This window comes from Hyla sarda, chromosome 1 (genome assembly GCF_029499605.1).
Source record: "Hyla sarda isolate aHylSar1 chromosome 1, aHylSar1.hap1, whole genome shotgun sequence".
NCBI classification, from domain to species: Eukaryota; Metazoa; Chordata; class Amphibia; order Anura; family Hylidae; genus Hyla; species Hyla sarda.
Window position 1 is genome coordinate 316,500,144 of NC_079189.1, and position 288,358 is coordinate 316,788,501.

The 288,358-nt window shown below is 42.5% G+C and overlaps 1 protein-coding gene and 1 long non-coding RNA gene across 3 annotated transcripts; both read left to right on the plus strand.

The window, feature by feature from the left end:
* The first annotated feature begins 20,058 nt into the window (after positions 1-20,058).
* Positions 20,059-48,009, plus strand: LOC130272552 (uncharacterized). The gene is made up of 3 exons (XR_008843609.1): positions 20,059-20,149; positions 28,647-28,828; positions 47,029-48,009. It is a non-coding gene; the product is annotated as an uncharacterized LOC130272552 (long non-coding RNA).
* A 10,563-nt stretch (positions 48,010-58,572) lies between these two features.
* On the plus strand, positions 58,573-235,726 carry LOC130272539 (paralemmin-2-like). Of its 2 annotated transcripts, none has more exons than XM_056518388.1 (7): positions 58,573-60,703; positions 137,549-137,629; positions 148,813-148,943; positions 213,913-214,027; positions 215,033-215,054; positions 222,828-222,932; positions 234,282-235,726. In XM_056518388.1, exons 1-7 carry the CDS (start codon positions 60,659-60,661, stop codon positions 235,025-235,027), a joined length of 1,245 nt encoding a protein of 414 aa, XP_056374363.1. In that variant the 5' UTR covers positions 58,573-60,658; the 3' UTR covers positions 235,028-235,726. The 2 variants fall into 2 exon arrangements, with proteins under 2 accessions (XP_056374363.1, XP_056374371.1); XM_056518396.1 differs by having other exon boundaries at positions 222,831-222,932.
* The last annotated feature ends 52,632 nt before the right edge of the window (positions 235,727-288,358 follow it).

Below are 288,358 nucleotides of genomic sequence, written 5' to 3' on the forward strand. Positions count from 1 at the left end.
TCATTGTACCCCAAAACCATTCCAGCAAAATATGTGGTACATTGTGCCGCAAATTATTTTCATTGTACCCCAAAACCATTCCAGCAAAATATGTGGTACAGTGTGCCGCAAATTATTTTCATTGTACCCCAAAACCATTCCAGCAAAATATGTGGTACAGTGTGCCGCAAATTATTTTCATTGTACCCCAAAACCATTCCAGCAAAATATGTGGTACAGTGTGCCGCAAATTATTTTCATTGTACCCCAAAACCATTCCAGCAAAATATGTGGTACAGTGTGCCGCAAATTATTTTCATTGTACCCCAAAACCATTCCAGCAAAATATGTGGTACAGTGTGCCGCAAATTATTTTCATTGTACCCCAAAACCATTCCAGCAAAATATGTGGTACAGTGTGCCGCAAATTATTTTCATTGTGCCCCAAAACCATTCCAGCAAAATATGTTGTACCGCAAAACCATTTATTTGGTAGTGTGCCACAAATTATTTTCTATATATCCTTCTGTTCGGAGACCTGAAGTGCACCAGCAGAGCACTAAATGTCCACCTATGGGGTGTTTTCTTAATCAGGAGAAATTGGGCTTCAAATTTTGGGGTCCATTTCCACCTATTACCTCTTGTATAAAAGTAAAATTGGGGGTAACACCATCATTTTAGTGTTAAAAATCAAATTTTCCATTTTCATTTCCAACTTCAACACAAAGTCGTCAAACACCTGTGAGGAGTTAATTCTCACTATACCCCTTGTTACGTTCCTTTAGGGGTCTAGTTTCCAAAATATTATGCCATGTGTTTTTTTTTGCTGTTCTGGCACCCTGGGGACATGCTAAATGCAACATGCCCCCAAAACAATTTCAATAAGCCAAATTTTGCTCCTTCTCTTCTGAGACCTGTAGTGCGCCAGCAGAGCATTTTTCACCCCCATATGGGGTGTTTTCTGAATCGGGAGAAATTGGGCTTCAAATTTTGGGGGGGTATTTTCTGCTTTAAACCTTTGTAAAAATGTAAAATTTTTGGGAAGCCAAGCATTTTAGGTAAAATTATTATTATTTTTTTACATATGCAAAAGTCGTGAAACCCCTGTGGGGTATTAAGATTCACTTTACCCCTTGTTACGTTCCCCAAGGGGTCTAGTTTCCAAAATGTGATGCCATGTGTTTTTTTTTTTTTTGCTGTCCTGGCACAATAGGGGCTTCCTAAATGCAGCATGCCCCCAGAGCAAAATGTGCTTCCAAAAAGCCAAATGTGACTACTCCTCTTTTGAGACCTGTAGTGCACCAGCAGAGCACTTTTCTCCCCCATATGGGGTGTTTTCTGAATCGAGAGAAATTGGGCTTCAAATTTTGGGGGGGTATTTTCTGCTTTAACCCTTTGTAAAAATGTAAAATTTTTGGGAAACCAAGCATTCTAGGTAAAAAATGTTATTTATTTTTTACATATGCAAAAGTCGTGAAACCCCTGTGGGGTATTAAGGTTCACTTTACCCCTTGTTACATTCCCCAAGGGGTCTAGTTTCCAAAATGGTATGCCATGTGTTTTTTTTTGCTGTCCTGGCACCATAGGGGCTTCCTAAATGCGGCATGCCCCCAGAGCAAAATTTGCTTCCAAAAAGCCAAATGTGACCACTCCTCTTTTGAGACCTGTAGTGCGCCAGCAGAGCACTTTTCTCCCCCATATGGGGTGTTTTCGGAATCGAGAGAAATTGGGCTTCAAATTTTGGGGGGTATTTTCTGCTTTAACCCTTTGTAAAAATGTAAAATTTTTGGGAAACCAAGCATTCTAGGTAAAAAATGTTATTTATTTTTTACATATGCAAAAGTCGTGAAACCCCTGTGGGGTATTAAGGTTCACTTTACCCCTTGTTACGTTCCCCAAGGGGTCTAGTTTCCAAAATGGTATGCCATGTGTTTTTTTTTTTGCTGTCCTGGCACCATAGGGGCTTCCTAAATGCAGCATGCCCCCAGAGCAAAATTTGCTTCCAAAAAGCCAAATGTGACTACTCCTCTCCTGAGACCTGTAGTGCGCCAGCAGAGCACTTTTCACCCCCATATGGGGTGTTTTCTGAATCGGGAGAAATTGGGCTTCAAATTTTGGAGGGTATTTTCTGCTTTAACCCTTTGTAAAAATGTAAAATTTTTGGGAAACCAAGCATTTTAGGTAAAAATTTTTATTTATTTTTTACATATGCAAAAGTCGTGAAACCCCTGTGGGGTATTAAGGTTCACTTTACCCCTTGTTACGTTCCCCAAGGGGTCTAGTTTCCAAAATGGTATGCCATGTGTTTTTTTTGCTGTTTTGACACCCTAGGGGCTTCCTAAAGGTGACATGCCCCCCAAAAACCATTTCAGAAAAATGTTCTCTCCAAAATCCCCTTGTCGCTCCTTCCCTTCTGAGCCCTCTACTGCACCCGCCAAACACTTTACATAGACATATGAGGTATGTGCTTACTCGAGAGAAATTGGGCTACAAATACAAGTAAAAATTTTCTCCTTTTACCACTTGCAATAATTCAAAAATTGGGTATACAAGAACATGCGAGTGTAAAAAATTAAGATTTTTAATTTTCTCCTTCACTTTGCTGCTATTCCTGTGAAACGCCTAAAGGGTTAAAACACTGACTGAATGTCATTTTGAATACTTTGGGGGGTGTAGTTTTTATAATGGGGTCATTTATGGGGTATTACTAATATGAAGACCCTTCAAATCCACTTCAAAACTGAACTGGTCCCTGGAAAATATCGAGTTTGAAAATTTTGTGAAAAATTGGAAAATTGCTGCTGAACTTTGAAGCCCTCTGGTGTCTTCCAAAAGTAAAAACTCATAAATTTTATGATGCAAACATAAAGTAGACATATTGTATATGTGAACAAAAAAAAAAAAATTATTTTGAATATCCATTTTCCTTACAAGCAGAGAGCTTCAAAGTTAGAAAAATGCAAAATTTTCATTTTTTTCATCAAATTTGGGGATTTTTCACCAAGAAAGGATGCAAGTTACCAAAATTTTTTAGCACTGTGTTAAAGTAGAATATGTCACGAAAAAACAATCTCGGAATCAGAATGATAAGTAAAAGCATCCCAGAGTTATTAATGTTTAAAGTGACAGTGGTCAGATTTGTAAAAAAGGCCTGCGTCCTTAAGGTGAAAATGAGCTGTGTCCTTAAGGGGTTAAAGACTGTTGGGGTCATCTAAGCATTAATTGCCTATTGACCTGTTTCGCAAGTAAGTCTCTTGTTTTCTACTGTTTAAGCCCTATTACATACAGGAAATAAAAATAAAAATAAATAACTTACACTCTGCTGTAAGAAACCAATAGAGTTTGTATAAGTGTGTGAATCTGTATGTATGATTTTGCACCTTTGTAGATGTCTGAAAGGGAAGTTAAATAGTGTGGTAAAAGTTGTACAAGTCCACAGTGTAAGTGAAAGTACACAACCTTGAAGATGGATAAGTAAACTGGTTGGTTGTCTGAATGTGAGCCTTGTCTTAGACCAGTGTCTAGGTGCATAAAAATACATGCACATTTGGTTAAAGAGATCTGGACGGGCATCTGGATAAATAAAGGAACACTGGATTCTAGATGGGTATTGTCTGCATAGATTTACGTAGGTAACTCCATAAGTGATGCCCCAAATTAGTAAGGCTGCATTCTCTGTTTCTAGCATAACATCAGGCTGTGCATCAGTATTGTGTTAGAACGGATGCCAGCATGTAGCCCAATGTATTTCCAGCAGGCATAGTGACTTTAACCCCTTAAGGACCAGGCCATTTTACACCTTAGGATCAGAGCATTTTTTGCACATCTGACCACTGTCACTTTAAACATTAATAACTCTGGAAGGCTTTTAGTTATCATTCTGATTCCGAGATTGTTTTTTCGTGACATATTCTACTTTAACATAGTCGTAAAATTTTGTGGTAACTTGCATCCTTTCTTGGTGAAAAATCCCAAAATTTGATGAAAAATTAGAAAATTTAGCATTTTTCTAACTTTGAAGCTCTCTGCTTGTAAGGAAAATGGATATTCCCAAAACTATTTTTTTAATTCACATTTCCAATATGTCTACTTTATGTTTGCATCATAAAATTGATGTGTTTTTACTTTTGGAAGACATCAGAGGGCTTCAAAGTTCAGCAGCTATTTTCCAATTTTTCACAAAATTTTCAAACTCACTATTTTTCAGGGACCAGTTCAGGTTTGAAGTGGATTTGAAGGGTCTTCATATTAGAAATACCCCACAAATGACCCCATTATAAAAACTGCACCCCCCCCCAAAGTATTCAAAATGACATTTAGTAAGTGTTTTAACCCTTTAGGTGTTTCACAGGAATAGCAGCAAAGTGAAGGAGAAAAATCACAATCTTCATTTTTTACACTCGCATGTTCTTGTAAACCCAATTTTGGAATTTTTTCAAGATGTAAAAGGAGAAAATGTATACTTATATTTGTAGCCCAATTTCTCTCGAGTAAGGACATACCTCATATATCTATGTAAATTGTTCGGCGGGCCCAGTAGAGGGCTCAGAAGCGAAGGAGCGACAAGAGGATTTTGGAGAGTACATTTTTCTGAAATGGTTTTTGGGGGGCATGTTGCATTTAGGAAGCCCCTATGGTGCCAGAACAGCAAAAAAAAACACATGGCATACCATTTTGGAAACTAGACCCCTTGAGGAACGTAACAAGGAATTAAGTGAGCCTTAATACCCCACAGGTGTTTCACGACTTTTGCATATGTAAAAAAATCATTTGTTTTCACTAAAATGTGTGTTTCCCCCCAAATTTCACATTTTTGCAAGGGTTAATAGCAGAAAATACCCCACAAAATTTGTAACCCCATCTCTTCTGAGTATGGAGGTACCCCATAAGTTGGTCTGAAGTGCACTACGGGTGAACTACAATGCTCAGAAGAGAAGAAGTGAAATTTGGCTTTTTGAGAGCAAATTTTGCTCGGGGGGCATGTCGCATTTAGGAAGCCCCTATGGTTCCAGAACAGCAACAAGAAAAACACATGGCATACCATTTTGGAAACTAGACCCCTTGAGGAACGTAACAAGGAACAAAGTGAGCCTTAATACCCCACAGGGGTTTCACGACTTTTGCATATGTAAAAAAAAATATTTTTTTTCACTAAAATGTGTGTTTCCCCCCAAATTTCACATTTTTGCAAAGGTTAATTGCAGAAAATACCCCCCAAAATTTGTAACCCCATCTCTTCTGAGTATGGAGGTACCCCATAAGTTGACCTGAAGTGCACTACGGGCGAACTACAATGCTCAGAAAAGGAGGAGCACCATTAAGCTTTTGGAAAGAGAATTAGTTTGGAATGGTAGTTAGGGGCCATGTGCATTTACAAAGCCCCCCGTGGTGCCAGAACAGTGGACCCCCCCCCCCACATGTGACCCTATTTTGGAAACTACACTCCTCACAGAATTTAATAAGTGGTGCAGTGAGCATTTACACCCCACTGGCGTTTGACAGATCTTTGGAACAGTGGGCTGTGCAAATGGAAAATAACATTTTTCATTTTCACGGATCACTGTTCCAAAAATCTGTCAGACACCTGTGGGGCGTAAATGCTCACTGTACCCCTTATTACATTACATTACATGAGGGGTGTAGTTTCCAAAATGGGGTCACATGTGGGCGGGGGTCCATTGTTCTGGTACCATGGGGGCTTTGTAAACACAAGTGGCCTTCAATTCTGGACAAATTTTCTCTTCAAAATCCCAATGGCGCTCCTTCTCTTCTGAGCATTGTAGTGCACCAATAGAGCACTTTACATCCACATATGGGGCATTTTCTTACTCAGAAGAAATGGGGTTACAAATTTTGGGGGGCTTTTTTCCTATTTTACCTTGTGAAAATGAAAAATTTAGGGTGACACCAGCATTTTAGTGAAATTTTTTTTTTTTCATTTTCCCATCCAACTTTAATGAAAATTCGTCAAACACCTGTGGGGTGTTAAGGCTCACTATACCCCTTGTTACGTTCCGTGAGGGGTGTCATTTCCAAAATGGGGTCACATGTGGGTATTTATTTTTTTTGGGTTTATATCAGAACCGCTGTAAAATCAGCCACCCCTGTGCAATCACCAATTTAGGCCTCAAATGTACATGGTGCGCTCTCACTCCTGAGCGTTGTTGTGCGTCCGCAGAACATTTTACGCCCACATATGGGGTATTTCTGTACTCAGGAGAAATTGCGTTACAAATTTTGGGGGTCTTTTTTTCCTTTTACCTCTCGTGAAAATAAAAAGTAAAGGACAACACCAGCATGTTAGTGTAAAAAAATTTTTTTTTACACTAACAGGCTGGTGTAGACCCCAACTTTTCTTTTTCATAAGGAGTAAAAGGAAAAAAAGCCCCTAAAATTAGTAGTGCAATTTCTCATGAGTACGGAGATACCCTATATGTGGCACTAAACTGTTTCCTTGAAATACGACAGGGCTCTGAAGTGAGAGAGCGCCATGCGCATTTGAGGACTAAATTAGGGATTGCACAGGGGTGGACATAGGGGTATTCTACGCCAGTGATTCCCAAACAGGGTGCCTCCAGCTGTTGTTAAACTCCTAGCATGCCTGGACAGTCAGTGGCTGTCCGGAAATGCTGTGAGTTGTTGTTTTGCAACAGCTGGAGGCTCTGTTTTGGAAACACTGCTGTACAATACGTTTTTTATTTTTATTGGGGGGACAGTGTAAGGGGGTGTATATGTAGTGTTTTACCCTTTATTATGTGTTAGTGTAGTGTAGTGTTTTTAGGGTACATTCACACTGGCAGAGGTTTACAGTGAATTTACCGCTAGGAGTTTGCGCTGCGGCGAAAAATTTGCCACAGCTCATTCTTGAAGTAGTAAACTTGCTGTAAACCCGCCAGTGTGAATGTGCCCTGTACTGGGCAAACCTCCAGCTGTTTCAAAACTACAACTCCCAGCATGTACTGACAGACCGTGCATGCTGGTAGTTGTACTTTTGCAACAGCTGGAGGCACACTGGTTGGAAAACCTTCAGTTAGGTTCTGTTACCTAACTCAGTATTTTCCAACCAGTGTGCCTCCAGCTGTTGCAAAACTACAACTCCCAGCATGTACTGATCGCCGAAAGGCATGCTGGGAGATGTAGTTATGCAACAGCTGGAGGTACACAACTACAACTCCCAGCATGCAGAGACAGCTGTTTGCTGTTTAGACATGCTGGGAGTTGCAGTTTTGCAACATCTGGAGAGCTATAGTTTAGAGACCACTGCACAGTGGTCTCCAAACTGTGGACCTCCAGATGTTGCAAAACTACAACTCCCAGCATGCCCAGACAGCAAACTGCTATGTGGGCATGCTATCAGTTGTAGTTTTGCAAGATCTGGAGGTGAACAGTATAGAGATCACTGTGCAGTGGTCTCAAACTGTAGACCTCCAGCTTTTGCAAAACTGCAACTCCCAGCATGCCTAAACAGCTCTCTGGGCATGCTGGGAGTTGTAGTTTTGCAACATCTGGAGGGTTACAGTTTAGAGACCACTATAGTGGTCTCAGACTGTAGCCCTCCAGATGTTGCTAAGTAACTCACCGGCTTCCGTCGGATCCAGGGAGCTGCGTCGCCCTCCTCTTCTTCCGCCGGTCGTCGCCCGCTGCTGCCGCCGATCATCGCCCGCTGCCGTCGCCCCCGATCTGCTATTGGTGGTCACGTCTAGACAACTAATAGCAGGGATAGGAGGGGTGGCACCCCTGCCACCTCACTCCTATTGCTTCAAGGGGATCGTGGGTGTCTAGGACATCCGCAATCCCTTTTATTTTCCGGGTCACCGGGTCACTATAGACCCGTATGACCCGGAATAGCCGCAAATCGCAAGTGTGAATTCACTTGCGATTTGCGGCGATCGCCGACATGGGGGGGGGGGGGGGGTCTGATGACCCCCCTGGGCATTTGCGCGGGGTGCCTGCTGATAGATATACGCCTCTACGCCCTTGGTCCTTAAGGGGTTGAGGGGGTACTCCGGTGGAAAACTTTTTTTTTTTTTAATGAACTGATGTCAGAAATTGAAACAGATTTGTAAATTATTTCTATTTAAAAATCTTAATCCTTTCAGTACTTTTTAGCAGCTGTTTGCTACAGAGGAAAATCTTTATTTTTTGAATTTCTTTTTTGTGTTGTCCACAGTGCTCTCTGCTGACACCTGATGCCCGTATCTGGAACTGATCCCCATAGCAAACCTATGCTACTCTGGACAGTTTCTGACACGGACAGGGTTGTCAGCAGGGAGCACTGTGGACAACACAAAAAAGAACTTAAAAAAGTAAAGAATTTCCTCTGTAGCATACAGCTACTAAAAAGTACTAAAAGGATTAAGCTTTTTTAATAGAAGTAATTTACAAATCTGTTTAACTTTTTGTCACCAGTTCATAAAAAAAAAGTTTTCCACCGGAGTACCCCTTTAAAGTAGTATTATCATTTATATAAACACTTGACATGTTGTCCAAACATGCCGAAAGTTAAGGTTGCACTGGGTCTCGGTCCTGAGACCTGCCAACCACCAGATCTGACAAATATGCTTCTTAGGCTGGGTTCACACCACGTTTTGTTAAATACGGTTCCCGTATACAGCTGGGAGGAGGGGGGCGGGGCTAAATCGCGGCACCCGCACTCAGCCGTATTCGGGAACCGTATTTAATGTATGTCTATGAGCCAACCGGAGTGAACCGCAGCCTCCGGTCGGCTTCGTTTTCGGGCGTATGCGGTTTCCCGACCGTAGGCAAAAACGCGGTCGACCACGTTTTTGCCTGAGGTCGGGAAACCGCCTACGGCCGAAAACAAAGCCGACCGAAGGCTGCGGTTCACTCCGGTCGGCTCATAGACATGCATTAAATACAGTTCCCGAATACGGCTGAGTGCGGGCGCCGCGATTAAGCCCCGCCCCCCCTCCTCCCAGCCGTATACAGGAACCGTATTTAACAAAATGTGGTGTGAACCCAGCCTTAAAGAGGTTACAACTCATAATCGCAGCAAATCTACAGTTCATATAAATGTCATTAAAGTTTTCATGGTCTAAACAATGGCTAATTGTGACTAAAGTTTGGTCAATTTTCCCAAATCTCACTATCTGAAATGTACCTTTTGGAGAAAACAACTCTGGACACATATTTTTGTTACAGATTTCGCAAAAATCCACTGGGCTTACAGAGAAACTTCCTCCAACAGATGTCACTAGAGAGACAGTTCTTTTCATTTTGAAGAAAAGCTACTTTGCACACTAAAGGGTATGTTCACACTGCGAAATTTCTGTGTGGAACTCCTCTGGAAATTCCATCATAATTTACTGCCTGATAATTTGAATGGGATTCTGCAGTCCCATTCAACAGCAGAATTTACGCTGCAGGCATTCTGCCAGAGAAATTCTGTTTTTCTCAAACATATACTTTCCGCAAAAATATAACACCAGTCTGAGAACACTGAAAGTACGCTGTAATTTCATTCAGCAACCTTTGCTGAATGGAATTTCTGTAGAATTGGGGAAAATTCCACCGTGTGAACATACCTAAACGCTTCTAAAAGACTGTCCACACAGTCACCAAACCTCAGCCTTTTAACACCTCCCCTAGGCTCTTCCCACTCAGCATGATGGGGCCAGGTGCAATAAAATCAGAAAGAAGACTTGTGGTGGCACTGCCTCGGAAGGTGAAGAATTGGAATCGGACGCAGTAGCGGTGTAATAAGTAGGGATGTCCCGATGCCATTTTTTTAAGAACAAGTACGAGTACCGATACTTTAATTCTGGTACTCGCCGATACCAAGTACGAGAACTTTTATTTTAAAGGGAATCTGACACCAAGGTGACCCGGTTTCTGGCGCTGCTTACTGTGCTGATATGTGGGTTCCTTATTGTGTACAATGGAGTCGGCTGCTGTAGTATGAGCGAAGATTTCTCTCTTCTCCATTGGACAGAACAGGAATTTGCATTGGTGGCAAAACCAATGTCTCCGGAGCGATTGGGCTGACATTCACACGGTGAGCAGCGGTAGAAACCGGGTCACCTGCACTATCTACATATAAATTGAAGTTAGTACAGGTGACTCTGCTGTAAGATTGTCTTTAATAGTAGGTAGTATCCCCTTGTAAGTACTATAGATAGTTGCAGACATTAGTAGCAGCCCCCCTGTAGACCGCAGCCCCCCCTTGTAGACAGGGCCCCCCCTTGTACACAGCACCCCCTCTTGTCCCCCCTGTAGACAGCGCCCCCCGTGTCCCCCTTGTAGACAACAGCCCCCCCTTGTAGAAAGCACCCCCTCTTGCCCCCCTTGTAGACAACAGGCTCCCCCCCCTTGTAAACAGTGCCCCCCGTGTCCCACTTGTAGACAGCAGGCCCCCCCTCCTTGTAGACAGTGGGCCCCCTCCTTGTAGACAGGGAGCAGTGTCCCCCTTGTAGGGAGCAGGCCAGCCCCCCCCTTTTAGACAGCAGCCCCCCCCTTATAGACAGCAGCCCCCCTAATAGACAGCAGCCCCCCTTATAGACAGCAACCCCCCTTATAGACAGCAGCCCCCCCTTCTAGACAGCACCCCCCCTTATATAGACAGCAGCACCCCCTTATATAGACAGCAGACCCCCTCTTATATAGACAGCAGCCCCCTCTTGTATAGACAGCAGCCCCCCCACTTATAGACAGCACCCCCCCTTATATAGACAGCAGCCCCCCTTATATAGACAACAGCCCCCCCCTTATATAGACAGCAGCCCCCCCCCTTATATAGACAGCAGCCCTTCCCCTCTATAGACAGCAGCCCCCCTTATAGACAGCAGCCCCCCCTTATAGACAGCCCCCCCTTATAGACAGCAGCCCCCCCTTATAGACAACATCCCCCCTTATATAGACAGCAGCCCCCCCCTTATAGACAGCAGCCCCCCTTATAGACAGCAGCTCCCCCCCTTTATAGACAGCAGCCCCCCCTTATAGACAGCAGCTCCCCCCCCTATGGACAGCAGCCCCCCCTTATAGACAGCAGCTCCCCCCCTTACAGACAGCAGCTCCCCCCCCTTTATAGACAGCAGCCCCCCCTTATAGACAGCAGCCCCCTTATAGACAGCAGCTCCCCCCCTTATAGACAGCAGCTCTCCCCCTTTATAGACAGCAGCCCCCCCTTATAGACTGCAGCCCCCCCCTTATAGACAGCAGCTCCCCCCTTGTAGACAGCACCCCCTCTTGTCCCCCCTGTAGACAACAAGCCCCCCCCCCGTGTAAACAGGGCCCCCAGTGTCCCACTTGTAGACAGTGGGCCCCCCACCTTGTAGACAGTGGGCCCCCTCCTTGTAGACAGGGAGCAGTGTCTCCCCTTGTAGGGAGCAGGCCAGCCCTTTATAGACAGCTGGCCACCGCCCCCCCCCCCCTTATAGACAGCAGCCCCCCTTATAGACAGCAGCCCCCCCTTATAGACAGCAGCCCCCCTTATAGACAGCAGCCCCCCCTTATAGACAGCACCCTCCCCTTATATAGACAGCAGCACCCCCCTTATATAGACAGCAGCCCCCCCACTTATAGACAGCAGCCCCCCCCCCCACTTATAGACAGCAGCCCCCCCCCTTATATAGACAGCAGCCCTTCCCCTTTATAGACAGCAGCCCCCCTTATAGACAGCCCCCTTATAGACAGCAGCCCCCCCTTATAGACAGCAGCCCCCCCCCTTATAGACAGCAGCCCCCCCTTATAGACAGCATCCCCCCTTATATAGACACCAGTCCCCCCTTATAGACAGCAGCCCCCCCTTATAGACAGCCCCCCTTATATAGACAGCAGCCCCCCTTTTAGATAGCAGCCCCCCCTTATAGACAGCAGCCCCCCCCTTATAGACAGCAGCCCCCTTATAGACAGCAGCTCCCCCTTATATAGAGAGCAGCCCCCCTTATAGACAGCAGCTCCCCCCTTTATAGACAGCAGCCCCCCTTATATAGACAGCAGCCCCCCTTATATAGACAGCAGCTCTACCCCCTTAAAGACAGCAGCCCCCACTTATAGACAGCAGCTCCCCCCTTTATAGATAGCAGCCCCCCCCTTATAGACAGCAGCCCCCCTTATAGACAGCAGCTCCCCCCCTTATAGACAGCAGCTCTCCCCCTTTATAGACAGCAGTCCCCCCCTAATAGACAGCAGCCCCCCCTTATAGACAGCAGCTCCCCCCTTGTAGACAGCACCCCTTCTTGCCCCCCTTGTAGACAACAAGCCCCCCCCCCCCCGTGTAAACAGCGCCCCCAGTGTCCCACTTGTAGACAGCGGGCCCCCATCCTTGTAGACAGTGGGCCCCCTCCTTGTAGACAGGGAGCAGTGTCCCCCCTTGTAGGGGGCAGGCCAGCCCTTTATAGACAGCAGGCCACCGCCCCCCCCTTTTAGACAGCAGCCCCCCCTTATAGACAGCAGCCCCCCCTTATAGACAGCATCCCCCTTATATAGACAGCAGCCCCCCCACTTATAGACAGCAGCCCCCCCTTATATAGACAGCAGCCCTTCCCCTTTATGGACAGCAGCCCCCCTTATAGACAGCCCCCCCTTATAGACAGCAGCCCCCCCCCTTATAGACAGCAGCCCCCCCTTATAGACAGCAGCCCCCCCTTATAGACAGCATCCCCCCTTATATAGACAGCAGTCCCCCCTTATAGACAGCAGCCCCCCTTATAGACAGCCCCCCTTACATAGACAGCAGCCCCCCCTTTTAGACAGCAGCCCCCCCCTTATAGACAGCAGCCCCCCTTATAGACAGCAGCCCCCCTTATAGACAGCAGCTCCCCCCTTATATAGACAGCAGCCCCCTTATAGACAGCAGCTCCCCCACTTTATAGACAGCAGCCCCCCTTATATAGACCACAGCCCCCCTTATAGACAGCAGCTCCCCCCTTTATAGACAGCAGCCCCCCCTTATAGACAGCAGCTCCCCCTTTATAGACAGCAGCCGCCCCTTATAGACGGCTGCTCAGCCCTTTATAGACAGCAGCTCCCCCCTTTATAGACAGCAGCCCCCCCTTATAGACAGCAGCCCCCCTTTATAGACAGCAGCTCCCCCCCTTTATAGACAGCAGCCCCCCCTTATAGACAGCAGCCCCCCCTTATAGACAGCAGCCCCCCTTATATAGACAGCAGCCCCCCCCTTATATAGACAACAGCCCCCCTTAAATAGACAGCAGCCCCCCCCCCACTTATATAGACAGCAGCCCCCCCTTATATAGACAGCAGCCCCCCCCTTATAGACAGCAGCCCCCCTTATAGACAGCAGCCCCCCCCCCTTATAGACAGCAGCTCCCCCCTTTATAGACAGTAGCCCCCCCTTATAGACAGCAGTCCCCCCCTTATAGACAGCAGCTCCCCCCCTTATAGACAGCAGCTCCCCCCTTTATAGACAGCAGCCCCCCTTATAGACAGCAGCTCTCCCCCTTATAGACAGCAGCCCCCCCTTATAGACAGCAGCTCCCCGTCTTAAAGACAGAAGCTCCCCCCTTATAGACAGCAGCCCTCCTTATAGACAGCAGCTCCTCTCCCCCTTTATAGACAGCAGCCCCCCCTTATAGACAGCAGCCCCCCTTATAGACAGCATCCCCCCTTATATAGACAGTAGCCCCCCCTTATAGACAGCAGCCCCCCCTTATAGACAGCCCCCCTTATATAGACAGCTACCCCCCTTATAGACAGCAGCTCCCCCCCTTATAGACAGCAGCCCCCCCTTATAGACAGCAGCTCCCCCCTTACAGACAGCAGCTCCCCCCCCCCCTTTATAGACAGCAGCCCCCCCCTTATAGACAGCAGCCCCCCTTAGAGACAGCAGCTCCCCCCCTTATAGACAGTAGCTCTCCCCCTTTATAGACAGCAGCCCCCCCTTATAGACCGCAGCTCCCCCCCTTTATAGACCCTTTATAGAAAGCAGACCCCCCTTATAGACAGCAGCTCCCCCCCTTTATAGACAGCAGCTCCCCCCCCTTTATAGACAGCAGCTCCCCCCCCCTTTATAGACAGCAGCTCCCCCCCTTTATAGACAGCAGCCCCCCCCCCCCCCTTATATAGACATCACTCACCTGCGGCTGTCCTCGGGTGTTGTTGCTCCGCTGTCCCGTTCTCCCGATCGCATCATTGCGTCCTACAGAGGAGCATGTGACATACACATCACTCTGCTTCCTCCCTAGCGTTACGCTGGGCGCAGGAGAGGAGGAGTGATGTGTATGTCACATGCTCCTCCATAGGACGCAATGATTGCGATCGGGAGAACGGGACAGCGGAGAACGGGACAGCGCCGCACAGCACCAGGTATCGGGCATGGTATCGGGGACATTAAACGAGTCCCCGATACCATGCAAATGAGGAGTATCGGCCCCGATACCGATACTAGTATCTGTATCGGGACATCCCTAGTAATAAGCATGTATTTTATTCATACATGTATAGCAAAACGCGTTTCAAGGGAATATACCCTTGAAACGCATTTTTCTATACATGTATGAATAAAATACATGCTTATTACACCGCTGCTGCATCCGATTCCAATTCTTCACCTTCCGAGGCAGCGCCACCACAAGTCTTCTTTCTGAATTTATTACACCTGGACCTTTACTGACTCCTAAGAAGAGCATGGTTGACTCTGCAGGCTGCAGCCAAGGACCACCGTTTGCTACTCCTACGATAAGGGGTTACACGCATAAAACCAAGGTTTGCCTAAGGTGAGCAATGTACTACTCAGGGCACTTGGGACACATCTAGCCCACAGAATTATAGGAGGCGCAGTCCTCCATTTTTTATCTTTTATTTCCCCACTCAGCATGATGGCACACCACATCAGAAGACATCTGCTACCGATAGCATAAGGCTCTTATAGGGCCCATGCCAGTAGTTGCACCCCTTGCATGGATGCCAGCCAGAAAACACTCACATCCTTGTTGCCAGCCACAGCAATTCAACAAGACAGTTCTCCAGGTATTGTAAAGCATCATGCAGTAGTCCTGGAATAAAAAGGTTAATATATATATATATATATATATATATATATATATATATATATATTTATTTGTTAATATATATATTATATATATATATATATATATATATATATATATATATATATATGGAATTTTAGAAGTAGCCTGGCCATGTTTCCTAAACCTGTCTGGAGATATTTATAGGATGCATTCCAGTCAAATTTAGCCTGACCCTCCTTTCAGCATATGCTCATTGAGGTGGCTGATCTTTCAGAGTCAGTCTACTAAGTAGAGAGGAAACCTGTCACATAATAACAACAAACAATCATAACAAACCCTAATCCGAGTGTTTGATTTATGTGTTATACAATTACTAAACTCCTGTGGCCGCTCATATAACAATCAATATTAGAGCAGATAGCTGTTCTCAGCCCTAACTATAACATCTTAAAAGCTTAAACAGTATCTGCCTGCCGATAGCCTTGGCATCAGGAATGATGGTGACTGCAGTTATTGAAGACTATGGTATTTTCTGTGTTTATCACCTTGAGTGTATGGGTATGTTTGGGGGCAACTTTTTTGCACCTTTGCCAGCCAAAATGTGTTTCTTCAACAATTTCTTTTTCAATAATGCACAATAGTACTTTCATTTTATGCACCACTGTTGAATTGAGAACCATCCCTTCAGTGTACCCCTTATCCATTTACCAGATGGAGGTGGACACATCTAGTGGACCACACCTTCTTTATTGGCAGAACATTTTCCAGGTCTTAGTAGAAGCAGAATAAACACTTACCAGTGTTTATGTTGGCAACATGGCTTTGATTTTTTCAGTTTCCATGATAGATATGGCAAATCCATTATGATCCTTTATGCTCTGTAAAGCCCCTATTGCCTTTCAATAAACTTGTTAGATTTATATTTTTTTACATGATAGAATAGTTCAACATATTATGCACAGAAAAGCAATGGAGTCCTTGTAGAAGAACAAGTGTGAACAAAGTTTTACTTTGATTTATGTAAGCAGCTCCATTCTGATAGGGCAGTAATGGACTTTTTAAAATTCTATAGCCTCTGAGGTAGAGTAGCCATTTCGTTTAAGGATAGTCCAAAATCCAAAATACACATAAAGAATTGGACACTTTCTGGGTTTATATGCAAACTCAGAAGAATCTGTTATTGGAATAGGTGTGATCTATAAATCACCAGGCAAACTGGGGGTTATGATAACATGTTGGCGGTTTAATTACCTAAATGGCAGTAAAGGGAGATATTCTAGTTACAATTTGCCTGCAGTTGACTGGAATAGCAAGAAACATAGAAGGGCAAAAATGTAGCTGAGACCCTTTACAGGGGCATCTCTAAAACTTCTTGTCAAGTCACTAACCAGAAGAACATTCTAGAGTTAGTATTTACACATCGTAATTTAGGGCCTCATCTACTATGTTTCCCCATTTTTTCCCCTTTTTCATAATACATTTTTATTTAGTTTTCCACTCATATGCATGAATGTGTTTACAGTGGTCCCTCAACATACGAGGGTAATTCGTTTCAAACGACCCATCGTTTGTCGAATCCATCGTATGTTGAGGGATCCGTGCAATGTAAAGTATAGGAAGCTGTACTCACCTGTCCCCCGCCGCTCCGGACCAGGTCCTCACCCCTCCCGATGCTGTCCCAGGGGCTTCCGATGCTGTCCCGTTGCTCCGGTGTCTTCTTCGCGATCCTCCGGCTTCTTCCGCATCTTCTGCAGGGTCCGGGCCTCGCTTTCTGGTGACGTTATTACGCTGCTGCGCCGGGGCGGTGTGCGTGGTGACATAATAACGACACCGGAAAGCGAGGCCCAGACCCTGGAGAAGATGCGGAAGACCCCGGAGGATCGCGAAGTGGACCCGGAGCAGCAGGAGTAGGTAAGCGAACCTGCCAGGGATGCTTAAACTGCTATCCGACAGCAGCTTAAGCATTTTGCGCTGTCGGATAGCAGTTAATGCGATGGCCCCAACATATAAAAGCATCGTACGTCGATGCTGACATCGACATGCGATGGCCTCTGAGAGGCCATCGTATGTCGATTTTATCATATGTCGGGGCCATCGCATGTCGGGGGGTTACTGTATATATGTCGAGAAACTTTAGTTTTCAGTTATATAACCTTTCTGTTAAAACTGAAGAATGCCAGCCTAAAAATACACCAGAAATAGTGTAAAGAACTTCAGACATTACTCCGATTGTGAAAAAAACTAACAACTATGCCTACTTAAAAAAAAATAGCAGAAAATAGTAAACAGGGTAAAAAAAAAAAGGAAAATTACAGAGAAAAACATTAATAAATATGGTGAAATGCATTTCTCCATACTTTTTTTTTAACTTACTTTAAAGGGAAACACACTAGTACATGAGGCCCTAAGTGTCTGAAGTTAAAGGGGTACTCCAGCCCTAAGACATCTTATCCCCTATCCAAAGGATAGGTGTGCATTTTAAAGGGGTTATCCACCATAAGGTGATATTAGTACATACCTGGCAGACAGTAATGGAAATGCTTAGGAAGGATCTGCGCTTGTCTTGGGGATAAATGGCTATGTCATGAGATTACCATAACACTGTGGCTAGCTGTTTGTGAACTTGTATTTCCTGTTTGACTTATGTTTTTTTGACTACAAATCCCACAATGCCACTTTCCTCCCTCTCACACATCAGCCACCCCACCCATTGAAACAAAAGACCTGTGGTTTTCAATCAGTGTGCCTACGGCTGTTGCATTAGTTGCAGATTGCTCTCTCTCCCACCAAGCGATCGCTCCACCCATTGAAGCAGACAGGTTCCCTGTCATCAGCTGACTAGTGAGTCAGGTCTCGGCCGCATTGCAAGCTGGGAAAAATCCGAGACAACAGTCATTTTGTATGCTGTTAAAAATAAATTGTGGGGTGAAAATCACAGAAGAATTGTGAGAAAACCATCACACACAGGTACAGACACTATATTATGAACTACACTAACTTTACAGCCCCTGTAGTATAGTCAAATGAAAACAAATCCTGGAATACCCCTTTAAGGTAAAATGGAAGGTGACATTGCAAAGTACAATTGGTGACACAAAAAACAATCCACATATGGATCTTTAGATGGAAAAATAAAAGTTATGGATTTTAAAAGGAGAGGAGGAAAAAATGAAAATGCAAACTGGTTAACTGGTTAAAACGATGTTGACACTAGGTTTGCAGGTGGTCAAACCATGCATATTAATCAAGTAGGGAGAGTGAGGGGGAAAGGAGATCTGAGGCATGCCAGACCGCGCCAATGATGCGGCTGGCAAACACCTCTTTGACTCTTCTTAGAAGATATAAAGTGCAATTTTCTCTGTTTTCACAACATAGAAAGCTATAGGTATTTATTCACTTCATTGTATAGGCAGCTACATAACACTGTCAGCAGCTAAGATCATGTCAGGTCACTCATAGGTTGCCTTAAAAATAAGACCAGATGGCATCCACCCCTTGTGCATAGGGCATGATCTCCTGCCTGCGATGCCACATCCACTTCATTAAACCTGCACGCCACATACAGTCACTCCACAGAACACAGCCCATATGAAAATAAAGTTCCACCCATCTGACAGATCCACTGAATCAGTAAGGGGGGACTACAAAGCCCTATGATTGAGAAACGGGGGACAAATCATCATGCTGTAAACACGTATGTGAAAAGCCCCCCTCCCTTATTACTGTCCTAAATTTAAACAACATAAAGCAGGACCAGACAGTAAGCAAATGTGCCAAATTGTTCACAGCAGCGCATGCTGTATGATTTGTCACTTCTAGGTTGGCACTTTGTTTGTGGATATACTCACCCCTGCACTCCCCACCAATCAGTGCCACTATCATTCCAGGGTCCTCGCCAGAAATACTCTGGTGATGTCCCCGTACAGCATGAAAGGGGTTGTTACATATATTTTTATAAAATATGCCCAGGCTTACTGCTGTACCTTGCAGCCTCCCTTATAGCTGCACTTAGTCTCTTTTGTGCTCTACTTCCTAGTGCTGTGGTCAATATGTCACACTGATGCCCAGTCAATCACTGGCTGAAGGGGTGTCCCAACTTGGGCTGGGTTCACACCACGTTTTAGCTAAAACCGGGTGCTCCCGTATCCCTGCCGTATGCGGCCTCTATGTCATGTATTTCAATGAGCCGACCGGAATGAAACTCCGGTCGGCCCATTAATGCCCGTATGCGGTTTTCCCACCAGACCTAAAACCGTGGTAGACCACGGTTTTAGGTCTGGTGGGAAATTCGCATACGGTCAAAAATGAGCCGACTGGAGTCAGTGTTTCACTCCGGCTGGCTCATTGAAATACATTACATACTGGCCGCATACCAGAGCGCCCGGTTTTAGCTCCCCCCAGCCATATGCGGTCCTGTATTACCTAAAACGTGGTGTGAACCCAGCCTTAGCCAGTGATTGGTTGAGTGACAATGTAACATATTGAAACATTTTCTTCCAGATTATCCCTTTAAGCACATCCTCATTTCTGTAAACTTTCAATCTGTGAGGTGTAAAAACTGGCTAGTTGGTGTAAAAGGTGTCTACAAAATGCTGAGCATGTACACCGCTTTTTGTGTCAGAATTATGGCACATTTTGCTAAGTAAAGCTTACCCAAAGTAATAACTCAAGTGAACCTTATTATGAAGAAAAAGTCTGAAAAGGAAAAAGTGACTATATTCGAAAGGGGACTCCTGGTCTCTTTCCTTCACACATTCATGAAAAACAACTGGCCGTGCAATTTTCTGGCATTCTAGCAGGGCACTGGCGCTCAACATTGAGCTTCATTGTGCTGCTGCCCATTTTAGAATCACAGACATTCTCAGTCACATGATACAAGCAGTTGGAAACCCATGAAAAATGTGTGCACCAAACAGATGTTAAATGTGTTTAACCTTATACAAAGCTTATTTCCCTTTCCTTTCTATGCACACATTTAAGCATACTGGGGGAGATTTATCAAAACCTGTGCAGAGGAAGAGTGGTGCAGTTGCCCATAGCAACCAATCAGATTGCTTCTTTCATTTTCCACAGGCCTCTAAAGAGGCCTGTGGAAAATGAAAGAAGCAATCTGATTGATTGCTATGGGCAACTACACCACTCTTCCTCTGCACAGGTTTTGATAAATTTCCCCAACTGTCCTTCAGAAGACAGATACAGCAGTACTGGTACATTGTGTGGTAAGCAATTTTGGGTGTCACCTAGCTTTTCCAACAACACACCCTCTTAGCGATTTCTCAGTATGCTTTTTTACAATTAGACAGAAGATATTCCTATATCCAATTTGTATATAAACGTGAATACCTGGGGTTATAACTTATAACTGTGAGCACTGTTTCCCACTGGTTAATGTTGTCTGTGATCTTTGCCAGGGTCATACCACGCATTCCCATGAATCTCTAGCACTTTCCGCTGCTGTTCGGCTGCTCAGTCTTTGCCTTAAAAGGTATTTGACTTTATTCAGCAAAGAATGACAACCATTTCAAGTGGCCAGGCTCTTGGGAACAGATGATTGCAATCTTTTACTTGGTCTCTGGATAATAGAACCTGCTATCACGTTTGTATCATCACCCTCAGCAAGAATAGCTAAAGTATGCCAGTAGCCTCACAGTTAAATAAATGCCCCATGGCTTGTAAATGGACGAATACTTTCAAGACAGCAAGGATCCTTTTATTTGTTTTGGTAGGGCCCTGGTGACAAACCTACTCACACATTTCTTCTATCTTTTCTATGTGGAGTTATTTGGGGCGAGGGCTTATTATTGATCTGCATTCCAGACAAGGTTATCCTGGTCACTCCAACTGCAAACCCTCTGAATTATTCCTCCTGGTATTCACGTCACCATGTCACAATACAATAGTACTTTTTAAAGTCTAAATTCTATTTGTTTAAATAGGCACTGTCATTTTAATAAACTTTGCAGAGATCAAAAGTAAAAGGTACTATAAGATACTTTGTAATATACATTAACCCTTTCAGGACTCAGGGTTTTTCCATTTTTGCACTTTAGTTTTTTCCTCCTCACCTTCTAAAAATCATAATGCTTTCCTTTTTCCACATACAGACTGATATGAGGGCTTTATTTTATGCGCTACCAATTTTACTTTGTAATTACATCAGTCATTTCATGACAAAATCTATGGCGACGTCAGCGCCGCTGGCCGCAGCGCCACCAGGCTCATCAATATTCCTCCCCCTCTTCATTACAGAACGGGGAGAAGAGGGAGAGGCAGAGGGAGGGGAGGAATATTGACGTCAGAGTACCAGTAAGCACCTAATTAGCATATACTGAAGATCGAAGATTACGGCCGAACGGCGAGGCGGATCCGGCCATGGTAGGCATCAAACTGATCAGTGTCCCCCGCCAGCCAGTACCAAATTTGTCCTCTTCTGACCCCTATGACTCTTTTATTTTTCCACATATGTGGTCTTTCATTTTTATCAGTACTATTTTTGTTTCGACTTTTTGATCATTTTTTATACATTTTTTTGGGTATAAAAACTGACCAAAAATACCCAATTTGGGAATTTGGATTTTTTTTAACATATACGCCATTGACCCTGCATTTAATTAACATTATATTTTTATAGTTCGGACATTAACACACGTGGCAATATCGCATATGTATATTTTTATTATGTTCACATATTTTTTATATGGAATTGCGGAAAAGGGGGGTGATTAAAATTATTTTTTATGGAAGGGGTTAATTCACATATATAAAAAAGAAAATCTACTTTTTTCTACACAATTTTTAGTCCCCATAGGGGACAATTACATGCAATCTTGTGATTGCATACACTGTTCAATGCTATGCCATAGCATAGATCAGTGTTATCTGTGCTCGATTGGTCCAGCCTGCTAAGCAAGGCTGGAGCATCGTAGAAGAGATCGGACAGCAAGGAGGCAGGTAAGGGCCCTCCCGCCGTCCTCTAAGATGATCAGGACACTGCGGTTTCACCACGGTGATCCCGATCAGACCGGCAGAGCTGCCAGGAATGCTTTTTCTTTTAATTTTAGACTCTGCGATCAAGGGTTAATGCCGCGATTGGTGATGTCCGGCATTAGACACGGTCCCGGACGTTGATAGCCACAGGGATCACCACGCTATGACGCGGGTCAGCTTGGGACCCTGCATCATAGCAGGGGAGTGCTAAACTCTTCTACTCTGTAAATCAGCCCACACAGTCCACGTTAAAAGTGCCTCTATTGATTGCAAATGTTACATTTTGTGTCAAATCCACGCAAATTCCGCATATATTTCTTTCCAAATTTGCATCTTGCGGAGAAAAAAAAGCCCCATTGACTTTATTGGGCTTCTGCAGCTGAATCCTGCAAAATATAAGACATGATTTATATTTTTGTAGAACGGGGAATGCAGAATTTTAGCTGTGGAATGTCTGAAGCGAAAATTCTGCTGTGTGAATGGGACTGCGAAATCCCATTGAAGTAAATAGGCTTGAAACACCTGCCGAATTTTTAGGCGGATTTTAATGCGGAAATCCGTGCAGAAATTCTTCCGTGTGAACATTAGCCTAGGAGATATATACCTAAGGCTTAATAAACTGTTTAGGCTGCTCATGCTGTGATTGCTGCAGTGTAGGCTGTGTATAGAGACATAGAAATGCAGGATCTCCTTCTCTGTGTGTACAGTGCATGACAGACAACAAAGACATTAGGCTTCCCCCAACTAGCTCTGGAAGAACTGAAAATTATAGATGAAGCCTTCAGAGAGAAATCTGCTATAAAATTGTGGTGAGGGTGTTGGAAAGGGCAGATGTTGTTAACCTTTAGGGCAAATGTTATTAACCCTTAGTATTCGTGACGCCAGGGCGTGGTTATCCTCTACACCACCCAAGGTATGGCCGCTGGGTCCTGGGCCTGGCGCGGGGCAAATAATCACTCCGATGCAAGGTTATGGAACAACGGCAGCTTTACTGAGGCAGACAGATGTTAAAGTCTTTACAGCTCAGTTTAGGCCCACGGAGATGACCAGTGAACTCCAGGAGGCTTGTTGACTCGCTGGGACTTATAGTGGACTTGGACTCAATTATGCAATCCACGCTGACTTTAGACTTGACAGATTTGACTATGCTAACTAGACTTCTCCCTTGTATTCGTGCTTGCCAGGCTTTGACTTTCACCTGTAGGGGGTTCCACGGATAGTGGCTGCATGACTAGGCCCTCAGGAACACCAGGCACTCTCAGGTCCTCACTCAACTGCAACTCAGCAGACTGATCTGCTCTAGGCTAGCATCTCCCTGATATATTTTGGAGCAATTTGGAGGGGTCCCATAGGTCACCAACAAGTCACCTGGTCACTTACACCTTCCTTGGTTACATAGGGCTTAACAACAGGATTTAAAGATACATGAACACATAATGCAATACATTAACTCTGTATGGTCAATGAGAGTCCTGGGAAGTGTGGGCCAGGGGACTGGGACTGAGTCCACCTGATAGGACCAATAGTGTACAGAAGGGCCACTTCTGTACTGGGCCACCACAAACTCCCCCTCTTAAATGAAGCCATCCTCAGCGTATAGTCCTTGAGGGCGGACGAAGAACAAAGCAACTGGCCAATATGAGGATAAACAGTTCCTGTGGAATTTTGTTAAAGTCCTGCACAGGGCTGGTAACTGGGGAAGAGTTCATTTGGCATTGTACGTGAATGTCCAGACATACTCATATGCAAACGGGGTATTTAACAGGATCCAAACAGATGAAATTGGCACAGTTTGTATGAGGTAAGTTAACCTTGTAAATGCTTTGGTATTGATAGGGCTGCCTGAGGCTTTCAACCCTGATGCCTGTGCTAATGGGGCCATCGGCTTGACCTCTACTTCTTTTTCCCATAACAATGGACTAGCAGTTATATTGACCTTATCTGTTTTTACAATACATGACAACAGTATGTACAATAGCTTTGCCACTTTTGTGGTATTTACGCTCCCCAGGTGCTCTCTCTGGCCACAAGAGAACCCTGAGCACATTCGACAGGAAAACAATAAGCATTAGGCACTTTAGATTTTTATGGACTGACATGGACTGAGGATGAATATACTGGCCATAAGCTAACAGTCCTATCTTAATACTGTATACAACTATTTCCTATACATTAAAGGTAATATATACATTACTCACTATTATACATTTGTACTGACTCTCTATCTGTACGGGAAATTAGGTAGTGAATAAACATTTTTCAAGACTATACAATAATAGTACGTTTTTGACTATTGACTATTATATACATAGGTGTCTTGTGTACACCAAATTAGTGCATTTTATGGCAATGGGGTATATAGATATGCTTTTCCTGTTGTGTTCAGGATACCTCCTGTACAACTGCCATAGCTAGTAGAAGAACATTAGATACTATAGACAAGTGCGTAAATATTTTAAGTACACTTTATTACAATGTGGTCCCAGTGAATCAACTTGACATCTATATTCAGTAGTGCATAAATTTATGCAAAAAGAACAACAAAGTAATATATTAAACTCTGGTAGAAATTTTAGTACCACTCTACAGTTCCAGGTACTAAGAGTTTTTAGTAAAGGATCACGGCCGAAGTCAGGCACATAAGCTTACGAATTTTGGTTACAGTATAGTTCTTGGCAAGTCCGCCAGGCGCATCACTTAAACGTTGCATTGGAACCTGAAAAACAGTAGTGGTACACCACAAAACAAATTTAGTCTCACGACTTGTTAGTAGAAAAACAATAAATGAAGATGTGATTTATCCTGGAAAATTTCCATCCCAGCCTCGCCTATCATGGTGCTTTCTGTGCTGAGACATGAAGCGGGGACCACGGGACTGTGCCCCCTCCAAGGGACTGACTCTGGTGTTCCACGACACCTGGGCTAAACTGGAATCAGTGATGGTGGGGCTCACCATTACCACCATCTTTACCGAAGCAGCTTGCGCCACTGGGGGACAAAGTGTTGGTGCCTATTGGGCCGGCCAAACTTCCTCCTCAGCAGGAGTAAGCGGAGCCACTTTAGTTGGTGCCCAGTGAGCAGGCCAAACCTCCTCAATGCCAGGAGTAGGCCTAGGCACATCTGTAGACTTCTTCTTTGTTCCCGGATGGTGCTTGGGTGCCATGAAAGGCGCCACGGGCGGGAACTCTTCCTCCATCACTTGACCTTTGACTTGTGGAGGCAGTAGACCAAAGGCATCTGACACCCAATCCTCCGAGGAGAAGCAGACAAAGGGGAGATATGTGGGGTTCTTAGGTCGAGTCACAGCTGCCACCCATTCTCCTCGTGCACTGCAGACTGGGGTGTACTCCACGATCTCTCCGCTCTTCAAGGAGTGCAAATGTGTGGGGAGATAGTCTCTCTTGACTGCTCGTCGGTTGACAAGGACGGTACCCCCATGGTAGCAGTCCATTAAGGTGTCAAACCCCCGTACTCTGTCAAACTTGACCACTTTGGCTCTTCGCCTCTCCAGGGGTGGATCTTCTGCTCTGGGGTGGACCAAAATGTGAATATACAGGCACGCCAATTGCTTGGTGTCTGACTGCTGAGCCTGTCGCGCCTCATAGGGCAATTCTTTGGGGCTGTATTCACGCCCCCTCTGCGCCCTCATCTCCTCCACAATGGCATCTATTTGGGCCTCCTGCCTGGCCCTCATGGACACTGCTGCTTGAATAGGGGGATGCTCTTTTCTGGGCAAAGGTAGTGGGTACTGGTGCATGTACCTGATAAGTTCCGGCTCATCGCCGAGTACCCACTCTGGAAGTGGGGGTGATCTGGGGTGTGCAGTGGTCTTCTGGGCCTGGGGGTGGAGTCTGGGCTGGACTGAGTAGAGGGGGTAGAGAAAGCGGCTTCTGACTCACATCAGACTCTTCTTTAGTTAGCTCTACCCAGGACCCCCTGTACCGATGATGTGGAGACAGTCTCACCAGTGACGCTCCTCTGGATGACGTGGCCGTTCCGCCCTTAGGAGTCGCTGGCCACTGCTCGACTTACAAGCATGCCTCCTATCGATAGCTTCTAAGTTCCATAGGGGCTTTTTGCAAACTCCAGGTGGGCTTTCGTGTGTCTTTTACTGAGGAGAGTCTTCTTTCTGTAAACTCTGCCATAAAGCCAAGATTTGTGGAGAGCTGCAGTAATGGATGACCTTTTGGACGTTTCTTTCATCTGCACACAGGATTGTTGGAGCTCAGCCAGAGAGAGCATTTCGTTCTTGGTTACCTCTCGTACCAAGGTCCTACTTCCCAGATTACAAACTTCTTTCATGTAAGAATTATGGAGACCACTGTGCTCTTGGGAACTATCAGTGCAGGATCAATAGTTTTGCCCCCTTTAGATCTGTGCTTCCATACCAATCGGTCTCTGAGCTCTACAGGCAGTTCTTTCAACCTCACAGCTTAGTTTTTGCTCTGATTTGTCAGCTGTTAGACCTTATATAGACAGGGGTATGTCTTTCCAAATCATGTCCCGACAACTGAATTTAACACAAGTGACTCCTATCAAGGTGTAGAAACATCTCAGAGGGGATCAAGAGAATTGGAGGCCCAAGAGCTAAATTTCCAGTGTCATAGCAAAGGGTTTGAATGTCCATGTGAAATTTGAATGTTTTTTTTTTTTTTTAATAAACTTGCAAAAAATTCGAAAACTTATGTTTTAAATTCTTATTATGGGGCACTGAGTGCAGATTGGGAAAACTTGTTTTATTTTTTTACTTTGGCATAAGGCCTCAACAGAACAAAAAAAAAAGGGAAAGGGTCTGAAGACTTTCTGAATGAACTGTATGTGTTCTGAATTGAGAGCTGAAGGGATAGTCGATGCTAGATTCCTCTGGTGGTGGTTTATCTCTCATTGAAAGGATCGGGGAATTGAAATCCATCATGCACCATCCTTGTTTCCCCCAACTTCATCTGTCAAGGAAAAGTAGGGGAGACTACAAACATTACATAGCTGGCCACTCCTGCCAAAATCAGCAGGTTAAGTCAACTTTGTTCTACAAGCAGTTCTTTCCTCTCTATCATTATTTTAGACCACTAGCTAAAGCCTCCATACATAACTAATAAGAATAAAACTGGGCACCAAGACAAACTGCATTTTATCTGTATGATCATCTAAACTACTTAATTCAATAAAAGACTGTTACTACCATATGTGTGAACAGATGGGACAATGCTGATCAATGCATCTTCTACTTGTGTCCTTTCTCTATGGTTTATAAAATCTATTTTATTACTCTGCAGAAAGGGCAGCTTGAAAAAAGAATTCTGCCTCAAACAAACCATTTCCATAGGAGCCACTTAATAATATAATGTTTGGTTCTATGTGTTATGTAGTCTGCAGTGTTATGTTATATATCCAGACACATGCAGAATACTCTCTCCCGTTGACCAGTATATCATGCTCACTCACTATTGCTAGACTTTATTCCAGCACAGCTGCTTCTGTCTGTTTTCTAACTTGGTCATGGGGTCCACAGTCTGACTATCACAAGCTACTGAAAAGATAACCATATTAATATAATATCCAGTGTGCATACTATGCATACAGAGGGTGATATATCAAAACCTGTACAGAGGTAAAGCCCATAGCAACCAATCAGATTGCTTCTTTAATTTTTAAAAAGGCCTCTAAAAATTAAAAGACACCATCTGATTGGTTGCTATGGGCAACTGGTCAACTTTACCTCTGTACAGGTTTTGATATAGCTCCATCTGTATGCATAGTATGCACACTGGATATTACATTAACATGGTTATCTTTTCAGTAGCTTGTGATAGTCAGACTGTGGACCCCATGACCAAGTTAAACAGATAGAAGCCTATCTCCCCCATAGTGTCTAGCGGAATGTAAGATCTGGGTCTGGTGAACTACAGGATGACATCATCACCTACCAGATCTCTTCCTACTAGCTCCCAGACCCCTCCCCTCCCAGCTCCATCTGCTATCTCAAGCAGATATACTGTATAGTAGTTATACAGAGGATCTAAGAGGATATACTGTATAGTAGTTATACAGAGGATATAAGAGGATATACTGTATAGTAGTTATACACCTCCTCTGAGTCTGTGATTGCATTTCCTGCTTTTTTTTCAGTTTTTGCTCAGATTTTCCCAAAATTATGGCATAAAAGAAAACATTGTACTGCAAATGTAAAAATGGGTACATTTTTACCACAATTTTGAAAAATGCTGCAGAAACAACTATAATGCTGTGAAAATTAGTGTTGAGCGGCATAGGCCATATTCGAATTCGCGAATATTCGCGAATATATGAACGAATATTCGTCATATATTTGCGAATATTCGCATATTCGTTATATTCTCGTTTTATTTTCGCACATGCGAAAATTCGCGTGTGCGAAAGTAACATATGTGAAAATTCGCATAGTATTAGAGCAGTAGTATTAGAGCCTTCTTTACACCACACAAGCTGGAAGCAGAGAGGGGTGATCACTGTGATGTGTACTGTGAAGAAAAAAACAAAAAAAAACGAATATTCGTAATTACGAATATATAGCGCTATATTCTCGAAATTCGCGAATTCGCGAATATGCGATATTCGCGAATAATATTCGAATTGCGAATATTCGCGAGCAACACTAGTGAAAATGTGTGAAAATGCTGTACAAAAAATCAGCAGGTGAACACAGCCTAAATTCTTCAAATTGTCAAAAAAACATATTAATTGTCATTTTAGGTCAAATGCACTTTGAATAAGAAAATGCATGAAAACTGCATGTAGTGTGAATTGACCCCAACCCACTTGTGAGTCCAATGAGTTTACCAAGGTGATTTCCAGCACTAGCAACCTTATGCGATGACCAGCAACAATAATCAATTGCCCCAGCCAAAGCCAGAGGATTTAAGCAGCATTATCAGGTAATTTCTGAGATTCTGTGTACATCCAACATGGAGCCTTTGTTATGCCTTACGTAAACCGTTCCAAATAACCTTAGTTTGTTGAAACCATCATATGTTGAGGGATCCGTGCAATGTAAAGTATAGGACAGTGGTCTACAACCTGCGGACCTCCAGATATTGCAAAACTACAACACCCAGCATTGTAGTTGTAGTTTTGCAACATCTGGAGGTCCGCAGGTTGAAGAACACTGGTATTGGAGGTTATACTCACATGTCCCCGCCGCTCCAGACCGTCCCCGCTGCCCTGGATGTCGCCTTCCATCGCTGTCGCCGCGTCCCTGAGGTGTCCCCGACGCTCCGGCAAGGCCTCTGCTTCCCCGGCATCCTCACTCTCCGTCGCCGCCATCACATCGCTACGCACGCCGCTCCTATTGGATGACGGGACGGCGTGCGCAGCGAAGTGATGACTATGATGGAGAGCGCCGACGATGCAGGGAATCCCGAAGAGGACGCTCCGGAGCCCCGAGGACAGGTAAGTGATCGTCAGCGGACCACACAGGGCACCGTAAACGGCTATCCGGTGAAGCAGTCAGCTTCAAATGATCGTATGTCGGGGCCATCATAGGTCGGGGGGGTCACTGTATATGGTTCTTTTTGTCTACTATTTTACTTCTTCTCCATAGTAAGGAGGAGCACATGCAAATGGGAAGTATTTAAACAATTTTGTAACTATGTTAAGATTCCGGGGTTGAAGTGTTTTCCGGGGTACAGTAGTTCTCCACTTTGTTCACCTGTACAGTAGTCAAGCACATCCACGCATCTGACAACCTATACGACATACCAAGACATGGGGATTACTGTGGAAAGATAGAATACGTAGAAGCAAACTGAAGGCCAGATAGTTTTTCTAACAAGGACAATACAGAAATGCCAGTCTTCATTTACAGAGTGCCTTGTCTTGATAATAATGTTTGATGCGTAGCTGAGGTCCTTTCTGAATGCCTATTAACTTAGAAATTTAATAAGCTTGCATTTGCAATCCATATTTTTAAGTTTCTTGCACGTTCTGGGTGTGATGTCAGATTGCCCTAGCACGTTGTCATTGCAGATCAATGTGTTATAGAAACAACTTCATCCTTTTACCTTAACAAGGAGCCAAATTCATTCTGTTGTTTTAACTAGAATGGCAACAATTGTGTCCTACTAAGGCATAGCTTTCTTAAATTCAGAAGTAAACACTTTTACTTAAAAAGTACTCCATTTCAGGCACATTCACTATCACTAGTCCTACAGCACCATCTGTTTAATTTCAGCATAGCTGCATCCATGCATTTCTCTACTGTAACTAGGTCATATGATCACCAGCCCGTTTCACAGAAATTTACAGTGTTTATGGGTCAGCTGACTTCCTGCAAATTAGAGGATGTTAGGAACCTACTAGTTCCTAATCATTGAGCTGTATAAATGGCTCATAAAAGGAGTTCCAGTCTACTAGACCAGCATTCGTATCGCGCATAAGCACCGTTAAATCCAACTCCAAATTCTGAACATTTTGGTGGGAAATTATCAATCATTAATTTTTGAATTCACACTTAAAATAAGTCGCAAAAGTATGCGACTTTAAGTGGTTTTACTCTGACAGCATAAAAAAAAAACGCTTGAATCATGCCATATTTTGCTGCATATTTTGCTGCTGCGTATTTTCCTACCCATTGAAGTCAAATGGTGACAAAATTAGCCGGACCAGCGCTGAACTCCATTCACTTTAATGAGCCGACCGGAGTCAAACGGTGACTCTGGTCGGCTCATTTTCGACCAGGATCCAGTTTTGTGACCGGACCTAAAACCGTAGTATACTACGGTTATAGGTCCGGTCAGGAAACTGCATACGGGTCAAAAATGAGCCGACCAGAGTCACCGTTTGACTCCGGTTGGCTCATTAAAGTGAATGGAGTTCAGCATTGGTCTGGCTGGGGTACGGGAGAGCCTGGTTTGCCCCTCCCCCAGCCGGATCCGGCAACCGTAATGTAAAAATTAGATGTGAATGCAGCCTTGGTCCGGCTTCTCTCTTCTCTGGTTTTGGTGAGCCAGCTGCCTCTAAAGCTACAGGAACTTCTCTGCTTGTCAGAGGAGGAAACTGCAATTGCTCTTACTTGGAATCTCCACTGGCATTTACTGAGATGGACACAGCAAAGCTTTTGAAAAGGTGCAGCATATTAATGGAATATCTGGTGAATACAAAAAAAAAACTAAAAACCTTTTGGACTTCTACATTATTTTAGAAGTGCAAAGGATGGTCTGCGGCAGACACTGGAGATTACTATGGAGATTATAATATTTGTAGCTGCATATTGCACTGCCTCTTCCTGCAAAATCCCCTGCATTATATTTAAAGGGGTACTCCGGTGGAATTTTTTTTTTTAAATAAACAAGTGCCAGAAAGTTAAACAGATTTGTAAATTACTTCAATTAAAAAATCTTAATCCTTCCAGTACTTATCAGCTGCTGTATGCTCCACAGGAAGTTGTGTAGTTCTTTCCAGACTGACCACAGTGCTCTCTGCTGACACCTCTGAACTGTCCAGAGCAGGAGAGGTTTGCTATGGGGAATTGGTTCCCGACATGGAAAGAGGTGTCAGCAGAGAGCACTGTGGTCAGACTGGAAAGAAATTCAAAAATAAATGAACTTCCTCTGTATTATACAGCAGCTGATAAATACTGGAAGGATTATGATTTTTAAGTAGAAGTAATTTACAAATCTGTTTAACTTTCTGGCATCAGCTGATTAAAAACATTTTTCTTTCCACCGGTTTAACCCTTTAACCTCTTCAGGACACAGGGCGTATGGATACGCCCTGCATTCCGAGTCCTTAAGGACCGAGGGCGTATCCATACGCCCGTGGGAAATCCGGTCCCCACCGCTAGCCGGTTGGGGACCGGAGCCGGATGCCTGCTGAAATCATTCAGCAGGCACCCCGGCACATCGCCCAGGGGGTCCTGAGACCCCCCCATGTCGGCGATCGGAGAAAATCGCATGTCAATTCAGACATGCGATTTTCTCCAATTCCGGGCTGATCGGGTCTCTGGTGACTCGATCACCCGGAAAATAGGGCTGATCGGAGCTGTCAGCAACAGCCCCGATCAGCCTTAGGGATAGGAGTGAGGTCGCAAAGCTGCGATCTCCTCCTATCCCCTGCCATTAGTCAGAACGGAGTTCTGACCAATGGCAGCGCAGGACAGGGGGTTGCAATGGCAACACCCCGTTCTGCCCGCCCCTGGAAGTCGAGGGGATCTGGGAAGAAGATGGAGGCCGAGCCTGCAGGAGAAGATGCCTGGGGACCTGGGATCTTCGCTGGAGACTGCTGGATACTTGCCCAGGTAGGGAATCGACGGTGGGGGAGGGAATTGAAAGTGAAAGTAAAATGATCTTTACTGTGGCAACCACTAGGAAGGCCAAACTGCAACTCTCAGCATGCCCAAACAGCAAAAGGCTGTCTGGGCATGCTGGGAGTTGTAGTTTTGCAACATCTGGAGGGTCACAGTTTGGAGACCACTGTTACAGTGGTGCCCAAATGGTAGTCCTCCAGATGTTGCCAAACTACAACTCTCAGCATGCCTCGACTGCCCAGGCATGCTGGGAGTTGTAGTTCTGTAACATCTGTCCCTTCAGATTTAGCAATTTTCATGACATTTTTGAAAATTGCTGCTCTACTTTGAAGCCCTCTAATTTTTTCAAAAAGCAAAAATATGTCCATTTTATGATGCCATATTGTATTTGTGAAGAAAAATAAAATTTATTTGGAATATCCGTTTTACTTACAAGCAGAGAGCTTCAAAGTTAGAAAAATTATAAATTTTCACCAAAAAAGGATGCAATTAACGCCGAAAATTTACCACCAAAATAAAGTAGAATATGTCACGAAAAAACATTCTCAGAATCAGAATATTCGGTAAAAGCGTTTTCGCGTTATTAATTCGTAAAGTGACGGTGGTCAGAATTGCGAAAAAGGGCTCAGTCCTTAAGGTGAAAAAGGGCTGCGTCCTTAAGGGGTTAAAGAGATGGTCTAAGAATCCCACTAAATTAAAATGTCTTCATAATAATGCATTATGCATAAGAATGAATGCAATATGTGAAGCAATTGAAATATCATTGTGAAGTGAACCATAAAATCTGTAAGTAAAGTGTTAGCTTGAAGTCATATTGCAAGTTCTTGTCTGTATTTTTCTTGTAGCAAAACATCCAACTCAAGTCAGTGGGAGACAGATTGAGTCATTCATACTGAGTAATGTAAGACAACAGGACTGCTTCTGAAGAGAATATATATTTATATATATTAATGCTACCTGTCATACTTGTTCATTCACTGTTGTCATTCATCACAAATAATTTACAAGTGGGTTATCCAAAGTAGACAACCTGTTTCTCGGGCTCTGTATATTCATATGACACACTGATCTGCAATAGCAATTGGTGTCAAAATGCACATGCTCCAATGATTGACAAAAGTTGCCCTTACACCCAGATTCCTGACCTCTATGAGGGACATTTATCAATGTTCGCTTATGTATTCTTTTTTTTAGTAGTTTTTTCCTTACTTTTTTTTTGCTTATGTGTGACTTATTTATCAACTGGTTTCAGCCTGTTGATAATTTTCTTTCACGTAAGCAATTTTTACTTTTTTACTTTGGTAGTAGCTTTTTCTGCTCCATGTTTGAGCTGGAGTAAATTTAGTCAATTTTTAACGCTGTTGCGACTTTTTTTTGCGCAGTTGCGACTGTCGCAGTTAATAAATACCTGACTACCCGTAGTCCATTTTAAAATTATTACTATATAGTTAATTTTTGGAAAACTTGCTTTTCTCGCTTTCCAGTCAAAATGTCTCACAAAAAATCGCGTAGTCGCAGTTGCGACAATTTTGCGACAATTATAGTAAAGAAAACCTGACTAAACCCGTTGATAAATGTCCATATATGTGTTGGGTCTTAGACATGTCTTTAAAGGTAAAGGATTCACTACTCAACTGATGACTGCTGTTTACTGCACTGCTACTCCAAAATAACATTCAGCTGTTGTACAATGAATCCATAGCAAAGATACAGCAGCAATTACAACCACCTATAGAATAAAGAAAACTTTTTATATTGGCTAAAAAAATTTGGGAATGTTCAGTTTTTTCTAACTCTCACAAAAATTATAGAAAATAAGTCAATCCCGTTTTAGGCACCCAAAAATGGTAACAGTATAGTGTACAACCCACAGTTGGTGACTTTTGGAAAGCAGCAAGCTCACAAAACATTTTTTCATAAAATGTTTTTATTGTGCAAAATCTATTTTTGATATTGCCCTATTACTAGTAGTATAAATGGCAGGAAAAAATAATAATACAACTTAATAATATGTACACATAAATGGTGCCAACTAATCCTGAAAATAAAAATTAAGGTAGCCTTCATACAGCTCTATAAAATGTGAGGATACATAAACGTAATTCTTGGTTGTTAGGCTTAAACAGATATTTAGGAGGTTAACACTACTTTAAAGATTGTGGCTCAATATATAATAAAATGTGACTTAAAGAATAGTAAGTGTGGCACCGATTTATTAGCAGAAAATTATTAAATAATGAAATATATAAATGAATTAATAATAAATACTATAATACTGAGTATCTACAAGCTGTACAGTAGTAAATAAAATGTAGATAACATTTTGTATTGGAAACCCTTAGCATGTCATTTACATACTTTTACAACCGACTTTGGTAAGCAGCCTCTATAAATAGATGCAGGGGTTTGGCTTGATCCTATTTGAGACATTTGTAGCTAGTTCCCATGTGAACCCAAATATGGAGAATGCAAGATTCCTAGATCCTCATTCTTGTGCCATTGAGATTAAAGCTGCCTCTTGATGACATCTGATAAAGCATTAGAAACAAAACAGCTTACTTTTAGATAACAGGACAAGAGAAGGAACAGCAAAAACGTCTTGTGCATCACTGTTCAAGTTTAAATTGTACACCAACAAACCACATGTCAAAAAGGCATTCCTAAAAACTAATAGCGGCTTTTAGAGGGGGCCTTGTAGGTTAAAAAAACACTAGCTCCAGAGATGTCCAGAGAAACAAGTGAACAGCAATTTTACGTTTCTCTTTATCTACTACAGGAGTGTCTCATACACACTATCCCATGTAAATGTTTATGGTAATTGAAAATGGTAATTGAACAAATATATTACTTTGCTAATACTTATTAGTTTTTAGACAATTTTTATAAAAAGGAAAATTAACCCTATTATGTTGTAGCCTATCATTTGCATATAGGTAACAAGCAATGTGAATACCTCTCTGCAAACATCCAAAATATCTAATGAAGTGCGTCACTTTCATTTTTGTTACAAATCCTTTAATGGGTACTCATAGACATCTTATCTTATCTCCTACCCAAAGTATAGGGAATAAGGTTTCTGATTGCGGGGTACCGGCTGTTGGGACCCACGTGATCTCCAAGCAGGCATCCCGGCGTTCTGAACATTTATGTTCAGGACACTGACTATGGGAAGCCGTGGTCATGATGTCTCGCCACCGGAGGGTCCCAGCAGACGGACCTGATGCAATCAGACATCTTATTCCCTATCCTTTGGATAGGGGATAAGATGTCTAGGAGAGGATTAACCCTTTAAACCCTTAAGGACTGAGCCCTTTTCCCCCTTAAGGACTGAGCCCTTTTTTGCAATTCTGACCACTGTCACTTTATGCATTAATACCTCTGGGATGCTTTTACCCATTATTGTGACATATTCTACTTTAACACAGTGGTAAATTTTCGTCGTTACTTGCATCCTTTCTTGGTTAAAAATCTCAAAATTTCATGAAAATTTGGAAAATGTTGCATTTTTCTAACTTTGAAACTCTCTGCTTGCAAGGAAAATGGATATTCCAAATAAATTTTATATTGATTCACAAATACAATATGTCTTCTTTATGTTGGCATCAGAAAATTGACATATTTTTTTACTTTTTGAAGACATTAGAGGGCTTCAAAGTATAGCAGCAATTTTCAAAATTTTCACAGAAATGTCAAAATCTGAATTTTTCAGGGACCAGTTAAGTTTGAAGTGGATTTGAGGGGCCTTTCTGTGAGAAATACCCCAAAAATGACCCTATTATATAAATTACACCCCTCAAAGTATTCAAAATGACATTCAGAAAGTCTGTTCACCATTTAGGTGTTTCACAAGAATAGCAGCAAAAATGGAGGAGAAAAATCTAACTCTGCCTTTTTTACACTAACATGTCCTTGTAGCCCCATTTTGTTTCATTTTTAAAAGTGGTATAAGGAGAAAAAGACCCCCCAAAATTTGTAGCCTAATTTCTCTCAAGTATGGAAATATCTCATATGTTGACATAAAGTGCTCTGTGGGCTCACAACATGGCTCAAGAGGGAAAGAGCAATGTGGCAGTCCCACAGTACATGCATTAGGGTACCACGGTGGCCACAATTCATCCAACATAAGGCGGAATAGTCCAGGTTCATAAGGTGGAGTCTCGAGGGGGTGAAATACCACCGATAGGTAGTTTTAAGAACCGCCTCCCTGTGGTTGGTAGAGCGCAACAAAGTGCGGGACTGTCTCAAGGCTTGCTGCCATTGTAATTTGGTAAACGTGTCTCCAAGGTCTGCTTCCCATTTATGGAAATATACTTTATTGACGGATCAAGAGCATGTACAAAGCATATATGGCAAAGTTACATTGGAAACTGTCAGAAAAGTACCGTATTTATCGGGGTATACCACGCACCGGCCTATAACACGCACCCTCATTTTACCAAGGATATTTGGGTAAAAAAAAGTTTTTTACCCAAATATCCTTAGTAAAATGAGGGTGCGTGTGTGTGCATGCGTACACCCCGATACACTGTTTCTGACCCCGCAGAAGCCCCCAGGAAAGGCAGGGAGAGAGAGCCCTGCTGCTGCCGCTTCTCTCCCGCTGGCTGTTTACGCCGCTGCCCGTTCTCTCCCCCTGACTATCGGTGCCAGCGCCCCATTGCCGGCGCCGATAGCCAGGGGGAGAGAAGCGGCACCGGCAATAGGGCAGCGGCGCCAATAGCCAGGGGGAGAGAAGGGGCAGCAGCACCCATTGCCGGCGCCGCTGCCCCGTTGCCTCCCTCATCCCCGGTTGTATAATTGCCGGGGTCGGGTCCGCGCTGCTTCAGGCCTCCTGTGTGCGTCCCCTGCGTTGTTGCTATGCACTGCACGGCGCGGCGCAATGACGAGTGACGTCATTGCGTCTCGCAGCGCATAGCAATGACGCAGGGGAAGCACACCGGAGGCCTGAAGCAGCGCAGACCCGACCCGGCAACAGGTAATTACACAAACGGGGATGGGGGAGGCAGCGGCGCCGGCAATGGGTGCCGCTGCCCCTTCTCTCCCCCTGTCTGTTAAACAATATCTCAAATCTCCTGAGGTAAGCTGCACCACTCCCCGCACAGAAGACAGTTTCTCGCCCATATAGTATACTGGCCACCTAAGGTCAAATTATTGACTATGTATACATAGATTTCTAGGAGTGGGACCTCAAATGAGACAAAGAATGTAAAGAATCCTGCAATACTATGACGGTAGTTCCAAATTACCAAGTGTGCCTTTAAGAGTTTCAGTTAAATACCATGTGGTATGTTTAAAGTACGCCACTATCCTATGTCGTTCGTCTACATCCGGTAGGTATTGCAAATAACATTTCCATTTATTAAAAAAAAGACTTTGCATGCACTTCTGAGCATCTTATGGACAATAACATCTCTCTGTGTAGTACAGAATGATATTCCTTTAGGATTTCCGAGATCGTCGGCACTGTTGGTTGAAGCCCTGTAGCTGACATATCAGACAGTATGTGAGGAATGGAGGTGGGGGTGGTGTACCTCTCCATTTAAATGCATATGTAGCCTTGTGCAGAATGCGCCACTGAATTTCCTTCAACTGTGCATTGGGGGTAGAACCAGTAGCTGCCAATAGACCCTCCAATAAACAGGGGGCTATATCAGTGTCACCAATGTTGGAGGGCCACTTGGTAAGAGCTTTGTCCCTTTAAAGCTATATCCCTGGTGGTTGCGTAGATCAGCGAAAGGGAACGGTAGACTTGTGTGCACCCCAATAACTTATCAAAATCATTAGGCTTCTCTACCGTCGCATAACCCCGCACCATACTATGAAAAAAGGAACACTTTGGTTATACAACCACTGGTGAGAGTCGGGAAGGTTATATTTGCTCTGGAATGCCCCCCAGCCCATGGTCACCCCAGTGGGGTCAGACAAGAAATCCTTAAACTTGGTAATACCAAGTGACTTCCAATGTTTACCCACTGGACTATTGGCACAGTGACCAAGCGCAGGAGTGTCCCACAGCTGAAAGTCTTTAGAAAGACACCAAGGCATCCCACATAGTTTACGAAGCACTTTCCATGTTGCTAAAGTATCACTAAACAATACATTCCTTCTTAGTGAGCTAGGGATATCTTTATAAGGTAGGTGGAACAGAGTGGACAGTGACCCCAATGGACAGAGTCCTTTTTCTAAGGGCGTGTTGGAAAAATAAGTGGTATCAAAAATCCAGTCTCGGACATGTCTAAAAATAGCTGACAAATTATATAGACGAGCACTAGGCATTTGCAATCCCCCCTTCTCCCTGGCTAGACATAGTGTGTCATAAGCTACTCTTGGGCGTTTACCCGCCCAAATAAACCTCGTAAAACTGTCATGAAGCCTTCTAACATCAGTATGGCATTTCAACAGGGGGATTGTCTGCAGCGGATAGAGTATTTTCGGGAAGCTCATCATTTTGATTAATTGAACCCTACCATAGAATGAGAGAGGCAAGTTCTGCCACCTTTTCAGCTCACCCTCGATCTTTGCGAACAAATGGGGATAGTTTAGAGTATACAGGGAGAGTGGGGTGCGGCCTAGTTTTATACCCAAGTAAGAGTTGTATTTCTGAGCTACTTGGACCAAGGGTACCCGGGCAGGGTCATGAGATCCTGTACCCAAAAACAGCAGTTGATTCTTATCTAAATTCACCTTATAGCTTGATAGAGAGCCAAAAGTGGACAAAGCCCTAAAAACAGCTGGCAACTGAGTCTCTGGTTCGTTTAGGTATAGCAGTATATCATCAGCAAAGCAGCTAATTTGGACCTCTTCCGACCCCACCGTAATACCTTCATAGATACTGTGCTGAAGAAAATACTGTGCCAGCGGCTCTAAAGCCAAGTTAAAAAGCAGGGGTGAGAGAGGGCAACCCTGTCTCGTGCCCTTCTGTAGAGGAAACGGGGTGGAAAGATAGCCCGGTAGATGTATTTTAGATATAGGATTTTTATATAAAGCCGACAAAAACGTCCTAAAACTACCCGTCAATCCCGTCTTGTTTAGTACCAACTCCAGCCAGGACCGGTGAACATTATCAAAAGCCTTTTCGCCATCTAAAGACAATAGTGCTGGAACCTGGCTGGAGTATGGATGAGACGCCACTGCCCCCTGAACTGCCAGAACCGTCCGTATATTGAATACTGCTGCTCTATTTTTAACAAAGCCAACCTGATGTGCCCCTATCAGAGATGGCAAATAAATAGCCAGCCTGTCTGCCAGAATTTTGGACAAGAGTTTAATATCTACATTTATTAAAGATATAGGACGGTAGGCTCCAGGTTGGGAAGGGTCCTTCCCTGTTTTATGTAGGACTTTTATATGGGCCAAGTTTCTAGATGGGGGTAACACCCCCACCGACAACGTATGATCATACACTGCTGACAATACTGTACTGAGCTTCTCTCGCAAAATCTTAAAAAACTCCCCTGTAAAGCCATCAGGGCCAGGTGCCTTGCAACCTTTCAGGTGAGAAATCGCTTGAGAAATCTCCTCCAGCGTAATAGGAGCATTAATCGAGTCCCTATCCTCTGCAGACAGTGTTGGAAGTGTAATGTTGCTCAAAAATTGATTCCCTGCAGCAATATCAAAATTTTGGCAGCATATAGGTCTTGGTAAAACTGGCGAAAGACTTCCACCACTCTCCTAGGTTGTTTATGTAGTGTACCAGATTTATCTCTAAGGGGTCTGATGGGTTCCAGGGGTCGATGACCACAGGCCATATTGGCCAATAGTTTCCCAGACTTGTTTCCAAACCTGAAAAACTCCGCCCTAAACTGGTCCCTGTAATAGGAATCAATCGCAGCCTGAGAGAGTTCAAAATCACGCTGCGCTTGGACCCATATGTTTTTCTTGACTGGAGTCGGATCATCTAGGAAGGAAGTGTAGGTTTGTCGTAGTCGCGTAGTCATGCGATCATATTTGTCCCTAGCCAATTTCTTATGGTAATCAACATGTGCTATAATTTTCCCCCTCAACACTGCCTTACCCGCCTCCCAAAATAAGTGAGGGTCATTTAACATGGCATATTCCTCCCACCAGTGGCCCAGTAGTTGAAGAAAAGATTCATCCTTAACCAATGCAGAAGGGAATCTCCAAACTTTATCTCCACCCTGGGGCACAGCCAGAGTCAAATACAATCCCACCGGTGCATGGTCTGAGATTACTATGTCATAAATGTGTTCAGATTGGATGTGCGACAGCAGAGGATGGGAAACATATAGGTAATCCAGGCGTGACCAGGACTGGTGGGGGTGTGAAAAATGTGTGTACTCCCGTCCTGTCGGATTAAGATGTCTCCATGCATCCACAAGTCCCGTAGTGTGAAAGAGTGATTGTAAATATAACTCTGTGGGTGGTGCACTGTCCATATCTCGTCTCCTGTCCTCTGACGTATGGACTACTGTATTAAAGTCTCCGCCCACCACTATAAATTGTTCTGTATCAGTCAAAATGCGCGAAGTCAGCGCCTCAACAAAAAACAGCTTTCCCAGACTGGGGACCATACACATTATATATGCTGTAAGAGGTATCTCCCTCCACCAAAAGGACATGTTGTAGTAACCCCTCTACATGCTCCCAATGTGCTTTAACATTCTGCACCAATCTTTTATGTATCAGGATCAATACCCCCCCTTATCTACTAACAGCTGGGGACCCAATAACTCGTCCCACACACATTTTCTGCATTCTCACAAAATCCTCTTTAACCAAATGCGTTTCCTGGAGAAGCGCCACCTCAGCTCTCAGTTTATGTAAATGGCGTAAAACAGACGAGTGCTTCTCAGGAGAATGCAGACCCTTGGGATTCCAAGAGATAATTTTCATACCTCGTATACAATAATGCGTAGAGACCTAGGTGTACTGTCAATATGAAGCATGGTAAGAGCAAAAGGCACAGTAGGTGAATATAATGCGGTGCAGCCCCCCCCCCCCCCCCCCCCCGGGAGAAAAACCAACAACAAAAAACACAAAAAAATGCATAAACCAAAATAATGCTTCCCATTTTGCCATATACGGCAGTTTAGCGAACTCCAAACGATCTCCCAACAGGTCATAAAATTGCGTCACCCAGAGGGACCCTTCATTTGTGGGAGAGTTGTTTGAGAAATTGAGTCCATACGTTATCCGAGACATTAACGGAGGAGAGATGTGAGGGTTGAGGGGGGAGGCCAGTCTGTGCTATTACAAGTAAGCGAGATTTTAGGGAGAGTGGAAGGGATGAGGATTCCTCCACACTGATCCACCTCTTGTCTCCACTGTTGGACCACCAATGGTGGAGTTGATCCAGAATACATGATCGGTAGTAGTCCTCAATATGAGGCATGCCAAGGCCTCTTACGTCAGGTTGAGTAGTCATAATTTTCCTGGCCACTGGAGAGATCCATGATTAGTGTCCTATACCTTGATAAAGCTGGATCTCTCCAGCGAAACGTCGGGGGGATGCTAGGGAGTAACTAATTTTAACAAGCAATATTAGGAATTGGTAGATAAAATAGAGGAAGCTATATGTGATGTGGACCGTTAAAATTGGAGTCTTAGGACCCAGAATAATGGAATAAAGAGTCCCTAACATAGAAGCCTGAGTGAAAATTAAATTAGTGGAACCATTATTGGACCAATCCAATCCTATATATTGTGCTTTTAAAACACACTTCCTATTAGTATTATTTTTGCACTATAATTTGGTTTATTTTAATATAATAAATAAAAGTGAAGTTTTAAAAGGGTGACCCTAGTTGGGGGTCTTAGTCCCGGATGGGTCTCCGACCCTGAAGGGAATTGGAATTTCTGAAAAGGTAAAGGAGCTTCGGTAAGAGGAGAATTTTGAAAGCCGCCAGACAACCCAGCCAAGTCGGTAGGCATTTGGAAAAGTCCGTCAGAGAGGCAGAGATGGAGTTAAGTAGAGGAGAAAAGTTAGCATGGATGGCATACTATTTTGAAAACTACACCCCTCAAGTAACGTAACAAGGGGTATAGTGATGGAGCTCTGCCACTATTTGTTTTTTGCTTTTCCCTTACCCTATCCACACTATTTTAGGAAGGGCCCATTGGAGGTAGTCAAGATTAGGTATTCACCTGTACCCTTTTCCCCATCCCTCCACATTAGTGGTCTATATACGGTAACCATGTACGCTATGGTTTGTTTTATTGTTATTATTTCTCTATAAGTAAAAGTTAAGTTTTATCTACCTTATTGGTGTATTTTCTATGTGGACATATTCAATAAGAAACCAAGGGTGTTCATTATCTAAGATTTAGAGGGATCTCTATTATCTCCCCTGATGGTGCTACCCCAAATATTTATTTTTCACAAGGGGTATCAGGTGAAAATGGACCCCAAAATTTGAAGCCCAATTTCTCCAGATTAAGAAAACGCCCCATATGTGGATGTTAAGTGCTCTGCTGGCGCACTACAGGTCTCAGAACAGAAGGAGCGCCATTGGTCTTGTTGGAGAGAGAATTTAGCTGAAATTGAAGTCGGGGGTCATGTGCATTTTCAAACCTCCTATGGAGCCAGAACAGCAGAAACCCCCCCACATGTGACACCATTTTGGAAACTAGACCCCTCCAGGAACGTAACAAGGGTTACAGGGAGTACTTATACCTCAAAGGTTTTTTGAACAGTGGGCCGTAAAAGTGAAAAATTAGATTTTTAACACTATAATGATGGTGTTACTCATTTTCACATGGTGTAATAGGAGAAAATGGACCCCATAATTTGAAGCCCAATTTCTCCCGATTAAGAAAATGCCCCATATGTGGATGTTAAGTGCTCTGCTGGCACACTACAGGTCTCAGAACAGAAGGAGCGCGATTGGACTTTTGGAGAGAATGAAAATTGCAATTTTAATACTGATATGCCAATTACCAAAATGATGACCCAGAGTATAGCCAAAAGTAAAAGTGATTCCCTCCCCAAACCCTATGCTCTGAATAATCATTCTGGGAATGTAATGTCTGTGGCCGTCCCTAACCTGGGGAGAGAGCGTGGCACATTTGAGGCAACTGCAAACCCCCAATGTTGTTGAGTCTGTGTCCCGTGACCCATTTTTTGGGAGAAAAAAAATATATCAGGGGTATTGGGAAAGAGGTGTTTTTTTTTGGGGGGGGGGAGGTATTTTGGTTTTAAAATTTGGAAGACAATGTACTCTGGACTGGTACATTGGAGTATAATACTGGGGAATTAAAATTAGGGAAAAGGATTAAAAATGTAGTGCTCCATGGAAGTGCGATACTCCCTGAAGCAGTTTTTAATGCAGAGGCCCGGATGATCAGGGCAAGTGTCACACTGAGTGGTGGTGTCCTTCTGAATCCTCCCTCCTGTGACACACTCTGCATGTATATTACACCACCGATCATCATCCTTATCTGGGTCATCGGGTCACACGTGACCCAGATGACCCAGGAACGCCGCAGATCGACGATTAGTATTTACCAGCAAGCTGGGATGCCTGCTGAATGATTTTAGCAGACATCCGGCTCCGATCCCCGCCCAGTGTGCGTCGGGAACCGGAATCGCCGAAAATCGCCGGTCCGAATAGACCGTCGATTTCCAGTGATCGCCAACATGAGGGGGGGTGGGTGTCTCAGGACCCCCCCTCGGCAATATGCCGGGATGCCTGCTGAATAATTTCAGCAGGCATCCCGTTCCGGTCCCTGGGATCGAAATTCTCACGGGCGTACCCATACGCCCTCAGTGCTTAAGGACTTTAAAACGGGGGCGCATGGATACCCCTCAGTCCTTAAGGGGGTAAAGGGGTATTCCAGGATTTTTTGTTTTCCTTTAGCCTTTGAGCCCATGATGACGTTTTAATACTGAGTAATATGCTTCTATTACTTCTGGATGCTGCTTTGTCCTATTTTCATGCCCCTAACCCGCACCCGGAAGTGCTGTAGTGCAAGTGTTTTTATTTTGCTGTTGTCTCTGACTAGTGACAATATGTCATAAGTCACATGGTCTCCAGGGGCCGTAGCTATGCTGCAACAGGTAGATGGATAGCACATTACTTCATTAAATCCCTTCTACGCTGCTATCTGCCCACTTACTGCAGCATAGCCATGCCCTGGAGGTCATTTGACTTATGACATATTACTGAGAGTTGTAGTTTTGCAAGAGCTGGAGGTCCACAGTTTGGAGTTCACTGCCCTAGTGGATCCGAATAGAGACCCAGATCACATGTGTGCTTGTGTCAGTAGATGTACTGCAACATGACAGGAGTTTAGTCTAGTAAGCTTCTATCACAACTGTGTTTCAGTTGTTGTTGATTAATTAGATGTCAGCTTCTGTGACATTACAAGTGTGTCAGTAAGGTGAACCACAGTGACATCATAAATGGTGTTCAGACCGGTAACTTGCTGTAACATCACAGCTAGTTTAGTCAGGTAAGCTACTGTGACATCACAAATGTGTTTGTGTAAGGTAAGGGGCTGTGACACATGAGTTTTGGTAAGATGGTGTGACATCATAGGTGGGTTTCTGTCATGTAACTTGCTGTGACATTACAAAGGTTTTTCTGGCTTGATGCTGGCAATCCAGTAGAAATAATTATTGATCCAGATACAGTAAAACTTCATATAAAGGGGTACTCTGTCCCTAGACATCTTATCCCTTATCCACAGAATAGGGGATAAGATGACTGATCACAGGGGTCCCGCTGCTGTGGACCCCCGCAATCTCTCCTGCTACCACATCCCCTCCCATTTAGGGGGTGGAGCGTGACGTCACAAGGGGGTGGGGCTGTGGCATCACGATACCCCGTCCCCTGTATGGCGCGTCATCAGCCATAGAGCAAATACAGTTCCAGGCTGCTGATGTACGTGGGTGCAGCAGGAGAGATCGAAGGGGTCCCCAGCGGCGGGACCCCCGTGATCAGACATCGTATCCCCTATCCTTTGGATAGGGGATAAGATGTCTAGGGGCAGAGTACCCCTTTAATTTAATCCATTAATAGAAAACAACACACCAATATTAGTATCCCAATCTCATGGGATATTGGTGTGTTGTTTCATTTTAAAGTATTAAAAACTGAAGCTTTACAAAAATGATGGATCAAGAATTCTTTCTTCGCCATTTATTTTAGGTAAGTCCATAAGTGTGTTGAGTCAGGGGAGCTGTGACTTCACAACTAGTTTTAGTCAGGTAAATAACTGTGATATCAGTCAACTTTCTTTGACCATTTAGTTCATGCGGGTTGAATTGTTACAGAAATGTATGTGACTGCAAACTTCCGAAACTTTGAAACAAATGCTCTCTATGTGAACTAACTTTAAGGCTAAGCTTCTACTTGTTTATTTGTGCTGCGTTTTTGGGTAGAAAAAAACGCCTGAAAAAAACGCCAGTGCAATTTCCTGCGTCTGGCGTTTTTTCTGGCGTTTTTTCATTTATGTGGAAATTGCACCTTGGCAGTTTTTTTGGTACCCAAAATTTGTTGGGTACAGGAAAAAAAGAAAAAAAAGGATGCAGCAGTGGTGGAAAAAAAAATATTAAACGAAATGTATATATTTTATAACAACATTTTTATAATTTTTTAATAAAGTGTGTGCTTCACTTTTTTTTCTCAATTTTAAATTTTTTTTAGGTAGTACTACTACTCCCAGCATGGAACACACTGCATGATGGGAGCAGTAGTACCTTACTATAGACATATCGCCCCGGTTGTTGGTCCTGACACCCGATGCGAGCGTCCATAATATAGCAGAGATGCGAGTGGCTCTATACAGCACTCCCATCTCTGCTCTGTACTCCGGCCAGTGATGTGAATAGAAATTCACATCACTCATTCATATTTTCCGCCCAAAGCTGTGATTGGCCGGATGGTTGCAGCCAATCACAGCTCTGAGGGAAATATGAATGAGTGAGAGGCCGAGTATAGTGCAGAGATGCGAGCGCTGTATACAGCCGCTCTGCATCTCTGCAATAGATAGGACGATCACATCGGGTGTGAGGAGTGATACCCGCTGTGATCTGTTCTTACCTGCAAGTACTACTACTCCCAACATGGAGCACACTCTGCTCCATGCTGGGAGCTGTAGTACTCGCATTAATAGACAGATCGCAGCGAGTGTAACTTCTGACACCCGCTGCAATCTGTCTATTAATGCAGGTACTACAGCTCCCAGCATGAAGCAGAGTGTGCTCCATGTTGGGAGTAGTAGTACCTGCAGTTAAGGAAAGTTCACAGCGGATGTCACTACTGACACCCGCTGTGATCCTCCTGTATAATGTATAGATGCGGCCGCTCTTCTAAGGTCCCCTGCACTGCCGTATATTTACACCTATTCCTATTTCCCACAGAGAGCTGTGATTTACTGGAACCATCTGGCCAATCACAACTCTCTGTGGGAAATATGAATATGTGTTTATATACGGCAGTGCAGGAGACCATAGAAGAGGAGCCGGACGCATCTATACATTATACAGGAGGATCGCAACGGCGATCTGTCAATTAGTACATGTACTACTACCCCCATCATGGAACAGTGTGTTCCATGCTGGGAGTAGTAGTACTACGTAAAAAAAATTTAAAAATAAAGAAAAAAAGTGAAAACACACTCACTACATTTATATTATTGTTGGCTACATTTTTAGGTCCCCGCCCGCCCGCCCGCCCACCCACATAAATTGATCCCTGTTTAAAAAGTAATAAAAATTGTTATAAAAAGATACATTTCGTTAGATACAAATTTTTCCTTCACTACTGTATCTTTTTTTTTTTACCCTACGAAATTTTATTAAAAAAAGGTATCTCGCTAAAGTCCAAAAAAGAATGAAAACCACCTGAAAAAATGTTTATTTCACTCCCATAGACTTCTAAAAAATCGCCAGTGGCTCAACATACTGCGATTACCGAGGATCTGAAAAACACCAACAAAGAGTGAAAAAACGCCAAAAGGATTGAAAAAAAATGTCAAAGTGAAAAACGCCAAGTGGAATAAGAATTTAGCGATTTCTCATTGATTTACAGCTAGAAACTGAGCCTAAATGTGACAACCTTTAGAATCCTTAATCTGTCAGACCAAGATAACGCAGAAACAGCTGAATGAGGCATGGAGGGTAGAATATGGATATACTATATTTTGCAGCTCCTAATATATATATACTGTCAAGTGACCACTTTTTGAATGCTCCTAATGCTACTTCATAAAACGTTTAGATATCTTAACTTTATGCTTTCATTGTCAGTGTATAAATACCCTATATGAAAAATGTTTTATCCATATCATCTTATTTTTGTTTCACTACTTTCAGCAATATAACTAATGCATGGTTAGTGAACCATAGTGAGGCTTTTGTACATAATTAAACTTTCTGATTTTGAAATCATCCAGATGACATACATTAGTTTTGACATATGGGATATGCACTGAGCACAACATCAAATATGTAGCAATGTAAGCATCATTTTCATAACAATCACATCTTTGTCATGGTTCAAACAACTGCGAGCCATATTACATTGTAAGGGAGCTGTCTTCTATCTATGGAAATGTAGCTGCAAAATAGACATTGGGGATCCTGACTATGTTTATCACTCAGTCTCTAAAATATAGTGTATATAACTACTTTTTGTTAGTTGGAGGATTAAAGGATGTTTCCAGTTTGTGTGACTTCTTTGTACAGACCACAGAATAGCAGACACTTACTAAGAAGTATGAAGAAAAGTTAACCTTGCACACCACAGCAGTGTCGAGATATTTGACTCAACTGTGTACTGGCTTCAGAGTCAGTTATTGATGACTGTGTACTAGCTGCTTGTAGCACTTTTGATATTTTTTTGCTCATAAAACCTTAACACAGCATCAGTACTTTAGTAATGTTATATGTTTTATCCCAGCTCAGTCACATCCATCCATTTTATCACTAAAGCTCATGTAATCTAAAGTCTGACAAGTAAATTATATGTTCTAATGTGTAACGGGAAATGGTCTTTCCTGTACAGCTGACTTCCCGTACACTACTGGATTGTATCATCACCTATCATCTCTCCTGGAACCCTTGAGACTCCTTCTCTCCCCACCCAGTTCTAAATGAAGAGATTATTGCTGCCATGTCTATGGGACCAGAAGAGCAGTGATATATTAGGTGAGTTCATACAATGATCAACTGCGGAGTGAAAACAACTCCTTTGACCCCCACTGCCTATCTATCCTGTGTGCAGATTCTCTAGTGCCCTATGAAAAGCAAACAACCCATACATGCCACATCAATAAAAATATACTGCATATAAACAAGGCATATACATGAGCCTCAAATGTATTATTTAAGAATAGCCTATGCATTATTCTTATATAAACAAAGAAAAAATTCTGAACCTGAACTCTGTAGCCAGAGTTAAAGTGTACCTGTCATTTATAAAAATTACTTTTGACATATCACAGAGACATGTCAATAGGTTTGATTGGTCATGGTCTCAGTATTAAGACCCCCGTGATCATTAGAACAAGCGGGAAGTAGTGCGCTGTAGTGCGCTTCACTCCTTGTATCTCAGCAATCCCCATCACGCCCCAATACGGAAATCTCTGTTGCGCATTTCTCCCCCCTAATTCTAATGATCGTGGGGGTTACAGAAATAAGACATCTGGGGCACTAGCCCACTGTGTTCCATCCAGCTTAATAAGAAGTACAACACAAGTGAACATACTGTACCGTGACATCACTGTGTGTATTATCTCTCTACTGTAGGATCACTGTGTATTATCCCTGTACTGTGACATCACTGTGTATTATCCCTGTACTGTGACATCACTGTGTGTATTATTTCTGTAATGTGACATCACTCTGTACATTATCCCTGTACTGTGACATCACTGTGTTTATTATCCCTGTACTGTGACATCACAAGTTTGTTTTTTTAGTTTTAAGCATTAGCACTCTCTGTCTCAGCAGGTATATAGTAAAGGGTGGCAGTAATTCAAGACTCTTTCTACTCCATCCTATGTTAAAATAAATGAATGAAGCCTGCACCCTTCAAATAAATGAAGCTAACAGATAGGAGAAAACACTCATTTTAAATTCTAAATAAAAAATGTGACTTTACAAACTGAATTATATATTATGGGTATCTAGGTTACTGTGGAGCATAAAACTTTTTTTATGTATGTAAAGAGATGAGTCACAGCAGAAGTAGTCTTCATGGTGCTTTCAGAAGAAGACAGGAAAAGCTAACTATAATTAGAGACTTGATTAGAACTTTATTTCTTCGTCTGGTTTCCACAGTTATGTAGTGTTCTATAGCCCACATCTGGAAAACTGGTAAAAAAATGCAAAAAATAGCTATGTTTCTTTAGATTTAACCTCTTCAGGATGTAGGCGTACACGTACGCCCTGCATCTTGAGTCCTTAAGGACCTGGGGCGTACAGGTATGCCCGTGGGAATTTCAGTCCCTGCTGCTAGCCGTCAGGGACCGGACTGGGATGCCTGCTGAAATCATTGCACATCGTTGAGGGGGGTCCTGAGATCCCCCATGTTGGCGATTTTCCCCGATTCCGGGTCATACAGGTCTCCGGTGACCTGGAAAATAAGGGGGATCGGGACTGTCCAAGACACCCCCGATCCCACTAAAGGGATACGATTGAGCCACCCCTCCTATCCCTGTTATTAGTCATTCAGAAGCGACCGACCAATAGCAGATCGGGGGCAGGTGGGTTAAAGTTCAGTTCCCCCGCTCTGGGGTCTACACCAGCCTGTTCGTGTAAAAAAATTTAAATGTTTACACTAACATGCTGGTGTTGCCCCATACTTTTCATTTTCACAAGAGGTAAAAATAAAAAAGACCCCCAAAATTTGTAACACAATTTCTCCTGAGTACAGTAATACCCATTATGTGGACATAAAATGCTCTGCAGACGCACAACAAGGCTCAGGAGTGAAAGCGTACTATGTACATTTGAGGCCTAAATTGGTGATTTGCACAGGGGTGGCTGATTTTACAGCGGTTCTGACATAAACCCATAAAAAAAATACCCACGTGTGATCCCATTTTGGAAACGACACCCCTCATGGAACATAACAAAGGGTATAGTGAGCCTTAACACCCCACAGGTGTTTGACGAATTTTCGTTAAAGTTGGATGGGAAAATGAAAAAAAAAATTTTTCACTAAAATGCTGGTGTTACCCTAAATTTTTTATTTTCACAAGAGGTAATAGAAAAAAGGCCCCCAAAATGTGTAGCCCTACTTTTTTGAGTATAAGAACATACCCCATATGTGGATGTCAAGTGTTCTGCGGGCAAACTACAATGCTCAGGAGCGCCATTGGGCTTTTGGAGAGAAAATTTGTCGGGAATTTAAGGCCACATGTATTTACAAAGCCCCCATGGTGCCAGAACAGTGGACCCCCCACATTTCACCGCATTTTGGAAACTACACCCCTCACGTAATGTAATAAGGGGTGCAGTGAGCATTTAAACCCCACTGGCATTTGACAGATCTTTGGAACAGTGGTCCGGGAAAATGAAAAATGTAATCACTGCACCCCTTATGTAATCACTGCACCCCTTATTCTATGAGGGGTGTAGTTTCCAAAATGGTGTCGCATATGGGGGGTCCACTGTTATGGCACATGGCCCCCGACTTCCATTCTAAATAAATTCTCCCTCCAAAAGCTCGATGGCGCTCCTTCTCTTCTGAGCATTGTAGTTGCTCACACCTGTGGGGTTTTAAGGCTCACTGTACCCCTTGTTACATTCCTTGAGGTGTGTAGTTTCCAAAATATTATGCCATAATTTTGCTGTTCTAGCACCATAGGGGCTTCCTAAATGTGACATGCCCCCCCCCCCCCAGAGCACAGCAGCTCTGAAAGACAATTGCATCAGGGACCTGTAAGAGAGGCAATGCAGAAGAGTTGGAGGTAAGTAAAGACTTATTTTTTATATCCCACACAATGGCCATAGTTAAAAGAAAACAAAACTCCCACTGGATAACCCCTATTACCAATGTTTTTGGCCCATAAAATTTACAAAAATGAAAACTACAATGAGATTCCAACCTAAAGGGTAAATCCAGTTCAAATGGAATAACTCATTATAAAGCCTTTAAGACTCACAAATGAATAATATTTTTCCACAACAAATTACTAGATGTACTAGGTGAGATATGTCTTTTTACCTAAAACAAAAAACGTAATTGTCCGTTTTTATTCACTGAACCACCCCATATTTCTGTTTTACAGCTTTCTCAGAAATAGCTATAACTTAACCCCTTAAGGACCCGGGCTTTTTCTGTTTTTTCATTTTCAATTTTTCCTCCTTAACTTAAAAAAATCATATCTCTTTAAAATTTTCACCTAAAATTCTATATGATGGCTTATTTTTTGCGTCACTAATTCTACTTTGTAATGACATTAGTCATTTTACCCAAAAATCTACGGTGAAATGGGAAAAAAAATCAATGTGCAACAAAATTGATGAAAAAACACAATTTTGTAAGTTTTGGGGGCTTCCGTTTTTACGCAGTACATTTTTTGGCAAAAATGACACCTTATATTTATTCTGTAGGTCCATACGGTTAAAATGATACCCTACTTGTATAGGTTTGATTTTATATCACTTCAGAAAAAAATCATTAATACATGCAGGAAAATTTATACGTTTAAATTGGTCATCTTCTGACCCCTATAACTTTTTTATTTTTCTGTGTTGAGGGCTCATTTTTTGCGCCGTGATCTGAAGTTTTTAGCGGTACCATTTTTGTTCTGATCAGACTTTTTGATCACTTTTTATTCCCTTTTTTGTGGTATAAAAAGTGATCAAAAATGTGCTATTTTGGACTTTGGAATTTTTTTGCGCATACGCCATTGAACGTGCAGTTTAAAAAGCGGTATATTTTTATAATTCGGACATTTCTGCACGCGACAATACCACATATGTTTGATTTTATTTACACTGTTTTTTTTTTTATTCTTGGAAATGCCGGGTGATTCAAACTTTTATTAGGGGAAGGGATAATTCAAAGGGTTAATGATTTTTTTGACACTTTTCTTATGCAATATTATAGCACCTAGGGGGCTATAACATTGCATTAACTGATCTTTAACACTGATTGATGCATCTCCATAGGAATGGATCAATCAGTGTTTAGGGCGATTGATTTCTCAAGCCTGGATCTCAGGCATTCATTCGGCGATCGGACAGCGCAGGAGAAGGTAAGAAGACCTCCTCCTGTGCTACAGCTGTTCGGGATGCCGCGATTATGCCGCGGCGATCCCGAACAGCTCCCTGAGCTAGCCGGGCACTTTCACTTTCGTTTTTAGCCGCGCGGCTCAGCTTTGAGCTAATGAGCATGGCACCGATCGCGGTGCTGCGTGCTATTAAGCATGCAGCACCGCGATCAGTGCCGTGCGCTATTAGCGGCGGGTCCCAGCTTCACTATGACGCCGGGCCCGCCGCGATATGATGCGGGGTCGCCATGTGACCCCGCGTTATATCGCAGGACTGGGACTCATGATGTACGCGTACGTCATGGGTCCTTAAGGGGTTAAAGGGGTATTCCAGTATTTTTATTTATCTGACTATGCTACAGGGGCTGTAAAGTTAGTGTAATTCATAATATAGTGTCTGTATCTGTGTTTCATGGTGGTCTCGCAATTCTTCTTTGATTTTTGCCCCAATATTTATTTTTAACAGCATACAAAATTACTTTTGTCTCAGGTTTTCCTAGGTTGCAGTGCGGCCCGAGACAGTACATCACTTGTCAGGTGCTCACAGGGAGCTTTTCTTTGCCTCAATGGGTTGAGCAACCATTGGGTGGGAGGGAGACCATTCTGCAAGAATTGTAGTTTTACAGCTGGAACCACCCTGGTCAGAAAACACTGGTTTATTGCATGGAAAGGATCACAGGTGTGTTTCAATGGGTGAGGTAGCTGATGTGTGAGAAAAGTGAACTCACACTTACAAACAAGGAATCATGGGACTTATAGTTTGAGGGACCAATCTCCAACAGGAAATGGCCAGTTCACAAAAAGATAGCCTCAGTATTATGGTATTCTCACAACATAGCCATTTAGCCCCAAGACAAACACAGATCCTTCCTAAGCATGTCCATTACTGTCTGGCAGGTATGTACAACTTACTGTATGTACTTGTGTCACCTGGTTCACTGTAGTGCTGTACAGATCACTTTTCAACAGCCTTTTCGTCCTCATCATCACATACATAACAGGAAGTCTCAGCTTAGGCTTAGTGGTAAAAATTTGCACAATTGCAAGATTGTTAGGATTATTGGAAAATTTGAAAAAAACATCACAAAAATATGTTTATCATAAAAAAATGTGATTTCAGCAATAGGTAATTTTTTTATGACATAGTCATTTTAAACTAGAAGTAATGAATTAGGAAGAGACCACCAGCTGAAGGACTTTTCATCCAAAGACTAGTTCATACATAGAATTATGAATTATTACATAAACAGCACAGTGGTCCTTGTGAAGTAACTATACTCCAGCGTGAGTGAGCTCCACAACAGACAAACCAAAAAAGTAACTCCTTGTCAATATAAGTCTGGTGAAGTGACTTAAAGGATATCCAGACCAAAAATTATATATATATATATATATATATATTGGGAAAAGGAAGGAATATGCAAAGCAGCTTATCATACCACCTTCACGGGTAGAATTCCATAGACATCAGCTAAAGCTGATGTGATGACTGGTTCTGCCAGAACCCGTAGGGTTAATGCTTTCTAGCCTTGTTGTTTATTTTGTTGCTGGGGCTATGCTTCTGGGTGTGGTTCAGCTTGCGGGAGCCAATTAGAATCCTCCTGCTAGCAGCACAGGGATATATATAAAGAAGTCTTTCCCATTCATGCTTTGCCTATTAAAGTTCTTGTGACTGAAACTAGCAATCTCTGTATATTATTGTCTATCTGGTTCTGTTACTTTTTGCCTTGGCTTTTGACTACTCTTTGGCTCTCTATTATTGTACTCCTTTCCCTCTTGGCTTTCACTTGGCTCGTTGACTTCATATTCTGTGTGTGTTTAGGTTTTTTCTGTTAGTTTTATGTGCCTCCAACTGTTCCCGACCTTTGTCAGTTTTTGTGGTTTATTGTTTTGACATGTGACTTATTTAGGAAGGGACCGGCACCGTGGTTGTGGACCCACTGCCTAGGGCGGGTATACAAGTAGGCAGGGTCAGAGGGAGTGGGCAAGTTCAGGGCTGCACTCTATCCTTGCCCGACGTGACAACTGATTTCAAGGAAATGCTATCTGTGAAGGTGGTTTGATGAGCTGTAGGCACAGGTGCTCATGTGACCAGCGCCCATGAATACTCAAACCTAGACAGCCGAAGACAGAAGAGGATCTTCAGAGGGGCCGGACTGCAGATACACATATGAGTCAGGGACCCTGTATCGATCTCCCATTCACCCGCACTATAACCCCCCGATGTATTGGGTTTAGTGTGGGTGAATGGGTGACCGTTTTCCTTTAACCACTTTTGGTACTTATCACTCTATATCAAGAACATTCAACAAGAGCTGTTTTTGAGGCACTCTGTGCCAGTCAACTACCCTTCACAATTTGCCATTGTCATAGTTGCTCAGATCATATTGCTTGTCTATTTTTTCTGCTTCTACTTGCTGTCTAATATATCCCACCTTTGACAGGTAGCATTCAATATACACAATGACCCAGATTTATCACACTGTGTGAGAGAAAAAGTGGAGAGATTTTCCCACAGCAACCAATCCCAGCTTAGGTTTCACTTTACCAGAGCTCATTAGCTGAGCTGTGATTGGTTGCTGTGGGAAAATCCCTCCACTTTTTTTCTCACACAGTTCGATAAATCTGGGCCAATATAATCAATGTTATTTACTTGGTTTTAGTGTTATGGTGTATCTGTGTAGATGGGTAGGGTGTTGTAAATAAAGTGCATCTAGTAAACAAATGGACAGTAAATGCTCATTCACACTACGGAATGTCTGCCCATAGATATTCTGGGAGGAGATTTCATCTGTAGCGGACGTCAGCAGTATAAGTGCTAGATCCACTTAGAAAAGTACCATCTCCATAAACAGCAATGGAGTTATAAGCGAAGTCTGCTGAAAGAATAAACATGTTCTTTCTTTTGGTAGAGTTCCGTAGTGTGAATGGTGCAGCAAATTCCATTAAAAACAATGAGAGGCTGCAGCACCGTATTTTCCGAATCGAAAGTCTGGAGAAAAATTCTGCTCAGAATGCTTGGGCCCTTGATGTGAAACATCTGATTTCAAACACAGCAATTTATATTGAAATTAGAAAAAGACATCCAGTACAAGAGCTTATGAAAAAGCACAATGAATAATAGTAAAAACAGAATACAGATTGTTATAAAAAATAGAGACCTTAGGAGACCTAATCAACAGGGGCATGAATAGGCAATATACAATATTAACTCAATAAATATTAATTCAGAAACTCAATAAAAAAAACATACAGTATACATCCGCCTCAATGATAAACAGTTACAGAGTGATTCAATAGCTTATGTCTGAGAAATAGGAGGAAAATCATATGATTTTTATAATTAAAAAGCCAACCTGATAAAATGACCTTAAAGGGAACCAATCATCAGATTTTACTCTATATAATGCTTGGCAAAGCGTTATATAGGGTAAAATTGTTGTCCTCACCATCCCCGGGGGACGCTCCTGCCCCAGGGATGGTGAAGATATGAAGTTATAAACTAGTCACCTGGGCGGGGAGCTCTTCTCACCTACTCCCGTTCTTCGGCCGGGAGCGACGCCCCCTCCGCTTGATGGGCCGCGTCATTGTTCTGCTCACTGAACAGACAGAGCAGAGCGATGACGCTGCCCATCAATCAAGCGGAGGGGGCGTCGCTCCCGGCCGAAGAAAGGGAGTAGGTGAGAAGAGCTCCCCACCCAGGTGACTACTTACGGTGGCGGCGGTGACTAGTTTATAACTTCATATCTTCACCATCCCTGGGGGCAGGAGCATCCCCCAGGAATGGTGAAAATAAAGATTTTACCCTATATAACGCTTTGCCAAGCATTATATAGGGTAAAATCTGATGATTGGTTCCCTTTAAAAAAGTATTTTCTCTTGCTTTCAAGTACTCTCTGGATATTTCCTGGTGTGATATACCATGATCTCTTCGTGTTCTTTCTTTCTGGCCGCCGTGTTAGTTGCCCTACAATGACAGCCAGCAGGTATGACATGCCTCCTGTTAGCGTGCTTATACTTGCTATCATGGTATCCGATAGCAGATAGACCTCAGACTACTAGATTCTCTTCATTGTACAAAGATAGAAGTAGTGGTCTAAACATTCTCCATAGACTCTGCTAGCACCTAATAATAGACAATACATCAGTGAAAGGAGGTGAATGAAACAGGCAGGCAGACTTGTGCAATGTCAGTTACCCCTGATACGGTGCTTTAAAGTTATTGCATTCCATACAATCCTATATAAAGAATAAATTATACTTTACAAGTGGTATTTTTTTTAGGCTTCATTCAAACTAGTGAAGAGGCTCTGTTACAAACGGACGTTAAGGGATCTTTTTTTTTCTTCTACTTTGCCATTAATGCCCGTTATTGTAATGGAGCCTAACGGGAGTCATAACGGGCAAAGAGGATCCCATGCACTTGAATGGGATTTCTCTAACGTGTGTGATATCTCCCATTATTGCGGCCGAAGATGGCGGGAGAAAAAGGCGTGTCATGCACAAATTGTTCACCCGCTATCTTCCTAAGGGTGCATGCATGCCACGTTTTTTCAATACAGTTCCCATATCAGGTTTTTGATGAAAAACGGATTCCTCAAAACCTGACTAAACTGTTTCAAAACGTGTGTACAAATTTCAACCCATATACGGTTAAAAACCGTATACGGTTTGAAAAATTATATCCGGCTGCATCCGTTTTTTTAAGAAAAAAAAGTATAAGTTTTTAACTTTTCATTCCATTTTAAATAAAGTTTCACTGGTTTGATTCAAATTCCCAGAAAAAAAACTGTGCAAAGTCAAAAAACGTATGGTGAAAACCGGATGGAACCGTACGCACGTACGGTTCTGTACAGTTCCCATTGACTCCCATGTTTAAAAAAAAGTATATGGTTTATACGGTTTTTCACATACGGTTTTGACATACGGTTTACAAAGTTAAGTCAATGCATATGGTTTTCTATACAGTTCTGTACAGTTTTTAACTTGAAACCGTATACGGGAAGTGTATAGCAGAAACGTGGTGTGCGTGCACCCTAACGGACGTCACCTACCGGGTGAAAACAGTAGTGTGAAAGGAGCCTTCCAGGTATGCTGTAACAGCTAAATGCTTCTTCTGACATTTTAGGCAGAAACGTAATGTCTTGCATTGTAACAGATGGTATTTTTCAAAAGCTGGTTTAGCCCTGACACTCTTTAAAACACTGGCAAAAAAAGCACATAAATGGCTGAAAATTCCTGGCATTATGTACTGTAAAATAAACTACAATGTAGAATATTACACAGTGACACGCTTCTTTGGAAATGAAAATTTAGCTTAATTTCGGTTACCATTCATGCACATAGCTGTGTCTCAGCCACATTCTGGAGTTGTATATTTAGCTTAGTTGTATATTTAGACCAAGAATTGGATCCTGCTGGTGATCAGAAAGGCCTTTATGCTCCTTAAAATATACAGCTCATGTACTGAGCCATAACATACTCAAGGTGCTTGATAGTAAACTGAAAAGAAAGGTAGACAGCGCTCCGTAGTGTATTACCAAGGGGTGCAATGGGGGAGGGAGGGGGAGACAATTGCACGCTTACCCCCGGAGGTTACACTCCACCAAGTGCAACAATGGATAATGGCAGGAAAAACAAAGTGACTGCAGCCTTTCCATGTCCTGTGCAGAAATATTCAATGGATCCTCCGGCGAACGACGAGATAACAAGGCGCTGACACAATAGTAAAAGGGAACTGACGTTTAATCACCCATGATGCAACGCGTTTCACAGTACAACTGCTTCATCAGGTATCCTGCCTGATGAAGCAGTTGTACTGTGAAACGCGTTGCATCATGGGTGATTAAACGTCAGTTCCCTTTTACTACCGTGTCAGCGCCTTGTTATTCCGTTGTTTGCCGGAGGATCCATTGAATATAACATACTCAAGAGAATAAACCTTTACTGTCCTGATAAGCATTAAAAGATAAGAACAGAACAAAAGATAAGATTAAACCCATTTTAGGATGTATTTATAAACAATTTTTGTAGGCTTTATTAACTACGCTATGACCAGAACTAGTTCAGTCTACTGTAAATAATTCATATGTCTACATAAAGAGCATTATTTTATTCTTATTTCATTTTGTTGTTGTTGTTTTTTTTGTTATTGTTTTTGTTGTTTTTGAAAAGACAAGATGGCTATGCAAATTAACTCCTTCAGACACTGAATTAGACTTGAGTATGTACTGTAAAAAAGCCGAACCAAATCCAGTACTCCGCTAACACTTTCTGTATGCCAACAAGCAGCTTTTTCGGCTTTCAAAATGACATCATTAGAAGAAATCTACTATTTATTCAGGTGACATGACATCATATTTTTTATTACTCATCGGAATGTTTAAGAAGCAAGAAAAGCTACTGGTAAAACTTTTTCCTTGTGACTTCTGAATGTTGATGTTGTCACGATGAGTTGGTTTCCATAAGAAAGACATTTCACTGAACAATTCTGGAATTCTGTACTGCATCAGCTGGAAGAAGTGGCATTGTACTTCATTACATTCAATAGAAAATAATGGAACATGGTCTTTGCATGTAGCAATGGTATGAACCCAATGACTGCTAATACACATCATTATCTATGTGTGGTGGGCCACTGGTATCACACTCACTAGCCACATAAGTAGAAAATACTAAATGAAGACAGGGCCAAATCAGACCTCAAACATTTTTGGATAACACCCCTAAATACAGACCTCATATAGGACCCCTTAATAATTTCAGCCCTTAGACCTGACCCTAATGAATTTGGACCACAGACCCCTTAAGAAACTAAGACCTCAGACCATACCCCCTGCACTCAGGGGCTATCGAGTGCACCCTCAAGTTAGCACATGTCCCTATATCAGGGGAAATAGACAATTTTGATCTGATCTGTGCAAAAAAATGGTGTAAGACATCAGCTGAGCCATGGCAATCCTTCACCTATTCTGGCAGATAAGTATGGTCATTTGGATTAATTTTCTAAGGTACAACCTGGCGCGTTCTGGCAGCTGTGCCCTATACGTCAATAGATGGGCAGCATATTGGAGAGAATGGCACTGGCTACATTGTGATAACATACTGGTGTACTCTGCATTGTGGTGTGTTTGTATAATCTACATTAGTGGTCTCCACATGTTGCAAAACTACAACTACCATCATGCCTGGACAGCCGTTGGCTGCCCAGGCATGCTGGAAGTTGTAGTTTTGCAACATCTGGAGACCGTTGGCTGTCCAGGCATGCTGGAAGTTGTAGTTTTGCAACATCTGGAGACCGCTGGCTGTCCGGGCATGCTGGGACTTGTAGTTGTGCAACATCTGGAGACCGTTGCCTGTCCGGGCATGCTGGGAGTTGTAGTTTTGCAACATCTGGAGACTGTTGGCTGTTCAGGCATGCTGGAAGTTGTAGTTTTGCAACATCTGGAGACCGCTGCCTGTCCGGGCATGCTAGGATTGGTAGTTTTGCAACATCTGGAGACTGTTGCCTGTCTGGGCGTGCTAGGAGTTGTAGTTTTGCAACATCTGGAGACCGTTGCCTGTCCGGGCATGCTGGGAGTTGTAGTTTTGCAACATCTGGAGACCGTTGCCTGTCCGGGCATGCAGGGAGTTGTAGTTTTGCAACATCTGGAGACCGTTGCCTGTCCGGGCATGCTGGGAGTTGTAGTTTTGCAACATCTGGAGACGTTGCCTGTCCGGGCATGCTGGGAGTTGTAGTTTTGCAACTTCTGGAGGTTCACAGTTTAAAGACCACTGATCTACATCATTGATCTCCAACCAGATCTCCAACTCTCCAGCTGCTGCAAAACTACAACTCCCAACGTGTCTTATCAAACCTACTGTCACCTACAATAGTTCCCAGTTTCCAGACACTCCCCCTGCCTTTTCTTCCAGGAGTAACAATAGGAGTACTACAAGGTGAAGCTTATGCACCCATGCTGCAGCATCTCTTCTATAGTAACACCACATGAAGGAGGCTGCCAGTGTGCTTAGTCACTGCTCCTCACCATCTTCTCCAGGCTGAACCATCTGTATGAGTAGCTTCTCCTGATGCCAGGGTCCTATGGTTACTTGACACCACATAGGAGGAGCAAAGACGTGGATGTGGTGCAGTGAGTGCTCGGAGCTTGCGGGAGCATATGCCTGGCTTGTGTGACAGAAGAGGGATGGGAGGCAGCCAGGCTCACTACTAAGGAGACACACTCGCGTTCACACACAGGCGGTACCTCACCAGAGACCCTTCTCCTGGCACCTGAGGATGGCGGAAGCAGAGCTGCATAGGGAGCGCCTTCAAGCCATAGCGGTAAGTCAGAGCTGGGTGGCTGGAGCCCAGGCATTCGGGGGCTGGATGGAGGCAGCACGGTGCCCTAGGGGCTTCTCCTCCTATAGCTGCTGCTGGAATATACAGGATTTTACAGCAAATGCTGCAGGACTGAGCACCACAGCTGAGAGGCTGCAGTGCAGCTGGCAGCTGCTGCAGAACATCTTCAGCTTGTCAAATTTACCTTTACCAGGAGTTCACTTTTTTTTTGGAGGCAAAATCCATCCCGTTATATATGTAATGGCATGTTACACCAGGATGGCACATGTGTAGTTGCTTCTTTTGTGCCATGATTCATGCCAAGAGGAATGCTTTGGCCAAGTTGTGTGTGTGTCCTCATTGCACTTCTGGATGGCCAAGAGGTGCAGAGGGCATATATCATGCACAGGATTCGTGCCCCAATGAAACTACATGGATTGTGGTGCCCTAAGTGAACACATAAAAAATGCCATCTCCGTGGGCAAAACCGGGGTGTGTTAATGTCTCTAGAAAACATATTAGGAAATCTTTAATAAACTTTAATTGTCACATTCACAGAAAGATTATTTGTAACAGTCTGAATGATGTAGCAAAAATCATAAAAGAATGGACTTTGGGGGGAGCTACTTGGGGGAGCCCCTTGAAATCAGTTGGCCATGTGCAGAATCCATGGATTGGCCCTGGTGATCTAGAGCCACTGATAGAAGGGGTGACCCCCTCTGTTACTTAGATGATACCATAATATAGGGTACTTGGTTGGGGTTCCTTCATATTATATTGTGTGGGGCTCAGATGAGATTCCACTTCTATCATGAGTTCATAGTCATGGCGTTCAGTTCAGGCCTATATTGACCATTGGGCACTCATGGGCCTGTGCCTAGGGCGGCAGTGTCAATACTTTTGATGTAGCTTCTCTTTCCAGTGTCATATGGTTGGATCCACATGGGTCAGAACTGTTGTAAGTTTTACCTTTAGTACCTTTTGTCGCTACATCATGATTATACTGTTGTGGATTTGTGATGGGTTTTTACCACTTTCTGTGATTAGGGGTGAATCTGTAACAAAGTCCGCATGGAACGCAGGTGGTTTTTACTGCGTACAGTGACCCCCCGACCTACAATGGCCCCGACATACGATCATTTCAACATACGATGACCCATGTTGAAGGCAGCATCAACATACGATGCTTTTGTATGTCGGGGCCATCGCATAAATGGCTATCCGGCAGTGCTGACTGCTTCAGCTGCCACCGGATAGCCGTTTACGGTGCCCCGTGTGGTCCGGTGACGATCACTTACCTGTCCTCGGGGCTCCGACGCGTCCTCTTCGGGATCCCCTGCATCGTCGGCGCTCTCCATCGTCATCATCACGTTGCTGCGCACGCCGTCCCGTCATCCAATAGGAGCGGCATGCGTAGTGACGTGATGGCGGCGACGGAGAGCAAGGATGCCGGGGAAGCAGAGGCCTTGCCGGAGCGTTGGGGACACCCCGGGGACGTCCCCGAAGGTGACATCCAGGGCAGCGGTGACGAGCGGTGATGGTCGGGGCGGCGGGGACATGGGGGGTACAACTTCCTAAACCAGTGGTCTTCAATCTGCAGACCTCCAGATGTTGCAAAACTACAACTCCCAGCATGCCCAGACAGCCGTTGGCTGTCCGGGCATGCTGGGTGTTGTAGTTTTGCAACATCTGGAGGTCAGCAGGTTGTAGACCACTGTCCTATACTTTACATTGCACGGATCCCTCAACATACGATGGTTTCAACAAACGATGGTCCATTTGGAACGGATTACCATCGTATGTTGAGGGACCACTGTATTTGTGAAAGATCTACATGAAAAGGTTCCTGCACTTGTGGAATCACCCTAATGTGGTGTATTCAGTCCAGGTCCCTAGGACGGCATCTTTTTGTGTACCAGTTTTTGCACATTTCGGTGACAGAATCACAATCTGTTACAATGTACATGCCTTTGATAGGTTTACATGTGTCCCTGTGCAGATTAGGACGTTTTCTGCCTATCGCTTTACTCTGTGTCTTGAAATCAAGTAAAAGCATCAATAATGCAGTGAAAAAAGTGCAAACAAAAAGCCACACAATTCCAGTCTTGTAGAAACGTGATACGTCAGAAAATGCTGACAGAATGGGCCATTGTTGTTTCTGTCAGAGCTGTGCCATGACAATCATCCGAGACATGTGCTCAGACCCCAGCCATCGCCACCCTAAAAAACTTTTCCTCTGCCTGAACAACTGTTTTCTAAGAAAATGTTACCGATACAGCTTTAACATAGTGATGAAGTGGGTTTATAGGGAGAGAAGCTGGGATTTTCCATAGTAATAGTTCAATAAGGAATCTGTCTGCATCCTTAAAGGGGTACTCCACTGGAAAACTTTTTTATTTTTAAATCAACTGGTGCCAGAAAGTTAAACAGATTTGTAAACTACTTCTATTAAAAAATCGTAATCCTTCCAGTAATTATCAGCTGCTGTATGATCCAAGGGAAGTTCTTTTCTTTTTGAATTTCCTTTCTGCCTGACCACAGTGCTCTCTGCTGACACCTCTGTCAATTTTAGGAACTGTCCAGAGGAAAATAGTTTTTTTATGGGGATTTGCTTCTACTCTGGACAGTTCCTAAATGGACAGAGGTGTCAACAGAGAGCACTGTGGTCAGGCAGAAAGGAAATTCAAAAAGAAAAGAACTTCCTGTGGATCATAACAGCAACTGATAAGTACTGGAAGGATTAAGATTTTTTAATAGAAGTAGTTTACAAATCTGTTTAACTTTCTGGCACCAGTTGATAAGAAAAAAAAAGTTTTCCAGTGGAGTACCCCGGTACTCCACTGCCCCAACCTTCAGAACATTTAGTTCCGAACGTTGGTGCGGGCTGCGGGGGGTCATGACATCTTGTTCACGTCCCCTCAATGCAAGTCTATGGGAGGGGGCTAGGCGGCCGCCACACCCCCTCCCATAGACTTGCATTGAGGGGGTTTGACCATGACGTCATGACCCCCGCAGCCCGCACCAACGTTTGGAACTAAATGTTTTGAACGCTGGGGTAGAAGAGTACCCCTTTGAGAAATAACTGTTTGGCTCTGCCATGTGCACCCTCTGTGATGAGAAGATGAGGGATGGGCATGGCTGTGGAACAGGGAGGGTGGCATATTCAGGAGAGATATTCAGGGAGTACTAATACCTGACACTTCTACAAAAAGTTGTTTTAGTTGAAACTGACTTGGGATCCATAAACATTACTGTCAAAGCTTCTGTTCTCAATGGAGCCACAGCAGAAAGGTTATGTTTGATGGGAAGAACAGCACAGCATGCAGTTCTCTACTACCCAGCTAAACAAAGGACACTGCAGGGGAACCTGACAGACGCTATAACACGTCAGAAGGGTCTGTCACTTGCTGCCAGTGTTTGTTGTTTGACTATTTCATGATGTCTAAACAATGTTAGCATGAACAGGGCCTTATCCTAACATTTATTTATATTTACTTTTATATTTACTTCATAGATTCATTGGATCTTCAATGTTTTTGATGGCAAAAATACAGAAATACACCTTTAGGCTACAACCACATGTGCCACACATGCTTCTGATTTTCCACACTAGAAAACCATGTTTTGGTGCAGATTTGCTGCAGCCTACAGGAGCAGGGACTCAGGGACGCAGGGAATGTGGTAGTCAGTACAGTGAGTACTGTATGCAATGCTGCTCACTACGATATCAGACCAGGGAGTCTCGGGATAAGAAGGAGTCCCTGTTCCTGTACATCAGTGAACATGGTGAGAAATGCAGTCAGTACTGTATGCATACTGTACTGGAGCTGGGAGTCCAGGATAAGAAGGAGTCCCTGTTCCTGTACATCAGTGAACATGGTGAGAAATGCAGTCAGTACTGTATGCATACTGTACTGGAGCAGGGAGTCCAGGATAAGAAGGAGTCCCTGTTCCTGTACATCAGTGAACATGGTGAGAAATGCAGTCAATACTGTATGCATACTGTACTGGAGCAGGGAGTCCAGGATAAGAAGGAGTCCCTGTTCCTGTACATCAGTGAACATGGTAAGGAATTCAGTCAGTACTGTATGCATACTGTACTGGAGCAGGGAGTCCAGGATAAGTAGGAGTCCCTGCTCCTGTACATCAGTGAACATGGTGAGAAATGCAGTCAGTACTGTATGCATACTGTACTGGAGCATGGAGTCCAGGATAAGAAGTAGTCCCTGCTCCTGTACATCAGTGAACATGGTAAGGAATGCAGTCAGTACTGTATGCATACTGTACTGGAGCAAGGAGTCCAGGATAAGAAGGAGTCCCTGCTCCTGTATATCAGTGAACATGGTAAGGAATGCAGTCAGTACTGTATGCATACTGTACTGGAGCAAGGAGTCCAGGATAAGAAGGAGTCCCTGCTCCTATATATCAGTGAACATGGTAAGGAATGCAGTCAGTACTGTATGCATACTGTACTGGAGCAGGGAGTCCAGGATAAGAAGGAGTCCCTGCTCCTGTACATCAGTGAACATGGTGAGAAATGCAGTCAGTACTGTATGCATACTGTACTGGAGCAAGGAGTCCAGGATAAGAAGGAGTCCCTGCTCCTGTATATCAGTGAACATGGTAAGGAATGCAGCCAGTACTGTATGCATACTGTACTGGAGCAGGGAGTCCAGGATAAGAAGGAGTCCCTGTTCCTGTACATCAGTGAACATGGTAAGGAATGCAGTCAGTACTGTATGCATACTGTACTGGAGCAGGGAGTCCAGGATAAGAAGGAGTCCCTGTTCCTGTACATCAGTGAACATGGTGAGGAATGCAGCCAGTACTGTATGCATACTGTACTGGAGCAGGGAGTCCAGGATAAGAAGGAGTCCCTGTTCCTGTACATCAGTGAACATGGTGAGGAATGCAGTCAGTACTGTATGCATACTGTACTGGAGCAGGGAGTCCAGGATAAGAAGGAGTCCCTGCTCCTGTACATCCAGTAATAAAAGTTAGAAAAGTAAATGGATCCACATTTGCATATTGTGCTGCAGATCTACAGCATATCTGCAGCAATTCCACATACCTGTGCACTTATTGCGGATATTGGAGGAGATTCATCAAAACCTATGTAGGGAAAGAGTGGTGCAGTTGCCCATAGCAACCAATCAGATTGCTTCTTCCATTTTTCAGAGGTCTTTTAAAAAAATGAAATAAGCATTCCGATTACTATGGGAAACTGCACCACTCCTTTATACAGTTTTTTTTTTTTATAAATCTTCCCCTGACTGACATTCCCATTGAAATCAAGAGGGAAAATTCTGCATTAAACCCATAGCGTACCTAACACAACAGTTGACATGCTACAGACACCACAGGTCAATATCTGCTGTTGTTTTTTTTAGCAGATTTGCAAAATCTCATCCACTTTGCTGGTACTGTAAATTCTACCATGTGCGGTAGATAGGTGTCAAGGCTGTTATCTAGATCATGTATTAACTGTAGATTATAATATTTCCTTCTGTTGTAGGCGTACATGGGGATCAGGCTCTGATATATATATATATAGATGTGTGTGTGTGTGTGTATGGGGAGTTGGTGGTTAAACTGAAAAAAAGAAAGTAGCAATTTTCTTTTTGTAGTTTTGATTTATGAACTACCTTTTATTAATCCAGTATGGGGTAGGTTCCACCCCAGCAGCATATTAGGTGTACATGCAGATTTTGTTTCACCCACGCCTTATAATTCTATAGAGCTCCAATGACACAGTGGGGGACAATGCAGAGGAGAAAGCAGTGGTGTTGCCATGGGAACAAATGAGATGCTAGCTTACTTTTTTCTACCCTTTACTAAGACTTTTGGACTTTGGTTGGTTGCCATGGACAACACTACTGTTGTCATTTGCACTTCACGCCCCCAATATCTTCAATGTCATGATACCAATAATTCCAGAAAAATATTACTATTTACAGTGTAAATGTTCGGGAAAAGCTCCTGTCCATAAATCCCATTATTTTACTTGGTAAACATCAGTCAGAATAAAGAATAACATTTTAGACAGATTGGTTTAAACTTCAAGTTGGCTTTAAAGTGTCCCTGTTATTTCAAAAAAAAACTTTTGACAATCACTCTGGATCACTATAGTGCAAAAAGCATGCAATAGCACACTTTATCCCCCTAGCTTGCAGCGATCTCCGTGCTGCTTCCCAGAACTGCCCGATAGCCTTATAATGGCCTTCTTGTGAAGCAGGACGGAGAGCATTATCAGCCATGGAGTGAAGCACGCCACTCCTTGCCTATTTTACTGGTCGCAGAATTTCTCAGCACTGTGGACCCCGACCAATCATGACTTTTTTTTACATGTCTCTGTGACATGTCAATTTTTATTTCGAACTGACAGAGCCAGGTAATGAAACATATTCTTTTTAGTAGGCAGCCATCTGGCATTAGCAGTTTTCATAAGCATATAGAGCTATGTGTCTATGCCCTATGGGCAAAGACACAATAGATTGCCCAAGACCCTCTTCACTAGAATGGGAATATTTTCTAGGCATGCTCTGTGACCTGTCCAAAGGTCATTCCTCAGTGACAGATTAGGTGATACATTCTTCTTGGTGGAATACCGCTTTACAGAGGGTATCCCAACATTAAAAGTTAACGGCTATCTACAAGGTGATGGTGGATCTGGGAGGTGAAGATGAGTGAGGAGCCATGCCAGACTATGGAACCTGAGCAGCTTGGTCCCGCCTCTTTGACACTTGGCTAAACTATAAAAAGGCGATATTTTTCTAAAGACTTGTGACATCCATCAGCTCCAGGAAAAGTACAGTTTGCTTTTGTACCTAGCAAATATAGCTGACAAATTCCCTTAAAAAATGCTGTATTTGTAATAACTTAATAGGAAAGTACATTTTATTTTAAGGTCATAATCTCTAAAAGAATATCTAGTTATGTGAGGTAAATAGTACACCAAATTTTTGAACTAAGAAAGGTTTCTATATTTCTTCACTATATTGGAGACTGAGCTACTCTGAAGAAAGTGGTGTGCTTGGGAAATATCAGAGTTAACATTAAAACTACCCATCTAATATTATGTAGACATATAATATTATGCCCCACCACCCAAAAAAGTGCTGTACTTGGGTATCACCAAGAGACAATGAACCTGGGAAAGTCAGGTGCCCATTTTTGCGATTTTGGGGGGTCCCAGAGGCCAGATACTATGCATAGGAGAAAAGTTTATAAGTATAGGGGATGGAACACCCCTTTAAGGATTGGGTCACACAAAACGTATACGCAGTGTGTTTCACTCTGCACAGCAGGAAATACACTGCATATTCTCCTATGAGCAGACACACAGGGCTACCCAGCAGCAGACCTGTGTGTGCAGTAAAGTTTGAAGGGGGGGGGGGGGCAGTATGCTGGCATGACTGACGTGTGGGCCCTTCTCCAAACCTCACTTAGCACACAGGGCTGACACGGGTAGCCCTGTGTGTCTGATGTGTCAGCGTAAAATATGCTGCATATACGCTCCGCATGCCCCTACCCTTAAGGGGTTTCACCTTAAGGGTAAATGTTTGCTAAATAACCATCTTCAGCCTGTTTTCTGCCACTGGTGTAGATGGGAAGCTAAGATGGTTAGATAAACAACACGCACCTTCTATTATTGTCAGTAGGAGTTACCAAATTGCGTAAACAGCTAAATTGACTATTTTTGGCTTCATGACCATCTCTGACAGTTGCAAACCCCTTTAAAGGGGTAGTCCAGTGGTGAAAAACGTATCCCCTATCCTAAGGATAGGGGATAAGTTTGAGATCGCGGGGGGCCCAACCGCTGGGGCCCCCTGCGATCTCTCTGTACGGGGGCCAGGCTCTCCGGCCAGATAGTGGGTGTCAACCACAGCACGAAGCGGCGGCCGACACGCCCCCTCAATACATCGCTATGGCAGAGCTGGAGATTGCCGAAGGCAGCGCTCCGGCTCTGCCACAGAGTTGTATTGAGGGGGCGTGTCGGCCGCCGCTTCGTGCGGTGGTCGACACGCCCCCTTCCCGCGGGCTGACGGGGCCCCATACAGGAGATCACGGGGGGCCCAGTGGTCAGACCCCCCGTGATCTGCAACTTATCCCCTATCCTTAGGATAGGGGATAAGTTGTTCACCACTGGACTACTCCTTTAACCTCTTCCCCACCCATGACATACATGTACGTCATGACCGGGAAGGTTTCCCAGACCTATGACGTACATCATGCAGATACTGTCCACTACTCGTGGCATCCCGCTATGCCCGGTAAGATGGTGGCTATCACTAATAGCCAGCCATCTTGCCTCGGGACCAAGGGTGGTTTCATCCCCCCCTCACCATGATCGCTACTATCAGCTAGTCAAATCTGACTAGCCGATGGCACCATTTTGCAATGAAAATCCTGAGCAGAGCGGTGTGTGTGTCCCGATCATGGGGATCAGGACACAAACACTGCTCTGCTAAGTGTCCCCAGTGTCTTGTCCCCCTTCCCCGATGTCCCGTCCCCCTCTATGTCCCATACCCATCCCGAGCTCCCGCAGCTGTGCCCTCCTGCATATTTCACTTCCGGGTGAAGCGAGTGCAGTAATTTTTTTTTTTTTTATTATTGTTAATGAGCTGTTTAGTTGCACAACAGCTCCTCATTGTGTCCTTAACCTGCTACTGCATATTCTGTGCTTACAGAAGTAAAAAAAAATTATAAATATATATATATATATATATATATATATATATATATTGTGATAAAGTGGCAAGGAAAGTGTGTATTTCCTTGGCTCACTTTGAAAAACCTTCACCTGGGGCCTAATTAATGAGTCAGCAAAGAGGGGAGGTCTTTATAAGGAAGAGACTCAGTATGATCTAGGCTCACCCTAGGAAACAATAAGCTGGCTGTAAGGGGGAGACACGGGCCCTGTTGAGGAAACACACAGCCGGAGCTGTGAGTGGTCCAAGTACTGGTGTGAATTGTGAGTAACAGGTTGCACGTGGCACATGTTTTACTGGCTGAGGGTAGCTCACCAGTTAGTAGTCAGGGCATGCTGATATGTGTAGTCAGTGACCAGACGGTTTAGGATTTTATTTTGTTCCTGTGTTATGTTTTTTTTTTTCTGCAACCTGTATAAATAAAGCTGGCGAGGTGCCAGACTTGCATCATTTTGTCTGCCGATTTATTGAGAGGAAACGTGTCCCATGGCAGTGTCCAAGATGATCCAACAGTTATCCCCAAGGTTGAATCCTTACATTATATATACATACACATATATATTCAGAATTCAAGTGGTCCCTAAAAAAAATGTGATTTTGAACTTTGGTAGAAAATTAGAAAAAATGCTCATAATATTATAAGCCGTAAAAAAAGTGAAAGAATGTTTAACAAATGATGCCAGAATAAAGTAGACAGACATGTTGTGGATGTTAATTAATAACTAAATTTATTTGGCATGACTATTTCTCTTACAAGTAGAGTGTTTCAAACATAGAGAGATAAAAAAAAATTCAAATATAGAGTTTTTCACAAAAATTTACTACTAATATAAAGTACAATGTGTCTCAAAAAAACTATCTCTGAATCACTTTGCCAGGTAAAAGTAGTCCAAAGATGATACCACTTAAGAGACACATGTCAGATTTGAAAAACGGACTGGGTCATAAAGGCCATAACTAACTGGGTCATGAAGGGGTTAAAGTGTACCTGTCGTCAACAAAAACTTTTCATATAATGTAGATAATACAATTATATGTATATTTGTAATATACATTGGTTAAAAAATGTGCATATTTATGTGGCATAGGTGCCACCACTCCTATCCCTGCTATTGGTCTGCTATTGATCGTCAGAGGCGACGACCAATATCAGACCGGGGGCGGGGGTGTTAACTTTCGTTTTCCCCATCCTGGCCACCCACAATAGGCGGGGCAGAACGGGGAATCGAAGGGGATCCTACGGAAGCCGGTAAGTTGATCTGGAGGGCTACAGTCTGAGACTGTGGTCTCTAAACTGTAGCCCTCCAGATGTTGCAAAACTACAACTTCCTGCATGCCCAGACAGCTGTTTGGGCATGCTGGAATATGTAGTTTTGCAACAGCTGGAGGGCTGCAGTTTGAGACCACTATACAGTGGTCTCTAAACTATATCCCTTCAGATCTTGCAAAACTACAACTCCTAGCATGCCCACATAGCTGTTTGTTGTCTGGGCATGCTGGGAGTTGTAGTTTTGCAACATCTGGAGGTCCACAGTTTGGAGATCACTGTGTACTGGTCTAAAAACTGTAGCCCTCCAGATGTTGCTAAACTGCAAATCACAGCATGCAGAGACAGCAAACAGCTGTCTCGGCATGCTGGGAGTTGTAGTTGGGTACCTCCAGCTGTTGCATAACTACATCTCCCAGCATGCCCTTCGGTGATTAGTACATGCTGGGAGTTGTAGTTTTGCAACAGCTGGAGGCACACTGGTTGGAAAATACTGAGTTAGGTAACAGAACCTAACTGAAGGTTTTCCAACTAGTTTGCCTCCAGCTGTTGCAAAAGTACAACTCCCAGCATGCACGGTCTGTCAGTAATGCTGGGAGTTGTAGTTTTGAAACAGCTGGAGGATTGCTCCCCCCATGTGAATGTACAGGGTACAGGGTACATTCACACGGGCGGGTTTACAGCAAATTTCCTGTTTCAAGTTTGGGCTGTGGCAAATTTTTCGCTTCAGCGCAAACTCCTAGCGGGAAACTCATCGTAACCCGACAGTGCAAAAGTACCCTAAAAACACTACACAAGCACAGAAATTATTTTATTTAAAAAAACATTCCCCCCACAGCCCTCGTTAACCATTTTATTAAAAGGAAAAAAAAATCCTCCAAATCTGCCGTAATCCTCTGCATACACGGATCTGAAACGAGAAGAAAGAAGAAACACAAAAAATTGGTTAGGACATTTTTGGAGCTCTCTGCTGGCGAGATTTCCAAACAGAGAGCCTGTAATTTTCCAAACAGAGAGCCTCAGTCTGGGCATGCTGGGAGTTGTAGCAACAGCTAAAGTCTCCCTGTCTGGGAGGACACTGCCAGAAGAGTCTGTTCACATTATACAAAACGGACAATGTGAACAGAGCCGCAGAAACTTACCAGCCTGGATCCTGTCTGTAGCTCCGCCCCGTAATGACGTCATAACTAGGGGTGGAGCTACATGGACTCGGCGGGGACAGGGAGAGAATGAGGTTAGCGGACCTCGTCTTCTGTATACAGTATATACAGCCATCTAAAGATAGCTGTATATACTGTACACCTCCCAAAGGGGCTATAGGAGTAGGGAGTCCTGTCAGTATAGGGACAGGATTCCCGGCTCCTGTATACTACAGGGATGTGGAATTCCCATGTAGTTCCGGGCACCGGGCAGGTGAATTTTTAGCCCTGCTTCGGGCAAGCAAGGCCAGGCCTGACAAGCGTGGCAGTACTCAGCAGTCTGTATGGAGGTGGCTCCCGACTCGTGCCCGCTCCTTACTCTGCAGCCCCCAGCTGTTTTCAGTAGCTGGGGGCCGCCGCTAATAGCCAGCATGTGGCGATCGCCGCGACTGGCTATTAACCCTTTAGATCGCCAGCGGCATCTACTGGGACATGTGAATGCTCCCTGGTAGGCTAGTGGATCACCCCCCCGCAGCATGATCACAGGGGGGGGGGGGGTTCAATCCACTATAGAGGTAGCCGGAGGGCTTACCTCTGTTCCGTGGTGTCTCTGGCTCTGTCATTGATAGAGCCTGGCTTGACTAGGCTTTATCAATGGATCGCAGAGCACACAGATCAATGGAGTTCAATAGAACTCTATTGATCTGTATGAGGAATCTAATGATTCCTCCTAAATGTCTAATAAAGTTTTAATAAAAGTTTAAAAGACACACATTAACCCCTTCCATGTTAAAAGTTCAAATCACCCCCTTTTCCTATATAAAAATAAACATATTTAGTATCGCTGCGTGCGTAATTGTACGAACTCTTAAAATATAACATTATGTATCCCATACGGTAAATGACGTAAATGGGAAAAAAATACTAATGGTAATATCCCAGAAAAAAAAGTTAACAAGCGATTAAAAAGTCAGATCAATGCCAAAATGGTACCGATACAAAAAAAAAAACAGATTATGGTGCAGAAAAATTGCCCTCTTACAGCCTGGTATGCGGGAAAAAATTTTTAAAACAAAGCTACAGGGGTCAAAAAATGGCAATTAAAAAAATTGGAAAAAAATTAGAATTGTTTTTTAATTAGTAAAACATGACGGAAACTATACAAATCTGGTATTGCTGTAATCAGTTTTATTTGTGTTTAAAAAGTTGCCACTAGGTGTCCCTACTTGTCCAGAGCAGATTTCCCCCATCTCTTGCACAGACTTTGGACTCCTGCTGGCCTGGCAGAAGTCCATAATTAGGAAATGCAGTCTGAAGTGCTGAGGGGTGTGTGTGCAGCCTTAGCCAATCATAGCTCATCTCACACTGCACTGCTCTGGGCTGTGTGCAGCAGAGTAAGGGAGGAAGTTCTCCGCTGTATGGCTTCAGATGACGTCACGCCTGCTGGGGAATCTGACTGAGCCTGAGCAGAAAATACAGTGCAATATCAAGGTAGAAAACTAAAAAAATTATATAAAGAAAAATAAAGGCAGGGGGTGGTTTATCATGATGGGGACAGTGAACTGGGAGGATTATAAAATTTAACAACATCATGACAGGTACTCTTTAAAAAAGAAAGTCAAAATCTGCAAAACATCTGCAGCATTTCAGTCCTGGGTGAAGATATCCTTTTGGATTTACACCTTAGTTGTCTTGACTATTATTCACCTTGACATTTAATTAATAACAAATTCATTTTCTGTTCATTGAGCTACATCAAAAGTCCAATTTAAATTCTATTGTGATTCAGTTTCAACACACAAAAATCATTTAAATATCCAATCATTTGTTGTCATCATAGATCATTACACTATTATATTGGCTATGTTGGTTGTTTCAAAAGAGTAAAATGTCTTAGCCACTACATTAAAGAATAAAATAAAAAAACATATAAATATTACAATTCTGAATGTATAGCTTTAGAATGACTGTAATTACTTATTAATAATTGTATTCATACCAGCAGCTATAATGTGTCTGTAGGTTAATTCATTCATCCTCTTTTGCTTGTATTCCTAATGTGATTTACTGTAATTGTGCTGACTGAGATAGCTCCTGAACCTTTACACAAGAAAACTCAGTTTCATAAACCAGGATGCATTCACATGCGGTTTGAGCGTACGGCTGCCGGATCCGGCTGGGGGAGGGGAAAACCGTGCTCTCCCGTATCCAAGCGGGACCGGCACCGAACTCCATTTACTTTAATGAGCCGACCGGAGTCAAACAGTGACTCTGGTCAGATCATTTTTGCCCCGTATATGGTTTTGTGACTGGACCTAAAACCATAGTTTACTGCAGTTTTAGGTCCGGTCACAAAACCGGATACGGCCCAAAAATGAGCCGACAGGAGTCACTGTTTGACTCCGGTTGGCTCATTAAAGTCAATGGAGTTCGGTGCCGGTCCGGCTTGGATACGGGAGCGCACGGTTTTCCCCTCCCCCAGCCGGATCCGGCAGCCGTATGCTCCAACCGCAGTGTGAATGCAGCCTTAGGCAGCTATCACATAGGGCAGTTTTTTTTTTTTCTTTAATAACTGCCACTGCAGGAGAGTGCACTCAAATGTGAAATACAAAGGAATGACAGACTTATACTTCTCCTCCCTCATGGATCAACATCTGGCTCAAAAACTGCAGTGGTAATTGAAGTCATGTGTGATGGCAGTCTCAAAGAGGTACTCCACCCCTAGACATCTTATCCTCTATCCAAATGATAGGGGATAAGATGTCTGATCGCGGGGGTCCCGCCGCTTGGAACCCCTGCGATCTCTCCTGCAGCACCCCCTATATCGTGAAGTCACAGCCCGCGCCCCCTTGTGACATCACACCCTGCCCCCTCAATGCAAGTCTCTGCAAGTCTCCCATAGACTTGCATTGAGGTGGCAGGGTGTGATGTCATGATATTCCGGCCACTGTATCGCCCGTCATCAGGCACGGAACAAACTTCGCTCCATGCAGCAGATGACAGGGGGTGCTGCAGGAGAGATTTCCGCGATCAGACATCTTATCCCCTATCCTTTGGATAGCGGATAACATGTCTATGGGTGGAATACCCCTTTAAGTGTGAGGTCAATCTAAGACCAAAGTTGAAAGTCTCATTCAGCATGTGGTAGATGTGCAGCGAAAGAATGGGCTGTAAATCAGCTTCAAAATCTGCAAGGTAATTCATAACATGATTTGAAATTCTGCAGCGTGGGAATAGGATTATATGAACCCCTTGCACATATGTTGTATGGCATTTTGTAATGGGTTTCTGTAAAGACTTGCCTGTAGTAATTCCTTTCTGTATACTGTTCTAAATTAATAGAACATTAAATATTGCGGGACGCAAGGAATATTTTCATCTAAGGGTCCATGCTCACTACGAGTTCTGGGTTAAGATCCCGATCCCAGATTTAGGCGGCGGAAAGCTCTACTGCTAAAATTCCAGAGTGTGCAGTGTGCAGCAAGATCCCATTGACAGCAATAGGACTCTACGGTACCAGAATTTTTAAGCGGAATTCTGCTCTGGAAAATCCATAGTGTGCATGGACCCTTAGACATTTTTGGCATAGGCACAGGCCATGCCGGAATTCTCATCTATCAAACCTTTCTGGCATATCTTGCAGATGTGCCATAAATGTTTCACATGGGAATACCTCACTAATAGACACATTGGGGGGTATTTATCAATTTTGCCTGTTGACAGTTTCTTTTTACCCTTTTTTTTCACTTTGGTTTTCGTGGACATGCACCAAGTTTATCCTTTGGTGCAAGTTGTTAGTAATTTTGGCTCAAATGTTGAAATCAGCTGTTCACAGCGCCTTTTACACAGAACTTACCACCACCATTTCGGAGTCCCTCCTGCAGTATATCAGCAAGTGACATGAGTAATTTTCTTTTGTGGGGTTTATAGCCACCATGTGAAATGGATTTTATTTTCAACTTGTGTATTGTTTTTTTTATTTTTTGTTACTTTAGTGCAGTGGTCTTCAACCTGCGGACTTCCAGATGTTGCAAAACTACAATTCCCAGCATGCCCGGACAGCCGTTGGCTGGTTGGAGACCACTGCTTTAGTGCTTACCTTTCCTGAACCTATGTGGCCATGTCCAATGCTGGCTCAACAGAGGGTGAAGGTTCCTCAGAGACAACTATGTCGCAGGATAGTATTGAGCAGCCCTGGAGGTGTCGCTGCTTTCACAAATTTATTTATTTTTTATGTATTTTGACGCCTTTACATTTTCTGACATTGCTAAGTGTGTTTTCTATGTGCAAAATTTCTTGGCGGGAATTTGCGCCAAAAAAACGGGATTTGCGCCAAAATTGCGCCAAAGAGCGATTGGCGCAAATGATGAATTACTGACTAAAGGTACAATCAAACACAGGACCGTGTGATTTTGAGAAAGTTCTAAAAATGTCAGTGGAGAAGATGTGCAAAAAGACACTGCGCCAAAGTATTGCGCTAAAGTTACATGAAAAAAGACACATAAATCCTTTGATAAATACCCCCCATTTTCACTATTCTTCAGCATAATGGGAACTTTTAGCACACAGATACAGTGGCACGGATGGCACAGGTAGTTATACCTGGACCCAAAACCAGCAGGACATACACATACTCGGGTGAAGACAAGCCATGGCTTGGCACTTCTGATGGGGCTTATCAGAACAAATAGCTCAGACCCTTGGTGATATCCCACTATAAAACTGAATATATTTTTGATGTATTCACCAGACCCAGGACATGTCAGATATATATACACCCTTGTACAGATGTTATTGTTGCGGGTGATACTGCTGCCAGGGTCCCTGTGTCTTGCACAGTCCCTTATACACACACTGTTTTCTTTGTCCATGTTTGTGGTGTATCACTAAACACATAATTCTGCATACAGCGCAGCCAACAAGATCATTGTTCATTTTAAGATAACATTTTTTTTTTTTTACATTTTGCCCACTTATACATAGAAATGACATTTCGACAGAAGTTAGAAATAAAAGACTGAAGTAGTACATCATTGGGTCTGTAAATCATCCATCTCATTGAATAATGTGGTAATATATCCTTTCACATAATCACTAGGCATCTGACTGATGCTTGGAAACGTATTTATGGACATTTATCAACGGGTTTAGTCAGGTTTTCTTTACTATAATTGTCGCAAAATTGTCGCAACTGCGACTACGCGATTTTTCATGCAACATTTTGACTGGAAAGCGAGAAAAGCAAGTTTTCCAAAAATTAACTACGTAGTTATAATTTTAAAATGGACTACGGGTAGTCAGGTATTTATTAACTGCGACAGTCGCAACTGCGCAATAAAAAGTCGCAATAGGGTTAAAAATTGACTAAATTTACTCCAGCTCAAACATGGAGCAGAAAAAGCTACTACCAAAGTAAAAAAGGAAAAATTGCTTACGTGAAAGAAAAATAAAGATAAATGTCCCCCAGATGGAAACGTTCTGATCCCTAGCTAGTACAGGCAGGATATGTGAGGCCTGATACAATGCACAGCCATCAATCTGATGTGTTTACACAGATGACTTTCATTTGAGACCCTCTGCTGTGTGCCAGCTTTATTTATCATCTCTTGGACTGAACGCTTAGCAGGGTGGAGTAACAGACTGGTCCCAGTAAGTCTAAATATAGACGTAGCTGCCACCTCCCAGACAATGCCAGGGAGTGAACAGGGTGGAGCTGGAAGGAGCCTGGCTGAGGATAGCACTCAGGTTACATGTGAGCCGTTCATAGCTGTTGCAGCTGGTTTATTGTATTTATATACATGAGATTATGTGTACTTGTTGCACATTGTATATTGGTGCATGAAATGGTAAATATGTATCATGTTGTGCTTGTAGGTTTTAACAAAACAGCAGCACAAAGCAGTAATGACTATACAGAATAGTCAGTACTAGGTCTCTTTTCAGTACTAGGCCTTTCTTAAGTGCACAGTAGATATGAGAGGTAGTCATATATACAGTATTATTTTTCCTGTATTAAAGAAGATGTCTGGATTTTTTTTGCCTGTATAATGTCCCTCACCACCAGTATTCTAGCAGTGTAATTTGTGGCAGTGAACCCCAATCAGGCCACAATTACTAAAATAGGTATACACAAGGCATACACAAGATCCTCTATATTAATATGTAATAACAGCTTGTGCTTTAAAGGACATCTGCAGCGTGATTAACACTTATCCCCTATCCACAGGATAGGGGATAAGTGTTTGATCGCGGGGGGTCCGACCGCTGGGACCCCCTGTGATCTCCTGTACGGGGCCGCGGCTGTCCCGTGCAGGGGGCGTGCCGGCCACAGCATGACGTTGCAGCCGGCACGCCTCCTCCATACATCTCTATGGGAGAGGCAGGGAGGCAGCGTTCGTGCCTCCCTGTCTCCCCCATAGAACTGTATGGGGACGGGGAGTAGACGGGGCGTCACTGTCGACCTCCAGGTCGACGCTACGCGCTGTTACGCCGAGCGCTCCGGGTCCCCGCTCCTCCCCGGAGCGCTCGCTTCACTCTCCCCGCGGCAGCGCTCCGGTCACGTCCTCTGACCCGGGGCGCTGCGATTCCGCTGCCAGCCGGGATGCGATCCGCGATGCGGGTAGCGCCCGCTCGCGATGCGCACCCCGGCTCCCCTACCTGACTCGCTCTCCGTCTGTTCTGTCCCGGCGCGCGCGGCCCCGCTCCCTAGGGCGCGCGCGCGCCGGGTCTCTGCGATTTAAAGGGCCACTGCGCCGCTGATTGGCGCAGTGGTCCCAATTAGTGTGTTCACCTGTGCACTTCCCTATATCACCTCACTTCCCCTGCACTCCCTTGCCGGATCTTGTTGCCTTAGTGCCAGTGAAAGCGTTCCTTGTGTGTTCCTTGCCTGTGTTTCCAGACCTTCTGCCGTTGCCCCTGACTACGATCCTTGCTGCCTGCCCCGACCTTCTGCTACGTCCGACCTTGCTTTTGCCTACTCCCTTGTACCGCGCCTATCTTCAGCAGCCAGAGAGGTGAGCCGTTGCTAGTGGATACGACCTGGTCACTACCGCCGCAGCAAGACCATCCCGCTTTGCGGCGGGCTCTGGTGAAAACCAGTAGTGGCTTAGAACCGGTCCACTAGCACGGTCCACGCCAATCCCTCTCTGGCACAGAGGATCCACTACCTGCCAGCCGGCATCGTGACAGTAGATCCGGCCATGGATCCCGCTGAAGTTCCTCTGCCAGTTGTCGCTGACCTCACCACGGTGGTCGCCCAGCAGTCACAACAGATAGCGCAACAAGGCCAACAGCTGTCTCAACTGACCGTTATGCTACAACAGTTACTACCAGCTTCAGCAGTCATCTCCTCCGCCAGCTCCTGCACCTCCTCCGCAGCGAGTGGCCGCTCCTGGGATACGCTTATCCTTGCCGGATAAATTTGATGGGGACTCTAAGTTTTGCCGTGGCTTTCTTTCCCAATGTTCCCTGCATCTGGAGATGATGTCGGACCTGTTTCCCACTGAAAGGTCTAAGGTGGCTTTCGTAGTCAGCCTTCTGTCCGGAAAAGCCCTGTCATGGGCCACACCGCTCTGGGACCGCAATGACCCCGTCACTGCCTCTGTACACTCCTTCTTCTCGGAAATCCGAAGTGTCTTTGAGGAACCTGCCCGAGCCTCTTCTGCTGAGACTGCCCTGTTGAACCTGGTCCAGGGTAATTCTTCCGTTGGCGAGTATGCAGTACAATTCCGTACTCTTGCTTCAGAATTGTCCTGGAATAATGAGGCCCTCTGCGCGACCTTCAAAAAAGGCCTATCCAGCAACATTAAAGATGTTCTGGCCGCACGAGAAATTCCTGCTAATCTACATGAACTTATTCACCTAGCCACTCGCATTGACATGCGTTTTTCCGAAAGGCGTCAGGAACTCCGCCAAGATATGGACTCTGTTCGCACGAGGCGTTTCTTCTCCTCGGCTCCTCTCTCCTCTGGTCCCCTGCAATCTGTTCCTGTGCCTCCCGCCGTGGAGGCTATGCAGGTCGACCGGTCTCGCCTGACACCTCAAGAGAGGACACGACGCCGTATGGAGAACCTCTGCCTGTACTGTGCTAGTACCGAACACTTCCTGAGAGATTGTCCTATCCGTCCTCCCCGCCTGGAAAGACGTACGCTGACTCCGCACAAAAGTGAGACAGTCCTTGATGTCTACTCTGCTTCTCCACGTCTTACTGTGCCTGTGCGGATGTCTGCCTCTGCCTTCTCCTTCTCTACAGTGGCCTTCTTGGACTCTGGATCTGCAGGAAATTTTATTTTGGCCTCTCTCGTCAACAGGTTCAACATCCCGGTGACCAGTCTCGCCAGACCCCTCTACATCAATTGTGTAAATAATGAAAGATTGGACTGTACCATACGTTTCCGCACGGAGCCCCTTCTTATGAGCATCGGATCTCATCATGAGAGGATTGAACTTTTGGTCCTCCCCAATTGCACCTCGGAAATTCTCCTTGGACTTCCCTGGCTTCAACTTCATTCCCCTACCCTGGATTGGTCCACTGGGGAGATCAAGAGTTGGGGGTCCTCTTGTTCCAAGAACTGTCTAAAACCGGTTCCCAGTAACCCTTGCCGTAACTCTGTGGTTCCTCCAGTAACCGGTCTCCCTAAGGCCTATATGGACTTCGCGGATGTTTTCTGCAAAAAACAAGCTGAGACTCTACCTCCTCACAGGCCTTATGATTGCCCTATCGACCTCCTCCCGGGCACTACTCCACCCCGGGGCAGAATTTATCCTCTCTCTGCCCCAGAGACTCTTGCCATGTCCGAATACGTCCAGGAGAATCTAAAAAAGGGCTTTATCCGTAAATCCTCCTCTCCTGCCGGAGCCGGATTTTTCTTTGTGTCCAAAAAAGATGGCTCCCTACGTCCTTGCATTGACTACCGCGGTCTTAATAAAATCACGGTTAAGAACCGCTACCCCTTACCCCTCATCTCTGAACTCTTTGATCGCCTCCAAGGTGCCCACATCTTCACTAAATTGGACTTAAGAGGCGCCTATAACCTCATCCGCATCAGAGAGGGGGACGAGTGGAAAACGGCATTTAACACCAGAGATGGACACTTTGAGTATCTGGTCATGCCCTTTGGACTGTGCAACGCCCCTGCCGTCTTCCAAGACTTTGTCAATGAAATTTTTCGTGATCTGTTATACTCCTGTGTTGTTGTATATCTGGACGATATCCTAATTTTTTCTGCCAATCTAGAAGAACACCGCCAGCATGTCCGTATGGTTCTTCAGAGACTTCGTGACAACCAACTCTATGCCAAAATTGAGAAATGTCTGTTTGAATGCCAATCTCTTCCTTTTCTAGGATATTTGGTCTCTGGCCAGGGACTACAGATGGATCCAGACAAACTCTCTGCCGTCTTAGATTGGCCACGCCCCTCCGGACTCCGTGCTATCCAACGCTTTTTGGGGTTCGCCAATTATTACAGGCAATTTATTCCACATTTTTCTACCATTGTGGCTCCTATCGTGGCTTTAACCAAAAAAAATGCTGATCCCAAGTCCTGGCCTCCTCAAGCAGAAGACGCCTTTAAACGACTCAAGTCTGCCTTTTCTTCGGCTCCCGTCCTCTCCAGACCTGACCCTTCCAAACCCTTCCTATTGGAGGTTGATGCCTCCTCAGTGGGAGCTGGAGCTGTTCTTCTACAAAAAAATTCTTCCGGGCATGCTGTCACTTGTGGTTTTTTCTCTAGGACCTTCTCTCCAGCGGAGAGGAACTACTCCATCGGGGATCGAGAGCTTCTAGCCATTAAATTAGCACTTGAGGAATGGAGGCATCTGCTGGAGGGATCAAGTTCTCCTGTTATTATCTACACCGACCACAAGAACCTCTCCTACCTCCAGTCTGCCCAACGGCTGAATCCTCGTCAGGCCCGGTGGTCTCTGTTCTTTGCCCGATTTAATTTTGAGATTCACTTTCGTCCTGCCGATAAGAACATTAGGGCCGATGCTCTCTCTCGTTCCTCGGATGCCTCAGAAGTTGAACTCTCTCCGCAACACATCATTCCACCTGACTGCCTGATCTCCACTTCTCCTGCCTCCATCAGGCAGACTCCTCCAGGAAAGACCTTTGTTTCTCCTCGCCAACGCCTCGGAATCCTCAAATGGGGTCACTCCTCCCATCTCGCAGGTCATGCGGGTATCAAGAAATCTGTGCAACTCATCTCCCGCTTCTATTGGTGGCCGACTCTGGAGACGGATGTTGTGGACTTTGTGCGAGCCTGCACTATCTGTGCCCGGGATAAGACTCCTCGCCAGAAGCCCGCTGGTTTTCTTCATCCTCTGCCTGTCCCCGAACAGCCTTGGTCTCTGATTGGTATGGATTTTATTACTGATTTACCCCCTTCCCGTGGCAACACTGTTATTTGGGTGGTCGTTGATCGATTCTCCAAAATGGCACATTTCATCCCTCTTCCTGGTCTTCCTTCTGCGCCTCAGTTGGCTAAACAATTTTTTATACACATTTTTCGTCTTCACGGGTTGCCTACGCAGATTGTCTCGGATAGAGGCGTCCAATTCGTGTCTAAATTCTGGAGGGCTCTCTGTAAACAACTCAAGATTAAATTAAATTTTTCTTCTGCATATCATCCCCAGTCCAATGGACAAGTAGAAAGGATTAACCAGATCTTGGGTGATTATTTGCGACATTTTGTTTCCTCCCGCCAGGATGACTGGGCAGATCTCCTCCCATGGGCCGAATTCTCGTATAACTTCAGGGTCTCTGAGTCTTCCTCCAAATCCCCATTTTTCGTGGTGTACGGCCGTCACCCTCTTCCCCCCCTCCCTACTCCCTTGCCCTCTGGTCTGCCCGCTGTGGATGAAATTTCTCGTGACCTTTCCATCATATGGAGAGAGACCCAAAATTCTCTCTTACAGGCTTCATCACGCATGAAGAAGTTCGCAGATAAGAAAAGAAGAGCTCCCCCCGTTTTTTCCCCTGGAGACAAGGTATGGCTCTCCGCTAAATATGTCCGCTTCCGTGTCCCTAGCTACAAGTTGGGACCACGCTATCTTGGTCCTTTCAAAATTTTGTGTCAAATTAATCCTGTCTCTTATAAACTTCTTCTTCCTCCCTCTCTTCGTATCCCTAATGCCTTTCACGTCTCTCTTCTCAAACCACTCATCCTCAACCGTTTTTCTCCCAAATCTGTTCCTCCCACTCCTGTTTCCGGCTCCTCGGACATCTTCTCGGTCAAAGAAATTTTAGCTGCCAAAAAGGTCAGAGGGAAAAATTTTTTTTTAGTGGACTGGGAGGGTTGTGGTCCTGAAGAGAGATCCTGGGAACCTGAGGACAACATCCTAGACAAAAGTCTGCTCCTCAGGTTCTCAGGCTCTAAGAAGAGGGGGAGACCCAAGGGGGGGGTACTGTTACGCCGAGCGCTCCGGGTCCCCGCTCCTCCCCGGAGCGCTCGCTTCACTCTCCCCGCGGCAGCGCTCCGGTCACGTCCTCTGACCCGGGGCGCTGCGATTCCGCTGCCAGCCGGGATGCGATCCGCGATGCGGGTAGCGCCCGCTCGCGATGCGCACCCCGGCTCCCCTACCTGACTCGCTCTCCGTCTGTTCTGTCCCGGCGCGCGCGGCCCCGCTCCCTAGGGCGCGCGCGCGCCGGGTCTCTGCGATTTAAAGGGCCACTGCGCCGCTGATTGGCGCAGTGGTCCCAATTAGTGTGTTCACCTGTGCACTTCCCTATATCACCTCACTTCCCCTGCACTCCCTTGCCGGATCTTGTTGCCTTAGTGCCAGTGAAAGCGTTCCTTGTGTGTTCCTTGCCTGTGTTTCCAGACCTTCTGCCGTTGCCCCTGACTACGATCCTTGCTGCCTGCCCCGACCTTCTGCTACGTCCGACCTTGCTTTTGCCTACTCCCTTGTACCGCGCCTATCTTCAGCAGCCAGAGAGGTGAGCCGTTGCTAGTGGATACGACCTGGTCACTACCGCCGCAGCAAGACCATCCCGCTTTGCGGCGGGCTCTGGTGAAAACCAGTAGTGGCTTAGAACCGGTCCACTAGCACGGTCCACGCCAATCCCTCTCTGGCACAGAGGATCCACTACCTGCCAGCCGGCATCGTGACACGCGCCTTAGAGCTCACCATGAGCGCTAATGGCGGCACCCCATTAGGGAGATCGCAGGGGGGGGGGGTCCCAGCGGTCGGACCCCCCGCAATCAAACACTTATCCTGTGGATAGGGGATAAGTGTCATACCGCTGCAGTTGTCCTGTAATATATAAGCAAACACACTCAAAAAATACAAGGGTGCTTGTGGAGACTTTACACGAGTCTGATAGAGGTGTTTTTACAATTAAACTTAATACAGCAGGGTAGGGGTTAAACACTATTAAAAGAGTTGTTTGGTGGGATAAAATATAAAAAAGAAAACAAAAAAGAAAAATAAGCAGTACTCATGTCACCAGTGCTGCTGCTGTTTTAACTGTGGCCAGGTTCCCAATGATCATCCCTTGACACACAAAAATTACTTTTAAACAGGACTCTTTTCCAAACTAGGCCATATTTGACACTCCAGGCCTGTTGTACCGGCTCTTCCCGGCACCCCGGGGGCGCCGGGTACCGGGATAATAATTGGGGATTAGCGCTAGCTGTTTTTGGTGCTAACGCTAAGCCCTGGCTTAGTAATGGATTCCGTCTATAAGACGGCTTCCACTACTAAGCCTGTAAAGTAAATACAAAACAAACAAAAAAACTTGTTTAAAAAACTTTTATTCCAAAAAAACACTCCCACACAAGCCCTTGTTAACCAATATATTAACATTAAACGGAAAAAAAAAACACAGGTCATCGTTGTAGTCCACAGGATACACGGATCTGAAATGAGAAGGAAAGAAAACCAAGGAAAGGAAAATAGGTTAGTACATTTATTGTAACCCAACCTCACTGCACCGCATGACTACAACTCCCAGCATGCCCTTAGGCTAAGTTTCTACTTGTTTTTTTTTTGTGGCCCAAAAAAACGCCAGAAAAAATGCCACAGTATTTTCCTGTGTTTGGCGTTTTTTCTTGCGTTTTGTCTGGCGTTTTTTGCATTTAAGTGGAAATTGCATTTTTTGTCCCCTTTGGAGTTTGTTTTTTTTTGGTACCCAAAATTTGTTGATCCATGATAGGAGTAGTAGTACCTGTACCAATGGACATATCGCCCCGGTGTCAATCATAATGCAATTGTCCATAATATAGCAGAGATGTGGAGCAGCTCTATACAGCGCTCGCATCTCTGCTCTGTACTCTGGCCAGTGATGTGAATAGAACATCACTCATTCATATTTTACACCCAGAGTGGGGATTGGCCGGATGGTTGCAGCCAATCACAGCTCTCAGCGGGAAATATTAATGAGTGATGTTCTATTCATATCACTGGCCGGAGTATAGTGCAGAGATGCGGAGAACAGGAGAAAGCTGCTCCGCATCTCTGCAATAGATATGACGATCGCATTGGGTGTCATGAGTGACATCCGCTGTGATCTGTCCTTAATTGCAGGTACTACTACTCCCAACATGGAGCACACTCTGCTCCATGCTGGGAGCTGTAGTACCTGCATTAATAGACAGATTGCAGTGAGTGTAACTTCTGACACCTGTTGCAATCTGTCTATTAATGCAGGTACTACAGCTCCCAGCATGGAGCAGAGTGTGCTCCATGTTTGGAGTAGTAGTACCTGCAGTTAAGGAAAGATCACAGTGGATGTCACTCCTGACACCCGCTGTGATCCTCCTGTATAAATGTGGCGGCCGCTCTCCTATGGTCCCCTGCACTGACTTACATCTACACATATTAATATTTCCCACAGAGAGTTGTGATTGGCTGGAACCATCTGGCCAATCACAGCTCTCTGCGGGAAACATGAATAGATTTATACATACGGCAGATTTATTATTGTCAGCTATATTTTTCGTGCCCTGCCCGCCCACATAAATTGATCCCTGTTTTAAAAATGTATAAAAATGTTGTTATAAAAAAGATAAATTTCGTTAGATACAATCTTTTCCATCACTATTGTATCTTTTTTATTTATTTATTTATTAATGGTACCCTCCGAAATTTTATTAAAAAGGTATCTCCATCACTTTTATGGATCGCTACAGTCCAAAAAAGAATAGAAACCGCCTGCAAAAATGCCAAAGTTAAAACCCATATGTTGTTTTTCTTGGCGTTTTTTTTACTCCTATAGACTTCTATGGGAGAAAACGTCACAATTTCAGGAAAAAAAAAAAAGTGGAAAAATTATTTTGCGATTTCTCATTGATTTACAGCTAACCTCGGGCCGCAGCGTTTTTTGGCCCAAAAAAATGCCATGCGGCAGATTAGGCGTTTCCCCCCCCAAAAAAAACAAGTAGAAACTTAGCCTTACAGTAAGGGCATAATGGGAATTGTAGTCATGCAGCAGGGCTGGGGGAGATGTGCAAGCGGGTGACAAGCTTGTCACCTACTTCCACTGCATGACTACAACTCCCAGCATGCCCTTACAGTAAGGACATGCTGGGAGTTGTAGTCATGCGGCGCTGACGGGTGACAAGCTTGTCATCCGCTTGCCCATCTAAAACACTTCCCCGTGTCGCACAACTACAATTCCCAGCATGTCCTTACAGTAAGGACATGCTGGGAGTTGTAGTGGGCATGGGCGGGAGATGTGACCTCTCCTGTACATCCCCTATCCCGTTATCACACTGTGCCTGTGAAGATGAAAGTTAAAAAAAAGTCGCACAAAAAGTCTCATGTGCCACTATTTGTGCAACTTTTTAAAAAATGCTGTCATAGGCAAGTTTGTAAGCCAGGCCTGACCTTGCTTACACTTGCAACTTTTTGAAGGGGGTTTGCAACTTTTATTTGCTTACGTGCGACTTTCACAATGATAAATCTTGGACCACTGCAAAGTAAAAACTGAAAATTGCTTAGGTAGGGCAAATTGGTATTTTTTGCTTACCCACAAGAGTCACACAAATAATTGCTTAGGCGCACGTGCGAACTTTTGTGTGACTTTATAAGCAAAAAAAGTTGCTTAAATCCCTTGATAAATCTCCCTCTATATTATTCTATAATGAACAGAGCAGAGCAAAACTGTGGCTTCCCAGACACAAAGGAGCAATTCACATTGGTAATCTTTCACTCTAAGTAAATAAACTTGCTTTAGCTTAAGGCAGTTCTGGTTAGCATTGTACGCCCCCAGATCCCTGAAGAATTTTCCCCTAATTAAAACCTCTTCTCCAGCACAATAGGGCGTACTGATCTACCGTAAGAAGTGACAGTATTCTGAGATAGTGATCATGGTAGCCTGTTAATTCTACTGCTATTCTCCACTATCCCTTACATACAAAGGTCTATGTATATATATTTGAAGCTTTTAATTATTATTTTTTTTTCTCATTCAAAAATAGATTTTATTATAATAAAACAGGAAAAAACAAAGTATAATCACAATGTCTCCAGTGCAATGGAGTGTCAGGCAGTTGTCAATAGCATTAGTGTTTTGCACGCCAAACCAAGGGGAGGGCAGTGCGGTATCAAAGGTACTATGATTATGACATCAATGGGCTATTGGCAAGTCTCGCAGGGTAGTAAAGCATACTACAGCGGTACAAGTAGAGACTAGGTGAATCATGGGAAGACAAGGAAATAAAGACAAGGAGAGGGGTGGGAGGGTGGGGGGCTAAACAGGAAAGAGAAGGGTAGCATGGGTAGTGGAGGGAGGGGGGGGGGGGGTTAGGAGAGAAACAGGTTATAAATAACAGAAACCGCGAACCTGAGCGCCAGCAGTCAACCCGTCTTTTGCCACGGCCTCTGTACAATGTTACAGGAGTATAGGTAGTGAAGCCAGAGAAGAGGTCCCCTAGATGTGAGGAAGCCTAGTCTGTGTGGTAGAGAGTAGTTTCAGTGAAGGCAAACCAAGTTCGACATACCGCAGTGTACCTAACGGAGGCACTGGAGGAATCTGCCATCAGTTCCTCCATGCGACTGAGGAAGTGAACCTCCTTATACCAGTCGGAGATTAATGGAGGGCAGGTCTCTTTCCAGCGTCTAGGTATCACGGTCCTAGCTGCCATCAAATGGAATTGGGCCAATGCTTTGGATGGAGATTTCCTTGTTCTAGGAAGAATTGTCAGTAGAAGCACTTTCGGGTCATTGGGATATTGCACCCCCGTGACGGTAAAGATGCGGGACAGTACGGTGGTCCAAAAAGGACGTAGGGATGGGCATGACCACCAAATATGGGACATGGTGCCACGGGCCCCCCCACATCGCCAGCACGAATTAGAGACATTCGGATACATCTTGTGTAGGACCACAGGAACCCTATACCACCTAGACATAATCTTATAGTTGGTCTCCTGCGCCCTACAGGAGATATGGCACATCAGGAAGTCCGCAGTCTAATCAGTTGGGGCAAAAGTTGTGTCCAGTTCCTCCTTCCAGGCCCTCACAAATTTCGGAGGGTGCAGTTCAGGCTTGTCAAGGAGGAGATTCGGGAGACCGCTTTGGTGACCGGGGAGGAGGAAGTGCCCAATTCCTCAAAGGGGAAGAGGGGTCTGTCCAGTCTTAGATTCCTGCCCTCAGCTGTCACAAAATGTTGAAGTTGTAAATATTGCATGTACCTGTTCGGTGTGCGGAGGTGTTCCGGCACCAGGTCCTCATACGTGCGAAGTAGGGAACCCGTCATAAGGCCCATGAAGGGAAGGGTCAGAGGATCAGATATACCTCCGAGAGGAAAGCGTTGGTTATTTAGGACGGGTACTAGCGGACTGTACGGTGTTAGGATTGTGGTGCCAGTCAGGTATCGCTTAAGGGTCATGTGCAATTCCCTGGAAACCCATTGTAGTTCGATCCCTAATTCCAATACCCTTTGGGAGGACAAACCCCTCTCGGGGAATTAAACCCTACAACTAGGGCACCACTAAAATCTATTTTTATTTAATATGCATTAAAATGTAGCTCTATGCACATAAACTACAGATTTTTTTAATTATGTAGGCCTCTTTTAGTGACCTCTTACTTTTTCTTTCTTACTAGTTGTGGGATACAGATTTCCATGCTTAAAGTGGTACTCTGCCCCTAGACATCTTATCCCCTATCCAAAGGGGGACCCCTGCAATTTCCCTGCTGCACCCGGTGTTCATTTAGAGCGTTGGGTGCAGCGCCAGAGGCTTGTGATGTCACGACCACGCCCCCTCAATGCAAGTCTATGGGAAGGGGCGTAACGGCAATCACGCTCCCTTCCATAGACTTGCATTGAGGGGGCATGGTCATTAAGTCACGTGCGGGGCGTGGCCGTGACGTCACGAACCTCCGCCCCGCATCGACCGCCACCGAATGTCTGGGGTGCCGCAGCCGAGATAGTAGGAGTCCCCAGCAGCAGGACCCCGGCGATCAGACATCTAATCCCCTATCCTTTGGATAGGGGATAAGATGTCTAGGTGCGGAGTACCCCTATGTGAAATTAGCCTCAATATACAAAGCTAAGATACTAGTGCTGCATTTGTCTGCATTCAGTCTGTCTATGAAGGAATTGTGAATGTAATGGAATCAATAAGGATAACATTCAGATCAGCACAAGATAAGATAAGTAATGTGATGTATTTAAAGTTTGGTAAATTATATATGAGCTGTAAACCATTGATCTAAAATTATCATGTGGTGTTTTTAGGCTCATGCTTATTGGATTTGTAGAAACTGTAATGATAGAAATTAAGGAAGTAAACTCCAGCTCGGTACATGTGGCTTTATTCACATCAACGAGGCAACAGGTACAGGGAGGAAGTGACGCGTTTCGGCCAGGTGCTGGCCTTAGTCGTAATGATGTTTTCCCAAATATGCCTGTTTCCATAGTGTTAAGCTGTGTGAAACATTTAATACAGCATAAGGCCAGGTTCACACAGCATAAAAAATTCCCATGTATTTTATTTATGCTCACATTATATTTTCAGCTGCTTTTAAAGGACCACGAAAAAATTACCGCCACAATTACTGCTGAAAATGCAAGCATAAGATAAATATGTGCACACTTTTTACAGTGTGTCAACCTAGCCTCAATATATATCATAACTTAGTGTAACAGCTGGATAGAACTATTTCATAGCACATCAGGTATCAGGTAGAGAAACAATTTAGTGTCTTCAGCTCTTAGAGAGTTTCCATTATTAGGATGTCTGGCAAATACCTTTTAGATTTCCATAGCAACACATAATATTTGCCATGACACTGTCACTGACAGCAGCATAACTTGGTGATAGTGTCCAGGCATCAGATGCCTTGCATTAAATCTAAATTACAAATACCAACATAGTTGATAATAGAAGCAAAATTCTGACACTTTAATTCCTTCTCAGATATAAACTTTTTACTAAAAATATGTCTAAAATATGCAGTGAGCATATGGCAATGCATATTTTTCAGCTGACTACAGTCTCAATTACTATACAATTATTTAAATTACTACACTATACAGTCATTTCATTTATGTGCCAGTTGTGACTTTAAACCTTTTGTTCAGTTCCTTTTGGTTAAACTTCCCCCCGCAGTTTAGTTTTGTTATATTGTAGGCTGTATTCTCATCAGTAAAGTGGCATACAGCCGAGCATATGCATAGGAAAACCTGCAAAAAGGTGTTTTCATATATATACTGTAGTGTGCCCACAGCATGGCTCTAGAGATGAATAGGCAGAACATATATTTGTGGCTACATTTGGTGCGCTTCACCTTAGTATACATTTTATTTGTGGGATAGTCTAGGCTGTTACATATTGACTATGTTGGGTCTATTATGTCTATGGACATACTTTAGGTATGCCGTTGTATATACAGTCATAACCGTAAATGTTGGCACTCCTGAAATCTTTCTAAAAAATGAAATATTTCTCACAGAAAAGGATTGCAGTAACACATGTTTTGCTTTACACATGTTTGTTCCCTTTGTGTGTATTGGAACTAAACAAAAAAAGGAAGCAAAAAAAGCAAATTGGACATAATGTCACACCAAACTCCAGAAATGGGCTGGACAAAATTATTGGCATCCTTTCAAAATTGTGAAAAAATAAGATTGTTTCAAGTATGTGATGCTCTTTTAAACTCACCTGGGGCAAGTAACAGGTATGGGCAATATAAAAAAATCACACCTGAAATCAGATAAAAAGGAGAGAAGTTCACTTAGTCTTTGCATTGTGTGTCTATGTGTGCCACACTAAGCATGGACAACAGAAAGAGGAGAAGAGAACTCTCTGAGGACTTGAGAATCTAAATTGTGGAAAAATATCAACAATCTCAAGGTTACAAGTCCATCTCCAGAGATCTAGATTTGTCTCTGTCCACAGTGTACAACATTATCAAGAAGTTTGATTATCAAGAAAATTGATTAAAAGGTGTCAACGCAGGATAGTCCGGATGGTGGATAAGCATCATTCCAAACATGGACAAACAAATTCCAAAGATACTCAAGCTGTCCTGCAGGCTCAGGGAGCATCAGTGTCAGCACAAACTATTCCTCGACATTTAAATGAAATGAAACGCTATGGCAGGAGACCCAGAAGGACCCCACTGCTGACACGGAGACATAAAAAAACAAGACTACATTTTGCAAAAATGAACTTGAGTAAGTCAAAATCCTTCTGGGAAAACGTCTTGTGGACAGATGAGACCAAGATAGAGCTTTTTGGTAAAGCACATCATTCTACTGTTTACTGAAAACGGAATAAGGCCTACAAAGAAAAGAACACAGTACCTACAGTGAAATATGTTGGAGGTGCAAGGATGTTTTGTCTTTGTTTTGCTGCCTCTGGCACTGGGTGCCTTGAATGTGTGCAAGGCATCATGAAATCTGAGAAATACCAATGGATTTTGGGTCGCACTGTACAGCCCAGTGTCAGAAAGCTGGGTTTGCGTCCGAGATCTTGGGTCTTCCAGCAGGACAATGACCACAAACATACATCAAAAAGCAACCAGAAATGGATGGCAACAAAGCACTGGAGAGTTCTGAAGTGGCCAGCAATGAGTCCAGATCTAAATCCCATTGAACACCTGTGGAGAAATCTTAAAATTGCGGTTGGGAAAAGGCGCCCTTCCAATAAACATAGAATGTGCGGGCAGATAAGAACCATTTGGCCCATCTAGTCTGCCCAATATGGGCTGCCCAATAGGAGAGACCTGGAGCAGTTTGCAAAGGAAGAGTGGTCCAACATTCCAGCTGAGAGGTGTAAGAAGCTTATTGATGGTTATAGGAAGCGACTGATTTCAGGGGTTATTTTTTCCAAAGGGTGTGCAACCAGATATTAAGTTAAGGGTGCCAATAATTTTGTCCAGACCATTTTTGGAGTTTGGTGTGACATTATGTCCAATTAGCTTTTTTTCCCCCCTTTTTTGGTTTAGTTCCAATACACACAAAGGGAATAAACATGTGTATAGCAAAACATGTGTTACTGCAATAGTTTTCTGTGAGATATACTTCATTTTCTAGAAAAATGTCACGGGTGCCAACATTTATGGCCATGACTGTACTAATTTTCCTGGATTTCCATATTCTCCAGATGTTTTTTATTTTAAAGGGGTTCTCCGCCCCTCGACATCTCTCAGGGGTCCCACGGGATGTCAGATCGCAGGGGTTCAGACATCTTAATTGAGCTTTCTGCGCAACATTTAAAGATATGGTTTACAGTTAGCTCTATGAATACAGGCAACAACAATCTGGAGCTGACTTGGGAGAGTTTTCTAGGCATGCTTTGTGTCACAGCGCAGGGACGGGTAGGAGGTGAGCTGTGAGCATAACCTATTGTTAATGACCTGATCTTATGTATATTCTGGTGTCACCTTTCTCTATAGCTCTGTCTGTAAAGAAGGAGGACACTGCAGAAAAGTGATCTTTACAGAACAAACTCCGCTTAGGCTTTGTGGCCAGGATGAAAACTGCAAGATTTCAGGATTATTATAAAATATAGCTAGAATAATTGAAAATGAGAAATATCCTTAAAGGGGTACTCCCAGCCTAGACATCTTATCCCCTATCCCGGAAGTAAGTGACGTCAGGACTCCGCCCCGTGTGACGTCACGCCCGTCCCCTCAATGCAAGTCTATGGGATGGGGCGCGACGGCCTCCCATAGACTTAGATTGAGGGGACGGGCGTGAAGTCACACGGGGGCGGAGTCCTGATGTCACGGACTTCCGTTCCTGTACTCGCGACTCAGACCCTCCAGCGCTTCCGCACAAAAAACAGGTGGATGCCGCATGCAATACTGCGGGGGTCCCCGAGATCAGACATATTATCCCCTATTCTTTGGGTAGGGGATAAGATGTCTAGGGTGGGAGTACCCCTTTAAAAATGTAAAGTAAGGAATATGTCATTTTCTGGTGGCACATTCTGTTTAATCACTTGGCTTAATTTTCAATTGCTTAATATTCTTAATTTTGTTTTTCCCAGGATCAGCCATTGTCCTACCCAGTCTTTTTTTAGGGCATTCCTTGAAGGAAATTTAAGACCAGTATTTAAAGCACTTGTCCTAAGTAAAAGAAGGCTCGCTTAATATACACCAGATTTAAAGGAGAAATATCATGCAAAAAAAAATGTATCTCCTATCCAAAGTGCTGGGACCACCCCTTGATCTTAAAGCGGCAGCTAACATGCCCCATTCCTGGGGAGAGCTGGGGTCCCGTGCAGGAGATCGTGGGGGTCCAAGCAGTCAGACCACCCGCGATCCTAAACTTAGTTAAGGTTGCCTAAACCTTTGGATAGGGGATACGCTTTCCTGCATGATGTATCTCCTTTAAGAGGCACAAGCCTCTTAATAAATTGGGCACGTCTCATGCACATTTTGTTGTGAAAACATGTAGCTTACACAAAAAAAGTGACTTTTGTACACCAGAAAACTGGCACACAGCCTTAATAAATTCCCCCTGTGTATTTTGGGAATAATCGGCGATGGTCAAGGTCAGCATCTGTATCCAGATCAGGGCCGGATTAAGAGCATCATGGGCCTGGTGCTGAAGATTTTGGTGGGCCTAAAGTTGACACGACACAACAGCTGGGTTGCGGCTATTTGTGGGTGGTAGTGCGATGCCATTTACTTACATTATGTGCAAACACCATGATGTACAGAGTGTGACGTAGGTATGTATTTAATTAAGTTGTTGACTAGCTAGGTAGGTAGCTGGGTAGGTTGTAAGCTTGCTGGGTAAATAGTTAGGTAAGTAGGTAGCTATTGAGGGAAGTAGGTAGGTAGATAGGCAGGTAGGTTGCTAGCTATCTAGCTAGCTATAATCCCTATCAGGGCCGTTTTTACACATTGGTGGGCCCAGTGCAAAACTGTAGAGGAATAGTGGTGCAGTTGCCCATAACAACCAATCAGATTGCTTCTAGCCTTTTGAGAAATGAAAGAAGTGATCTGATTGGTTGCTATGGGCAACTGAACCACTCTTCCTCTACACGGGTTTTGACAAATCTTCCCCAGAATGTTGATAAATGGGTTTTATACCCATTCAAGATGCATGTAAAAATGTGTGCATCTTGATCACATACAAAAAAAAAATAATTTTACATGCACGCTGCAAGGATGCTACATGTAAAAGCTCTGACATTGGTAAAATGGTTTTGACTCACAGCAGATGTCTTCTAACAGGTCATAGTCGTCCTCTGTTCTTTTCCATCTGGCTCAAACCATTATGGCAATATCTTCCAGCAATGACTTGTTTCTGCAGAATTGTTAGGCAAACATTTTAGGAGCAGTAGTTTTCCAGCAACCCTGGCACCTCCATAAAAAAACTCCATCTATAGGGCCCAGAAAAGTAATAATGCCCCTTTTGTACCCCCCATACAGTAGGTAGGCAGACCACCACATAGTAAATAGACCCCCCCCCCATTGGGTAGGCAGGTATGAAAAGCCTGGATTATTGATCCCACTGCGCCAATAATTTGGCCATTAAGTAGGCCTTTCCTCCACCTTAATAGTGCCCCCTTTGCAATACCACTTTTCCCCACAAAAGACAGATAGGTAGATCTACACAATGGGGACATTTATCAATGTTGGTGTGAGGTAAAACATTGTGATAGCTTGGTGTAAAAATTGTGCACACAAAAAAATTAAAACAGGAAAGCCGCAACTTTGGCAACTGTGCAGAATTTAGCACTAGAGTTAACCCCTTCCTGATCTATGATGTACCGGTACATTATGGGACAGGTGAGGGGAATATGGTGCAGACCCACATTGGCAGATTCTTGCTGCTATCAGCTGGTGGTAATGGCTTATGATAGCCCCCGGGGGGGGGGGGGGGGGGGGGGGGGGTCGTGCTGTCACTGTAAAACACTGGAAAAAAATGAATAAACATATTTGTGCGTAAATTGTCCAAACTATTAAATTATGATGTTTCTGATCCTTCCAATGGATGAGTAAACTAAAAAATTCCAAACGCCAAAATTGCTGATTTTTGGTCACACAAAAAAAAAACTACTAAAAACTGATCAAAAAGTCACATATATACACAAATGGGGTACCATTAAAAACTACAGTTAATGGCGCAATAAATATACCAAAATAAACACACACAAAAATACATGCAAAAAAGTAAAGTTATAGAGGTCAGAACACGCCATTGAACAATTATTATTATTATTTTTTACCTTAAAAACTAAAATTTCCATGTTTGCGCAATTTCATATATATTTTTTTTAATTTTGCCATACATATATTTCTTTTTTATATGACAAAATAGTGTGGCAATAAAAAGTACAACTTGTCCCACAAAAAAAAAGCTCTTGTACAACTTTGTTAGTGAAAAAAAAAAAACTAAAAGTTTCAGAAAAAATTAATAAATAAGTAAATTTGCTAGGTCATAAAGGGATTAACACCAGAAAAACGGTTTAAATCCATTTATAAATGTCCCGCATTGTGGCCCTGCTATAAAGATGATATTGTATGATATGATATGCACAGAAGCTTGGAAATCACACCGAGCTTCACATTTAGCTTTTCTATGCTTCTAAATGACACATCTTTTTTAAATCTTTTTATTGGTTAGTAATAGCTGATCTTTTATAAGCATGTATGCCATTCAGGAGCTTGGAAAAGCTAGGTTGCCTAGTTTCTCCATGCTCCTGAATGACATATCTGTTAATAAAAGCTGATCTTTTATAAGCAGATGTGCCATTTAGAAGCGTGGAGGTATATCTGCCTATAGGCATACTGTATGTTTATAATTGATGATTTATTATATGTTATAATAGCTGATCTATTATAAAACATAAGCAGATAGGCCATTCAGGAGCATGGAAAAGCTAGATGAAAAATAATCATCTATATTTTCCATGCTCCTGAATGCCGGCATGGTAATAACAGCTGAGCCCATGCTGACTTACCTCTCTAGGAGCTTTTAATTTACTGCACGGCAGGGCCCAGGGGAGGAGTCTGTATGGCCCGTGCAGTACGGAACGATGTGTGGCGGTGCTGCGCACCGCCTAGTGTAACATGACCTGTCACCTGACCTGTCACATGACCTGTCACCTGACTTGTCGCCTGGCCTGTAAGTTCTGCAAAGGCGCCTTTCATGAGGCGCCGGCCCTTTCATGATAGGATCTCTGTTTAGGCATGCGGGACGGGCACTGGGAGCGGCCTATGCAGGGCTGGCAGTGGGCCTATTTTCACGTAGGGGTCTGGAGCTGGAGCTCCATCCGCCCCTACGTTAATCCGGCCCTGGTCCAGATTCTTGTATTGCTGTAGTAAAAAGAGGAGATTTATCAGCATTGTGAGAAACATGAATTTACAGAACAAATTGGTAAAATAGTGCAGTGTACTTTTTTCACCTCATGTCTGACATATATTTACTCTTATATTGTGTGCTATACAATTAGGGTGCGTTCACACAGAGTAAATCAAGAGTAATTCACGACAAAAAATTTACGGGCGGAAAAAATAATTTTATTTGCCTGGAATTGTGTGCGGAAATGGGGGAGAAAGAAGTGATGGGTTTTTCAGCCATTTCTGCGGGAATCCCACACAAATTGCGTGCGGATTCCGCGCGAAAACAATGTCGGGCGGAATTTTTTTTTACCATTGACTTCTATTGATTTCTGCTAGCGGATTCCGCTTGAAGAATGAACATGCTCATTCTTCAAGCGGAAAGGAATTCAGCATTGGAATTCCGGTAGCAGAATTTCCGCAGTGTGAACAGGACAGCGGAAAAAACATTAAAGTCAATGGGCAGAGGAGATGTGATAATTTGGAGCGGAGAATTCAAGAGGAATTACTTGAGTAAATTCCTCTTGAATTACTCCGTGTGAACGGTCCCTTAGCCTGTCATTTGTAGATATTTAAACTAGGGATCGACCGATATCGTTTTTTTAGGGCCGATACCGACACCGATAATCGGTGGAGGTTAGGGCCGATAGCCGATAACTTATACCGATATTCCGGTATAAGTTATCGGCTATTTAACCCCCCACGACACCGCTGCAGTGGCTTTTGCAGTGCCATAGGCCGCCGCCGCCACCACCCACTTCTCTCCCCTACCTGTCAGGGTGGTCCGGGCCATCCATCCTTCCTGTAGTGTCCGGGGGCGTTCCGGGTGAAGGGTGAACCGGTCCGGGCTGTCCTTCTTCTCCGGCGGTCATCTTCTCCACTCCGGGCAGGCTCCGGCCTAGTACACTGCATAGACGGCGCTACGCCATGAATTCAGGTGCGTCGCTGCGCACGGGCGTCACTGCGCAGCGGCGTCTATGCAGTGTACTAGGCCGGAGCCTGCCCGGAGTGGAGAAGATGACCGCCGGAGAAGAAGGACAGTCCGAACCGGTTCACCCTTCACCCGGAACGCCCCTGGACACTACAGGAACGATGGATGGCCCGGACCACCCCCATTACGGGTAAGTTTAATTTTTTTATTGTCTCGGAGGGTGGGGGAGGGGCAAAAATCCATACCGGTATACCGCCCAGCATCACGGTGGGGGGTGCGACGCGGTGCAGTGGGTCGGGGGTGCGGCAGGTCGGGGGGGGTGGTGGTCACGGTGCGGCGGTCGCGGGGCGGTGCGGGGGCGGGGCATTATCAGCTTATCGGCAAGGTAATTGCCGATACCGATAATGGCCAAAATCGTGATTATCGTCCGATAATATCGGCCATACCGATAATCGGTCGATCCTTAATTTAAACCAATATATTGCATGGTTCTCTTTAGACAACTTTTTTTTCTGTGACCACACACATTAAAATGTTATGTCCCCTATTAAAGGAGGAGCAGTTAGTAATGCTGTGAATAACAACCCCCCCCCCCCTTCTTAGTTCCCTTACACATGAGTGGTTGGGTTTCATAACATATATTTTTAAATGTTGTCATATAAAGTGAATTTCTATCATGTCAAGAACCACTTGTATGTGGGAATTGGTAAGGGCCCCATACACATTGTAGAAAAGTGAGCCAAACCTGCAATTTTGGCAGGCTGGATGACTGTCTAAGGTTAGGGCCTCCAAACTCTTCCCTGACAGATGATGTTGGTAGACAGAACGATTGGGCATGATAAGGAGGAGACTGCCAGGGACTTTCTCTTCTCTCCCTAATAAAATCACATTCATGATAGTCTAAGTGTACATGTATATGGGGTAATCTGGAGCTAAACTGACATCTATATGTTGTTTATTGTATAACACTGCACAGGTACAGTACCTGTGCATTTTTATACAATAAACAAAGTTTTTAGGCCACTTTTATATGTGGTACTCTCTGTGGGAGAAGCGCCTTTGAGTGGGTCCATATTTTCTTTGCACAAGTGGTGTGCTATACTTTGTCATGTACTGTACTTACTGTCCTACGGATGCAGAGATTGGAAGGATCAAGAGGCTGCTGACCCATTCCTTGAGTCAGCCTACAGGTATTCCGAGTGAGTGCAATATACTTACTGTCTCTTGCTCCTAAGAGCCTGCATTAGGGGCATGCTCCCCTTTTATTTTGTGTCTCTATACACTAGTCTGACCTGGAAGGAGTTAGGGAACCACACCTCCTCTCTCTATTACTTTCTACAATATTCAAAACTAAAGCAGTGCACCACTTGGCTCTATTTGCTATGCAGGTAAAATGCATTACCTAGCTATCACGCCCCCTCCCGTAGGCTTGCATTGAGGGGCGGAGCGTGATGTCACACGCCGCCCGCCCTGTAGTCGCCGGTAATCAGTCCCGGAGCGAACACGCTCAGGGGTCTGATTACAAACGGGGTGCCGCGTGCATGATCCCGGGGGTCCCCAGCGGCGGGACTCCCGCGATCAGGCATCTTATCCCCTATCCTTTGGATAGGGGATAAGATGTTTAAGCACCAGAGAACCCCTTTAAGGACCAGACCAATTTTATTTTTGCATTTTCGTTTTTTCCTCCTCGCCTTCTAAAAATCATAACTCTCTTATATTTCCATCCACAGACCCATATGAGGGCTTGTTTTTTGCATCACGAATTGTACTTTGTAATTACATCACTTATTTTACCATAAAATGTACGGCCCAACCAAACAAATATTATTTATGTGGGAAAATTGAAAAGAAAACCGCAATTTAGCAAATTTTGGAAGGTTTTGTTTTCACACTGTACACTTTCCAGTAAAAATTACATGTTTCCTTTATTCTGTGGGTCAATATGATTAAAATGATACCCATGTTATATGCTTTTCTATAATTGTACCGCTTAAAAAAAAATCTCCAACCATTTTAACAAAATTAATATGTTTGAAATTGCCCTATTTTGACTACCTATAACTTTCTCATTTTTCCGTATGATCTGTACTTTTTATCCGTATCATTTTTGCTTAGGTTTTACTTTTTATTAATTTTTTATAAATTTTTTTGGGAATAAAATGTGACAAAAAAGCAGCAATTTTGGAAATTTTTAATTTTTTTACGTTTACGCCGTTCACCATACGGGATGTTTAATAATATATTTTAATAGTTCAGACTTTTACGCACACGACGATACCAAATATGTGTATTAATTATTTTTTTACGCTTTTTGGGGGGTAAAATGGGAAAAACGGACGTTTAACTTTTTTATTGGGGGAGGGGATTTTTCAAATTTTTTTACTTTTTTATTTTAAATTAAATTTTTTTTTTTGTAACACTTTTTATGTCCCCATAGGTGACTATTCATTGCAATCAGTTGATTGCTAATACTGTTCAGTGCTATGCATAGGACGGTGAGCAAGGTGAGGGGACCTCTGGTCGCCATGCTGGATGATCGAATCCCCGCGGCAGCGCCGCGGGCGATCCGATCATCTGTTCAAAGTACCGCAATGCCGCAGATGCCGTGATCTGTATTGATCACGGCATCGGAGGGGTTAATGGCGGGCATCCGCACGATCGTGGATGTCCGCCATTACTGGCGGGTCCCTGGCTGCTGATAGCAGCTGGGACCTGCCGGGCATGACGCGAGCACCGCTCCGGTGCTCGCGATCATGTCAGCGCGTAAATGTACGTCATGGTGCGTTAAGTACCACGTCACCATTACGTACATTTACGTCCATTGTCGTTAAGGGGTTAAACCTCCTGTGTGTGCATTCTTTAGGTACCTGTCTTGTGCTGTCCCTGTTCAGTCTGATGGTTTCCCTATCCTGCTGTGCAGTCATCTGTGTCTTGTCTCCACTAGGATGAGAGCGTTGTCATTGTCATAGCAATGGTGCTCATTTCCTGGCTCAGTCCACAACTGCTATGAAGCAGTTGCTCAGTGTGGGCATAGATGGTGAAGTCATCTTGCTATCAGTATTATCTTGACTTACTCCTCCTCCCTCCTGTCTCCTTGCTGATCTTCTTTGAGGTGTTTAATCTGAGACTGTTGTGCAAGACAGAGTAGGGCTACCAAGTTCATTAACCAGTGAAAGTGTCTTCTTCCTAAAGCAAATATACCTCAGAAGTAATATTGTACAGTAACCCCCCGACATGCAATAGCCCCGACATATGATAAAATCGGCATACGATGGCCTCTCAGAGGCCATCGCATGTCGATGTCAGCATCGACATACGATGCTTTTATATGTCGGGGCCATCGCATTAACTGCTATCCGACAGCGCAAAATGCTTAAGCTGCTGTCGGATAGCAGTTTAAGCATCCCGGACAGGTTCACTTACCTATCCCCGCTGCTGCGGGTCCACTTCGTGATCCTCCGGCGTCTTCTGCATCTTCTCCGGGGTCCGGGCCTCGCTTTCCGGGGTCGTTATTACGTCGCTGCGCACGCCGTCCCGACGCAGAAATGTAATAAAGTCACCACCCTGCCCGGACCCTGCAGAAGATGCGGAAGAAGCCGGAGGATCCCGAAGAAGACGCCGGAGCAGCGGGACAGCATCGAGAGCCCTTGGGACAGCATCAGGAGCGGTGAGGACGCGGTCCCGAGCGGCGGGGACAGGTGAGTATTAAATTAAACTTTTTACATTGCACAAATCCCTCAACATACGATGGATTCGACAATGGTGGGTCGTTTGGAACGAATTACCATCGTATGTTGAGGGACCACTGTACTGAGTGTGAATACCTGGCTGCTGTGCACACAATGATCTATTATTCTATTGGGATGCAATTGGAGCAGTGAAGTTAGAGATTACATTAATTGTTTAAGTATCTTTATGATTCCAAGTGTGGAGAAAAGTCTCTGGTCACACTCCGCCTACATGCAACCTGCCCCCTTTTCACACTATTCTGATGGAAGCCGTAATACATGCAGGATCTCAGGATTGGGACTCCAGGATGCTGCTGTCCTAAAGCCCATGAGGGATTTTCTCTCCCTAAGTATGTCATTTCCCCCCTGCTGGTTCAGACAGTGACTCTTATGCTCTAGTAAAGCCAAAGGTGGTGGCCATCTGTTCTAAAGGTACTTGTTATTGCAGAATCCCCGTACCTCATGTAACTGCTGCTGAAGAATATAGGTTGTGTGGTGGAAAATTCACCTCTCTCAGTATAATCTTGTCATGTTTGACATGAATTTCTTTATACTGCTTAATGTAGTGGCCCAGTGCAGTGTATCCTGCTGCTTCACTGGAATTGTGGGTGGCTGATTAAATAAAGGTTTGCTGGATGCATTAGGTGTCTTTTATAGGGGTATTCCAGGAAAAAATATATATATATCAACTGGCTCCAGAAAGTTAAACAGATTTGTAAATTACTTCTATTAAAAAATCTTAATCCTTCCAATAATTATCAGCTGCTGAAGTTGATTTGTGCTTTTCTGTGCTCTCTGCTGACACCTCTGTCTGTCTCAAGAACTGCACAGAGTAGGAGAGGTTTGCTATGGGGATTTGCTTCTACTGTGGACAGTTCCCGAGACAATTGTCATCAGAAAGCACTTAGACAGAAAAGAACATCTCAACTTCAGCAGCTCATAATTACTGAAAGGATTAAGATTTCTGGAGCCAGTTGATATATCTAAAAAAGTTTTTTCCTGGATAACCCCTTTAAGTACTGGATAGTTTTGCAAACTTTTTATCTGGTATTGCATATATGATCAGTTTTGTGAATTAGTTTTCCGTCCTGCACCACAAGTCTGATGCATACACTGAGGTTTATACATGCTGATAGTTAACTTTCTTACATTGTCTTTATATTTCATTTACAGCTGAATGGTTGATTGGGTCAAATGCAACCTCCTAGCCAATAGATGCAGGAGCAAGTCCTATGTCCAACCTTCTTTTCCTGGGGAAAGAGGTGGACCATAACCAGTTATACAGTAGTCAGAGCTTGGCCTTTGGTAAAGCCACATATACTTTAGTTAGCTCCACATTTCGTAGATTCATTTTTTTATATTGTCTTAAGCATCCAGAAAGGAGAAGTTGTACATGGATTTTACTGGTTTATGTTGGAAATTCAAAGAGCAAAATCTCTCCTCCAGAGTAATTGTATCAGTGCAGAGAAACAATAAACAGAATGATACCTACTAAGACATAGCTTTCAATGGAGACAATTCAAATCTAAAAAAGAAACAAGACCCACAAAATAATGTATATACAACCAGATATCCACATCAGTAGGGAGCAAGGCAGATCAGGGGGGGAATTACAACACCTAACCTGCTACCGGGGTGAAATAGAGACCAAGGAAAGTGGGAAGTAGGTATAATAAATAATCACAGGACTCACGGATGATGGCCCCTAGAATTCCCTGTCAGGGAGATGTGGTGAGTCTATCCCTACTCGCACAGGGACCTTCAGGGCATTCACCCTAAAAAGGGTGATACCAGTATACAGGTTTCATATCCCTAGGGATTTCTAGAGTTAATCCAAGGGTTAGTTCAGGGCAGGGGTTGCCCTTTTTAGGGCGAGTGCCCCGATGGTCCCTGTGCAAGTAGGGATAGCCTCACCACATCTCCCTGACAGGGAATTCTAGGGGCAATTACCCATGAGTCGTGTGATTATTTATTATACCTACTTCCCACTTCCCTTGGCCTTTATATCACCCAGGTAGCAGGTTAGGTGTTGTAACCCCCCCCCCCCCCCTGATCTGCCTTGCTCCCTACTGGTGTAGATACCTGGTTGTGTATACATTATTTGTTTCTTTTTTGGGTCTTGTTTCTTCTTTGGATTTTAACTGTCTCCATTAAAAGCTATGTTTTAGTAGGTATCATTCTGTGAATGGTTTATGTTGGGCCTTCAGTCGGACCAGTTCCCTCCTGACTGCCTAGTCAGGGTGGACTTCCCTGGATGCACCTTTCAAAGTGTTGTGTCAAAGGCTTGTTTCACACTAGCAAATTACTCTATTTAGCAATTTCCGTTGCTAGTTCCGTCCTAAAATCAGCCATCACCGGCAGTAACCAAATCCTATATATCCGTTAGAAAATCCCATTATAGTCTATGGGATTTTTCTAATATCCGTTTTAATCAGTTATAGTCCGTAATTGATAACGGACGTTATTTTGTGACGGAAGATAGTACGGAAGAAAATAGTTCATGAACTATTTTGTTCCGTACTATCTTCCGTCACAAAATAATGTCCGTAATTATCAGCTGCTGTATGCTGAGGAAGTTGTGTAGTTCTTTTCTGTCTGACCACAGTGCTCTCTGCTGACACCTCTCTCTGTATCAGGAATTGTCCAGAGTAGGAGCAAATCCCCATAGCAAACCTCTCCTGCTCTGGACAGTTCCTGACATGGACAGATGTGTCAGCAGAGAGCACTGTGGTCAGACTAAAAAGAACTACAGAACTTCCTCTGTAGCATACATACATAATAAGTACTGGATGGATTTAGATTTTTTAATCAAAGTAATTTACAAACCTGTTTAACTTTCTGGCACCAGTTGATTTGGAAAAAAATGTTTTCTGCTGTACTCCTCGAGTGCCCCTTTAATTCCACTTACATGTGTTGAAGCACTTCAGGTTGTCTAACATCCAGCTAAGCTATAAAAGCACTATTTCTAGGGACAGTGACCAAATCTGCATTTATCTGACCCCTAAGATATGCTGTTAAAACTGTATTCAAAAGATGGTCATTTTTCTGTTAAGTAAAGTTACAAGCTGTTTACTAGACTCCTGGCTTCAGAGGTCTCTGCCAGCTGGACATCTGTGCCTGACATCTCCCCACTGATATCTGTGCCTCTTATTTGTTTACATGGACGGGTGGCTGATTTTCCACAGCAGAATTTTTGCAGCAAACTCCATTGAGGTCAATGTAATCTGATGCAGATTTTCCGCTGCAGACTTTCCTCTGCAGAAAATCGGTCACGGAACACCCTCAGCTGCTCAAACCAGTAGAAAACACGTTCGTAACCAACCCGTGTGATCATATCCTTGGGCTGGGTTTTGACATGGCAGATTTTCTGCGGATTTCTGAAGTGCATTTCAGCATTGTAGTAGCTGAGAGTACAATACAAGGGTTTGGGTTTAAAACTTTATCCACATGTACCAGAACAATTCCCCACAGAATTTAAGGATTACTGTTGCAGAAATCCCATGGATTTTAACCAACAGAGAGACAAACTATGATGGAAAGGCTTGTTTAATCCTAGAAACAAGCAATTATAAGGATTTTTATCTTATAGAAAGACAGGAAGTCCAAATGGTTTCTACCAAAACATTGCAGCCTACGTGGTGTTGTTAAGTCCTATGTGTAAAAGTTCACATATATAAATACACAAAATAAAGCTGCAAAGATTAACCAGAAGTCTAAGAAATTGATTTATCACTTCCTGAGCCTCATACTTATGGATCTAGCAATAGCAGACTAATTCATTACTACCATCAATATGATGTTGTGCAGACGATGTAGCAGGCATCAGGGCCTAAATGTTGGCATTAAATGAAAGTTGTCAGAAATAAAGGATTTGCATGACCCCTGTATAGCATGTCATTCCTACAGGGAATACTCATGGCCATAGTGATAACATGATCTGAAATCTTGAAACAATAATCTGCCACTTTTCAGACACCAAGTAATTTACAGGTTGGTCTTGGAAAACCACTTGTCTAAAAGCAAAAGGGTTTTGCTTGAAGGGATAGGCCACCTTTAACATATCTTTGCAAAAGTACTGCAACAAGTATAATGTATAACTTTCTGATCCATAGAGCCCTTTTCTCTCTAACCATGGAGCTCCTCCCGGCTAAGTTCCCTGTTCCTGTATGCAGCATGTTCATTAGTCCATGCACTGTCCTTAAATGGGCACTGTCAGATACAAAAACTTTTGATATGTTGTAAGGCATGTTAAACCAATAGGTTTTGCAATTGCCTTCATTAGAAAATTTTCAGTAGTTCATACTGAAAAAGCCAGTCAAACAACTGCCCCCCCCCCCCTTGCCTGCTTGGACACATCCTAGTCCTGCTGTGTCCATGCATCACCTATGTCATGGACACACTTTCTTGATTGACAGCTGTGAGAGCAGGGCTCACTGCTGAAGGAAAAATCCTCCCACTGTCAGCTTGTGTCCCGCTACTGTCAGTGAGGACAAGCTGTAGTTTTTCTAATGCCTGGGGAGATGTGAGCAGACAGCATACTGAGGGGGGCGGAGAGCTGCACAGTGAGGCAACGCCCCCTCCATTTGAAAGGAATTAAAACTAGGGAGCTATATTAAAAGTGTAATAAAAAAATAAAGGTGCTAGACACATAAAAATTTGATGTACAGTACAGACCAAAAATTTGGACACACCTTCTCATTCAGAGTTTTGTTTATTTTCATGACTATGAACATTTTAGATTCACAGTGAAGGCATCAAAACTATGAATTAACACATGTGGAATTATAGACATAACAAAAAAGTGTGAAATAACTGAAAATATGTCATATTCTAGGTTCTTCAAAGTAGCCACCTTTTGCTTTGATTACTGCTTTGCACACTCTTGACATTCTCTTGTTGAAATGCAAGAGGTAGTCACCTGAAATGGTTTTCACTTCACAGGTGTGCTGGTGTGGAGGAGGAGGTGTGGTGGTGTGGGGGTGCTTTGCTGGTGACACTATTGGGGATTTATTCAAAATTGAAGGCATACTGAACCAGTATGGCTACTACAGCATCTTGCAGCGGCATCCTATTCCATCCGGTTTGCATTTAGTTGGACCATCATTTATTTTTCAACAGGACAATGACCCCAAACACACCTTCAGGCTGTGTAAGGGCTATTTGTGAGTGTGATTGATGGGGTGCTGTGCCAGATGACCTTGCCTCCACAGTCACCGGACCTGAACCCAATCGAGATGGTTTGGGGTGAGCTGGACCGCAGAGTGAAGGCAAAAAGGGCCAACGAGTGCTAATCATCTCTGGGAACTCCTTCAAGACTGTTGGAAGACCATTTCAGGTGACTACCTCTTGAAGCTCAACAAGAGAATGCCAAGAGTGTGCAAAGCAGTAATCAAAGCAAAAGGTGGCTAGAACCTAGAATATGAAATATTTTCAGTTCTTTCACACTTTTTTGTTATGTATATAATTCCACATGTGTTAATTCATAGTTTTGATGCCTTCAGTGTGAATCTACAATTTTCATAGTCATGAAAATAAAGAAAAATCTGAATGAGAAGGTGTTTCCAAACTTTTGGTCTGTACTGTACATGGTCAGGATTAGGAACTGAGTGACATATATATATATTTAAAAAAAAAATGTTTTGTTGGATCTGACGTCTACACTTTAAGGGCTTTGTACTTCTATGCAGGAGAAATCAGAAATAGCTGTTTTTTAGTATGTGCAAATTGGTTAAGAAAGGCTGATCGCATACGGTACCCGGTTATAGAATGCTACATTTGCTACATTTGCTACATTTGGTCACATCTTTTTTTTACAACATAATTTTCAAAAAGTACTGGAGTACAATGAAAAACATCCCTTTTGCTATGAACCATTAACACGTTTGATATGTTTAATTGCTTTATTGTAATATCAAACTCTTCTCCTGGCTCCACTTCCTTTGCTGGTATTTTTATATTAGAACATTTAGAATTTATATCCTGTTCAGTTTTGCAGGATAAGGGTGTTCCTTGTCACTCCTTTTCTGTAAAAAACTGGCAGAGTATTGAAGGATATTACTTTCCAAAATGCCAAATGTTTTATCTGGTTTGTCCGTGCCGTGCAGGGAAATTTTAAATCAATCTGTTTGTAGAATTTTTTATAAATGAACTTAGAAAATGTATTGAGAAATAAACTGACCATGTGCTTCAAAGGAGGGAAGTTAAGGGCACTGTGAAATAAGGGGATGATCTCACATAGCGGCTGCTGCAGTGTGGCCAAAAACTGCGCAGACATTCTCTTCAGCAAAACCACTTGTAAAACTGTGTGTCCAATACAGTCAACAAGAGCCATGCCAAATAGCATGTCTATGTGTTTTTTGCCAACATCCCGGTTGGTATACGAGACCATACTCTTAGTCCTTTGTATTCTCTAAATCAAAGATACACAAGTAGCTATACGTTTGGCCAATATAAAAATCATACGATGATAATGAGCACAATCTCTTAAAAAGGAAACCTCTATTTACCGCCATAACTTATTTTTCCAAAGATAAAGGCGTATAAAGGTTTAATTTTCGCAGTTTCAATTGTACTTGTAATTGATTTTACCATAAAATGTAATGAAAATCCCCTTACACGGAATGGCAGCTGGTGACAAAATATATTAAGGATTATTGGAAAGCCCTTCTTTCATTGTCACTCATTTTGACACCCAGGAGATCTCTGACATTGTTCGCCCCTTCCAACACACAGCCTGGTACAATGTAAAGGCCCTAAAAGGGTCTCTTAGAGCTCTGCAGCTCCCTAGTGACCCATAAGACAAGGGGCCTTGACTTGCTGCCCTCTTTCCACTTACTAAAGGAGAGCACTCCTTTATTAAGCGTGCAGGAGGCGTGTCGCCGCAGCTTGACGCCACGGCCGACACCCCCCATGTATCTCTATGGGAGAGCCAGAGATGCAGCGTTTGTGCATCCCCGCCTCTCCCATAGAGCTGTTTGGGGGGGGGGGGGGTGCGTGTCGTCGACCTCAGTAAAGTTGACGAGACATGCTTCAGCTGCGGCAATGCCAGGTCCCCGTACGGGAGATCGCTGGGGGGTCCCAGTGGTTGGACTCCCCACGATCAGACACTTATCCCCTATCTTGAGGTTAGGGGTTAAGTGTCTGACACTGCAGTACTCCTTTAAGAGTTCATTGAGAGTCGGGGAAAGGAGGGAAGTCTTGATAGTTCTCTGCACTGATACCGGTGTTAGGAGGGAAGATGGCATTCTTCCAATGTTTATTATTCTGACATAGTCTTTGTTATAGGCCTTGGGCCACTTGATTCAGGATTCAAGTTAGGGCCTGGATCTCTTGTTCCAACTTCATTCACATGGTTAAATTTTTTGATTTTTTTTGTATTATACTTTATTTAGTTGTATATTTCATTCCGGGTCGTACATTTGTAGACCAGCAAAATTCTTCACTTTTGGCATTTTGTATTATAAAGTTATTGGAATAAAAAATATATAAGAAAAAATTGTAAATGCAAAAAAAAAATATCAAAAATATATATAAAAAAAAAATATATATATATATATATATATATATATATATATATATTTGTAGTATAAACTTTCAAAAATACAAAACAATTATGCACTAAATCTTAACTATTGACCTACTATATCCATTTGCATAGATCTCTACACTTTGGTAGTTAATAGTGTCCCTGTAATTTCTAGGCTATGGAATGATGACATCTTTGACGTGCTGAACAGTACGAGGCACTCCTACACTATAGCATGCTGTAGCATAGATTCAGGTGGGCTGTAAAGTATAACCACTGCACATGAGAATAAAGGGGCTGTAATGATAACATGTACAGTATAGGCATGACATTCCCAGAATATGTCGAGGCACTAGGCAATTTTTCTCAAATATGAAAATCTACTGGGTTATTCGGAATTCCTCTACATCATAACAGTGCATTATTGAATTTCATTCTGTCTGGGGCACTGGCTTAGGTGAATGCAGTGCAGCTGGAATCCAGCTGTGTTTAATTTTAAGCAGAAGAACAGGGCCCCTTTGTCTATAGATCGCTACAACACTAAGTCATCGCTCCAGTAAAATTGTAGTCTGGTTGTACAGGGGGACACTCTGTCTGGAGCATGTTACCCTTTAATAGGGTATTTTACTTTTACAGCCATTAAACAGTACAAGGGACAAGTGAACTGGTCTGAAGTGAACAAAGAATGCAGGCATTTTGGAAATAATGGCTTGGTTACATCATTTCTACAGCAGCTTGTAAGCTCGCACGTGGTACACATTGAAAACTATTTCCTCAGCCATATGGAAACAGACATAAAGAAAATGTACAGTGTACAAATGTACTCTTTTAGAATTACTTCAGAACATGATGCATCGTACACAAAGGAAAGCATTTTGAGGGAGATTTATCAAAACCCGTGCAGAGAAAAGGTTGCCCAGTTGCCCATGGCAACCAATCAGATTGCTTCTTTTATTTTTCAGAGGCCCTTTCAAAAATGAAAGAAGCGATCTGATTGGTTGCTATGGGCAACTGGGCACAGGTTTTGATAAATCTCCCCCATTTGTGCCTATTAAGGAGACTGAATAATCTTGCACTCTTAATGTAATCCTTGCTGTAATTCCATGATTTGTTGAGTCAGTAGAATTCAGTGTGTATATATAACATAAACTGAAAGCATCATGTCCCACAAAAATAAAAAGTTAAATGTTGCTCAGTTCCTAATCCTCAGTACCTGATCATGTAATGTTTATGTTCCTGGCACCTATATTTCTCATAAATACATTCTAGTTTATGCTTCTTTGCTTTGAAGGGGGGGGGGGGGGGGTCCTCACTCTGGTCTGTGTATAGCTTTGTTCACATAATGTAAAATGTAGTGTTGTATTTTTACATGCACATTCACGTCCATAACCGGTAAAAATGTGGACACATTTTCTACAGATTATGGCCAAAAGTGTGTGTAAAATAAAATAGGCCATTCAATTGTACACTGTATGAACATAGCTTTGTAAACTATGTAACTATAACAGTGCAGTCACATTCATTTGAAGTGCATGTCAGAGATAAATATTGAGGGGATTTTCCAAAGTATACCCCCAGTGGATATCTCTGACATATGGCATTATATAGACATACTATGGCATACATCAATCATGGATTCCTATGTATAATGATTTAAAGGGGTAGTCCGGTGCTTAGACATCTTATCCCCTATCCAAAGGATAGGGGATAAGATGCCTGATCGCGGGAGTCCCGCCGCTGGGGACCCCCGGGATCAGGCACGCAGCACCCCGTGTGTAATCAGTCCCCGGAGCGTGTTCGCTCCAGGACTGATTACCGGCAACTACAGGGCGGGCGGCATGTGACGTCACGCCCCCGCCCCCGTGTGATGTCATGCTCTGCCCCTAAATGCAAGCCTACGGGAGGGGGCGTGATACGCTCCGGGGACTGATTACAAACGGGGTGCCGCGTGCATGAACCGGGGGTCCCCAGCGGCAGGACTCCCGCGATCAGGCATCTTGTCCCCTATCCTTTGGATAGTGGATAAGATGTATAAGCACTGGAGTACCCCTTTAACTGAACTTCCCCTCCCCAAAATGAAACAGCGCCAGCTATTTGGCGCACGTCCATATGATGTAGGACTCTGCCATCCCTGTATTACATGATAGTCTGGTGATATCAGCTGCTCACTAGGGGTTCAGCAGCAGGTCCTGCAATATTCATGTATGGCTGCTTGGCTTCCTTTTGAGAAAAGGTGGTCCAGTTGAGTCTGAGCCATTATGGACATTTTTTATTTTTTTACGGATGCTTTAATAGGATTATTTAAATAATTATCAAAAGAAAGAACTTTATTTTCTGCCTTTCATCAGTTGACTTCTCAAAATGACTGAAATGACAGGAATCATACAGTGAAGATTGGAACAGGGGGAATGACATTTGCCCACTGTACCTATGAGATGGGGCCTGTTTACTTTGCCTTCCACAGGACAGTCAATCCATGTTTTCCATTACATTTAATTGACGGAGCAGAGCTTTCCTAATCTCTGACGTCTGCACTCATTTTACAGCTGCTTGTTATTGGAATGGCTGAGAATACAAATAGAGGCATTTGTGCACTTGCTCAGAATATAAAGCCCTTTAACTGTCATTGTGTTTACAGGAATTAGAGGTGGGTGGCTGAAATCCTTTAGGAAGAGGATAACTTTAAAACGTGTCCATGGTTTTTTCTTTCTAGCATGAGAAGTCTTTCCATTCTCTTCTTATAGTAGGCCGCAGCAATGCCAGAAAATGCCACGTTTCCTAGGACTGCATTCATAGTTTCAATGATTGGAAATTGGTTTATGCTGTCACTTCCTTGGCTGTACTGTGCGAACATGATGTAAAACAATGTAACTTCTCGTTACTGCTGTAAAATACCATGCAAAAACACCATATGGGGGGAGATTTATCAAAACCTGTGCAGAGGAAAAGTTCCCCAGTTGCCCATGGCAACCAATCAGATTGTTTCCTTCATTTTTAAAAGGGCCTCTCAAAAATAAAAGAAACAATCTCATTGGTTGCTATAGAAAATGTAACGGAGCTGGATGTGGATCCTCTAACCAGTGTGGCTGATGACTCGGACAATATTGGGGAGCGGAGTCTAAGGTGCCGCTGGTCTTCACCAGAGTCCGCCGCAAGGCAGGGTGGGCTTGCTGCGGCAGGCGACACCCAGGTCACTACCCCTGACACAGCTCGACCACACAGGTAACTGGGCAAGGCGAGGTACCGAAGGATAAGGCATCATTAGTAGGTAGTCAAACGTAGCAGAAGGTCAAGGCAGGCGGCAAAGGTGTGGAGTCTAATAACATAGCAGAAGGTTGGGATACACAGGTAAGGCTAACAGGCTATAAGGGTTGCTTAATCTCAGGCTAGAGGACTGAAGATCTGGCAGGGAAGTGTGGGAGGTGCAGGGACTTATAATGTGGTGTCAGGTGCAAACACTAATTTTGGGCGCACTGGCCCTCTAAATTTCAGAGCTCGGTCAGAGAGGCAGCGGAGGAGTCAGGTTACTGACTGGCTGAGACTCGCATGCGGGCGCGTCCCGCGATGCGAATCCCAGCCCGGCTGACAGCAGGGACAAAGCGCTCGCAGACGGTGTGTGCGGCCGGAGTGCAGTCCCTAACAGGAAACTGGTGAACTTTTCCTTTGCTTCGATTTTGATAACTCTGCCCCTGTTTTTTGGGGGAAATTTGCTAACATTATTCTTTGCTTCTCAAGGAATGACATAATTGAAGTAACATTGTTTTATATGCCAGATGCTCACGTTCAGCACATTTACACTGTTTAGTCTGTTACACACATTGTGGCTTTTCCTTAGGCCTGTAATTTTCTATAGTTAAATACATTCTTCTTGTATACCACATGCTTTTGTTCTTTCCAAGATCATTTGCAAGCTTTCCTCCAAGACGAATAGCCCTGTACATCTAAGTAAAATCGTCTTAATAAAATGAATGTTATCTATGAAGACACCAAGTGTCATATGTCATAAAATTTAAGGGTCATCAATATACAGTGAAACATAGGCAACTCAGTTTCAGCTGCACCCAATTGTGTACTCACAGCTAGAATGGGTGTATAGCTTTGACCACAGCTAAAGATCATGGGGGACATTTATCATGGTTTTTAGTGCCTTTTTTTTTTTTGCTTACTTTTGGAGCACAAAAAGATGCACATGCACCCAAGCACTTTTTTGTGCAACGTTTGTGGGTACGCATAAAGTTGCAAATAGCCCTACCTAAGCAACTTTCAGTTTTCACTTTGCAGTGGTTGGGAATTTATGAAATGCGAGTTTCGCAGGTAGGCAAAAAAGTTGCAAACCCCCTTCAAAAAGTCGGTAGTCAAAGCCAAGTCACACCGGGCTTACAAAAATGCCTTTAGACAACATTTTTGTAAAGCTTTGCTCCCCAGCCACCCATTCACATCTACCACCCACCCGCTAGCTGTTGCAAGACTCTAACACCGTGCATGTCCTTACTGTAAGGGTATGCTGGAAGTTGTAGTCTTCCAACAGCTATCGGGCAGGTGGTAGAAGCGGGTGGGTTGCTGGGGATCGGAGCCAGCCGGCTCCCAAGAATATGAAATCACGGAACTATAATTTAATATTTCCCGCACGGAGCAGTGATTGGCCAGTCGGTCCCTGCCAATCACGGCTCCAGGCAGGAAATACAGTTCTGTAGTTTCTTATTCCTGTGAACCGACAGGCCATGGAGTGGGGAGTTATGCAGCCCGCTTCCCCAGCTTGCATTTTACCTACGGAGTGCCCCCAGCTGTTGCCAAACTACAACTCCCATGTGGGTGTTTTTTTTTCATTCTCCAGCTGGTGCTTAACTAGAGGCTCACTATTACAACTCCCCCCTGTGGGGGTGTAGTTTAGCAACAGCTGGAGGCTCCCTGTTTGGAAGCCCTGCTTTATGGGCATTCTCCCCATGGGAGAGTGCCATAGATGTACTAACCAAAATTGTCAGAACTCACTCACCAAAGCAACAATGATAAATGTCTCCCCCATGCATTCAGTCCAGAAGTTAGAATGGATTTGGAGTGAATTGTTCCATTTCAGCACCTCACTGGACTGAATCCTCCTTTTCATGCATCAATATAAAGTACTGTGTTTAAAATTTATTTTTATCAATTAACACAATACAAAGTGAATAAACAGAAGAGAGTCAAAGTCAAATCAGTATTTGGTGTGAACACCCTTTGTCTTCAGAACAGCATCAATTCTTCTACTTACGCTTGCACACAGTTTTTTAAGGCCCTCAGCAGGTAGGTTTTGGTTTCTCTAAACATCTTGGAGAATTAAAGGGGTTATCCAGGAAAAATCTTTTTATATATATATATATATATATATATATATATATATATATATATATATGTCAACTGGCTCCAACAAGTTAAACAGATTTGTAAATTACTTCTATTAAAAAATTGTAATCCTTTCAGTACTTATGAGCTTCTGAAGTTAAGGTTGTTCTTTTCTGTCTAAGTGCTCTCTGATGACACGTGTCTCGGGAACCGCCCAGTTTAGAAGCAAATACCCATAGCAAACCTCTTGTAAACTGGGCGGTTCCCGAGACACATGTCATCAGAGAGCACTTAGACACTGAAAGGATTAAGATTTTTTAATTGAAGTAATTTACAAATCTGAATTCAGGTAGAAGAAACAGACATGGTCGCACATCTACAATCTTGTATAATGATCTAATTGCTTCTCAGCATAATATCAAAAACTAACAAGTTGTTAGTATACATTTTTGATCAAAAAGTACAAGCCCACTCGCCACGTCAAGGCCACCTATTTAGAGTGGGTCCCTAACGTCCCTAGCATAAAATGGCGTAGCACTGGGCGGCGACCACCACCGCCCCGACACAAGTGCCCACGGGGTGGGGAACGACCCACTGGCAGAGCGGCCCCAATGCCACTGAAACCAGTCTATGGGTCGCACCTCCCCACAGACACGGCGCCACGGCAGCAACGGACGACGCACAGCACCACACCAGTGTGAACAAGGTGTAACAGCACACTTACCATGCTCTCCCAGTCAGACTGGGAGGCTGCTAGGAAAGAAATGTCCCTTGTGTAGCTAACTACTACTTATATAGGGTTGGGCTGAGGGGGTGGGGAAGAGTGCAGACACATGTTCAAACAAAAAAAAAGGGAGGGGATAGAAAACACAATGTGAATTCAGGTAGAAGAAACAGACATGGTCGTACATCTACAATCTTGTATAATGATCTAATTGCTTCTCAGCATAATATCAAAAACTAACAGGTAGTTAGTATACATTTTTGATCAAAAGTACAAGCCCACTCGCCACGTCAAGGCCACCTATTTAGAGTGGGTCCCTAACGTCCCTAGCATAAAATGGCGGGGGGGGGGGGAACAACCCACTGGCAGAGCGGCCCCAATGCCACTCAATCCAGTCTCTGGGTCGCACCTACCCACAGACACGGCACCATGGCAGCAACGGACGCCGCACAGCACCACACCAGTGTGAACATGGTGTAACAGCACACTTACCATGCTCTGCCAGTGGGTCGTTCCCCCTGTGGGCACTGGTGTCGCGGCGGTGGTGGTCGCCGCCCAGTGCTACGCCATTTTATGCTAGGGACATTAGGGACCCACTCTAAATAGGTGGCCTTGACGTGGCGAGTGGGCTTTGTACTTTTTGATCAAAACGTATATACTAACAACCTGTTTGTTTTTGAAATTATGCTGAGAAGCAATTGGATCATTGTGCAAGAATGTAGATGTGCACCATGTCTGTTTTCTACTTGAGTACACATTGTGTTTTCTGTTCCCTATTTTTTATTTTTTTTTGCTTGAACATGTTGTCTGCACTCTTTCCCACCCCCTCAGCCCAACCCTATATAAGTAGTAGTTATCTACACATGGGCCTTTTCTTTCCTGGCAGCCTCCCAGTTTGACCGGGAGTGCATGGTAAGTGTGCTATAACATCCTGTTCACACTGGTGTGGTGCTGTGCGGCGTCCGTTGCTGCCGTGGCGCCGTGTCTGTGGGGAGGTGCGACCCATGGACTGTTTTGAGTGGCGCTGGGGCCGCTCTGCCAGTGGGTCGTTCCCCCTGTGGGCACTGGTGTTGCGGCGGTGGTGGTCGCCGCCCAGTGCTACGCCATTTTATGCTAGGGACGTTAGGGACCCACTCTAAATAGGTGGCCTTGACGTGGCGAGTGGGCTTTGTACTTTTTGATCAAAACGTATATACTAACAACCTGTTTGTTTTTGAAATTATGCTGAGAAGCAATTGGATCATTGTGCAAGATTGTAGATGTGCACCATGTCTGTTTCTTCTACCTGAGTAATAATTTACAAATCTGTTTTAACTTTCTGGAGCCAGTTGATATATAAAAAAAAGTTTTTTCCTGGATAACCCCTTTAATCACATATCTTCTATGGATGTAGGCTTGCGCAAATCCTTCAGTCTCTTAATGTAATCCCAGGCAAACTTGTTGAGCTTGTAATGAGGGCTCTGTAGGGGACCATATCAGCGAATCCTTGTTTTCCTGTATGGTGACAATAGTTCTTAAAGGGGTTATCCACCATAAGGTGATTTTAGTACGTTCCTGCCAGACAGTAATGGACATGCTTATGAAGGATCTGCGCTTGTCTTGGGGCTAAATGGCTATGTTGTCAGATTACCATAATACTGTGGCTAGCTTTTTGTGAACTGGTATTTCCTGTTTGAGTTTTCTTATTTTGCCTACAAATCCCATAATTAAATTTTCCTCCCTCCCACACATCAGCCACCCCACCCATTGAAACATAAATGAGCTGCATCCATTCAAAAGACTTGTGGTTTTCAATCAGGGTGCCTACAGCTGTTGCATTAGTTGTAGAATGATCTCTCTCCCACCAAGCGATCCTTCCACCCATTGAAGCAGACAGGCTCCCTGTCATCAGTGAGTCAGGTCTCAGCCGCATTGCAACCTGGGAAAAATCTGAGACAACAGTCATTTTGTATGCTGTTAGAAATAAATATTGGGGTGAAAATCACATAAAAATTGTGAGAAAACCATCACACACAGGTACAGACACTATATTATGAACTACACTAACTTTACAGCCCCTGTAGCATAGTCAAACAAAAAATAAAAGTTCTGGAATACCCCATTAATGTTTTCCTGAAGCTGAATAAATTTAGAGTCAATTAGATGTCTCCCCTATGGTAATGCAATTTACGGTATTTCATTAATCTTGACACAATCCCCAAATATTTTAGCTTGATCTCATTACTTATACCAGGCCATTTAGTGCAAGTAGTGCAAGTAGGTACTGCATTGTGAATTTAGTAAAGGTCATTATATACTTAACTCATCTGTGGAAATGCACTCTGGTGTACATAGTATTGCAAAAAGTACAGACATGGCCAAATTCTGTGATTCTGATTTCATTCAGCCACAAAATTTGGCCCTACTTTACTGATCCAATTGTTTCATAATACAATTAAAATACTGAAAAAAAAGAAGCAAATTATATTCACTTGTTTATTTGCACCTTTAATTTAGTGTTAGTATCAAGACAAGTGTGCAAATTGGCATGAGGTGGTACTGGCCATTTGTAATTGCCATGCCTGTTGCTATGTTTGCAAAGCCTGTTTTGAAGTCTACTTTCCAGGATTCAAATAAATGCATAATTTACTACCAACCCTTTGGCAAATTATCTTAGGAAATGTTAACAACATCTATTAAAAGGTTTGGCCATATTTCATGAAGAAATAGAAGGCAGCAGGCCAGGCCTACTGATGAGAAGTAAAATAAAGCAAATTTTGTGTTATTTTTGGCTTAAGCATAGGTATGGTAGCAAAATGTATTGCAAAATATAGTTGTTATGCCCCCTTAAGGAGCTGCATATATTTCAAGCAGAACTTTAGAAATTTAAATGGAAGAATAGAAGAAAACATTTATATCTATCCTATTATTTGATGTGATTATTTGATTTGATTCCTAATATAACAAAATATGTGGCTAGTCTATATTTATTTTTCAATTGTAGCAATTCTTATCAAAAAATAAAAAATTGTCTAAAAAATTCTAAGTGCTGTAGTATCCAGCTCTCCCTTGTAGCCCTAAACAGACCAGATCCAAATAATATGAAAAGACGAGATGGTCCAGCGCTTTTCAGTAGGTAAATAATGAGGAGTTTATTTAGCAAGTAATATACAGGTACAGACCAGGTGACGCGTTTCGGCTGCTAGTACACAGCCTTAGTCATACTTTAATATTTTTTTCTAAAAAATGCTGCATGATAGTCATACAAAATATTGGAGTTATTGTTAAAGAAATTAAGAATTAAAATAAATACATATAGTGGTGTTGTGGACCTTGCTGAGTAGATTGTGTAAATCAGTAAATGAAAGAAGACTCAAAAAAGACCTAGGACCTCCTAGGAGACCTCTTAAAGTAACAGAAGACTAAAATATAAAAGACAGCAATGGTAATAGAAAAAACGGCACTCACCCTGCTAAAAACAGTATTTTGGAAATGAATCCAACATAGTCACTACCTGTTCATTAAAGTCAATGGGCCTGTGCTACTAATGTTATATGATTCACATGTAAGAAGCATTCCTGTGTATTATGGAGCAACAGGAACTGAAGTAAACTCGATCACAGCTTTAAGTGTGTTGTAGCTACTGCATAATTCTTTGTGTACAGTACAAGGTAAAAAATTTGGGTTAATCGTTTACATGCAGCTTTGCCCTCCTCAACCAGGTTAAAGGGGTATTCCTATCTGGGACATTTATGACACAACTGTCCCCTAGACACAGGCCCCACTTCTTTAGATCGATGACTGCAGAATAACAATGGGAAAAACAATTGCAGAAGTCAATGGGCCCGCCAGGGAACATATCACAATATATGTCGGCATATTTTTTGACAGGTTGCTGAAGTACACCGTAATGTGTGGCCAAAAATGTCATGTAAATGCAGCCTTTTATGTTTTGGTTTATGCTGAGTTAGGCTTCAACTGGGCAATGGAATTGAGACAAGTAAAAAAAATTATGATATGCATAAAGTTGGAGGTTTTGTTACACTGATAGTTGTGGATTAAGTAGGCCCTAATTAAAAATCAATAAATGGCAAAGACCAAAACAACTTGTGGTTAACATATAAAATATGTAGCTACATATTATTATGCTATTATCGATTTATCCTTATTCAAATGTGTCTTTCTCTTATTACTGAACTTAAACTATCACCTTAAATGGGTACTGTCAGGTTCAGAACTTTTTTATATGTTGTACATCTTGGCTAAACATTAACCTTTCTAATATACTTCATAAGAAAATGTTATTTCCTTTTTATAGAAATCATTGCTTATAAAATTATGGCTTTGTCCAAGCTGAAGCATGGGCATGGACGGGCATGGAGCACTCCTCCATGCTGATAGGGCAGTAGAGAGTACAGAGGAGTCCTATCAGAATTTATTTGCAAATTATGGTGGAAAATAAGTATTTGGTCAATAACAAAAGTTCATCTCAATACTTTGTTATATACCTTTTGTTGGCAATGACAGAGGTCAACATTTTTCTGTAAGTCTTCACAAGGTTTTCACACACTGTTGCTGGTATTTTGGCCCATTCCTCCATGCAGATTTCCTCTAGAGCAGTGATGTTTTGGGGCTCTCTCTGGGAAACACGGACTTTCAACTCCCTCCAAGGGTTTTCTATGGGGTTTAGATCTGGAGACTGGCTAGGCCACTCCGGAACCTTGAAATGCTTCTTACGAAGCCACTCCTTTGTTGCCCTGGCAGTGTGTTTTGGATCATTGTCATGCTGAAAGACCCAGCTACATTTCATCTTCAATTCCCTTGCATCTTCATTCTTTCATTTACACGGATCAGTTGTCCTAGTCCTTTTGCTGAAAAACAGCCCCACAGCATGATGTTTCCACCCCCCATGCTTCACAGTAGGTATGGTGTTTTTTGGATGCAACTCAGCATTCTTTATCCTCTAAACACGACGAGTTGAGTTTTTACCAAAAAGTTCTACTTTGGTTTCATCTGACCATATGACATTCTCCCAATACTCTTCTGGATCAGCCAAATGCTCTTTAGCAAACTTCAGATGGGCCCGGACATGTACTGGCTTAAGCAGGGGGACACGTCTGTCACTGCATGATTTGAGTCCCTGGCGGCATAGTGTGTTACTGGTTGTAGCCTTTGTTACTTTGGTACCAGCTCTCTGCAGGTCATTCAATAGGTCCCCCCATGTGGCTCTTGGATTTTTGATCACCATTCTTGTGATCATTTTGACACCACGGGATGAGATCTTGCGTGAATCCCCAGATCGAGGGAGATTATCAGTGGTCTTGTATGTTTTCCTGTCATGTCCCACGCTCTGGCCGCCTGCACCGGCTGCAAGCACATTGTCCCCGGCTGTCGGCGGGCCTGGGTTTCACATCGCAGGATGCGCCCACATGCGAATTGTAGCCCGTCACTAAACTCTCTCCCCTGCTGCCTCCACTCTGTCTCAGCTCAGGTGCGCGCGTCCTGTCCCTTAGGGTGCGTGCGCGCTGCAGCTCATAAATTTTAAGGGCCAGTAAACCCATAATTATTGTGTACACCTGACACTATCCTATAAGTCCATGCACCTCCCACACTTCCCTGTCAGATCTTCAGTGCCACTAGCCTGAGATTAAGCGTTCCATATTGCCTGTTTGCATTACCCGTGTATCCAGACCTTCCGCTACGTTATTTGACTCTGCACCTTTGCCGCCTGCCTTGACCTTCTGCTACTTTTGACTACGCTACTGCCTTATCCTTCGGTACCTCGCCTTGCCCAGCTACCTGTGTGGTTGAGCCGTGTCGGGGGTAGCGACCTGGTTGTCCCCTGCCGCAGCAAGCCCATCCTGCCTTGCGGCGGGCTCTGGTGAAGACCAGCGGCACCTTAGACTCCGCTCCCCGATACAGTCCAAGTCATCAGCCACACAGGTTAGAGGATCCGCATCCAGCTCCGTTACACTTCTATTTTCTAATAACTGCTCCCACAGTTGATATCTTCAAACCAAGCTGATTGCCTATTGCAGATTCAGTTTTCCCAGCCTGGTGCAGCCTGGTTTCTGGTGTCCTTTGACCACTCTTTGGTCTTTGCCATAGTGGAGTTTAGAGTGTGACTGTTTGAGGTTGTGAACAGGTGTCTTGTACACTGATGCCAAGTTCAAACAGGTGCCATTAATACAGGCAATGAGTGGAGGAGAGAAGAGACTCTTAAAGAAGAAGTTACAGATCTGTGAGAGCCATAGATCTTGCTTGTTTGTAGGTGACCAAATACTTATTTTCCACCAAAATTTGCAAATAAATTCTTTAACCCCTTAAGGACGCAGGACGTAAATGTACGTCCTGGTGAGGTGGTACTTAACGCACCAGGACGTACATTTACGTCCTAAGCATAACCGCGGGCATCGGAGCGATGCCCGTGTCATGCGCGGCTGATCCCGGCTGCTGATCACAGCCAGGGACCCGCCGGCAATGGCCGATGCCCGCGATCTCGCGGGCGTCCGCCATTAACCCCTCAGGTGCCGGGATCAATACAGATCCCGGCATCTGCGGCAGTTCGCGATTAAAATGAACAATCGGATCGCCCGCAGCGCTGCTGCGGGGATCCGATCATTCATAACGCCGCACGGAGGTCCCCTCTCCTTCCTCCGTGCGGCTCCCGGCGTCTCCTGCTCTGGTCTGTGATCGAGCAGACCAGAGCAGGAGATGACCGATAATACTGATCTGTTCTATGTCCTATACATAGAACAGATCAGTATTAGCAATCATGGTATTGCTATGAATAGTCCCCTATGGGGACTATTCAAGTGTAAAAAAAAATGTAAAAAAATGTAAAAGTAAAAGTAAAAAAAAAGTGAAAAATCCCCTCCCCCAATAAAAAAGTAAAACGTCCGTTTTTTCCTATTTTACCCCCAAAAAGCGTAAAAAACATTTTTTATAGACATATTTGGTATCGCCGCGTGCGTAAATGTCCGAACTATTAAAATAAAATGTTAATGATCCCGTACGGTGAACGGCGTGAACGAAAAAAAATTAAAAAAATACAAAATTCCTACTTTTTTAATACATTTTATTAAAAAAAAAATTATAAAAAATGTATTAAAAGTTTTTTATATGCACATGTGGTATAAAAAAAAAGTACAGATCATGGCGCAAAAAATGAGCCCCCATACCGCCGCTTATACGGAAAAATAAAAAAGTTATAGGTCATCAAAATAAAGGGATTATAAACGTACTAATTTGGTTAAAAAGTTTGTGATTTTTTTTAAGCGCAACAATAATATAAAAGTATATAATAATGGGTATCATTTTAATCGTATTGACCCTCAGAATAAAGAACACATGTCATTTTTACCAGAAATTGTACGGCGTGAAAACAAAACCTTCCAAAATTAGCAAAATTGCGTTTTTCGTTTTAATTTCCCCACAAAAATAGTGTTTTTTGGTTGCGCCATACATTTTATGATATAATGAGTGATGTCATTACAAAGGACAACTGGTCGCGCAAAAAACAAGCCCTCATACTAGTCTGTGGATGAAAATATAAAAGAGTTATGATTTTTAGAAGGCGAGGAGGAAAAAATGAAAACGTAAAAATTAAATTGTCTGAGTCCTTAAGGCCAAAATGGGCTGAGTCCTTAAGGGGTTAAAAATCAGACAATGTGATTTTATGTATTTTTTCCCATTGTGTTTCTCATAGTTGAGGTATAACTATGATAAAAATTACAGGCCTCTTTCATCTTTTTAAGTGGGAGAACTTGCACAATTGGTGGCTGACTATATACTTTTTTGCCCCACTGTACTTCGTGTAGCCGGTGCCTTGTGCTTATTCTGTTGGGGATCAAAAGTTTTGGCATCCCAGGTAAAATGTTTTATTAATGTGCATAAAGAAGCCAAGGAAAGATGGAAAAATCTCCAAAAGGCATTAAATTACAGATTAGACATTCTTATAATATGTTAACAAAAGTTAGGTTTTATTTCCATCATTTACACTTTCAAAATAACAGAAAACAAAAAAAATGGCGTCTGCAAAAGTTTGGGCACCCTGCAGAACTTATAGCATGCACTGCCCCCTTTGCAAAGCTGAGACCTGCCAGTGTCATGGATTGTTCTCAATCATCATCTGGGAAGACCAGGTAATATCAATCTCAAAGGTTTTAAATGCCCAGACTCATCTGACCTTGCCTCAACAATCAGCACCATGGGTTCTTCTAAGCAGTTGTCTAGAAATCTGAAACTGAAAATAGTTGACGCTCACAAAGCTGGAGAGGGCTATAAGAAGATAGCAAAACGTTTTCAGATGTCAATATCCTCTGTTCGGAAAGTAATTAAGAAATTGAAGTCATCAGGAACAGTGGAAGTTAAAGCAAGATCTGGAAGACCAAGAAAAATATCAGACAGAACAGCTCGCAGGATTGTGAGAAAAACAATTCAAAACCCATGTTTGACTGTACAATCCCTCCAGAAAGATCTGGCAGACATTGGAGTTGTGGTACACTATTCCACTATAAAGAGATACTTGTATAAATATGGTCTTCATGGAAGAGTCATCAGAAGAAAACCTCTTCTACGTCTTCACCACAAAAATCAGCATTTGAACTTTGCAAATGAACATATAGGCAAGCCTGTTGCATTTTGGAAACAAGTTCTGTGGACCGCTGAGGTTAACCTTTTCAGGACGCAGGGCGTATGGATATGCCCTGCATTCCGAGTCCTTAAGGACGCAGGGCGTATCCATACGCCCGTGGGAATTCCGGTCCCCACCGCTAGCCGGTTGGGGACCGGAGCCGGATGCCTGCTGAAATCATTCAGCAGGCATCCCGGCATATCGCCCAGGGGGGTCATTGTGCCCCCCCATGTCGGCGATGGCCGCAGATCGCTGGACAATTCAGTCCAGCGATCTGCGGCGATTCCGGGTCAATCGGGTCTCCAGTAACCTGGTGACCCGGAATTACTGGCTGATCGGGGCCGTCTCTGACGGCCCCGAACAGCCAGAGCCAGTAGGGGTGAGGTGGCACTGGTGCCACCTCACGATCGCACCCTGATTCGTCGGCCGATTTACCGGCCGACCAATCAGGGCGCCTGCTGCGGGTGTCACTCCCGCACCCGCTCCGCCCCTCTTCCGGAGGACGTGAGCGGGTGCGGGAAGAAGACCCCGGGTGCTGGGGACCCCGATCCCCGGCGTCCCTGTTGGGACCGGGGCCCCAGGAGCGACGGCCGCGGCCAGGGACTGTCCTAAGACGGAGCAGCAGTGGGAGGTGAGTGACAGCCTCCTGCTGTTGCTTAGCAACAGCTCCCAGCATGCAAAAAGGGCATGCTGGGAGCTGTAGTTATGCAACAGCAGGAGGGAGACCACCACAACTCCCAGTATTCCTTTATGGGCATGCTGGGACTTATGGTTTTGCAACAGCTGGAGGCACATTTTTTCTATGGAAAAGGGTACCTTCAGCTGTTGTATAACTACAATTCCCAGCTTGCACAAACAGCTAAAGTGCATGCTGGGAGTTGTAGTGGTGCATCTGCTGGTTGCATAACTACAACTCCCAGCATGCCCATTGGCTGTCTGTGACTGCTGAGAGTTGTAGTTTTGCAACAGCTGAAGGCACACTGAAGGAGTTTTTTTTACCTAACTCAGTGTTTCACGACCGGTGTGCCCCCAGCTGTTGCAAACTACAACTCCCAGCAGTCACCTTACACCATGCACGTATATGCTGGTAGTTGTAGTTTTGCAACAGCTGGAGGCACACTGGTTTTGAAACACTGAGTAAGGTCACAAACTCAGTGATACATAACCAGTGTGCCTACAGCTGTTTCAAAACTAAAACTCTAAGCATGTACAGTCTGTCAGCGCATGCTGGGAGTTGTAGTTTTGCAACAGCTGGATGTTCCCCCCCCCAATGTGAATGTACAGGGTACACTCACATGGGCGGAGGTTTACAGTAAGTATCCGGCTGCAAGTTTGAGCTGCGGCAAATTTTCTGCCGCAGCTCAAACTGCCAGCGAGAAACTACTGTGAACCCCCGCCCGTGCGACTGTACCCTAAAAACACTACACTACACTAACACAAAATAAAATAAAAAGTAAAAAACACTACATATACACATACCCCTACACAGCCCCCTCTCCTCCCCAATAAAAATGAAAAACGTCTGGTACGCCACTGTTTCCAAAACGGAGCCTCCAGCTGTTGAAAAACAACTACTCCCAGTATTACCAGACACCCACTGACTGTCCAAGCATGCTGGGAGTTTTACAACAGCTGGAGGCCCCCTGTTTGGGAATCACTGGCGTAGAATACCCCTATGCAATCCATAATTCAGGCCTCAAATGCGCATGGCGCTCTCAGTTTGGAGCACTGTCGTATTTCAAGGCAACAGTTTAGAGTCACATATGGGGTATCGCCGTACTCGGGAGAAATTGTGTTACAAATTTTGAGGGGTATTTTCTGCTTTTACCCTTTTAAAAAATGTAAAATTTTTGGGAAAAGAAGCATTGTAGGTAAAAAAAAATAATTTTTTTTTACATATGCAAAAGTCGTGAAACTCCTGTGGGGTATTACGGTTCACTTAACCCCTTGTTACGTTCCCCGAGGGGTCTAATTTCCAAAATAGTATGCCATGTGGGTTTTTTTTTTGCTGTTCTGGCACCATAGGGGCTTCCTAAATGCGGCATGCCCCCAGAGCAAAATTTGCTTTCAAAAAGCCAAATGTGACTCCTTCTCTTCTGAGATCTGTAGTGCGCCAGCAGAGCACTTTTCACCCCCATATGGGGTGTTTTCTGAATAGGGAAAAATTGGACTTCAAATTTTGGGGGGTAATTTCTGCTTTAACCCTTTGTAAAAATGTAAATTTTAGGTCATTTTTTTGGGACTTCAAATTTTGGGGGGTATTTTCTGCTTTAACCCTTTGTAAAAATGTAAATTTTAGGTATTTTTTTTTATTATAATTTTTTTTACATGTGCAAAAGTTGTGAAACCCCTCTGGGGTATTAAGGTTCACTTTACCCCTTGTTACGTTCCCCAAGGGGTCTAGTTTCCAAAATGGTATGCCATGTGTTTTTTTTTTTTTGCTGTCCTGCCACCATAGGGGCTTCCTAAATGCGGCATGCCCCCAGAGCAAAATTTCTCCAAAAAGGCCAAATGTGACTCCTTCTCTTCTGAGACCTGTAGTGCGCCAGCAGAGCACTTTTCACCCCCCATAGGGGGTGTTTTCTGATTCAGGAGAAATTGGACTTCACATTTTGGGGGGTATTTTCTGCTATTACCCTTTTTAAAAATGTAAAATTTTGGGAAACCAAGCATTTTAGGTAAAAAAAATAAATATTTTTTTTACATGTGCAAAAGTCGTTAATCACCTGTGGGGTATTAAGGTTTACTTTACCCCTTGTTATGTTCCCCGAGGGGTCTAGTTTCCAAAATGGTATGCCATGTGTTTTTTTTTTTTGCTATTTTGGCACCATAGGGGCTTCCTAAAGGTGACATGCCCCCCAAAAACCATTTGTCGCTCCTTCCCTTCTGAGCCCTCTACTGCGCCCGCCGAACAATTAACATAGACATATGAGGTATGTGCTTACTCGGGAAAAATTGGGTTTCAAATACAAGTAAAAATTTTCTCCTTTTTACCCCTTGCAAAAATTCAAAAATTGGGTCTACAAGAACATGCGAGTGTAAAAAATGAAGATTGTGAATTTTCTCCTTCACTTTGCTGCTATTCCCGTGAAACCCCTAAAGGGTTAAAACGCTTACTGAATGTCATTTTGAATACTTTGGGGGTGCAGTTTTTATAATGGGGTAATTTATGGGGTATTTCTAATATGAAGACCCTTCAAATCCACTTCAAACCTGAACTGGTCCCTGAAAAAAAGCGAGTTCCAAAATTTTGTGAAAAATTGGAAAATTGCTGCTGAATTTGAAGCCCTCTGGTGTCTTCCAAAAGTGAAAACACGTCAATTTTATGATGCAAACATAAAGTAGACATATTGTATATGTGAATAAAAAAATAATTTATTTGGAATATCCATTTTCCTTACAAGCAGAGAGCTTCAAAGTTAGAAAAATGCAACATTTTCAAATTTTTCATAAAATTTTGGGATTTTTCACCAAGAAAGGATGCAAGTTACCACAAAATTTTACCACTATGTTAAAGTAAAATATGTCACGAAAAAACAATCTCGGAATCAGAATGATAACTAAAAGCATTCCAGAGTTATTAATGTTTAAAGTTACAGTGGTCAGATTTGCAAAAAATGGCCCAGTCCTTAAGGTGTAAAAGGGCTCAGTCCTTAAGGGGTTAAAATTGAACTTTTTGGCCGGAATGCGTTTGGAGAAGAAGGGGAACAGAATTTAATGAAAAGATCCTCTATCCAACTGTTAAACATGGGGGTGGATCAATCATGCTTTGGGGTTGTATTGCAGCCAGTGGCACAGGGAACATCTCACGAGTAGAAGGAAAAATTGATTCAATAAAATTTCAGCAAATTTTGGATGCTAACTTGATGCCATCTGTGAAAAAGCTTAAGTTAAAGAGAGGATGGTTTCTACAAATGGATAATGATCCTAAACACCCCTCGAAATCCACGGGGGATTACATCAAGAGGCATAAACTGAAGGTTTTGCCATGGCCTTCACAATCTCCTGACCTCAACATCATTGAAAATCTATGGATAGACCTTAAAAGAGCAGTGCGTGACAGACAGCCCAGAAATCTCAAAGAACTGGAAGACTTTTGTAAGGAAGAATGGGCAAAGATACCTCAAACAAAAATTGAAAGACTCTTGGCTGGCTACAAAAATCGTTTACAAGCTGTGATACTTGCCAAAGGGGGCAGTACAAGCAATTAACTCTGCAGGGTGCCCAAACATTTGCAGACGCCATTTTTTTGTTTTCTGTTATTTTGAAAAGTGTAAATGATGGAAATAAAATCTAACTTTTGTTAACATATTATAAGAATGTCTAATCTGTAATTTGATGCATTTTGGAGATTTTTCCATGTTTTTCCATGTTTCCTGGCTTCTTTAAGCACATTAATACAAATTTTTACCTGGGATGCCCAAACTTTTGATCCCCACTGTATACTATTTTTACTGCCCCACTATTTTTTTTATATATATCAACTGGCTCCAGAAATTTAAACAGATTTGTAAATTACTTCTATTAAAAAATCATAATCCTTTCAGTACTTATGAGCTGCTGAAGTTGAGTTTTTCTTTTCTGTCTAAGTGCTCTCTGATGACACGTGTCTCGGAAACCGCCCAGTTTAGAAGCAAATCCCAATAGCAAACCTCTTCTACTCTGTGCAGTTCCCGGGACAAGCAGAGATGTCAGCAGAGAGCACTGTTGCCAGACATAAAACAACAACTCAACTTCAGCAGCTGATAATTATTGAAGGGAGGTAATTTACAAATCTGTTTAACTTTCTGGAGCCAGTTGATATAAATACAAAGTTTTTTGCTGGAATACCCCTTTAAGTAACTTATCTTTTGTTATACTAGTTCATAGCCTTTTTCTATATTAGGATTAGCACCCACACAATTTCTTTCATTCAATGCAACACAATAATTGTAATGTCTGTTTATATGTGTTTTGTATTTTCTGTTTTGGGTCCTGTTCAGACATTGTTTATATCTGAACATTTTCTTTGTTTATTCTCCCTGGGATGGGAAGAGTTAACATTCTTGACTTCAGTACTGGGAGGATATATAAGGCTTCTTCAGGTGCTGTTCTGGGCTGGTGATTAGACCTGTATTCTGGCCATGTTGGCTTGATGTTAACTATGTCTGTCTGTACACATATCCATTTTAACCATGCTTATCTGTCCTGTTTGATATATAGATTTTAGCCTGCTTTGTTTTAGTACATTTGTCAGGTTTTAGTATTTGCTTATGTTCGTTCTGCATTTGCTTTGTGTTGCCTTAGTCTGTATTCACACTGTGCGTTTGGTCAGTCCTGTTTTGACCTTGTTTGATCCTGCAACTCTAAAGATAGAATCCTGCTCTGAGCCTTGTGCTAATCTGTGTATCTAGGAGTGAGTGAGTCTTGTATCTGTACACGTGTTTGCTAGTATTTAGGATTTTTGTTTCCTCCTAGGCCAGTTTCCTGATTGGTGGAGACTGCCCACTTGCTAGGAGCCTATTTGACTTTGGCATTGATGTCCCTCCATGATTGGAGTGGGGTGTCGAGTGTGTTCCTTGTTCTGAGTCCAGTGTGAACAGTGCTCTGTTTCCTGACCCGTTTAATGTTCTGACATTCAGTTAACCAGTTCATCCCCTGCATCTCCTGGTTTTGTCTGCTGTAAAGTTATCCTCATATCTAATCTTGTTCATGTTATCATATCTGCCGTTTATATTGATTCCTGTTTCTGAACTGTATGTAAGTATGCTATATCCTGCCTTGTTTGTATTTACATAGCTGTTAATTGGTTATTGTTTGCCCATTATGTTCCTGACTTGTTTCCTGATTTTGTACAGTTCTGTTTGTTTTGTTGACTTCTACGCCAATGCACTTTAGCGCAAGGAAGGGATCGGCTCCTAGTTATCGATCCGTCATTTAAGGCGGATGGGCAAGTAGGCAGGGAGAGTGGTTTATAGGGACAGCTTTATGGCTCACTTTTCCCTGCCCCCCACCCCCCGCCCAGTTAATGACAATAACGTTTAGCAAATGTTAAGGGAAGTGGAGAAACAGTAATAGCTGGGACATTATTATTATCAACAGCATCGCTGTTCTATTTTGAGCTGTCTCGCCACTGGTGTATGTCAAGTAGGTTGCTGTTATCATTAGGACCTTTGATCAGTGTTTTGGGAACTTATCCAAGTATTATAATTCCAGTACTTACACTCAGTGAACACTTTATTATTGTAAAGGGTAGAGTCTTACATTGAGCCCAGGACAACCTAAGTCACTCCTTAGATACTGTATTCTAGTCCATGTTCACATGATAGGATCATTAGGAAGTTGCTGCAGATGTTTTGGCTGCACATACATGATGTAGATCTCCAATGTCACCGAATCCTAGAGATCATCCATTAGACTGTGATCTGGTGACAGCAGTTCAGTGGAGTAGCTGAATTCATTGTCAGGTTTGGTTCACTTAGGTTGACGTGGTTTTTGACATCATAAATTTTCTCTGTGAACGTTGCTGCTAAAAATTGCTATACTATGTCCGTAAATGGATTCTCCTGAACACTGTACTTGTCTGCTTTCCTAGATTGTAAAGGAATTTATTGAAATAGAGTTTTTTTTTATTACTTTTGTCCTCTGGTTTCCTATTCTAACTAGGTTTTAACTGCTCTGAACCCAATGTCCCTATGAAGTTGTGTGAGCATACACTTATGTGCCACTTCCCATATGCAAGTGTAGAATACTAGAGTAACTGATAGACATCATTTAAAGAGGAGGATGTAATGATAGTTTGTGTGATAGTATAAAGTTTTTAATAATTCAGTGGGTTGATATGTTTGCCTAAAATAGTTATGCATTATGCGTTTTAACATGGCAACACCTAGTGACCTCTCTATTAAGCTTTCCTCATCTTCCAAAAGCAAATTCAACATATAAAATACTTGGGCATTATTATACATTTAGATCTATCTCAGCTGTTACAGCATGTCCTTCACGGATGTGGTCCAAAACACTAAAAAGTCACTCTATTGTGGTTTACAGTATTACTTTTCACATAACAGACAAAGTTATGCTTATTGCTCTTTCCAGATTTCCATTTATGATCAGCTTCAGACTAGTGTAATATAAATGCATTTTTGCATGCATATTTCGTCAGGAAGTCCCAGACCAATGCAGGTCTGATGGGACTTGTGGCTCTAATATGGATGAAAAAATTAGTCTTTATTATGCTAGTAGGAAACTAGCATATATCATGTTGCCATGCTGGTCATTTGTTGTGTTGACTTACTTCATGGCACAGGAATATAGAGATGAGTGTCTCTGTAGTCTACTTTTTTTTTCCTCCACCTAGTATTCTATGGCTCCCTGACCTCTCACCCCATTTTTAAGTCTAGGTAATTTCTCATGAATACATTAATGGCATTTAGTGACTGTTGTTACTATATTTTATTACAATTCTTATATCACATCTACATCTGGACTTATGACCTAATTTCCAAAGGGACTAAATAGGCCAACAATTTGCTCACAGTCAAAATCTTCACACACAACCATTTGCCCTTTCTATATGCCCTCAGTTGATACCTATTCTGTATTGATCCCAACCAAAACGGCAGTGGGAGAGTGGCATAAGACTCTGGAGGGTTTCTGTTGCTTTTTATCACCTATTGTAAGCACTCATATTTAAAAAAAAAAAAAAAAAAAGAGTGGCATCAGAAAGACCTTGCTTTCCCATACTGTCTCCTCGGTCTATGGACAACTGATATATGAGGTGACTACGACATAGTAAATCCACCTTTCCAAACAAAATCAGAGAGAGACATTGGACTTTGACTGCTGAGTGGAACAAGGCTCTAACACTGAAACAAAAATCTTCTATTCCTTGATACATACAAGGAAAGACCTGTAAGATGCTATTTAGGTGATATCAAACCTCTGGTTTACTACATAAAATTTGCAACACAAGCACTTTTGACCTGAAAATCAAATCTGAAGGAAGAAATTGTTTATTATATATAACACAATTCATGATCCTCTAGCTCCCATACATTGCATTGCTGTCTTGACTAAAAAGACCTATTTAGGCATTTTCTCCTAGTAGCCTATAACACTCTAGCTGGTCTCTGGATGCATTGGACTAACTCCAGTGGTTGCTTTTCTTGAGTGCCTTTACCACATAATAAGAGAACATGAATTACAGGCAGTTGAGGTTGACACATTTACGTCATTCATTCATTCTACTTGACAGTCCTAGATGCTTTTCAAAAAGTCAGAAAGGGCTCACACTTGTCTGGCTTCCAACTCCCCATAGGTATATTGCTCATGAGAAAGGGATCCCGGCACTCGTGTTAATGGTGAAAAAACTTTGCTTTTATTATAGCTTCATGGCAGGTACACTTAGGCAGATGCATTACGGCTATACCAGCCTTTCTCAACCGCATCTGGTATAGAAAGGCTGGTATAGCCGTAACGCATCCGCCTAAGTGTACCTGCCATGAAGCTATAATGAAAGCAAAGTTATTTCAGCATTAATACGAGTGCCAGGATCGCTTTCTTCTACTTGATGCACGAAAACCACCAGAGTGCTGTGCCGTCCTGCCTTGGCATTTCTGGACTATTGCTCATGAGAAGGCCTGCTGTCACATGCACACCTTTTTTTTCCTCCTCGTCCCTCCTTCTTTATGTAGACTTTTTTGTCCACTGAATGTTACTACTATTGTTTCTTTATACAGCATTCCATTATAAGGATCAGGCTATTATGTGTATGAGGGAGCTTTTGCATATATTATCGAAACAAAAGTTGCCCTTAAAGGGGTACTTCAGTGAAAAACTATTTTTTTAATCATCTGGTGCCAGAAAGTTAAACAGATTTGTAAATGACTTCTGTTTAAAAATCTTAATCCTTCCAGTACTTATCAGCTGCTGTATGCTCCACATGAAGTTCTTTTCTTTTTTAATTTATTTTCTGTCTGACCACAATGCTCTCTGTCCATGTCAGGGACTGTCCAGAGTACAAGCAAATCCCATACCTATCCTGCTCTTGACAGTTCCTGAGACAGACAGAGGTGTCAGCAGATAGCACTGTGGTCAGACAGAAAATAAATTTGAAAAGAAAAGAAGTTCCTGATAAGTGCTGGAAGGGTTAAGATTTTTAAGGGTTTTCAGCCCCTAGAAATCTTATCCCCTATCCCATAGACTTGTATTAAGGGGGTGGGGCGTGACGTCACGAGGGAGCGGAGCCGTGATGTCACGATGCTCCGGCCCCTGTATCGCCTGTCATTATACACAGAGCGAGTTTGCTCTGTGCAGTGATGACAGCGAGGTGCCTCAGCCAAGATCATGGGGGTCCCCAGTGGCGGGACCCCCGCGATCAGATATCTTATCCCCTATCCTTTGTATAGGGGATAAGATGTCTAGGGGCGGAATACCCCTTTAAGGACATAGCATTTTAAAAATCATAACCATTTCAATTTTGCACCTAAAAAACCATTTGATGGCTTATTTTTTGTGCCACCAATTCTACTTTGTAATGACATCAGTTATTTTACCTAAAAATTTACGGCGAAACAAAAAAAAATCATTGTGCAGCAAAATTGAAGAAACAATTAAATTTTGTAAACTTTGGGGCCTTCCGTATCTACGCAGTACATTTTTCTGTAAAATTGACACCATATCTTTATTCAGTAGGCCAAAATGATTAAAATGATACCCTACTTATATGGATTTGATTTTGTTGTACTTCTGGAAAAAATCCTAACTACATGCACAAAAATTAATACGTTTAAAATTGTCATCTTCTGACCCCTATAACTTTTTTATTTTTCTACAAAGGCTAAGTTTCTCCTTGTTTTTTTGTCCTGCGTTTTTTGGGTTGACAAAATGCCTGAAAAAACGCCATTGCAATATCCTGCGTCAGCCGTTTTTTCTACCGTTTTTTCATTTGTGTGGAAATTGCACCTTGGCAGTTTTTTTTGGTACCCAACATTTTTTGGGTGCCAAAAAAAAAGAATAAAAAGGATGCAGTAGTGATGGAAAAAATATATGTATTTAATGAAATTTATAATTTTTATAACTAAATTTTTATTTATTTTTAATAAAGTATGCGTGTTTCACTTTTTTTTCTAAATTTTTTACATTTTTTAGGTAGTACTGCTACTCCCAGCAAGGAACAGACTGTTCCATGATAGGAGTAGTAGTACCTGTACTAATAGACATATTGCCCCGGGTGCCAGTCCTGACACCCGATGCGATCGTCCATAATATAGCAGAGATGCTGAGCGTCTCTATACAGCGCTCGCATCTCTGCTCTGTACTCCGGCCAGTGATGTGAATAGAACATTACTCATTCATATTTTCCGCCCAGAGTGGTGATTGACCAGATGGTTGCAGCCAATCACAGCTCTCAGCGGCAAATATGAATGAGCGATGTTCTATTCACATCACGGGCCGGAGTATAGTGCAGAGATGCGAGCGCTGTAGAGAGCCGCTCTGCATCTCTGCAATAGAAAGGACAATCGTATTGGGTTCCAGTAGTGATACCCGCTGTGATCTGTTCTTACCTGCAGGTACTACTACTCCCAACATGGAGCACACTCTGCTCCATGCTGGGAGATGTAGTACCTGTATTAATAGACAGATTGCAGCGAGTGTAACTTCTGACACCTGTTGTGATCTGTCTATTAATGCAGGTACTACAGCTCCCAGCATTGAGCAGAGTGTGCTCCATGTTGGGAGCAGTAGTACCTGCAGTTAAGGAAAGATCACAGTGGATGTCACTCCTGACACCCGCTGTGATCCTCCTGTATAATGTATAGATGCGGCCGTCCGCTCTTCTATGCTCTCCTGCACTGACATAAATATACACATATTCCTATTTCCCAAAGAGAGCTGTGATTTGCTGGAACCATCTGGCCAATCACAGCTCTCTGCGGGAAATATGAATAGGTGTATATACATCAGTGCAGGGGACCATAGAAGAGCGGCTGGATGCATATATACATTATACGGGAGGATATAATTTTTCCCAGATTTTCCCAGATTTCAATTTTAGAAAGTATGGGTCCTCAGCAATATCTGCCTGCCCCATGGCAGTGAATAGAGCAGTGGACACACAAGGGGTGCATTGAAACCTCTGTTCTCATTATTGAACCGATTCTCAATGGTCAGACTCCAGCCATCACACATTTATTACCTAATCTGTGTGTTGGTGACAAATGCTTTTAGTGGTAGATTGTCATGCATTTATTTCCATGACAATCTGTGCAGCTATAATATTAATGATAGATATAATGTAAGGTGAATATAATGTTACATGAAGTCATGTTATGTACCTGTAGAAGAGGGTAGACCATCCTTGAAACATGTAGAAATAAATAAATGTTATATGGATGATTTCTGGGACTCTACTGGAGTGTGGCAGTGCCCATGGAGGTCATGCTTTTTTTTTAGGTTTGATATCTGTATCTATTACCTCAATTGCTGTCTTTAGGAGTAGAACTGATATATATATATATAGTAGTTCAGTAGGGCAAAACACATGCCAATTCAAACTCTCCTTGGCTGAAGTTCTTTGTTTCCCAAGCATTTTCTGTCATCTGTTTGCAGCACATGCCCTATTGCACAGGGTGATGTGTGGCCAATAATCGAATAAGGATGATAAGATTGACACAATCATAAATTGCGCTCCAGCTTTCAAAGTGTGAAATGTTCTATTAGGCTATGTTCACATTTCGGAATGTCCACAAGGAAAATCTCCATGCCAGAGCTAAGACCACACAACAATGCGCTGTCTCATAGACGGCTTTGTATTCCATGCGGAGTCCGCAGAAAGAAAGAACAGGTTCATTCTAGGGGCCGGAGCAATCTGATGAAATGGCTCCGCCCCTCCGCCCCTTGTGACGCCACGGTCCGCCCCCCTCAATACAAGTCTATGGGAGGGGGAGTGGTGGCTGCCACACCTCCTCCCATAGACTTGCATTAACGGGGCGGGTCGTGACGTCACGAGGGGCAGAGCTATGACATCACGATGCTCTGGCCCCTGTATCGCCCGTCATTACGCACAGAGCGAGTTTGCTCTGTGCAGTGATGACAGCGGGGTGCCGCAGCCGAGATCCTGGGGGTCCCCAGCCACAATCAGACATCTTATCCCCTATCCTTTTGATAGGGGATAAGATGTCTAGGGGCAGAGTACCCCTTTAAAGGCTATAAATTTTTTTAAAGCATACAAGGACCAAACTCATTAACATTTTAAGCTTTAATATAAAGTTTAAAGTGCATACAAAAACTAAGAGAAAGACATAAAATATAGTAACGTACAAAACAAGCAAAACAGTAAGGGTGAGTACATTTTCCTCACTGAATTCCTTAATGGATTTGTGCCATTCAAAATTATCCAGAATCGGCACTTACGTCCACGAAAACTGGCTGCAGACATAAGTACCATCCCTTTGACAAACTGGAGTTTGCTGGTGGATTTCGCCGGAAGATTGAACATCGACAGCTCTTCCAAGGAACTTCTGATGTGTAAACTGAGCAGCAGAATTTTTATTGGGATCGATTGGAGGGTGCTGCAAGGCAAATTCCTCTTGGATATTCTGCATGGTCTCTCAGTAGAGTGAATGGGGCCTAAGGATGAAATAAAGGATTACTGATCAGTCAGCCTGAACCCTACACTGTTTATATCCTGATTCTCTGTATCAGATTTCCAGATCCGCCCATCAGCTATGCCATGGAAGGGGGTCAAAAATATTTCAACAACTTTATCATTTGAAGCTGCACAACACAGTTGTAAAGTGTCCTAAAGATGACACCCCAGTCCTACAAGTGTTTGGTCCTCTCTATTCCTTGACCACGTCAAACTCCCTTACGAATGGTGTTAAGTACTGTACATATCATACAACGGCCATGACTCTACCTGTTAGATGATAACTGGAAATAGTTATTTCACTGACTGTTCCAAGTAAAAGAATAGTAAGATTTTGCCAAATTTACTTGGTCCAGTGAAGGCTTAGTTGTATGAATTGGTCAAGACTGGTGTTCCTGATCTTTAGGCAGCCATATGACCTTGTATGCCAGATTTGGCTTGCTGAAAATAAGCAACAATATAGATTGCTTCCTGTGTGCAGTAAAATGCAGTGCACTTTTCCTAAATGGAGGAAAATAATCATATTGGTGATTGTAAAACAAAAATATTATGGAAGGCTATAAAGTGTTATTCAGACACACCCATACCATTGATCATCACTATAAATATAAATTTGTATCAGTGTAGAAAAGGAAAACCGACCACTCACCATGTTCGACTTCTTGTATTGCATAAAATACTCACATACAAAAATTAGGGAGAGGGTGAGGGTGGGGTGGCAACAAGCTCTGTTTCGCACTAAATGAAGTGCTTCTTCCGGCCAGATGGCCGGAAGAAGCACTTCATTTAGTGCGAAACAGAGCTTGTTGCCGCTTGTACCCTTCCCTCTCCCTAATGTTTGTATGTGAGTATTTTATGCAATAAAAAAAGAAGACGAACATGGGGAGTGGTCGGTTTTCCTTTCCTACACTGATATGATATTTTGTGCTCTTTAAAACCAGAGCACCACCGTCATTCTACCCAAAAAGCACTTTCCTAGACCAGGGACCGGTGATCCTACCCATCCATAGTGCCGTAGGAAAATCCTTTTCTAATTGATAAATATTAATTTGCTTTCTACATATATTTCTTGTGGATGTTTTAATGTCATGCATTAATGATGTGCAGATGATCGTTGCTGCCTTTTTCATTTTGTCATTGTGGCTGTTTTCTTAATCACATGCATTGGCATTGAAGCAGAGATTGTACAAGGACTATGAGCACAATATTACATACAGTAAGGTGTTTATATGGTCAAAGCAATGTTTTAATCAGAATGACGGCAAAGTCTATTATTAGTGCCTGTGACATAAAATATGAATGTCCCTTTAAATTGGGAGTGTAGCAGCTATCAATGAGAGGGAGCTGGTGGCTTCCTTTCTATGTCAGTGTATAGCAGTTATCTTCATCACATGTTATATCCCTCTGCACTCAGGATCAGCACAGCTAGCACATGCTAACAGCTGCTTGTAAGGCATCCAAAGCTGTACATGTTCTCATCTTTGTCTTTTTTCTCCTTCTCTTGCAAAGGAAAAAAGAAAACGCCAGGCTGCAATTGAGGACAAAAGACAACAGCTTGAAGACCAAATTCTCCAACTGCAGCACCTAAAGGTAAGAGCTGACAGCAGAAAAGAGACACTTCCACACATTATTCTGATGCAAACATGTGTTTCTGAAATGTAGCAGTATACCCAGCACTGACAATGGAGGGAAGGAAGCTTGTGCCTTAGGAAGATTACAAGTGAAGGCGAGAATACTGTCATGTGGGATACTGTCATATATGGGATATCGGATGGGCATCAAAATCAATACTCTTCAGACTTCATCTTATATACATGAAAAAACAAACGTGACAGATGATATCTGTATCCTCACAATGCGTTTATTTTAGTATTGTGTGTGTGTGTGTTATTTATATATCAGGAGGATCATTTAGCTACATGTATAACAGTAACTTTTCCATGGTCTGAACATGTTTTTGGGGGGGGGGGGGGGGGGTTCATAAAACAATACAATGCCATTTAAAGGATCCCTGAGATTCTTTCATTATCCAGGGCCTGGAAGAGCTGCTGTTTATATGAGCCTGTCACCTAGCCCATAATGTTACATGTTGTGTAGAAGCAAGAAGCAAGGGCGTGTTAAACACCTCTGTTTTAATGTTGGATGATGGGTAGAGTAATAGAGTATAGAGACTTTTATTGCAATGAATACCTAAAGGAAAAGACACAGTGTCCAAGATGGGGCTATGATTGTAAAATCAGGCTCATTTATAATACCTACTAGTCTAAAATGTCTTAAAGAGGAATAATGGGATCCCTTATTATTCAGTCTTATTAGCTTCAGTATATGGAAATTATTATACAGCTTTATTTTGGTATAATTTCTTGCAATTTCTCAGAATAGGCCATCAATATCTGATCTGTGTGTGTGTGTGTGTATGTGTGTGTGTGGAAGGGGGGTGTTGGCCCTCACATCTATACTTATCAGCTGTTTGAAGTAGCTGTAGACACTTAGGCAAGCACTTTACTGCAGTCCACTCATTCTTTACATTAACCTGTACTGATTTGATGCTGGTAGCCTATTATAAACATAGGACATCTATAGTGCGAGCTTGTGGTTGGGCTTAACCCCTTAAGGATGCAGTGTTTTTCCGTTTTTGCATTTTAATTTTTTCCTCATTACCTTCTAAAAATCATAACTCTTTCAATTTTGCACCTAAAATTCCATATTATGGCTTATTTTTTGCGCCACCAATTCTACTTTGCAGTGACATTAGTCATTTTACCAAAATATCCACGGCGATGAGGTATGAGGGCTCATTTTTTGCGCCATGATCTGAAGTTTTTATCAGTACCATTTTTATATTGATCTGACTTTTTGATCGCTTTTTATTCATTTTTTCATGATATAAAAAGTGACCAAAAATACGCAACTTTGGACTTTGGAATTTTTTTGCGCGTACGCCATTGACCGTGTGGTTTAAGTAACAATATATTTTTATAGTTTGGACATTTCTGCATGCGGTGATACCACATATTTTTATTTACACAGTTTTTTTTTTTCTTTAAATGGGGAAAGGGGGAGTGATTCTTACTTTTATTAGGGAAGGTGTAACTTTTTTGAAACGTTTTTTTTTTGCAGTGTTATAAGGTAAGGCACTTATATTTGATTTATCTATACATCGTTGATCCTGTTAGGAATCGCAACGCAGTCAGACATGCTGACCGCAGACTCACTCCTCCTCCGCTGCCCGGCACTGCCCATACTACGATTCGCACCCCGCGATCATATTCAGCTTTCCGTTCCTCCCCTCCCTCGTCGTCCCCGTGAGCTTCCTGCTTGCCCGCGTCCCGCCTCCTAGGGCATGTGTGCTGGCTCTGTGAAATTTAAAGGGACAGTATGCAGTTAAGTGGTTCTTGCTTCCCCATGACCCTGTAAGTACAAGCACTTCCTTTTGACCCTTGCCGGATCTTTGTACCACATCAGCCTTTATGAAACCGTTGAGTTTTGTTTCTTGCCTTGCCGTGTATCTGACCTTATTGCTACATAACCTGACATTGATACTGTGCCATCAGCCCTGACCTCCTGCCTGTCCAGACTTCATGTTGCCTCTTCCTTCCTGTGCCACGTTACACCTTGGCCGCCTATGTGAACGAGTTGTATCAGGGGTTGTGACCTGGGTGCTGCCTGCCGTAGCAAGTCCATCCTGCTTTGTGACGGGCTCTGGTGAAAACCAGCGGCACCTTAGACTCCGCTCCCTGGTACGGCCCATGTCATCATCCACACAGGTACAGCGGATCCACTTCATCGCCAGTTGTTACAGTAAGATCTGGCCCTGGATCCCGCCATGGTGCCACTGCCTAGTGTTGAAGACCTCTCCTCAATTGTGGCTCAGCAGTTACAACAGCTTGCTCAACAGGCTCAGCAACTGAATCAGCTGTCCACCATGATGCAGCAGCTCCTTTCAGTACAGCAGCGTCAATCCGCTCCTGCGGCCCCTTTGGGGACAGTAACTACCGGGGCCTCCCTTGCCGCCTTTCTCTGCCTACCAAGTATGAAGAGGACCCTAAATTGTGCAGAGGCTTTGCCTCCCAGTGCTCTATGCACGTGGAACTCATGTCTGACCAGTTTCCATCTGAACGTGCTAAAGTGGCTTTCGTGGTGAGCCTTCTTTGTCCCAGTGTCTTTGAGGAGCCAGCATGTTCTTTCTCATCAGAAACTGTGTTCCTGAACCTCCGTGAAGGGGATTCCTCTGTAGGCGACTACGCTGTCCAATTCCGTACTCTAGCCTCTGAATTAGATTGGAATGATGCGGTCCTGTGTGCCACCTTCAAGAAGGGACTTTCTAGTAGGGTAAAGGATGCCCTGGCCACACGGAATCCACCATCTTCCCTGACTGAATTGATTCTGCTGGCTACCCGCATTGATATGCGTTTTGTGGAGAGGCAAGAGGAGCTCTGTCAAGAACGTGAATCTGCCCGTTCACGCCGTCTACCCTGTTTGGCTCTGCTGTTTCGGCGGCCACCTCTGCCTACCTCTTCTGCTGAAGAGCCCATGCAGGTGGAACGAGCTCACTTGTCTCCGCAAGAGAGGACATGCCGACGGGAAGAGAATCTGTGCCTGTACTGTGCCAGCCCTGAGCATTTTCACAATAACTGCCCTCTTTGGCCTCAGCGACCGGGAAATGCATGCTCCTAGGGCACGTGCCTGTTCAGCTCTTCTCCTCTTCTGGTTTCTTCCTCATTTCTGCTTTTGTGGATTCTGGTTCAGCAGGGAACTTCGTGGATGCCTCTCTGGTCCATAAATATCATCTCCCAGTCACACTGCTCCCTAAGCCTCTGTACATTTTCACTATCAACAGAGAGTGCCTGAATTCTGAGGTGAAATTTATCACTGAACCTCTGAAAATGCAAGTGGGCACTATGCACAAGGAGTGGATCAAGTTCTATGTGCTTCCTCACTGTTCTTCCTCGGTTCTCGTCGGCCTGCCATGGCTGCAACGCCAAGCTCCGGTTATTGATTGGCGCTCCGGATAAGTCTCCTGTGGCCAGGATTGCTGGAACCGTTGTCTGGTGACAATTCAACTGAAGCATCTTATTCCTTTTCCCTCTCTGCTGGGTCTGCCTACCCTGTATCAACGTATCAAGACTTTGCTGACATGTTTTGCGAGAAGCAAGCAGAGGGTCTTCCTCCTCATCGACCCTACAATTGTCCAATTGATCTTCTGCCAGGTTCTTCGCCCCCTCAGGGAAGAAGCTATCCTTTGTCAGCTCCTGAGACATAGGCCATGTCTGAAAACATCAGCGAGAACCTACAGAAGGGCTTCATTCGGAAGTCTACCTCTCCAGCCGGAGCCAGTTTCTTCTTTGTGGAAAAAAAGGACGGTGCTCTCCATCTCTGCATTGATTACCGGGGTCTTAACAAGATCACCATCAAGAAGCGGCACCCCCTTCCACTGATCTCTGAACTATTTGATCGCCTATGAGGAGCCAAGATTTTCACCAAGTGTGACTTGCGAGGGGCGTATAACCTTATTAGGATCCAGGATGGAGACGAGTGGAAGATGACTTTTAATACCTGTGATGGCCATTATGAGTTCCTAGGGATGCAGTTTGATCTCTGTAACGCCCCGGAATTTACACTTGCGCTGTGGTATACTTGGATGACATCCTGATCTTCTCGCCCAACTTGGAAGTTCATCGCACTCATGTGCGTCTGGTCCTGAGACGCCTTCAGAGCAACCGCCTCTACGCCAAACTCGAGAAATGTCTCTTCGAGAAGTTCCGTTCCTCGGCTATATTGTCTGTAACCAAGGCCTCCTGAAGCTGTCTTCTGTTCTAACCTGGCTGCAACTTTCTGGTCTGTGGGCTATCCAACGCTTCCTTAGCTCTGCCAACTATTATCTGCAGTTCATTCCGCATTTCTCCACCCTGGTAGCCCCGATTGTGGCTCTTACTAAGAAAGGTGCCAATCTGAAGTCCTGGCCGCCTACAGCAGAAGAAGCTTTTTCTCGTTTGAAGTCAGCATTTGCCTCCTGTCCTGACGAGACCAGACCTGGATAAGCCATTCTGCCTTGAAGTGGATGCCTCTTCTGTAGGTGCCGGAGTAGTTTTGACTCAGAAATCCTCCAAGGGAAAAATTGTGACTTGCGGCTTCTTCTCAAATTTTTTTTTCCTGCAGAGAGGAATTACACCATAGTGATCGGGAACTCTTGGCCATTTAGCTCGCTCTGGAAGAATGGCGTCACTTATTAGAGGGAGCAACTCATCCTATCAATATCTATACGGACCATAAAAATCTTCTTTACTTACAGTCTGCTCAACGACTGAACCCTCAGCAGGCCAGGAGGTCGCTTTTCTTTTCCCAGTTTAATTTTCTCATTCATTTTCGACCTGCATACAAGAACGTCAGAGTGGATTCCCTCTCTCGAGCTTTCAAAGTGATGGGACAGGAACCTATACCTCGTCATATTGTGCTTCCTGATCGTTTGGTATCAGCAGCATCGGTCAATCTTCAGCAAGTTCACCTGGGAAAGACTTTTGTACCAACTCGCTTTATGATGAAGGTGCTTAACTGGGGACATTCTTCCTTATTGGCTGGTCATCCAGGGATACAGAAGTCAACTTTGCTCATCACCCGTCATTACTTGTGGCCACACCTGGAGCGTGATGTTGCTGACTTTTTCCGTTCCTTTACCTGTCTCTGAGTCTCCGTGGACCCACATTGCCATGTATTTCATCACTGATTTGCCGTCCTCCTCTGGTTGCATGTTTTTCTAAGATGGTTCATTTTATACTTATGCCTGGACTTCCTACTGCTCCTCAGTTGGCAGATCAATTTTTCCGTCATATTTTCCACCTGCATGGTCTACCACTTCACATCATTTCTGACAGAGGGGTTCAGTTTGTTTCCAAGTTTTGGCGGGCCCTCAACTTCAAATTGAATTTCTCATCAGCGTACCATCTGCAAACCAACGGCCAGGTGGAGCGGATGAACCAAGTACTTGGAGAGCATCTTCGCCATTTTGTTTCTGTCCGGCAAGACAACTGGTCCGATCTGTTACCCTGGGCTGAATTCTCTTATAATCATTGTGACTCCAAGTCTACAAGTACCTCTCCATTCTTTATTGTTTACGATCATCATCTTCGTCCTCCTCCTCCTCTGCCTGCTTCTACTGGAATACCAGCAGTAGATGTTTTGGTTCAGGACTTTCAAGCTATTTGGCAGGAAACCTGGCGTTCTCTAGCTGTCGCCTCCTCCCGCATGAAGTCCCAGGCTGACAAGAAGAGGAGGTCTCCCCCATTTTTTTCCCCCAGAGTCAAGGTTTGGCTCTCTGTGAAGTATGTCCGTCAGAAGCAACCTGGTTACAAATTGGGTCCGCACTTCTTGGGTCCTTTTAAAGTCCTACGCCGCATCAATCCAGTTGCGTACAAGTTACATCTCCCTCCTTCCCTGCGCATCCCGACCTCCTTCCACGTCTCCCTCCTCAAGCCGTTGGTCCTTAACCGGTTCTCTCCAAAGAACATCTCTCCTACCCCTGTTTCTGGGGCCTCTGATGTGTTGGAAGTCCAGCAAATACTCGCCACCAAGACGATCATTGGGATACGGTACTTCCTGGTTGATTGGAAGGGTTTTGGTCCTGAGGAGAGGTCCTGGGAACCTGTGGAGAACATCTTGTACCGGGATCTGGTGCTCAGATTTCTCCAGCCTAAAAAGAGTGGGAGACTTAAGGGGGGGGGGGGGCTGTTAGGAGTCGCGCCACGTCAGACATGCTGGACTTGGACACACTCCTCCTCCCCTGCCTGGCACTGCCCGTACTGCAATTTGCATCCAGCGATGCGATCACATTCAGCCCTCCGTTCCTCACTTCCCTTGTCATCCCCATGTGCTTCCTGCTTGCCGGCGCGTCCCCTGGATCTGAAATTTTAAGGGACAGTACGCATGTAATTAGTTCTTACTTCCCAATGACCCTCTAAGTACAAGCACTTCCTTTTGACCCTTGACAGATCTTTGTGCCTTATCAGCCTTAGAGAAAGCATTCAGTTTTGTGTCTTGCCTTGCTGTGTATCTGATCTTGTTGCTACGTATCCTGACCTTGCTCCTGTGCCACCTGCCCACTGACCTCTTGCTACATGACCTGACCTTGCTACTGTGCCGCCAGCTCTGACCTCCTGACTGTCCAGACTTCGTGTTGCCTCTTTCTTCCTGTGCCACGTTACACCTCGGCCGCCTGTGTGGACAAGTTGTATCAGGGGTAGTGACCTGAGTGCCGCCTGCTGCAGCAAGTCCATCCCGCTTTGCGGCGGGCTCCGCTCTCTGGTATGGCCCACGTCATCATCCACACAGGTACAGCGGATCCACTTCTTTGTTACAGATCCCAAGTCTAACAACTTGTAAATTACTTGCGCTACTGTGTAGACACGATGTCAGTCTCTCCTTTGTAACTGATTCCTGTAAACTACAGGTTTACATCATCACCTAGCAAATCCTAGCCATTAGATCCCTTACCAATCTGCTCTACTTTCCTTGTTTCTCTTTGTGACCCCTCAATGTAGGTAAATTCATAAACTGTTTAGCTGTTGTAGATTTGTAACTTCCTCTGGCTCACACTACCTGTTTCTGCTGTGTGTTGTGTACATATTCTTTAGTGTGTCCTATGAGATGCATTTTGATATTTACTGTGAGTTTGGGAACAAAATACCTGTGTCACTGATCTATCACTTATAGGACAAAGAGCAGAGCTGGTGCAATGGGATGAGACCCCCTCCTCTTCTGCCAGACAGCTGGGGAAATTTAGGCTGTATTAAAGAGCCATATTAGAGGGAAAATAGGTATAAAGATGGCAGACAGTCTATTCATACCACTTCAACTAGAATAGATATAAATAGAGGTATACACAAAATCCCCTAGATTATTATTTAATAATAGTCTATGCTGCACTGTATGAGCAAATAATAATAATACTTTTTCTGGAGTGCTCCTTTAAAACAGAATGCATCTCTGGTTCTAAGCTTTATATTGATGTTGCTGACTTGGGTGAATCTTTTCTGTTGGCTATTTTTCCCCTCTGGTCTCATGGGCAGGTCTGTATACCTGTCTGTAGCTTAGCATCTGTTGAGAGTCTGAATTAAGTGCATGGAGCATTCCTTTTTGTTATAATAAGGATAATGTGATGCTAAATAGAATAAAAATAGCCCTTAGCATCTGATTGCTATGACAGAAAACAACAAAACAATAGATATAGAATAAAGTGGTTTTCTATATTTTAATACCATGTTACCATTTTTCGGTTCAAAATGCTGTTTTATAAATCTTTCTAATGTAGCATAATAGCGGTTAGAGCTCTGTTTATCTGATACAGAACTCCAAATCTCCTGTATAACCATAAAGTTTGTGGCTGCTTCCTCTAGCTATCTCGAGCAGTGGCTTGGTAGCTTACTGCCTACTGGTTTATTATTGATATATATATATATATATATATATATATATATATATATATATATATATATATATTTATTCGAGTATAAGCCGACCTGAATATAAGCCGAGGCCCCTAATTTTACCCCAAAATCCCAGGAAAAGTTATTGACTCGAGTATAAGCCTAGGGTGGTAAATACATCATCCCCCCTGTCATCATCCAGACCCCCGTCATTAACACCCTCATCATCATCACCGCCTGTCATCATCCCACGCCCCCCCTTCATCATCCCCTTGTCATCATCCCACACCCCCCCTTCATCATCCCCTTGTCATCATCCCACACCCCCCCTTCATCATCCCCTTGTCATCATCCCACAGCCCCCTTCATCATCCCCTTGTCGTCATCCCACACCCCCCCCTTCATCATCCCCTTGTCATCATCCCACACCCCCCTTCATCATCCCCTTGTCATCATCCCACACCCCCTGCATCATCCCCTTGTCATCATCCCCACCCCCTTCATCATCCCCTTGTCATCATCCCACACCCCCCTTCATCATCCCCCTGTCATCATCCCACACCCCCCCCTTCATCATCCCCTTGTCATCATCCCACACCCCCCTTTCATCATCCCCCTGTCATCATCCCACCCCCCCTTCATCATCCCCCTGTCATCATCCCCCTGTCATCACCCCACACACCCCCTTCATCATCCCCTTGTCATCATCCCACCCCCCTTCATCATCCCCTTGTCATCATCACCACATGTCATCCCCCCCCCCCTTCATCATCACCGCTTGTCAATGTCTGATACAGTGGTCTTCAACCTGCGGACCTCCAGAGGTTTCAAAACTACAACTCCCAGCAAGCCCGAGCAGCCATCGGCTGTCCGGGCTTGCTGGGAGTTGTAGTTTTGAAAAATCTGGAGGTCCGCAGGTTGAAGACAACTGCGGCCTTCGAAATCATCCAGTCCCCCCCCCCTCCCCTCTCTCACCCCCTTTAGATTTGTACTCACCTCTGCTCGGCGGGACGTTAGGGTGCGCTGGTCCGGTGCTGCAGGACTGTCCGGTGGGGAGGTCGTCCGGTGGGATAGTGGTTCCGGGCTGCCATCTTCTCTCGCTTCGGGCCGGAATAGAGGCGTTGCCTTGACGACGACGCAGAGGGACGTTGGTAATGAACGTCCCTCTGCGTCGTCATCAAGGCAACGTGACTATTCTGGGGCCGGGCCCGAAGCGCAGAGAAGAGGCCCCCTGGTGAAGATGGCAGCCTGGAACCACTATCCCACCGGACGACCTCCCCACCGGACAGTCCTGCAGCACCGGACCATCGCACCCTAATGTCCCGCCGAGCGGAGGTGAGTACAGAACTAAAGGGGGTGAGAGGGGGGCTGGATGATGTCGAAGGCCGCAGTGGTCTTCAACCTGCGGACCTCCAGAGGTTTCAAAACTACAACTCCCAGCAAGCCCGGGCAGCCATCGGCTGCTGGGAGTTGTAGTTTTGAAAGATCTGGAGGTCCGCAGGTTGAAGACCACTGAGGGCGGAGAGTTTACTCGAGTATAAGCCGAGGGGGGGGGGGGTTTCAGCACGAAAAACCATGCTGAAAAACTTTGCTTATACTCGAGTATATACGGTAAACATCAGACCCACCTAGTGGTGACTGTATATTACTAGAATTTTATCATTTATCTTTATGACTATGCAACAGATCAATGATTTACATTAGTCAGCACATAACCCTGGACCTATGCAGATTTAAAAAATATATATAATTTGTTTTGATATATAGATATTCACATTAAGCCTTACTGCATGTAAAATGTGTGAAAATATTAGTAGACTGTAGAGGAAAATTTATAAAAATTCGTTATTAGATCATCATTTACTTTTAAAGAGGGACTATTGTAGGAAAGTAATATAAACTGAAATCATTTTTGTGTGTAGAGTTGCTCTCACTGTTTCCAAATGCTAACCTTACTAGCATATTTTTTTCATCATTCTATAAACTAGAAATTATTATTATAATAGAAAAAAGAGTATTTCCTTTCCAAACAGCAAAAGGTTAACAGTCTATGCCGAATTCCTGTGCAGTGTTGTCATGGTAACTTACTTTCACTGTTATTTTAAAGCTTAAGGGGCTGTAATTAAAGGAGGTAAACAAAAAATGCTAAAATAGTTGTCACAAATGTTGAGCATTAGAAAACTAGCAAATAATCTATACTGCATAAAGTGCCAAATAATAGCATATTTGTTATTGTAAGGGTATAACTTGGCTTTTTTTTTTTTTTTTTTTTTTAATGGTGCATGCTTTCATTCTTATGCAAAACAATTAAAACGCATGATACAAAAACAACAGTTTGAAAGAATATGTGTATAGATATATAAGGTCTGGGCATAATTTATCCATCTCAATGAGCCAGGATACAAATATGTAAGGAGGGTGAGAACTGGAGAATATTGTAAAGAATGTCTGCCTTCCATCTATGCCCTGTTTTGCTGTTCTTATATATCAAAATATGCTGTTGGAATATTTTTTGTGTAAACTATACCTGGTGCATAGGTTTAGTGAATTTGTATTGCATTTATATTGTGTATATAGTTATGGTTTTGGAAGTTAGACAACATGGTGTTGGGGAATTCCAGCCTCATGTGCCATGCTGCTACTAGGAAGAAAGCAGAAGCTAACATGGGAGGGGGGTGCTGTAGGTGGAAGCTGATTGGTGTATGTGGCTATTTGTTGAACGGTCCACGTGCTCACATAAAACTGAGGATATTTCCTCCAGAACTGTGTTCTGTGTTTCACATGCAGTGATAGAGCCTGGCCTGTCAAAAACGCTTGGTGGAGCAGCAATGAGGATAGCATAAGTGGTGCTGGCATTGAGAGAGTAAAAAGTGGTGAGTTGCTAGAGCTGTCTGGCCTTCAACATTAGATGATTGCTAAGTGTCTGATGGCTTGTAGAGATATGACACTATTCCTACCTAGTCAGAAGGCCATTGGAGGTGAGTGTGAGACTGGCAGTGTAAGATTAAGTAGAGAAATGTGCCTACCCTGAAAGTGAGAGTGAGCAGCTTGGAATGAGACCCCTATGATTCAACAAGACTACAAAGTACCTGGAAGAAGAGACAACTGAAACAGTCAGAAGCTCTTGAGCCTTAGTTTTGATTACTTGGGAGCCCATGTTGAAAAAGTTTGAGGATAGAGATCCCTGGTTGCAAAACCAAAGATGTTTAGGGTATACCAGCTTTGGATAAAGCTTTTTAATGCATAGACTGGACTCTGCAAGGAGCGGAGAGACAAAATGGACAGTTTTTCATAAAGGTTATTTTCCTTTGATTCACATTTTAAAATATGTCTAACCTACTGTCTTTTTTACAGTCTAAATCACTTAGAGAAAAATGGCTTATGCAGGGAGCACCGGCTGGCTCCGTGGAAGAGGAAGAGGCTAGAAGGAGACAATGTGAGGAGGATGAAGAGAAGTTAAAGCTACTTGAAGAAAATATCCAAAGGTACGTGCTGTGTTGTATAAACTATGTGTTTCTGTTATCATAATCAAAATTATAGAAAATGTGATTGTTTGTGAACAGCATAAAAATGATACCTAACTATTGGCCTTATATGGGCTCTGTGGACTGCACATGCTTTCTTATATAACCTTTGTCTATTAAGAAATAATACATATGGACCATCCTTTTTGATAAAGACTTCCTAATGCTTACCTAAGCAGAGTGGGCTCCTGTTCAAGAACTACCCAAACAGTTTATCCTGTCATTGCGTTCTTTAAAAGATGGGCCAACTATTTTACATGGGTCTAAATAAGGCAGATGATACATTGTCGATCACTGTTTTAAAAAAAATTGATTTTCTGGGACAGATATAGCAAAATTAATCCTAGATTATTGTCTAAGAGCCAGAAAGTAACATGTGGGTGGAAAGGCTGCATACTTTCTGGGTGCTTATAGACCTTTATTAAGAGCTCCTGCTGCAGCCAGCACCACACTTTTTTGTCAGAATAGATGCAGTGGCTCAATCTGCCTGAAAACAAATCTATCTGGTGTTCCCATAACAACCAATCACAGCTCTGCTTTTACATTTTAACAAGATCTGATAAAATGAATGCTGAGACTGTTCTGGTTTCAGGAAGTTTGATAAATCTTGGCCAATGTCATCTTGTTGCACTAGACTCCTCACCCATTCACCCTCACCCTTCCATGTGTGAACCAAATGCTTAAATCACAAGCCAAGCAAAAATACACTGCTCAAAAAATATAGGGTACACTAAGATAACGCATCCTAGATCTGAATGAATGAACTAATCCTATGAAATACTTTCATCTTTACATAGTTGAATGTGCTGACAACAAAATTACACAAAAATGATCAATGGAAATCAAATTTATCAACCCATGGAGGTCTGGATATGGAGTCACACTCAAAATCAAAGTGGAAAACCACACTACAGGCTGATCCAACTTTGATGTAATGTCCTTAAACAAGTCAAAATGAGGCTCAGTAGTGTGTGTGGCCTCCTCATGATCATATGACCTCCCTACAATGCCTGGGCATGCTTCTGATGAGGTGGCGGTCTCCTGAGGGATGTCCACCAGACCTGGACTAAAGCATCCACCAACTCCTGGACAGTCTGTGGTGCAACGTGGCATTGGTGGATGGAGCAAGACATGATGTCCCAGATGTGCTCAATCGGATTCAGGTCTGGGGAACAGGTGGGCCAATCCATAGCATCAATGCCTTCCTCTTGCAGGAACTGCTGACACACTCCAGCCACATGAGGTCTAGCATTGTCTTGCATTAGGAAGAACCCAGGGCCAACCGCACCAGCATATGGTCTCACAAGGGGTCTGAGGATCTCATCTCGGTACCTAATGGTAGTCAGGCTACCTCTGGCAAGCACATGGATGGCTGTGCGGCCCCCCAAAGAAATGCCACCCCACACCATTACTGACCCACCGCCAAACCGGTCATGCTGGAGGATGTTGCAGGCAGAAGGATGTTCTCCACGGCATCTCCAGACTCTGAATCTGTGAAGAGCACAGGGTGCCAGTGGCGAATTTGCCAATTTTGGTGTTCTCTGGCAAATGCCAAACGTCCTGCACGGTGTTGAGCTGTAAGTTCAACCCCCACCTGTGGATGTCAAGCCCTCATACCACCCTCATGGAGTCTGTTTCTGACCGTTTGAGTGGACACATGCACATTTGTGGCCTGCTAGTGGTCATTTTGCAGGGCTCTGGCAGTGCTCCTCCTTGCACAAAGACAGAGGTAGCGGTCCTGCTGATGGGTTGTGTGGCCTCCTTCACGTCTCCTGGTAGTGCCTCCATGCTCTGGACACTATGCTGACAGACACAGCAAACCTTCTTGCCACAACTCGCATTGTTGTGCCTGGATGAGCTGCACTACTTGAGCCACTTGTGTGGGTTGTAGACTCATGCTACCACTAGAGTGAAAGCACCGCCAGCATTCAAAAGTGACCAAAACATCAGCCAGCTAGGAACTGAGAAGAGGTCTGTGGTCACCACCTGCAGAATCACTCCTTTATTGGGGGTGTCATGCTAATTGCCTATAATTTCCACCTGTTGTCTGTTCCATTTGCACAACAGCATGTGAAATTGATTGTCAATCAGTGTTGCTTCCTGAGTGGACAGTGTGATTTCACAGAAGTGTGATTGACTTGGAGTTACATTGTGTTGTTTAAGTGTTCCCTTTATGTTTTTTGAACAGTGTACTATGTTCTTTTTGGCACATAACCAATAATCTAAATTTAAAAAACACTTACAACCTCTTCTTGCTAACTGAATGTATAACATTGAGGGGCAGCAAGATGTCACAATACACAGGGTTAGTTGGAGTCTGTATTGGTACTTAGGCCTCTATAGGGTCCGTATGTAGGCAAAAATGATATTATTGATACATGCATCCTGCACCAGCAAACATGTTTCTGGTCCTCCGAGGCTCTAATCTGTGTGCTTTTTAATTCTGACCTGCTCTTCTCTTGGCGTTGCATAAGAAATATACTCAAAAACTGCACCAAACTGTTTGTGTACCTAGTCGTATTCATCTATTTTACCTGTTGGGGACCACGGCCGCTATTTTACCTTTTGGGGACCTGTACGCCTGTGGGAATTTCGATCCCAGCCGCTAGCCGGACGCAAATGCTTGGGGGGGGGGGGGGTGTCTTGAGCTGATCGGGTCTCTGATGACCAGATAGCCTGGAAAATAGGGATGATCCATCCTGAAAGATAGGAGTGAGGGGCAGGGGTGCAACCTCCTCCTATCCCCTGCGATTGGCTGTTCAGGGTTGACCGGCAAATCACAGGGGTGGGGTGAACTTTCATTTCACCCGCTCTGCCCACCCCTGGATGTCGGGGCAGAGCGGGGGAAAGATGGCGGCGATGGTGCAGCGGGGGACCGGCGGCAGTTACCTCCGGCGCAGGGACCACGACCGGCAGCTGACAGATGCAGCTGTGAAGATCGCCGTAAAGTGATGTTCACAGCTGTATCTGGGAGTTTCAAAACTACAACTCCAAGCATGCCCAGAAAGCCTTTGGCTGTCTGGGCATCCTTGGTGTTGTAGTTTTGCAACATCTGGAGGGCCACAGTTTGGAGACCACTGTCCTTCCAGCTTCCAGCTTACAACTCTCAGCATGCCCAGACAGTCCAGGCATGCTGGGAGTTGTAGTTTTGTAACATCTGGCCCTTCAGATGTTGCAGAACTACAACTCCCAGCATGCCTTGACAGTCTCAGCATGCTGGGAGTTGTAGTTTTACAACATCTGGAAGGGCACTGTTTGGAGACCCCTATACAGTGGTGTCCAAACTGTAGTGCTCCAGATGTCAATTCAAAGCATGCCGAGACTGTCCAGGCATGCTGGCCCTTGAGATGTTGCCGAACTACAACTCCCAGCATGCCTGGGCAATCTGGGCATGCTTGGAGTTGAAATTTTGCAACATCTGGAGGGCTACAGTTTGGAGACCACTACACAGTGGTCTCCAAACTGTTCTCCCCCAGTTGTTGCATAACTACATCTCCAAACATGCCCTTTGGCTGTCTTGGTATGCTGGGAGTTGTAGTATTGCGACAACTGGAGGCACACTGGTTGGGAAACATTGTCTGTTTCCTAACTCAGTGTTTCCTAACCCGTGTACCTCCTGCTGTTGCAAAACTATAACTCCCAGCATGCACTGACAGACCATCCATGCTGGGAGTTGTAGTTTTGCAACAGCTGGAGGCACATGGGTTGGGAAACACTGAGTTAGGGAACAGACAGTGGAGCAGAAACACTGCGGTAGTCTGTTACCTAACTCAGTGTTTCCCAATCCCAACCAGTGTGCCTCTAGCTGTTGCATAACTACAACTCCAAGCACGCACGGTCTGTCAGTTCATGCTGGGAGTTGTAGTTTTGCCCCCCCACCCTACAGGGTACATTCACATGGGTGGGGGTTTACAGCAAGTTTCCCGCTTCAAGTTTGAGCAAATTTTCCGCTGCAGCGGGAAACTCACTGTAAACCCCTGCCCGTGTGAATGTACCCTAAAAACACTACACTAACCCTAAATAAAGAGTAAAACACTACATATACACTACACCCTTACACTGTCGCCCCTCACCCCCCCCCCCCCCAAAATGGAGCCTCCAGCTGTTGCAAAATAACAACTCCCAGTATTGCCATTGACTGTCCAGGCATGTTGGGAGTTTTGCAACAGCTGGAGGCTCCATTTTGGAAAAACTGACACTGTTTGGGGAAAACTGACGTACTCAAATGCGCATGGCGCTCTCTCACTTCAGAGCCCTGTCGTATTTCAAGGAAACAGTTTAGGGCCACATATGGGGTATTTCTGTACTCGGGAAAATTTACTCTACAAATTTTTGGTGGCTTTTTCTCCTTTTACCCCTTATGAAAAGGCAAAGTTGGGGTCTACACCAGCCTGTTAGTGTAATTTTTTTTTATTTTTTACACTAACATGCTGGTGTTGCCCCATACTTTTCATTTCATAAGAGGTAAAAGGAAAAAAAGACCCCCAAAATTTGTAACACAATTTCTCCCAAGTATGGAAATACCCCATATGTGGACATAAAATGCTCTGTGGGTGCACAACAAGGCTCAGGAGTGAGAGTGCACTATGTACATTTGAGGCCTAATTTGGTGATTTCCACAGGGGTGGCTGCTGGTTACAGCGGTTCTGACATAAACGCAAAAAAATAAATACCCACATGTGACCCCATTTTTGGAAACCACACCCCTCATGGAATGTAATAAGGGGTATAGTGAGCCTTAACACCCCACCAGTGGGGTGTAAATGCTCACTGCAAGCCTTGTTACGTTCCTTTAGGGGTGTACTTTCTCAGATAGTTGCCATGTGGGGTGTTTTTTTACTGTTCTGGCATCATGGGGGCTTCCTAAATGAGACATGCCCCACAAAAAACATTTCAGCCAAATTTGCTTTCCAAAAGCCGAATGTAGCTCCTTCCCTTCTGAGCCCTCTAGTGCACCCGCAGATCACTTTACATCCACATATGATATATTTCCTTACTCAAGAGAAATGGGGTTTGAAATCTGGGGGGACATTTTCACCTATTACCCCTTGTGAAAATGAAAAATTTAGGGTAACGTAAGCATTATAGTGAAAAAAATAAAATTTTTCATTTTCCCGTCCAACTTTCTTGAAAATTTGTCAAACACCTGTGGGGTGTTAAGGTTCACTGTACCACTTGTTACTTTCTTTGAGGGGTGTAGTTTCCCAAATATTATGCCATGTGGGGTGTTCTTAGCTGTTCTGGCACCATAGGGGCTTCCAAAATGTGACATGCCCCGCTAAAACCATTTCAGCAAAATTCACTCACCAAAATCCCATGGTTGCTCCTTACCTTCTGAGCCCTCTTCTGCGCCCGCCGAACACTTGAAACAAACACATGAGGTATTTCCTTACTCGAGAGAAATTGGGTTACACATTTTGGGGGGGGGGGGAGGCTTTTTCTCCTTTTACCCTATGTTAAAAAAAATGTGGGTCTACAAGAACATGTTTTTGTAAAAAATGAAGATTTTGAACTTTCTCCTTCACCTTGCTGCTATTCCTGTGAAACACCTAAAGGGTTAACAAACTTTCTGAATGTCATTTTGAATACATTGAAGGGTGCAGTTTTCATAATGTGGTCCATTATGCGGTATTTCTAACATAAAGACCCTCAAATTCACTTCAAAACTGAACTGGCCCCTAAAAAATTCAGAAATTTACTTGAAAAATTGGAAAATTGCTGCTGAACTTTGAAGCCCTCTGATGTCTTCAAAAAGTAAAAACATGTCAACTTTATGATGCCAACATAAAGTAGACATATTGTATATGTGAATCAATATATAATTTATTTGGAATGTCCATTTTCCTTACAAGCAGAGAGCTTCAAAGTTAGAAAAATGCTAAATTTTCAAATTTTTCATGAAATTTTGGCATTTTTCACCAAGAAATGATGCAAGTATCGACGTAAATTTACCACTAACATAAAGTAGAATATGTCACGAAAAAAACATTCTCTGAATCAAATTCATAAGTACAAGCATCCCAGAGTTATTAATGCTTAAAGTGACAGTGGTCAGATGTGCAAAAAATGCCCTGGTCCTTAGGGTCAAAATGGGCTTGGTCCCCAAGGGGTTAAAGCTTTTTAACAGGTATGTGTTCTCCTTATGGAAATCCTGCAAAAGTAGGACAAATTTGCAGTGTACCTCAAATGTTGATGACAACCACATCTCCTGCCAGCGGTAGGGTGAATATATTAGTTGTGTAAACAACCTTACAATTCTAAAAGCCTTTCCTGCAAAAAGCTGGTGTCATACAGTTGCCTAGGCAACCAGGCCTGTTGCTTTTTTAGCTGCTTCTTCTATTTTAAAGGGTTTGTCCAATGACAAGCCATTTTTTACTTTCATAAACTGTCTGGTTTAAAAAATGGTTCCAGAGGTTGGACTCCCACTGTTTTATGAGAACTCTAGGGATCTTTAGTTTCTATTTTTAGAAACGCGAATAGGAGTGTCAAAATATTAGCCAAAGACATTAATTCACAAATCTGCAACACCTGAACATACCTTAAAGAGGTACTCCGGTAAAAAAAAACTTTGTTTTAAATAAACTGGTGCCAGAAAGTTAAACAGATTTGTAAATTACTTCTATAAAAACAAAAAAAATCTTAATCCTTCCACTACTTATTAGCGGCTGTATACTACAGAGGAAATTCTTTTCTTTTTGGATTTCATTTCTGTCACGACCAGTGCTCTCTGCTGAGGTGTCAGCAGAGAGCACTGTGGTAACGACAGAAAAGAAATCTAAAAAGAAAAGAATTTCCTCTGTAGTATATATATATATATATATATATATATATATATATATATAGTACTGGAAGGATTAAGATTGTTTTAATAGAAGTCATTTACAAATCTGTTAAACTTTCTGCCATCAGTTAATTTAAACAAAAAAAAGTTTTCCACTGGAGTACCCCTTTAAGTCTATCCCTATGTCAGTGGTTTCCGACCATACTGGGAACCCCTAAAGGTACTCCTGCCTCAAAGAAGCATGGAATATGGATGGGTAAGGCATATTATAATTCTGTAAATGTTCCTTTAGCTGGCTGCTGCCTGTTGTAAAAGTAACAGGTCATGTTGCTGAATTTAAGGAAAAAGGAACTTTTTGGTTTCAGCATACTCAAACAAAAGGTTTAGAACCCAGCCGTAAACCCTGTGCTGAAATGAATTACCACTGTCAGATGCCTGTGATCTCCATATGACTGTCTGATACATTGTGAAGTGCTTTAGTGACTATAACAGCCTGCCTACATTACACTGCCCACGCCAGCAAATGCATTCTGCCAACAGTTTAAAGTGCTATTCCAGGATTTCTTTTTTTTATTTGACTATGCTACAGGGGCTGTAAAGTTAGTGTAGTTCCTAAATAGTGTCTGTACCTGTGTGTGACGGTTTTCTCACAATTCTTCTGTGATTTTTACTCCAATATTTATTTTTACCAGCATACAAAATGACTGTTGTGTCAGATTTTTCCCGGGTCAATGCGGCCGAGACCTGACTCACTAGTCAGCTGATGACAGGGAGCCTGTCTGCTTCAATGGGTGGAGAGATCAATCTGCAACTAATGCAACAGTTGTAGGCACCCTGATTGAAAACCACAGGTCTGTTTAATGGATGAAGCTCATTTATGTTTCAATGGGTGGGGTGGCTGATGTGTGGGAGGGAGGAAAATGGAATTATGGGATTTGTAGGCAAAAAAGATAAAATCAAGCAGGAAATGCCAGTTCACAAAAAGCTAGCCACAGTATTATGGTAATCTCATAACATAGCCATTTAGCCCCAAGACAAGCGCAGATCCTTCCTAAGCATGTCCATTACTGTCTGCCAGGTACGTACTAAAATCTCCTTATGGTGGATAACCCCTTTAAACTCTCACTCGCCAGATATGAAGGTTTATTCCACAGTGTGCAGCTCATTGTTTCCAAATGCAAAACAATGCACTTGGGAAGCAGGCCTCCTCTCTATGAGTATTGTATTGGCAGTTCTTTGTTAGCCAGGATTTCAAAAAAGAAAGATTCAGCGGTAGTGATTTCTGACTGCCTCAAAATGAGTCAGTGAGCAGTGAACAGTGTGGTCAGGCGGCAGGGAAAGTAAGATGAATGCTTGGTTCATTAGCTAGAGGTATAACTAGTAGGAAGAGGGAGATTGTAATCCCATTGTAGTGAGATCACATCTGAAATACTGGGTTTATTTTTTTCCCACTTCAAATTTTTTTGTTTACACTTTTTTTTAGTCCCCGTATGGTATTATTATACCAAATATTATATAGCTCAATGCAGTACATATGTATGTTTATAAAAGCTAAACTCTATTGGACAACAGACACACTCTATCATTAGAAGACTGCAGGCAGCCACGGTGGCTGGGGTAAAGGCTTGGGCTGCTGTGACAATGGATCTGCTGTCCGGGATGACATCACAGAAAGGAGATTCAGACCACTGCACCACCAGTGACAGCTACAACGGTCGTTTACATGCCGCTGTCAGCTTTGACAGCGGCTTATAAACATTTAAAAGCCATAAGCAGGGAAAATCAACTGGGGACCACTGGTTATGGAGCATGATTGAGTCCTGAGCCTGTGTTATACACTCTTGAGATACACAGGGTGAGCATACTTGTTATCTGTTGTCAAGAGGTTAATAAGAACCAAAAACAAGGGGGCAAAATCTAAGGCTAAATGGGATGTAGTATAAAGTAGTAAACGTTTTGAACAAACTACTAGTATATGTGGTTGCTAAATCCACAGTAAGTTAATATAAAGCTGCCTGGAATAAGTAAATATCCTCAGAAAAAAATTATATTGGGGCAGTTTAGCTGGATCAGGTCATGAGTCTATGTTTCTGTCATACTCAATAGTAAACTTACCTCAGCTGTCTAATGGGCACAAAGGATCAGCGTATTAAATAAATTATGGGGGTGCAAGTTCACATGACGCAAAATTCCTGCACTTAAAGGGGTAGTCTGGTGGAAAACAATTTTTTTTTTAAAATAAACTGGTGCCAGAAAGTTAAACAGATTTGTAAATTACTTAGATTTAAAAATCTTAACCCTTCCAGTACTTATCAGCTGCTGTATGCTCTACAGGAAATGATTTTCTTTTTTAATTTCTTTTCTGTCTAACCACAGTCCTCTCTGCTGACACCTCTGTCCAGAGCAGGAGCAAATCCTCATAGCAAACCTATTCTGCTCTGGACAGTTCCTGACATGGACAGAGGTGTCAGCAGAGAGCACTGTGGTCAGACAGAAAATAAATTCAAAAAGAAAAGAACTTCCTCTGTAGCATACAGCAGCTGATAAGTACTGGAAGGATTAAGATTTCAAATAGAATTCATTTACAAATCTGTTTAACTTTCTGGCACCAGTGAAAAATATTTTTCACTGGATTACCCCTTTAACCCCTTTAATCTATACAGATCATGGCATTTAAACACTAAATGCCGCGATTCTCTGGTGTCTGGCGGTCCCATAGCCCCCTGCGATGTAATCGCGGGGGGATGATATGGGTTGCTAGGGAAGCCCGAGGTCTTACCTGTTCCTCGGCGTCTTCCCTGACTCTGAGATGGCTTAAGGCTCACTAAGGCAGCCCTTAGCAATTGAGCACAGATTTCATAGATCAATGTAATGCAATAGCATTACATTGATCTATGTAAGCCATCTGATAATGACTTATGATAGGCCTTAGGGGGGCCAAAAATTGTGTATAAAAAAAATGTTTTTAAAAATATATTTTAAAAAAACTCCTAATAAAAACCCCTAATAAAAATTCAAATCACCTTTTCCCATTTTTAAAAAATAAAACACTGTACAAACCAAAAAAATGCACATATTTGGTAACGCCGCGTGCGTAATTGTCCAAACTATTAAGTTCTTATGTTTCTGATCCTGCACGGGGAATGGCATAAATGCAAAAAAAAACAACAAAAAAAACGTTACATTACAACCCCAAAAAAATGTAATAAAAGTGATCAAAAAAACTGAACTACACAAAAGAACTACACAAAACTACAGCTCATGGCGCAAAAAGCAAACCCTAAGCTCTGTAGGTAGAAAAATAAAAAAGTTATAGGGGTCAGAACATGGTAATGAACAAAGTTTTTTTTTTTTTTTAATATATTTCAAGGTGTAAATAGTTTTACAATAAAACAAAACAATTTTGTAGGGCAATAATTTTTTCGCATTTCTAAATACAGTAAATCTAATATTACATATTTATTCTATGAATCATACTGACCCATAGAATAAATATGTAATATCAGATTTACCGTATTTTGAAAAGCGAAAAAATTATTGCCCTACAAAATTGTGCAGTTCCATATTGTTTTTGATTTTGCCTTGCATATAAGTTTTTTTCTGGCTTTGTAATACATTGTATGATAAAAAAAAAAAGTGAATAATTGGAAAGTCCAACTCTTCGCGCAGAAAATAAGCCCTAATACAACTTTGTCAGTTTAAAAGCAAAAAAGTTATGGGTCTTAGAATGTAAGGAGGAAAAAAAAAAGGGGGCCAGAAATCAAAATTTGGCCACAGGCTCATGACTATATTCCCTGAATTGTAAATAATATTGGTAAATACCATCAGTTAGCCAAAATGAAAGGCTTGTAAAGCATTGGTCCTTCAAAATACCCCATGCAAATGATTTCTGGTATGCCAGCTTGAGCATGCACTTTCTACATCTGCCAATATCCTCATCCCTCTGTGCAGCCTCACTGCATAGGGTGAGTCACGGTAATGTAGGATCCTACAGGTAGAGCCTTCAATTCAGTTTAACTTCTTAATTGGATATCATGGAATTAAGCTTTTTACAAATTACTGTGCCAGGATCCAAAGAGCAGTTGTGACCCAAATTTTGCCCCGAGCCTTGTGGATCTTTATACTTCAATCTATATAGAAGGTCAGATATTAAAAGTTGCATGCAACATAGCTGACACTGCTATATACTATAGTATATTGCTGGCTTCTCAGGTGAAGCTGTAACGCTCATTTGGTTTATACTGTATACAAAAAACTGTAAAATACTAATGCGGAAACTTATATGAGCTAATTCCACCTGACACTCTTGGTTATTAAAGGGGTACTCCAGCGCTAAGATATCTTATCCCCTATCCAAAAGGAGAGGGGATAAGATGCATGATCGCGGGGGTCCCGCTGCTGGGGACCCCCGTGATGTTGCATGCAGCACCCCGGTTACAATCAGTAATCAGACCAGTAATCAGACCCAGAGCAAACATGCTCCGGGGACTGATTTTAATGGGGTGCTGCGTGCAAGATCATGGGGGTCCCCAGCGGCGGGACCCCCGCGATCAGGAATCGTATCCCCTATCCTTTGGATAGGGGATAAGATGTCTTAGCGCTGGAGTACCCCTTTAACTGTTGGATCTAGGGCTTCCTGTCCATAAGTGTCTAATGTCAGTTTAAATATGTATATTCTTATGCAGTACATGTTAAGTAAGTACATATTAATCCATATGTTCTAAAAATGAAAGAAGCTATTGTATCATTATTCCAAAACATTTCACATGTAATACCTTTCCTTTTCCCCGTGGATATTTATTGTCTAACCAAAGCTTCACTGGTTTCCTATGAGAATTGCAGCATAGTCATCCTCTTTATGTTCTTATCTTCATGGAATGGAACAAAACCAATGTTAACTAAGGGCTCTTTCACATTACTGTCAGCCCCTGTTAATAAATGTCTTCATCAATCTGTTTGATCATTTTTCAAACAGTTTGCAAACGGCTGTAAAAGAATCCCATTTTTTTTTTTTTTACAATCCTTTATCACCCGTTTGCACCCGTTTGCTTGCAGTATTTTTTCTCCCGTCAAAAATAACAGGATAGAAGTGAATATTCTAAATGTAATGTTGGCACCCGTTTTTTCCAATCTGTTTTTAATCTGTTATTACTTCTGAGCATGCTCAGAAAAGGCTGGAACCAGGATGTAGCCAGACCAAAATTAAAAAGGAAAATAAACGGATTAAAAACTGATGCAACAGGATGCTGCTTAATGGCATCCTTTTGCATCAGTTTGAATCCGGTTGTTAATATGGTCCGTTTAGCAGCAATGACGGGAGAGTAACGGAATGGGAGACAACGGCCGCATGAACCTAACCTGATATGTTGGGGAATTCCCTGATGTATACCTCCGACAGACACTGCAATACACAAAATGGGATTTAAGGAGTTGTTTAAAGTAAACCTGTCGCCAACAAAAACTTTTTATGTAATGTAGATAATACCATTATATGTATATTTGTAATATACATTGATTAAAAAATGTGTATATTTTGGGGTGAAAAAATGCTCTCCCTGCATCTATTGCCTGTGTCTCTCTATGAGAAGTCCAAATACAGGAAGTGAGAGAAGGAGAAGCAGGGCTCTGTGCAGGCTCCTGGCTTGTCAATGATCCTGCTGTGTGGGCCAGGAGTGTGTCATAGAGCCTCAGAGTGCTGAGCCCTGCTTGTCCTCAGTGTACACAGAGCCCTGCTTGTCCTCAGTGCACAGACCCCTGCTTGTCCTAAGTGCACAGACCCCTGCTTGTCCACCCTCACTTCCTGTATTCGGACTCCTCATAGAGACACACAAACAATAGCTGTAGGGACAAAAATATACACATTTTTTTAACCAATGTATATTACAAATATACATATAATGGCATTATCTACATTATATAAGAAGTTTCTGTTGATGACAGGTACACTTTAAGGAAGGTATGAAACAGCCGACATTTTTGACTTTTTATGAAAATAAATCTGAACAATAGAAATAGCTTGTATTTACTGTCTTAGTAGTTAGTTGTACATTCTAAAAAAAATTCCTGATGCCCCATAGTATTCCACTGTGCAACATGCTTCTCCTTATATCAATTTTATACCCTCTATAATTGTTTTGCACTATATACTTATAGTGGGGTTTTAGGGGTGTCCACCCATTTTCCTGTGTTTTTTTTTACCATTGATACCTCTTTGCGCTCTGCAGGCCGATCCTGAGCCTAAACTATCTGGGAGCTGGGGTACATATCTGTGGCAGCGCCTCCACCCAACAGAGCATCAAGGATATGGATGTGGGGTCCTCTTGTGAACATCTCTGCGTGTTTAATAAAACTGACACAAAGTCAACTTGAAACTAACTTTGTATTGCATAAAGTTAAACAACCATGCATAACATAACAAAACAGTAAGGTAAAGTATAGCACACAAATCAGACTAATGCTTTGTATATATAAGTCTCTCTCTTCCACTCACAATAACACCTGTGGCCCACCCAAATCTTCACCGCAGTGGCCATTGGGTACCTTTAGTTGGTGCACATTGAATAAGTGGGCCTACAGTGCTCAAATGCTCAAAATGTCAGCTAATGGATAGCAAGGTCTTTTATCTGTATGTGAGTTTATGGTGGCCTGTTGTGGGACAGGGAAGGAAGGGTTTCAGGCTTACCCTTCCACAGGCTCTACATCAAATCCGTCCTGCTTTAAGTTTGTCTTCACTGCTCACAAAGGGCTTTTCTGCCACCAGCACTGTATCTTGTACAACTTGCTAGCAGATTCCTCTCAGCTGCTGCAGCACTCTTGGGACCAGATCCTAACAGGCTGCTTCCTCTGTGTCCTCACTGCTCTAATTCCAAAATGTTCAGACGCCTGCTTCCCTAGCTCTGGTCACTGCTCAGTTCATTTCCTTCACAGTTGGCCATCTACTGGACACTTCATGTAATTGCAGGGTAATAACACAACAATTATCTCAGGGGGTTACATACTACTAATAGCTAACAAAGTAGGAGGGAGCTAAGGCAGCGGATCTGAAGAAATGGTGTGACCCTGGCATGGCAGCAAAATGACCCTGGACTTTAGTAAGTACTAAAAACGCAGAGCTAATACTGCAGATGTAAGGAAATGACCCAAGTGCAGCAGGAAAGGGGCTAAAGTTCATAAGGGACATGTACTTTTATGTATTTAGAGCCCTACAACTGTACTCAACTGGAGAATGTACACATCTTATAATGATAAAGTTACCAATTATGGTATGGTCACATGTGGCAGATTTGTTGCATGAATTTCATTTCTATGATTCTGCATATATCTGAACAGAAATAGTAAGATGCATCTTATACTACAGGAACAACCCCACGGATAGAGGCAGTGAAGTTTAATTTGCAGGAATTTAGAAAAGATTCGGCCTCATGTAAACATGCCCTAAAAATAATATTGCTTCTGTTGCTTTGCTGCCTTGACCCTTGTCAATTTTGCCAATGTAAGGAAGCTGCTCTATAGTACTTCCTTCAGGTATTGTTATGGAATCCTTTGTTCTTAGAGAATATCTATGGATTTGATTACCGGTAATTTATTTTCAGTTTTCTCAGGCAGGCCAAAAAAAATAAAGGTTTTCTTTACAGATTAGATCTGGTTCTAAAATAAACATGTGTTAATTTGTTCTTATTAATAAAACATTTAATTTAACATAGGTAAACTTTTTTTTAATCAAAATGTTTTTTTCCCCCCACTCCCTGGAGAAGCTGATTCATGTGAATTACTCAATTAAAAGTCAGAGCCCTAGTTTGGCATGGTGGTCCAGCATGATATCATCTTCACTAAAGTTTCTCTTACTGGGAGGATTTTCCCAGACTGCAGATAATAACGGCTTATGTCTAATTAAAATAGATCTCATAATCTAGCGTCTATTAACATCCAAACTGCTGGTGGGATATTATTGGAACATTTTTAGAGCAACTTTTCATAAATAGTAAACAGAAATCCCATCAAATTTTTTATGTTCTAGGAAAGGGGGAACTGCATCTGAACGGGATTGTGATGTCATCCTGCTCCATACCGTGTGCCCCCGGCTGGAATCGTCAGCCAGGGGCCGCAGCTAGTGGACTGCAGCCTTGATTGCCGCTGCTATGCTATTAACCCTTAAACTCCTACAATCTAAGTCGATTGAGAAACCTAAAGAACATTCCTGTTTGTGGGTGGTTGGTAGGCTAAGCTGATCAGGACCAAAGTGAGGTAATCGTGGGGTCCCCATCAGCTGACATGATGGCTGCAGGGTCCCTACCTTCCTTTGTGCCGTCTTATGCTTTCTGTGCTGGTCCAGCCTGCTAGATAGGCAGAGCACAGATTACACTGATCAAAGCTGTGCACTAGCACAGCATTGAACAATGTTAGAAATCTAATGGTTGCCTGTTATTGGTCCCTATAAGGACCAAAAAAAGTTCTTAAAAAAATAAAATAAACTAATAAATATAAATACCCCCCCCCCCTAAATAAAATAAAATGTAAACAAAAATAAACTTAAACATATGTGGTATCGCCAAGTGCATAAATGTCCAAACTAGTTAAATATAATGTTAATTAAATTGCATGGTAAATGGCATAGCCATTAAAAAAAATACCAAAGCCAAGAATTGCAAATTTTTAGTCACTTCATATACCAGAATTTTTTTTTAATAAAAAGTGATCAAAAAATCGAAACAAAAATGTTACTAATAAAAAAACAGATCACAGCGGAAAAAAACCTAATACATAGTAACATAGGGGGAGATTTATCAAAACCTTTGGTTGCTATGGCCAACTGGGCAATTTTCCTCTTCACAGGTTTTGATAAATCTCCTCCATAGTGTGTTAGGTCGAAAAAAACAACAAGAGTCCATCGAGTTCAACCAAAAACCCTACTGTGATGATCCAGAGGAAGGCAAACCCCCCCATGAGGCTGGTGCCATGACAGAGGGAAAGTTCCTTCCCGACTCCAATATGCCAATCAGAATAAATCCCTGGATCAGTGTACTATTTACACAAATCTAGTATTGTTATTTTTTTTTTCCAGATAATTATCTTAGCCCCCCCCCCCCCCTGAACTTGTTTATTGAGTCAGACATCACAACATCATGTGGCAGATAGTTCCATAGTCTCACTGCTTTTACAGTAGAGAATCTCTGTCTGTCATGATGGTGAAACCTTCTTTCCTCTAAGAGGAGACACAGAGGATGACCCCTTGTCATGGTTATAGACCTAGGTATAAAAAGATCACTTGTAAGATCTCTGTACTGTCCATTCATATATTTGCACAGTGTGATCAGATCACCCCTAAGACGTCTTTTCTTCAAACTAAATAACCCCAAGCTTGATAACCTGTCTTGGTCCTGTAATCCACCCATACCATTATTTATCTTTGTCACCTTCTCCAGTTCAGACGTGCCCTTCTTATATACAGGTGCCCAAAATTGGACACAATACTCCATATATGGTCTGACTAATCATTTATATAGAGGCAAAACTGTGGTGGAGATTTATCAAAACCTGTCCAGAGGAAAGGTTGCTGAGTTGCCCATAGCAACCAATCAGATCGCTTCTTTCAGTTTTCACAGGCCTCTTTAAAAATGAAAGAAGCAATATGATTGGTTGTTATGGGCAACCCAGCAACTTTTTCTCTTGACAGTTTTTGATAAATCTCCCCCATGTCCTTGTCACAAGCCTTTATGCCTCTCTTGATACATCCAATGACTTTATCAGCCTTGGCAGCAGCTGCCTGGCACTTATCACTAAAGTTGAGTTTACCTTTTACCATTACCCTCAAGTCCTTTTTAGCAGTAGTTTTACCTAATGTCTTATTATTTAGCACATAATTGTACATGTTGTTTTTACAGCCCAAGGGCATAACCTTACATTTATCCACATTAAATTTAATTTGCCATACAGTCATGGCTGTAAATGTTGGCACCCCTTAAATTTTTCTAGAAATTGTATTTCTCACAGAAAAGGAATTCAGTAACACATGTTTTACTATACACATGTTTATCCCCTTGGTGTGTATTGGAACTAAACCAAAAAGGGAGGGAAAAAAAGCTAATTGGACATAATGTCACACCAAACTCCAAAAATGGTCTGGACAAAATTATTGGCACCCTTAACTGAAATCAGTCGCTTCCTATAACCATCAATTAGCTCCTTACACCTCTCAGCCGGAATGTTGGACCACTCTTCCTTTGCAAACTGCTCCAGGCCTCTCTTATTGGAAGGACGCCTTTTCCCAACAGCAATTTTAAGATCTCTCCACAGGTGTTCAATGGGATTTAGATCTGGACTCATTGCTGGCCACTTCAGAACTCTCCAGCGCTTTGTTGCCATCCATTTCTGGGTGCTTTTTCACGTATTGTCCTGCTGGAAAACCCAAGATCTCTCACGCAAACCCAGTTTTCTGACATTGGGCTGTACATGTTTTCTGACATTGGACTGTACAGTGCGACCCAAAATCCATTGGTAATCCTCAGATTTCATGATGCCTTGTACACATTCAAGGCACCCAGTGCCAGAGGCAGCAAAACAACCCCAGAACATCATTAAACCTCCACCATATTTCACTGTAGGTACTGTGTTCTTTTCTTTGTAGGCCTCATTCTGTTTTCGGTAAACAGTAGAATGAAGGGCTTTACCAAAAAGCTCTATCTTGGTCTCATCTGTCCACAAGATGTTTTCCCAGAAGGATTTTGGCTTACTCAAATTCATTTTGGCAAAATGTAGTCTTGCTTTTTTATGTCTCTGTGTCAGCAGTGGGACCCTCCTGGGTCTCCTGCCATAGCGTTTCATTTCATTTAAATTTCAACGGATAGTTTGTGCTTACACTGATGCTCCCTGAGCCTGCAAGACAGCTTGAATATCTTTGGAACTTGTTTGGGGCTGCTTATCCACCATCCGGGCTATCCTGCGTTGACACCTTTCATCAATTTTTCTCTTCCGTCCATGACGAGGGAGATTAGCTACAGTGTCATGGGTTGCAAACTTCTTGATAATGTTGTGCACTGTGGACAAAGGCAAATCTAGATCTCTGGAGATGGACTTGTAACTTTGAGATTGTTGATATTTTTCCACAATTTTGGTTCTCAAGTTCTCTTCTCTTTCTGTTGTCCATGCTTAGTGTGGCACACACAGACACACAATGCAAAGACTAAGTGAACTTCTCTCCTTTCTATCTGCTTTCAGGTGTGATTTTTATATTGCCCACACCTGTTACTTGCCCCAGGTGAGTTTGAAGGAGCATCACATGCTTGAAACAATCTTATTTTTCCACAATTATGTTGAAAGAGTGCCAATAATTTTGTCCAGCCCATTTTTGGAGTTTGTTGTGACATTATGTCCAATTTGCTTTTTTTCCTCCCTTTTTTGGTTTAGTTCCAATAAAAAGAAAGGGATTAATCATGTGTATAGCAAAACATGTGTTACTGCAGTCATTTACTGTGAGAAATACTTAATTTTCTTGAAAAATTTCAGGGGTGCCAACATTTACGGCTATAACTGTACTTGTGCCCAAGCCTCCTGCTTTCCCAGATCCCACTGTACTATTATATTGCCCTCCACTGTAGTAATAACCTTCCCCAGTTTAGTGTAATCTGCAAATATTGAAATTCTACTCTGTAATCCCTCTACAAGGACATTAATAAACATATTGAAAAGAAGTGGACCCAGTACTGACCCCTATGGTACCCCATTTGTAACTGTCACCCATCCAGAGTAAGTTCCATTGATACCCACCCTCTGTTTCCTGTCCCTGAGCCAGTTGCTAACCCATTTACATATATTCTCCACTAGTCTCAGCATCCTCATTATATGTACTAACCTTTTGTATGGCACGATATCAAATGCTTTAGAAAACTCCAGATGCACAACATCCACAGCTTCACTTTGGTCAAATTTATAACTGACCTCCTCATAGAAGCTGATCAGATTAGTCTGACAGGACCGTTCCCTCATAAACCCATGTTGGTGCTGTGTTAAAAGGTTATTTTCGTTAAGATATTCCAGAAGAGCATTCCTCAGAACCCCCTAAAAAATCTTACCCACAACAGATGTCAAACTTACAGGCCTATAGTTTCCAGGATCACTTTTTGACCCCCTTTTTGAATATTAGTACCACATTTGCTGTGTCAATCCTTTAGAACATCCCAGTCGTCATAGAATCCTTAAATATAAGGAATAAGAGTCTGTCTAGTATGGTACTTAATTTCGGCAAAACCCTGGGATGGATGCCATCTGGGCTTGGTGGTTTGTGTGTTTTAATCTTACTAGGGTGGCATAGCACATCTTGTTGGGTTAAATAGGTGAGATTTGCTTGAGAATTTACATTATACCTTCCCCTGTTATCTGTCATTTGATTTTTCTGTGTAAATACAGTAGAGAAGAAGGCATTCAGTAGATTGGCATTTTCCTCATCCTCCTCCACCATTACACCCAGATTATTTCTTTAGGGGGCCAACATTTTCAGCTTTAACCCCTTAACGACGCAGGACGTATATTTACGTCCTGCGCCGGCTCCCGCGATATGAAGCGGGATCGCGCCGCGATCCCGCATCATATCGCGTCGGTCCCGGCGGTAATCAACGGCCGGGACCCGCGGCTAATACCACACATCGCCGATCGCGGCGATGTGCGGTATTAACCCTTTAGAAGCGGCGGTCAAAGCTGACCGCCGCTTCTAAAGTGAAAGTGAAAGTGACCCGGCTGCTCAGTCGGGCTGTTCGGGACCGCCGCGGTGAAATCGCGGCGTCCCGAACAGCTGATCGGACACCGGGAGGGCTCTTACCTGCCTCCCCGGTGTCCGATCGACGAATGACTGCTCCGTGCCTGAGATCCAGGCAGGAGCAGTCAAGCGCCGATAATGCTGATCACAGGCGTGTTAATGCACGCCAGTGATCAGCATTAGAGATCAGTGTGTGCAGTGTTATAGGTCCCTATGGGACCTATAACACTGCAAAAAAAATGTAAAAAAAAAGTGTTAATAAAGGTCATTTAACCCCTTCCCTAATAAAAGTTTGAATCACCCCCCTTTTCCCATAAAAAAAATAAAACAGTGTAAAAAAAATAAAAAATAAACATATGTGGTATCGCCGCGTGCGTAAATGTCCGAACTATAAAAATATATCATTAATTAAGCCGTACGGTCAATGGCGTACGCGCAAAAAAATTCCAAAGTCCAAAAAAGCGTATTTTGGTCACTTTTTATATCATTAAAAAATGAATAAAAAGTGATCAAAAAGTCCGATCAAAACAAAAATCATACCGATAAAAACTTCAGATCACGGCGCAAAAAATGAGTCCTCATACCACCCCATACGTGGAAAAATAAAAAAGTTATAGGGGTCAGAAGATGACATTTTTAAACGTATAAATTTTCCTGCATGTAGTTATGATTTTTTCCAGAAGTGCGACAAAATCAAACCTATATAAGTAGGGTATCATTTTAACCGTATGGACCTACAGAATAATGATAAGGTGTAATTTTTACCGAAATATGCACTGCGTAGAAACGAAAGCCCCCAAAAGTTACAAAATGGCGTTTTTTTTTCGATTTTGTCGCACAATGATTTTTTTTCCGTTTCGCCGTGCATTTTTGGGTAAAATGACTAATGTCACTGCAAAGTAGAATTGGCGACGCAAAAAATAAGCCATAATATGGATTTTTAGGTGGAAAATTGAAAGGGTTATGATTTTTAAAAGGTAAGGAGGAAAAAACGAAAGTGCAAAAACGGAAAAACCCTGAGTCCTTAAGGGGTTAAGTTTCTTTTTATTTATGTAGGTAAATATATATATATATATAACATTATTGAAGAGATACACTTGCACTCACCAGTCTTGTGAGTTGTAATATTCCGGATTATCCGTTCTTGCTGGGAGACATGAAGATGAGGGTGCTCAGAGGCTAACAGCCATTTTCGCACACAGTCGTGCGCTTCTTCTTATATATATATATATATATATATATATATATATTTTTTTTTTTTTAACTTTCTATGGCAATCGTTTTCTCTGTTGCATTTTTGCTAGTTTATTTCTTTACAGAATTTACTCATCTCCTTATAATTTTTAATGTATCCCCACTACCTTCTTGATTTTGTAGCCTGAATGCTTTCCTTTTATCATTAATTATTTCATACAGCCCCATATACGAAAAAATTTAAATAAGGGTGAGAAGAGGGCAATTATAAGCATTCTCATTTTCTTACAAAAGGTTATAATTTTTTATAACTAGCTATACAAATAGCTGTACAAATTTGGTATCATTGTAATCGTATAGACCTACAGTTTAAAGATAATTTGATAATTTTACCATAAAGTGCTATAGAAACTAAACCCCCGAAAAGTTGTATAATGGCATTTTTTTTCCAGTTTTGCCCCATTGTACATTTTGTACAAAAAAGAGAAAAATCGTTGCGTCATTAAGGGGTTGAAACACCTTCTTGAGAAAGAGATTGCTCTCTAGGGGCAGCTATTGGAGGTAGCTTCTTGTAAGTCAGTGGTTTTAAAGGGTTAGGAATAGGGGATAAGATGTCTAATAGTGGGGGTCCCACCGCTGTGAATCCCTGCGATCTCTCCTGCAGCACCCCCTGTCCACGCCCCCTCAATACATAGACTTGCATTTAGGGAGCATGGCGTGATGTCCCCAGGGGGCAGGGCAGTGACATCACGATCCTCCCGCCCCTGCATCACCAGTCATCAGGCACCAGATGACAGAGGGTGCTGCAGGAGAGATTGCGGGGGTTCCCAGAGGCAGGACCATGGTGATTATCCTTTGGATAGGGGATAAGATGTCTGGGGGTTGATTACCCCTTTAACTGGTTTGCTCTAGTGACAGGTTCTCTGTCCTGAATGATTACTTGTCACAGTTTTTAGCGTGTGAGGGTGTTTTAATCCCATGCCCAGTAATATACATAACACAGTGTCATGAGCTGGATCAGATGTGTTTTGTTTATTCTTTTTTATTACCCGATCCCTTTGTAGTTCAATTACAGACATGGTGTAGACGACTTCACGTCTTTCACAATTAATGACCACGATAAACCTTGTTCTGGAGTTCCTAACTCTTTCCTTTGAAACCTGTTTACTTTGCAGTAAGAAGTGTTTAAAATCGACCGAACAGCCTCACAGCATCCTCCTAACACTTAGGAAGGACTTTCCATTTTTATTAATATACAGAATATTTTTCCTTACTCTGGGAAATACTGGAACAGTCTGTTTAAGCCTCTGTTTATATCTGCATCGCTGCTTCAGTTTATAACAAAAGCCACAACACTGATCCTTATGTGTTGTAACCACTGTGCTCTTACCACTGTTTTATCATTGTGTTTGATGTTTAGCCTGTTAAGGACCCATGACGTACTGGTACAACATGAGACCCTGGTAGTTAAGGACCCATGACGGTGATTGCCGCAAATTGCTGGTGAATTCACACCAGCGATTTGCGGCAATTCCGGGTCATATGGGTCTCCGGTGACCCAGAAAAAAAGTGGGATTGGGGTTGTCCAAGATACCCACGATCCCCCTGAAGGGATAGGAGTGAGGTAGCAGGGGTGCCACCCCTCCTATCTCTGCTATTGGTCATCTAGAAGCGACGACCAATAGCAGATCGGGGGCGGGGGGGGGGGGGTTAACTTTCGGTTTCCCCGTTCTGCCCACCCATAGTAGGCCAGGCAGAACGGGGAAAACGACGAGGACCGGCGCCGAACGTCCAATTACCCATCAGCGGCGATCGGCGGCGGTGATCGGCGGCAGCAGAGGATAGCGATGCGGCTCCCTGGAGCCTATGGAAGCCGGTGAGTTGCCTAGCAACATCTGGAGGGCTATAGTTTAAGACCACTTGCAGTGGTCTCTAAACTATAGCCCTCTAGATGTTGCAAAACTACAACTCCGAGCATGCCCAGACAGCTGTTTGCTGTGTGGGCATGCTGGGACTTGCAGTTTTGCAACAGCTGGAGGGCTACAGTTTGGAGGTCACTGTGCAGTGGTCTCTAAACTGTAGCCCTCTAGATCTTGCAAAACTACAACTCCTAGCATGCCCACACAGCAGTTTGCCTTCTGGGCATGCTGGGATTTGTAGTTTTGCAACATCTGGAGGGCCACAGTTTGGACATCACTGTGCAGTTATCTCTAAACTGTAGCCCTCCAGATGTTGCAAAACTGCAAATCCCAGCATGCCCAAACAGCTGTCTTGGCATGCTGGGAGTTGTAGTTGCGTACCTCCAGCTGTTGAATAACTACATCTCCCAGCATGCCCTTCGGCGATCAGTACATGCTGGGAGTTGTATTTTTGCAACAGCTGGAGGCACACTGGTTGGAAAATACTGAGTTAGGTAACAGAACCTAACTGAAGGTTTTCCAACCAGTGTGCCTCCAGCTGTTGCAAAAGTACAACTCCCAGCATGCATGGTTGGTCAGTACATGCTGGGAGTTGTAGTTTTGAAACAGCTGGAGGTTTGCCCCCCCCCCCCCCCCCCCCATGTGAATGTACAGGGTATAGTAACACGGGCAGGTTTACAGTTTGAAGTTTTGAAGTTTGAGCTTAACACATAATAAAGGGTAAAACACTACATATACACTCCCTTACACTGTCCCCTCCCCCCAATAAAAATGAAAAAGTATTGTACGGCAGTGTTTCCATAAAGGAGCCTCCAGCTCCCAGCATTTCCAGACAGCCACTGACTGTCCAGGCATGCTGGGAGTTTAGCAACAGCTGGAGGCACCCTGTTTGGGAATCACTGTTGTTGAATACCCCTATGTCCATCCCTATGCAATCCCTAACTTAGTCCTCAAATGCGCATGGCGCACTCTCACTTTGGAAAAGTCGTATTTCAAGGAAACAGTTTAGGGTCACATATGGGGTATTTCTGTACTCGAGAGAAATTGCACTAAAAATTTTGGGGGGCTTTTTCTCCTTTTACCCCTTATGAAAAGGAAAAGTTGGGGGCTACACCAGCCTGTTAGTGTAAAAAAAATAACATTTGTACACTAACATGCTGGTGTGGCCCTATACTTTTTATTTTTACAAGCGGTAAAAGGAAAAAAAAAAAATACAAAATTTGTAACACAATTTCTCCTGAGTACGGAAATACCCCATATGTGGGCGTAAAATGCTCTGTGGACGCACAACAAGGCTCAGGAGTGAGAGCACACTATGTACATTTGAGGCCTAAATTGGTGATTTGCACAGGGGTGGCTGATTTTACAGCGGTTCTGACATAAACGCCAAAAAATAAATACCCACATATGACCCCATTTTGGAAACTACATTCCTCATGGAACAGAACAAGAAGTATAGTGAGCCTTAAGGCTGGGTTCACACTACATTTTTGCCATACTATTTTCAATCCGTTTTTCTAAAGAAAACCGTATGGCAAAAAAACGGATGGAACAGAATGGAAAAAAGTAAACCGTATGCGTTTTTAAACAGTATACTGTTTTTAAAAGTGCATACAGTTCCGTCAGTTAAAAAAAAAATAAAAAAAAACATACGTTTTTGAAAATGTTGTCCATTTTTAATGGGAGGGGTCTTGGGTGGGGACTTTAGGATTCAAATGCGCATGTGCAAAGTAAAAACGTATACGTTTTTCCCATATGGAACCGTATACATGTGCGTTTCCCATTGACGTCCATGTTAAAAAAAAAACTTATGCGGTTGCAGTACGGTTTTTAAACTGTTTTTTTTTTAACCGCTAAAACTTCAGATCCCGGCGCAAAAAATGAGCCTTCATATTGCCCTGTACGTGGAAAAATAAAAAAGTTATATGGTGTACTGCGTAGAAATGGAAGCCCCTAAAAGGTGTTTTTTCTTCAATTTTGTCGCACAATGATTTTTTTTTGTTTCGCTGGTAAAATGACTGATGTCATTACAAAGTAGAATTAGTGTCGCAAAATATAAGCCATCATATGGATTTTTAGGTGCAAAATTGAAAGGGTTATGATGATGAAGAGGAAAAAACAAAAGTGCAAAAAAAAAAAACGCTCGCCCCTTAAGGGGTTAAAGGGGTACTCCGTTGCTAGACATCTTATCCCCTGTCCAAAGTGTATAAAATGTCTGATCGCAGAGGTCCGGTTGCCTGGACCATCCGTGATCTCCATGCAGACACCGGTTGTTCTGAACATTATGTTCAGAATGCTGGGTTCGGGTGGCCATGGTTGTGACGCCCTCTCCATTCATGTCTATGGGAGGAGGCGTGATGGGTGTCACGCCCGCTCCTATAGACATGAATGCAAGAGACGTGGCGTGTCAACATGAGGGAGCATTGTGTGACGTCATGACCACGGCCGTCCGAACCCAGCATTCTGGTTGTCTGCACGGAGATCGTGTGGGGTCCCAGCGGCCAACCCCCACGATCAGACATCTTATCCCCTAGCCTTTGGATAGAGGATAAGATGTCTAGCAACAGAGCACCCCTTTAAGAGTACTCAGTAAACTCATAGGCACCTTATAATGGTGTCTACAGTCACAATTTTATAATTTATCTCTATAAATGTATTCATTTATAACCTAATAGTATATAAATCAGTCAGTACACTGTACTAATTGGCACAGCTGAGATAACAGATTAAAAGTGTCTTATAAATAGAGTTTACGTTAATAAATATGCCCCATTGTGTTTGGAATGCACAGCTGAGGATAGGACTTGATCAGCTTTGATGTAAGTGACAGACACAACATGCCAAATGTCCTTTTGCATTATACAGCCTTAGGCTGTGTTCACACAGTGTATTTTGAGGCTCAAAAATATGCTTGTTTTACAAGAAAAATGAGCTTCCAATTTTGAATCTTTCTTTTTTTGCTGGTTGGAGTGTTCTGATGCAATGTTTGTGTTCTACTGAGTGCCTTTTATCAGCAGCTTTTATAGGAGGATTACATGTATTTCATGCAAATCAGGTCTCTGCTTTCAGTTTTAACTATGTTAAAAACGCATTAACAACCAACACAAATGGATGAGATAAAAATTGCCATAGGACAAGTAATGCACTTTACTAGACTTTAGATCTTTTACCAGATTCTAGATATTTCCTACAAATGCATGGCATGTGCAGCTGTATTTTCAGTCTGTAATTAAGAGGTTAATGAGAGTCCTGTTTTTCAGGGCTTACCAATTACCAGACCTTTGGCAGCATACTTTCCGGCGTGGAAGCTTCTTGCTATGACACTGTGCCATTCAGCCATTCATTAGGATGATGATGTCATTTGTGAACTGTGCCCTATTACGCCTCTCCCTGTACAAGATTGGTAGAGCAGATTTTTATTGAATGTCAACCACTTATCACAAACATGTCATTCCTACTTTTAGTATAGTGTATTCAGAATTGTGTACATTTATTTCTATTTTCTCAATGTGTACTACAAGTGTATATACATATACAGTTCTTAAAAATGCATCTTAGTGTCAAAAGTGAAACTTCACTTTGCAGCTAAGTTAAATATGTTATCAGCAATTCTTTAATATGTATCTACTTACAGGATCACTCCTTATAGGATAGTCTCTGTACAAATACAGCACAAGATGCAGCACTTTTCTTGGTTTCAAAAATACTGGATTCGGCGTAGTTCTTATGGATCACTGATAAATTCAAGCCATTATAGTAATGTAGACATGGCTAAGAGGATCTATTGACAACACTGCTTAGTCACTGGAGATACGATACCACCTGTACTGCACATGACCACTATAGCCACTAATCCTTTTAGCACTGGCTCCTATTGCACTTAATAGCATTGCCGGGGGCATTGGAAATGACTATAGCAATGTAGTCTACATCATTGAATGCACTTTATACAATTTGAAATATGTAGGTTACACCACACAAAAATAGAAAATAGAGCAATAGAGCATCTCAATGATAGTAGTACAACAGCTGCTCGCCATAGGTTTGCTGTATGTGCACATTTTCATGCTGTACATAGTTACATAGTTAGTACGGTCGAAAAAAGACATACGTCCATCAAGTTCAACCAGGGAATTGAAGGGTAGGGGTGTGGTGCGATATTGGGGAAGTGATGGGATTTTATATTTCTTCATAAGCATTAATGTTATTTTGTTCCAGGAATGTATCTAGCTCTGTTTTAACGCTGTTAATTTTTCCTGCTGTGACCAGTTCCTGAGGTAGACTGTTCCATAAGTTCACAGTTCTGATGGTAGAGAAGGCGTGTCGCCCCTTGAGACTAAACCTTTTCTTCTCCAGACGGAGGGAGTGCCCCCTCGTCCTTTGGGGGGGTTTAACCTGGAACAGTTTTTCTCCATATTTTTTGTATGGGCCATTAATATATTTATATACATTTATCATATCCCCCCTTAAACGTCTCTTCTCAAGACTAAACAATTGTAACTCCTTTAATCGCTCCTCATAGCTAAGATGTTCCATGCCCCATATTAGTTTAGTCGCGCGTCTCTGCACCCTTTCCAACTCCGCAGTGTCCCTTTTATGGACAGGTGCCCAAAACTGAACAGGCCCTTGTCCCTTGAGTCCATGCCTCTATTGATACATGACAATATCCTGCTGGCTTTGGAAGCAGCAGCCTGACATTGCATGCTATTCTGTAGTCTGTGATCTACAAGTACACCCAGATCCTTCTCTACCAGTGACTGACAGTTTAATCCCGCCTAAGACATACGATGCATGCAGGTTATTAGTACCCAGATGCATAACTTTACATTTATCCACATTGAACCTCATTTGCCAAGTTGATGCCCAGACACTTAGTCTATCCAAGTCATCTTGTAACCTATACACATCCTCTATAGACTGTACCGTGCTACAAAGCTTGGTGTCATCTGCAAAGATAGAAACAGAGCTGTTAATACCATCCTCTATATCATTGATAAATAAATTAAACAACAGCGGGCCCAGTACTGAACCTTGGGATACACCACTAATAACCGGGGACCAATCAGAGTACGAATCATTGACCACCACTCTCTGGGTACGATCCATGAGCCAGTGTTCAATCCAGTTACAAACTAAAGTTTCCAAGCCCAAAGACCTTAATTTACCTGGCAGACGTCTATGAGGGACAGTATCAAACACTTTAGCAAAATCCAGAAACACTATATCCACAGCCAATCTTCTGTCAAGGCTTCTACTCACCTCTTCATAAAAGCAAATTAGATTGGTTTGACAACTTCTATCCTTAGTAAACCCATGCTGGTTATCACTTATAATACTATTATCCCCTGTGTATTCCTGTATGTAATCCCTTATAAGTCCTTCAAACTATTTACCCACAATGCACGTTAAACTTACCGGTCTATAGTTTCCTGGGGAAGACCTAGAGCCCTTTTTGAAGATTGGCACCACATTCGCCTTGCGCCAGTCCCTTGGCACAATACCAGACACCAGTGAATCTCTAAATATCATGAACAGGGGTACAGATATTACTGAACTTAGTTCTCTAAGAACTCTTGGGTGCAATCCATCTGGCCCTGGAGATTTGCTTACATTTGTATTACTTAACTTACCTTGTACCATTTCTACATTAAGCCAGTTCAGTACATTACATGATGTGTTGGCAGCACTGACCTGGCCAATGTCAGCTCCTTTTTCCATAGTGTATACAGAACTAAAGAACCCATTCAGTAGCTCTGCTTTCTCTTGATCGCCCGTGACAACCTCCCCATTATCATTATTAAGGGGTCCTACACGCTCTGTCCCTTGTTTTTTTGCATTTATATATCTAAAAAAATATTTAGGATTAGTTTTGCTTTCTTTGGCCACCTGTCTCTCATTTAGAATTTTTGCTGTTTTTATTACATTTTTACGGATTTTATTAAGCTTTTTGTACTGTTTAAATGTTATAGCTGACCCATCAGATTTGTATTTTTTGAGGGCTATTTTTTTGTTGTTTATTGCTCTTTTAACATCATTTGTCAGCCATGTAGGATTTAGTTTTAATCGTTTATATTTGTTCCCCTTTGGTATATATTTAGCTGTATAGTTATTTAGAGTTGATTTAAAGCTGTCCCATTTACCTTCTGTATCAGTATTTGAGAACACCTCCCCCCCAGTCTATGTCCTGTAGTGCAGCCCTCAGCCCAGGGAAGTTTGCCTTTTTAAAGTTATATGTTTTTGCCTTCCCCGTCTGTCTTTGTTTTCTACATTTTAAGTCAAAAGTAACTATATTGTGGTCGCTATTACCAAGGTTTTCCCGCACAGTTACATTACCAACCAGCTCTGCGTTGTTGGAAATGATCAAATCCAACAAGGCATCACTTCTTGTTGGGTCCTCCACAAACTGGCCCATAAAATTATCCTGCAATAAATTTAGGAATTGTCGCCCCTTTGTAGTTTTAGCCAACCCCGGACCCAATCTATATCTGGATAGTTAAAATCTCCCATTATTACCACTGTACCTGCCCGGGTGGCCCTCTCTATTTGTTTATGCAGCCGACCTTCTATCTCTTCAGTGATATTAGGGGGTCTGTAGATTACACCAAATATTATTTTTTCAGTATTTCCCTCCTTTTGTAATTCTACCCACAGTGATTCCACCTCCTCAAAATCATCACACACTATGACATCGTTCACATTGACTTTCATACCACTTCTTACATACAGACAGACTCCACCACATTTTCTGTTCATTCTATCTTTGCGAAACAATGTAAACCCCTGCAGATTGACAGCCCAGTCATGCGAGGAGTCCAGCCATGTCTCAGTGACCCCAACTATATCAATATGTTCCTCCAGTATCAAGGCCTCAAGCTCCCCAATTTTATTTGCTAGGCTTCTGGCATTTGTGAACATACACTTTACATTTCCATCCTTTATGTTATTGGGGTTAATGGGATTCAAGGGTGTAAGTTTTATTTTCCTATGAAGCCTATTCTTATTAACTATTCTAACCCCTCCCTCCGCTCCACCCCCAGGTACATTTATAATTCCCACCTCTCTATCTACACTATCTTCCCCCTCTTTGCTGTAGGTTCCCTCCCCCCAAGTCCCTAGTTTAAACACTCCTCTACCCTTCTAGCCATCTTCGCTCCAAGCACAGCTGCACCCTCCCCATTGAGGTGCAGCCCGTCCCTACGGTAGAGCCGGTAGCCTACAGTGAAGTCGGCCCAGTTCTCCATGAACCCAAACCCCTCGTTCCTACACCAGCTTCTGAGCCACTTGTTTACCTCCCTAATCTCCCGCTGCCTCTCTGGTGTGGCTCGTGGTACTGGCAGTATTTCAGAAAATACTACCTTGGAGGTCCTTGCCTTAAGCTTGCGGCCTAAGTCCCTGAAATCATTTTTAAGGACACTCCACTTACCTCTTACTTTGTCATTGGTGCCAATATGTACCATGACTGCTGGGTACTCTCCAGCCCCACCCAGCAACCTGTCAACCCAATCCACGATGTGCCGAACTCGAGCGCCAGGCAGACAACACACTGTTCAGCGATCCCGGTCTTTGTGACAGATCGCCCTGTCTGTCCCCCTAATAATTGAGTCCCCCACCACTAGTACCTGTCTGGCCTGCCCTGCACTCCTCCCTCCTTACTGGAGCAGACACCCCCCTGGTGGTCAGAGGCAGTATCCTGCTGCAGTTCTGCTAGCTCTGTAATGGCATCCCCCTCATCTGCCAAGCGGGCAAACTTGTTGGGGTGTGCCAGTTCAGGATTAGCCTCCCTGACACTTTTTCCCCTACCCCGCTTTCCAACTGTAACCCAGCTAGCTGCCTGACTGTCCTGCACCTCTGTCCCACTATCCTCCCCCACCTCTACCCCAGAGAGTACTTGCTCAGTGAGCAGGAGACTCCTCTCCGGGTTGTCAATGCATCTCAGTGTTGCCAGTTGCTCCTCTAGATCCAGGTTCTGGGCTTCCAAATGAACAACTCGCTCACATCTCACACAGCAGTATGCACCCTCGAACTGCTGCTCAAGGATTGCATACATCGCGCAGGATGTACACCGGACTGCATTTTCCAACATAGAGGTCATCTAGTTATGGGGATTTCACAAATGTATAGGCAAAAACAGACAGTCAAAATTACACTTCAAATTTTTTGAAGACCTTTTGGGTTCAGAAATTAACACAGCGATCTCAACCTCCTGCTTTTAAACTCTGGTTTTTAAAACTCCTCTTTCAAGCCCCCTCTTACACAGCAACACTCAGAAAGAGCAAGCTCAGTAAAGAGTCCCAAGCTAAGATTTATACACCTGTGCCCACTCTACTCCTCCCCCTAGAGGTGGAACAGAGAAAAAGAGAAAAAATAAATAAAAAACAGAAAAAGGGTGTTTAAACTCTAACAGTTATCCCACTATGTGCAAGAGAAAAAGACTTACCGTATTTATCGGGGTATACCACGCACCGGCCTATAACACGCACCCTCATTTTACCAAGGATATTTGGGTAAAAAAAGTTTTTTACCCAAATATCCATGATAAAATGAGGGTGCGTGTGTGCGCGTGTATACCCCGATATACCCCCAGGAAAGGCAGGGGGAGAGAGGCCGTCGCTGCCCGCTTCTCTCCCCCTGCCTTTCCTGGGGTCTAGAGCGCTGCTGTCGGCCCTTTTCACCCCCTGGTTATCGGCGCCGCTGCCCGTTCTGTCCCCCTGACTATCGGTGCCGGCGCTGATAGCCAGGGGGAGAGAAGCGGCGCCGACAGCCAGGGGGAGAGAAGGGGCAGCGGCACCCATTGCCGGCGCCGCTGCCCCGTTGCCTCCCCCCATCCCCGGTGGCATAATTACCTGAGTCGGGTCCGCGCTGCTCGGGTCCGCGCTGCTCCGCTGCTCCAGGCCTCCGTTGTTGCTATGTGCTGAACGGCGCGGCGCATGACGTCAGAGCGCCGCGGCGTGCATAGCAACGACGCTGGGGACCAGCGTCGTTTCTATGCACGGCGCGGCGCTCTGACGTCATGCGCCGCGCCGTTCAGCGCATAGCAACGACGGAGGCCTGGAGCAGCGGAGCAGCGCGGACCCGACTCAGGTAATTATGCCACCGGGGATGGGGGGAGGCAACGGGGCAGCGGCGCCGGCAATGGGTGCCGCTGCCCCTTCTCTCCTCCTGACTGTCGGCGCCGCTTCTCTCCCCCTGGCTATCGGCGCCGGCACCGATAGTCAGGGGGACAGAACGGGCAGCGGCGCCGATAACCAGGGGGTGAAAAGGGCCGACAGCAGCGCTCTAGACCCCAGGAAAGGCAGGGGGAGAGAAGCGGGCAGCGACGGCCTCTCTCCCCCTGCCTTTCCTGGGGGGGGGTATCGGCGTATAACACGCACACAGACTTTAGGCAAAAAATTTTAGCCTCAAAATTGCGTGTTATACGCCGATAAATACGGTACCTAAAATATGAATGTGGACTATAGGCGGTCACACCCACTCCAGAGATTCACTCTGCACAACAGATATTCACAGTTTTTTAAACATGGAGGTAATGTTCATGGGTTAAAAGGGTTGCTTATGCAAAAAGCTGGCTGACAGAGAAGCATTTTGGCAATTTACGTTGGGGACGCGTGTGTATGTCCGCCGTGAATAATTTTTTCATTATTAGATTTTACCAGTTTCCCCTTCCTTGTCCGCATGCTGCTCTGGTTCATGTTACTTTGTTTTAACGTTGTTGATTTTATGTATTTTAACATACGAGCCAACAGGTAAACCAGTTGGTTATATCCCTGGTGAGGTGGGTGGTATTTGGATTGCATTTACTCCAGCCCCCAAACAGGTATTTAAACCCTCACCTGGGATCAGACTGATGTCACCGAAGAAGAGCGCATGTGCTCGAAATGCGTCTGATGGAAAAGAAATTTTACTGTGTGTGATGTAATTTTCAATAAAGCTTCCTTTTCACGAAGTGCTGGACCCTCGTCTACTTTCAAATTCTGCTGTGTGCCTAACTGGGCACAGGTCTGTGCACTGATGACTGGGAGGTGAGCTGGACTTTGTTCTTTTACCTGGCATTGGAAATGACCCTTGCATTTAAATGGGCACTGTCACACAAAAACTTTTTATATGTTGTACATCTTGGCAAAACATTAACCTTTCTAATATACAGTACAGACCAAAAGTTTGGACACACCTTCTCATTCAGAGTTTTCTTTATTTTCATGACTATGAAAATTGTAGATTCACATTGAAGGCATTTAAACTATTAATTAACACATGTGGAATTATATACATAACAAAGTGTGAAACAACTGAAAATATGTCATATTCTAGGTTCTTGATAGTAGCCACCTTTTGCTTTGATTACTGCTTTGCACACTCTTGGCATTCTCTCGATGAGCTTCAAGAGATAGTCACCTGAAATGGTTTTCACTTCACAGGTGTGCTGGTGTGGAGGAGGAGGTGTGATGGTGTGGGGGTGCTTTGATGGTGACACTGTTGGGCATTTATTCAAAATTGAAGGCATACTGAACCAGCATGGCTACCACAGCATCTTGCAGCGGCATGCTATTCCATCCGGTTTGCGTTTAGTTGGACCATCATTTATTTTTCAACAGGACAATGACCCCAAACACACCTCCAGGCTGTGTAAGGGCTATTTGACCAAGAAGGAGATGGATGAGGTGCTGCGCCAGATGACCTGGCCTCCACAGTCACCGGACCTGAACCCAATCGAGATGGTTTGGGGTGAGCTGGACCGCAGAGTGAAGGCAAAAAGGGCCAACAAGTGCTAAGCATCTCTGGGAACTCCTTCAAGACTGTTGGAAGACAATTTCAGGTGACTACCTCTTGATCTCATCAAGCGAATGCCAAGAGTGTGCAAAGCAATAATCAAAGCAAAAGGTGGCTAGTTTTGATGCCTTCAGTGTGAATCTACAATTTTCATAGCCATGAAAAGAAAGAAAACTCTGAATGAGAAGGTGTGTCCAAACTTTTGGTCTGTACTGTACTTCATAAGAAAATGTTATTTCTGTTTTATAGAAATCATGGTTTATAAAATCATGGCTTTGTCCAAGCGGGAGCATAGGCATGGACAAAGTCCAGTAAGTGAGGGTGGGCTAGTACTCCTCTGTGCTCTCTCCTGTCTGAGAGGACTCCTCTGTGCTCTTTCCTGTCTGATAGGACTCCTCTGTTCTCTCTCCTGTCTGATAGGACTCCTCTGTGCTCTCTCCTGTCTGATAGCACTCCTCTACCCTCTCTCCTGTCGGATAGCACTCCTCTGTGCTCTCTCTTGTCTGATAGGACTCCTCTGTGCTCTCTCGTGTCTGATAGGACTCCTCTGTGCTCTGTCCTGTCTGATAAGACTCCTCTGTGCTCTCTCCTGTCTGATAGGACTCCTCTGTGCTCTGTCCTATCTGATAGCACTCTTCTGTCCTCTCTCCTGTCGGATAGCACTCCTCTGTGCTCTCTCCTGTCTGATAGGACTCCTCTGTGCTCTCTCCTGTCTAATAGTACTACTCTGTGCTCTCTCCTGTCTGATAGTACTCCCCTGTGGTCTCTCCTGTCTGATAGTACTCCTCTGTGCTCTCTCCTGTCTGATAGGACTCCTCTGTGCTCTCTCCTGTCTGATAGCACTCCTCTGTGCTCTCTCCTGTCTGATAGTACTCTTCTGTGCTCTCTCCTGTCTGATACTACTCCTCTGGGCTCTTTCCTGTCTGACATGACTCCTCTGTGCTCTTTCCTGTCTAATAGTACTCCTCTGTGCTCTCTCCTGTCTGATAGCACTCCTCTGTGTTCTCTCCTGTCTGATAGTACTCCTCTGTGCTCTCTCCTGTCTGATAGGACTCATCTGTGCTCTCTCCTTTCTGATAGTACTCCTCTGTGCTCTCTTGTGTCTGATAGTACTCATCTGTGCTCTCTCCTGTCTGATAGTACTCCTCTGTGCTCTCTTGTGTCTGATAGTACTCCTCTGTGCTCTCTCCTGTCTGATAGCACTCCTCTGTGCTCTCTCCTGTCTGATAGTACTGCTCTGTGCTCTCTCCTGTCTGATAGCACTCCTCTGTGCTCTCTCCTGTCTGATAGGACTCCTCTGTGCTCTCTCCTGCCTGATAGTACTCCTCTGTGCTCTCTCCTGTCTGATAGGACTCTTCTGTGCTCTCTTGTGTCTGATAGTACTCCTCTGTGCACTCTCCTCTCTGATAGTACTCCTCTGTGCTCTCTCGTGTCTGATAGTACTCCTATGTGCTCTCTTGTGTCTGATAGTACTCCTCTGTGCACTCTCTTGTCTGATAGGACTCCCCTGTGCTCTCTCCTGCCTGATAGTACTCCTCTGTGCTCTCTCCTGTCTGATAGGACTCTTCTGTGCTCTCTTGTGTCTGATAGTACTCCTCTGTGCACTCTCCTGTCTGATAGTACTCCTCTGTGCTCTCTCTTGTCTGATAGTACTCCTCTGTGCTCTCTCCTGTCTGATAGCAATCCTCTGTGCTCTCTCCTGTCTGATAGTACTCCTCTGTGCTCTCTCCTGTCTGATAGGACTCCTCTATGCTCTCTCGTGTCTGATAGTACTCCTCTGTGCTCTCTCCTGCCTGATAGCATTCCTCTGTGCTCTCTCCTGTCTGATAGGACTCCTCTGTGCTCTCTCCTGTCTGATACTACTCCTCTGGGCTCTTTCCTGTCTGACATGACTCCTCTGTGCTCTCTCCTGTCTGATAGCACTCCTCTGTGTTCTCTCCTGTCTGATAGTACTCCTCTGTGCTCTCTTGTGTCTGATAGGACTCCTCTGTGCTCTCTCCTGTCTGATAGTACTCCTCTGTGCTCTCTCGTGTCTGATAGTACTCCTCTGTGCTCTCTCTTGTCTGATAGCACTCCTCTGTGCTCTCTCCTGTCTGATAGTACTCCTCTGTTCTCTCTCCTGTCTGATAGGACTCCTCTGTGCTCTCTTGTGTCTGATAGTACTCCTCTGTGCACTCTCCTGTCTGATAGGACTCATCTGTGCTCTCTCCTGCCTGATAGTACTCCTCTGTGCTCTCTCCTGTCTGATAGGACTCTTCTGTGCTCTCTTGTGTCTGATAGTACTCCTCTGTGCACTCTCCTCTCTGATAGTACTCCTCTGTGCTCTCTCATGTCTGATAGTACTCCTCTGTGCTCTCTTGTGTCTGATAGTACTCCTCTGTGCACTCTCTTGTCTGATAGGACTCCTCTGTGCTCTCTCCTGCCTGATAGTACTCCTCTGTGCTCTCTCCTGTCTGATAGGACTCTTCTGTGCTCTCTTGTGTCTGATAGTACTCCTCTGTGCACTCCCCTGTCTGATAGTACTCCTTTGTGCTCTCTCTTGTCTGATAGTACTCCTCTGTGCTCTCTCCTGTCTGATAGCACTCCTCTGTGTTCTCTCCTGTCTGATAGTACTCCTCTGTGCTCTCTTGTGTCTGATAGGACTCCTCTGTGCTCTCTCCTGTCTGATAGGACTCCTCTGTGCTCTCTTGTGTCTGATAGTACTCCTCTGTGCTCTCTCCTGTCTGATAGCACTCCTCTGTCCTCTCTCCTGTCTGATAGTACTCCTCTGTGCTCTCTCCTGTCTGATAGGACTCCTCTGTGCTCTCTTGTGTCTGATAGTACTCCTCTGTGCACTCTCTTGTCTGATAGGACTCCTCTGTGCTCTCTCCTGTCAGATAGGACTCTTCTGTGCTCTCTTGTGTCTGATAGTACTCCTATGTGTACTCTCCTGTCTGATAGTACTCCTCTGTGCTCTCTCTTGACTGATAGTACTCCTCTGTGCTCTCTCCTGTCTGATAGCACTCCTCTGTGCTCTCTCCTGTCTGATAGGACTCCTCTATGCTCTCTCCTGTCTGATAGTACTCCTCTGTGCTCTCTCCTGCCTGATAGCATTCCTCTGTGCTCTCTCCTGTCTGATAGTACTCCTTAATGCCCTCTCTTGTCCTATCAGACAGGAGAGAGCACAGAGGAGTGGTAGGCCAACCTCACTTACTGGACTTTGTCCATGCTTGTGCTTCAGGAAATACAATTTTCTTATGAAAGTTAATGTTTTGCCAAAATGTGCAACATATAAAAGTTTTCAAATCTGACAGTGCCCATTTAACTGCCTAGATGCCTAGTAAAAAATGTCCCTCTGTAGCCTGATCACCCACCCATCACCCAACAACACAGGGGCCTCTTATAGATCCATATATTAAAATCAGTATCTGAAAAACCATTAGAGCATGCCATAATTTATTTTTCTTTCAGATGAAGAAACAAAGAAGTACAAATATGTATATAAAAAAGCGCTGAGACCCTCGCAGTGTGAAACACATTATCGCACACCACTCCCTGCTCAGTTTTCTGATCGGTGAGGGTCTCAGCACTAAGAACCCACCCAATCAACACTTTTGATATATGTCTGTGACTTGTCAAAAGTTTTTTGAATAATAGTTACCGGTACACGTTAATATTAGTTCCATGCAGAATTGGTACAATCTGTTATATGATACTGTGCATGACATGTAGAGTATGTTTGCAGGGGTCAAAAACAGAACAAAACACTAAAACACAATTCCTCAATATCAGCATGGAAGCTGCTATATGGATTTGGATGTGATGACATGTCACCTTTTTTTCCAGCATGGTTTTTCATCATGGTTTTTTGATAATATTTTCCTTTGAAGTCAATGACAGATGAAAATTAGAGTGCTGCTTATGAAGAGTAACCCCCAACTACCAGCATTTGTTGAATTTTCTTAGCATCTTCTTTTTTCTACAGAGGGGTGGTACTGAGCCTTATTAATTTGCCATAGAAAATATAGTGTAAAAGGTTCAAGGGGAGAACGTGTGCTTGGTTTTTAAATCAGATGCCTTCACAAGCAATAGTATGCCAAATGATGGTGGTTTTTACTAAAAAGACTTAAAATATGTTACAACAAAAATGACATGACAACATGCTGTGTATTCAGTGACTGAATGCAATGAATCTTAGTCATTTTTATATAATATGATAGATGTAATAGTTTTTAAATAATATAGTACATCCAGTTTTTGTTGCTCCTAAGGCAACTTTTAACAGGCGTAATATATCTGCATTTTTGCATCCGTATTACCACTGCAAGTCCTGGCTTCACTGTGTTTCTGAGTACCCAAAATGACAGCTGTCAGTTCAGGTCATTAGACCTTAGACCCACAGTCAGGCTGGGACTTGCATCTTTAATACGAATGCAAAAATGGGCCATATTACACCGATGTGAAAATGGCCTTATGCATAATTAATAGGCAGATTTCAGTCAAAGGTTGGTATCAGCTTCCCATAATTTTATAATCAAATATAAATTTATATAAGAAATATTTACCTAATTGTATATTGCATCGGCCTAGATATATATTTACAGTATGAAAGATTTGCAACCTTACAAACCTGCTGTATGAAAAAAAGTTCCAGTTATGGCCACAAGATGTCCTGCAATACAAAAAATTTGCCTGCTTAGTGGTTCACTGTTTCACATTGACACTTTTTTTTTTTTTACTTACTCTGCTTGGTTATTTTTCCTCCTTATGTGCTTTTCACACAGGCTATGTTTAATCAGAATTCCTTTTGCCCTCTGCAGAATACTTTTCTTCACAATTGTGGCCATGAGAAAAATAACTAAATTGATGTAATAATTATAAGCCCCATAGCAGAAAATCAAATAAATGCTCTAGTACAGGATTGGTTGTTCTGTACTCATTTTCTCATGGGATGGTTCTGTTTTCTTCTCCATGGGTTCTGTAGCACCTTGACATTGTTTCTCCATTTGGCAAGTGGGTAGTTTGAAAAAGTATTAGTTACATGCAGATAAATTGACATTCTTACCTACTCACACATACTTTATTGTTAAATAGATACTGTAATACAACCAAGCACAGTACATAAAGTACCAAAATTAAGCACAGTATATATAAGTGGTATACAAACCAAGCACAATAACTAAAAATATGGAACTAGATCCAAGCTCAGTAGATAATTATATAGAACAATAGGTGTATCAGATTGAAACACTAACTAAACTGAGTACTAGAACAAAGCACAGTTCATATATATGGTACCAGAACAAAGCTAAATTCATAAATACAGGACAACACTGCTGTACCTTGCAATGCTGGGATAGACCATCAATTGTGTTAGGCTGGATAACCCCTTTAAGTCCCAGAGGTCCATCAAGTAAAAGTCTGATAAAATTAAGGGATTGCCTATATGTTTTTACAGATTAGAGTAAAATACTGAAACATGTTGTTTGTATTCTAATCTGTTTCTATTTTCTGATTTAAATGTTGTTATTTCAAGTATGTATATTGTTATGGGTGCAACCATGTTACCTTAGCTTCTGCTCTTCTCTTTTAACCCCTTAAGGACTGAGGGCTTTTCCGTTTTTGCATTTTCGTTTTTTCCTCCTTGCCTTAAAAAAATCATAGCTCTTTCAATTTTTCACCTAAAAATCCATATGATGGCTTATTTTTGGCGCCGCCAATTCTACTTTGTAATGATGTCAGCTATTTTGCCCAAAAATCTACGGCGAAACGGGAAAAAAAATCATTGTGAGACAAAATTGAAATAAAAACGCTGTTTTGTAACTTTTGGGGGCTTCCGTTTCTATGTAGTACATTTTTCGGTAAAAATGACACCTTATCTTTATTCTGTAGGTCCATACGATTAAAATGATACCCTACTTATATAGGTTTGATTTTGTCGTACTTCTGGAAAAAATCATAACTACATGCAGGAAAATTAATACTTTTAAAATTGTCATCTTCTGACCCCTATAAATTTTTATTTTTGCGCGTATGGGGCGGTATGAGGGCTCATTTTTTGCGCCGTGATCTGAAGTTTTTGCATTGATAGGTCTTATTGATCACTTTTTATTCATTTTTTCATGATATAAAAAGTGACCAAAAATACACTATTTTGGACTATGGAATTTTTTTGCCCGTTGACCGTGCAGTTTAATTAATTATATATTTTTATAATTCGGACATTTCCGCATGCGGCGATACCATATATGTTTATTTTAATTTACACTGTGTTTTTTTTTTTTAGGGGAAAAGGGGGGTGATTCAAACTTTTAATAGGGAAGGGGTTAAATGATTTTTATTCCCTTTTTTTTCCCTTTTTTTTTTTGCAGTGTTATAGCTCCCATAGGGACCTATAACACTGCACACACTGATCTTTTACATTGATCACTGGTTTCTCATAAGAAGTGACCAGTGATCGATGATTCTGCCGCTTGACTGCTCATGCCTGGATCTCAGACACTGAGCAGTCATTCGGCGATCGGACACCAGGAGGCAGGTAGGGACCCTCCTGCTGTCCTGTAAGCTGTTCGGGATGCCGCGATTTTGCCGCGGCTATCCCGAACAGCCCACTGAGCTAACCGGCATACTTTCACTTTAGACGCAGCGTTCAACTTTTGAGGGAGGGGGGATGAGGCAGGAAATGGTAAGGCAGGGTTCGTAAAGAAGTCAGTATACTTCAGCAGTCGGTGTTATAACAGTAGTCAATATAGTACAATGGTCTGATAACAATATTGAATATAATTAACACCTAGCTTGAAAAAAAGAAACACGTGCCCAATGTGCAAAACGTGAGAAAAATATATAAAATATATACAAGGAGAGATAATAATCTAATAGATGGTCGGTATATCTCTATGCATTTGCCAAAAATTGTGTGGGACAGCAAATGTTATCCAAATGCTTATTATAATTCATCCACAAGTTATAAATCATCCGACGCGTTTCCCCCGTGTGGATGAGGCGGGTTCATCAGGGATGTGAATAACAGTATGGCAAATATTGTTTGCAAATGTAGGCTTGGTATCTGTTGGTGTAGTAAGTATAAAGATTCAGTGGCCTATGTACAGGAAACAATACACATCCCATGTAAATAAAGTATATAAGGCACTAAAGCATGACGCGCTAAATGGTAAAGCCATTAGTTAGCCCCAAGATAAATACTCATGATAGTTAAGTACAACCTTTCAGTAATACAACGTCAATTATATATCCAAGTGTTGTGTATGGCCATTAATTAACCAAAATGATCCACATCAAGTTTAACTGTATAACTGAATTACAATCAATATTCAGCACCAAAAAACCCACTGGCTTAATGTGGACATGGTAAGAGATACCTTTTGTATGAGAAGAAAGAAAAACAGGTGCGCTCCTAGTGCAATATTGTTAGCTAGAATTTGGCCCAAAAAGGGTTGCGCTAAGAGCACAACACCTCTGCAGGCATGTAAACTCGTTCTGATGTCGAGGTCAGCTGCTCTAGAGTCCCTTTTGGGCGAAGGTTGTCAAACCAAAACTTATGTGGGCATTGTGGATATTGCGTTCCAGCAATAAAAAATAGGGACTTTATCCAGGCGCTTCCCCTCCAATTGGAAATCGTAGGAACAACCAGTTACTTTTAAAACATGGTTATTTTTATTTCTGTGCAACATAAAAGTTTTGAGACCATGGACGGTCTCTTCATCAGGCATCATACAAAAAAATGACAATGTGATCTTAAAAAGACCGGGAAGACTGTACCACCGGGTCAGGGGTTATCGGACGTAACACACAGAAAATAAATAAATCAATAAATATTTATGAATATTATGAATATTTTTTTTATATATTTTTGAGTGTCAAGCTAGGTGTTAATTATGTCCAATATTGTTATCAGACCATTGTACTATATTGACTACTGTTATAACACAGACTGCTGAGGTATACTGACTTCTTTACCAACCCTGCCTTACCATCTCCTGCCATCTCCTGCCTATCCTGAGCACATTATCAACAGGGAGGGAACGTCACCATGGTTGAGGCTATCCTATTAAGGAGATGGGTCCCTCAAAAGGCAGGGACAGCATCAGTCCATCTGTGAACCTGATAGAGACCCAACCCTACTGCTACCCTATCCAGATCTCATCCTACTGCTACCCCACTAATATTTATTCATCCCAACACCTACCTCTGACACGTTCACACCATCAGTCATGTGTGAGTTCTTTATAATTGTTTCATATTTTTGGTTATTTTTGCTTAGTGTCTGATAGCTTTTAATATTGATATTTAATAAAGTATTGTATTTTATATTCCCTAAGGGCAACAATTGTCCTGTTCTGTGATTTGATCTTTAATAGGTGGCAAGTCCACAGCCCTGGGTACATTTTATAATCAGCTTGGCTGTAGCTATTTACATATATGCTGTCTCTGTGAATTATTTTAAAACACAGATATAATAATGAAAAATAAAAAAAATCACAAAAAAATATTTTATATTGTAAAAAAAAAATCATAAACAAGTTTTTTTTAAACAAAAGGTCGTTTTCTGACAGTCGTGTAAGAGTGTATTTACATGCACAGTATCCTGCGTATATTTTTGCACAGAATTTGTGTCTGCAGATTTTATGCTACAGAGTTTAATGTACACTAAATGACTGAACACAGCTTCAAATGGAGGGGACGTGTCTGCTGCGGCTTTCTGCTGGGGACGAAACTTCACTTCCTGCAGACTGCCGCGGCCCCATCCAGGAGATCCCGGGGGCCCCAGCGCTCGGACCCCCCGCGATCTATAACTTATCCCCTATCCTTTAGATAGGGGATAAATTATTTTGTGCTGAAGTAATCCTTTAATGCTATAGGTGTACCTTTTTCTGATGCATCTCTATAGCAATTAAAAAGTTATCTAAAAAGTAAAGAAAACTTTTAAAAACACTATTAAGGAATGCCATTAAAATGCCTCATAACACATTGGGGAGCATTTTCAAAGAAGTTTTCACCTTTTTTTTGTTTTCTTCTTACTTTATCTATGACACATTTAATAAAATTGTGTTGCACATTATTACTGCCAGATTTTTGTTTTTGTTGTTTTCCCCACTTCTGAAAATCTGTAGCGTAAATTAAATAGCATTAATTACACAAGTCTTTGAATATTCCCCCGTTGTGTTTGTACAAACAAAAAAAAACACACAAAAATGTGTATGTAGAATGCCTAAAACCAATATAAACAGTTTTCAAAACTGCAGAGTATGTGTCATTGAACAAAGGTCCTGGAACTAGTAGAATAACTCTTCTGACATTCATATTTCTTGATGAGAAACAACTGAAACATCCAAGACAAATCCCACATAAAACCCTATCTTGTTCTAATTTTCCATGAAACAAACAGGAATTTGTCACTACAATATGTCCTTTTATACACTGCTCAAAAAAATAAAGGGAACACTAAGATAACACATCCTAGATCTGAATGAATGAACTAATCATGTGAAATACTTTCGTCTTTACATAATTGAATGTGCTGACAACAAAATCACACAAAAATGATCAATGGGAATCAAATTTATCAACCCATGGAGGTCTGGATATGGAGTCACACTCAAAATCGAAGTGGAAAACCACACTACAGGCTGATCCAACTTTGATGTAAAGTCCTTAAAACAAGTCAAAATGAGGCTCAGTAGTGTGTGTGGTCTCCACCTGCCCGTATGACCTCCCTACAACGCCTGGGCATGCTCCTGATGAGGAGGCGGATGGTCTCCTGAGTGATGTCCTCCTAGACCAGAACTAAAGCATCCGCCAACTCCTGGACAGTCTGTGGTGCAATGTGGTGTTGGTGGATGGAGCGAGACATGATGTCCCAGATGTGCTCAATCGGATTCAGGTCTGGGGAACGGGCGGGCCATTGTCTTGCATTAGGAGGAACTCAGAGCCAACCGCACCAGCATATGGTCTCACAAGGGGTCTGAGGATCTCATCTAGGTACCTAATGACAGTCAGGCTACCACTGGCAAGCATATGGAGGGCTGTGCGCCCCCCCAAAGAAATGCCACCCCACACCATTACAGACCCACTGTCAAACTGGTCATGTTGGAGGATGTTGCAGGCAGCAGAACGATCTCCAGGGCCTCTCCAGAATCTGACACGTTTGTCACATGTGCTCAGTGTGAACCTGCTTTCATCTGTGAAGAGCACAGGGCACCAGTGGTGAATTTGCCAATCTTGGTAAATGCCAACGTCCTGCATGGTGTTGGGCTGTAAGCACAACCTCCACCTGTGGATGTCGGGCCCTCATACCACCCTCATGGAGTCTGTTTCTTACCGTTTGAGTGGACACATGGACATTTGTAGCCTGCTGGAGGTCATTTTGCAGGGCTCTGGTAGTGCTCCTCCTGCTCCTCCTTGCACAAAGGCGGAGGTAGCATTCCTGCTGCTGGGTTGTTGCCTACGGCCTCCTCCAAGTCTCCTGATGTACTGGCCTGTCTCCTAGGAGCGCCTCCATGCTCTGCACACTTCGCTGACAGACACAGCAAACCTTCTTGCCACAGCTCGCATTGATGTACCATCCTGGATGATCTGCACTACCCGAGCCACTTGTGTGGGTTGTAGACTCCGTCTCATACTACCACTCAAGGGAAAGCGCCACCAGCATTCAAAAGTGAGCAAAACATCAGCCAGGAAGCATAAGAACTGAGAAGTGGTCTGTGGTCACCACCTGCAGAACAACTCCTTTATCGGGGGTGTTTTGCTAATTGCCTATAATTTCCACCTGTTGTCTGTTCCATTTGCACAACAGCTTGTGAAATTGATTGTCAATCAGTGTTGCTTCCTGAATGGACAGTGTGATTTCACAGAAGTGTGATTGACTTGGAGTTACATTGTGTTGTTTAAGTTTATGTTTTTGAGCAGTGTAGTATGCCTGTTCTCTCTTTCTAAGCCCACCACTTCCATGTCATTCATTTTCTCTACAAATACACTGGAAACTTAAAAAAGGAATGTGTTCCCATAAATACTTGTTACGCATACTGTATATGGTACTAAAGTAGAACTTCCAGCTGACTGTGAAGGAGTTTGGAATGTACAGACAGAGTTTTTGCCATTCTTTAAACTTATCCCAAAAATAAAATGTGGTTAAGGTCTGAACAGCTGTGACCAGATTTTAATTTTAGTGTGTGTTTGGGACTAGGGATGAACCATAGAACCACCAAGAGTGGTTTGTGTAAGTCACTTGCAGTTCCGTAGTATGGTAGTAATGTAAGAAATATACTGTGTTCATACGGCAAAGTTTTGGCGCAGTTATTGTCTTGTCTTTTTTTTGTATTTTTACTACAAGATTGGCAGTTTCATCAGGACAATTAGGACAGATGGACATCATAGGTGCCGTACAATTGTTTGAACTCCCTTCTGTTAACCACTGGAGAAGGGAGTAGAGAGCCGCTGGAAAGAGTAATGCCCAATCTCGCAGAATTGTCTTAATTGTCCATGGTAAACTTTTTTCTTTTTTGCAAGGAAGTCAGGATGGCTTAAAAATAGGATGGCTACCATTTCAATGGTGCCTGGGTCCCCACTGCTTACTGCTTCCTAGTGACATTTTGATATACAGGAAATGCCTCCTCAGGCAACCACTGTTACCCTTTAATTGTGCTTCCAAGTAGTGATAATAGAGGGGGATTAAGCATCTGGACCCATGACAGATGGGTGGCAAAATAAATACAATTTGGAATTGTCTTTAACTAAAAATATAAGTGTTATCTATTCAGTGCTGACAGTTGGAACTGACAGTCTTATCTGTGGGATCTAGTAAAGATGGAATCTTGAAATTAGATATGACTGTTAGTCTGAAATTATTCTTTATTTCAAGAGGATGTATTTGGTTTTATTCTTAAAGTTTATTAGGCTGCAAAGTAGGATGGAAGGGACAAAGTGGAATACCATCCCTGGAGTACTGCAAAGTTTATATATATTAACTAAACATGATATTTGGCCTTTACTAAAGTGATTTACACAAAGACTTAAATCTTATAAATAAGCAGTAATATAATTTAAAATACAATCTATAATATATACTAGGGATGTCTTGATACCATTTTTTAAGACCGAGTACCGATACTTTAATTCTGGTACTCGCCGATACCAAGTACAAGTACTTATATTTTAAAGGGAATCTGACACCAGGGTGACCCGGTTTCTGGCGCTGTTTACCGTGCTGATATGTGGGTTCCTTGTTGTGTACAATGGAGGCGGCTGCTGTAGTATGAGCAAAGATTTCTCTCTTCTCCATTGGACAGAACAGGGAATTTGCACTGGCGGAGAGACCAATGAACACATGGTGAGCAGCGGTAGAAACCGGGTCACCTGACCTATCTACCTATAAATTCAAGTCAGTGCAGGTGACTCTGCTGTAAGATTGTCTTTAATAGTAGGTAGTATCCCCTTGCAGAGATTAGCAGCAGCCCCCCCCTCTTTAGACAGCAGCAGGGCCCCCTTTAGACAGCAGCAGGCCCCCCCCCCTTTAGACAGCAGCAGCCCCCCACCTTTAGACAGCAGCAGGCCCCCCTTTAGACAGCAGCAGGGCCCCCCTTTAGACAGCAGCAGCCCCCCTCCTTTAGACAGCAGCAGGGCCCCCCTTTAGACAGCAGCAGCAGCCCCCCCGTTTAGACAGCAGCAGGGCCCCCCCGTTTAGACAGCAGCAGGGCCCCCCGTTTAGACAGCAGCAGGGCCCCCCCTTTAGACAGCAACAGGGCCCCCCGTTTAGACATTAGTAGCAGCCCCCTCCTTGCAGGCAGCTCACCTCCTCTGTCGGGTGCTGCCGCTCCACTGCCCTGTTCTCCTGTCCTCTGGTCCGTATCATGTCGTTCTATGGAGGAGCACGTGACATATACGTCACTCTGCTTCCTCCGTAGCGTTACGCTGGGAGCAGGGGAGGCGGAGTGATGTGTGTGTCACATACTCCTCCATAGGACGCAATGATACGGACCGGAGGACGGGAGAACGGGACAGCAGAGCGGCAGCAAGTATCGGGCATGGTATCAGGGACATTAAACGAGTCCCCGATACCATGCAAATAAGTATCGGTATCTGGACATCCCTAATATATACATATATAAAGAGTGAAAAAAGGCTATGTTTATCTAAAAATATTAAGGCTTATGCTATCTACTTAATGAAGGGGAACCTGGCTAATGGAGCCATTTACCTAATAGAAGGGGACCTGGCCATTCGGGTCATCTACCTAACATGAGAGGAACCTGGCTAATGGAGCCATTTACCTAATAGAAGGGGGCCTGGCCATTCGGGTCATCTACCTAACATGAGAGGAACCTGGCTAATGGAGCCATTTACCTAATAGAAGGGGACCTGGCCATTCAGGTCATCTACCTAACATGAGAGGAACCTGGCTAATGGAGCCATTTACCTAATAGAAGGGGACCTGGCCATTCGGGTCATCTACCTAACATGAGAGGAAGCTGGCTAATGGAGCCATTTACCTAATAGAAGGGGACCTGGCCATTTGGGTCATCTACCTAACATAAGAGGAACCTGGTTAATGGGGCCATTTACTTAGTGGGGGGGGGGGGGCTGGGACCTGGCTAATGAGGCCATCTACCTAATGGCAGAGGGAAGAAACCTGGCTAGCAGGGTCATTTATGGGGGACAGAAACCTGGCTTATCTAACTAATAGAGTGGGTGGGAGAAACTTGGATAATCAAGCCACCTACCTAATGGGGAGGGGGGGGGGATGGGGGCATCACTTAACTGAGTATCTACCTAATGGGGAACAATTGTTTCATTTACCTAATGGAGAAACATTATCTACCTGCTGAGGCATCTAGCGGGAAATTACCTACTCACAACTTTCCATTCAATATACCCCTCCCCAACCCACTTACCCCCTCACCCAATCCACTTACCTATTCACTATATTGGTATGTGTATAGTAGTTTTTATTTAGTATCAGTATGGTAGTATTATTCATCGCTATGTGGTAGTAATGGTAGTGATCATGGTGTGGCAGAATTATTTCTCCCTTGTATAGTGGTCTTATTGGTGATATTGGTCTGTATATAGTGTTTTTTATTTAATAACAGTATGATTGAATTATTTTGTCACCTTTGCACCCTCTACATGTGAGGTTTGGATGGCCATTATAATTATGCCAGTTCACAGGTTGCACCTTGAATAAGTACTACTACAGTCATGGCCATAAATGTTGGCACCCGTGAAATTTTTCAAGAAAATTAAGTATTTCTCACAGAAAAGGATTGCAGTAACACATGTTTTGCTATACACATGTTTATTCCCTTTGTGTGTATTGGAATTAAACAAAAAAAGGAAGGAAAAAAAGCAAATTGGACATAATGTCACACCAAACTCCAAAAATGGGCTGGACAAAATTATTGGCACCCTCAACTTAATATTTGATTGCACACCATTTAGAAAAAATTACTGAAATCAGTCACTTCCTATAACCATCAATAAGCTTCTTTCACCTCTCAGCCAGAATGTTGGACCACTCTTCCTTTGCAAACTGCTCCAGGTCTCTCTTATTAGAAGGGCGCCTTTTCTCAACAGCAATTTTAAGATCTCTCCACAGGTGTTCAATGGGATTTAGATCTGGACTCATTGCTGGCCACTTCAGAACTCTCCAGCGCTTTTTTGCCATCCATTTCTGGGGGGTTTTGACATATGTTTGGGGTCATTGTCCTGCTGGAAGACCCAAGATTTGGACACAAACCCAGCTTTCTGACACTGGGCTTTACAGTGCGACCCAAAATCCATTAGTAATCCTCAGATTTCATGATGCCTTGCAGACATTCAAGGCACCCAGTGCCAGAGGCAGCAAAACAACCCAAAAAAAATCATTGAACTGCCACCATATTTCCCTGTAGGTACTGTGTTCTTTTCTTTGTAGGCCTCAAGACGTTTTCCCAGAAGGATTTTGGCTTACTCAAGCTCATTTTGGCAAAATGTAGTCTTTTATGTCTCTGTGTCAGCAGTGGGGTCCTCCTGGGTCTCCTGCCATAGTGTTTCATTTCATTTAAATGTCGACGGATAGTTCGCGCTGACACTGATGCTCCCTGAGCCTGCAGGACAGCTTGAATATCTTTGGAACTTGTTTGGGGCTGCTTATCCACCATCCAGACTATCCTGCTTTGACACCTTTCATCAATTTTTTTCTTCCATCCATGTCCAGGGAGATTAGCTACAATGCCATGGGTTGCAAACTACATCATAAGGTTGCACACTGTGGTCAAAGGCAAATCTGGATTTCTGGAGATGGACTTGTAACCTTGAGATTGTTGATATTTTTCCACAATTTTGGTTCTCAAGTCCTCAGACAGTTATCTTCTCCTCTTTCTGTTGTCCATGCTTAGTGTGGCACACACAGACACACAATGCAATATATATAATAACCCCCGCCCCCCTTCTGCCATCCCCCCCCTCTTTTGAAATTGGCAAAAACATTTTCTGACAATGCCTCTATCTCGAGCCCCCCACCTGGCCAGCCATCTTATCCATTTTTCCCCTTAAATTACATCAATATATTTAATTATTTTTAAGCCACTAGAAGGGGAGAGAGCACACCGTGCAGCTAAACATGCAGATATACGATACCGCTGGTGTACACTGGCAGCCTCCGGACCTGATAAGTAACAACGCAGCACCTGCAGGGTGCACACACTAGATGAAGTATCAAACAATACAATGCAAAGAGGTAGCGTGCACTCACAGCGGGTAAACAGCTGCAGGCCCGAGGTCCGGGATCACCACGGCATAGACAGAGACGGTAAGGGGCGCTTATTCTTAATATTTAATTATTTATTTACAGGGTGATTAGTTTATTACATTTTACCTGATCCCTTCCTTTTCCAGCCACTCATTTACTTCCTCTACTGAGGCAAAAAAACAAGACCTATCTTTATATATCACCCTGAGTTTGGCCCGAAATAATAATGAATAACTGATATTTCCTTCTCTTAACCTCTTTTTGACATGTATAAAGTTTAACCTCGCCTGCTGTATTGCCCTCGAATAGTCTGCATATAACATTATTTTGTTACCATCAATTTCTTTATCTGCTCCTCTGTCTGCCGCCGATAGCAACCTGACTAGAATTGTTCTCGGATGGGCCCCTGGTAGAGGAGGTTTTGACGGCACCCTATGCGCCCTCTCTACTTCAAATAGATTAGATAGACTTTGTTTATCAAATTTTTTAATATCCAGCTTTCAACAAACCCTCCGCAATCTTCCATTTTTCTGGGATCCCAACTATTCTTACATTTGATCGTCTTCCTCTATCCTCTAGATCTCTCACTTTGGCATTCAGTTCCTGACACATCCCTGACAATTTGCCCACATCTCTCTCTAACTCATCTGTCTTATGTTCTATTCCTTTGGTTTTATCTTCTACCTCATTGAGTCTTTCTCTAATTTTTTGGAACTCCTGTCTTAATATTACAGTGTCCTGTCTTACTTCCCCTATCTGATTTTGAACCTCCCCTATTGCTTCATTTGTTTTTTCTACCCCCTTGTTGATTCACTACCCCCCAGCACCCTCCCCCCCCCCCCAATCCCTGGAGATCTAAAGAATTTTTCCATTGAGCCTCCACCCACCGCGCAATCTCCCTTCTCCTTCTGACTAGTCGATGTCCAACCCCCTGACATGTGGTTGGCTGCCGAGTCATCTTTCCCTGCATTCTTCCCCCCCCCCCCCCATTATCCTGACCTCCAAGACCAACTTCTTCTACTCTTTCCTCTCCCTTACCTTTCTACCAAAACCGCCCCGACCAGTTGGTCCCTCTGACCCTATTTACCACAACAATTAGCCTCAGTTACCGCCCGTCATTATGAAATCATATAGTCATACATTCGTATTTGAGTATTAGAATAGAAGTCCATCATCCAGTTATAACATATTAAACCTCTGGAAGGAAGCAGTTAATCATTAAAGTGCATCAATTTTTACAATTCAACAAGTTGGGTTCAAAAACCCCAGGGAAAAGCTCTCTATCCAAATCCTTAGCAGCACAATATTAGTATCTAGCCAGGAGTTGCTGTTAATGCATCAACGTACAACACAAAAGAGAAAACGGGAGAAAGAGAGGTTATGGCCCGGGGATAGCAGGTTGTAGTACATAGCAAAGGAAAAGAAGTCCAGCGCTGAGTACAGCAAAATCAGGTATTTATTGTAGGATCAATCATACATACAATGCATCAAGACAAACAGCCGACACGTTCCGGACCTCTAAGGGTCCTTAGTCATGGCATGAGGCCATGACTAAGGACCCTTAGAGGTCCGAAATGCGTCAGCTTGAGATTTATTGATCCGCTATAAGCTGAAGCCTCAGATGGCAGATCTTATATGGGCTGGGGCTCAGCAAAAATCATAAACAGTAGAATGTCACAGTCATTAAGATAAAACAGCCCCCAAATTTAAATTCAATAACTAATCCAAGTAAAGTCTCCCCACAGTTATAAGTACTCAGCTCCAACAGATATCTATGATGTTTGAATTACTCCAAGTCCTGGAAGTTGTTTATCCACTATATGCTGGAGCTTAGCTCCTCTCACCACTCCTGTCTGGGCTCATCTCACGTCTCTGGTCTCGTCTCCTCCCCTCCTCTTCGAGAGACCCGGCGTCCCACGTGGGCCACAGCCCCTCGGACTCGTTCCTCACTGTCATCGGATCGCCTACACTTCTCCACCAGCCATCACTCCTCTCCTCCATCATGCCTCCCTTTACCGCCTCTCCCGCTCTGGTCACACGCCCTCCGCCTCAGCAAGGACCGTACAAACTTGTTCTCGGGATGCCAGGGGCTTCTCAGCAGCAGCAGTTTCCTCGCATCAGCCTCCTCCTGCGCACGGCCACAACACTCAGGTACAAGGAATCATTTTACCAGCTGGCTAGGCCGGGTGGTTAGAGCGATGCCTTGTACGCACATCCGCTCACATGCTCCACCCCCTTTCAGGTGGGATTTTTATATTGCCCACACCTGTTCCTTGCCCCAGGTGAGTTTAAAGGAGCATCACATGCTTGAAACAATCTTATTTTTCCACAATTTTGAAAGGGTGCCAATAATTTTGTCCAGCCCATTTTTGGAGTCTGGTGTGACATTATGTCCAATTTGCTTTTTTCCTCCTTTTTTTGGTTTAGTTCCAATACGCACAAAGGGAATAAACATGTGTATAGCAAAACATGTGTTACTGCAATCCTTTTCTGTAAGAAATACTTCATTTTCTAGAAAAAATTCAGGGGTGCCAACATTTCCGGCCATGACTGTACACAAAGGAACAGCCCAAAAGGCCTGCTCTTTTGGTGATTCTCTGACCCAGTCATCTATCCATCCATTACAATTTGTTCCCTGTCATAGTTGCTAGTTGTCGGCAACAAAAACTTCTTATATAATGTAGATAATACCATTATATGTATATTTGTAGTATACATTGGTTTAAAAAAATTGTATTTTTGTCCCTGCAGCTATTGCATGGGTGTCTCTATGAGGAGTCCAAATACAGGGAGTGAGGGTGGACAAGCAGGGCTCTGTCCACTAAGAAAAAGCAGGACAGTGTGCAGTGAGGCTCTATAACATGCTCCTGGCTCATACATCAGGATGATTGACAACCCAGGAGTCTGCACAGATCCTTGCTTATCCCACCCTCACTTCCTGTTTTTGGACTCCTCATAGGGACACACAGACAATAGCTGCAGGGACAGCATTTTTTCACATCAAAAATATACACAATTTTTAACCAATGTATATTACAAATATACATATAATGGTTTTATCTACATTACATAAAAAGTTTTTGCTGACGACAGTACACTTTATCATTTGATGTGAGGTGACTGATGTGTGGGAGGGAGAAAAGTGACCTCACACTTACAAGCAAGGTATCATGGGACTTGTAGTTTGACATAGAGATTTCCAAGAGGAAATAGCAATTTCACTAAAAGATAGCCACAGTTTTATGGTAATCTTACAACATAGCCATTTAGCTCCAAGAAAAGCAGGAATCCTTCCTAAACATGTCTATTACCGTCTGACAGGTAAGTACTGTACTAAAATCATATTATGGTGGATAACCCCTTTAATGGGAGTCCTGCCTTTCTGTTTAGTTAGATAGGAGCTGAAAGGTTGCACAGCATTTGATGAATATATAAATTTGATGTATTAATAAATAAATACATAGAAAGATAGATAGATAGATATGTAGTAGAGTATGTAGAAGCACTGTATAAACACAGAAAAATGTAAACATTTTGTTCATCATTATTAATCAAATTATGGAAATCAAGGTCCATGTTCCTTAAAAGGCTGGAACATAGAAGAATTATTCATTTGGGAATGCCTTTTCAGTTCCTAAGTATAGCTTGGCAGAGGTCAGAGTGACAGCTGAAAAGGTCAGAACGTGAGTGCCCAGATTCTGACAATATAGCCACACACTGGTGGATATATCCTTAAACAATAACAGGAAACCAGTGAGGGTGGATACTATAAAACCAACACATCCCACAATGGATGAAGCTTCCTGAATAGGCTGATATTCCCAGAGTCACTTAAGCTAACACTGAATCTGTACCACTGGAATGACATCCCTGTACTTCTGACTGAGCAGAACAGTTTTCTGCATTTGTCCATCTATTTGTTTTTACACTAAGTCAATTCACATTTCACAAGACTTGCAATATACAGTATATGTCTTTTTTTGTTGAGTACCTATGTTAGATGATCACAGTTAAAGGAATTCTTGGCATTAACTGATCAGCTATAACATTAAAACCACTGACAGGACAAGTGTATAATATTGATATTCTGATGACAATGGCAGCTTTTAAGGAATGGGATATATCAGACAGCAAGTGGACTGTCACTTCTTAAAGTTGATGTGTTGGAAACAAGAAAAATGGGAAAGCAAAAAAGATTATCATTTATTGTTATATTACCATTGGCTCCAGAGTGCTGCTATATGGTATATCCTGGTGGTCATTTTGGTTACATGATTCGGCATTTACAGTGACCTATGAGAAATTTTTCTCATTGTGATGATAATATAGGTCTGCTCATCTACCCCACCACTATTGCCTGATATGCTTTTCACTTGTCAGATTACCTACCCTTTCTATGCATGCATTTTTAGGGCATTTGTTTTATTAGCTCAATGAGTATCACCCCTCTCCCCCAGTACCCATTTTTTCTATGCCCCCTGGGTCCTATATGTGATTTTATTGAACTGTATGTCATTTTGAGATTAAAGAAATATTGTTTTATATCTAATTCATGGTCTTTATAGTGGTTTGTCCTTCTTTTTGGTAAAAAGTTAATTTCTAAAAATGTTAATGCTGCTTATCATAGAAATGTGTCAGAACATACATGGTATTGCAGTTTAATGCATATATGGCTGCATAGCCACAGACTGGTTAGAGTGGCCTTGCTAATCATTGTCAACCAGAACTGAATCATGGAAAAGTGGATGGAGGTGACCTGCTCTGATCAATCAGATGGCTAGGAGCATGTGCTTTGCTTATCTGTAGCAAAGCACACTGAGCATGGGTACAAGGCAATTTACAAAAACAATTTAAAGGCCAAAAGGGCCCATTGGCACCCTTTTTTTCCACCCAACTCTAAATCTATTACATTGGGAAGAGATTGTACCAGGATGCACTATGGGAAGAAGGCATATAATTGGAGGCAGGGTAATGCGCTCTAAGGTCTGTTGGGAAACCCTCAGTTTTGGAATTCATGTATGTTCCTTTTGTTTGTACCACTTTGTTTAACATTACTGGAGACCAAGTAAATGCTTAAATGGCTCTTTCAGCACAATTATACTGCATGTTACACTGTGAAAATTGTTCAGGAATGGTTTAAGGAATATGACAAAGGGTTCTAGGCATTGACCAGGCCTCTAGATTCCGGAGATCTTATTCCAGTCAAGTATCTGTGGAATGTGGTGGAGAAGTCCTATCTATGGAGCCTGCACTATACAACCTACAGGACTTGTACCTTAGGCTGGTATCACACATTGTAAAATAAAAACGGTAGGGGACAGTCAGTGAACAGCCGTTTCTAGGCCTCTCAGAGATGACTGATTGGGTACAAGTTAGTGCTCTTGCTGTATCTTTTAAGGACATGTCTTAATGTGTTTATAGGGTCATTGCCTTGTTGGAAGGTATCATTGAGACTATTCCTATCCATACACAGAATACATTCCAAAAACTAATTAATAGAGAATCCTTTTGTATTTTTTTGTTACTTTTTTTCCGAGTGGTCTTAATGAAGTGATCGAGAATGGCCGTTGATTTGTACCCGTTTTTGGTATATATATTATATATTTTTTTGCATGCCATTTTAACCCCTTAAGGACCGGAGGTTTTTCCGTTTTTGCATTTTCGTTTTTTGCTCCTTGCCTTTAAAAAATCATAACTCTTTCAAATTTACACCTAAAAATCCATATGATGGCTTATTTTTTGCGCCACCAATTCTACTTTGTAATGACGTCAGTCATTTTGCCCAAAAATCTATGGTGAAGCGGGAAAAAAAATCATTGTGAGACAAAATTGAAAAAAAAACGCTGTTTTGTAACTTTTGGGGGCTTCCGTTTCTACGTAGTACATTTTTCGGTAAAAATGACACCTGATATGTATTCTGTAGGTCCATACGATTAAAATGATACCCTACTTATGTAGGTTTGATTTTGTCGGACTTTTGGAAAAAATCATAACTACATGCAGGAAAATTAATACGTTTAAAATTGTCATCTTCTGACCCCTATAACTTTTTTATTTTTCCGTGTATGGGGCGGTATGAGGGCTCATTTTTTGCGCCGTGATCTGAAGTTTTTAACGGTACCATTTTTGCATTGATAGGACTTATTGATCACTTTTTATTCATTTTTAAATGATATAAAAAGTGACCAAAAATGCACTATTTTGGACTTTGGAATTTTTTTGGGCGCACGCCATTGACCGAGCGGTTTAATTAATGATATATTTTTATAATTCGGACATTTCCGCACGCGGTGATACCACATATGTTTATTTTTATTTTTATTTACACTGTGTTTTTTTTTTTATTGGAAAAGGGGGGTGATTCAAACTTTTAATAGGGGAGGAGTTAAATGATCTTTATTCACTTTTTTTTTTCACTTTTTTTTTGCAGTGTTATAGGTCCCATAGGGACCTATAACACTGCACACACTGATCTTCTATGTTGATCACTGGTTTCTCATAAGAAACCAGTGATCAACGATTCTGCCGCATGACTGCTCATGCCTGGATCTCAGGCACTGAGCAGTCATTCGGCGATCGGACAGCGAGGAGGCAGGAAGGGGCCCTCCCGCTGTCCTGTCAGCTGTTCGGGATGCCGCGATTAGCCGCGGCTATCCCGAACAGCCCGACTGAGCTAGCCGGGAACTTTCACTTTCACTTTTAGCCGTGCGGCTCAGCTTTGAGCGCGCGGCTAAAGGGTTAATAGCGCGCGGCGCCGCGATCGGCGCTGCGCGCTATTATAGGCGGGTCCCGGCTTCACTATGACGCCGGGCCCGCCATGATATGACGCGGGGTTACTGTGTAACCCCGCGTTATATCAGAAGAGAAGGACCAATGACGTACCGGTACGTCCTTGGTCCTTAAGGGGTTAATATGTATTTTTAGTGTGCATTGAAAGGGTTAATTTGTTCTATATATTGGATTGTTCTCTTGTTCCCAACATGCCTAATGAAGCGGAAGTTCCAGGAAATGCATTGCATTGTGGTTAATAAACCTTTTTCTACGGAGAAGATTCCCAGCGCCCTTATGCGATCCTGCCTTTTTTCTTTGGAGGTTCAATGTTTGTTGGAAGGTAACTTTCGGCCCAGCCTGAGGTCCCGAGCACTCAGGCTGGATCAGGTTTTCATTATGTAAAGTATATATCTGTACTTTGCTCCATTCGGCTTTTCCTCAACCCTTACCAGTCTCCCGGTCCCAGCTGCTAAAAATCACTACCACAGCATGATTGTTACGCCGAGCGCTCCGGGTCCCCGCTCCTCCTCGGAGCGCTCGCTTCACTCTCCCCGCGGCAGCGCTCCGGTCACGTCCTCTGACCCGGGGCGCTGCGATTCCGCTGCCAGCCGGGATGCGATTCGCGATGCGGGTAGCGCCCGCTCGCGATGCGCACCCCGGCTCCCCTACCTGACTCGCTCTCCGTCTGTTCTGTCCCGGCGCGCGCGGCCCCGCTCCCTAGGGCGCGCGCGCGCCGGGTCTCTGCGATTTAAAGGGCCACTGCGCCGCTGATTGGCGCAGTGGTTCCAATTAGTGTGTTCACCTGTGCACTTCCCTATATCACCTCACTTCCCCTGCACTCCCTTGCCGGATCTTGTTGCCTTAGTGCCAGTGAAAGCGTTCCTTGTGTGTTCCTTGCCTGTGTTTCCAGACCTTCTGCCGTTGCCCCTGACTACGATCCTTGCTGCCTGCCCCGACCTTCTGCTACGTCCGACCTTGCTTTTGCCTACTCCCTTGTAGCGCGCCTATCTTCAGCAGCCAGAGAGGTGAGCCGTTGCTAGTGGATACGACCTGGTCACTACCGCCGCAGCAAGACCATCCCGCTTTGCGGCGGGCTCTGGTGAAAACCAGTAGTGGCTTAGAACCGGTCCACTAGCACGGTCCACGCCAATCCCTCTCTGGCACAGAGGATCCACTACCTGCCAGCCGGCATCGTGACAGTAGATCCGGCCATGGATCCCGCTGAAGTTCCTCTGCCAGTTGTCGCTGACCTCACCACGGTGGTCGCCCAGCAGTCACAACAGATAGCGCAACAAGGCCAACAGCTGTCTCAACTGACCATTATGCTACAACAGTTACTACCACAGCTTCAGCAGTCATCTCCTCCGCCAGCTCCTGCACCTCCTCCGCAGCGAGTGGCCGCTCCTGGGATACGCTTATCCTTCCCGGATAAATTTGATGGGGACTCTAAGTTTTGCCGTGGCTTTCTTTCCCAATGTTCCCTGCATCTGGAGATGATGTCGGACCTGTTTCCCACTGAAAGGTCTAAGGTGGCTTTCGTAGTCAGCCTTCTGTCCGGAAAAGCCCTGTCATGGGCCACACCGCTCTGGGACCGCAATGACCCCGTCACTGCCTCTGTACACTCCTTCTTCTCGGAAATCCGAAGTGTCTTTGAGGAACCTGCCCGAGCCTCTTCTGCTGAGACTGCCCTGTTGAACCTGGTCCAGGGTAATTCTTCCGTTGGCGAGTATGCCGTACAATTCCGTACTCTTGCTTCAGAATTGTCCTGGAATAATGAGGCCCTCTGCGCGACCTTCAAAAAAGGCCTATCCAGCAACATTAAAGATGTTCTGGCCGCACGAGAAATTCCTGCTAATCTACATGAACTTATTCACCTAGCCACTCGCATTGACATGCGTTTTTCCGAAAGGCGTCAGGAACTCCGCCAAGATATGGACTCTGTTCGCACGAGGCGTTTCTTCTCCTCGGCTCCTCTCTCCTCTGGTCCCCTGCAATCTGTTCCTGTGCCTTCCGCCGTGGAGGCTATGCAGGTCGACCGGTCTCGCCTGACACCTCAAGAGAGGACACGACGCCGTATGGAGAACCTCTGCCTGTACTGTGCTAGTACCGAACACTTCCTGAGAGATTGTCCTATCCGTCCTCCCCGCCTGGAAAGACGTACGCTGACTCCACACAAAGGTGAGACAGTCCTTGATGTCTACTCTGCTTCTCCACGTCTTACTGTGCCTGTGCGGATGTCTGCCTCTGCCTTCTCCTTCTCTACAGTGGCCTTCTTGGACTCTGGATCTGCAGGAAATTTTATTTTGGCCTCTCTCGTCAACAGGTTCAACATCCCGGTGACCAGTCTCGCCAGACCCCTCTACATCAATTGTGTAAATAATGAAAGATTGGACTGTACCATACGTTTCCGCACGGAGCCCCTTCTTATGAGCATCGGATCTCATCATGAGAGGATTGAACTTTTGGTCCTCCCCAATTGCACCTCGGAAATTCTCCTTGGACTTCCCTGGCTTCAACTTCATTCCCCTACCCTGGATTGGTCCACTGGGGAGATCAAGAGTTGGGGGTCCTCTTGTTCCAAGAACTGTCTAAAACCGGTTCCCAGTAACCCTTGCCGTAACTCTGTGGTTCCTCCAGTAACCGGTCTCCCTAAGGCCTATATGGACTTCGCGGATGTTTTCTGCAAAAAACAAGCTGAGACTCTACCTCCTCACAGGCCTTATGATTGCCCTATCGACCTCCTCCCGGGCACTACTCCACCCCGGGGCAGAATTTATCCTCTCTCTGCCCCAGAGACTCTTGCCATGTCCGAATACGTCCAGGAGAATCTAAAAAAGGGCTTTATCCGTAAATCCTCCTCTCCTGCCGGAGCCGGATTTTTCTTTGTGTCCAAAAAAGATGGCTCCCTACGTCCTTGCATTGACTACCGCGGTCTTAATAAAATCACGGTTAAGAACCGCTACCCCTTACCCCTCATCTCTGAACTCTTTGATCGCCTCCAAGGTGCCCACATCTTCACTAAATTGGACTTAAGAGGCGCCTATAACCTCATCCGCATCAGAGAGGGGGACGAGTGGAAAACGGCATTTAACACCAGAGATGGACACTTTGAGTATCTGGTCATGCCCTTTGGACTGTGCAACGCCCCTGCCGTCTTCCAAGACTTTGTCAATGAAATTTTTCGTGATCTGTTATACTCCTGTGTTGTTGTATATCTGGACGATATCCTAATTTTTTCTGCCAATCTAGAAGAACACCGCCAGCATGTCCGTATGGTTCTTCAGAGACTTCGTGACAACCAACTCTATGCCAAAATTGAGAAATGTCTGTTTGAATGCCAATCTCTTCCTTTTCTAGGATATTTGGTCTCTGGCCAGGGACTACAGATGGATCCAGACAAACTCTCTGCCGTCTTAGATTGGCCACGCCCCTCCGGACTCCGTGCTATCCAACGCTTTTTGGGGTTCGCCAATTATTACAGGCAATTTATTCCACATTTTTCTACCATTGTGGCTCCTATCGTGGCTTTAACCAAAAAAAATGCTGATCCCAAGTCCTGGCCTCCTCAAGCAGAAGACGCCTTTAAACGACTCAAGTCTGCCTTTTCTTCGGCTCCCGTCCTCTCCAGACCTGACCCTTCCAAACCCTTCCTATTGGAGGTTGATGCCTCCTCAGTGGGAGCTGGAGCTGTTCTTCTACAAAAAAATTCTTCCGGGCATGCTGTCACTTGTGGTTTTTTCTCTAGGACCTTCTCTCCAGCGGAGAGGAACTACTCCATCGGGGATCGAGAGCTTCTAGCCATTAAATTAGCACTTGAGGAATGGAGGCATCTGCTGGAGGGATCAAGTTCTCCTGTTATTATCTACACCGACCACAAGAACCTCTCCTACCTCCAGTCTGCCCAACGGCTGAATCCTCGCCAGGCCCGGTGGTCTCTGTTCTTTGCCCGATTTAATTTTGAGATTCACTTTCGTCCTGCCGATAAGAACATTAGGGCCGATGCTCTCTCTCGTTCCTCGGATGCCTCAGAAGTTGAACTCTCTCCGCAACACATCATTCCACCTGACTGCCTGATCTCCACTTCTCCTGCCTCCATCAGGCAGACTCCTCCAGGAAAGACCTTTGTTTCTCCTCGCCAACGCCTCGGAATCCTCAAATGGGGTCACTCCTCCCATCTCGCAGGTCATGCGGGTATCAAGAAATCTGTGCAACTCATCTCCCGCTTCTATTGGTGGCCGACTCTGGAGACGGATGTTGTGGACTTTGTGCGAGCCTGCACTATCTGTGCCCGGGATAAGACTCCTCGCCAGAAGCCCGCTGGTTTTCTTCATCCTCTGCCTGTCCCCGAACAGCCTTGGTCTCTGATTGGTATGGATTTTATTACTGATTTACCCCCTTCCCGTGGCAACACTGTTATTTGGGTGGTCGTTGATCGATTCTCCAAAATGGCACATTTCATCCCTCTTCCTGGTCTTCCTTCTGCGCCTCAGTTGGCTAAACAATTTTTTGTACACATTTTTCGTCTTCACGGGTTGCCTACGCAGATTGTCTCGGATAGAGGCGTCCAATTCGTGTCTAAATTCTGGAGGGCTCTCTGTAAACAACTCAAGATTAAATTAAATTTTTCTTCTGCATATCATCCCCAGTCCAATGGACAAGTAGAAAGGATTAACCAGATCTTGGGTGATTATTTGCGACATTTTGTTTCCTCCCGCCAGGATGACTGGGCAGATCTCCTCCCATGGGCCGAATTCTCGTATAACTTCAGGGTCTCTGAGTCTTTCTCCAAATCCCCATTTTTCGTGGTGTACGGCCGTCACCCTCTTCCCCCCCTCCCTACTCCCTTGCCCTCTGGTCTGCCCGCTGTGGATGAAATTTCTCGTGACCTTTCCATCATATGGAGAGAGACCCAAAAATCTCTCTTACAGGCTTCATCACGCATGAAGAAGTTCGCGGATAAGAAAAGAAGAGCCCCCCCCGTTTTTTCCCCTGGAGACAAGGTATGGCTCTCCGCTAAATATGTCCGCTTCCGTGTCCCTAGCTACAAGTTGGGACCACGCTATCTTGGTCCTTTCAAAATTTTGTGTCAAATTAATCCTGTCTCTTATAAACTTCTTCTTCCTCCCTCTCTTCGTATCCCTAATGCCTTTCACGTCTCTCTTCTCAAACCACTCATCCTCAACCGTTTTTCTCCCAAATCTGTTCCTCCCACTCCTGTTTCCGGCTCCTCGGACATCTTCTCGGTCAAAGAAATTTTAGCTGCCAAAAAGGTCAGAGGGAAAAAATTTTTTTTAGTGGACTGGGAGGGTTGTGGTCCTGAAGAGAGATCCTGGGAACCTGAGGACAACATCCTAGACAAAAGTCTGCTCCTCAGGTTCTCAGGCTCTAAGAAGAGGGGGAGACCCAAGGGGGGGGGTACTGTTACGCCGAGCGCTCCGGGTCCCCGCTCCTCCCCGGAGCGCTCGCTTCACTCTCCCCGCGGCAGTGCTCCGGTCACGTCCTCTGACCCGGGGCGCTGCGATTCCGCTGCCAGCCGGGATGCGATTCGCGATGCGGGTAGCGCCCGCTCGCGATGCGCACCCCGGCTCCCCTACCTGACTCGCTCTCCGTCTGTTCTGTCCCGGCGCGCGCGGCCCCGCTCCCTAGGGCGCGCGCGCGCCGGGTCTCTGCGATTTAAAGGGCCACTGCGCCGCTGATTGGCGCAGTGGTTCCAATTAGTGTGTTCACCTGTGCACTTCCCTATATCACCTCACTTCCCCTGCACTCCCTTGCCGGATCTTGTTGCCTTAGTGCCAGTGAAAGCGTTCCTTGTGTGTTCCTTGCCTGTGTTTCCAGACCTTCTGCCGTTGCCCCTGACTACGATCCTTGCTGCCTGCCCCGACCTTCTGCTACGTCCGACCTTGCTTTTGCCTACTCCCTTGTACCGCGCCTATCTTCAGCAGCCAGAGAGGTGAGCCGTTGCTAGTGGATACGACCTGGTCACTACCGCCGCAGCAAGACCATCCCGCTTTGCAGCGGGCTCTGGTGAAAACCAGTAGTGGCTTAGAACCGGTCCACTAGCACGGTCCACGCCAATCCCTCTCTGGCACAGAGGATCCACTACCTGCCAGCCGGCATCGTGACAATGATCCTGTCACCACCATCACTGCCGGGATAGTATTGGGTAGGTGGTGAGCAGTACCTGGTTTCCTCCAGATTTGATGCTTTAAATTGAGGCTAGAAAGTTCAGTCTTGGTTTCATCAGACCAGAGAAACTTGTTTCTCTCAGTCTGAAAGTCCTTTAGAGGTTGTTGTTTTTTTTTGTTTGTTTTTATTACAAAATATAAAAAGTGAAAGGGTCTGAACACTTACCGAATGCATTGTTCCTAAAGGTCAGAGGGGAATTATAAGTTAATCTCAATAATGCACATCTTCCCCCAGTACTGGCTCTGGTGGCCAAATGGGAAAAAGCATGTAGGAGCAGTTTTGTTGCTCCAATAGATATAGTAGCTTCATGTCTTCCATATGGTGTCTTTGGAAAGTTTCTTATGTATTCTGTTGTCCAAATGATTCCAATTCTCTCATTTACCTCTCCACAATTTTCTAAAAACTTTTCTAAAAACTTCCTAAAGCTTTCCTGGTTCTATAGGCCAGATTTACCTCTTCTAGATGATTGAATGACTAAAATGAAGCTGACTGAAATAACTCACGTGTATGGGTGCCGCCATTCTGAAGATACAGCTGGTATTACCCTGCAATTGCTAGTATGGTAATTAACCCCCTTTGTGCAATGGGCAAATACCCAGCATCCCTGCTTCCATCCTCTCTGCACTTATATGCCTCCCCCTCCAGCTCATGAATATTCATGACCCTTTCACCCATGTAAGTGCAAAGGGACAGGGGACAGAGGCAGGGATGCTGGGTATGCTGGGTCCTGCCTCCATTGCGCAAAGGGATTAATTACCATACTAGCTCTGCAGGATATTACTGGCTGTATAATTGGAGCAGCCACACAGATCTGGGTGATAAATCATTTTAATCCAGTTTACCTACACTATAACCCTGTGTATTGAGTTTAGTGTGGGTGAACCACCTGTCAGTTTTCCTTTAATAATTAAATAATGTATAGACTATCTGAGTTATGGTACATTTTCATATAAACGACGTGGGTGTTTTATATAAGTTTGAAAAATAAAGAATATTTGAGCATGGTTTGTTCTCTACCCTGATGACTAAAATGGAAGGGACACCAAATGTCCTAGCATTACATAATGGTTTCCATCAGCTAGTCTGCGTTTCCGTTTTACTGCCCACCCTGTATGAAGACTCCCAATGTAGATTACAAAGATGTCATCTAATGACATCATTAATTACTTCCTCTAGGAAACCTAGCCTTCACCCACTTATCTTTACACAGCATTGACTAATGTGCTAATCGTAGTGCTTAAAGGGAAACAAATGTATCTTGCAATGAAGGAAAAAAACATTTAGAAAAAAGTAAACTTTCTAAAAGGGAAAAAAGCTGACCAATGACCCTACTGCTTTAGAACAATAGACAATGTTATTCATTTGCTTCATACGTATGAGTGAGCAATTACACTTGCTCAATTGTTTAACCTTTTAAACATAAGGAACCCTTAGAGTGTTTTCCCATATATGACAATATAACCAAGTAGCATCTAAAATGATTCAATATGTCAGATCAAGTGTTTAACCAACATCCAATGGTGTAGTGGCAAAATATAGTTTAAATCTGTCTTTACAAGTTATCAAAATAACTAGTGTATGGCAGCCAGCTTAAAGGCATTTACCAGGAAAAATCTGTTGATGGCCTGCATCAACAGCGTGTAAACAGCGTGCAGAGCCAGAAGTTTCTGTACATTTTGTTGTGGTGGTGCCAGGTTACTACAGTACAGCTCCTATCCACTTCAGTGTAGTAACCAGTGTACTGCAGTAACCAGATGATGCCACTACATATTGCATAGAGCCAAGACTTCCAGCTCCCTTAAGCAGTCTACATCTGGGCATCCCGGCTGTGCAGAAAAGCTGATCAGCAGGAATCCTGTGACTAGACCATCAGTGTTTTTTCTTTCTAGAAAACCCTTTGAAGTTAGACCTCTTCATAAGAAAAACCTCATAGGATCAGTAAAAACACATTTTTGCATTTGCATATTGATTGGTTAAATGGGTTATCTAGGATTAAAAAAACAACCGATTTCATCCAAAAACAGCACCATACCTTTCCTCAGGTTGTGTGTATTATTGCAGCTCAGATCCAAGTTATAATACCACACACAGGACAGGTGTGGTGCTGTTTTGAAAGAAATTTGCTGTTTTTTTCCATTCCTAGATAAGATGTCTGATCCCTCTGCCGGGGGAACATGCAGGGACTGAGGCAGAAACAGGTCAGGTGACTAGAGTAGACGTGCGTGCCTGCGCAGGGCACATCTATTCCCATCAGCCCCTGGTCTGTCCGGTCCTGCCCCAATTTTTAAAGGGCCCGCACCCTAGAAAAAGTTAATTTAAAAAAATGTGCTGGCAGCGACCTGCTGCAGCAGTGGGAAGTAAAGCGGCAGGGCCTGCGGGCCCCCCTAACTATGAGGCCTGGTCGCCATGGCAACCATTGCGACCTTTATAGTTATGCCACTGATCAGACCAAGGAATCTTGTTTCTTACAGTATGAGAGTCGTTTAGGCGTTTTTTGTTTTTTTTTTAACTTTTTTTTAATCTTTTTTTTTGCATTAGGGTAGTGACTTATTTATGGTTCAATTCTCATTTTCATAAGGAGGCAAATATATAATACCCCAAACAATATTGTTGGTAATAATTTATAAAAGAAAAAGTGGTCTATTACAACTGTCTCCACCGTGAACACTTGTCTTGAATCCTCATTTTTCTACTTCTAGTCCTTCTTATCTCATTAACTAGTAAGTATTGAAATTAAATAGTCATGACTAAATGATTTGCCTATGCCTTGTTTATTACCTTCTAGATCTTCTTTAGTAGTTTTATTTTGAGAATGAACATATTTTTTATTTGTGTTACAGATTAGAGAAGGACATTGTGCAGCTAGAAAGTGAAGAATCGCTAATATCTGCCAAAGAGCAAATACTGAGAGAGAAACTTAAAGAGACTGAACTTTCATATGTAGAATTGCAAAAGGTAATACTTTTTTACCAGAATCATTTTTTTTTTTTTTAATGATTATTATTATTATTATTTGAACTTTCTTTTTCACCAAAACTAATAAGTGAATACATGTTATACTCACCTGGGATGAGCAGATCTAAACCAAGTTACAATACATTTAGCACTATTGGTTATCTTTGGTTACCACTATGTGGTTATCTTTTCTACACATTTCCCAAAATGCTTTGTTATTAAGAAAGGAATCTAAAGTATTAGGGGAGTTACATGCACATTTTTTTCATGAAATACCCTTTTAAGTTGCAATTACCTTTCAGGGAGGGGTTTTACACAACTATTTTTGGTAACCTGCCACTGCAGTTATTGAGTCAAAGTCAAAAATGGATCAAAAGGAATGAGAAATATAAAAGAAGGATATGTTCTCCTTGCTGGATCCACTTCTGACTTTAGATAAAACTCTATCAAAAACTGCAGTGGCAGATTACCAAAAAATGCTTTGTAAAACCCCTCCCTGAAAGGTAATTGCAACTTAAAAGGGTATTTCATGAAAAAAAACTTTTTTTTTTTCATATCAACTGTCTCCAGGAAGTTAAACAGATTTGTTAATCACTTCTATTAAAAAATCTTAATCTTAACAGTACTAATCAGGTGCTGAAGTTGAGTTGTTCTTTTCTGTCTGACAACAGTGCTCTTTGCTGACACCCCTGTCTGTCTCAGGAACTGTCCAGAGTAGAAGCAAATCCCCTTTAAATATGTACAGCATGTCCCCATGATATGCCATAAATGCCCCAAAATGCCTCACAAGTGCAGATGTCACGTTTTTGACTTACTGTAAGAATTGGGATCTTGTGACCTCCAGTTTTCTAGGTGACACTGGCAACTTTCCCCATAGAAATCCAAGAATGAAGTAAACATAGCATTTGACTGCAGAAGATTTTGCTCAGAAATTTACACTTTATATATTATTTTATTTCTATAAAAAATTTATATTTTCTAAAGCATTTTTTTCTTTCCTTATAGAGCTTGTCAAATCAGGATAAAGGTAAGATATTTACAGTTTAAAGTTTGTGAAACACTATGTATGTTTACACCATGGAATTTCCATGCATATTTCCTCAGAAGAATTCCACACGGACATTCGGCAGCAATAAAGTCCCATTGATTTCAATAGGATTCTGCTGCACTGTTCACAAGGCAGAATTTCAGCGCCAGATGTTGCTGGTGCAGAAATTTAGATTGAGGCGTCTGCAGAATGTCTATTCTTTTTGCAGAATACGCATGGAAATGCATTGCCATCTAAGAGACGAGACGGCCCATTTCTCAGTGGTCTGGCATGTTCTGCCAGCTCTCCCCTGTTGGTGGAATGTCCGCACAGAAATTTTCCATGTGGACATTCCACATATGAACATAGCCTTAGGTTTGTTATACACATTAGATAGCAAATTACCAAAGAAGACAGCTCTTGGTTCCTCCCCATACACATGCACATTGTTTTCCTTTATGGTGCCCATTTCAGTAACAGCTAAGGCTAAATATTGTGAAATCAAGTGTCACAATTACACAACCTTTATCATTTATTCCTACTGCAGGACTTCCACTGTTGCCTGACTGTGTAACTAGCTGCCTTGGGAGTCACTTCTATGGCAGCCAGAGGCCAACTCATGGCCTTTGGTCTGCCAGCTATGAAAGTTATGATACTAGACTGACAGTGTATAGTGCCCAGCAGTGCAGCTGTACTGTTGAATATTATATTAGCATTCAATCAGGGTGCCTACAGCTGTTGCATTAGTTGCAGATTGATCCTTCCACCCATTGAAGCAGACAAGCTCCCTGTCATCAGCTGACTAGTGAGCAACCTGGGAAAAATCTGAGACAACAGTCATTTGATATGCTGTTAAAAATAAATATTGGGGTGAAAATCACATAAGAATTGTGAGAAAACCATCACACACAGGTACAGACACTATATTATGAACTACACTAACTTTACAGCCCCTGTAGCATAGTCAAGTAAAAAAAAATCTTGGAATACCTCTTTAAGTGGGAGCACAATTGGTGGTTGACTAAATACTTTTTTTTTCCCACTGTAAGTGATTTCTGAAGACTTTTCTGTGCTGGCCACTTTAAATGCAGTTGTCATTAATATATCATATGCAGTTAAAAAAAAAACACAGAAACATAGACAACCTGTAGTTCTGCTCTAGAAACATGCTTTACAAAGTCAGAAATGGTGTTGTGAAGTCACTTTGTGAATTTTGTGGACTTTGATATTAATGTGGACTTTGATATTAATGTGTGTGTTTTAAAACTTTTTTTAAACTTTTTTTTTTTTTTTTAACACCTTTAGTCCCCTAAGAGGACTTATAGGAGGAATCATTTGATTCCTCATACAGATCCATGTGGTTCTATAGAACCACATTGATCTGTGTGCTCTGCGCTCGATTGATAAAGCCTGGTCCTGCCAGGCTTTATCATTCTGTGCGCCGGAGCCGGCACAGGAGCAGAGGTAATCGATCGCGCAAGAATCAGCTGGGGGCCGGCCGGTATGACGTGGGCTCGAGTCGGGAGCCCGGGTCATACCATGTTAATGGCACATGGACGTGCATAGACATCCATGGTCGTTAACGGGTTAAACATTTGTTTTTTTTTCATATAATTACATTTATATAATAACATTGAAAGAAAGAATATTATGCATCAACATGGTATGTTTAAATTTAACAATTTTACATATGCAGTAATAATTCCAGAAATGTTAATGTCCATGTTTCATAGTAATTGGCAATATGTTGCTTCACATACTGTCGATAAATTCTAACTTTTTCAAGAAAAAGATTTGTAACAGGAACAATAAAAAAAATCATAATCACATAATAATGAATAAAGTTTTAATGAACTGCCTCAATGGTGTTGTGTCATTATTCATGCAATGAAATGAGTGAGAATATAAAAGGAACAATAGGTGTATCACACCTCAGTTTAATAATTTTCTTATGAAAATTTGGTTCTGAAGATGAAAGATAAGATGACTTTTTTAAATATACATTTAATTTAAAAAATTTCAATTTTACTAAAAAATAAAAAATGAAAATAGCCGCCACTAGGGGTCATCTATCTTTATGCAGACAGACTACGCTGTATTTTGCAGCATACTGGATACTGGCTGTAAATTGTATTGGTATCCAGTATAGGAGATCACCATTGCACTCTACAGCCTTAAACCATCATCCATGATGGGAGTTGTAGTTTTGCAACAGCTGGGGGTACAATCTTTATAAAACTCTGTTTTACAGCTGTGTATTCTCCAGCTGTGTGCCTTCAGCTCTTGCAAAACTACAGACAAAGGATGTGTGGGCATGCTGGGAATTGTAGTTGTGCAACAGCTAAAGGCAACACAGCTCTATCACAGTGCTGCAGCTCCAGCTGTTGCAATGCAAAACTACAACTCCCAGCATGCTTGAACAGCCAAAGCTTTCTCTGACTCCTGAATGACAAAGATGTTGATCAGACATTCAGGAGTCTGAATGACATACATAGTGACAGCTATGTTGATTAGCATCCAGCTTTACTAGGATCAGATAGAAAATGTATGCATAAAAACTACTGTGCGTTGATTTGCAGACTGCCAGGCTGCTCCCAGACTCAGAGCAGATGAGTCATACACAGTGAGGGAGAGAGATGGACATGTCCGCTCCATAAGGCAAGAAGAAAGCAAGTGAGCAAGATATAAATGCTATTTGTTAAGGATATATAGGTCATAGAAACATAAAAGTACATGATCAGGATTAGGTACTGATTAGGTACTTTAAAGGGGTTCTCCGGTGCTTACACATCTTATCCCCTATCCAAAGGATAGGGGATAAGATGCCTGATCGCGACATTGAGTCCCGCCGCTGGGACGTCACGCCTCCGCCCCCGTGTGACGTCACGCTCCGCCCCTCAATGCAAGCCTACGGGAGCGGTGCCGCGTGCATGATCCCGGGGGTCCCCAGTGGCGGGACTCCCACGATAAGGCATCTCATCCCCTATCCTTTAGATAGGGGATAAGATGTGTAAGCACCGGAGAACCCCTTTAAGTATTAAATAAACTACAGAAATTGAGTATCATTGTGATCATACCAACCTTCAGAATAACAATGTCATTTTTTTTTATACTGCACAGTGAACACCATTAATAAATATGGAAATAAATATAAAGGAAAATACAAAATTACAATTTGTTTTATCTCACCTCCACAAAAAATCAAAGAATGAACAAAATGCCTTTTGTCCCCCAAAATAATGCCATTGAAAACGACAGCTCGCCCCACAAAAAAACAAGCCCTTACACAACTCCATTGACCAAAAAAAAAAAAAAAACCTTTGGCTGTCAGAAATGGCAGCACAATAAGGATTTTTCTACTGGGTTATCCCAAGATTACAATTTATGGCATATCCACATATTTTTAAAGTAGAGGGTTTTCTGGTCTGCAAGCCTCTCCAATCCACCTCAGATATTAATTGGTCCCTAAAAATATTGATTTAAGAAATTTGCGTCTAAACTTCTAAGCCCTCTACTGTTCTTAAAAAGTAAAAAATAATAATAATAAGACATAGAAAGATTAACTAACTTTTGTGGCATGACTATATTTCTTAAATTCAGGGAGATTTAAAGGGGTATTCCAGGAATTTTTTTTATTTGACTATGCTACAGGGGCTGTAAAGTTAGTGTAGTTCATAATATAGTGTCTGTACCTGTGTGTGACAGTTTTCTCACAATTCTTCTGTGATTTTCACCCCAATATTTATTTTTAACAGCATACAAAGTGACTGTTGTCTCAGACATTCCCAGGTTGCAATGCGGCCGAGACCGGACTCACTGACTAGCTGATGATAGGGAGTCTGTCTGCTTCAATGGGTGGAGGGATCGCTTGGTGGAAGAGAGATCAATCTGCAACTAATGCAACAGCTGTAGGCGCCCTGATTGAAAACCACAGGTCTTTTGAATGGATACAGCTCATTTATGTTTCAATGTGTGGGGTGGCTAATGTGTGAGAGGGAGGAAAATTGAATGGGATTTGTAGGCAAAAAAGAAAACTCAAACAGGAAATACCAGTTCACAAAAAGCTATCCACAGTGTTATGGTAATCTCACAACACAGCCATTTAGTCCCAAGACAAGTGCAGATCCTTCCTAATAATGTCCATTACTGTCTGGTAGGTGTGTACTAAAATCACCTTATGGTGGATAACCCCTTTAAACTTCAAAAAGTTCTTAATAAAAAAAAAAAAAAAAATAACAAATGATTGCTGAAGATATTAAAGGAAATATGTTATCAGTGTCACCTGCACTAACCTGTCAGAACAGACAGGTAGTGCAGGTGACACTGATGACAACAATACTTACCTGGTCCCACTCCGTGCTGTCATTCTCTGGTTATCCCCTTCTGTATCTTTACCTTCGGGTCCGACTTAGAGCATGGACAGAGCTTAGTGACGTCACCACTGCTGCTTGCTAGCAGCAGGACCCAACAGAGAACAGCAGCGGTGACGTCACTAAGCTCCGTCCAAGTTGGACCCGGAGCTAAAGATACCATAAAAGGATAGTCAGAGAACCAAAGCATGGAACGGGACCAGGTAAGTATTGTTGTCATCAGTATCACCTGCAGTACTTGTCTGTACTGGCAGGTTAGTGCAGGTGACACTGATGACAGACTTCCTTTAAACTAAATTTACCAAGAACATGCAAACATAGCTTAATATCCTTTACTTTATAGTAAAAGAGGTTGCAGCTTAATTTTTATGATGCAGAGCTCCAAATTCACTGCATAGACATAATAGAGGTAAATACTTAAACCTAATGTTTTATTAGAAAATGACCTATAAATCAAGTTGTTATATTAAACATTTTTAAGAATTTTGGCTGATGTTTTTTCTATCTGTGTTACAAAATATTCTTGAAATCTTGAAGTTTTCTTTCTGGCTACTTAGCCTAATAATAAGCTAACAATTCCTGTTCTGTAGCAATCACCTTTGCAGCAATCTCTTCACTTTCTTCTCAGACAGGATTACAATAAAAGTTGAGCCACTCATAGATAAGACATGATTAGACCATTCACAGTAGGTGATGGTTGGAGCTCACAAAATCCTGACCATGTACATCTAATTTTTATGCCTCTATCACCTATATTTATTATAAAAATACCTCTCTTCATTAGCTTACAGTGTTAGAAATCCTCCCAGGGGAAACCCAATCTGAAAGTGCCCATTTAATAGCAGACACTGAGGTAAAACGAAAGTGTAAGGGTTAAATGGGCACTGTCATGAAGTACAAAAATTGATATGTTGTAGTACTTAAGTACTACAACATATCTCTAATATACTTTAATTAAAAAAAGTGATTTTAAACAAGTTTAAAATCACTTTTAAATTCGGCCACTAGGGGTCGCCCTCCTAGTGGCCGAATGCATTCAGCAGTGACGTCACCACTGAATTTCGACTCATTTCAGCCTGGCAATGAGTCGAAATTCAGGCACTGCTGTGCACGCTGATAGCTGGGGCTGCGCACATTGGCCCGCCCCCGTTACCCTGTCCGGAGGCAGCGCGCGCACTCATTGCTGCGCTGATCCTCCGGATGGGTAAGTCTGATCTGAGGTCTTATATTAGCCGGTGTGAGGTGGACGCATGGATCTACGGGGCGCAAAAAACCACCTCACACCGGCAGTAATATCGTGCACAGCAGGCCGACGTTGCTCCTCTACTCCTCCTCCCTGGATAGCACATGCATAGCTAAACAGGGAGGAGGAGACCCCGGAGCTGCCTGCCGTGCTATTGGCAGATCGTCTATACAGCGCTCCTGACAGGAGCGCTGCATAGACGATCTGAGGGCGGAAGAAAGCGCCCGGCAAGGCATCAGTGACGTCGTGCCTGCTGGTTCCTGCCCTGCTTGATAGAGCAGATTTAGAAGCACTAAATCTGCTCTATTAAAGCGATTTAAAATGTTTTTAAAGCCAGGTAGGGGGTTAGGGCTAGATTATTAATAGGTAGGGACATATTAGATTATATATAACTTGGTGGGAGCTACACTTTAAAACTTGCATATTGTTGGATAACATGAATGCCTTGGTCATGTGATGCTCCCTAGGCAATTGCTTTGTGAGGAGTCCCAAGTTCAGCCTCGTCTCTCAGTAGAGGTGTGGACCCAAACTGGTTAGCAAAATGCTTTTATCTCTCTGCTCCTGCTGGGAAGATCAGTAAAACCAGACTAGGTCTGACTTCTTCCAAAGCAACATGTCATTGGATGGTATCCTGTTTGTATCCTGTATACATTTGTACTAGTCACTATATGTACACATTCTAACAGCACTTCTTTATAAACTGCTGCAAAAACAACATTTAAAAAGGACAGTTTCCAAATACTCCTTCATCTGCACCAAAATCTAACATTCCATGCTGTGCTGAAGCAACTGCACTGTGTTGGATTTGCCCAAAAGTTTTAGTAAGGTGTCCAAGTTGTTTTACATAATCTTAGCGAGCCTGCAGCAAAACATTCATCATCCCTATGGGTACCACACATGTATCAGTCTCTGGTAAGTAAAACATTTACATAATGCCTTTAAAGGGGTACTCCACTGGAAAACCATTTTTTTTTAAATCAACTGGTGCCAGAAATGTAAACAGATTTGTAAATTACTTCTATTTAAAAATGTTAACCCTTCCAGTACTTATCAGCTTCTGTATGATCCACCGGAAGTTCTTTTCTTTTTGAACTTCCTTTCTGTCTGACCACAGTGCTCTCTGCTGACATCTCTGTTCATTTTAGGAATTGTCCAGAACAGGATAGGTTTGCTATGGGGTTTTGCTCCTACTCTGGACAGTTCCAGCATATTACTGGAAGGATTAGGATTTTTAATTAAAAGCAATTTACAAATCTGTTTAACTTTCTGGCACCAGTTGATTTAAAAAAAAAAATTCCAGCTGAGAACCCCTTTAATTCCTACACCTATTACATTCTCACAATCAGTGAATGTCCCAGAGGTCAGATCCCCACCTACCACAGCAATATGCCATCTATTTATGAAATGGTTATGCCCCTTTAATTACCTTTGTTCCCAAGACTAACCATATATAAATGATATTGTAGTGAGGTGAATAATGAGAAAATGAGGCAAATGAATGAGGGTTCAAAAAAGACAGACAGGAAAGACTGCAATGGAAAATGGTGGGGTATAGTAGAAGCAGAACATAAGGGGATCAGTACAGAGAACAAACTTAACAGACTGAGTCAAGTTATGGAGAGTCCAGTGATCAAGATAAATATGATCAACACAGGATGGACTTGATGGACTCTTGTATTGTTTAACTTTAGGGGCTGTGACACTTGATTTCATATAAAGCTTTGATTACAAAGTCATTATTTAATAAATAGCCTTGCATTTAGGTGGTGCAGAGACCTCATGTGTAACCTCTGTAGCCTTTTTACAGATTCTACAACTTTGGTTTATTAGATTCCATATTGTTTTTTTGTTTTTCAAATTAAAATAATTTGATTAAACCAGAATTATCATAGTTCAGTCCCTAATTTCCCCAAAACTCCATAAGCCCATTTATTGCAAAGCTTGAGGGACCTGGATGTGTTCCCTCCTGCCTCAGCTAGTCTATTGAACTCCAATCACAATGAATCTGCACTTTGTGTCCTCTGATCCAGCTGTTCAGTAGAATGCTATGATGTTCATTGTGCAGGCTGATAAGTTAACGCTCTGCTGCTGTCTAAGCACAGCTCCGGCCGTGGGGCTCCATAATGCTGCTAACCTAACCTTGTTTGCTCTCTCTTAAAGCAGATGCAGTAAACTATATCTACTCCCAGATCCCTGACATCACAAGCCTCTACGCACATCAAGCGGAAATATCTCACATTTGTGACGGAACAACAAGGACACCTGGTGAGTATATTATACTCTTTAAGGGTAACTTTTATTTTTAAGTCTGGTTATTTTATTTTTAAATTACTGGTATGTAAATTAAGCAGCATTTTCTATCTATTTATTCAACCAAGAGAAAATATAATTTATGCTACAAACTTTCAGTTTTGACTTACATTTTACAATACTCGCCTAGTACAAAAAAAATTAACAGAATTTGGTACAGGAGGGACAACTTGTTTTATGTTTTCAATAAATATATAGAATTTCTACAGTTCAGATTTAATGGCCTGCATAAATGGGAACACGTGAATATTGGCCAATGCTGCTCACTGGATCTTAACATGCTTATATATGTCCACCCTGTGATACATATCTATCTATATTTATATACTCTATATTTATATACTTGTTGAGGACATCTATCTTTGTGTATGGACAGCAACATCTGAGCTATGATAATCATATCAATGTCAGTAAAAAGTGGACGTACAATTTATAAATAGACCTCTTGGTCTTAATCTAGTCGTAGCACATGTGGAAAACAAATTTGAGTACACACCATGTAAGTTTTTGCCATAAGTTATAACATAATTCATGTGCATTTTGCTTGGTAAATGTAACCATTATTTCTGCTTAGACCTTACGAGGGTTATATTTTCATTGTGTAAAGAAATCCACATTATATGTATGCAGGTAAATGTAATTATTACTGCCCATAACTTTTTGACCTTCCTTCTATTACGTCAATATATGCTGACTTAGCAACAAAGGATGTAAGTGTTTACAACTGCTAGGCTGGGTTCACACGGTGAAATTTTTTTTGTATTGTATTTTGCAAGCAAATATTCCCACAAAATGTGACTGCATTTGACTTTGTGACCACATACTCCCACATTTTCTTGGCAAATCCACACATAAAATAAAATATGTGCCACATTTTACACTATGTGAACCCCACCTAAGGGGTTCTTCTGCTAATTCTATTTATTGCTAGTATAATCATATAGCTGCCTATCTGTTTTCATAATGCCTGTATAAAAAGCCAAAGTTTAACAAATACTATATGGAATATACATTTATTCTAGTCCTGTATGTTGTCCCCTTCTGCTCAAAAGAATGTCCTATTGGCTGCATCTGCCAATCAAATGCTACAACCCCTTTCAAAAATGACGCAGTCCCCACACTTTAAACGTGTTCACCAAACTTTTTTACTTCATAGCAAATGCACAAATCACACATATGTCACAAAGCAGCATATGTTTAACCTTTTTCCAACCCATGACGCACCTGTACATCATGGGTCGAGTGATCATGCTCATGCATCGGCTGCTATCAGCAGCAGACCTCTTCCGGTAATGACAAACATTGGAGAGTGCTTCGATATCCGCAATTTATCTGGTTAAATGCCGTGATCAATTTTGATCATGGCATTTAAAGGGGTACTTCGGTGGAAAAAAATTTTTTTTACATTTTTAAAACATTTTTTCGAATGGTGGCAGAAAGTTAAACAGATTTGTTAATTACTTCTATTAAAAAATATTTGTCCTTCCAGTACTTATTAGCAGCTGTATGCTATAGAGGAAATTCATTTCTTTTTGAATTTCTTGTCCACAGTGCTCTCTGCTGACACCTGATGCCCATATCAGGGACTGTCCAGAGCAGGAGACAAACCCCATAGCAAACCTGTGCTGCTATGGACAATTCCTGACACGGACAGAGGTGTCAGCAGAGAGCACTGTGGGAAAGACAAAAAAGAAAATCAAAAAGAAAATAATTTCCAGCTGCTAATAAGTACTGGAAGGATTAAGATTTTTAAACAGAAGTCATTTACAAATCTGTTTAACTTTCTGGCACCAGTTCATTTAAAAAAAAAGTTTTCCACCGGATTACCCCTTAAAACACCAACTGCTGGTAATCCCCGGTCTCTAGTGGTTCCATTGGCATCCCCGCGATGTAATTGTGAGATGCTGATGGGTTGTAGTGGGAACCTGGGGCCTCACCAGTGCTCCTCATGTTTCCACAGATCGGTGATTTCTCAAGCATTACATTGATCTACGTAAGCCAAATAATGATAGCTTATGATAGGCCCCTAGGGGGGCCAAAAAAGTATAACAAAATACAATAAATAAATAAATGATAATAATAAATGCATGTGGTCAACAGCGTAAGCATAAAAAATTCCAAATGCCAAATGATGATTTTTGGTCACATCACATCCTAGAAAGATGTGATCAGAGTGATCAGAGATGCCAGGTCTACAGAAACGTGGTACCTTTTAAAACCACAGCTCATGATGTAAAAAATAACACAGCTCCATAGGTGGAGAATATATGGTTCAGAACGTGGCAATGAACAGAGTTTTTTTTTTAATCTTTTATAAGTTTAATTAGTTTTTTTTTTTTAACTATGAGGCTGTTTCCATTGCAATTGTGCTCCGTCCCTTAAAGGGGTACTCCGCCCCTGGCATCTTATCCCCTATCGAAAGGATGAGGGATAAGATGTTAGATTGCCGCGGTCCTGCTGCTGGGGACCCCGGGGATCGCCGCTGCGGCACCCCGCCATCATTACTGCACAGAGCGAGTTTGCTCTGTGTGTAATGACGGGCGAAACAGGGGCCGGAGCAGCGTGACGTCATGGCTCCGCCCCTCATGACATCACGGCCCCGTCCCCTTAATGCAAGTCTATGGCAGGGGGCGTGGCGACCACCACGCCCCCTTCCCATAGACTTGTATTGACGAGGGCCATTACATCACGAGGGGCGGAGCCGTGACGTAACAATGCTCCGGCCCCTGTATTGCCCGTCATTACGTGCAGAGCGATCTCGCTCTCCGCAGTAATGATAGCGGGGTGCTGCAGCAGTGATCCCTGGGGTCCCCAGCAGCGGGACTCCGGCGATCTGACATCTTATCCCCTATCCTTTGGAAGAGGGATAAGATGTCTAGGGGTGGAGTACCCCTTTAAAGGGTCCGTTCAGCTCCTTTTTTTTTTTTTTTTGTGCCGGCCCCAAAAACAGGTCGGAGAACAATGGACTCCACCAGGTCCGTTAGAGATCTGGTAGTTTAACAGAGTTTGGTGGAGAAAAAAAAATGGTGCCTACTTCTGAATGCTAAAGTGCATATGTAAATCATGACTTCATCATCATCACCAAATTTATATTCTATCAATGAAATCTAAGAAAAGTGTACAAACTTTTTATATACACTTGTACATTGACTGTTAAGGTAATGATAATTGTTTGCCCTGGTCCTTTACCTTACATGGAACCCTATATAATAAATGACTGGGGAAATGTGTTTTCTTCAGGTGTCATCTTTATATGTTTTCATTAGAATGTCACCAGGCAAAAGTTCCAGCCTCACCTCCTGACCAATTCAGAGGGGCTCAAATTTACTAAAAAGATTAATCCTTAGAGATTGCAAATGTCGGCGGACAGTCTTCAATTGTTAAATGGAACAAGAGAAAGCAAAAACAGAGAGGACATTGCCTTGTGTAATTCTGCGAGCAACAGGAGGAAAACGGTTGCCAGAGGTCTCTAAGTCTTGGACTCTAACCTGTGGAAAAATTTGACTTTATGCATATTACCCCTATCCACGGGGTACCACTGGGATCACAGGCTGCAGGCTGTCAGCATATGGACCGGTAACCATGATGTGGAACCCATACAGATAAATGTAGATGAAGAGGAAAATCATCCTAAAGTGGCGCTGCCAGGCAAAGATCCAGATAGAGATCTGGATCTGTGCTGGACAGCGCCACTTTAGGAAATTTTTCCTCTCCATCTCCAGTCTACAAATCTGTCAGATATATAAGGCTTATTAATAAATCTTGCATATCTGAAGACTATCTGAAGAATTTTAAAGGTAGACACAATAGTCCAAATAACACCAAACAACTCTATAGTTTATCATCATCTTAGTATGGTGCCCGTACTTCCAAGTACAACAACTGAGAGGAAACTTGTTGATACATTGTATATACACCAGAAAATTCAACATCTCTTTAAGACTTACAAAATATTTTATTTGAATACTGATTACAAATATATCCTTATAACATTATGTATACAAAAAGCTGGAGAGCTAACACAAACAGCAGACTTTAGGCAACAGTATACACTGACAGAGAATGCGTCATCCATGCTTCATCCATGAAGCAGGAAATAGTTATGAAAAATGGCTCCTAGTCCTTGGCTAGCTTGGGGGACACTTGTTTGAACTATGGGATAATCTGCTTTCCTGCCCAGAAATGATGCATGGAGCATGGAAATCAAATTCTAAAAGGAGAAGTCAAGGACAATGAAATCACCTTTATAAAGCTGCACATGGTATATTTGTTATGTACAAATGTAATCTTTGCTGTTCCTCTCAGCTTTTCCTCCAGGCAAGAACCGCCACTAGTTCTTAGCACACATAATAAACCTGTGCAGAGGAAAAGTTGCCTAGTTGCCCACAGCAACCAATCAGATCCCTTCTTATATTTTTGAGACAGCCTCTGCAAAATTAATCAAGCAATCTGATTGGTTGCTATGGGCAACTAGGCAACTTTTCCTTTACACAGACTTTGCTAAATCTCCCCCAATGAAAGTAGACAACACATGATGAGTGTAGACAACACCTCACTTTGCAATGACACACTACCTTCTCTTCAGCCAAGAGTGCTTCAGGGGGTAATGGGCTGTAATTATCTATATTTACTTCTTCTCTAACCACAGGGGTAGATTTTTAAACAACTCAGCTAGGATGTCTTGTGGAGTTATGATGAGTATATAGTTTAACATGTGTTATTTAAGTTTTTAGTCTTGCCACTTTTGGCTAGATATCTCCTTTAAAGAGAATCTACCACCAGTTGTAGCTGTATTGCAGAATAGAGAAGGTTATTGTGTAATGAACGTTACCTTATATGCTGCATTGTTGTCTGGGAATTCATTCAATATGCAAATTAGCTGTATGGTGCACGGTGGCCTGACTATATCCCTACGAGCACCTGTATGCTGGCCCAGACCCCTCCCATCTCCAGATCAAGATACTATTAGTAGCGTTCATTACACAATAACGTCCTCTATTCGGCAACAACAGTGGTTAAATTTCGCCAAAACTGGTGGTAGACCCCCTTAACACCTTAAGGACCAAGGGTGTACCTCTACACTCTGGTCCTACTCCTGTGCTATAATGCGGGGTCACGGGCTATCAGCCACCAGGACCTGTGGCTAATGCCGGACATCACCAATCGCAGTGATGCCCGGCATTAACCCCTTCAAAGTTGATCTCAAATGAAAGTAAACCATTTCCGGCAGCTCAGTTGGGCAGTTTGGGACCGCAACGGTGAAATTGTGGCGTCCTGAACAGCTGAATGGACGGGGAAGGGTCCCTACCTGCCTCCATCTCCATCTGATCAGCACTCTGCTAATTCATGCCTGAGATCCAGGCTGGAGCAGCAGAGCGCCGATAACATTTATCAATGCTATGCTATGGCATAGCATTGAACAGTGTATGCAATCAGAAGATTGCATGTAATAGTCCCCTAGAGGGACTAAAATATGATGTAAAAATAGAAAAGTTAATAAATGTGATTTAACCCCTTCCCAAATAAAAGTTTGAATCACCCCCCTTAAACCGCACGGTCAATGACGTATATGTAAAAGAATTCCAAAGTCCAAAATTGCGTATTTTTTGGTCATTTTCTATACCCTAAAAATCTAAAAAAAAAATTCAAAAACTCCCATCAAAACAAAAATGGCACTGATAAAAACATCAGATCACGGCACAAAAAATTAGCCCTCATAAATCCCCGTATATGGAAAAAAAAAAAATTATAGGGGTCAGAAGATGACAATTTTAAACATACTAATTTTGTTGCATGTAGTTATAATTTTATTTAAGTAGTGAAATAAAATAAAACCTATATAAATTAGGTATCCTTGCCACCGTATGGAACTACAGAATAAAGATAAGGTGGCATTTTTACCTAAATGTGCACTGCATAGAATCGGAAGCCCCAGAAAGTTACAAAATGTTGTTTTTTAGTTTAGTTTTTTTTCAATTCTGCCCCAGCAATATTTTTTTTTCTGGTTTCGCTGTTTGGGGGGAAATTATTGATGTCATTACAAAATACCCCCCCGACAGTACCCACCTCCCGCACAAACAGTCCGTCTCAACCACACATACTAAAAATTAGCAACCAGTATAACAAAGAATGTATAGAACTAATCAATACAAAATACTGGGTGTGTTAGACAAGACCTCCTCGCAATCAAACAGTACCAATCAGGAGGACACATACAAGCAAACCAGCCATTCCGCAGGCATACAACCATTACAAAGACAAAGTAGGATACATAGACACAGGCACCACACACACTACACGCCAACTCAACCCACAATCCATAGGAGAAGAAAGAAACAAATACCTAAGACACATCTCCAGGAGGGTCAAACTTTCGCACCCAAGGACCCCAAATGCCATCAAACTTACGTTCAACTTTACGCTTAATGTAAATCCCTTTCTCTAACTATAAACTTACCTTGAGCAATCAGATCAGCCACTGCAGGAGGGGTAGGCCTAATCCAGTACTGCACAATCAGTTTCCGAGCCTGATACAGAACTCGTAATATACTAAAGCATTATGATTTTTAGAAGGTGAGGAGGAAAAACCAAAGGTGCAAATGTAAAAAATGGCCCCGTCCTTAAGGGGTTTAAAGGAGCTTCCCAAATTGTTGATATTTTTGGCTTTTCCTTTTATATTAATGCTCTATATATCATGTGTACATCTCATTTGCATCTTGCATTCTTTATACAAATGGTAACGTTTTGCACCTTCCCTCAGTGGTGAAAGTAATGGGTGTGGTTCTTTGCCAGAGAGGAGAAACTAGCGACTTTGCATTCGTAAGGTGATATTGTGAGGGCAAAATAATTTATATTAAAATATCTTTTTCTAGCTTTAAGCTACAGTGTAGCTTTCCTAAAATAAATAGTAAGAATGTGTGTATTTCACAGTACTACGACTACAAAGCTAGATGCTACCACTGTTTGGAATGACAAATACAAGGACTATGTATATTTCTGACATATGAAAGTACAAACCTTCAAAAGTTCCAGAGGTTCTTGTTTTCCATCAGGCAAAAAAAAATAAACAAACACATGAATAAATATATATGGAGTAATACGGCTACTCCTAACTACTCCTAACTAATCCATATATATATATATATAAACAAGAGACCAGCAGCACACGGAAATTAGGTGCAAAAAAGGTGAAAAATTTATTGCATTATCCCAGTGTACAAAGGAAGCAACGTTTCAGCGACCTCTCGTCGCCGTTCTGAAGCTCCGAGCTTGAGAACGGCGACGAGAGGTCGCTGAAACGTCGCTTCCTTTGTACACTGGGATAATGCAATACATTTTTCACCTTTTTTGCACCTAATTTCCGTGTGCTGCTGGTCTCTTGTTTTTTTCTAGTACATGTGAACCTCTCACCAAGGTACACACCCAGCGTGCACCATCGTTTTTCTTAAATTTGTTGTGCTGCTCTTCTGGAATTTTTATATATATATATATATATATATATATATATATATATATATATATTTTTTTTTTTTTTTTTTTATTATTATTATTAAGCATTTTATTCTAAAACGTATTTACTCTCTGAAATTTTTTTTTTCCATAAAATATAACACTTTTAAACTTAATATAATGCCACCTAGTTTTTCCCCTCTTCCTTATGTAGTGCATCCACCTTACTAAATGTTCAGAGATGGACATGCATGTGCATCTTCTCAATCTGTCTCATAATCTTCAGCATCTTGTCTGCTGATATGCTAATAGAGCATAATGGCAACAGAGAAGGTGCTGTGCATTTACAGAGTATGCAGAAGCTCTCTTCATTTATGTGGAGGATGTACTATGTCTGCACTTTGTGGAAAGTAGAGGGGAACCACACTGGATTACTGAGTAGAGCTTGCAGAGTCAAGGTCATGGGTTATGGAATCATTGGCTACTCATTCCAACTAGAAAACAATTAGGTAAAAAAGTATGATTAAAAGCAATGACAAAAAGAAATTTCAATATATAGAATTGTACAATTTTGGTGTATGGGACAACCTTCCAATGTTAGCTTCCTGCAAACATCAAGGGTGATTGTTGTCACAGAATGATTTTTTTGTGCATGTTGTACACACTTCTAACGTCTCACTTTTTTTCCTAATAGCAATGATGGTGACAGAGTATGGTTTTTATCCCCAGGAGACACCAATTGCAGTAGACTGCAATTGAACTACTTAAAATTTAAAAAAAAATGTGTGTTAGAACCCCATCATATGCTGTGTTTATATATTGTCAGTGGCTAATATAAAAGAAATATGCATATACTTTGGACTTTACAAGAAATCTAATAAAATAACAACTAGTACTTACTAACTACAAATGTACAGTAATCTGTTTATTCTGAAGCTGTGGTACATGATAGATGTTAGGTTATCTGATTTTATTAATTATTAGTCTGCCATAAAAAAAAAGTATATACATTTAAATAGACTTAAAAATGAATACTTCCGATAACACAAAATTTGCTATTTTTCAAATTTTTTGTTCTCATTTTCCATGATTCCAGCAGTTTTTTTTTTTTTTTACTATGACAGATTTTTATTCTGTAGATTGTTCTTGAATTTTACTATATGATTGACTATTTTGCATTTGCTGTAGCAAGGTTGTCCTTTTTTTTCCTAGCCCAGTGTTTTTTTTTTTCCTTTTGCTATTTGTTAAAGTTGTACGAAAATTCCATGGTAGCAGCATGTACATTTTATGCAATATATTCATATGGATTTGAGTGTATATATAAAACCTAAATGCAACAGTAAATATAAATGATGTCAAGCATTGTATATACAGAACATAGATGTAAGATCACATTACCAGTAGTGTCATTATCCCGTCACTACTCTGTTTTGTACAGCAGTTCAAATATAACTTGCATTCAATCATGTATTAAAACCTAGCAAAAAAACATACATTTTTGTGACAATAGTTTATACACAAACTATTGAAACAACAAGGCTATTGAAAATACAAAGATACCATGATCCTCATTTGAGGGTTTATTCAGTATTAGCATCTTTATCAGCCTTCCATGGATGGAATATATGTTTATATGTTTAAGGATCTATTTTATATTCTCTGTAAAGAGTGTAGTCCTTACTATATCTTTATGGAAACCTTGCCTACACATGGAGCATTTACTTTGACAGGGATGGCATGAAAAACAATTGTTCTCCCTAAATGAAAGCCTTGTGATCTCTACCACTATGTGTCTCTCTGTCCCCACATGCTTCCCTTTGTATTTCAACAAGGATGTTGGGTTCATTAGGGGACATCTTGGTAAAGAAGACATGAAAAATAAAAATGTCCCAGATAGTTGGGTATAAATCAAGAAAAGGATACTATAGACTGAGACTGATGAATGGGATATGTCATTTGCCAGCTAAATCCACAGAGGGGTATTTGAAATCCATTTTTCATGGATGTCCATAAGGCTATAAAGAACACAAAGGTACGGAATTCTAATAAATTATGAAAATTGTCCAGCGACACATTATATTTTCCATAACTCATAACATTTATAAAAATGTGCAAATTTACATATAATATAATGGTATTCTAAAATTCTATTATTCTCCGTATACTTATAATTAAATAATATAACAATATCTATAACAAATGTCACAGGCAGTCAAAGCTATATATCTCTAGATAATTGGTTCTCTGTAATACTCAGTATATTACAGTGTTTAATACTTTCTGTATATGTATTACAGTCTTTGTAGAAAAGACCCAAGGCTGTAAGCTTCAATGAAATGTAAACTTTGCTTGCAACAGAAGGTGTTAGAAAGAAAGCATATTAAATGCAGATGGTGGTAAACTGGAGGAAAACATCCCATTATTTATTTTAGTGACAGTATTCTATGGTGATACAATACAATGGCCCTCATTTACTAACAGGTTTCCTACTCTTTTTGTCGGGTTTTGCGCCTAAATTCTGTGGCAAGGACCATGCGACAGAAGAAAACTTGACAGAATCTGAATCACTTAGAGTAAAAAAATAAAAATAAGAAAACCCGACACTTTAAAGCATGTATAAAGTTTCCGAAAGCGGAGTAAATTAGTAAATAGCATGGGAAAAAAAGGTAACAACAAAACCTGCACTCCACTCTTAGTAAATCAGGACTAATATGTTTCTTCTGTGTGTTTTGGGCTAATATATATATATATATATATATATATATATATATTATATATAATGGTCTGCCTCCTGCTGTCATGTGTTCCATAAAATGCATTCTATTTTTATGTTTTATAGCCTCCCAGGCTTGGTTCATTTTTTGAATTAAAGTTCTTGGTCTAAATTTTGGTTATCTCTATATAATCTTCATGTTGTGCCTTTGCTCCAGACAATGAATGTCAGATATGCTTAACGTCATGTTGTGTCTGTCTCTGTAAACATCCTAAACAATACGGATGCATTAAGGGTTAGGGCATTGAACTAAAGCTCTTCTCAGTATGAATGAATAAAAGTAAGCTACTCAACCCCCATTCACACTGTCTTTTCCAAGATAAAGTCTCTTCTGTTATTCTGGCAAATAAATTTAAGGTGAACATGTCAGTCCTGATATTAGACTAAAGGATTCCTTTTTAATATCTCATATGAACAACTAGGCATAATTGATAGAGCGGTCTACTAGTAAGCAGTCTCCTGTTATGTTCATCTTAAAGCACATATATATCTGCTACCTTGAATATATGCTTACTTTTCTGTTAAATATATATTATGATGTTTCTTCTTAATTATTTATTTATAAATCATGTATTCTTGATAAATTGTAAAACAAAAAGTACCAAAGGAAGAAACTTCTATTGCCAGATAAAAATTAACCTACAATAACAAAATAGATAAGATATATACTTTGAGTTAGTATTTAAATATCAGATGGTAGAACAGCACCTGTTATGACTCTGGTGCTATGGTATTTTCACAATTTTGCCTTGAACCAGTGATTGCATGTCCCAAAAATTTACAAACTGTTACATGTCATGTGGCAATATCACGTTGCTTCTCATTTGATTTTTTTAAATGTAACAATTCACAGTTGGTATATGTTATTTCCTATCACTGTGTCTGTCCAATGTGTGCTCACATATAATAATATTGGGTTTAACAACTTTTCCGTCAGACTCTTTAACACACTGTGCTTTTTATGTAAGGATGTAATGGTGTTGTAGTATTAGTGCACACACATTACAGTGTATGTTTGCCAATTAACCATTCACTTGCTTTATGTGTTGTAACATACACCTCCTTTCTTGTTTCTGTTTAAGCATTGTACGCCATGGAAATAAATGTGGAGAAAGACAGAAAGACAGGAGAGACCAAGATTCTCTCTACAGCTGCAATTGACCCAGAGGTGGTTCAACAGAGAGGAGTAAAGGTCTATGATGATGGTAACAAAGTAGTGTATGAGCTCCACCATTCAGGGGCTGTGGTAGAAAATGGCATCCATAACTTAAGTACAAGGGAAGTAGATGAACTTATACACAAATCTGCACAATCAAATGTAGTAACAGGGCAAGGCACTTTACCTGAGAGAACTCTAATCACAGAAGGAATCCCTAGTAACTTGAAGGAGCAATTGCATTTAAAAGAAGCAAAATTAGAAATGGTGCACAAGTCAACTAAAGGGCTTCCTTTAAAACCTGGACAGCAACAAGTAAAAAATAGTGGAAGTAATGTGGCTGATGCCACGTTAGAGCAACCTGTGACTATGATCTTCATGGGCTACCAGAATATTGATGACGAGGATGAGACTAAAAAAGTGTTAGGCTATGATGACACCATAAAAGCTGAGCTTGTTCTTATTGATGAAGATGATGAGAAGTCGTTGCGGGAGAAGACAGTTACTGATGTCTCCACCATGGATGCCAATGCTGCAGAACTGGTCTCTGGCAAGCTTCTCACCGAGACCACAGAGCCCTCCTCTCCTGAGGGAAAAGAGGAGAGCCTAGTCACAGAGCCAATAACAGGTACAGACAAGAAGGCACGCTGCAAATGCTGTGTTGTCATGTGATTATTACTGTTTTTTTAGGTTGAACAGCACTGACACTGCCAACTTTGTATCACGTACCTTTGTGTAAGTTGTACAATACTGTGAACTGGGAGTGGATACCCACAGTGCACTGAAGTTGATTTGGTTTGAAAGGGTATATGTGTGTGTGTATATATATATATATATATATATATATATATATATGCTGAGTAAAGACAGTTGTTGACTAAGCTTATAGACACCATGAGTTATAAGACTGTTTTACATGTAGAAATTATTTAAAGTCAAAACTATTTAACAGTTTTGAAGTAAAATTACGCCTAATGCACAAAGTGTAGCCAAATATACTGATGCGTATGGCACAGAAACAGATGAGAACATGTCACATACAAGTAAAATGATATTAAAGGTGAACGAAATGGAACTCAGTGTTAAAGGGGTACTTCGCCCCTAGACATCTTATCCCCTATCCAAAGGATAGGGGGATAAGATGTCTAGGGGGGGTAGTACCCCTTTAAGGAACTAATACAATATTGTGTTTTTGTTTTACATTCTTTATCTACCAAAGTTAAATGTTTAATAGAACACAATATGTATATTCCCGCTCTGTGATGGAGGTTATGACTGGCTATACTTGCTTGCCTCAAGGGAAATGTTTACCTCTGCAGACAATGCTTTTTATTGCTCATTGTATCTAAATAAAGCAGCTGTACCAATGGACTGGGTTAGAAATATCTTATCATTTTTTGGCTTCTATACAGGCCCACATTTCTTCATTGCCACAGACAACAAACAAACAAACCCTGTGTTGTCTAATCCTTTAGTTACTTCCTTGCCTTTGTCCTATTTTCTACTGCCTATGGGTCAAGGCAGATAAAGAAGATAAAGATGAAAACATGTAAAACATAACTTTAGGATAACACTTCACACAGGGTTTTCTTGTTATTTGTAACGTATCTTTAGAGCAGCTAAGCAAACCAGATATCTTTTATTCAGAGATGTAAAAAGTGAGCAATAAAAAATGTTGCAATGGGGAACCTACTCATTAATTCTAATACTTTAGTACTGACCAGCTATTGTATACCCAGTTATGTGCATTATCCTTACATGTACAAATATAACACTGTTAGGGTCTATTCACACGTGCAGTATTCTGCGCAGATTTGATGCGCAGTATTTCAAGCTGTAATCAGTCTTTTAGTTTACATTGCAATCTGCAACAGAAAATCCTGTGTCCTGTTCTATTTAATATATTCATTAATGACCTTGTTGAGGGGTTTAATAGTAAATTAGCAACCTTTGCAGATGATACTAAACCCTGTAAAGTGGTAAACACAATAGAGGACAGTGCACTGTTACAAATGGATCTGGATAGGTTGGAGATTTGGGCTGGGAAGTGGCAGATGAGGTTCAACACTGATAAATGTAAAGTAATGCACATCCAGGCTGGGATTATGTATTAAATGGGAGCACATTTGGAACGACTTACGGGGAAAAGGACTTAGTGGTCTTAGTTAACAGTAAATTTAGCTGTAGTGACCAGTGTCGGGCAGCTGCTGCCAAGGCAAATAAAATCATGGGGTGCATCAATAGGGGCATAGTTGCCCACAACAAGGAAATAATTCTACCACTGTACAAATCACTAGTCAGACCACACATAGAATACTGTGTACAGTACTGGGCACCAGTGTACAAGAAAGATATAGTGGAGCTGTAGAGGGTTCAAAGACGGGCAACCAGGCTAATACGGGGAATGGGAGGACTACAGTACCCAGAAAGATTATCAGAATTGGGGTTATTTAGTTTAGAAAAAATAAGGCTTAGGGGCGGCCTAATAACTATGTATAAATATATCAGGGGGCAATACAGAGATCTCTCCCATGATAGATGTATACCCAGGACTGTATCTATAACAAGGGGCATCATCTATGTCTTGAGGAAAGGAGGTTTCTACACCAGCACAGGTGGGGGTTCTTTACTGTAAGAGCAGTGAGACTGTGGAATTGGAGGAGGTGGTCATGGGGAACTCTGTAAAAGAATTCAAAAGGAATCTGGATGCATTTTTGGAGAGTGATAACATTGCTGGTTATGTTATGATTTATAGGGACAGGGCGTTGATCCAGGGATTTATTCTGACTGCCATATTTGGTCGGGGAGGAATTTTTACCTCTAGTATGAGGGTTTTTTGCCTTCCTCTGGATCAACTCAGTAGGCACTGATTAGGGATATAGGTTGAACTTGGTGGACTCTCTTCTTTTTTCAACCTTATGAACTATGTTACTATGTAAATCTGTGCAGAATACTGTATGTGTGAATACACCATTAATAGGTTTTTAGGACCCACAGCACTAATGGGCCAAACCACTTGAACTGTGTTTAGTATTGTACATGCACTGAAACTTTAAATAGGAAATATATTCAGATTTTCTTTTAGAAACAACTGTGTAGCCATAGTAACTTGTTATTTTACTTTACTTTTATACCTTTTATAATTTGCCTTATTTGCTTGAACGCAAATAAAGTATGTCATTACATTTTGATATAGAGAGAGGCACAGGTGAAGAAAGATATATTTATACATATTTTTCATGTTGTCCATGCTTTTTATAATTTTGTTTTATTTGGCTATGTTTTAAGCATCATCATATATGTCTATTTTTTGCTTTAAGTTGTGAAAGTTTGTTTTTCAGACACTATAGTAATATCTGTGCATACATAAGGTAATGTTTGATCAGTCATATACACAGCAGACTCAAAGGGATTCATTCTTTTTATGGGTTTACTTTAGTACACATGCTAACTTATAAGTTCGCACAAAACTGTCATCAAAGTTTATGGATATAAATGAAGAATAAATTAACATACCTGAAGTTGGTAATAGTCTTAAAAGTCAGACCCATTAATTTAAATAATATTGTATTAAAACTTCAATGACCATGAGTTGTCCAAATGTCAACTGCTAGATCTTTGAATTTCTTGGCACATACCTTCTCTGAAATTCCAGTAGCAAATGCCACAAAGAAATACAAATTTGTGGGTTCCAGTGGAAATAAATGTGTCTAAACGCACTGAATTACATGTTACAAAGCACAATATATCCTTCAGTGATATATGAGAGGCATGGGTTGTGTCTGATTCTTCCACTCTTCTACTCAATATCTTCCTGTCTGTATTGTGGACAGTATTCTGTGCTACACAGAATAACTAGTCACATGGTCTCTGACGCCATTGATAGCAGACCGAAGGAGCCATGAGTGGATTGTTACAGAATATTTAATGTTATTGGATTATGGTTATGCTAGTGGAAATAGGTTTTTGCTATTTATAATATGAACTGTTAAGTTATTTAAATTGAGATTATATATGAATATTTATTCACTAATAAAAAGGGCAGTGTAGTGCATCTTAGCTGTCTTCAGGAACCCTCCACATGGCACTTACATAAGCCTTAAAACTAATAACTTCAGGGAAGACCAGCCCCACTTTGTTGCCATTAGATGCCAGTATAGCCTAATACAGTATGCATATTAGCTGATTAGTAGAACAAGTATATGTGCCTAAGAACAAACTTGTACACTCGGCCAAATGGCTGACATTTAACAAGTAAATGGTTCCAACCTTTTGGCATTGGCTGGTGTCATCAATACGAGTGTGACATCCTAAATAACAGAAAGACAAACCTCATTCATAAATTAAGCTGCAACCCCTGACAGTCTTATCTTTATAGTGGAATTCCCTATTGAATGTGACTTGCAGACATAAGCAGTATTACAGGGTTTCAGCTGCATTTTCTTTAACAACAACCTTGAAAAGACTCCCTGTTATTTTACTGTTTTACCTATCACTGTTTGATCAAACACATCTAAGACCTGCCTCATTTGCACGGAAAACATCTTTCCAAATCTCACCCAGAAGATAAATACTGATGAATTATTTAACATGCTTTTAATATTCCTCCTGTTTGCTTTTATTAGAACAGTAAAGCCAACTGTGCTTTGTTTCGTACCTGAATAGAAAAGTCATAATCATGTAGGTTATAGGGTCCCAACATTCAAGAACCACATAAAAAGTGTGTATATCAAAAATATAAACTGACCTCTATATTTATGTATTTATTTTGTATGTTTACACTTTAATTTTGTCATGTTAGATATATTGTTCACTATGGCAGAACATCTGTCATTTTCAGTCGCTTTAACTTCCCTTATTGATCGTTAGTTGATATATTTTACTAGTTACCTATAAAACTAACTAGACAGTTTTGCATCAATAATAGATGTGAGTAGGTATCTGCCCATAATAATGGCCACAACACAGATGTCATAATAGTAAACGTGCCTGTAAGAGGTTAGGCCCCTAGCAGATCATATTCAGGAGATCCATTTGCTTGTCTATTTTTGATCAAAAGGGGATTGAATCTCTGCAGAAGGAAGACAGAAAACATCCAGCTAGAGATCAAATACTCCTTTGAATGGATCTCCTGTATGTTTAAATATATGCCAGGGGTCTTAGTATGGGCAAAACTAGTGCTGCACAAATACATTCTTTCTTGTTTCCCCAATATAAACTTATATTTATTATCCATGTGTCCATCCCATTAAGCGTCAGTTCTAGGACTTTGATGTTTACTGTACACAACAGACTAATAACTGCATCATGAAAAGACCACATTGCAGACTAACAGTTTTCATCATATGATCAGCAAACAATAAGCCATTGAAATAGATGACTACGCAATCTTGACCTATGTTGTCACATAAACAGCTGGCATCTATCTAGGGAACCCTGAATAAATAAATGTAAATTTAGTCATATCCTTTGGTAGTACCCTGGTTTGTTTACTTGGCTCCTCTATTTGTGTCAAGTGAACAAATGTGCCCTTTCTACTTAATCTAACATTAACAATACCAACCTTTCTATTAAATTACACTTGTAGCTTAGTATTAAGAATTTATCACTAGTTTACTCCTTAAAACATTTCTCCTTTACAAACATGCTTGACTTGCCCAAATGGGCATGCTTTTATTGCAGTGGTGAGGGCGAAAGTAGAGACTACTGAACTTAAAGGGGAACTCGATGGAAGCAAGTGGAAAACAAAGGTTTTCAAATCAACTGGTGCCAGAAAGTTAAACAGATTTGTTAATTACTTCTATTTCAAAATATAAAGCCTTCCAGTACTTATTAGCTGCTTTATACTACAAAGAGAATTGGGAATTTCTTTTCTGTCTGACCACAGTGCTCTCTGCTGACACCTCTGTCCGTGTCAGGAACTGTCCAGATTAGAAACAAATCCCCATAGCAAACCTCTCCTGCTCTGGATGGTTCCTGACACGGACAGAGGTGTCAGTAGAGAGCACTGTTGTCAGACTAGAAAGAACTTTACAAATGTATCTGTAGTATATCTGTAGTATACAGCAATCTGCTGTAGTATACAGCAGATTTTTAAATAGAAGTAATTTACAAATATTCTTTACTTTCTGGTACCAGTTGATTTGAAAATGTTCTTTTCCACCAGAGTTCCCTTTTAACAAGTTTATCCATCTGTTATATGTATGGGCTGACCATCTACTAAAAAGAGATCTCTGGTATAAAGGATAGAGATAGGGGATACGTGTCAGATCGCAGAGGGTCTGACTGATGGGACCTCCCGCGATCTCCTGTATGGCTCTGCTCCTGAATGGGGTGTGTTCGACCACCGCACGAAGCTGCAGCCAACACGCCTCCTAAATGCAACTGCATGAGAGAGCTGGAGCGCTGCATTCAGAAATCTAAGGCTCTCCTATAGAGCTGCATTGAGGGGCGTGTCGGCTGCAGCCTCCTGCATTGGTCGACATGCACCATTTGGATGGAGAGCCCGGGGCCCTGTATGAGAGATCGCTGGGGGTCCCAGCGGTCGGACCCCTCGCAATCTGAAAATTATCCCCTATGCTTTTTTATATCCCGTAGTACTCCTTTAATATCCAGTTTAATCAGAGATTGGCCACCATCAGAGATGTCTGGCAGCGGCCTTTTCACCTATCCCCATTAAGAACACATTTACTCTTAGCTGAGCCTGCATTTGTATGAGCAAATTGGGAACAGTTATTAAAATTGTATGGGCATGTTAATGTCAATGAAAGCACCTATAGAAGCACAAGTTATTAATATTTTGTAGGGAATGCATGGTGCTCACTATTTGTACTATTTTAGGCCTAGGCTACACTGTGGCTTTTTTGTAGTGCAACTAATTGATTTTAACTATTGATTGACAGCTGATGTCCAAAGCTATACATTGACTTGTCTGCAATCTTGACTGCAACTGTTACTCAATAGTTACAATCAACAAAAAGTTACAAAAGTTGCAGTGTAATGAATGTAGGTACTAGGTATCTCATAAACATACAGTAAAATTCTAACCAGAAGAATCTATGAGGAGTTTTAAGAAATATCCTTGACTTGAATTTAACCAAATCAAGTATTTTTCTTTGGTTTACATCTATAGCAAAGTAAAATGAGGGGTTACTTATAAGTTTCCTTACCTAACTCTTGTCCTATAACTTATCAGATTTGTGACTCCCTAATATGTGATCCTTACTGATATAACATATACTGTCACCATATGGTATGAATCAAAAAATTAAGTCATCCAAATACTAAGTCATCCATAGTGGTCAGTTTTGATGTATTTATTGGTATATAATTACTGCTCCAGTGACAGACATAGCAACCTGACTATCAGGAAAATGCAGCGCAGCTTATCTAATATACGGGCTCAGGAACTGGCAAAACAAACTAAACAAATACAAAATAATACAACCTTATTAAACAGAATGTTCCAGAAAAATAGTAACTTACATTTTTATTTAGGAATGTTCTGAAAATATTTTGATATACCGTTTATGAGTTAAGCATATTTTTCTATTTTGTTATATGACGTGGTTACACTTGATTTAGATTTTAAGAACATTTGTTTACTCGATGAAACGCTTTCTCATAATTTTAAGATAGAATAGTTTTGATTTACTTTGTCATAAGATAAAAAGTTACACAGCTTCAAGTCTAGAGAACTCTTTTTCTAAATCTAAAGCTTATTAACTTCTCTGTATGGATGGTTTATGGTACGTGTTTGCATATTAGATTTTTAATGTTAGTTTAATAAGACAAAATAATTATTACAACCTATTTTATACAATATATTCAAGCATTGTTTATTTTCCTGTATCTTTGACTGCTTCTTCTGTTTTTTCTTTTAAAAAATCTGTACAAGCACAACATTCTCTTTGAAGCCTCATTTCCGTGACATTGAACATGTAAAAGAATGTAATACTTAGAGAAGTAATACACTTGATAAGAGCAAAATAAGGATACATTTACTTAGATAAAATTTTTGGGTGTGTAAAAAGCATGAACTGTATTAAAATGAATATATGATTCCATACTAAATGGCAGTACAGTTGTAGCAGGATGTTTTAACTTTCCTTCCACCAAGTATCAAATATGGTAGCAGGAATCCCAATATCTCACACAAAGCAAGTGTTACTTCTTTCAGTAAGTAAAATTGACCCATTTTGGAGAAATACAGTTATAAACAGTTTTATCAGAAAGATTAGTAGGTCAGCATTATACTAAAATGCAGTGAATAGTTCAGTGGTCCTTTATGCTAGCCTTTTTCAACTCTTCCTTTTCCCGTTTTACTCCTTGGGTATGGCTATGCAGTGTGGAAAGAAATCTTTCTATCTAGAAGTAACTGGTATATATATATATATATATATATATATATATATATATATATATATATATCTCACAGGCTGCATCATTGCTTTCAATAAACAGCATGCATTGTGCCTTATAAGTATTCATATATTGTATTTTAATATGTAGAACCTTTTCACAACTGCACTTTGAAGAACAACTCACACTTATGCCCTTAATTTCATTACCATAGAATGCCTTTTTCAAACAAACAAGCACTGCCTGTGTATTCTTGCATTATTATTATTATTATTATTGCCACAGAGAGCTAATATAGTTGAGTGTTTAACTTCTGATAATGTCAGACCCTTCAATATTACTAACAAATGCTAGTTACAAGGCTCACACATCCAACCTGTTTCATACAAGAGACTAGTTATAACTTTTTCTCAACTATTAATCTGATAATAAGTTATGGTGAATGTAACTCTCTTAAACCTTGCTAAGGGTGTTCCCTAGAGGCAGCTGCTAAGAGGTCCATCGGAGGTGGTTCCATCTCCCTCTGCAATGGGCCGTGTGAACCTGCATAGTGTTTCCCTTAACAAGGTAAAATATTCTGCTTCCCATCTATCCTTAGACGTCCCAGATTGGGCAGTGTAGCAGCATGATTTTTTTCCCCATGAGTACCATTTTCACTTAGATATGCCTCTTATTCACACTCTGCTTGTTGGCTTCCATCATTTAGCATGTGCCTTTATACCTCACCAGTAGTAATGCAAGTAAGCAAGAAAACATTTTAGTGGACACATGTAACTTTACAGTCAAGCTCTGCTTCCTCCCAGTCTATAGTTAGAAACACAAATCTTACGTTTCCTATTTTTGCTTTGTGTACAGTGAAACCTCTTTTCATTGAAAAGTTTTCTTCTATGGGGATGATCTTCTCAAATAAAATGGCCACTAAGCATCATATATGGTGGGCTAAAAATCAGTCACACAAAACCTGACTAGGGTGAGTCTTCTTAAAGAGGTGGTCTTTTGGGGAGGGTTCACTCTCATTTGAGCCTTCTTTCCCAATAAATAGGTTTACATGTAAAGGCTAAAAAGCCAACATTATTTTTTATCTGATAAGATAAGATAGTTTACACCTGACTAAAAATGAGCAATAGGTTATAAAAATAAATATCAGGGATATAAAATAGTAACATACAAAGAGCAAAGACAACACAGTAGTCACTTCTGCATCAACAAGGTTGACATCTGCATGAACAAGGTTGACATAGCTGACTAAATGCTATAGAATTCCTAAGATGGATCCATCTGAAAATGATCATCTGATGTCCTGTTGACGTGTCAGAGGATGTACTGTAGTTGGTGGCTTTCCATCTGTTACGAGATATATAGGATTAGCTTTTGTCCCATTTTAGCATTTAAATCTGTAGTTTAATGGTATGAGTATTGTGTTGGATATTTGCTGTATAAAGGGATACCACAGCCCCATCCCTTTTCCCTTATTACATGTTCTAAAATCTGACATATGAAAAGATGATTGTAAGGGTGTTTTTACCTAAAAACAAGATTGATGGCAAAAAGAAGACACGGTTTGTTTAGTCTGCTCTTATATTGCCTCCAATAACCTGTACTTCATTTTTTTTTGCCTCCAATAACCTGTAAGTCAGGTGAATAGATAGATTATGTAATGTTATGGAGAGGTACAGCAGAGGAAAACACATTTGACTGGTTTGACCTAGTAAGATGAATCACACCAAAATAAGCATCAGATAGCAACAAAAAAAAACATTACTAGACTTAATAGCTATGGACATCTCTGAATGCATTTTTGCATTGCTTTGTACTTTAGTTGGTGTAAAAAAAAACTTCTTCCAAAAGTCTGCATGTTTTCACATACATTGTAGACTGTCTTGTTTAGAGTGAGATCCATCAGTAGATCTGCCCGCCAATGTGGTCTACCCTGGTGTTTCTCCAGCACGGTCCTCAAGCACCCCCAACAGGTCATGTTTTCAGGATTTCCTTAGTCTTTCACAGGTGATATAACTGTGGTGATACCTGATTCACTGCCCATAATTATATCACATGTAAAAGACTAAGGAAATCCAGAAAACATGACCTGTTGGGGGGGGGGGGGGTCTTGAGGACTGTGCTTGAATTACACTGCTCTACCCTCTTCCCACCGCTGAAAGATCTTCTAAACTAGTCGAACCATCACATAGCCTACGTGACGGATATTACCCTCAGTAGGACAAAGCGAAAAAGGTTTTTGCACTAAAATAAGTACAAAGCAATAATAAAAATAAATGCAATCAATGGTGTCTGTAGAACTTTAAAGCATTCAAGAGATATACGATACAGTATAGAATCCTACAGAATTCTGTGAGAACACACATCATACAACAGCATATGTAAGCTACAGCTGATTAAAAAGGTTGGAATAAAATGCTAAGTATTTGCATCATTAGGATTGATGCCATTGTAAACACAGGGCACTTATATATATGAATTATTACAACACAATAATGTGACAAAGAGGAAGGTATACCAAAAAGACATTAAACTGAAGAGGGCTATTGTTTTCTATGCAGCACATAATTCACATTATAGATGTAACCCTTGTAACCTCTATAAAATGGAGCTGCGGCATGCTGGCAAAATATTTTCTTTTTTTTTCTTGAGGCCAAAGACAATGTTGTGTGTCTTATCACTGCTGTGTAGTGATTGTACGCCATAAGTAAGAATTGTATATGAGGCATTTCATCTGTGTTTGACTACATGTATGTACACTAGTGGAGTGCTATCCTGTTATTTTCCATTCTGAACTTGCTGGAATATCTGATAATATCTGATGTCATTTGTACTATTAAGTGATTACTTTGGAAATTTTATTCTTTGTTAAATTCACATGAAAAAAAAAAACACTGCCGACAGCACTCTGTGCTGTTATTGTGACTTATCTATTTTCTCTGTATAGTATTATAGGAAATAAACTTGCTTTTCACTGCTATTGTCTCTTTTCTGCTTTCCTCTTTATTACACACCCTATAACTGCCATGAATCTTCCATTGCACAAATCTACTTTTTTCATGACTTTGCACCCTGGTACTAACCCAGCAACTTTCTGGCTGTTTGACACTATAAATAAGTGTTATTCCTATCTTTCTCCTGCAGGCACACATTGTATTATGTTTCTTTTTAAGGGTCAGTCTTATATTTCAAGTAAGGAAAATATATTCTAGATTATTATGATGGTTTGAATAGTACACATATTATTATTATTATTATTATTATTTTTACCAAATGACTGTATTGTGATATCATCTTTACACTAACTGATTTATACTGAGTCAAAATTTTGGCACCAGTTATTGCTCCAGAGAGAATGGATTGTGCATGTACATGCTGCTTGCCTGTACAGGTGACTCTATGAAAAGGATCTGTGGATGTATCCCAATTGTTTTAGATAGCAACTGTGGCAAAGAGAATATGAACATTCCTATCACACTGTAAAATCAAAACATAAAATGGCCATAAAACAGGTATAAAAAACAGCTTTAAAAAAAAAAAAAATCGAATGTGTTCTTAGAATGAAGATATAATACAAAAATACCATGCTTGTATAAATCTGTATACCAGAGCCATATTGTGTAGCTAAACCTTATTATTATTCATAAGTGTTAAAGAGGATGTCCAGTCATACATGTTGATGGCTTATCCTCAAGATAGGCCACCAATGTCTTAATGGTGGGTCTCTGGCATCCCTCCAGCCACAGCTCAATCCACGCTGTGAACAGGGCACTTAACCGATCAGCTGCTCAGCATAGCTACCGCGTCCACAGTCTACACAGGGAACAGAAGTAGAAGGACATGCGCTCCATAGGGTAATATTGTTAAGCCCCAGTGTGAGGTAAAAAACGAATGACTGCTCACCCTAGGTCGTTGTGTAGCTTCACACACAACAATGATGATAGCATACAAATAGTAGGTCGTCTGCTGCCCTCCGGTCACTGGTATATGCAATGGACAGGGATGGCTTTGAGGAGGGACCCGGCTCAAACGGCGCTGACCGACCACAACAAGGTATAGAAGATAAAAGAGGATTTTATTGACCAAGATGCAACGCATTTCACTGCGCTTGCGCAGCTTCCTCAGGCATGACAAAGGAGGTACAACAGCATGATTATAAAGGTAAGAATGAACCCCTTCTTTAACAAGGCAGGAACCAGACCCAAGATAACAGGAGAAATTAACCCCCTGTGTGTCTAATATTACCCAAAATGACAATAAGAAAAATGAAGCGTGTCACTTCCGGTCAATTCCGGGCCTGAGGAAACACCCAGAGGGCGTGAAACAACGCCGTCGCTCCAGACAGGGCTCCCTAAGACCAACTGCCCTGCTGTTACGTCTGTATAGCCACTGTCAGCATTGATTGAATAAAGTACTCAGCATCTGAAGTCGTGGTGAGTGATCCGCTTAGTTTTTCTTATTGTCATTTTGGATGATTGCCTTACCGCACCTTTCAGCGTGAGCACCACCAGCGCATTGGCTGATGCGAAAAAATGCCTGAGTTACTGACAGCCCTCCGCACCTCACTAGATACCCTTAAGCAGTGCCAGGTGTACTCTATATTTGTGCTTCTAATATTACCCACATTGCAAGTTGCCACGGGCAGTCGCATAATGCAAATCACGTGGCACATCGCAATGTGCAGTTAACACAAGAATTAACACCAATATATGAAGTTACAAAAATAAAATATAAAAATTATTACAAAATTATTACAAATATACATGTATTTTTATAAAATATACATACATAAAAAATTGTTATACAAAAAATATATAAATATATATATATATATATATATATATATATATATATCTACAATACATGCAGCAAAAACATAAAATATGTGTATATATATATATATATATATATATATATATGTTTTTGCAGCATGTATTTTATATATTTTTTGGGGGGTTTAATAATTTTTTATGTATGTATATTTTATAAAAATACATGTACGCTTTGTAATAATTTTGTAATAATTTTTATATTTTATTTTTGTAACTTCATATATTGGTGTTAATTCTCGTGTTAACTGCACATTGCGATTTGCCACGGGATTTGCATTATGTTGCCGTGGCAACTCGCAATGTGGGTAATATTAGACACACAGGGGGTTCATTTCTTTTGTCTTGTGCCTGGTTCCTGCCTTGTTAAAGAAGGGGTTAATTCTTACCTTTATAAACATGCTGTTGTACCTCATTTGTCATGCCTCAGGAAGCTGCGCAAGTGCAGTGAAACGCGTTGCATCTTGGTCAATAAAATCCTCTTTAATCCTCCATACCTTGTTGTGGTTGGTCAGCGCCGTTCGAGCCGGGTCCCTCCTTGAAGCCATCCCTTTCCATTACATACACTGGGAACAGGGCATGATGCAGATGGCTCCTTTAACTGTATAGTGGCTAAATTCACTTTTAGGTGCAAAAAGTGTTTTAACTGTATGCTTTGAAAATAGCTCTGCTACAAAGACTTATAGGTTGCCACCGCTTACAAAAGAAAACAATGCCTAAAATTCTACCTTGCTAGCTTGAGTGAATTGACATGTTGGGGATTTGATGCAGATTTTGTGGAATGGCACAGATAAAATGCACTTGAATTACAGTGCCAGGCATGTAGATGAGATTTTACAAATCACATCCACAGGCTGTAGATGTTTTCCACAAGGAAAGTGACCTACAGTGTGGAGCCAACACAGATTTTACCACCTTAAGTATAGGTTGAAAAATTCACTGTGATCCCACAACAAAATTCACCACAAATCGTCATGTAACATATGAACACTATAAGGGTTGGTTCACACCACAATTTGACTGTACAGCTGCCGGGTCCAGTTTGGGGAAGCGAAAATAAGGTGCTCCGGTATCCCAGTCGGACGTGGCCCGTATCTAATTCATTTCAATGAGCCGACCGGAGTCAAACGGTGACTCCAGTCGGCACCTTTTTTGCCCTGCATCCGGTTTTCTGACCGGACCTAAAACCGTGGTATACTATGGTTTTAGGTCCGGTCACAAAACCGGATATGGGGCAAAAATTAGCCGACCGGACCATTCGACTCTGGTCGGCTCATTGAAATGAATTAGATATGGGCCGGGTCCGGCTGGAATACGTGAGCGCCCGGTTTTCGCTCCCCCCAACCAGATCCGGCAGCCGTACAGTGAAATCATAGTGTGAACCCACCCTTACACTATACTTAACATTTAGGGCTCGTTCACACAAGCAGATTTTTGTGCAGACTTTCCGCAGCTGATCCGATGCTTTTTATTTTCTGCTGCTTATTTTCAGCTGCTTTTTTCTGCTGCTTATTTTATCATTGACTTACCAGCAAAAGATAAGCATCAGAAAAAAAAGCTATAGAAAATAAGCAGCTGAAAATCCTTAGAAAAATCCGCACTAAAATATGCAACAAAATCCGCTCATGTGAACGCGCCCTTATGGTGGAAGTCTGTGGTAAAGTTGCCTCAAAAAACTCTTCTACATGTTGTATTAACCATTCCATAAGCCTTACAAGGGTACATGAGTGAGAGAAGCACTCTTGGTGCAGAATATGCTCCTACCACCTAATAGTTTAGCATGATAGCAGTATAATTGCCAATTATTCATTTATTTGACCCCTGTTCCCATTTTTCTTACCAGCCTGTAGTGTTCTACATTTTTCTTACCAGCCTGTAGTGTTCCAACCTGGAGACAGACAGGGAGGGGTTTTTGAAAGAAATTACCTCTGGTTTCCTTTTCCTAGATTTTCCTTTTTAATAAATCAGTCAGTTCATACATAAATGTTTCCTTCAAGCCTAACTGTAACTAAAGCCTTCCTTCTGAGTCTAAGCAATTTATACACTTTTTTATTTTACTATAAAGGGGTATTACCATCTCTGCATGGTATCCCCTATCCACAGGATAGAGGATTACATGCTTATTGGTGTCCCACCCATCTGCAGAATAGAGATTAAGGGGGAGATTTATCAAAACCTGTGTAGAGGAAGAGTGGTGCAGTTGCCCATAGCAACCAATCAGCTCGCTTCTTTCATTTTTAAAGAGGCCTGTGAAAAATGAAAGAAGCAATATGATTGGTTTCTATGGGCAACTGCCCCACTCTTCCTCTACACAGGTTTTGATAAATCTCCCCCTAAATGTTCTTGAGAATGACTAGAGTGCACCAGTTAGTGCTTAGAGAATGCACAGTGCGCCTGCTGCGCACGCACAGTGCACTCCATTTATTCCAGAAGACATTTCACTGCCTTTCTATAATTGGTGGGGATCCCAGCGGAACACTCGTGTGGATAGAGAATAATATGCTGAGATTGAAATGTTCTATTAAGCCATTATAAATGACACAATGACTCTTGGAATTGAAGGAGTATCTGAGGAACATCCCATTACATTACAAAACCATAAATAATATTTTCAAACCACTGTGTTAGCACAAGTCTATTCTGCTATTACTGCAATGAATAGATTGTTAGGACTTATTTAAATCCAAACTATAATTTATTTATTTTTATGAATCCTGGTTTTGTTTGTTTCCAGAGGCGTAGCTTGTAGCTTCTGGACTCCGATGCAAAATCTGCAACAGAACCCCATATGCCAATTAAAATACTGGTCTCTTATGGGGCAGATGTGTTTTGGGGCCCCCTTAGGCACCAGGGCCCCGATGCGATGGCTACCTCTGCTTCCTCTATAGCTACGCCCCCTGGTAGTTAGAAAACATGCATCTTTCTCTGTAAAAGAAAAAATTACAGTTCAGTCCTAACATTTAGTTTACACAACATTGCCACATATGTGGCAAGGAGTGTGAACTGCTCATCTAGCAGTATACCAGTCTACAACAGACTACATTCTGGGTCAGTTCCAAGGCTAACAATTTAGCTCCTTTACCTTAAAGTATTCTACTATGGGTTTCGTAAGAGAAATAAAGATGTTTTGGATAATATAATGGGGGAGATTTATTAAAACCTATGCAAAGGAAAAGTTGACCAGTTGCCCATTGCTTCTTTAATTTTTCAGAGTCCTTTGTATAATTAAAAGAAGTGATCTGATTAGTTGCTATGGGCAGCTGGTCAACTTTTCTTGTACACAGGTTTTGATAAATTTCCCCCAAAATGTTAAGGAGCACTCATTTTCTCCCATCCACCATCTTCTCTGATATGTAAAAATCTCAATGTTAATCAACATGCAATGAAGGAAGGAGATCAGCATCAAAATTCCCCCATTGTGCACACAATCCGCTGGAGTGCAAATCCAGAAGAACAAAGATGAAAACCACAATAAATCACAGCATAGCCAGAGGTCCATGAATCAAAGAAGTTGTTTCTCTATTTCACCCACCGGGATGGGCGACATTTTGGCAAAGTGTCTTCATAAAGCATTGATTTAGAAAGGCACCTTGCTGAAACGTGACACATGATGGTGGAGGAAATAAAGAAACAACTTTTATTTGATTCCTGAACCTCTGGATGTGCTGTGATTTATTGTTGTATTTGTCATGATTAATCTAGGTTGTCCGTCTGCCTGTTTCAAAAGCTAGTCTACCATAGTTCTTACTAAAGTATGTATTTACGGTACTTAACCAGTGGAGTTCCCTTATCAAATCCTTTTCCAAAGTTCAGTTCTTGACAATTCCTCCAGGAAGTTTCCCATAATATCTAGTGTACATATATAGGGGAAATTTATTATGACTGGCATTTCATAATTGGAGCAAGATGGGCAAAGTTAATGCTTTCAAAGCTATGTCAGCTACAAGTTGGAGTTATTTCAGCATGGAAATTCCATCATGTGAACATGGCCTTAGTGTCACTCATAGCAGCACTTGGACTGTATAACATCAGGGCTTTGTCTTTTCTTATGATGAATATATAGCTCCTTTCACACAGTTTTAATTGAGATGACAGTTCTCCCTCCTTGACCGTAGACTTATAGGGGGAGATTTATCAAAACCTGTGTAGAGGAAGAGTGGTGCAGTTGCCCATAGCAGCCAATCAGATCACTTCTTTCATTTTTAAAAAGGCTTCTGAAAAATGAAAGAAAGAACTTGATTGGTTGCTATGGGCAACTGCTCCACTCTTCCTCTACACAGGTTTTGATAAATCTCCCCCATGGTCTCTTATTGTGTTATGAAACTTTTGGTTACCAAATCATACTGTTGTTTTTTTTGCCTTCTTCTAGATCAGTTTTTCCCTAACCTTTTTTCTATAAAAGACAAAAAAATTACTAATAAGAAGCAATGCACAATACTTATGTATATCTAGTGTTCTGTAAATATATAGCTATGTAGATTACAGCGCTGTGACAGTGATATGCAGTGATTCACAGGTGACATCTTCTTAATCTTTCACTTTCTCTTTTCTTCTCCCTCCAACCCAGACCGCAATGGCGATTTCTGCCAGCCACAACCTTTCTCTACAGAACCTGCCAGACAATCATCTTAGGCTCTGCACTTTTTCCACACCTTCATTCCCTTTTTCCCACCCATAGGGCCCAAACAGTTATAGTTCCACCGTTTAGTGTATTGCACAGTAAAGTGGGTTGGTGGGAATGGGAAGGTTGGTTAGGAAGGAGTAAATAAGCTTCCCCCCCGTTTGCTTTATTAAATAGTTTTCCCCATTAAGTCAGTGCCCCTGTGTATGTAGGTGTCCCAGTGTATGTAGGTGCCCTCGTTATGTAGTTTCCCTCTAGTAAGCTGACACCCCTAGTAGGTAGTTTTCTCAGTATGTAGTTTTCCTCAGTCGTGGCTTGCCCTTTGTAGGTAGTTTGTCCTACAACAGGGGGTCCTACTTAGAGGAGGAAAATTACATTGGGGGGGGGGGGCATGTCATTTTCCTCCTCTAAGTAGGACCCCCCTGTTGGTATTTTTTAGGTAGTTTGTCCAATGTAGATAGGACACCCTGTAGGAAGTTTGCCTATATAGTTAGGACTTTCTTGTAGGAAGTTTGTCCCCCCATCTGTTTGTATTTTGCCCCCCCCCTTTAAATAGGACCCCCCTAAATGTAGTTTGCCCCCATAGATAGGAGCACCAGTAAAGCATTTTCCCCTTGTAGGTAGGTCCCCCTGTAGGACTTTCATCCCTTGTAGGTGGTTTACTGAGCTCATGCAAAGCCCTTTTTTGCGCTCTGACGATACTGAAGTATTTATGCATACAGCAGTTCAGTTCTCACATAAGTCACTCTGTTTAAATCAGGATTAGTTACATTTAGTCAGCTGTTTTATATTTGCCATAACAACATCTTGAACAGTAATATATAATCTTCAGTTTACTCTTATTTGAAAAAAAAAGACAGTTTCTACATCAGTATTAAAATCATTGCAGTGAAATCGGGCTGTGTGTTCAGTGTTTGAGTGACATCAAGTCTACTAGTTGATATAAATGGGAAAATTTGGGGATTTTTTTAATGTAGAATTGTAGGTTTGTTTGGTGCTCACATTTGCAGGCAATACTTTTAGTAAGCATTCATTTATGCATTCATTTACTTCATTTATGTACTGCACTGCATTAACACAGGGAAACAAAACATAGTTATGTGTCATTTGCAGTTGCCCATGACTCATTACATGAGACTTTGATGACAGGGCAGATATTTAGGACAAAGAATCCAAGTAGAGAACATGTGGATGTCTGTGGTAAGAATGGAGGTTATAGAATACAAAGGTCATGGCATATAGACATGTCAGAGGATGAAGGATTGTAAGGGTGACTAACCGGTGTGGGAGAAACTAGAATGAGCAAGTGTAGTGTGCAGAGTGCTTTACAGTACTCTAGTTATGCATGCCTAGGCATTGTGTATGTAACATTTTGGCCTTGTTTCTATATCAGTAATCGGTAATTTCTTACTAGTTTTACTAACATCAGCCTTTCCACTTTGGATGTCAGTAATTTAGTTCCAATCTGCTGTAGGTTGCGGCTAAGCAGTGATACCAGATTGTTTAAGTTATATATATATACTGGGGAAGAGAACAGCACATTGTAGAAATATTATGAATTTGGTGCAAAGCAGTTTCTGGAGCTTTGGTCAGAAGCCCATCATTTGTACAACAAAATAGGATCTCACCGCAGCACACAAAATAAAGTGAAAAAACTTAGTGATTTATTCCATAAAAATGGGTAATTTCACAGCAAGAAGCGACATTTCGACCACCCAGTCATTATCAAGAAGTGCACATTCCACAAATCCTCACACATATAAATAGGGGTATCAAACAACCTAAAGTGCATCAATTATCTTATTAATAAAAAAAACTGTGTAAAATCACAACATAGTGTCCCAATATCCTGAATATTCATATATAAAGTGCATCATCATACGTCATACAGTGTTATAAAGTGCCATACATGTGCAAACAGTGGTTTAAAATCTGGTACTGCTGATACATGTTATAATTATGCATGTCCATACACATCTGCATAACATAAACATAATTATCAAAAGGCAGAGACTACGTAACACTCACCGGATGTAAAGTGCATATTTGTAAAGCACCATTACATTGTTGGCGTGGGCAACAATCAGTCCGCATGTGCGCTCAGACTCTGTGCGTCATCGAAGAGTCGGAAGTATCCGGGCCAATGACCCGTTCGTACGTCATCATGGCCGGCCTCGCGTGACCTGCGGGCGTGATGACATCATGCACATTGGACTCGGCACACTCGCGCCTGTGTACTAAGTACTAGGGCTCAGTTTTACTAACATCAGCCTTTCCAATTTGGATGTCAGTAATTTAGTTCCAACCTGCTGTAGGTTTCGGGCCAAGCAGTGATACCAGATTGTTTAATTTAGAAAAAATAAATTATATATACATATATATATATATATATATATATATATATATATATATATATATACACACACACAGTCATGGCCTTAAATGTTGGCACCCCTGAAAGTTTTCAAGAAAGTGAATTTTTTCTCACAGACAAGGATTGCAGTAACACATGTTTTGCTGTACACATGTTTATTCCCTTTGTGTGCATTAGAACTAAACAAAAAGGGAGGAAAAAAAGCTGATTGGACATAATGTCACACCAAACTCCAAAAATGAGCTGGACAAAATTGTTGGCACCCTTTCAAAATTGTGGATAAATAAGATGGTTTCAAGCATGTGATGCGCCTTAAAACTTATCTGGGGCAAGTAACAGGTGTGGGCAATATAAAAATCGCACCTGAAAGCAGATAAAAATAAGAGAAGTTCACTTAGTCTTTGCATTGTGTGTCTGTGTGTGCCACACTAAGCATGGGCAACAGAAAGAAGAGAAGAGAACTGACTTGAGAACCAAAATTGTGGAAAAATATCAACAATCTCAAGGTTACAAGTCCATCTCCAGAGATCTAGATTTGCCTTTGTCCACAGTGCGCAACATTATCAAGAATTTTGCAACCCATGGCATTGTAGCTTATCTCCCTTTGCTTGGATGGAAGAGGAAAATTGATGAAAGGTGTCAATGCAGGTTAGTCCGGATGGTGGATAAGCAGCCCCAAACAAGTTCCAAAGATATTCAAGCTGTCCTGAAGGCTCAGGGAGCATTAGTGTCAGCGCGAACTATCCATCAACATTTAAATGAAATGAAACGCTATGACAGGAGACCCAGGAGGACCCCACTGCTGACACAGAGACATATAAAAGCAAGACTACATTTCGCCACAAGGAACTTGAGTAAGCCAAAATCCTTCTGGGAAAACGTCTTGTGGACAGATGAGACCAAGATAGAGCTTTTTGGTAAAGTGCATCATTCTACTGCTTACTGAAAATGGAATGAGGCCTACAAAGAAAAGAACACAGTACCTACAGTGAAATATGGTGGAGGTTCAATGATGTTTTGGGGTTGTTTTGTTGCCTCTGGCACTGGGTGCCGTGAATGTGTGCAAGGCATCATGAAATCTGAGGATTACCAACGGATTTTGGGTCACACTGTACAGCCCAGTGTCAGAAAGCTGGGTTTGCATCGTAGATCTTCGGTCTTCCAGCAGGACAATGACCCCAAACATACCTCAAAAAGCACCTAGAAATGGATGGCAACAAATCGCTGGAGAGTTCTGAAGTGGCCAGCAATGAGTCCACATCTAAATTCAATTGAACACCTGTGGAGAGATCTCAAAATTGCTGTTGAGAAAAAGGTGCCCTTCCAATAAGCGAATCTGTAGGGGAAAAAAAAATGTAGAGACCGATACCGGCGCCTGGTGTATTACCCTTGGTAAGAGGAGCTAAGAGTGGTCTAGAGTTGGACAGGAACCATAAAGATGGCCACTCACCTTAGAGATGAAATAGCAGGCATATAACCCCAGCGATAATGGGGTACTGAAGATGCGGAGTCGCTGCCAGGCCTCCTGGGTAGCAGGAAACAGTGACACTGTCCTGGATAAACTGCAGAGGAACTTGGAAAATTACCCTTAGTAGATGGCGCTGCGGCTCCTTCAGAATGACGGAATGGGACCAAAGTAAGGTTTAAGGTTCACAGTGGAACCATTTTTATTGGTAAGAACAAAATAAAAAACAAGTGATGACGCGTTTCAGGAGGATCCCTCCCTTCCTCAGATCAGGATACCATACAATGAATGAGCTTCCATAGAAATACATAAAAAAAAACGCCAAATTACAGGTAGGGGGCGTAGCCAATGACATCATGACAAATCACATAACCTTATGAGCATGTTAAACAAAGTGATATCACATAAATATATTCCATAAGCATAAAAAAAGCACTCATGTCAGTGGATTAAACATATAATTGTGTTATAGATAGAATATTAATGCTCCGTGGCGCTAGAATAAAGCACAGGAGCGGAAGCGCACACCTGTCAGTGAGTACTGGCAGGTCGCAGCTTCCGTGAGCGCTGTGGCTAGTGTTGCCAGGGACGCGTTGCTATGCGCGGTGGTCACGTGACCGCGCATAGCCAATAGCAGCTCTCAGCGATCACATAGTAAACATAATGCGATCAGTGAGAGCGCATCGCAGCGGCGCTGACAACGGCTGTGATGTGGTTTTCCGAGGTGCCAACTGTAATGAGTATAGAAGGGGACAGCTTTGATAAATATAGAACGGATGAGTGTGTGTGTGATTGCAGGTGCATAGGAAAACCAAATAGTATCGGTAGATAATAGGGGGATAATGTGGGAGATATAACCCATATGGCGCAGGTATATGCTTAAACCTACAGTAGACAATGGAAAGTGAGGAGTGAAAGCATGGTTGTGAGAGATATGGGGGACTCATGTCTTATAGGCAGTGTATATGGTGAACATGTGTCAGGAAACTGCACACTATTGTGAGATACCATATGATGGATCAGTAGTAAAGGTACTGTATAGTAGTATATATTGCAAAGAGCAGTGGTTTAATACTGCAAGATATAAGGGTACCCCTAAATTGTTATAGGTGGACAGGAACGACATTCTTAGCAAAATTACTAATAAATTATGCTAAAATCATGAGATAATACAAAATATGCATAAAAATTTATGTTAGAATCAGTACATAAAAACATGTACTAAAATCTGGCATAAAACCTGACATAAAAACATGACATAAAAATATTATAAAAAAAAAAAATATAATAGTATTAAAATATCCATATTAAAATCCCAGATAATTAGCAAGTAGTTGGGATTATAAGTGACACACTCAGTAAAGCCTGATGAATAAATATCTAAGAGCATATAGAAAGTTTCAATCAATAACAGCATAAAATATAAATATGAATATAAACATACGCATTAATAAATGAATATAAATATAAGGACCCGTAGACCTGTCATTAATGGTCGTACAGCATATACAATTACAACAGAATATAGAGCGGCAGACTGAGGGACTACTGGATCACAGGGAGCATTCAATGAGCTCATTTAAACCTGACGGGACCAAGGTCTGTACGGTAATTTGTAGATCCAGTAGTTCTCACATCTGCGCAACGTGTTAAAATGTTGGGGATTGTCCTTTGTTATATATTCAATCGGGGTAACAGTTATACATCCAAAATCTTGTTTATGATATTGCATCAGGTGCCTGGATACACTATGTAGGGCAAATCCATTTTCAGAGCTAGCAATTTGTCCCAGAATGAATGTCTTATTAATAAGACTGTTCATAACCCAGATAACAAAAGGTCGACCAACTTCATTACAACCTATACCCGTGAACATAAGACCATCCAGAGGATTTTACAAAAGCATTGGCCCATCCAGACCTGGCATTTCTTTTAGAAGGGCTAAGACACTGCAAAATATCGTAGCACCAAGTAGACTCAAAACGACAACCATCTCCACCACCACGTTCTTGTCCGTAAATGGAGTCTCCAAGTGCGGTCATGCCCGCTGTAAATGCTGCACCAACATCAATCATCGAGCCAAAACTTTTGCCTCCAGAAGCACGGGAGAGAGCTTCCCAATTAACAGCCTCTTGAATAGTGTTGAGCGGCATAGGCCATATTCGAATTCGCGAATATTCGCGAATATATGGACGAATATTCGTCATATATTCGCGAATATTCGCATATTCGTTATAGTCCCGTTTTATTTTCGCATATGCGAACATTCGCGTATGCGAAAACTATCATATGTGCATATTAGCATATACAAAATTAACATACGTGAAAATTCGCATATGTGAAAATTCGCATGTGCTAATTTTCGCATATGCTAATTTTCGCATATGCGAATTTTCGCGCGCCAGTCTCACACAGTAGTATTAGAGCCTTCTTTACACCACACAAGCTGGAAGCAGCGAGGGATGATCACTGTGATGTGTACTGTGAAAAAAAAAAAAAAAAAAAAAAGAATATTCGTAATTACAAATATATAGCGCTATATTCGCGAAATTCGCGAATTCGCGAATATACGATATTCGCGAATAATATTCGAATTGCGAATATTCGTGAGCAACACTACTCTTGAACTGTTCCACACAATATGTGGTCTACCTTCTTGACTGTACATGTGGAACCCAATACGTGTATAGAACCGTCAGGTGCCTACGGGAAAGGATAACGAAACACAGAAACAATGCTGAAAATGGATTTGCCCTACATAGTGTATCCAGGCACCTGAAGCAATATCATAAACAGGATTTTGGATGTATAACTGTTACCCCGATTGAATATATAACAAAGGACAATCCCCAACATTTTAACACGTTGCGCAGACGTGATAACTACTGGATCTACAAATTACAGACCTTGGTCCGATCAGGCTTAAATGAGCTCATTGAATGCTCCCTGTGATCCAGTAGTCCCTCAGTCTGCCGCTCTACATTCTGTTCTAATTGTGTATGCTGTACGACCATTAATGACAGGTCTACGGGTCCTTATATTTATATTCATTTATTCATAGGTATGTTTATATTTATATTTTATGCTGTTATTTATTGAAACTTTCTATATGCTCTTAGATATTTATTCATCAGGTTTTACTGAGTGTGTCACCTATAATCCCAACTACTTCCTAATTATCTGGGATTTTAATATGGATATTTTATTACTATTATATATTTTTTTATAATATTTTTATGTCATGTTTTTATGTCAGGTTTTATGCCAGATTTTAGTACGTTTTTATGTACTGATTCTAACATAAACTTTTATGCATATTTTGTATTATCTCATGATTTTAGCATAATTTATTAGTAATTTTGCTCAGAATGCTTTCACTCCTCACTTTCCATTGTCTACTGTAGGTTTAAGCATATACGTGCGCCATATGGGTTATATCTCCCACATTATACCCTTATTATCTACCGATATTATTTGGTTTTCCTATGCACCTGCAATCACACACACACTCATCTGTTCTATATTTATCAAAGCTGTCCCCTTCTATACTCATTACAGTTGGCACCTCGGAAAAGCACATCACAGCGGCTGTCAGCGCCGCTGCGATGCGCTCTCACTGATCGCATTATGTTTACTATTTGATCGTATAGAGCTGCTATTGGCTATGCGCGGCCACGTGACCACCACGCATAGCAACGCGTCCCTGGCTACACTAGCCACGGTGCTCCCGGAAGCTGCGACCTGCCAGTACTCGCTGACAGGTGTGCGCTTCCGCTCCTGCGCTTTATTCTAGCACCATGGAGCATTAATATTCTATCTATAACACAGTTACCGTATATGCCGGCTTAAAGTCGACTTGGCGTATAAGACGACCCCCAACTTTTACAGTTAAAATATAGATTTTGGGATATACTCGCCATATAAGACTACCCCTCCTACCACGATGTACTGTACCTTGTAGTTCCCCCACATTAGGTAGGCATCATGTTCCCCCACATTAGGTAGGCAGTATAGTTCCCCCCACATTAGGTAGGCAGTATAGTTCCCCCCACATTAAGTTGCCAGTTCCCCCACATTAAGTTGGCAGTTCCCCCACATTAGGTTGCCAGTTCCCCCACATTAGGTTGCCAGTTCCCCCACATTAGATTGCCAGCTCCCCCACATTAGGTTGGCAGCTCCCCCACATTAGGTCGGCAGTTCCCCCACATTAGGTCGGCTGTTCCCCCTCAATAGTAGGCAGCTCCCCCACAATAGGTCGGGAGTTACCCCACATTAGTAGGCAGCTCCCGCACATTAGTAGCAGTTCCCCCACAATAGTAGGCAGCTTCCCCACATTTATAGGCAGCTCCCCCTACATTTGTAGGCCGCTCCCCCCACATTAGGTCAGGAATTCCCTCACAATAGTAGGCAGCTCCCCCCACATTTGTAGGCAATTCCCCCACATTAGGTCAGCATTTCCCCCACAATAGTAGGCAGTTCCCCCACAATAGTAGGCAGCTCCCCCCTCATTTGTAGGCAGCTCCCCCCACATTTGTAGGCAGCTCCCCCCACATTAGGTCAGCAGTTCCCCCACAATAGTAGGCAGCTCCCCCCACATTAGATTGGCAGCTCCCCCCAACAGTCATACAGCTTCCAGCCATATACAGTGTATGGCTGCAGGCTGTATGTCTGTACTGGTCTGCCCCCACAGTGTTCCGATCACCGCTCCTCCGGCCCGGGTCACCATCTACTGCTATGGCCTATGGACCATAGCAGTAGGTGCCGGGACCGGGGAGCGGTGACCGGATCACTTACCAGGCCGGTCGGTCACTCACCAGGCCCCGGTCGGCGCGTCCTCCTGCGGTCCTCCTGGTCCTGTGCTCCTCTGCCTCTATGGTTGTAGGCATGATTGTATGTCACTGACGTCCCATGCGTACAACCATAGAGACAAAGGACCGGACCGCAGGAGGACCGAAGGAGGATCGCTGGAGGACACGCGCCACCGGGGAATGGTAAGTGACAGGCGGACATCCTTATGTCCCGAAAAGATTTTTCGGGACACAGGGATGTCCGGCATAGGAATACCTATGATTATCTGCCCGGGCCGACTCTCGTGTGTGGCTCCAGGCAGGGGCCGGCCAGAGCAAGTAAAAACTAATACTGTATACTAAAAACCAGGGGGCCTCCAGCTGTTGTAAAACTACAACTCCCAGCATACCGGACAGCCTTTGCCGTGCTGGAGGCCCCCTGGTTTTTAGGATACATTATTAGTTTTTACTTGTTCTGGCCGTCCCCCGCCTGTAGCCACACACGGGAGCCGGCCTGGGCAGATAATCAGAAGTTTTCCTATCCCGGACCTCAATACCCGGCGTATAAGACGACCCCCGACTTTTCAGTAGAAAATTTGGGGTTAAAAAGTCGTCCTTTACGCCGGGATATACGGTATATGTTTAATCCACTGACATGAGTGCTTTTTTTATGCTTATGGAATATATTTATGTGATATCACTTTGTTTAACATGCTCATAAGGTTCTGTGATTTGTCATGATGTCATTGGCTCCGCCCCCTACCTGTAATTTGGCGTTTTTTTTTATGTATTTATATGGAAGCTCATTCATTGTATGGTATCCTGATCTGTTCCACTGTGAACCTTAAACCTTACTTTGGTCCCATTCCGTCATTCTGAAGGAGCCGCAGCACCATCTACTTAGTTCCAATAAGAGAGACCTGTAGAAGTTTGCAAAGGAAGAGTGGTCAGACATTCCGGCTGAGAGGTGTAAGAAGCTTATTGATGGTTATAGGAAGTGACTGATTTCAGTTATTTTTTCCAAAGGGTGTGTAACCAAATATTAAGTTAAGTGTGCCGATAATTTTGTACAGCCCATTTTTGGAGTTTGGTGTGACATTGTGTCCAATTAGCTTTTTTTCCTCCCTTTTTCTTGAAAAATTTCAGGGGTTCCAAAATTTACGGCCATGACTGTATATATACTGTATATATATATATATATATATATATATATATATATATATATAATTCAGTTTCTAGGAATCCTCCATGAGAGTACCACAGAAAGGTAAAGTCATATCCTAATATTATGTAAAAGGGAGGGAATATAGACATGCTGTCATGGAGAATTACCAGAAACTAAATTACCGGTGAGAACTAATTCTATTTCTCCTAGTCATCCCCCATGAGTGCTACACAGGAGAACACCAAATAACCACTTCAGGATGGAACTAATGCTTGTAAATCTTTTCTACCAGAGTAGAGGTCCTCCATTGATAATCTATCCATGTGGTAATGCTTGGCAAAGTATAAAGAGAAGACCAAGTGGTATCTCTGTTCATTGGAGGCGCTAGGCCTTTCAACCTCAGAGACTAAGACTGCTTAACCCCTTAAGGACGCAGCCCTTTTTCACCTTAAGGACTGAGCCCTTTTTCGCAATTCTTACCACCGTCGCTTTATGAATTAATAACGAAAGCGAAAGCACTTTTACCAAATATTCTGATTCTGAGATTGTTTTTTCGTGACATATTCTACTTTATTTTGGGGGTAAATTTTCGGTGCTACTTGCATCCTTTTTTGGTGAAAAATCCCCAAATTTCATGAAAATTTTGAAAATTAAGCATTTTTCGAACTTTGAAGCTCTCTACTTGTAAGGAAAATGGATATTCACAATAATTTTTTTTTCTTCACAAATACAATATGTCCACTTTATGTTGGCATCATAAAATTGACATATTTTAGATTTTTGAAAAAATTAGAGGGCTTCAAAGTGGAGCAGCAATTTTCAAAAAATTCATGAAAATTGCTAAATCTGAAGGGACAGATGTTACAGAACTATAACTCCCAGGCATCTTCTCCTGCAGGTACGGCCTCCATATTCTTCCCACAATCCCCTCGACATCCAGGGGCGGGCAGAATGGGGGGTTTCCATGGCAACCCCCTATCCTGCACTGCCATTGGTCAGAACTCCGTTCTGCTAATGGCAGGGGATAGGAGGAGATCGCAGCTCTGTGACCTCACTCCTATCCCTTAGGCTGATCGGTGCTGTCGCTGACAACTCCGATCAGCCCTATTTTCCGGGTGATCGGGTCACCAGAGACCCGATCAGCCCGGAATTGGAGAGAATCGCATGACTGAATTTTCTCCGATCGCCGACATGGGGTGGTCTCAGGACCCCCCTGGGCGATGTGCCGGGATGCCTGCTGAATGATTTCAGCAGGCATCCCGACCCGGTCCCCAACCGGCTAGCGGCTGGGACCGAAATTCCCACGGGCGGATCCATACGCCCTCAGTCCTTAAGGACTCAGGATGCAGGGCGTATGCATAAGCCCTGTGTCTTGAACAGGTTAAGTAGAATGTGCTTTATGTTCATTTGGAATGATAAAAAACTGAATCGTGTACCATTTACTAATAGCTTTCTTGATCTGATAAGAAAGCATATTTTCTTGCTTATTGCATGACGAGATGTTGGTGTATTTGCCAGGGTCTTGAAACTTCCAGATATTCCAATACACATCTTTTTACATTCAGGCTTTGAAATTCCCTCTCCCTTAAAAGAGAGTGTCTAACAAATAGGTAGGAGCTGTGCAGTCTAGCAGAAAAGAGACTTGAGGAGAGGTCTTCCACAGGCTAGCTAGTGATGGGGTGTGACACATAGGATCATTTGGAAAAGAGACATCTTAACCGCTTAATGACGGACCCATTTTTTACCTCAATGACCAGGCTCTTTTTTTTTATTTGACATGTATCGCTTTAAATGGTAATAACTTTAGAACGCTTTTTCTGAGCAGAGCAATTCTGAGATAGTTTTTTCGTGACATATTGTACTTTATATAAGTGGTGCATTTTTGTTGACACATGCAGCATTTTTTGTGAAAAACTTCAAAATATTGTGAAAAACTGGAAAATTTCTGGCATTTTTTTATTTTATTTTTTTATAGTGTACACTGTGCGGTAAAAGTGATGTTATATTTATTCTGTGGGTCAGTACGATTATGGCGATACCCATGTTATGTCGCTTTCTATGTTCTTTTTCCTTTTCTGAGCAAAATTCTTTTTCTGCCATTCATTTTCCAACAGCCGTAACTTTTTTATTTTTTGTCCGACGCCATTGAGTAAGGGCTTAATTTTTTGCCCTTAATTTTTTGGCGAACTTTGTCCTTTTTTTATGTTTTTTTTTTTTACGGCGTTTACCTTGCGGCATAATTTACATTATAGCTTTATAGTACACGTCATTACGGACGTGGCAATACCTATTATGTATATGATTTGTGTTTTTGATCTTTTTTTGTAATAATACAGGGCCTTTATTGGGAAAGGGGCATTTTTTTTTTTTTTTTACACTTCATACTTTTATTGAAGAAATTTTTATTTTATTTTTTACACTTTTTACAGGTTATACTATGCTGCAATACATTTGTACTGCAGCACAGTATTATGACCTGATGAGCTGCACACACTACAGCCTGTGCGATCCAGCCTCTGGCTGGATTGCACAGGCTTCCGTAGCAGGCATACAGGAGGTCATGATCTGACCTCCTGCTGCCATAGCATTGTGGCACCTAGGGGTTTAAGGCTGCGGCGGTAGTGCAGGAGATCGATATGACGTATGCATACGTCCAATTGCGCGAACGTGTCGGATGATTGGACGTATGCATACGTCCTATAGCAGGAAGGGGTTAAAGGGAACCAATTACACAGAAAACACAGTCCAATCTACAGGCATCATGTTATAGAGCAGGAGGAGCTGAGCAGATCAGTATAAAGTTTTGTGGAAAAATGACAGGACAACGTGTCATTTATTCATGCAAATTTCTACTTATTCTGAGTCAGAATATATGTATATATGTATGCATGTAGGGAGCTGTCAATCACTGTAGGACTGCCCACTTGACTTATTATTCCAGAATGAGCAGAGATATACATGAATAAATGCCAAGTTATCTTGTCACGTTTAAAGAATTTTTTTTCATATTATTCTGCTCAGCTCCTCCTGCTCTATAACATGTTAGACTCCATTTCCAACATGGGAGGTTCCCTTTTTTCCCAGTTCTCCTATATGTCACACCACATCCATGTGGAAGACCTCTACTCAAGGCTTTTTTATGCCAGACTGCTCAGCTCCTACCGGAAGCAGAGATCTGTGATGGCTGTATATCAGAAGGATTGAGAGGTTGGGCTGCTTGGACCTAATGGACTATGACAGTTAGTAGAAGTCTGACTTCAATATTGCCAGAACTGCTGACTTTATAATTTAAAGAAGAAGTAACAATGCACATAAGAGGAACAAGTAAACAAAAAAGTATGAGATAATGGACATATGTGCCAATGTTATTAAAGATAATAAACCCCTGGAAATGCCATATTTTCTGATGGACTCAACTAATAAATAGTTTGTCAGTTTGTGATCCTTAAATATCATTTAAATGTAATTTCCTTCAAAAAACATTTGCAGTGTCTGCTCAAAAAAACTATTGAATAGGCATTTAAACTGGACCAGATGTTAAAGGGGAAATCCAGGAAAAAACTTTCACATATATATATATATATATATATATATATATATATATATATATATATATATCAACTGGCTCCAGAAAGTTAAACAGATTTGTAAATTACTTCTATAAGAAAATCTTAATCCTTTCAGCACTTATGAGCTTCTGAAGTTAAGGTTATTCTTCTCTGTCTAAGTGCTCTCTGATGACACCTGTCTCGGGAAACGCCCAGTTTAGAAGCAAATCCCCATAGCAAACCTCTTCTAAACTGGGCGTTTCCCGAGACAGGTGTCATCAGAGAGCACTTAGACAGAAAAGAACAACCTTAACTTCAGAAGCTCGTAAGTACTGAAAGGATTAAGATTTTTTAATAGAAGTAATTTACAAATCTGTTTAACTTTCTGGAGCAAGTTGATATATATAAAAAAGTTTTTTCCTGGAATACCCCTTTAATCTTGACCTTTCTTTCTTTGTGGAATATCAACATATATTTAATGGCTGGAGATAAAAAAAAAAGTTAAGGTAAAAGGAATTTTCTTGCCAGCAAAAAATCTAAGACTACTTATAACAAAGCTTATATGCTGGCACTAATCTAACATTGTTTAGAAAAGTTTCAGTACTCAATACATGTACATAGGTAATGTAATCTACTACTACAATTATTTTTAAAAGAAGTTGCCTTATAACTCTTTATGAAAGACCAATGCTACAGCTGGGTAGAAAAGGCTTTCTAGGAATTTTAACCTTAGGATTGGCCTTCACTTTCAGAGATTTCACCAACGATCAGCTGATTGAAGGAGCTGTGGCACTTTTGCAAGTGCTGCAGCCCCTTTATTTTCCACTGGGCATGGCTCCATACATTTAGTAGTAGCTGTAAACTGATATTGCAGCTCCTCTCAATGATTTAAATAAAACTAAGATATCTTTAAACGGGTCTTAGTGACAGGTTCACACTGTACTGTAATTGTCTCCAATTTACTAGTTATTTAATCTTAGCTATGAAAAAGAAATATCTTTAAAATGCATCTTGAGCTAAGTAGGTCCTATTTCCTGCTAATTAAAGGGGTTATCCACCAAAAGGGGACTTTAGTATGTACCTGGAAGACAGTAATGGACATGCTTAGGAAGGATCTGCGCTTATCTTGGGGCTAAATAGCTATGTTGTGAGATTACCATAACACTGTGGCTAGCTTTTTGTGAACTGGTATTTCCTGCTTCATTTTTCTTTTTTTTTTTTACTACAAAGACCTCTGGTTTTCAATCAGGGTGCCTACGTCTGTTGCATTAGTTACAGATTGATCCCTCCACCCATTGAAGCAGACAGGCTCCCTGTCATCAGCTGACTAGTGAGTCAGGTCTCGGCCGCATTGCAACCTGGAAGAAAACTGTCACACACAGGTACAGACACTATATTATGAACTACACTAACTTTACAGCCCCTGTAGCATAGTCAAATAAAAAAAAAAATCCTGGAATACGAACTGAACTGAAATTATTACAAAATATTAATACTTGATTAATAAATAAATAAATAAAAAAGTGATATAAAAGAAACACTGTAAAACATAGACATTATTCTACAGTACAGAAATTAGTGGTTAGGCTGGGTTTACATAACGATTTTGCAGTACATTTCACACATACATCAGCAACCTGTCATAATAGTTGTCATTGTATACTTGCATGTACTGGCACAGGCCTCATAGCCCAAACATGTATTTTCTCAGGCTTAAAAGTACAATGTACTGAACTCATGAGTGACAGGAAATATGGAAAAAATCTAAACATTTCGCTAGTTGACAACGTTCAAGTCAGCTGTGGCTATGACAGTATGCACAGGTATATGTTGACATCCCATTTTGACAGAATGCTAATCTATATGTGAAATGTATTGCAGAATATTAATGTGAACCTGGCCTTAGAACTACTGTGTTGCAGTTTTTAGGCCTTTCACTTAATTTAGATCAAACTACTACGAAGTTAATTTGTTAAAGACCTATATTTTACATGGCAGTCTTAAAGGGGTACTCCGCAGCCCTAGACATCTTATCCCCTATCCAAAGCATAGGGGATGAGATGTCAGATCGCCGGGGTCCCGCTGCTGGGGGCCCCCGGGATCTCATCTGCTGCACCCACCTGTATGGCTTCCACCTCACACCGGCAACGCTGGAGGCTTCGGAGCCCAACCACAATGGCGGACGAGCGTGACGTCACGACTCCGCCCTGTGTGACGTCACGCCCCGCCCCCTCAATGCAAGTCTATGGGAGGGGGCTTGACAGACCTCCCATAGACTTGCATTGAGGAGGCAGGACGTGACATCACACTGGGCGGAGCCGTGACGTTACGTTCGTCCACCATTGTGGTCAGGCTCTGAAGCCTCCAGCGTTGCCAGTGTGAGGTGGAAGCCGTACAGGTGGGTGCAGCAGCCGAGATCCCGGGGGCCCCCAGCAGCGGGACCCCGGCGATCTGGCATCTTATCCCCATCCTTTGGATAGGGGATAAGATGTCTAGGGGTGCGGAGTACCCCTTTAAGGTATAGTGTGTATTTTCAAAGTGGCAGACACCGCAATGTTGTATGTGTTCCATCAGTTGCCTGAAACATTTTGAGGTAAACTCACATTAACTTAAAAAAAAACTCATATAATGTTTTGAAATGGATCATATGGTTTAGGAGGTGGATCATATGGTTTGAGATGGTGCGGGTGGCTGCATCACATCGAACAAACAGGGATTCCATCGCTGACAACATATTTCCAGACCTCCTTCATCAACCTGTACCATGCGGATATAGAGGCAAACCTGTTTGGATTTTGGCTTGCAATCTAACTCAGCTTGTTTCTACAGCCTTCCCATGATCCAATAATCATTATTTATATAGTGTCTACTAGGGATCTCTCGATACCGATAATAGTATAGGTATCGGGGCCGATACCAGACAATTGCATGGTATTGGGGACTCGTTTAATGTCCCTGATACCATATCCGATACCTGCTGTAGTGCCTTCCTCCCGTCAAGTAAAATGCCCCTCTCCATTGCCCTGTTCTCCCATCTGCATCATAGCATCCTATGGAGGAGAATGTGACATACACGTTACTCTGTGTCCTCCACTGTGCCTTGTGTAACGCTATGAGGAAGCAGAGTGATGTGTATGTCACATGCTCTTTTATAGGACGACATGATGTGGACGGAAGAACGGGGCAGCAGAGCGGCAACACTTGACAGAGGACAGCCACATGTGAGCAACTCCCAGGGGTACTACGGAGGGTGTGGTGGGGGGGGGGGGGGCTGCGGTCTACTGTCTACAAGGGGGGGCTGCTGCCTACAAGGGGGGGCTGCTGTCTACAAGGGGGGGGTGCTTTCTACAAGGGGAGCTGCTGTCTACAAGGGGGGCTGTGGTCTACAGGGTGGGCTGCTGTCTACAGGGGGCTGCTGCTAATGTCTGCAACTACCTATACTACTTACAAGGGGATACTACCTACTATTAAAGGCAATCTTACAGCAGAGTCACCTGCACTAACTTGAATTCATAGGTAGCCCAGTTTCTACCGCTGCTCACCATGTGAGCATCAGCGCAATCGCTCCGGAGACATCGATCTCGCCGCCAATGCAAACTCCCTGCCCTGCCAAATGGAGAAGAGAGATATCTTTGTTCATATTACAGCAGCCTGCCTCCATTGCACACAAGGAACCCACATATCAGCACGGTAAGCAGCGCCAGAAACCGGGTCACCCTGGTGTCAGATTCCCTTTAAAATAAAAGTACAGTGATCCCCCGACCTACGATGGCCCCGACATACGATAATTTCAACATACGATGGCCTCTCAGAGGCCATCGCATGTTGAAGGCAGCATCAACATACGATCCTTTTGTATATCGGGGCTATTGCATAATCGGCTATCCAGCAGCGCAGACTGCTTTGGCTGCTGCCGGATAGCCATTTAAGGTGCCCCGTGTACTCCGGTGTGTCACACACCTGTCCCCGCCTCTCCGGACTGTCCTCTTCAGGCTCCGCTGCATGACCGCCGCTCTCCTTCGTTGTCATCACGTCACTGCACACGCCGTCCCGTCATCCAATAGGAGCGGCGTGCGCAGCGACGTGATGACAGCGATGGTGAGCGACGATCCAGGGCAGCGGTGACGGTCCGGAGCAGCGAGGACACCCCGGGGACGTGATGACAGCGACGACCAGGGCAGCAGTGACTGTCCGGAGCGGCGGGGATAAGAGAGTATAACTTTCTATACTATTGCACGGATCCCTCAACATATGATGGATTCAAGTAACGATGGTTCTTTTGGAACTAATTACCATCGTATGTTGAGTGATCACTGTATTCGTAATTGGTATTGACGAGTAATATAATTAAAGTATCGGTACTCGTACTTGGTCTTAAAAAAAAGTGGTATCGGGACATCCCTAGTGTCTACATATTCTGAAGCACTTTACAAATCGGAGGATACATATACAAGATGTTATTGTGTGTAACAGGCCTGAACCCTTTCCTCTTTATATGGTGGCTACAAAACAATGGCAGCGATAAAAGGAAGCCTCAACTAACTTTCATAAATGTATTGCATAAAGTGAACTATATGAATGAATATACAGATTCATCCTTCATCACGTTCTAACCTGGGATGTTACCTTCACTGTGTAAACAAGTCCAAGCTATGCACTTTTCCGTATTTGACAAACAACTACCTTTACATTTAAATTTTAGAATTCATAAACCAATACAATACATTGTTGTGCTAACTAAAATTCCTACAAGCTGATCAATGGAAATTGCCCATGCTTTTATTTCAGGTTGTGAAATATAAAAGTCATAGGGGATTTCCTAAAGACCAGTGAGCATGATGTAAAGTGGTATAAAATGTGTAGTTGTTCGTGCAAAAGGGCTTGTGCAAAAATTTCAGACCATTTGATGCAAGAAAACTGCCAGATATCCCCCTATAATTTTTTCTTTCTGACAGAGATATTAATCATAAGTTCAAGGGATTGTGAATCTGAGTCTGAATTGATGTAAAACTGTTGCTCGGGGGCATTTCAATTTCTTCTGTCAACATACCCATATGAGGGTTTTTTGTGGGACAGATACATTTTAGTGGCACCCTTTAGGGTACATATGACTATTTGATCCCTTTCTTTTCAGTTTTTTGGGGAGACAGATTAACAAAGTACAGCAATTATGACTTAGTTTGGTTACTTACATTTTCATAGCATTAAAAAAGTTGAATAAATAATGAGATAATGTTATATAGTGATCCCTCAACATACAATTGTAATTAGTTCCAAATAAACCATCGTTACTTGAATCCATCGTATGTTGAGGGATCCGTGCAATAGTAATATAGAAAGTTATACTCACGTGTCCCCGCCGCTCCGGACCGTCACCGCTGCCCTGGTCGTCGCTCTCATCACATCCCCGTGGTGTCCTCGCTGCTCCGGACCGTCACCGCTGCCCTGGATCGTCGCTCTCCATCGCTGTCATCACGTCGCTGCGCATGCCGCTCCTAATGGATGACAGGACGGCATGCGCGGCAACGTGATGACGACGAAGGAGAGCGACGGCCATGCAGCGGAGTCCGAAGAGGACGGTCCAGACCGGCGGGGACAGGTGAGTGACACTCACCGGAGCACACGGGGCACTGTAAACGGCTATCCGGTGGCAACTGAAGCAGTCTGCGCTGCCAGTTAGCCGTTTATGCGATGGCCCCGACATACAAAAGCATTGTATGTTGATGCTGCCTTCAACATGCGATGGCCTCTGAGAGGCCATCGTATGTTGAAATTGTCGTATGTCGGGGCCATCGTAGGTCGGGGGATCACTGTATTATTCAGGTCATTACAGATGTGATGGTACCAAAATATGTTTAAAAAATATTTAGTAAAAGGAATGTTTGTATTTAAATTGGGATGGGATGGAATTTTATTTTTAATAAAATAAACTTTTATTTCTCACAGGCAACCTATCTGGCCCTGCCAGGGGCACAGCAGAGTAGGGGCAAATACATGACAGTTTTCCAATGACATCTAAGGGCTTTAAACTATAAGGATCTAAGGTTCCTCTGCTTCTGCGATATTCAGAAAACCAGTGCTGGGCTATTCCTGCCCTGTGGAGAAAACATGTATTGTGGTCATAAGGTTAAATTGGCCAAAGGTCCTCCTTAAAATGTTCGGAGACTGAGTTCACACTGTGCTGTTGAGATGCAGCTCCAACTGTCTGAGGCTTAGTGTGTTCCGTGCATGAATCCTATTTCCTAGAGAACAACTTGTGCACGGAACTCAATGAGTGCCATTTAGTAGCAACTGTACTGCCCAGTGTGGAATACGTCTCTCCATGCTGAATCTGAATATTGGGGGGGAGATAAACTTTGCAGGTACACTTTAAGCCCTATCTCTCCTCCACATGGCTTCTTGGTAAGACAAACTCACCCACCTATGTATCTCTCCACCAACCCTTCCCCATCCCATTGTTAGGACCTGATAAGTCCTTCCCCGTATACCCACCTTTGGTAATGTTTATATATTTTAGTTTGACAGTATCAGCCATTATTATTGCACACTGTTCTATCTACTTCTGTACTTTATTACAGGATTGTATGATGGTTCCCTACGTAGGTTACCTCTGACCTTAAAGTCCTTTAATAATCTTGAAATTATGTCATTATTACTTATTTTTTTTACTACATTCTAACAATATTGCTGGAAACTTTGCAGTCATCAGACTTATTATTGAAACCCTATGGGTTGATCTCCAGCATGCTGTGCATACAAGACCATCAAAGAATATTTCGTAATGAGAAGTGCTCTGCAAGGAGTAGTGGCAGAAACTTAAGAGGTGTAAAGGGGCTGTGATTTCTCCTGAAATTGTTCTAACTCCTGAAACTATACATTACACACAGACAGTATGTACAATCACTTTATGTACATTTATTACCATGATTGTTAGTTTACGGAGCTGTGATGCAAATTGTGTTGCTGTGGCTGTCCTGACCTGTTTACCTATTGTTTTGCTACTCTTTAGTTCCAGAGTCTCAATTAAAGGGCAGTTCAAATGAAAATGAAAACCTCATCACAATGTCACAAAGGATGGAAACCAGAGCACATGGAATGCATCTGTCCACAAATGCTGACTTGACTTTTTATGCTGCTGATAGCCGAAAAGAGCTGGGCATGAGGCTTTTTATTTACATTTTAAAAGAAGATCTACTGTTGACATCATTTTTCTAAACACATTAAGAATAGTTTTATATCAAATCTCTAGGTTTCTGTCAGTCATTGGAAATGCATTTACTATAGTGTGTTTGAGTTTGAAGGACACTTGTATGCAACCTTGTTTGCTTTTGCACCTGCCTCTACATGCCAGGATATATGAGGCCCAAGATGCATGTGGGAAAAGGTATATTTAGAGATAAAGGTATATTTATAGAAATATATTATAGACAGATTTCTTCTTATAAATATTAAAACACAATGGGGAGAAACCTCCACTACTGTTTGATTCGGCAGGTTTCTTATGAGGAATGTGCTTCTTAACCCCTTAACGACGAAGGACGTAAATGTACGTCCTGGCGAGGTGGTACTTAATGCACCAGGACGTACATGTTTTACGTTTACGTCCTATGCATAATCGCGAGCATCAGAACAATGCTCGCGTCATGCGCGGCAGGTCCCGGCTGCTGATAGCAGCCAGGGACCCGCCCGTAATGGCGGACATCCGCGATCGCGCGGATGTCCGCCATTAAGCCCTCAGATACCGTGATTAATACAGATCATGGCATCTGCAGCATTGCGGTACTTTGAATGGATGATCCGATCCATCAAACCCGTGAAAAAATCGGACTGCTGAAGCTAGAGCGGGGAGGAGCGAGGGAAGAGTGAGGGCAGAGCCATGGGCTTGATTTTTTCACCGCACGTCTGCAGGAGATAATTAAGCAACGCCCCCTCATCCCCCCTCCCAGAGGATGGAGAGCGCAGCTCTGCATAATACAAGAAGACAGGGGGAGAATGAGAACGTCCACAGCTCCTCTCCTCCCCTGCTCTGTCTACACAGGACCTCATTTATCACGGGGAGGTTTCAAGTTTTCACGGGGGAAACACAGAGCAGGGGGGAGAGAGGACGTGTGTGTGTAGGAGACCTACTGCACTGCACGGGCTGGGGATGATTTCTATGTGTGAGGAGGACATATTAGACGGGATGGGGATGTATAGAGTGCAGGGGAATAAATATCATACTGGGAATGATTTCTATGTGTGAGGGGGGGACTACTGAATTACACATGCTGGGAGTTGTAGTCGCTGTTATGTGTGTGTATGCCACTGGTGTATGAACTGGTGTGAAACACTGGTGTATGAACTACAACTCCCAGGAGACTACTGATACAATAGAGGAGTTGGTGAACTACAACACCCAGGAGACTACTTGCGTGATTGAGTGTATACAGTAGAGCCGAGTGTGTGATCGAGTGTATACAGCAGAGCCAAGTGTGTGATCGAGTGTATACAGCAGAGCCGAGTGTGTGATCGAGTGTATACAGCAGAGCCGAGTGTGTGATCATATGTATACAGCAGAGCCGAGTGTGTGATCGAGTGTATACAGCAGAGCCGAGTGTGTGATCCAGTGTATACAGCAGAGCCGAGTGTGTGATCCAGTGTATACAGCAGAACCGAGTGTGTGATCCAGTGTATACAGCAGAGCTGAGTGTGTGATCCAGTGTATACAGCAGAGCCGAGTGTGTGATCCAGTGTATACAGCAGAGCTGAGTGTGTGATCATATGTATACAGCAGAGCCGAGTGTGCAATCATATGTACACAGCAGAGGCGAGTGTGTGCTTGAGTGTATACAGCAGAGCCGAGTTTGTGATCATATGTATACAGCAGAGCCGAGTGTGTGATCCAGTGTATACAGCAGAGCCGAGTGTGTGATCCAGTGTATACAGCAGAGCCGAGTGTGTGATCCAGTGTATACAGCAGAGCTGAGTGTGTGATCATATGTATACAGCAGAGCCGAGTGTGCAATTATATGTATACAGCAGAGCCGAGTGTGTGATTGAGTGTATACAGCAGAGCCGAGTATGTGATCATATGTATACAGCAGAGCCGAGTGTGTGATCGAGTGTATACAGCAGAACAGAGTGTGTGATTGAGTGTATACAGCAGAGCCGAGTGTGTGATCATATATATACAGCAGAGCCGAGTGTGTGATCCAGTGTATACAGCAGAGCCGAGTGTGTGATCGAGTGTATACAGCAGAGCCAAGTGTGGGATCATATGTATACAGCAGAGCCAAGTGTGTGATCGAGTATATACAGCAGAGCTGAGTGTGTGATCATATGTATACAGCAGAGCCGAGTGTGTGATCGAGTGTATACAGCAGAACCGAGTGTGTGATCGAGTGTATACAGCAGAGCCGAGTATGTGATCGAGTGTAGACAGCAGAGCCGAGTGTGTGATCGAGTGTATACAGTAGAGCCGAGTGTGCAATCATATGTATACAGCAGAGCCAAGTGTGTGATCGAGTGTATACAGCAGAGCCGAGTGTGTGATCGAGTGTATACAGCAGAGCCGAGTATGTGATCGAATGTATACAGCAGAGCCGAGTGTGTGATCATATGTATACAGCAGAGGCGAGTGTGTGATCGAGTGTATACAGCAGAACCGAGTGTGTGATCGAGTGTATACAGCAGAGCCGAGTATGTGATCAAGTGTAGACAGCAGAGCCGAGTGTGTGATCGAGTGTATACAGCAGAGCCGAGTGTGCAATCATATGTATACAGCAGAAACGAGTGTGTGATCGAGTGTATACAGCAGAGCCGAGTGTGTGATTGAGTGTATACAGCAGAGCCGAGTGTGTTATCGAGTGTATACAGCAGAGCCGAGTGTGTGATCATATGTATACAGCAGAGCCGAGTGTGCAATCGTATTTACACAGCAGAGCCGGGTGTGTGATCGATTGTATACAGCAGAACCGAGTGTGTGATTGAGTGTATACAGCAGAGTCGAGTGTGGGATCATATGTATACAGCAGAGCCGAGTGTGTGATCGAGTGTATACAGCAGAGCCGAGTGTGAGATCATATGTATACAGCAGAGCCGAGTGTGTGATCGAGTGTATACAGCAGAGCCGAATGTGGGATCATATGTATACAGCAGAACCAAGTGTGTGATCGAGTGTATACAGCAGAGCCGAGTGTGTGATCATATGTATACAGCAGAGCCGAGTGTGTGATCGAGTGTATACAGCAGAACCGAGTGTGTGATCGAGTGTATACAGCAGAGCCGAGTATGTGATCGAGTCAAGACAGCAGAGCCGAGTGTGTGATCGAGTGTATACAGCAGAGCCGAGTGTGTGATCGAGTGTATACAGCAGAGCCGGGTGTGTGATCATATGTATACAGCAGAGCCGAGTGTGTGATCGAGTGTATACAGCAGAGCCGAGTGTGTGATCCAGTGTATACAGTTGCCGAGTGTGTGATCCAGTGTATACAGCAGAGCCGAGTGTGTGATCCAGTGTATACAGCAGAGCCGAGTGTGTGATCATATGTATACAGCAGAGCCGAGTGTGTGATCCAGTGTATACAGCAGAGCCGAGTGTGTGATCCAGTGTATACAACAGAGCCGAGTGTGTGATCATAGCACCGAACAGTATTAGCAATCAAATGATTTCTATAAATAGTCCCCTATGGGGATTATTAAAGTGTAAAAATAAAAGTAAAAAAAGTAAAAAATTAAGTAAAAGTAAAGTAAAAAATAAAAGTAAAAATTTGAAAAAAAAACCCTCCCCAATAAAAACGTTAATTGTTCCATTTTCTCTATTTCACCCCCAAAAAGTGTAAAAAAATATATTTTATATACATATTTGGTATCGCCGTGTGCGTAAATATCCCAACTATTAAAATAAAATGTTAATGATACTGTATGGTGAACGGCGTGAACGTAAAAAAAAAAGTCCAAAATAGCTGCTTTTTTCTAACATTTTATTCCCAAAAATTTTTGTAAAAAAAGCTAATATTGTATCAATAAAAAGTACAGATCACGGTGCAAGAAATGAGCCCTCATACCGCCGCTTATACAGAAAAATGAAAAAGTTATAGGTCTTCAAAACTGGGGAATTTTAAACGTACTAATTTGGTTAAACAGTTTGCGATTTTTTTTAAGCGCAACAGTAATAGAAAATATATTTTCATGGGTATCATTTTGATCATATTGACCCAAAGAATAAAGAACACATGTAAATTTTACCGTAAATTGTACGGGGTGAAAACGAAACCTTCCAAAATTTGCAAAATTGCGGTTTTCTTTTTAATTTCCCCACACAAATAGTATTTTTTGGTTGCGCCATACATTTTATGGTAAAGTGAGTGATGGCATTACAACGGACAACTGGTCGTGCAAAAAATAAGCCCTCATACTAGTCTGTGGATGAAAATATAAAAGAGTTATGATTTTTTGAAGGCAAGGAGGAAAAAACATAAAAATAAAATTGTCTGCATCCATAAGGCCTAAATGGACTTCATCCTTAAGGGGTTAAAGCAGATCTGCAGTGAAATAAACATATCCCCTATCCAAAGGATAGGTAATACAGGTCTGATCGTGGGGGGTCCAACCGCTGGGACCCCCCGCGCTCTCCCTTATGGGGAGCACTGTGCGTCGGCTAATGCTTGTGTGAAGTTGACGAACACGTTCCTCCCCATACAGCTCTATTTGAGAGGCAGGGATGCACGAACACTGCATCACCGCCTCTCCCATAGTGATAGATGGAAGGGGCATGTTGGCCACAGCATCATGCTGTGGCCGGCAAGCCTCCTGCACAGGAGAGCCGTGGCAGAGTCGGGGCCCCGTGCAGGAGATCACAGGGGTCCCAGCGTTCTGACCCCCTGTGATCAGCTATTATACCCTATCCTGTGGATAGGGGATAAGTTTATTTTACTGCAGATTTCCTTTAATGAATTGTCCTCTGCAGCTGCTGCCTGGAGTCTGCACTGAGAAGTCTATGCTACCTCTGAGCTAGTGTAGATTTTCAGTATAATTCACACCAGTTACTGGGGTGAAGTATAGTAAATATGCTGGGCAGTGGAGGCTGCTCCCTTTTACACTACACTACGTTACAAAAAAAATTCCACATAAATGGTGAAAATCCCATTTATGGGCAAAAATAAACAACATATTGGCATCTACGCCACTGGCACAGCTTAATAAATGACCCTTTATTCTAAATTAAAGGAAAACTGTCCAAAACATTGGGTTATAGTGTGGGTTAACAGGAGTCCAACGAAGGGGTCACTTAACTTAAATATGTCCAGTTGGTCCTGAGATATGTCCCCCAGAAGATCCTCTGCTAAATTCAGTGAATCGTGCACAGGGGGTGGGTTTTGCCAGCTCAAATTACTTATTCATTTTCTGTGACTCCACTTGGGTTTATTGTGGGTGAACAGTTTAACTTTAAGGGGTTATATACCTTAAGGCTTATGGCAGTGGAGAGGTTAAAGTCACACAACCTGGTGATGTTTACAGTGAGGGGGGTGACTGTAAGTATCCTTACTGGTCTAGTTCAGCAAATGAGTTAAAGTAAGGATCCCTGATTCTTTAGGGCAGTGAAGGGGTTAATTATATGATCTCTCATGATCTCCGGCAGTGAAGGGGGATAATATCAGAATCCATGGTGGTCCAGTGCCTGCTATGGAAATTTTTTATTACCCTAATAGTAAGTCATGTTACGGAAGTGTTTAGTTTGCAAATCTAGAGCACTCAGTCATGAAGAGAAGACACAATCCACACAAGTGAAGAAAGGATTCTCTTCTTGGTGCTCACCTGTGGTGTCCAGAAGAAAGAATAGTATGGCGGACCAGATGTTTTGAGATAACAAAACATAAAATGTATTCAGGGATAAAGGACTACGCATTTTGAGGTTATTGCAACCCTCTTCGTCAGGGCCTCTTCTGCAGATCTGGTCTCTTTTGATCAGCGAATTGCCCTGCCTGCATTGCAGGTGAGGCGCCAAATGGCTGGGAAGGGAGTGTTACCTTGCTCCTTTTGGTGCTTGGATAATTCAGTTTTTTTGACATCTTAAAGACATGACACAATTGAATCCAGAGAAAGACCAGTATCTAATGAAACAGTCGTTGTTTTAGACAACCACTGTCCAGTGTAATCTAATGTGCGCTGCTGATAAAAAGTTGAGACCTGTGCTTGTAATGCCATCTCTGTAGTGTTGCTAAATAAACTTGAGAAAGTATGGGGTCCTTTCTAGTCTCTCTCTTACAGTCAATGGAATATTTTCACCTTGTGCAGCAGCCAAGATTATTATTCAAGCTTTCTTTTGGAGGTATGTCAGGTAATGGCAGCCTAGATAACCCGTCAGCATTGACGTGCAAATATGTCCATTGAAACTGCTTTTTTTTTTATTTATGTCCTCCAAGAAACAATGCCATTCTTTGGATACGTGCAGCAGCTGTTAATGGAATACCTTTTTGTGGGTTAAAAATAGAGACCAGGGGTTGATGGTCAATAGAAAGAATACAAATTCTTTTCCATATAGAAACTAGCTGAATTGTGGTAAGGTGAGGGCTGGTGTATGGTGCAGTCTGATTGGATACGTGGCTGCTAGGGAAATGTTCATGATGCCCAGAGCGTGGAGTGAATAAATGTGGGTGTAGTAGTCCTGCAAAATGTTATCACTTACCACAACTCCATAGTAGTAGTAATCCGTATCTAAGCGCCAGGAAACGAATGCCTAAAATGCAGGAATGTATGGTAACCACTGGTGAACATTACTGAGTTTAATTGCAGGATAATGACATAGACAGGATATTCCAAGGACTGAAGACAGGTTTACATTTGCAGCAATGGATAAGCTGTTATGGGATTGCTGAGACTTTTAGTTTTGGAAGATACTGACAAAAATTTACTGACAAAAAGGAGGATAGTGCTAAAACTTAACTTTTAATATTCCAGTGTATAAAATATATTATAACTTATTACTCCACTAGTGAAACAATCACCATTTAAAATGAGCTTATGATACACTGTGTAGCAGGTAAACCAACTTTAAGCGTGTAATATACCATGTTCTTGGTATATACAGGATTCCTGAGTGTCGTAGTTCTCAGGATTTACCAATAGTCTTATGCAAGAACAAATGATCAATACACTCTTTAATCATTCCATGTTCAATACCTCAGTATATTAATAGCAAATAAATATAATCATGTCCCGCCTCCAATGCGTTTCTATCAGCTAGTAACCACTGATGTCATCAGGATGGCTATTGACTAGAATATAGGTTGCATAGTACATTTAATCTTGCATAAGAAAAATAGAGCCTGCAGGAAAAAATGCATATATATATATATATATATATATATATATATATAGATAGATAGCCTGGTACAAAAAGGCCTGTAAACAAAGAAATTGCATATATGTAGCCTACGCGAAAAGAATATATCTATATGTGCTTGGTTCCTGCACACAATTTGGAGAGAGTCCTCACAAGTGCTGGGATTTTGAGCGAGATGATCGCACCTCTTGCTGGAGTTTAATTGTTTACAGGCCTTTTTGTACCAGGCTATATATATATATATATATATATATATATATATATATATATATCAATTTATATTCAATGACTGGTGCATAGCAAATGTGGTGCCAATATTTAAAAAGGGGTCAAAAAGCGACCCTGGGAATTACAGGCCTGTTAGTTTAAAGGAGTTATCCACCATAAGGTGATTTTAGTACGTACCTGGCAGGCAGTAATGGACATGCTTAGGGAGGATCTGCACTTGTCTTGGGGGCTAAATGGCTGTGTTGTGAGATTACCATAACATTGTGGCTAGCTTTTTGGGAACTGGTATTTCCTGTTTGACTTTTCTTTTTTTGACTACAAATCCCACAATTCCATTTTCCTCCCTCCCACACATCAGCCACCCTACCCATTGAAACATAAATCATCTGCATCCATTCAAAAGACCTGTGGTTTTCAATCAGGGTGCCTACAGCTGTTGCATTAGTTGCAGATTGATCTCTCTCCCACCAAGCGATCCCTCCACCCATTGAAGCAGACAGGCTCCCTGTCATCAGCTGACTAGTGAGTCAGGTCTCGGCCGCATTACAACCTGGGAAAAATCTGAGACAACAGTAATTTTGTATACTGGTAAAAATAAATATTGGAGTTAAAATCACATAAGAATTGTGAGAAAACCGTCACACACAGGTACAGACACTATATTATGAACTACACTAACTTTACAGCCCCTGTAGCATAATCAAATAAAAAAAAATCCTTGAATACCCCTTTAACCTCCGTTGTGTGTATATTGTTTGAGGGTTTTCTAAGGGATGCTATTTTGGAGTATCTTGATAAAAATAAATGTATGACACCATATCAGCATGGCTTTATGAGGGATCAGTCCTGTCAAACTAACCTGATCAGCTTTTATGAGGAGGTGAGCTCCAGACTGGACCAGGGGGAATCGCTGCATGTCGTATATCTGGATTTTTCCAAAGCATTTGATATGGTGCCACATAAAAGATGGGAACATAAAATGAGAGGGATTGGGCTGGGGGAAAATGTGCGCAAGTGGGTAAGTAACTGGCTCAGTGATAGGAAACAGAGGGTGGTTATTAATTGTACTAATTCTGATTGGGTTACCATTACTAGTGGGGTACCACAGGGGTCAGTCTTGATACTATTCGATTTGATATATTCATTAGAGATGAGCGAATTTTTTGAAAAATTCGATTCGACCGATTCACCAAATTTTCCAGAAAAATGTGGTCCGGTCTGAATTTATCCGCGGCGAATCACTATTAAAAACTATTCTTTCTGGGCTACAGAGAGCCTCAATAGGGGTGTAGAACACTTTGACTTGCCATAACACGCAAAGGGAGTGTGCTGCGTTAGTGAAATAATACTGTTATTCAGTATGACATGCAGATTACAGGCATCACTATTAGAATCACTGCTGCAGAGCGTCTGGATTTGGCAGCAGGGTCGGGAGACCATATGGCGTCACAATTGAAGAGATTAAAGAGATTTTTTAATGTAATTTTTATTTAATTCAATTTGAATTTATTTAAATTTTTATAAATCCCTTTTTGAAGACCCATTCTGGTGAGCATCAAGCTGGCGGTCCGCCACCACCTATTCCAGCCCCTGCCTCTCAGCACCCCCGCTATCTCTCCCCCCCCCCCGACTGTCTTGCTCTGTGTGGAACTGTGAATGTTTCATTTAATCAGTTATGGTTCATTGTTATCGCTCCAACCTGTTTCATTGGATTCTTGTGGTAATTCCAGAGGTAATATATGACGACTAGAGAGGAGTGAATTTGTTAAAAATGTGTTTCGTCAGATTTGATTCGCTCATCTCTATTGAGGACCCATTGGAGGGTAAGTCTGTTGCCAGCAGCCACGGTAATTCCAGCTCCAATAGTGTATAGTGGCTGCATTGTATAATTTTCTGTAGTGAAAAAGCTCGTACTTGTATCTTAAAATGGAGCTGGCGGTCCGCCGCGAGGCCAGCTACCGCCTGTCCCAGACCCTGCCTCTCAGCAGCCCCCCGACTGTGAAAGTGCGAATGTTTCATTTAATCAGTTATGGTTCATTGTTATCACTCCTACCTGTTTCATTGGATTCTTGTGGTAATGCTACAGGTAATATATGAAGTCGACGACCATAGGGCCTCAGTCTTGAAAAGATTATATTGATTTTTTTTAATTTAAGATTTTGATTAGATTCACAAGTTTAATGTCCCGGGTGCTCGAAGCGTTTACTTTGAACTAATACTGTGTGACCACAAAACCCAATATAACAAGAAGTCACATGACGGCACAATGACAGAGCCTAGAGATGGCAGCAGCCCAACGAGACCATAGGGCCTCACAATAGAAAACATCAAAGGTATTTTCTAAAATTTAAATTGAAGATTTTATATAGATTAACATTTTAAAAGTTTAATTTAAGGTGCCAACAGCATGAGGAGACCATATAGTGGCACAATGACACAGCCTGGAGGTGGCAGCAGCATGAGGAGACCATAATGTGGTGGAATGACACAGCCTGGAATTGGCAGCAGCAAGAGGAGACTATATAGTGGCAGAATGACCCAGCTTGGAGGTGGCAACAGACTGACGAGACCATAGGGTCTCACAATTGAAAAGATTAAAGATATTTTGGTAAATTTGAATTGAAGGTTTAAAATAGATTAAGATAAAGTTTCATTCAATGTGCCAGCAGCATGAGGAGACCATAATGTGGCAGAATGACCCAGCCTGGAGGTGGCAGCAGCCTGACGAGACCATAGAGCCTCACAATTGAAAAGATTAAAGATATTTTTGGAGATTTTAATTGATGATTTAAAAGAGATTAAGATAAAGTTTCATTCAATGTGCCAGCAGCATGAGGAGACCACATGGCCATGGTGTGTCTGGGTCCTCTGCCTCTTCTTCCTCATCACCCTGTAGCTCCAAAGCCTTCTCCTGCTCATCCTCTCCTGTCAGATGACTATAAAAACCACCCATTTTGCAAAACCTTGCCTGTGCTCCACTGTCCCCATCCCCCTCCTTCTCCAGTTCAGCCCCCACAGGGCTCATGTGGCCTCGAGATATAGGTGCCTCATCTCCAGTGCCCTGACCAGCCATCGTTTCCAACACGTGTTGTAGGATTTGAAGCAGTGGAATGACATCGTTCAGCCCGTAATCCTGGGGCTGCCACTGGTTGACATTGAAGTTACACAGCGGAGTCCCACTATCCGCTTGGATCATCAAGAAATCGTTGTTCATATAGTCGGTCCAACATATGGAGGATGGAATTCCAATGTGTGGAAACGTAGCAAATCAGACTATGTTGGAGGATGCCGTTCTGACACTGCAGCTCAAGGAGGGTGTGGTTTGCGATGTACAAATGGCTGAAGTGCATGCAAAGTTTTCTTACCATTTTTAGGATGTCTTGCAGATGTGGGGAACACTTCAGGAATCACTTGACAACCAGACTGAACATGTGTGCCATGAAGGCCGTACGGCTCAGGCTTCCTTGAAGCAGCACAGACAAGATGTTCTTCCCATTGTCGGTCACCATGGTTCCCATTTCCAGTTTCCGTGGAGTAAGCCATGATTCGATTTCTTGATCAATGACACAGCCTGAAGGAGGTGGAAGGATAAGGAGACCTTATAGTGGCATAATGACACAGCCTGGAGGTGGCAGGGCAGGAGCATAAGTAGACCATGTAGTGGCAGAGTGACCAAGCCTGGAGGTGGAAGTAGCAAGAGGAGACCATAGGGCCTCATCATTGAAAACATTAAAGATATATTTTAAAATGTAAATAGATTTTAAATAGATTAACATAAAAAATGTTATGTAACGTGCCAACAGCATGAGGAGACCACATGGCAGCACAATGACACAGCCTGGAGGTGGCACCAGCATGAGGAGACCAACATGTGGCAGAATGACCAAGCCTGGAGTTGGCAGCAGTAAGAGGAGACCATAGGGTGACAGAATGACACAGCCTGGAGGTGGCGGCAGCATGATGAGACTATAGGGCCTCACAATTGAAAAGATTAAAGATATTTTTTTAAATTGCATGTGGCCATGTTAACATCCTCCGGATACTTGATGAAAAAACTGCCACACCGCAGTGTACTCGAGTAGCTGATTTTCCCCCCCAACAGTCTGCACTGACTGACTGCTACTGCCACCGACACCAGGGACCCCTGTTCCACTACCTCCCTGGCAGGTAGGCTTCTGCAAAGCAGGTGGTCTATTTGGCTCCAGACTTCTCACTGCTGCCACCATGCTGACTCCCAATCACCCAAACATGCTACCACCTTGCTGGCTCAACTGCTGCCTCACAGGCAACCTGCCACCCTCTTCTTCTGATGATGATGAAGCCCCTTCTGCACCCAGCTCCCAAGTGTGATCGGCTTCATTATCATCAAATTGTGTCTGCACGTCACTGATGTGCTCCTCAGGTTCCTCAACAGTGTGTGCTTCAGGAGCCTGAACGCTCCTAACACCACCTACCATGCCACTCTCCTCATCACTACTTGCTTGCCTAGCGAAGGAAGCGGGGGATGTCTCCTCCATTTCTTGGCTGGGCAGTAGCTGCTGACTGTCCTCTAGTAGATCGTCCTGACTAAAAAATGGAGCTGAACCAACAGCATAGGATACTTCTATGGGGGAGGGAACAGCATAGGAGAGAGGCAATTGGAGGTGGGACTGAGGAACCCACCGACTGTTGACTGGGGGTGTCCGATATCACTTGTGATGAAGTGGATGACCGAGTTAACCAGTCAATGACAGCAGATGGTTTGCTGGTCGAGACACGACCGCTAGCTGATACCAGGAGCTCAGGCTTCCCGCTGCGACTCCTGCCACTCACCCCTAGTCTGCTGCGACCTCTGCCTGCGCCTGATGAATTTAGGCCTCTTCAACTCCTCTGTGCACATCCTGGCACTTCTTTGCCTGACATACTTAGTGTGTATATGAGGGGAGAAGAATAGGCTCCACTACGCTTAACTCCTTCAGGAGGAAGGGCGTACCTGTACGCCCCTCGGCCGGTGTTTAAAACAGGGTCACACTGTGACCCCGCATTACACCGGGTCGGTCCCCGCTGCTAACGATAGCCTGGACCCTAGGCTAATAGCGTGCAGCACCGATCGTTGTGCCGCACTCTATTAACCCTTTAGATGCGGCGATCAAAGTTGATCGGCGCATCTAAAAATGAAAGTAAACGCTTCCCGGCAGCTCAGTCAGGCTGACCGGGACTATCGCGATAAAATTGTGATGCCCCGATCAGCTAGGACGTGAGCGGAGACCCCCTTACCATGCTCCGTCGCGTCTGATCGGCGTTTGATTTCTCCTAGCCTGAGCTACAGGCTTGAGCAATCGAGCCCCTATCTCACTGATCCATGCAAAGCTATGGCTTTGCAGGGATCAGGGTAAAAGATCAGTGTGTGCAGTGTTATAGCCCCCAATGGGAGCAATGACACTGCAAAAAAAAAGTGAAAAAAAGTTATCAAAGGTCATTTAACCCCTTCGCTAATAAAAGTTTGAATCATCCCCCTTTTCCCATTAACAAAAAAACTGTGGTATCACTGCATGCAGAAATGTCTGAACTATAAAAATATATTATTAATTAAACCGCAAGGTCAATGGCGTACGCGCAAAAAGATTCCAAAGTCCAAAATAGCGTATTTTTGGTCACTTTTTATATCATAAAAAAATTAATAAAAAACGATCAAAAAGTCCAATCAATACAAAAATGGTAACGATAAAAACTTCAGAACAAGGCGCAAAAAATGAGCCCTCATACTGGCCAGTACACGGAAAAATAAAAAAGTTATAGGGGTTAGATCAGAATTTTTAATGTATAAATGTTCCTGCATGTAGTTATGATTATTTTGCAAAGTACGACAATATCCAACGTATATAAGTAGGGTATCATTTTAACCGTATGGACCTACAGAATAAAGATAAGGTGTTATTTGTACCGAAAAATGCACTGCGTAGAAACAGCCCCCAAAGTTACAAAATGACATTTTTTCTTCAATTTTGTCGCACAATTAATTTTTTTTTTCCGTTTCACCGTGGATTTTTTGGTAAAATGACTAATCTCACTGCAAAGTAGAATTCGTGGCACAAAAAAATAAGCCATCATATGGAATTTTATGTGCAAAATTTAAAGCATTGTGATTTTTAGAAGGTGATGAGGAAAAAATGAAAATGCAAAAATGGAAAAACCCTGCATCCTTAAGGGGTTAAAACAGTATTTGTCTAGGACAGCAGCAGGTGTGTACTTTTGGCTGGCCTTTCACAGTAACTAGGCCCTAAAGAATTTAACAGGAACAAAATGGTACACCACGTAGATATACGTACGTGGTATGCACTTATCAGGGGAGTACAATACGCTCCACTACTCTTAAAACAGTATTTGTCTACAACAGCAGCAGGTGTGTACTTTTGGCTGGTCTTTCACAGTAACAAGGCCCTTAAGACTTTAACAGAAAAAAAAATGGTACACCACCTATGTATGCACAGCTTACACTTAATAGTGGACAATACGCTCCACTACGCAACCTGTATTTGCAGGCACTAATAGCAGGTGATTATGGCTTTAAGTGCTCTGCTCACCCTAACTGGCTGGCTACTATTAGTTTTTCAGTTGTTGTACAAACCAGTACTGCAGCACATAGTCCCTGTGTACTACACCCAAAATTGCACTCTCTCTCAATCTCTCTCCCTTCCCTATCAGTGCTTCTATGCTGGATTTGGGCTTGAGGTGAATCGCTGCTGTAAAAATGTTTTCTGTGCAACACACTCTGCTCTCTATCCCTCTCTTTCTCTCTGCAATAGAACGCTGAAGTGACTGGCTGCAAGATGGCTGCCGATTATATAGGGCTGTGACATCACAGGGGTGGCTGGCTGCATTCTGCATGTGATTCAGGGTCATCCTGACTACCCTTGTTTCCGCCTTCCCAGTGTTCCTTGCCCATGTCCTGACATGAGGAGCCACCATCTTAGATGCCCTGGAGCCTGGACTGCACTAAAAGGAGTTTAATGAAGCGATTTGTGTGATTGAATTGCTGCGATATTCGGATTTGTTGCAAAGTGGATTTTTCCTGAAATTTTTAACAAATTCGGATTAGTCAGATTCAATTTGCTCATCCCTAATATTTATTAATGACATTGTAGAGAGGTTGAATAGTAAAGTAGCAATGATACAAAACTCTGTAAAGCGGTAAACACTATGGAGGACAGTGCACTGTTAAAAATGGATCTGGATAGGTTGGAGGTTTGGGCTGGGAAGTGGCAGATGAGGTTCAACACTGATAATTGTAAGGTAATACACATGGGGAGGAAAAATCCGGGCTGGGATAATGTATTAAATGGGAGCATACTTGGGACGACTGACGTGGAAAAGGACTTAGGAGTCTTAGTTATAGTAACTTTTGCTGTAGTGACCAGTGTCGGGCAGCTGCTGCCAAGGCAAATAAAATCATGGGGTGCATCAATAGGGGCATAGATGCCCACGACAAGGAAATAATTCTACCGCTGTACAAATCACTAGTCAGACCACACATAGAATACTGTGTACAGTACTGGGCACCAGTGTACAAGAAAGATATAGTGGAGCTGGAGAGGGTTCAAAGACGGGCAACCAGGGTAATACAGGGAATGGGAGGACTACAGTACCCAGAAAGATTATCAGAATTAGGGTTATTTAGTTTAGAAAAAAGAAGGCTTAGGGAAGACCTAATAACTATGTATAAATATATCAGGGGACAGTACAGAGATCTCTCACATGATCTATTTATACCCAGGACTGTATCTATAACAAGGGGGCATCCTCTACGTCTTGAGGAAAGAAGGTTTCTACACCAGCACAGATGGGGGTTCTTTACTGTAAGAGCAGTGAGACTGTGGAATTCTCTGCCTGAGGAGGTGGTCATGGGGAACTCTGTAAAATAATCTAAAAGGGGTCTGGATGCATTTTTGGAGAATAATAACATTACAATAATAATAACAGGAGCCGTCCTGGAAGATTAACAGGAGCCGTCCCGGAAGATTGGAAATTAGCAAATGTTGTGCCCATTCACAAGAAAGGTAGTAAGGAGGAATCAAGCAACTATAGCCGAGTAAGTCTGACATCAATAGTGGGGAAATTAATGGAAACCCTACTAAAGTATAGGATTGTGGAACATCTAAAATCCCATGGATTGCAAGATGAAAAACAACATGGGTTTACTTCAGGGAGATCATGTCAAACAAATCTGATTGATTTTTTTGACTGGGTGACTAAAATAATAGATGGCGGAGGGGCAGTAGACATTGCATATCTAGATCTCAATTGGAGTATTGTGCGCAGTACTGGA

What these genes read in the sequence shown, in the direction of transcription:
- LOC130272539 (XM_056518388.1), top strand. Translation starts at nt 60,659, where the DNA reads ATGGCGGAAGCAGAGCTGCATAGGGAGCGCCTTCAAGCCATAGCG. An exon ending in TCCAACTGCAGCACCTAAAG is followed by an intron (nt 137,630 to 148,812) that starts GTAAGAGCTGAC and finishes TCTTTTTTACAG; the next exon opens with TCTAAATCACTTAGAGAAAA. An exon ending in CGGAACAACAAGGACACCTG is followed by an intron (nt 222,933 to 234,281) that starts GTGAGTATATTA and finishes TTTCTGTTTAAG; the next exon opens with CATTGTACGCCATGGAAATA.